The sequence below is a fragment of the Cuculus canorus genome, chromosome 7, assembly GCF_017976375.1.
Source record: "Cuculus canorus isolate bCucCan1 chromosome 7, bCucCan1.pri, whole genome shotgun sequence".
Lineage (NCBI taxonomy): Eukaryota > Metazoa > Chordata > Aves > Cuculiformes > Cuculidae > Cuculus > Cuculus canorus.
Genome location: NC_071407.1, coordinates 20,919,130 through 21,167,288, shown reverse-complemented (window position 1 = coordinate 21,167,288; position 248,159 = coordinate 20,919,130). Strand labels below are relative to the sequence as shown.

Sequence of the window (248,159 nt, the reverse complement as noted above, 5' to 3'; positions counted from 1 at the left end):
ACATATAGAGTATACAGAAGCATACCCAGAGAACTATCTATCTTGATTATTTAAAGCTGGACTTTGTCAAAGTTATTTGGAACAACACATCCTACACAAACAAAAAAAAGTTTTCTAATAATTCCTAGAAGTCTGTGGTTTGCAAATCAATAGCAAGTTAAAACTTGAAATCTTTGGCAATGTTTCTTGACTCCCAGGCTTTTCCCACCAGATTTTCTATTGAACATCATATTTTTATATAGATTTCCATGAAGTGGAACTATTTGAATAAAACACCTATAGGAATTGCTGTTTAGATTATTCAAACTCCGGAGAAGGAATGCCTCAGTCCCCTCCCTAAGTAATAATACAACTCAGGCTTTACAATTAAGCAAAATAATGCATTACGTTTGTGTTAGCGGTATTGTCCTTTGCAGGAGCAGACACTGAAATCTGCAAAATTCCAGAGTCAGTGAGGTTCACAGTATGCCATTCACCCAGTAGAAAGGGACAGAATAGATGGAACAAGACAGTTTTTAACAGGATAACGATTTTTTTCCTACTCCCAGTTCCAGGCCTTTGTCACTATGCTGTCCGGCATACACTGGAACCTATGGATTGTGGGATCTCCTGACACCTCTACTTTGCAGTGGATCTTTCTACCTAGGAAGACATAACCTCCCTTCCATATGAAATATCATCAGTCTTCAGGTACTTGTAAGGACTAGCAAATTCCACAATTCCTTTTCTATATCACAAATTGATCTTGTTAGTTGAATAGCTGTTCAACTTTTAGAGCATTTAAAATCAGTTTTCATGTACCTGGTCATTGCAATTAGAACTTGGAATTTAGCATTGAGTCAGTAGAGGAATTCTGCAGATTGGGGACAATCAGTACAGGATCTACAGATTTGTAACATTACCCCCATTCTTGGCTTTATCTGGCAAATTAGCACAAAAATTATTTTGGGGAACACTGGCTTTGCAGGCTTGCTTAACATTTTAAATTCATTTACCAAACCAGATGCCAAGCCTGAAAAATAGTCATTAGTAATTAGGTGGGAACAGTTTGTTGTAGAAGAGGAATGCTTTTAGTCTGTTAGAAAAAACCACCTCAGTCCAGCTGAACAGACTTCTAAAGGTAGTGTTGTTAGCTTGTTAACTCAAGTTCCCATGTTTGTTCAACAACAAATGCTTTTCAAGCCCTTTTAACCGTGACTTCAGCTGCTAGTTTAATTCTCTGAACCCTCACTTTATGACGGGTTAATGCTTGTGCACAGTGTGCTTTAACAGCCAGGAAAAAAAAAACCAACAAAGAAGTCTGCAGAATTGGAGTTGACTTGCATCAAGTGTTCTTTCCCAATGCAATATGATGCCCTCTTTCTTTCAAAAGGGAACTCATTACACAATAAACGAGAACAGTATTTTTCTGGACAGAAGACATTCTTGCCATTGCAATGGAACTTTTATTTCAAATACTTTCTTAAAATAAAGTTGCACATTGTTGTACAAATAGATAAACCCAGGAGACAAAAGATTGCATTTTAAAATATTGGGCTCAAATAAACTGCAGCCATTCCCATTCATTTCCTAAACTGTGGTGGGGATTTTTCAGGGCAGTGGAAACAAAGATGTAAACCAACCCACCTAGTAATTAAATTACGGTCCAAGAAAATTCGTAACACCACTGTAGAAAATCTTATCTGCTCATTCTTGAAGGCCTTTGAACTTAGCATAGCAGAAGTTTCTTTATAAACTCAGAAGTTTTTCATTGAGAGCAATCTGTGACTGTGTGAGGTTTGCCAAGTAGGTTACCATCAGTAGGTCCTGGGCGGGGGGAAACAGTGAACAGAATTATTAACAAAGATTTAGCCTATCACCGAGTTGAAATTTTAACACCTGTAAAGCAGTTTACAAGCAGCTACTAGAAATATTGTCAGTCCTTAAAGTCCTTCCCCGAGGAATACTTCTCTTACAGGAAGGTGGTTTTGGTATTCCCAGTGTATGAAACATTGCTTGTGAAATTTTAACTCGGAGTTCACCCATGTTAACCACGCAAGTCAAAGGGTATAATCAGAATTAAAAATTAATTCTGGTCTTGCAGACTGTGGGTGAACAACACATTCAGAAACTTAGCTTTCGCTTTCTAAAAACCTGTTACAGAAATAAGGTGGCACACTAAAACCTTGTTCATGTCCGAAGTGTTACGTAAGGAGACAGCACTTCAGCAAGCTGTCAAGTCACCAGCTTATCCTTGAAATCCATACTGCTTTAAACCTGGTAATTCATATTGTCCAATTACTCTCTAAGAACAGATGCAGGCTTTCAGATTACTTGCATAATTCCTAAGTACTTTAAAACTTACTCTTATTTGCATATGGTGAGCTGCTTTATCCACCTTCAGCTCTTAAAACGTCAAATTACTGATAAGAAAGAGCTGTATTTTCTATTAACATGTTTGTATGAAAAGGCATTGTTTTGATCACAGACAAATTTATGTCTGTATGACAGATTTTGAAAATTGCTGGCAATACACTGAAAAAATTAGATTATGAACTTACATTGATGTTGCTGTTCAACATTGTCTCAAAGTCCTCTGGTGAAATCTTTGGCACCTGGTTAATGAGATCCATCAGGAATCGCCCAACAGTGTTGTCAGCAGCCACTTTGCCAGACTAAGCATAAGAAACATACACTTCAATGTGAGTAAAACTCAGTAAGTTTATGGCCCAGAAAATAGAATAGAATATAGAAAATAGAATAGAAAATAGGAAAAAGATACACAGGGTTACATCAAACTGATCTGCTGACTCATAAAAAGCTGGCCTTACCAATACATCCTCTGCATACTGGAGCACCATGGTCAGGGTGTCCTGAATCCTGGCTGATGCTGCCCCCACCTGCTGCAAGTCACTGGACAAGCCAATCACTCGATTAGGGCTAAAACAAGTCTTCATTATAAGATCCACTGAAAGCAAAAGGAGGATGTGTGGGAAAACTGACTGCCACAGAAACCAGCTTAAGTCCTTCACTTTTTGAATTTTTACGACAGCTTCAGCAAGACAGTCTAGGTCCCAGTAGAATGGCAATTTTACCAGGGTTAAAAAAAAAAAAAAAGGTAATTAATGCTGTCACAACAATGGTTTTAACCAAAATAGGAAGAATGCATTCACCTCCTATCCGCTCGGTATCATAATAAACATATTTCACTGTTAGAGGGGTGAACATCACGCCCATAGTTTTACCAGGAACTCCCATTGGGGCACTAGGAAAAAAAAAAGAACAAAAAAACATTTTCAGCAGGGACATACTTAAGGGAGGAAGTAGTGTATTTCTATCTCAATGATCTCTGTTAGCACTGAAGTGCTAACATGAGTAGGTTACTCATTCTCACCAAAATCAGCAATATTAAGACCAAGGATAAATGAGGACAGGAAGTCAGCCCCAGCATACTATTAACTGCTCATTTTCATCCAAGAATATTCCTAGCTGGTCTGATGTTTGTCAGCACAAATGAATGAAGAACTAAAGTACTATCTTCTTAGCCACAGTTTGTTCCTGCTTAAAGAGCAGGTATTCTTCTATCCTGAAATACTCCATGCTCTTCAAGATATCACTTAAGGAACAAACATAGATATGACAAAAATTCAAGTACAAGTACTCTCAACACCTATATTACTCCTGTTATTCAAGGTATTTGAACTTCATTTACGCTTTAAATAAGAGGTCATGGAAAAGCTTCATTTTTGAAGATGCACAGTTGAAAAGCAGTAGACCTCCATTACAAAAAAAGGCTGGGGTTTTATCCTTAACTAGGAGAGCTCTTCAGCCAGTTCTGGGAAGAAGAATGAAGTGGAATAGTTTAATTTCTCAATGTTTAATCTCCGTTCTTAATTGATAAAAATGGAAGAGGTTAAGGGGAAGAAAGACTGATCAAGATGGTGCTGTTTCAACTATGTTTTAACTGCACTAATCCTCCAACCTGTATAAATAAACTGCCGAGTTATAAAGCCCAGTGACTACAGGCAGTCGGACAGTGTGATGGCAGGTAGTGATGTTAATGCTAGCTATCTGAATCCCGTGAAAAGTCACAGATGTTCAGAACACTGTCAAAGTTAAATTTAAGTCATAGTTCCCCACCCTAGCGAGATACTAGCTTATGCTTAAGGTTAGGTCTTTCAACTTACATGAGATAGCTGGGACACTTCAATGGGAAGTAAGCCATGACCCCTGGCTCACTGCTGTGTTTTAGCTACCATGCAATATTGTTCAAATGAAGACGCTGCAGCACAATACATTTCTCGTGTCCCTGATGTGATCCCTCTCAGTAATTCAGATAGCTCCCCTCCCAGAAATGCAGCATCTCAGAATACCTGACGTAGGCTTTAATGCTCATGCGTGAATTCTGGAGGCTTGTGTCCACAGTGAGATGGATTGGATTGTGTGCTTCCCGGCTGTAATACTCATGGATCAGGACAGAGTGTTCTGTGATGTCATGACCTGTTGCATACCTTCAAAAGAGCACAAGTTGAGGAGCCATTCTTCCAACATTTAAGTGCCTAATGTTTGATACTCACACTATTTAACAAGTTTGTATTCTAAGCCGCAGAAGCTTACTAAATACAAGTGCTTTAACTAGGGCATTTTTAGTTTCACAGCCAGCTGTCCAAATGTACGAATCACAGGCTGGGCACACACATGACTGGAACAGGGCCAGTGTTGTAGTACCAGTCATAAAGAATTGGTACAGTTTGCATCAGACACTCAAAATTCAGTTATCTGTCACTGCGCTTTGGACCAACTCTTTATTTCTCTGTAGGCCAAAGCACACCAAACAAACCTCTCAATGCAGGAGGTAGAACTTGTTAATCGGGCTCCTTCGCCTGCTCTGCAATTAGCTTCTCACATACACAGGACAACTCCTGTCATTAGACCTGCTCTTTGGTGTGCTAGTGAAAAGTTGATGGGGAAGTCTGCTCCACAAGAACAGAACTACACTATTTTGTAGGTATCACAGAAGCATGAAAAAGATTAATAAAGCTATCTATCTGCATACTTAGACCCAGACTCTTGTTATTGTACCACCCTACCAGTGATCTTACTTGGCATCCCACATGCAAGTACTTCCACCTTTCCCCAGCAGAGAACTTCTGTATGCTCAGGCTATCACTGATTCCTCCTAACGCTGTCAGTACTTGAAACTACTCTTTTGTGTTCTTCCATCTTTCTAACCAGTTATCTTCCATGGTGCAGCATTGTATTACAGGTGGCTAAGTTCTAACAGATCTGTGTGCGCATTTGCTAACTCATCACTCCTCTGTGATACCTTTCCTAGATATAAATAAAACAAAGCCCTAGAAGTCTCCAATACTGTCTCTTCCTATTAGAAACTGCAGCGCCTTTATAGCTGTCTCTAACGCGAGACCTCACCGTCACAAGCAGTAGTGCTGCAGCTTCTTGGCCTGTGACAAAGAGAATCGCTTATTTCGTGCAGCATCAGGGACCAACCCAACCGCCTGCGTGTTCTTTTGGAAGGAGAACTCACCAGCCCAAGATGATTTCGCTCGGGGACACCTTCTTGTGCAACTCGTACATGTTTTTGGCAAATTCCATATCGACCGCCACCTGGGAAACGGGACAGGGTTATCGGGAGGCTCGGCCCGAACCGGGCAGCGGGACGCGACCCCCGCGCGTCGTACCTCATCCTCGGACTCGTTGTGCGGGACGGAGAAGCAGTTGGTGACCTCCACCGAGTGCTTGTCCACGGTGCCTGCGGGAGGGCAGCGAGGTTAGCGGGGCCGGGGGCGCGGCGGGCGGCGCGGGGCGCGGCTCTTACCCAGCAGCGTCCCGATGACCCGCGCTGCGCCCTCGTTGCGCCGCTCGAAGCTGTCCACGATGGAGGCGAGTACCACCGGGTGCAGTCGCACCACGCGCCCGCCGGGGAACGGCCCCGACAGCGCGGCCGACAGCGGTGGCGCCGCGCTTCCAACCGGCGCGGCGGGTGGCGCGGCGGGGCTCTGCGCCGGGGCCGCGGGAGCGGCCGGGGCCGCAGCGGGAGCCGGAGCCGCCATTTCAGGAGCCAGAGAGAGGGAAGGGCAACTCGAGCCCTCGTCACGTGGTGCGGCGCTGCCCCGCCATTGGCTGAGCCGTGCCAATGAGGGGCCGGGTCGGGGTAGCTGCCGGTTATCCCCATCCGAGGCCTGCGGTGAGCTAACGAGGTGCCGTGGGAACGGGGCCAGAGCAGCCTATGGGGGTGATCCGAGGGCTGGAGCGCCTCCCATGCGAGGGCAGGCTGAGAGAGGTGGGCTTGTTCAGCCTGGAGAGGAGAAGGCTGCGAGGAGATCATATAGCGACCTTCCAGTACCTGAAGGAGCTGCAAGAAAGCTGGGGAGGGACTGCTTACAAAAAAAAAAACCTGGATGTCCTGTTCTTAAGCTTTCACCGTACAGCCTTCATTTCTTGTAGGTGTGCCTGAGTCAAATTACATATAGCTTTTTTTATTTATTTATTTTACATATAAAATGTTTTTGTTCCTGGAGCTTTGATGTGTCGTTCAGAAGTCTAATGTGTGAGGCGTTCTTGTTAGAGAGCAGCTGTTTGATCTCATCCTGTTTGCATCAAACCGTCCTTGGTGCTTCACTTGGCGTAGTCAGCTGCTGATTCAGGTGAAGCAAGCAAGGCTCATTAAGACCTGCCCACTATGCGTTTATGTCACCACCTTAACAAGTGGGCAGCTTCATATGGAGCTGCAGTTGTACTTCAAAACTGGTGACTGTGATAACTTTCTTTTAATATACTGATACCAAACTGCTGTACAGAATGCTGGAGAGTGTGTGTAATGAGTAAAGATGGACAGCCTGTATTTCAAAAGTCAAAGATCAGTGGTGGGCTCACACAAAGCCCACTTAATGCAAAGATTGTATAAATTGTATAAGATTGTATAAGAAAATCAGTGATGTGATAGTGCTTGGTGCAGATGTGTCCAAGGGACAAAACTGGTTTTGCTTGCTGAATGACTGTGGGAAAACAGACCTTAATAGTGAATATTGTGTCACAGTATCGGTTTAAGTTTAGAGGAGGGTAGTTACCAGTGACACTTATTAATGGTGCCTGTTGTTGAAAACTTAGCGTCCATCTAGTGAGCCGATTAAGGTGTTTAGATACTACCCCATTAAAGTAAAATCTATCTGCCTGAAGGAGGAACGGAGACACATTTGCACATGAACATTGACCAGCATGGTAACTCAGGGCCCCCTGATTTTACAGTTTTCCTATATCTGATTTTGGTGGTGAATATAATTAATGTCCTAGTTTTGCTCTTGAATGATTTCTTTTTACAGCCCTTACATGTGACTGAGTCATTGCATTTTCTGTCACGTCAGCCGCATTTTCACAGATTATACATAATTTCTTTATCAGTAGCTATCTTCTCATCTTGCTTGTATTGCTGGAAGCAACATCATCTCTTGCTCTAAGAAAAATATTTCTTACATTGCATTACAGGTAAAACAAAATATTTACAACTTATTTGATTCATCATTTCAGCATGTAGTATTGTGTGCAGTTTTGGGTGCTGCAGTATTTAAAGGGTATCAAGCTACTGGAGAGTGTCTAGAGGAGAGCCACAAAGTTGATGAAGGGTCTAGAAGGGGTGTCGCATGAGGAGCAGCTCTGTCTGTTCGGCCTGGAGGAGACTGAGAGGGGATCTCGTAGCAGTTTATTGCTTCCTCAGAACGAAAGGAGGAGCAGGTGCTGATCTTTTCTCTCTGATCACCAATGATAGGACCCGAGGGAACGGCAGGAAGGTGTGCCAAGGGACGTTTAGATTGAATATTGGAAAAAGGCTCTTCATTTAGATGGTGGTGGAGCACTTGAACAGCGTCCCCAGGGAGGCAGTCACGGTGCCAAGCCTAATGATATTCAAGAAGCATTTGGACAACGCACATAAAATAGAAATTTTGGGGTTGTCCTATGAAGGGATAGGAGTTGGACTTGGTGATCCTTGTGAGTCACTTCCAACTCGTGTCATTCTGTGAAGGACTTTCTAATGTTTTGGGACTGGGGGATGGTTGGGAAAAGGGAGGTGGGTTCATCAGTCTCTCAGGTTGCAGTCAGATTTGAGTGCCATTCAGATTTGATCTGTTTTAGTCTCTATGACTGATGGGAGGTATGATGAAGTCAAGACACAAGGTGTGGACTATCTGGGCCTTTGCATAGCAATTCTCAGGGTGAACGTCAAATGAATTAGGTACGTTAAGATATACCCTCTGTGACTCAGAGATCTCCACTCCCCTGTGCCTTTTGCTTATGGTATCCCAAATTGATTTTTGTTTTTGTCTTGTCACCATCCATCTGAATGTCGTGGGTCGTGGGTCGTGCTACGTAAAGGTATGTACTTGGTTCTTATCTCCAGTGCGGGTTTCTGTCCTTATTTTCCCTGGCATTTCTTGGGGAAAATGATGGATATTATTTTTGCTTGTAACAGTCTGCAGCTGAGGGTCTCTTCTTTATCCAGTCTCTAGGCACCTAAGCCTCTTATCCCAGTTCTGGGTTTTTCCATAACTGTCCAGTGAGGCTTGCTCTAGTATTGGTCACAGCAGTTATGTTTTCTTGTCCTCGTTTATCCACTATGGTTTTTAGCACTGGTTTCTACAGTCATCGAGTGTCCATTTTAGATCTTTGGGTAGTCAAACCACACCATTGTGAAGTTTTTTCATCGGCTCGCTGCCTCTGTAATTCCTTGGGGGTCTTTGTAGCTTATCAGACTCTGGTGTTTCTCAGCACTGTTGTGTCAGGCCTCCCATCTTCTCTGTTTCATCCCTTGGACTGTCTCGATGGTTGCACAGTAAGTGTGTCCTGTGTTTTCATGCCTTCTGCGTTTCTCATCTTTACTGGTTTTTTTGGTTAGATTTTTTTTTTTTTTGTCAGTTCTTTGTTTATTCCTGCAGGTAAAGTCATGTAGTCTTCTAACATCTGGGTCCCTGTGGCTCATCTTCCTTTTTTCCTCAGGTATTGTCACTGCTGTGTTTCCACGGTAGGAGTGATGGAGAGGAGAGGGATGTGGACTACTTGGAATTCTGGGGCATTGGGGAGGTAGTGTGTCAGTCTTAATTATCTTAATCATCAGCATCTTAATCATTAGCATCTTAATCATTGCAGGGTTGATCGTGAGGAGGAAGTGAAGTATGTGCATTGCTTCTCTGGCAACAGGGTTAAGTGTTTTACCTTTGTGGGTGCCATGCAGGCATTTCGGGTAGCGTCCCTAGGGTCTCGGATGCCTGTAGTCGTTGGCACAGTGCCACTCAGGAGCTTCTTTTCTTGCATCACATCTGTAAAGCATGGATTGGTCTCGTGTCTTAGAAGTTTATGGTTAGTCATCTTTTGTGGCATCATTGTGGTTTGTACCCACAGTTCTACTCTCTAGTCATTCATTTTCATGGACTGGGGTTTCTTCCCTGCGTTCTTTTGGTTTTAGGTCTTGAAGACAGGCTACATCAGATGATGCCTACATCATCTCAGTTTTGATAGTCTCTTGTTTATGAGCTGTTATGCTTGTGTCTTTTTCTGGCCTTGCCATATAGCTTGCTTATCTCACACTTATGCCCCGTAGGTCTTCTTGCCTGACCATGTCTGCAGTCTGGGAGTCATTCTTATCACTGAGAGTTTTCTCTTGTCTTTTGAGTTGCACTCTTTGTAGTGTTCTGTTTAACATTAGCGTGTGTGTGTGTGTTTAGCTCGGAGCTGCTCTGCCTGCTGATGTAGAATCAGAGCTAGGTGGAATAGCATTAAGAGTAGATGGTTAATATGTTGATATGCCTAGACTGTTTAGGTGAAGGATGTCAGGTCCTTTTGGATCCGGTAGCCACTGATGGGCTGTGTGGGCAGCAGTTTCAATAGTGTTTTCTGGAGATATTTGGAGCTATCTGAGAGGGGCTCTTGAGTGGTAGGAAGCAGGTCAGCTCTCAAAGATGTTAAGGCTTGTATGTGTGGAGGTTAAATTGTGGCCTTTTTTAAATGGCAAGCTGTAGTTAGACTCCATGTGGTTTTCCTAAATTAGAATGGAACATGAGGAATTGTTAAGTTACCCATCAGCATCAGGGCGGCATGTTTTTAATATTTGTTTTTTTCAGATGCAAAGGGACGAGGTAAGTGCCAAATGGGAATGGAGGAAAAGTGAGTGGATCGCCATATGAAGATGAGTTGGTGCATGATGTTGGAGGGAAGACGTGACTGGTAGCTATATGGCTAGCTTATGGTTCGGGTGTTTGAAAGTGTGAAGCAATGAGCTGAGTAAAATATTGGCATTGGATCTGACTTGAGCAAGATGAGCGATGGTGATCAGTCTGAAGTCATGGTTAATTTTCAGGTGTGGTATAGTCTGAAGTTACAAGACTTTCTTGGCCTGTGTTTTACAGGGAGTCCAGAATGTCAGAGGCCGCACAGGTGAGTGGTGAAGGTAATGGAGTGGGAGATGGGAAATCTCTGCAGACTGTGGTTTCAGGTAGAGTCTTGGTATGTGTCTTTTCTTTTTTTTTTTTTTTCTTGCAGGTGCTTCATGGCAGCCTCAGCAGGGCAAAGCTACAAACTGATGAGGGATCTGAAAAGGTGAGATGGTGGTTGGCTGGCTTGTTGTCAAAGAGCAACATATTAAATGACAACTTGGTTAAGCATTTACTTTTGCTTTTGCAGGTGGCTGTGCAGGATGCCTTTGGAATGGGATGAGTGTCAGAGGTGAGTTGGGTAGTAGGGAGAAGGAGCAGGGGATTAGTAACTTCTCACAAATGCACTGATTACTTTGGGTTTTGATACCTTAGGTGCCCCAGGCAATGATGGTTGCAGATTCTGACACGGAAATCAATGTGGAGTAGGTGAGCAGGATGCCATGGCAGTTTTACAGAACAAGGTGTCATGCAAGATACTGGCATTGATGGGTGTGTTGCTGACTACCAGCACCATTACTGTACTCATCAGTACAGTGGCAACTGGGCACTGCTGTGCTTGCATTGCGTTCTTAAAGCATGGATTGGTCTCGCGTTTTGGAAGTTTCTGGTCAGTCATCTTTTGTGGTGAGATTGCAGCCATGTCAGCATCCCTGATAGTTACTCATCCATTTTCTTGAGTCCCTGTTGTGGGACTTATTCTGTGCATCCTCTATGCTTTTAGGTCTTTAAGCAGGGCTTCTGGCATCCTCCCATCTGTGGCCATATATATGTGTGTGTGTATATATGTATCTTTGGGATGGGCTATGGTCTTCACTTTTCCAGGGCTGCCATAGATTCTTCCTTGCAGCCCCCTACCTTGTCTTGCCCAATGGCATCTCTGGTCTGGGAGTCATTCTTCTTACAGAGTTTTCTTTTGTCTCTGGATAATGTCATTGGACTTGTGTGCAGAGTTGGTCTGTGAGTGTTTGTGTCTGGCTGGAGCTGCTCTGCCTGAGGCATAGAGGTGGTAATCAACAGCAGAATAACAGTAAGGTACTATGTGTAATATGTCTACGTGCTTAGACTTTGAAGGCCAGGGACACATAGTCTATTACAGAACAAGTAGCCATAGATGTAGTGTGTGAGGACGATCATTTCCATAGGTTATGCAGCTGCAGAGGGGATGACCAAAGCTTCCTGGGTGAGGCCGCTGGAGTGATAGTAGAGCAGCTTAAATTCCAAGGGTGTCACATCTGGTATGTGTGGGGCTCATTGTTTGAGTTGGGTTGGATTTTTTTCTGTCTGGCTGTAGTGTGAAATAGAGATGGTGTTCCTAAATGGAAACAAGATGTCTGGAATTTTTAAGCTATCACTGAGTATCAGGGTGACTTGTTCAATATTGTGTTTTTCAGATGCAGAGAGACAATCTATGCCAAAGGGTGGTGCTGGAGAGGCAAGCAGAATGCCAGCATTGGATGCATGCAAGAAAGCCAGCCCTTGGTGCCTGCAAGCAGGCAAGCACTAGAAGCATTAGGTTAGGGTTATGATATCGGGTTAGAGTTAGGGTATTGGGTTAGGATTAGAGTTAGGGTGTCAAGTTATGGGTTACAGTTAGTGTTAGGGGGTTGGGGCTTAGGCATGAGGGCTAGAGGTTTAGTGCTGCAGTTAGTGTTAGGCTTAGGAGGTTATGGTTAGCCTTAGGCTTGGGGCTTATGGGTTAGGGCTAGTGTGAGAGTTCAGGTTAGGGGATAAGGGGATTAGGGGTGCAAAATGGCTGCACATGGAGAAATGACTTGGTCAATGTACTTCCCCTCTAGAAGCTGAACAGCATTTGCAGACAGCAGGGGTATCCCTACAAATCATCCCCGAAATGAGGTATGTTGTCCTCACAGGGGGTAGGAGTGACATTTGCCAGTGTCACCTTCTGAACCAAGATCCAAAAAGAGACGGCATAGGCAGCAAGCCAGCAGGAGATTCTACACAATAATGAAAGATTTTTTTCATGCTTGAACTTTATTTTATAAGCAAAGAGGGCAAAGCTACAACACTGGCAGTCTTTTCTTTGAACATATACATGCCTCCAGTGAACCCCAAATCAAAATGCTTGGGGAAGATGCACAGGAGGGGAGTTCAGCCTGGCCTTCCTGGACTTTTGCGTGGATGGAGAAGAGAGAGCAGCCCTACCTGCCTATTCTTAGCATCTGCAAGCTTAAGCAAGTATTCAGAAAACTCTTGGATACTACTGTGATGTGAGAAGGCCTGGGGCTTCCCATAGGGAAAGGTCTGAGTGAATAGTCTTCATGGGTTTTCCTCCCTCATAAATCCCCAGTGTGTCTGCCAGTGTGGTGACAGTATTTGTAATGCACTGATTTTATCCTGATTAAAAAAAGAGAAATCTTTGAAAGTATTCCTAGTTCTAAGGCTTTTGCCGAAGGTATGTCACAAGCTCTGAGGCATTGCTGGGAAGTGAGCCCTTCTTCCCAGGAATGAGTGAACATTACAGGGAAAGTGGGGCCATGAATGCTGGCAGTAGAGAGATCTTGTGTAGCAGTGCAAAGTCCATGAACTGCACTTTCACCAGCTGGAAGTTCCTAGAGCCACATGAACTTCCATGAACAGCCCTGGCAACATCTGAGCTGATGCAGAACTTTACACCAGCAGATCTTTAGTTAGCCCAAACTTGTTGACAGTGCAGTTTTTCACCAACGTATCGGGTATGGGTCTTTAAGAAGAAATGAAATGGGATTAAAAAAGAACAACTAGGAACGATAAGCAAATTATTGTGCCTAGGTGGGAGAGTGAGGATGTCTTAAGAACTCATAGGAAAGCTATGGAAACTTTTGCAAGGGGTAGAGACCTTCACTAGCACCTCTGAGTGAAAGCAAAACTCACATTAACACACTGCTGCACAGCAGACCCTGCACACTCCAACCACACATTCAGTTTACCCAGTCCCCTTGCTAATTCCCAGCAAGTCTCACATTCCCTGTCCTTGCAGCACTTTCTGCTCAGTATGATGAAATCTGTCTGCCTGCAAAAGTGTCAGAGCTTAGGAGAGACTGGCTGTGGCCAGACTGAGCGAATTGAGCACAGGCAGTGACACAGCCCTGAGGATCCTTTCTATCTGCCATTGCCACTGCTGCTGGGGTGTCACAGTACGTGACAGTGAATTTCTGGGAGCACCTCAGTAGAAGAGTGTGCTTCTAGTATGATCTTTTTGACAATGAACTTTAAGTGAAAGAATGCAAGTACATTATAAATTACTTAACCTCTTTTGGCTGCTGTATTTGTTTGAGATAAGTCATGTGTTCAACAACCGTTTAACATTGTCAGAAGTCCTAGTTTATAACACAGGGCAGTCTAACAAATGATTGAGTAATCATATTGAGTAATTAAGCCACTTGATTCAAAACCTGCTCTTCAGCTAACATTGCCCTTCAATATATAAAGCTTAGGCTCTAGCAGCCAGAGTTACTCCCTCCTGAGCTGCAGAAGTAAATGGAGCTCCTAGGAGCAGCTACTATTGTCCTCCTGGTTTGCATTGTTTGCCTCCTCTCCTTCACAGCATGGAGAGGGAGGTCTGGAAAGGGGAAGATGCCTCCAGGACCAGCTCCCTTTCCCATCCTAGGTAACGTGCTCCAGTTGAAACCAAAGAACTTGGCTAAAACTCTCCAGAAGGTAAGGACGCTGTCTTCTTTGTTGCTTTCTCCCGTGGGTGAGAAATACACAGGATCTGTGAGGGCAACCTGTGGCCATAGCTTGGAGAGTGGCAATCCCACAGAAGCAGAAAAACCATGGGGATCTCAGCTGCTCCCTGCCACTGCTGCGGCAGTTGTTGTTCAGGCCTGGTAACTGGGAACCCTATCCACACCCACAATTATCCTGAGAGGACCAAATCTTGATGTTGCTTGTCTGTGAGGCTGCACTACCTGCATTGGAATACAGCAGCAAGGCTACTTCTCAACCTCCTCTCTATATCTGTTCTATGGCCATGTTCTCTCTTGCATTTTGACCAGCTCAGTGAAGAGTATGGACCAGTGTTCACAGTGCACCTGGGCTCCGACCCAGTGGTGGTGCTGCATGGATATGATGTGGTGAAAGAAGCCTTGGTTGATCGTGCGGAGGAGTTTGCTGCCAGAGGACGCATGCCGATAGGAGATAGGGCTAACAATGGATTAGGTATGTTTGCAAACCAAGCTCCTTCTGAGGGAGGGGAAGAGCTGAGAGTGACTTAAGCAGGTCAGGGCTGCATTATACCACGCGTAAATGGAGACTCTGGGGAGTGGGCGAGTCTCTCTGGAGAAGGGAAGGTAAGGCAGGCTGTAATTGCTGGCTTGCACCACCCAAAGAGGGTAGCAGAGAAATGGAGCCAGATTCATCTCACCAATAGGCAGCAAAAAGAGCAAGCAGCACCAGTCACCAGCTGCAACAAGGGAAATTATGTGCAGATAGGAGTGATAAATTGTTCATGAGGATGTTGGGTATATGGTAGAGAAAGCCATGAACCACAGGACCTCTAGAGATTGCTTCCAAATCACAGTACTGTATGACACTACTGAAAGTGCTGTCCCAGGGACAGGATTCATTGTCACCATGAGTCTCTGTTCATCTCACAACCTGCACACTCAAGCCAGTTCTTCCTTCTTCCTCTGCAGGGATTATTTTTAGCAACAATGAGGGGTGGTTACAAGTCCGGCGGTTTGCTCTCAGCACTCTACGCAACTTTGGAATGGGGAAGAAAAGCATTGAAGAGAGGATCCAGGGGGAAACTGAGTACTTGCTGGAAGAGATCAACAAAACAAAGGGTACAGTCTATTTTTAATATAGCATATGTTTGCAAAAAAAAAGACCATATTAAGGGAGCTCATGTCTTTAGCATAGAATTGAAGTTCCTGCATCAGCTGCCCCTCATTCCAAAGCAGTAAATAGTACCATGATCATGTAGTGTTCTTTTTGGAGGACCTTCTGTGTCACTCAGAGGTTGTATTCTGATATTTCCACTAACCACCAGAGATCAAGTTATCCACAGTAGCCATAGGGTTTGGATTTTTTTAATGGCTTGTGTCATGGTTTCATACCAGCTGGCAACAAAAAAACATGCAGCCCCCGCACTCACTACCACCGCCCTCCCTCCCAACACATACACAGTGGGATGGGGAGAAGAGCACACAGCATGCTCCAAATCTGGAATCCTGAGCTGTGCACCTGAGCCACCATCCTAGGCCACAATTACCGAACCACAATCCAAGCCACAAACCAAGTGCCCCAGCCAACTGTCCCCTTTATACAGTGAGCATGATGTCATAGTATCAAATATTTCTTTGGCCAGTTTGGGTCAGCTGCCTTGGCTGTGTCTCCTCCTAAATTCTTTTGAAAATTAACTCCATCCCAGCTGAACTCACAACAGCTTGCAACTTTTCTGAAATCACAGGAACATCTTTTGACCCAACCTTCATGCTGAGCTGTGCTGTATCTAATGTCATATGCTCCATCGTCTTTGGGAAACGATATGACTATAAAGATAAGAAGTTCTTGGCCCTGATGAACAACTTGAACAACATATTTGAGATGCTGAACTCCTACTGGGGGCAGGTACATTGAGTAGCCATTTCACAGTGGCAACATTCTCTCAGAGGAGCAGGAGACCTGCCTCCCAATGAAGTCCCATTTTAGTTCAATGCTTTGCTGCATAGGAGGAAATTCATTCAAGAGCAAGTAGCACCCTTACTGGTAGAACTGGCTTTGCAAGCTAAGTGCAGCTTCCCCCTCATCCTGAATAACTGTATTCTCCACCTCTAAGGTTTCTGCAACTGCTAAGCAAGCCCCTACCACCCTATCAGATGGCCCAGCTCCATAGCCCTTCTGCTTGGCTCAGCTGAGAGGGCTGTGACCTTTCTAGGCTGTTGGCTAGCATTAAAGTATGGGACAATGGTCATGCTAGGGATCTTCCTGTTCTTTTATCTTCTAGCTCTACCAGATGTTCCCAAGCATCCTGTATTACTTGCCTGGTCCACATAACAACATATTCAAAGAATTTGATGCTCTAAAAGCTTTTGTGTCGGAGGAGGTGAAGATACACCAAGCCTCTCTAGATGTCAGCTGCCCTCAGGACTTCATTGACTGCTTCCTCAACAAAATGCATGAGGTAAGGAGACAGCATACAGCCCTAGCTCATCCCCAGTCACACCAATGCTGAGCCCCTTCCTTCTCCTAAGTAACACAGACATTGGGATAACTTCTTCCCCAGCACCTGGGCTGTGCAGTGGAAAGACACCAACAGTAACCCATCTCTTGCCTGTGCCAGAGCTTGCAGTTCTGGGTATGCACGCACACCAGCCACTACCTACTTGGACAACAAGACCTTTGTTCTCACCAAAACACAGGGACTTTTGTAGTCTGGTTTTTCAGTTCTTTCACTGGAAAGCAGTTGGCACAGCAAGGGCAACCAGGCAGGTACACACAATCGGGTGCACAGCTTGAAAGAAGGTTGCTCTGGGGTTGAGCTTACTGCACAAAGTTAGCATTGCAATGTCCCAGACGGCTAGTGCACCTTAGCAGAGAAATGCAACAGCTGTAGGTGAAAAGGAAGGCCTTGGGCGACAAAAGAAAGGGATACTTTGCTTAGCTTAGCCAGAGAAACAGCGCAGTATTTTCCATAGGAGAAGGAGCATCCCAATTCCAGTTTTCACATGAAGAACCTGATAACCAGTGCCTTCGATTTGTTCTCTGCTGGAACTGAGACAACTAGTACCACCATAAGATACGGGCTTCTGCTGCTTCTCAAATATCCAAAGATACAAGGTACCAGTCTGTGACGTCTTCCTCTCTAGCGATTCCCCTGGACTGGATGTGTGTCTAACACTACATTCTACTCTCAGCTTTTCTTCTCTCTCTCTCTCTCATATTTTATCTAAATGGGCAAAGTCTTTGCCACCATCATTCCCTAGGGTGGCCATTATAGTTCACTCAGCTTCACTGGCATCATCATCAGCTGCATTTTCCTCACAGCCAGGGACTTGACTATGTCCACATCTTTATCTCCCAGTATTCCTATTTAGCCAAGTCACTAGGAGGACATTCCTTGCATTGGTGACAGTGGAGTTGTGTTCTAGTCAACACCAAAACCAATATCAATGCTTCTGTCATCTGTGATCTGTGGACAGCTTAGGGCAACCTGTGTAGGTAGGTTTGGTTTCAGTTACTCACTTTATGGTTTGTGCCTCTCATGACAGAGAAAGTTCAAGAAGAGATTGACCGGGTAGTAGGACGATCACGAAGACCTTGTGTGGCTGACCGGACCCAAATGCCGTACACAGATGCTGTGGTCCATGAAACCCAGCGCTTCATCTCACTCATCCCTTTGAGTCTCCCTCACGCTGTGACCAAAGACACTCACTTCAGAGAGTATGTAATTCCCAAGGTTAGTGGGCAATCTTCCTCGAGTTCAACAACAAGGTGACAGCACATCTTCTTAAGGTTGTCAGTTAGAAATCAGAAAGTAGAAATGCTGTGGCCTGACCTCATTGCCAGCTAGCCCTTCATGACAGTTTTATCCTCAGGCTTCTGTACTTCACTTGCAATCTCGTGTTGCCACTCCATGGGCCAAGACTGGAACAGTGGCTCTGCCCAGCACCTTTGCTCACTCACTCTACAGCTTTACCTATCTGCAGAAACACAGCGGGTTCACAAAAAAACCAGAACAGTGACTCCTCAGACAAAGGCAGCAAATCCGTGGAACTGGTCACTCCAGGAGAGCCTGTGCACATGCTTGGAAGCAAGGCCAGTCAGTAGTTACTGGGCACAGAAAGCCCTAGAGACACAAAGTGTTGAAGGCTGTGTTTGTGTTCATGAAACAAGCAAAACCTGATGCTTCGTGAGGCAGTCACTGCTGGCCACTGCCAGGGGCATGTTGATGGGCTAGAGCAACCCAGGACCTGGCCTGGCTTGCTGCAGCAATGCTCACTGCTCTCTGGATAACCACGTACAGCAGGGAAACAGCAGCACACGGGCTGCGGCTGCTTTGATGTTTCAGCTGCCTCTGTAAAATCAAAAGGCGGGACCAGGAAACTGCTTAGCTTCCAGAAGCTTATTCCTGTGTCATCACTGCTGGATTATTTATCCTGCCTGTTGTCAGTGGCTGGTTAGGACTAGGTGAGGAAGAGGACCATGGTAGGAGAAATTTGTTTGGAGAAGGGTAAAGAGTTTTATTTCCAAAGCCTTGTGTGGTTTTGCTTTTTGGGACTCACAGAAAAGAAGGAACATAGCACATCTACAAGCTCATTATTGTGAAACACTGAGAAAGAAGAGAATTAGGTGAGGTGTCCCTAGATGACCAGAGGAAGGTGAGGATAAATGGTCTGAAAGTGACAGGTAGCACTCCAGAAAAGCAGCCAACAACTGTCCCTGACATTTAGCAGTGTCTCCCTAAGGCTGCTTCCCCAAAGGAAGGACTCCCAAAGTGAAACCAAAGGGCTGTGCTGGGAAATTCAGTCTTAATTTAGCACAGTCAGATTAAGTGACCTAACTCACCTGCCCTTCATGTTCTGCTCTTCTTGTGTTATCTCAGGGCACTACAATTTTTCCCGTTCTCAGTTCTGTTCTCCATGATAGTAAAGAGTTTCCAAACCCAAATGAGTTCAACCCTGGACATTTCTTGAGTGAGAATGGCACGTTTCGGAAGAGCCAGTTCTTCATGCCCTTTTCGGCAGGTAAAGCACAGACTTTCTTCCTCTCTCTGTCAACCTCCTCCTCTTCAGACTACCTTGTCTTTCCCTATAGCATACTCCCTCTTCACAGCATGGTCTCACTTGGTGCTTCCTTGGGGATCTCTGCTCTCTGGATTTCTCCTGGCTGCTATCTTCCCGAGCTGCACCTCCTATCTTGTTTGGCCTTGTTGTTTCTCAAACCTCCTGCTAGGAGTTGCTGATGTAATGACGTGAATGAGATCAACTGACACTTTCTAAAATACCTGTCCCCTTCCTATACAACCCCTCAAAGTTATGCTTAACCAACCTGTCTCTCTGTAGTAGCTCCACTTTTCCCCAAGATCTCTTAAATACCTCTCGCATTACGTGCCGCCACCCCCCTGCCACTAGCCCCACCCCTCTGCTTTCTCACTCATGCTTTATGTCACCTTGCTCTCATCTTGCCATCTCCAGTGCCCTCTCCACATTTAAGACTTATGCTTCTGCTCTTCCTTCACACACATACAAGCTGCCAAGGGTCCTCCTCCAACACACTCTTCTCTTGCAAATGTCCTTAGTAATTCTGACAGTCATCTTGCTGCTGTGGCTGTATCTGGTAAATAAAACAGTGCAACACATCTGCTTAGTGTAATACAAACTGGTCTACTCAGCAACACCCATTGAACTCTTTTGGCTGTTTTCACTTCCAGGGAAACGCATATGCCCTGGAGAGGGCCTGGCACGCATGGAGATATTCTTATTCATGGCCACCATCTTGCAGAACTTCACCTTGAAGCCTGTTGTTGACCCCCAGGAACTCAACATAACCCCGACACTGAGTGGGACAGGCAACGTACCTCCTGTCTACCAGCTCTGTGCTCTCCCCCGCTGAAAAGCACGAAAGCAATCTCCACAGTGTCCTGAGCCTGGCTACTCCTTTACATCTCTCTTACTAAAACCAACGGCAGCAGCACTGGCCTACCTTTCCAAGGCGTCCAGGAAGGCAGCCCAAACACAGGTATGTGTACAGAGCAGACACCTTCAAAGCCTCCCAGAGGGCCTGGGTAGCATTGCAGCCTGTTGTACCTATGATCTCTCCATGGGTCACTGAGTGCAGTTGCCGAATCAAAGAGCTGATTTGCTCACAAACACAGCTCCCATCCTGCCCATAATCTGCTTGTCCTGCAGCACATGTCCCATCAAGATGGATAGCACTGCATGTGTGTATGTTAAGGACCCAATAAAGAAAAATCAGTTTATGAGAATTTGAGATGTTATTTTCTCTGGGTCGGGGCAGCACCCACATCTGCTGCTCCACTGCAGACTACGTCTGCAGCCCCTGTAGGAAGAGCTGCCCCTCCTGCTGCAAGAGTGCTGTTTGCTTCCTCTACTTGATACACTGCTGTGGAGCCCCTGGCCAGTCCCAGTACCAGTCAGCAAGGCTCACAATCGGGAAGGGGGAGTTGCAGCCTGGGAGCTTATCAGCAGCTCTGTGAGTCTTGGGGCTTCCAATCCTGCTGCCCACAGCCTGATAAAGGATAGCTGTAGCATCCCTCATGAAGGAGAGTTCTCGCCTCTCGTCCCCCCGCCCCAGGTCAGTGACTGAAGCTCAGGCTGCTTTCACCTGCTACACGGGACCTCTGGCTGCTCCTAGGGATCTCATTTCTCAGGCTCTCTGGCTCACTCTTTCCACAAGCTGGGAGTACCTCCTGTATGGCTTCTCACTATCCTGCAACTATCTCCTCCATGCCCTACTGCCCTCCCCAAGGCATTTGCCAGCACAACCCTGCCTGTCGCTCCCACACAAATCAAGATGGGCCTGCTGAGGAGATATTTCTCTGGATGGTATCTCCTGACTGAATCACACACGTTCCCCCCGCCCCGAGATGCCAAGGTACAGAACAGAGAACAGTGGGACTGAGAGACCATTGCAAGTACGAAACGGCTGAAAACTAAGGGAAGTTGCCAACATGGAGGCTAAGTTCTGCAGTTGGAGTTGCATTCTCCTTCCTGTTTTCTTGAGCATATCATTTCATCTCTCTTATGGTCTGGACTTCTTCTGCCAAACGAGGAGTGCATCCCTGTCGTTGCAGGCTGCTGTGAGCACAGGCACTTGAAGCATGGTGACTCCAATCAACTCTCTGGCTGCTCTTTTCTACCATTAGTATCACTGCAAGCATTTAGATGTTATTTATTAAAATGAATTAATTTAGGAGGACAGCAAAAGCATCTCTCCCAGAGAGCCTGAGTACTCCAGGGGAAGCTGATCTTGCTTCCCCATCTCAGAGGCATCATTGCAAACAAATTCTTTCCCCATTCAAAGTGTTTTTGACCTGCTCTCTATAGAATTGCGTGCATGCACAAAAGAAAACTCTCTTATTCAGAAATTGCAGTCACATGACTTCTAATGTCCAGGAAAAGGATTGTATCTGTTATTTCTGACCCCAGCCACTACTTGGTGCTTTTCTTACAGTGATAGGGTGAATCTATATCATAAATGGATTACAGCGCAGGTGCCTCTCTTCTGGGATTCTTCATCCTCATGGGTTTTGGTTGTGTTTGGATGTCTGGTTTGCAGTGTTTGTCTGGCTCTTCATTTACATAGATATGTGTTGTCCCAGGCATTGTGGTCATATAAAAGTCCTAGAAGAAAAATATAATTTCTGTGATGGATGTCATGATATACTCGTAGACCCTGTGAGTACTGCAAAGAATACAGGATGAAAGAATTCCCACCTGTCTTTAGAAATATGTGGCAGTATTTTGAACAAAATGTCATATTTGCTCACATCTCAGGTTCATGCTTCCTTCTCCCTCCATTTTTGCCCATGCAGCTCTAATGCCTGTATACTCTAAACCAACAGCAAACCATTGCTGGCTTCTCTTCTGAGATTACATCAAATGGACAGTCATGCAACCAGAAACAGCAGTCATATAGGAGCCCCAGGCAAACATGGGAAGTGAGCTTACCATAAGCTCCCTGTTAGTCTAGGTCTAGCCTTAAAGCCAGTCCTCCATTTAGTAATTCACTTAGCATCATATGTGCTACATTGAGAATCCATTAACAGATGACTTGCGTCTCAGGGTCTGGGAGGGCATGATTCCTATTCGTGTTCTTCCTGCTCATGGGGATGTTGATTCATCTGAAACAATGAACAAAACAGTGACAAACAACATCTATCTATGATTCACAAATAACAACATAAGAAGCAGCACAGGGAAGTGAGAAAATATTTTGCTACTAAACAGCTTCAGGATATAATGTCTGACACAAAAAAAATGAGATTAGCCCTATAGCTTGGGAACAAGGAGCAGGAGGGGAGAGACAGAGATGGTTATAGAGCATGTTCTAACCTGTCACAGCGAGACACGGCGCAACTTAACTGCTTCTTCAGTATAAGGAGATGCCTATTCAAATACAGATGTTTTCTTACTCTTTGTCAAAAACCATCAAGTTTGTGCCAGCCAACAATGCTTTCTTTGTGAAGTAGTTTTTAGCTAATAACAATATCACCATGCTTGAGCACTGACCCCGTTCGCCAGACCTGTCTCCCTCTTCCCAAATACCAAGTTGGTGCTCAAAGGAACCCATTTTTTTTGTCAGTAGAAGATGTGAAAGCAAAACCAAGAGAGGTCCTTAGCAGCCTTTTAGAAAATTATCTGTAGAATTGCCTTGAACATTAGCATCATCATATGCAGCTGTGTGTCAACTCAGAAGGGAACCGTTTTGAAGGTGATCATAGTTGATTTTCTTAATTTGTTAACTGTAAGAGTTACATGCACTGTCTCAGGGTTTTTTTGTGTCAGACCTCACACTCGGGGGATAATATTAGGGATAATATCCATCATATTTTAAGCTGGATGCTAAAACACTCTTTCTTGGAAGAGTCATAGAGTCCACTTGATGCTTGCCCATGAGAATGACCTTGCAGAGGGAAACCTCAAAGCCTGAGCACTGCCTTTACCAGAACATCCAAAATTTGGTCCTTTTATACAGGGGAAAACACTTCCACATTTATACTGGGGGGAGATGTTAACCATCAACAGCTGCAGGGAAATCACATCCCTCAGTACTCTTACATCTTTCATTCTTAAGTACAGAAACAAAGATCCATGCAAGTACCAGAGCTAGTAAAAAAGACCTGTAAAGTGGCAGTGAAAGGAGAGGGCCCTTTTAGATTGGGACTTGCTGCTGAAGGCCATATCCTGTAGTGTAGTAAATAAGCCTCTTCTTTTGAAGTCTACTTACGGACTAATTCCCAGACCCTTAATGTTTATTGCTGCAGATCTGCATCTCAGCCCACTAAAGGATGAGTGCAGAACATGAAACATAATAATGCAGCCCTTTGACTGACCAGCTTGCTCTTCAGCCCCGCTTCCTAAATGCCCTCTTGATTGCAAAAGCCAAGACAAAGCTAAAGGCTCAAGGGAAAATCTCTTCCTGCAGAAAGTAAATCCCGCCTGGTATTAGCAGTAGACAGAAACAACTGTTGGCAGGACAAGGAATGTATTAAGACATTTTCTCCCCTTGAGGAAATGTAAATGCATGCATACAACAGAATGTGCAACTGAATCCGCAGTCTTTAATTAATGCAGAGACTTGTTCCAGGCACAGGTACATTTGCGATCGCCCCCATACCCTCCTCTCCTCCTCCTCTTAAAAAGTTATTTTAGTAGTGAAATGTAAAACCACACGAAGACCAGAATACATATACATACCTTACAGGGTCTGATGTTTTTTCTTAAGAAACTTTTGCACACCTAGAATTATTGACTGTTAAGCCCTGCCAGTACAGCAGATATATCCTACATACATCATTGGTTGAATGTACAGCACAACAGTTGTGAGCACACTGTCACAAGAGACACATGAATGCTAACGAGTAGTAGATCTGTCAAACCACATTGCAAGTACCTGCAATGAATCAGTCTGGGGAAGACGAGAAATTACCAGAACATGGAACAGAGATGTTTGAAGTACATGGGAAGCTCCTACAGTCACTTCTCTCTGGAGTGATTGCTCCCATTAGAGAGCCAGGAAACCTGAACCACTGCTCACCATCTGAAACTTTCCTTCTGTTTCACAGGGATCGGTACCATGCTTTTAGATACAGACCTGAGTCACTACAATTTTGCTTGAATGGGGGCAAGCAAGAGAAAGACAAATACAGACCCCATCTAGCAGAGTTCACTTCCCCAGACCCGTATGGTCAAACATCTTGAGATCAGAGATCTTGCCTGTAAAAAGGCCACAAAATTTGAAAAAAGAAAACAGAGCTAAGAAAAACAAAACAGAAATAACATGGTTTTATACAGCCTGCAGTAAAGCTATAGTCAGTGGTACAGTCTTGTTCACGTGACACTTATTAAGGCTTTGACTACTGATCTTCCACATGCACATTTTAGATACATACATCTTTTGTGTGTGCGTATAAATTATTTTTCTTGTTCCAAGCAAGAAAATACATGCATTTGCTCCTGCTAGTATTCAGTATACTTGGACCATATTTTGTTCAAGGACTTCTGGAGAGGGCCGGATGTATTTATTATCCATCTGGAAATGCCCTCGTCTCCAGGAATGTCATTTGTGTCTGACAGTGGTGCTGGCCCCACACTTCTCCAGTCTACACTGGAGAGGAGGTGTCATCCCACAGCTTGACAGTACACTGGTTATGTAAACATAGTAATCCTTGGATTATAAATACTTTATTAAAGCTAACATACCTCAGCTTTGCCCACGAATACCTTAATGCAATATCATTCCAAATATTTTTTTTCTTTTTTTTTTTTTTTTTCCTTTTATATCAACAACTCAATTACAGTGGTTACCCCAAAAGCACAGTTTCCCTATTTTTTCCCAAAGAAGTGTCTGGCTACCTGTTAATTCTGAAAGACCATGGCTCGGTAGCTTCCATGTACATAAATAACTGCAACACAGAGCATGTCTGAACCTTATACCTCAAAGTGCTTAAGTCACCATCTCACATACACCCCTGCCATGAAGTTAAAGAGAGTGAGCCACAGGCCAGCAAGGAACAAGGAGGAAGCAGAAGCCAGCAGAGCTTTCCCATTCTTAGTCCCACGTGTGGACCTTGCACATGTTTGACAGGTTCACCACAGCCGACATGCATCACATCCCTTTGCCTCAGGGACACTCTGACTATCTCTGGCCCAGCATTTCCTTCAGTGAGACACTCCGGCTGGCTGATGTTGCAGAGCACTCCTAGGTTGCAGCCGGGAGCCCTGGGGAGAGCAGCTCAGCTTTGGAAAGGAAGGGCTCACGTGGAAGCAGTGCTAAGGAAAGGAAACAGCATAAAGAAGGCTGAGAAAACAAACATGGATGGAGAAAACAAACATGGATGGAGTGAGGAGGAGAGATTCCTTATTTAATATAAGGCCTGGACTGCTGCCCTCTGCCTTGCCTGGTGGTATAACTGGAGCATGCTGTCAGTGCTCCAGTTGTTAAGCTTTGCCACCAGTCATGCCTTGCATCCTACCATAGCACTTCCCTGTCAGCCACCACAGCCGCTGCATCAGAGTACTTCCATTCAATACACATCATGACAATTACTGCAAATCAAGCACTGGGCTCTTCTCATTCACCATGATCCAAGTTGCTAGCAGCCCTAAAGAGACTGTTCTCGTGCCTCTGCCTACCTTTCAACCTATAATAACCAAGACAATACACAGATGGGACAGAAGGAGTGATGGAGTCTGAGCCATCTGGTTGTTCACTTATTGCACAGGGTCTTTTGAGCTGGTAGAGGAGAGTGTGTGGCTCCCAACGTCCATTGAGAAACTCCCACTGCAAGGCTGTCCAATCGTCTGCTTCAGAAAATGTGTTCAGACAGCTCATGTGTAGAGGATACTTAGGAAATGTCACCTAGAAACAGGACACGCAAGTGATGAAGGCTTTTCTCAATTCAGTCTCAGTCTTCACTCAGCTCCGTGGCAAGCTGTGCAAAATACAATGTTTATGCCCTGGCAGGTATGATAAGAAGACAATTTTTGGTTCTGGGTATGTTAACAAGAAAGGGTCATGCTAATGCAAACCTTGGAGACTGGATTTAGTTTTAGTTACAGAAAATACTGTACACTGCTTTTGGACAGGTGCACAGAAGCTTAAAAAAAAAGACAAAGATCACAGTTAAATATCTCAGTCTTCAGATGGGAATGTCTGTGAGGAGCAGTCAAACTACTTTCTCATGTGCAATGCATCCTGAAATTTGGTACTTATGTATTGGGCGTGAAATCCTTTCTTGTTGATGGTGTCATCTGTGTGGAATCGAATCATGATGGAATCCCCCGCAGAGTAGATTTCTTCCAAAGGCTGCAGAAAAGTAAAGAAGACAACAGTGTGGTCAAGTCTGCAGGCTAGATAATTGTCTGCACTATGATGATAGAATTTAAATTCACAGACTGGCCAGGAAACACAAATATTGAGCACTCAGTACCTCCTGCCCTCCTCTAACTTCCTAAGCACATTCCCTTGCTCCTTGCATGCTTGCCTTTTATATTTGAAGACAGCCCTCTCTAGAATCCCAGTTCTTGCAGCTGTTTGTTATAGGTCATACACACAGGACTCCCTGGATGTTCCTGTTGCAGTCTGAGTTTTCTCTAAATTGTCCTAATCTTTTCAGGAAAGTACACAATCCAAACTGGACCCTCTTTGGCAGCTGAGGTCCTCACAGGGTTTATTAGCAGCAAAGTAACTTAGCCACATATCTTACATGATAACTCTGCTTATCCCCCTCCCCACTGTTCTAACCTGCTACAGCTTCCCTGTCCTCACAGGACCAACACTTTCCCATTCATTCTCCACTTGTCAGCGTGCAAGAAGGTAGATCACTACCCTGCTGCCCTGAACTTCTTCAAACTGAGCTGTAATGCCTTAGTTTATTTTCCAGACCTTTTCCCCAATTTGCAAGGACTGCTCCGACACACCTGCCTCTTGGATGTCTCTAAATGCAATAAGAACTTTCTCCATTTCATTGCTGAAGTCCTAAAGAAATTAAATTTAGAACTTCTGGTTTTAAATACCACACACTACTGCTTATGCTAAGAGTCACTCCTCTTAATGGGGACATAGATAACAGTTTAGGAGACAGCACACCACCTTGGAATCAACAAGCAGCTCTGCAAGTCCCTCTACCCTTTGCTCTCATTAAATCATGGCTGGAATGTGACTTGGCTGCAGGCAGGAAGTGACTGAGAATGAAAATGGGCTTTGAAAGCTGTTTCCAACATTTACACAACACTTTTGAGGCAAGGATGGGGCAAAGCAGCATTGCAGTTCCATGTTGCTGCACACGGCTCTGGGCTAATACGGGCAAGTCAATCAGCAAGGTTTTCAGACTATCTCTGTGCATCAGATAAAAATGCAGTGATCCCGAGCAACAGCAGAAGCAGCAAAACCCAGACACAAGGCATTCTCATCACCAGTTTGTGAGAGCTGCCCCTCTCCAAAAAGGGTATGAGCACTCTTCCTTGCTACCTCCAGTTATGCCTGTGAAATTCCCACCATCATGGCTTACCCCAGAGCCACAGAAGCGTCCCAGGCGTGGTGCAGTACTGTCGTAACCATCATAAATTTCCATGTAGTCGTACCCACAGTCGGCCTCCTCCTCAATCTCAAACGTCTGGAATGTCAGTTCCACCCCATAACCATCTTCAGCTACAATCACCCATTCACAGTTCCTTTGACCCGGGTAGTTGTTATCCCCAAACTGAGCATGGGAATACAGTTCCTTAGTTTGTACTTCAGCCTTTAAGAGTCCACCACACTCTGGAGGAAAAGCACAAAACGCAGCCTCATCAAAGGCCTTACCTCACAACAAAGACTCGCCATTCAATTTTGGGCCAGCTGTAGGGAAAGATGATCTCCAGTATGAAGTGCATGTATGTCAAGGAAGGTAATTCACAGGAGAATTCACTGCACCCTAACTACCATAAACCAGTGAATTCTCCAGTCACCCATGAATCCATTGACTCACGTAGCATAGAGAAATGGGATCCTTTTGGTACAGAACATAGAAAGAGACAATTAGTTAAAACTGGCAGGATGGGGTTTGTGCTTGAAGTGACAGCACCCGATCGACAGGCCTAAAACAATACAAGTGACCTGTGTGTACTGTTTGATCTTTAACTTTTCACATTTTCACATCAGTAGAATTGTGCTGTGCTATCCTTGATACAGAGAGTGTGAGAAAGTGTTTCATGTCTGGCATTATCAGCAGGATTGGGCTGTGCCACCTTAATTGTGGCTTCAGTATACCAGAGGGAAAAAAACCTACCAACAAACCAGCTGACCAATCAGCAGGACCATGGATGCTGAGTGAAAAAGAGAGGACACATACAAGAATGTTGCATCTCTACAGCCCCATAGCTTGAAGATAAGAGATATCCAGCTCCTACTTCCTCTCCTCTCCTGGAACCTCAGCCACATTCTGGGAGGAGGGGGAGCAGTAAGCAGCTGGGGACAGACTCTGCTTTTTGGGGTGATAGAAGTTGTTTCTTCAATGGTATAAAAGCTAGACACCTTGCAGAGATCTTTTGAGACCTCACCTATGAGTAGATGCACTGCGTTGACTTGTCCAGGGACAGGCTCTCCAAATCCTTGCTGCAAAATAAAAAAACGAGCTCCCCAGCAACTGCGGATCTGGCTGATAATAAGACATTTGCTAATGTATCTTTCTATACTTATTGTCTTGTAGTAACTGTGAGATGCATTGCCTTTAAAGCTGTTACTGTTAAATTGTTGATCACTACTAATAATTTGTTACCCTTCTTGCTCTAATAAATTGAGTAAAACTTGATTTCACAGAGTATTCTGAGAATTTGGGCTTTTATGCTGATCGCACTTTGTGCTTAGCGCCTTGTGGTTAAACATTGCCAAATCATGCTCTGGAAAAATAAATTATATTATTGAGCAACTGCTTGAAAGGAAGACTTAATATGTTCTTTGCAGTTGTTCTGCAGCTGAAATTCTGACTCCCAAGTATTTTACCAGCAGTAAATTGAAGAACATTAGAAAATGGGGATTAAAATAACCCTTTTCTTCCCAAAGGCAGCCCCATGCTCTTGCAAAATGCGTGTACTTTGGTGCAGTTTCCCTGCAGCCAGCCAGGAAGTTCTTCACCACTCCCTCATGCACTGCTGCTCAGAGCACTTTCACCAGTAGCAGAGATTTAAAAAACTTGAACCCTAGTGCAACACAGCCACCTCTGGGCTGCCACGGATAGAAGATCAAGCTGGCTGTGTCTGTGCACAGCACACTTCCGCTTCCACCATAACCGGCCTGTTCCATGGGGAGGTGAATATATGGGCTAAGTTGTATCATCTCATTTTCTGAGAGTTGATGACGAACAAAATGGGTTGCTGCTTAACCAAACACCTCATATGGGACAAAGGTGTGTCTCATTTTGCCTGTTAAAGAACACAGCAAGACTTGATGACATCTGATTGCACTGGGTATTGGCAGGCAACCAGCTTACCTGTGCTGTGCTTTGCCTGAAAACCTTTTCTTTGCACAGATGCATCTGAGTAAAACCTGAGGAACATCTTGTTGGTAGAAGCCACTACAGGGTCTGGTTTCTTGCTGCCACAGAAGCGGCCAAGGACAGGTGACTTGCTGTTGGGCCCGTCATACATTTCCAAGTGGTCATACGCACATTCTTGGTGCTGTTCAATCTCAAACTCATTGAAGGTCTACAGCACGAGTAAGGAGAATTAAGACAGATGTTTATAAAACTGAGTATGCGATTTAGCAGAGGATGAAATGCCAAGTGAGGAACAGGTCAAATAGTGTGCTTGTCCCACTACACCCACAGAACAGAATAGTGTGCTTTCAGACAGAATGATCTCAGAGTGACAAAGCCCAGAAGCTCAAACGATTGTCTTACGTAGCCTTAGCTTTGCTGCCTCACGTGGGTACATGACAGTGCAGTTTTCAACTGCAAGGCATGTATACTCTTATTTTCCTGCTGTGAACCTTACCTAACATACCTAATGGGCAGTACTGTGTCCACTGACACAGGGGTCCCAGGCATTGTTTTCCCTCAGTGCATGGGCCATCTGCACAGCTTTCGGCATGTTCTGCCATACGCATCAGGCCACACTGTAAAATGGGCCTGATGCTTCTCTCTCAGAGAGGATGAGGACCAGCCCTACCATTGCCTTATAGCGAGATGGCCCCCAAAGAGTAGGCCATGAGGAGGAGTAGGGGCGGGAGGGCATGTTATACCTTCTGTTAAGGAAGAACCATAGAATGGTTTGGGTTGGACAGGACTTGCAGATCAGATCATGCAGTTCCAACCGCCCTGCTATGGGCAGAGTCACATTCCACTAGATCCAGTTCATCAATGCTCCATCCATTCTAGCCTTGGACACCTCCAGGCATGGGGCACCTATGACTTCTCTGGACTACCTGTTCCAGTTCACAGTAAAAAATTTCTTCCTAATATTTAATGTAAATCTACCCTTTTTCTGCCTAAAATCATCATCTCTCATCCTGTCACTGCACTCTGACAAAGAGCCCCTCCCCAGCCTTCCTTTAAGTACTGGAAGGCTCCTCTAAAGTCTCCCTGCAGCCTCTTCTTCTCCAGCCTGAAAAGCCCAACTCTCCCAGCCCATCCTCATAGGGAAGGTGTTCCAGCCCTCTGACCATCTTTGCAGCCTCCTCTGGGCTCTAACAGATCCATGTCCTTGTGCTGAGGGCTCCAGAACTGAATGCAGGCAAGTACTCCAGGTAAGGTCTCAGGAGAATGGAGTAGAGGAGGAGCATCACCTCTCTCGACCTGCTGGTCATGTTTCTTTTAATGCAGATGCAATGATAAGAGAGCAATGCTCCATAGTTGTCATCTGCTGGAATCTTCTCGAAGCTGCCTCATCCCTGCTTGTGTCCCTCTGAGACCTTTTGTCCTTTCACAGCTCAGGGGCAGCCTCCAGGACCCCTCATCCAAGCACCTCACACAGGACCTATGGAGGATCACTACAGTGGTGGGGGAAAGTCACTTCAGCTCCTCACAGTCCAGCCTGCTTCTCCCCTCACACACTGGTTACTCACTACTTTCACTCGGTGGCCAGGCATTGCAGAGATGTCCCAGGTGCACTCTTTCCGGCTGGGATACTTCTCAGGCCAGTTTGGACTGCTCATCATTCCCTCTGCACCACTCAGCTTGTGCTCGCAACCAGCTTGAGAGAGAGATAACAAGATAAAGGCATCGAGGCAGGTCTCACCTGAGAATCACTTAACATCCTTCACGCTCCTCTCTGCCCACTGAAAGCCTCCACAAGGCAGAGGGAAAGTTTCAGTCACTGTACAAGAAGTTTTAGTACTACTGCATAGTTCTGGGGTTTGCTTTATTCTTTTTTGAGCAAACTTAACAGCTGGTGAACCAGACCATCTAATTCCCCTGCACCTTGTTAGACTCACCCAGCTCCTCATTCCCAAACGTATTCCCCTGTTCCTAGCGACAGGGTGTCCAGTCCCTCCACCACGCTGACTCTGGTGCTACCTCAGCCTTGTTGTTGTTTTGCCAACTTGGAAAGCTGAATCATCTCATGGAGACATAAGACCAGGACCAGAGACTGTACACGGGAAGGCCATGGTAGCACACAGCAGGGGAAGGGATGAAGGAAGAAAGGTAATTTTGCCAGCAGCACGTGGTTAGATCACCTCATCCATTATCTTCTGACTCAAACCCAATAACTATTAGAAACAGCAGTGCATAGTCTAATGGTAATGTCCCACAACTGCTACTGACACTAGCCCAAATTCTTGCCCCCTCCCTGTTCATCCCCCACGGCCATATGAGAATGGATCCAGCCGAAAAGCAGCCTCTCTTCCCTTTTTCCACGCAGTTTTTCAGCTAGCTGGGGCTTTTGTACAAACTGTACAAACATCCTTCCAACATCAGGCAGGAAGCACTCTGGCTCAAACAGACTTTGAAGCACCTCGTCCTTCCCAGCTGCAAGGCGTGGGGACCTTACCTTCCTTACAGTTGTGGCCATTTTCATGCAGCATGAAGCCATTTCTGCACTGGCATACATAGCTCCCAAAGGTGTTGATACATTCGTGCTGGCAACCACCGTTGTCTTTGGAGCATTCATCCTTGTCTGGGCAGGATCAAACCAACAAACACTGAGTTGACAGAAACAGACTACTACAGCCACCAGCTGGAAGTCTCCTACCCCGATTAGCAGATAGCAGTACAAGCCTTCAGCCTCTGCTGCTGGATTAGTCCAGTCAGCTTTTTAACCCAGATACAATTCTTGTAAATGGTATTTAATTTCATAAAATCCATCACAACTGTCTTTTATTATATAATGTAGATTTTGAATGACTATGGACTCTGACCTAAAAGAAAGCTAGAGCAATGTCTCATTCTTTTAGAACAGAGTCCAGGAAAGGTATCACACTAGCCTAGGCAAAAATATATACTCAACCAGTCTTTATGTTTTCCAAGTTTTTACATGCTTTCATGAGTCTCCATCTTTAACTATCTCTGTCCGAGAGCACAAGCAGAGAATGGAGATGGAGGAGAGGATCTAAGGTACAAACTGCTCCATGAGGCTGAAATATGCCCCAGAGGATATTCACTACTGTGTGTTCAGTACTACACATTCCTGAATCTCACTGCTCTGAGCACAGGATCTGCTCATGGTTTCCAGTCCAATTTAATTTATGAGCAATTTATTTCCAGTTTTTCTTGGGTTAATGGGTTAACCTCATATGTTTCCTCACCCCTAAATATATTTCTAGATGAAACATAACCCACCTCATCCTTCCTCTTGTTAGATTTACTAAACCAAACCCATAGCCCTGATTCTACTCTACAACTGAAGAGGCCATTTTGCCTGATCATCCTCCTCAAAAAAACTAATACTCAGCAGTCCCTGCTGAAAACACAGCATGGAATTTAATTTCTACTTTGATACAATGTACAGTTAACCTCCAGGACTGCCTGCCAGCTTAGGTACATCACTGACACCAAGAGCTACAAAGGATTCAGAGCAGAGGATTAGAAACTTCCACTAGCCTGAACTGCTTTGATGGGAAGGATTGTTACATAGGAGACTTCTGGAAATTTTTTAACTCTCTCAGTTTCAAAGGTAAAAACTTTTCTTTCATGACTCCAGGGACAGAAATAACGTCTAGTATCAGGATCCCCATCGCTTCCAGCGGAAGGACCAGCAGTATTGATAAAATCCATGTATCTTGTTGACACTGCACTATGAAACCGGACCATGTAGTGCACTGAGAAACCAAAAGGAAAGGTGACACAGCACAGAGCAACCATCCTTTTTATATGTAACAAACCACCTGAGGCTCTGCCTGATTTGACAGGAGGGTGAAGAAAATTCACCAAAAACAAGAGGTTCAGTCAGAAGAGACAGCTAAGCAAGTGAAAGAACACAGCCACATACCAGAAAAGTAGTGAACTTTAAAGCCTTTCTTGGAGACCGTGTTGTCTGACTTGAACTCCAGTCTCATGTTGTTGCCATACGATGTGATCACTTCAGGCTTCTCTGAGCCACAGAATTTTCCATGCAGCTTAGAGTCAGAAGCCAATCCACTACGAATCTCAACATAGTCATATTTACAGACCTGCCAAGAAAGGAGATTTCTTAGCTCTGTGGACTTGGGACACAGCATTAAGGAGGAAGGGGACAGAGGCTTGACTGAGAGGGAACAGAAACTGCCTTATACTCAAATGCACTACAAAATTCCCCAAATTCTCCTCTGACAGTGTTCTCACCCTCTTCACTTGATGCCGTAAGTCTTACGGCATGTGTATGTTTATCAGAATAGAATATAGGTTCCATTTATTTTCACAAAAGTAATGAATCCCACCTTATCCAAGAAGCTGACAGTGTTGAACAAACATCAGCACTTGCTGAATGAAAGTGCTGAAAGAAGGAAGAGCCACTGCTCCCATTTATAGTGGAGAAACTGAACCTTGAATGCTTTGTTCAAATTCCACCCTGCCCTTAGCAGGGCAGAGAAGAGACTATTTTACTAGTTATTTTGTTTATCCTTGAAGAACTCCACTTCATTGTTAATTTCCAACTATTTTCCTGCAAAGGCAGCTCTGAGGGATGGGGATGAGACACCTATTAAGGATAGAAAAGATCTAAAATTATGCAAAATTGGTAAAGAAGCATAACAGAACAGCTTCAATCTTTCCACTCCAGATCCAGACTTCAAGGAGAACAATCATCATTATTAGCTTATTATATCAAGGGCAGGTAAACAACTAGAAGCTCCATCAGTAAGACAGAGTGTCCTCTTCCTTGTACCCCAAGGATTTATCCAGTTCTGAGTCAGCCAATAGTCACACCTCTGAGATGCAGGGACTGGTTACGTACATCATTGCCTTCCAGCTCAAACACTTCGAACTGCAGGGAGATCCGGTACTGGGCTGGAGCTACCACCTGCCAGACGCAGTTTTTGTTAGTAGGATATTCCTTGGGCCATCCAGGGCTAGTAATGGTCCCATTGAGCTTGGTGATGAAGCCCCCACAGGCAGCTGGAGAGGCAATAAATGAACACAAGTTTTACTTGGTTCTGTTCAGACACACAGATTGGGCCACACTGTTAGCAAGGAAATTAATCAGATCCTGGTTGGTGACACACGTCAAATGTCAGCCTCCAGAATAGGTTTAAAATGCTGGGACCTGCAAAGACTACAGAAACCTCACCTGCTATAAATCACCAGCAACACACACACACAGCCAGGCCAACCGTGTAAGACTGATCTCTGCTTTGCTCTCTAGCCTTGGATTTACAGTGGATCAGTTGACTTGACATGCACAACACAGTAGTAAAGGCCAGCCTAGTAAATTCACCCCACTCAGTCCAACGAACTTTACTATTTCAAGTTTACCAATAATGGAATAATTAGGAGATAAGGGAATCCTAGGGAAAATACTCCCATTAACTCTTCAGAGGCTTATGTGGACTGCATCTTCTCTAAGGAAAACTGAAGACAAAGCCAAAGACTTAGCTTTATTATCCCATTTCCTTTAAAAAATTTGACACCTCAGCTTCACCCTCTTGCAGGAGGGGCACGGCTTTTACCTCAAAGGAATCAACCTCAGTTTGCCCTTTTGCTGCAAAATTCTGTTTGCAATGAAACAAGTTTTTCTTGTTGTTTATTGGGAGAAATGAGACACGGCCAGATCTTCACAATCCGCAGGGATAAAAGTCTCCTGTGTTTTGTTCCCAGTGTAATTTTGCATTAAGAGAACCAACCCAAGGGAGTAGCTTCAACGCAAAAGATATAGCAAGTATGTGTGTCTGGAGAAACAAAAGCAATTTACTCTGATGTGCTTCACTACAATTTCAGACCGTCCTTCCAATATTGCCCACAAATGAAGTTTAAAAGTGAAGAAAGAAATGAGGTTAAGAGTGAAGTTCAAAAAACGCTTGCCAAGTTATACCAACTGGCTTGCTCAAAATGGCAAGAAATTGTTTTAAAAAATTAAAGTAAAATTTCCAAAAGCCTTTTGCACATACCTAACTCTGCCCTCACCAAGCTGATAGCAACCTCCACCAAAGAGTTTGACAAAAGTAGAAGTCAGGGCAAACTGGATAACTTTGACAGCACCACTCACAGTGGGTGGAGCTCCCTCCATGTCTCAGTTGAAGGAGCTATGAGACAAGAACAATGGGTGGATTCTCTAATAAACTACATAAATAGAAAGCTGACAGAAATAGGTTTTAATCAAACACATGGGGTTTTTCCCCCACATAACAGAAGAAGGGAATTTACTCCTCAGTATGGAGAATGCCTAGCTTGCATGCAGGCAGAACATTGCTAGCCTACAAAAGAAATCTATTTTAAAAATATATATATAAATGCTGCCATATATTGAAATCCTTTTGGGCCCCTCAGTGCTTAGGTTCTAATACCCACCCTCCCTTATGCTGCACTGTGGGAGATCTGGTCTGAACAGGGATCTCTGGCCATGAAGAACAACTGGGTTTAGAGATGTTTAGCAGTTGAGAATTAAGAGTATTTTCAAGTTTTTCAACCAAAACTTGTTTTTCAATGGGAAAATTTGATAAAAAGAAATTTTTCAGGTTGGGGAAGATAAACAGAAACAAAGAGGATGTAGAGGCAAAGAAAATAATCTCCAAGATTGTTCAATTTCACTATTAGCTATAATGCCCCTCCTATAGAAAGATGCCTCAACCTGTAGGTTACCTTCACAGCTCTTCTTATCAGCTCTCAACTCATAGCCAGGCTCGCAGGTGCACTTGTAACTCCCCAGTGTGTTCTCACAGTGCTGCTCACACCCACCGTTGTCTGGGAGAGAACATTCATCCATCTCTATCAGGAGAAAAACAGAACAAGTCACACTTTCCTGAACACCCAAAGCCCCTCGTATTCCTCACGCAGCACGAGCCCACAGAGCAGTCACTGCGGCAAACCTCACAGCGCTAAAACACACCGACCACCAAAACTGTAAACGACTACAATTACTGTCACTAGTCAACAGCGCTTTTTTTCTAGACAGGAGCAGGAAAACACAGTCTCCTGTAAAGACCTCACTGCCTTCTGGGTTTTGCCCATTTGGTATTTTTGTTGTTATTGTTGTGGTGGTTTGTTTTATTTTTTTTAAAATTCCTCATGCTCCTGAGTGACTTGAGCTACCAGGAACCAGCCCCTTATGGTGCCTACAGTAATGGAGCTGCAGAAGGCCTTACCCACTGAATGGAGTGCAACAAAGCAGCTGGCAGGACATACAAGTAGTTATTCCTTTTCACAGATATATGAAGTCTTGTTACCCTAGACTTTGAAGCCAGGTTCTTCCAAGCACATCCCAACAAATATCCTGAACTGATATTTTAATACACAGGCAGCCAGATGTACTGGCTTCTCGCTCTGACTCCTGATTCCATGTGCATCCCCTAGCAGATGGTTCTGTTTACGCGGTTGTGGTGGGTTGTCCTCAGCTAGCAGCCAGACTGTCATCCAGCTGCTTGCTCACTCCCTGGCCCCTGACTCCAGTGGAGTAGGGGAAAAAGTAGGAAGAACAGGAGCAAGAAAGCTCCTGGGCTGAGACAGGGAACCACTCGCTAATTACTGCCATGGGCAAAGAGTCTCAGCTTTGAGGAATTTAACTCAATTTATTGCCAATTAATATATATACTTGAATACTGATTTGGGTATTGGGAAACCAAAACCAAAAGAAACAAATGTTAAAGCACTTAGGGAAAACACCTTTCCACCCCCTCTTCCCCAGGATCAACTTCACTTCAGACTTCTCTCCCTCTGCCTTATATCTGCAGCTTATCCTCAGCACCTTCAGAAAAGCCATAAGCATGGAAAATCAGGAGGGATAGCATACTACAAGTCAGTGTATGACTCTGCTGCTCCTTCCTTCTCAAACCTCCAGCATGTGTGCTCCAGGGGCCACAGGGAATATCTGCTCTGCTGTGAAGCACCTTCACCTTCTCCTCCTCTGACCTTAGTGTTACCTCTGCTGTTCTGCACTTTTTGTTCTCTCCTTTCCTCTCTCTCCATCATTTTTCACCTTTCTGAAATGTATTTTCACAGAGGTGCCACCAGCTCAGCTGATGGGCTCAGCTGTGTCCTGCCATGGGTCCACTGCAGAGTCAGCTTGAACCCCCTGTCTGGCTTGGGGAGCTCCTGCAGCCTCCCACTGCCAATACCTTGACCCCTACACTCAATGTAATGTTCCAGTAAGAGTTACTGATGCATAGGTCAATAAGAACACTCTTAACTAGATGATCATTGTAGGTCCCTTACAACTGAAATATTCTGTTCTCTTCACTGATAACACTGTCTTCCTGCAAAGCCTTCCCTCAATCAGGAAATCCTGCTGCAACAGTTCCAGTCCAAACAGATTTTTTTCTTCTTGTTTCTGTTTGTAGATTCATTACGAAGAAAGCAGAGTATTTCCTTCATGCTTCATGCTTGGGTACAAATTCAAAAGCCTCTAATTGGACTGTTAAACCACTTGCTTGAGAGGAAAGAGAAGCTGCAACCCTGCAATCAGTCTTTACCGTGGGAAGGATGAGGCCTGAATATGGACAAGTACATTTTGCAAAGTATTATCTTTCCTCTAATGCTTGTCATGAAGAAGAAGGGCATAACCATGTGAGTGCAAGACAAGCACATCAGTACTAACACCTCAATCATATACAAAATAAGCTTCAGTGAGACAATTTGTTACCAAAATAAAGATAAATAATAAAGAATAGAGATTTCCTTTGAGACACAAATGCTGGGACAGACACGAGGTAATTGCTTTTCATATCCTCCTGACATTCTAGTTTGGGTGTGACCAGTAGCTTACCCTCTCTGAGCTGTTTGCAGGTCTATTTTCTTTTCAAAGTTAGAAGTTACCACTGCATGTTCTCACAAGCATAACATTCAATTCCGTTCTTAACTGTGGTTTTTCTGTTTTTTCTTTTAAGCTATTTCCTTCCAGTATTGTAAGACATGTAATTGAAGCTCTATTCCTGTCATAATTCATTAAGGCAAAGCTGACCCATTGCTTAATTAGCTACAGGTGGCAATCTGAAGAGTGCAGGCAGAGTCATCTAATTTGTTCATGTACTTTATTCATGGCATGGCTGGTAGTCACAAACCCTCTGGACTTGGCGGTACAAGCTGCAGACTTCAGATCCCAGCTTGAAACTCCACATCTAGCCTGCAGGTCTGCCTGCCCAGCACAACCGGCACCAGTTCTGCCCACAATGCAAACTGGATAAAAGTTGTGTAGCTAAGGCTACTGTAGTGCTTGCTCCAAGCAAACACACTTTGCTCCTCAGCTGGACTTACTGGCATGGACTCAGCAACACCCTAACCATCCGTCAGCTACACTGTTTCTGGTTCAAGTGTGAAATCTGAGCAGACACTGCAAGACCAAGTCTGTCAGTAAAAACTCCAAAGACCATTGTACAGGTAGTGCATATTTATGCATTGTTTACATCAAAACAAAAACAAAACCAAAACAATTATTTCTGACTATCTGTATCACAAGGAAAGCATGTCAGATTCAGGTGTATAACCTTCTTCCCTACAAACCAGCAGGAGAACCTGAGATTCTAGAAAAAGACTTGCTGTAGGGCAAGAAGTCTCCATGTACCTGAAAGGGACTACAACAAGGCAGAGGAGGGACTGCTCACAAAGGCTTGTAGTGATAGGACGAGAGGCAGCGGGTATAAACTGGGGAGGGGTAGATTTAGACTAGAAATAAAGAAGAATTTCTTCACCGTGAGAGTGGTGAGGCACTGGCACAGGTTGCCCAGGGAAGCTGTGGCTGTCCCATCCCTGAAGGTGTTCAAGGCCAGGTTGGATGGGGCCTTGGTCACCTTGGTCTAGTGGGACGTGTCCCTGCCCACGGCAGGGGGGTTGGAACTGGATGATCTTTTTAAGGTCCCTTTCAACCCAAACTATTGTAAGATTCTATGATTCTATGTAATACTAATCTCTGGAAGACATTTCTGCCACAGTCAGTCTGCACCGTCAGCTCCTGAAAGAAGCCAAGACATTTTTAGGCATAATTATTCACTGTGTCTTTATGGAACTTGAGAAATTTAAACACGGAAATCTAGGCACTGAGAAGGTTGTTCAGGGAGTGGAATTAAACATCACAGTTTTTGAGTATTTACCAATGATTCTGCAGTCACACTTTGTCATGGTCCATTAGCAACTCTCAGATTAACAGGACAATGTACTCTGTGAATTAAACTTTATTTAACTAACTATTTTTTCATGCATAAATGCATGGATTAAAAATTCCAGGTTATAAATTATGAAACCTTATGACTTGAATGTTGAAAAAGTGAATTCAAGTAATAGACCAGTCTGGGCAAAGGGGATTGAGTTCTGAAGTGTTTGTTGTATTTCTTAAGCAGCTTATGAAACAAAGTTTAAATCACAGAGTACATCGCCCTGTGAGTTTGAGAGATACAAACAGATTGTGACACTCTAAATACAAGACAAAAGTTAAAGTAGACATAAATAAAGGACTTATGCAATCCAAACATTGGCATTGCAGCTATTATTTCTGTAAAACTGCCATTGAACCTAAGAGAAATGTGACTATTGACCTTGCAGCAGCTCCGCAGGTATTCTCCCAAGAAGCTAGATATTTGGTTCTTGACTCTATCAAGTCATCAGGATGCCGATAAAGGACCACGTCTTGGGTTCAGCTCTTAAAAAAATATGAGCCTTTTTTGCATCTTCCTGAAAAGGATCTTAGCTTAGGAACTCATTTGTCACCTAAAGCACTCAGAATTTTTCCCTGGGATTCTACTTACATTCAAATTTACCCTCTCTCCAGAAGTTTCTTTTGGAACAGAACTTAAACAGAGTTGTTTTTAACTCATTGTGCAATACGAGTACCTTCTTTGAAAATGTCACTGTCCCCTGGCATGGACAAATGGAGGTCACACCCTGTTCAGCTGTGCAAGACAAGGTGTAGCGCCTGTGCTGATACTGACCGGTGAGGCTTTCTTTCTGTCTTAATCAGACAGGTGCTGTTCATGCCTCAGCATCAAACTTCTCTACACTCTCAAAGCAATTTATATGATACTTCATATTGGTGGGTTTACAGACAGGGCTAACGGCTCTTAACTACATGTAGATACAATGGTAACTGATCACTTTGGGATGGCAGTACGTTAAGGGATGAACGGTGCCCAACTTTGACCTTGAGAGGTATTAGATCACATACCTTTAAAGAAATTTGCTGCAAAGCCTGCTTTATTGATGGTTGCATCAGATGCAAACTTCATCCATACTTTATTTGAACTGGATTTGATATCTTCTGGCTTCTCATAGCCACAGAAGCGACCGATCAGTGGGCTGTATTCAGTGAGGCCATCTCGGATCTCCAGGTAGTCATAAGAACATGCATCGTGCCACTCAATCTGCAATGGGAAAATCGTGTGCCTGTGGCTCACTAGTAAGAGTGCTCTGAGTCAGGCTAACTACCCAGTTAGACTTTGGCCAGAGATCAGCTTCCAAAGGCCCATCTTAAACAACTGGTCAAAACTAGGTACTTGCCTCAGGGCTGCCACTGAACTCTCAGGCAGGTGCAATTCCATTCAAGACCTGGCACTTTTCAGTGCTACTCCCACGGCTGTCCTACAGTGAAACCCAGTCCCTGACTATCTACAAGCTGCTTTTCCATGAGAAGCGGTAAAAAAAACAGAGCAGAGCAGAACAGAAAGGTTCAAGGAATAGCCGTGAGGTCACAGCCAGGAAGTAGTGGTGTCATCCCTTTCCAGGACAAACACAGTAAATGTACACAAAAGCCACAGGAGCCTATGGGATAGATGGGATTTATGCACCAACCCAGCTCCTGCCCACTCCTGTCTGCAACTTAAATATTAGTAGCCAGAAATAGATCACAGGGCTCCTAGCTAAGAGTGTACAATATCCTATAACCAGTAGGAGAAATAACTTTCTGAGCTCTCCAAAGCTCTTTGGAGAGTCACAAACATCCTGCAGTCTGCTACACTTCGGTGACACCAATAAGTTTTTTGCCTGTGAATATTCAATTTCATTTGACCAGAGTAAAAACTTAAGGACTCATGAGTCCCTACTCAACATCATCAATAATTTTGTGCCCCTTCTAATTCTTTCTGTCTAGAGTAGCAGTTTTTGAAAAATCATTTAAAATTGACTTCAAAATCTCTGAGCAAACTTCTGGTGAGGAGAAATGATGTCCTGAATTACACAAAAGCTTTTTAATTATTATTTACATTGCTTTATTCTTAATTTTAACAGATCCATAGAGGCAAAATTAATTCATAATATTATATAAAATGACATTTCTCACCTCAAAGGCTTGGAATGTGATTCCTATGTGAAAGCCCTCAGAAACTGTGATCTTCCAGATACACTCTTTGGAAGGTCTGTAGTCATCTGGGTAATTGGGAGATTGGATGTTGCCAGCATCTTTGTGAATTTCTCCACCGCAAATAGCTTCATAAAAAACAAACAGCAAACCACAAGACTGCAAGTTTTTCCTTAGATAAAGCTGCCCCATATATAGCCATCATTCAAATCTGTATCAATACCACTTGTTACGCAAAGGCAACATACAAGTCATGGAAGTTCTAACAAATCTAACATTTTGTCTCAGTTGCAGTGTCTCCTGTCTTGCTATGCCAACCTCCTTAGAAGGTGAACTCACTGGGACAGAGAATTTTCATGGATTTGTGTGTTTCACACTCCTGGTCACCTTCATAACTGCTCAAAACCTGTACCAGCACTAAGGACCAAGAAAAGTTGGCAAAAAACCCAAACAAAACTCAAATAAAGAACAGTTACAAATCTAATATAGCCACAAGATGGCAATATTAACAAGCATGAGTCAAGCTGTTCACCAGGAGACCATCAGGCTGACTGCTGAGCATGAAAAACTAAGTTTTGTACTAAATGTAAGAATGAGTAATTTTAAAGACCAAGAACAGAAAATTTAATGAAAATCTGGTTTAATACAAAACTAGCAGAGACATCAAAGGCAATAATCAGTTTAGCATAATTTTCTGCAAGATTAGGTAACAAATGAAATATCACAGGCCAAAACCTGTTATGCCATGATGCGTGATACATGTTCGCAGAAGGCATATGAATATTTTGGCTGTGTTTAAAGTCAAGCAAACCAAAAGCACTGACAGTGAGTACAAGAGAGTTGGCACTGCAGTGACACCTGCCAGACATCAGTCATATTCACCCTTGGGGTCTCTCCACAACACATTACGTTAAAAAAATCAGATGCGTGTCTCCCTGTAGTGTCCTGGAAATTGCTTGCATTGTGTAACTTTGTTTTGGTTTTGCTTTGTAAGCTGCTAATGTTAAGTGTGACCCAGTTAAAAAGGACTGCTTCACCAGTGCAGTGCTAACTTCTTTCTTAGCCAATCAGTGCTAAGGCACCACCAAATAACTGCACCCTAAACTGAACTGCAGAGCACAATTTAGATTGTAGCCTGAGTTCATATATTCAGAGCTACAAATGGTGCCAGAGAGAACCTCTGAGGGACCCTTTAGAGAACTGTCTCCCACACCTAACAGAAAGAGGACTGTAAGAGCAGAGAACTTACAATTAACAGCCATTAAACTGTCAGCCAGCAAACAGTATTTTCTCCATCCACAGCAGCAGTTCACACTGAAATTCAGCTGAACATCAAGTATACTGGAAAAGCCTTACTGCAAAACGGAAAGAACATCTGCTGATAGAGCCCGAGAAGGCAATAACAATGACAAATTCAGGGCTACCAACAGTGCTGTAGGGTAAAGCCACCAGCATCTTCCCATCATGAATCTCATGAAAGAAAAAGACCAATGTGACTGAACTATGAGGACACTTTCACTACATTATCTGTCATTTAGTATCAAGTAATTCTTCCATGATGTGGCTACATGCTTCTGCCTCTTTCCTCCCATCTACTGAAAACTTCAGGGCCACGACCTGGATGAATCCAAATCCAAATCCAAGAATCAGTCCTCACCGACAGAGCTCCCCACAAAGCATGAGCATTTACATGCACTCTCACTAAAGCAAAGGAGAGAAAAGCAGTGCTAAAATCCACTTCGGCTTTTTAGTATGTGAGGGAGAAACGTTCAAAAGAAAAACAGGAGCTAATAGCAATACAGAGAGCTTTTATACAAAAATGATGGCAAATTAAATATTTAAGAACAATCTGTCCTTGAAACCAAAATTACCCTTACTGCCTAGACACAGAAGTCACAGAACAGCTCACCAAACTACCTGACAATGAAGGAAAGAAACAACCCATCACCAGACCTTGCATCCGATAGAAATAGGGATTAAGGAATACTTTTAGAAACTCTCCCATTTCAGCAAATAAATTATGGAGATGCAGACAATCTCACTACTTGCTGCTCTGACAAGAGGAGGCTGAGCCAAGAAAAGAACTGTTCAATGTGCCATCACTGTTTCTGTAGTACAAGCTGGCTTCCATCAGTCATACTCTGCTTGGTCTCAGGCTTAGCTGTGGATTTTATACCTTTCCAATGGGAAGTTTCTTGCAGGAAAGGGCTGCATAAGAAGCCAGAGTCTTGAAGACGCAGGAAAATATGAACAGTTGAGGGGATGCAGTTGGGGGAAGTTTGACCATTAGATGCACATTCCATTTTCATTTGCTAATGTAAAAGGTCTTTTTTTCTTTCAGTACCTTTTAGCAATATGAAGCATGATGCCATCTTAACTTATATGATGAACAACAGCGAAGTTGCTTCCCAAAAACATTCCTTACTTTGCCTTTTATTTTCCTTTTAAAGCTGGAGAAGATATCAGTGGAAAATAACCCACTATAAGAATTCAAGCTGACTAGCCCATCAAACCAAGAAGCCAAAATAAAACAGTCTATTGGAGATATACTAGTTTCATCACTTCCAATTCCAACAAACTACCACAACAGGGGTGTTACAAACCACATGGTCCAGGCAACAGCTGTTTCTCAGGAGACATATGAAAAAAAAAAAATTGAAAAAATCAGGCAAGCTACCTCTGTCTCTGGGGCAACAATTTGTGCAGAAACCAGATATTTCACCTGTGAAACAGATTATTAGACCCACACTGTTGAGAAATGCTTATATACTTTATTTGCACGTTCCCAACAGTCCTGTGTTTTGTTTCCTGTTAGTATCATTACTCATTAGTATATTGGACACATGGCCTTCCAGTGTCATGCTTGCTCTGTGGCTGCAGAAAGATGATGATGCAACGTTGGTATCAATGCAGTCCACCTCAATACTATTGATAACACTGTTACTTATAAGAAAATGCCTGTGGCCCAGAGAACAATGAAGGCTTTTAAGGTATTTTAGAATTATTATTGTAAAAAAATAAGTGTACGTGAAGAAGGGTTGTTACTGGTTTGTTAGTGACTTTAATAGTATTGCCCCTTCTCTGAAATGGTTTCAGCATCCCAGCACCATGCAAGTTTCCATAGTACCTGACCTGCAGAAAATCTGACATGTTCATTTCTAATCTTCTGCAGGTAAAATATACAAGGGAGAAAACAAAGAACCACCTCAGCATCTGGGGGAGGGGACGGTAAAAAAAGCTCTGTGAAGTGATAAATGTATGATCTGAAACAGAACTTTGCCTATTAAATTACTGGAAGGAACCCCTCCTACATGCAGTAGTGCTGCTTGCCAGGGCTGGTTAGGGCAAACAGAACCTGGCCAAAGAACGGAATCTATTGCTCTGTGCTGCCATCTGGTTGTCCTTCCAAAAACGTGATGATCCAGTTAAAAGAATACATTGTCTGCTGGAACAGCCAGCAAATTCTGCTAATTCCCAAAAGACAATAGCAGGGGCTGTATCTAACCATGCAGTGAAGCAGAACTTCTGCTGATCCCATAAAGCCCTGCGTCCTATTCTGGCTGGTAATGCAACAGATGACTTCTAGCTAAGGGTTGTACCTTCATAGACCACAAAGAAGCCTTTGCCCAGGATGTTACTGCTGCTCCGGAACTCAATCCACAGTCGGCTGTCTGTGGAGATTACTGGTTCAGGGATCTTGTCACCACAAAATCTACCTAGAAGGCAGGAAAGAGACAATCAGGATCTCCTGGCTGACAGGCAGCACAGCATAGCAGGCACCTGTGGCTCTAGGAAGCAAACAGTCCATGGTCAAAGGAGCTCTGCTTGCATAAAACACACTTTCACTCCCACCACCTGTGCTTTTGAATGAGCTTCTTTCTTCTCCGGCCCTGTTAATTTATATTCTCTTCAATTATTAAATTAATAAAGGTTTTCTTCAGCTGGGAGCAGAATCCAGTAGTCATAGATGTGGCCTCTATTGCCTTGGTAAATTCAAAAAGGCTCTTGTTTCATTACATAATTGGGCAAATGAGCTGCCAAATGCAAATGGAGAACCATCTCCGCCCTTCTAAAGATGTGACATTAGGGAACATCCTTTCCACCAAGGGCGGGAAGCGATCACACTGATGAGAAAACATCTTTTATCTCGTCTTCTACTCTCACCTCTTCCCAGCTAGGTGTCAGCAGTCATTCAATCTCTTTCAAGAGAGACACCAGGAGCCTTTTTGCTCCATGGTTCACCCATCTGAGATTTTCTGCATGCATCAGCGCTGTTAAACACCCAAATCCTGCCAGCAAAGATGAATACTGAAAGTAAAGACCCAGATAGCATCTGCATCTCAAATAACCTCAACAGCCCTAATTTGGTGCTCCTCTACCTGTTCCATCCTCATGGAAACAGAGCAAGCACCAAGTACACACTGAGAGTTTTCAGTGCTAATATGTTTTCTCACTTCAACTGGCACCAGCAGAGCTATATACTGAATTAAACATGGTCTTGGCATCCTGTCCAACTGAATCCCCAGTAAGAATTTGACAGAGGGAGAGAGTAGTTCCTTCACCAGGTTTAAATCGGTCAAGACAGTGGTGATAGCAATCCTGGTCTTGCAATACCAGTGAAAGGTTTCTTTGAACAGTCTCCACCAAGTAAAAACCTGGTTAATGCCTTACCTACAAGACAGTACATTAGCTCCCATTAGCAGGCTGCACTGGTATTTCCCTGCACTGAATAAGGAGAAAGATAATTCAAGGTTTTATAGCTGACAGATAATTCAAGTTTTTTTTAGCTGTCGCTTTTCCTTTGCATAGGAGGGCAGAGCAGTGGGCACGAATCCTGTGTATTAAAAGCCTAGGAGTCCTTTGCTTAGTAGTCAGCTGTCCACAGTCAGCTACTGCCACTTCTGGCTCTGCCTGCCCTTTCTTCATCACTTGGCAGCCTCAGGAAGGCTATGACCTTCAAGGGTGCAAGAGTCCTGTGCCTGTGACAGGGCAGACAGTACAAATCAGAAGGTGAGTTGCAAACTTTGTTTCTCTTCAACAGCAGTTTCACCATCAACTTTTTTCTTTTGCGGAGTTAACCATCCAAATATTATCTCGGATCCTAGCTTTACTTGGCTATTCAGTTCTGAGCCTCTGTTGCCCCTAAGCTGCCCAGCACTGTTGGGGCAGCGGGGTAGCCCTGCAGTGTACCAACAGCATATCCCATCTCCATTTCCAAAGGGGATGCTAACAAACAGCATCAGCACTGCAAAGTTCCTTCCTCTAGGGTCACTGAGCAACTGCCTCCTGGATTTAGACTTGGAGTTTAACAAGGGTGTCAGGGAGAGGAAACACAGATGAGGAACAAGAATGAGCAAAATCCTCAGAGTGTGATAAAGGGCCCATTCATAAAAAGTTATACACCATTTAAAGGCTGGGTTTTCACACACTTCCCTGGGAAAATATGCAGTGCACATGTATTTTTCTCTCTCTGTAAGAAGCCCATGCTTTCACAATTCACACTAATCCTCCTCCCTGCCTCCCACTGAATTGCCATCTATCTGCCTCTTCCGAGCTAATTTCATGGGCTCAGCCCCTTGCGGGAGCCATGGTCACTCAAGCAGTGTTTCCTTCCAGATGGAAACACTCACAAGTCCACCTGCATTAGGGGGACGGCGAGGTGCTTGGCTTCTGAAATACCTTTAAATTACTCAGCAGACAAAATAAATAATGACAAGCTAAGCTGCAGCTGCTGGAGCAATGTTACCTGAGGTATGTGCTGCAGAAAACAGCAATTAACACTGCCAACCTCAAAACAGGCAGGAAGCAGGAAACCCAGCTGCCAACTCTGCACGGCAAGGCAGACCCACAGAAACCCCTAGAGGGTATCACGGCTTCAGCCTCAGCGATACCCCTGGTACCAGGGCTGGGATGACCAGCAGGGCCAAGGCAAGCACCCAGATCTCCCTAAGCCCAACGACTCCACATTTACCAGCCCAGTCCTGTGCTGCAGTACGGGCCATGGTACTCTAGTGCAGCTGGTGCACTAGACTCCTAACTGCTCACTCAGTGTGGGAGATTTGCAGCAATGATAGCAGGAGGCAGAGGAACAGGGAAGATGAGGGGAAGCTGCAGTTCCTTGAGATCTTTGGGAGCAAGAGCGGAATAGAACCCTTGCACAGTCTGATATCCTAGGCATGGTTTAGGAAGTTCCCTGCTAGAAATGCAGAGCCCTAAAATACAAACTACTGTGTATTTGTAAATAGAAATATTTGACAAGCAATAGCAAGAGAGAAGGTCAGGAGCTGTATGGCTGCTTTGTACTGACTACCTGACCCAGGTCTTAGGAAAAAGTGATAATAAAACTCCAGATGCCCCATTTTTAATCCCAGTCATGCCCCTGACTCATTTCCCTTTCCATCTCAGTTCTCAAGCTGGAAGAGGAAGGAATAAAGGTTTTCAAGTACACATCATTTGTTATGAATACAGCATGCTGACATCTCTGCATAGAGACATTAATGACTGGCCAATGCACGGGCCGTACGAAGGCTCCTTCCAGGTAAAGGAAAGTTTGTATCTGGGCTTTTCCCCTGCAATAAGCTTCAAGAAAAACATACAAAATGCAATTAAAATGAAATAGCTGCTCACCCAGTAAAGGAGCTTTTCTCCAGTAGCCATCACGCACTTCCACATAGTCATACCAGCAAAGGCGACTTTTAAATAGGTCCATTGATGTGAAGTTCAACATAATCTGGAAGGAGAAAGTACACACTTCTCTTTAGGAAGGGAGCTGCTTTAAAGAGAAGACTCTTCAGCTTAGGTGCTTCACCTCTACTACAGTGGTGTATAAGTGCGTAGGCAGGAAATGGCAGGAGCCCAGCATGGGACTGGGCTTGCAGGTGACAAAACCAGCAAGATGCTTGCTGCAAAATGAGCAAGCTCTACTCTTCTTTGTTCAACTTCTTGTCTTAAGTATGTCTTCAGGGTGGTCCTCAGCAAAACTGTTCTGCCAAGGAGCTTCCAAACAGGGCTGTGTATTCTTGCAGCCTGGTATGGCATAAAAGGCCTGAAGGGCTGGGATTAGTGGATTAAGGAAGATTTCATTTCCACTGGAAGATCAATAAAACAAAAGATGCTGGGAAGAAAGTGGACAGGGTAGCTGAATGATGCACAGTGGGGCTTGTTGTTTCAAGATTGGGAGCAAGAGACCCTGACAGGGACATTTTGCCTGTATGACAGGGGCAGCCACCAATTGCACTCACAGCTCCTCAGCTCCCTCGGGACCTCAGCCTGCTGGCACATTTTATCTAACCTACCTCTGAAAGGACAGTGCTGGTGCTCAGGAGCCTTTCCAGGCTCCATCCCTGCACTCCTGCTGTGCAGAGATGTACAGCACCAGCTTTTGGCACCTACTAACACTGTCATCACAAGCAAAACCATACACAAGGAAAGTGCAGAGTACACCTTATGCTGGTGTGGCACCTACCTTTTCCCCTGGGGTCACCGAGATCCTCCAGACACAGTGGGAGTAGGAGGGGTAGCCATTTGGAAAGCCAGGGGCTGAGAAATTCCCTGTTGAGTCCTGCAAAGTCTCTCCGCAAGCTGTGAGAGAGGGGAAAAAAACAGCAACAAGGAGTGACCCTCTGAAAGACACTAGGGTCTACCAGAACATTTGCACACGGCTGCTTTGTGCAGGTTAGTGGCTGGTACTCTAAGGATGCTCATTCATGGTACTGGCCAAGGGTCATTGACCACTCGAGACCCCGCCAAAGGGGTGATGTGAAATTTGTTAGGATTCCCAGGATGGAAGATTATCAGTGCAAGGACACAGGGGAAACAGGCTTTAAAAAGACATCCTTCCTCCATCTTTCTTCCATGTGTCCACATTTTTAGGTTTCAGCCCTACTGAGGAATAGCTCATCCACTAATTAAATGCAAAATATTAAACTCACCCCACCTCACATCCCCAAGATTGTCAGTAAATCTGTTTTCCCTTCAATATAAGCTGGTCGATTTATTTTATCTTAGTTATTATTGTTAAGTATCTCTTGGGGGGGAGGGGTGTTAAAACATCCTAACAAAAGCAGGGTAGGCCCCACTACTCTCATGCTTTGGCTGTCTAGAACCTATCCTGCTGTCACACTGCGGGTGAATACTGCAGGTCGCTCTGCTTTCCTGTTCTTGTGGCCTGCTACAGCTGATGAAATGTAGATGCCAGAGTGACTTTTGGGAAGCACATAATGTGTACATGCGTATGTATGTTCCTTTAAGGAACTGCAGCTTCCAACACCTGGGAAAGTTGCGACTACTGTGCTGCCTGCTCTCTGAGCCAGGAGGACTGAGCTGGAACAAGGAAGACCATCTGCAGAGCAGCTGACTGGCTAGGTAGGGGAATCACAAATAGCAAAGCTCCCATTTCTCTCACAGTGCTCGACAGACACATGCAAATATCCATCCCTAGAAGCAGAGACCTAGACTTGCCTGCTTTCCAGTCATTTTTTTGAATTCCATAACCTGATGACGTTATAAAGCTGCCTTTGACCTGCAACTTGATTTCCTCAGTGATGGTAAGGAAGCTCCAAAAAATCCCTTATTAAGCAGCACTGCATTGAAAGATCTGATATGGCCAAACATCTGGTTTCCTTTCTCATTAAAATGCCAGGGGATGTTCCTCTGCCTGATGCTGTTACACACTCACTAACTTTTCAGTTACGATCACATTTAGACGAGTGAGTTGGAAGTTGGAAGTGAAAAGAGACTGGTCCCATTCAAAAAGTTTAATATCTTCAAAAAAGGCAGAGAGAGTTACCTAGACTAGAAATTCATAATTTCTCTGAAGCAGTTTGACCCACAGTTTGATAGGTCAGACTAGATGAACAATAGACAGAGGCACAAAAAGTGATTTTTCTCAACCAAACAGCTCCTAGGGGTGCTCTGGAAGGTGCAGTCATTACTAGGAACAAGTTGCATATATTTCAAGGCACAGGTCAGCAAGGGATCTGGCAAAGAGATCCTATCAGGAAAGCCAAAGGTATTTTAAATCACTAGAAAAAAGCATCACTAAGCAGAACAGGCAGGTAAACGCACACATTATCTACAGAAGAATGAAGAAAAATGAGAGTCCAAAGCCTTGACACTAGTTCTTCCCTCTCAAGCAGTTTTGAGGCCTGTGAACTCCCCTTACCATTATGCAATTCAAAGCAGCATTGCACAGGAAGTTTTAGTTTCCATTCTGCAGAAATAGCTAATACCCTCCCACCTCTCCCAGCATGTTCGGCAGGTGATGCTCTCTGTATTCTTCAGGTGGGCAGAAAACGGTGCTTGTGAGAGGTAATGATCTGCATGAATTGGAGAAGAAATCCGGACTTCTATTTGCAGAATAAATACACTTTTCTTCCTTTCTACCTCTTGCAAAGTTGCCTTACTTTGTTATCTGTTTCAGAATCTGTCAGGATAATTCCAGCTCCCAGGACACTCCTAGGACCCTCTACCAGGAAACACATGCTGCCTCAGCAGATAAACCTCTCAAGGAAGCTGAGTCCCAGCCACATTTATCCTGAGGACAGCAAGCACTCTTCAGCTAATCCTCTGCTTCACCACTGGTCAATGCATGGTCTGGAGTGGCCACCAACTTAGGATGGCTCTAGGAAGGCCAATATGTGACAAGGTGTCCCTATAAAGAGGGGATTCCAACCCATAACTCACCAAGATATGTAAATATTGTTCTTCTCTGCCCAAAGATCTATTTAAACAAAAATGCCCCCCACGAAATGATAAAGAAAGCTCTAAATTACTGGGATAACATACTACATTACCATAATGACATAGGACAAAGAGGATTACCACCCACTGCTGAAGCACAGTGAAGGTTTCTTACAGACCAGACTTAATTATCTTAAGTGTAATTACACAGCAAGACTGTGTAATTATGGAACAGGTACTAATGTATCTACTACCAAACACTGCTCTGCTAAAACATCATGAAAGCTAACTATACAAACCTTGCACAGGAAACTCTCCAGACAGGCTGGGAGAGGCTGGTCTTTCAGCACAGAGGAAAGTGATTGCCTGCACATGCAGGAGGAAATAGGATAATAATAAGTAATGCATATTTTTGTGTAGAGCACAATCTCTTGCAGAGCACATCAATAAGACATACAATTATACTTCACTTAGTAGTAAAGTAACTTTGTAGTAACTTCTTTACTTAGTAGTAGAGAAACCAACAGGCCCAATAAAACTAGTGCAAGGTAATTGTGGGATCAAGAAACTGAGCTGAGGTGGGGTTTGCACATGATGAAGAAGCTGTTGTGCACACAAGCTGCTAGAGAGGGACAGAACTGAAAGGCAAGGTAGAAAAGGTTAATGCTTCAGAAGTCGTTTGTAAATTAAGTACTTGAGGGACAGACACTTACTACTCATGGGCTGGTTATTAGTACACTACATCTTTTTGAAGTTGCACAGAGAATTGGATAACATAAAACAGGACCATTCTCAACTCACAGTTTAATCATCCCTGCACGGTCAGCTCAGCCACACAGACCTTTTTCCTTCAGCATAGCACAAGACCCCAGGATATGCTATTTTAACATCTTTTGTAGGGACTGTACTCATCAAACCCTCAACCACGCAGCCATATCAAACCTAGTGTGTACTACTATGCAGCAGAACGCAGCTTGCCTTCTAGAAATTCCTTCAGCAAATTTCATCTGGTTTCACCTGGCTTGGCACTAACTTTAACCCAGCAGGTATAAGCTTCGGGGAATTAAAAGCCATTTACAACAGCAGGTGTTTAGAATGGAAAAGTTAAGACAGCCCTAAGTGTAGCAGCCACAAGAGCTCCAGTCTAATGAGTTGTAGAGTTCTGTTTCTTACAATAAACACAGCAGCTGTTCTGCCTTGTACCACGTAACTCATCTTCTACCTCTTTTTGGTGGGTATTTTCTCAGGTGGATAACCTCTTTCTAAAAAGGAAACTGTCATTCAGCTTCTGCAGTATGTTGCGTTTACCTAAAAATCCTCAGCTTTATCACCGAAAAAAAGTTGTCCTCAAACTGAAGTCTCATTCAGACCCTGCTGGACCATACAAGCCCTTTCATTTTGAACTCCTGTGCTTTGCATGTTGCTGTGGAAGAGAATTTTTCAATCTATAGATTCAAATTGCAGCTGCAGATGTTAATGCTAAATATGTTAAATGCTAAAGATGTTAAATATACTGCACCCCTTGTCCTCAAATGCAACCTGTGTATAAATTTTGATGCAAAGAAAAAAGGAAATAATAATAAAACAATAGATATTAGAAGAAAATTTGTTTAGTAGGTTTAAAGCTCTAATCATTCTGCTGCCAAACATTTCCTTTAGCCTCTGCTAAAGTTTTGTGGAAAAAAAATCCTAGAAGTAGAAAAGTTCTACTTTGCAAGTGAAAAACTTGAGACTCAGAAAGTTCTTCATTTTAATGAGAGTTGCTTTGTAGCTTTTAGTTTGACTTTAACTTCAGGCCAAAGTTTCTCAAGAAATCTCAGTCTGTAGTTGATGCTTCCAGCTATGGGAATGAAAAGCCTGCTTGGATTAAGTCTGACTCCGTCAAAAAACACGTTATAAGACATCTCTTTTTTTTTTTTTTTTCTTTTCTTTAGTTTAAGTAAACCACTCTCTAAACTAATCTGTGAGAGAATTTTCCAAGAACTACATCTTGTTCAACTAAAACCTTTTTTCAATGTTATTCCTTCAAGCCTCAGCACAATACACCATAATCACAGAGATACGCTCAGGGTTTCCTTAAGGCTCTCTCCTGCGACTGCATATAAACCACTCAACAGCTGTTTGGTGGCAGGTGTACAGAGACTCCAGCCCACCAGACATCCCTCTGCCACTTTGCTGACTCCTAGTCCACACTCTGTTCATGGTCTTGTACATCAATTTCATTTTCTACAGAGCCTACACGCTAATTCTAGACAGTGTATTTATACAAAACCAATAGCAAAGCACAAGCCTCGTCCTAGTCCCTCTCTGCAGCCTACTCTAGCTCCCCTTACGATTTTCAGTAGAGAAGACTGGACAAACCCGAATCCCTAAACCAAACAGGAGTACTGGCAAACTACTAATAGGAGACATATGTTAGGCAAGCTCACTTCTCCCACAGCTCCAGCTTGAAGTATTTGATGATCTACATTTCCTGAGTTCCTTTCATAAAACAGATTGTCACAGTGCTCTCAAAGTCCAATACCTTCCAGATAAACTGTGTGGCTACAATAAAGCTGGAGCCATCGCCAAAAGCCATATTTACCTGGGCATTTGTACAACTTCCTTGCCTGAGCGATATCTCCCCGACTCAGGCGAATACGCTGACCAATAGTTGGCCGGACTCCATTATCATCACGACGGGGAAGGATGGTGTCGAGAAAAACCCCTCTAAAGGGAACAACAGAGAGACAAAGAGCAGTGAAGTAGGGAAAATTATAAGATGCACAGAAAGCCACCCTGGCAGGCCTCCCACAACATCCCCTTGGTCATACATCCCATGCTAACAAGCAAGAGTAATGCATATTATGATAAACACACATCTTGAGGTGGCCTTCTTCCTATAGCGGATAGCTTAAAAATGTACAGGTAAGTCTGCCAAGCCAGTAAATTCCTCTTTTGATATACCAAGATTGTCTCTGCCTCTGTCTGAGTCCATACAGACTCCTTGCCATAAATCAGAAAAGGCCATGAAATGCTCTTCCAGACGGTTTATGGCACATGAAGTACAGACTGGACACTTAAACCAAAGGAGCAGAGGGAACAGGAGTTTGGTAGCAGATGGGGTTGGACTGATAGTGACTGTCACTTGCTACAGACAAGAATAAAAGATCAAGTGTTCTACCTTTGTTCTGTATGAGTTTCCAAGCTAATAACTCCATTTCTCTCTGCCTCTTTTTCCTCACTATTTCTTCCCTGTGGTACTTCATGCTCAGGAACTCCCTACTGCCTGCACTTCTGATCTCAGTCCAAAAAAGGATTTAAGTTCACTTCCATCAAAATGCAAAGTCCAAGCATCCAAGCAAGAGTTTGCACACAAGACAGACCCTAAGGCAGCAGTAGGTACAGCAGGGTTGAAGTGGAAGGGAAGAATCAGAAACCTGGAACTAAATTTCAAGCCCTCAAGGCAAGGCTGTCTAGTCCACAGAAACCGTTTCACTGCACCCGTGAATGTCTAACAGCCTTGGCAGTGCCAATGCTAATAGTGAGCTTAAAACTTCGGCATCAGCTCTGGGAGGCAGACTTCTCTTTCTGAAGGACAGGATAGAGTCTGTAGAGTCCAATAGGAAATCAAGGAAGAAACAATAACATTAGCACTGCTTAGTCCTGATACAAGAGTCTTCAAGTATGGGTTAAGCTCTAAGTACAAAAGTAACCCTGTTCATTAGGCTGCTCAGCTATTTAAGAGCCTTGGGAAGGAGTTTGAGAGGGGTTTTTTTGTATTGGTTTACTTTCAAAGAAATATTGCAAGCGGAGTATTTGGATCACAGCCATCCAGAGCTGCAGCCAGTATTCTTGAAAAGAAAATATAATTATATTAATCATATTTTGTGGGGGGAAATTCTTTTGTAAATATTCAAACTGAAGGAAGAAAATAGAGGGTAAGGAATTCAACCTGTTTTAAAAACTAGAATTGACTCTTGCATGGGGGATGTTGGGGTTTTCTTCAGTGCACTAAAATCAGTGCTTACAAGCTCTGAGGTGAGCCCATCAGATTTGGATTGACAAATTCAGGCTGGCAATCTACATGTCAGCTGCACGCTTGAGGCTGAGTTTATTTAACTTATTTACTTTATTTAACTTATGTATCAAAAATAATCCTCTAATTTCAGAAATGTCATGAACAGAGAAACATATCAATATGTTCACAGTAAATTTTCAAGTTTCCTCAGGTGTTCACAGTAGAACTCCACATTTGGCAGGGACATACTTTTGTGGCGAGTGAAATGCTCTCTGCAGATCTCCAGGTTCAACCAGGGAAGAATGGCAAAGTTTAACAGAGAAAGCACCACTTAGACACACAAATCTTTGATTATTTTTCCCATTCCAGCCCTCATGACTATGTATTCACAGCCCACAGCCTCCCGTGCATAGCATACGTCTGGAGTATTACTCACAAAATGCAAACAAACCACAGCATCAAATTACGTTATGATCCCTTATTATCTGCCAAACATTACTTTTTCTTTTTTTTTTCTCCTAGAAGGCTGTACACTATTTTGGGACAGTAAGATTTTTAGTTTCACTTTTTCACCAACTGAATTTTGTAAGCACTGCTGAATGTGATTCCAAACAAGGAGGGAGTAAGCATAGTTTACTTTACAATCAAAGGAACTGAGAACAGAGGGAGAGTCTTTCTGGCCTAAACCACACAGGTCTCAGCAGTTCCATGCTGTCCACCCAAACCTCATCTGCTTAACAATGTCAAGTTGCACGTTTGGTTGGTTTCTCGAAGAGCACCGGCACTTTGGCTCATAAATTCATAAACACCAAGCAGACATCATTAAACAGAGCACCTCAGGAACTCAAACACCAGAACCATTCCTGAATGAGGTACCTAACCTCTCCTCCCAGAGGCAGGAAAAGAACCCAGGAGTCCTGGATGCCCTGTTCACCTGCTGTTTAGGCATGGCCAGAGCACATATCAGCTGCCCAATGCAGCGGTAAATCAAACACTACAATCCCCCATCCCCATCGCTACCAGCTAAGAACTATGGAGTTTGAGAAGATATATTCTCAAGAGTCATTATTATCCATATAGTGCCCTGAATGTGTAAACTGTCATACAAACATTATGAAATTATCAGCTGATCTCAAGAAATGCTTAACATCCACTGTCCTGTCTGAAGGCAACAGATACAGGTGCCTAAACACCACTCAAGAAAGCAGATATTCAGGGCAGGTTAAGCACTCAGTTGCAGATAGCTACATTTTGTTCCAACTCTGTACTTGTATCCCCATGTGCAGAAGAGAGGCAACATAAATCTAGTTCACACATCAAAAGTATGTATATATGTCTTGTGCAGGATTAGGATGACGTGTTGCAAATACATCAAGAAGATGCCCCTTGACATGCAGGCAGTGCTACCTGCATGCTGATTCAAACACAAGCTTTGCAGATGTCACAGTTTGTAACTCCAGGCTGAGCTGCCATGTCTACTAGCAAGAGGCTTAATGAATTAAGGTAACCCGCTGTTTGCCTAGGGCTCTGTAGAGGTTTAAACTCTCTTATTCCTAAGCTGCCATTTATGGATCTTGACAGCTGTAAAAGAAATTGTTTAATGAGACAGCAATATTCAATCTAATTTGCTGTCATGTCTGTAAGGAATGCACCAGGAAATAAAAGCCTGCAGCCACTCTTCAAAACAGGCAACTTTCTGACATAGACAAGAATAGAAATTCCCATGGTGGAAACTTGTTACTGCTGTCATTACAGTCTCTTGTGCCATACTCCTGTTCCTATTAGACACAGAGGCAAATGAGAAGTATGTTTCACTGTGAACTGAGAATAAGGAGTGACTCCTACAGCAATTTTTCAATTGCATAGGATTTGAGGCAGCATTTGACCATTGCAAACACCATATGATTTGGAATTATCAATATTCACAGAAGCTATAAACAACAAGGTTGCTTCAACACAATTATTCACAGACATGGCTTTGTGTACTTCACCACCTCCTCACTCACACACCCCATCTCCATTTGCAGTGTGCACACACCATCTTTTTCCAATGTGGATTTCCTGATGTCTGCTACTGCATTAACACACTCACAACAGACCTTCCCTTGCAGGCTCAAACGGGAGCTCTCTTCCATTCCTAGCCACTGATCTTAATGAAACTTGCTGGAATTTAGTATGTTCATGGGCTCTCTGCTTTTGTCGGTTTGGGTTGCAATCAGCCAGCACTTACAAAACTCAATAAGGTGGGAAGGAGACATGCATACACTCACGGATCTCTACTGATTGGTCAAACCAAGCATCGTTCCCTTAAAGGGGAAGCAGATGTCAAGACAGGTCTTGGTAAAGTAAAAGCCTGTTCCCAGCACTGCCTCTTTATGGTGAGTGCACAATCAGTCTACAGAGGCACTTAGTGCTCTGTTGAATTACTGCACAAAGATTGCTGCTGGGGTGAGGGTGGGTCATGGAGACAAAGGGCTTATAGGAAACAGACTTAAAAATCCTATTAAGCACTAATTTAAATTTAGAAGGATTCTTGCCATTTTTATCCCTTTTTGACCCAGCAGTGTTCTGAAAGACTCTGGATTCCAAGAAAAACAGACTGAAAGGTATCCACAATATAAATGGCAATAATGACTTAATCCTGCTTTTGTGTAAGACAGTTCTAACCTTCTAGAGCCTAGCAAATGCTGGAAGGGTTCAGGAGATGCCTCAGGGGAAGGGAAGTTGTTTGCTTTGGGTATCTGATCCAAAGAAACTCTTAAGGCTGCAAAGCACCCTTGCCCAGCCACCATCTCCTCCCATCTGAACAGTAGTTCTGTAGCAAGTTTGATAATTTTCCCTTGGCAGACCTAAGTTTCTGAAACAAAAGCACAAAACAAGAGGCTTGGCAATTCCATACAACTGGGGAGTAAGATGATTTAAAAAGCCCCAAAGACACATGTAATTTCTGCAACAAGAAGTTCTCAAGAGTGTGAATATTTGCACTCTGCCTCCCATCCCCTTTACTCATGGATTGTAGTGAAGGAAAGCTCTTGGGAAGGAGCAGTAGTGGGACGTATGGAAAAAAACTTCAAATCATGTAGCAATATGGAGCTGGTCATGCAGTAGCTCTTATTCCAAATACAGGACATAAGTAACTATGCCCGTTTCACCTCTCTATGCAGTAGAGCTGACTGATCACAAAATGGGCTGCATCTGGAGGGATGAGATGGGAGTCAAGGGCAAACAGCCTACAGAGAAATTGACCAGTTATTTGAGCAGGAACAAGACTGAAAACTTCTCCATGAATATCCCAGTCACATAAAATCACAGAGCTGCAGAAGCCATGATCTAAAGCACATGCATAAATGGTTAAAATAATAGTCAAACAACTAAAAATCATGATCTAGAGCTGAAATTCTCCCTTGACAAAGCTGCCAGAGATTCAGAAGGCAATATTGTGACTTGGAAGCATAAGCTGGACAACCAAGAGATTCAAAGGTGGTTTTTAGCACCCTTGAAGGTGGGCAGCTACATACACACATATATACACGCTGTCCGGAAAGGCTGCAAACCACACTAATGTGGCTTTGGAAGGTTTCTGAGATTATCAGCACTGGGTGAATATACTGGGGAAAGGAAAACAAGAGTCCACCATAATTCTCTTCATCGACCTTGCTTTTTCAAGTATTTTCCAGGCTTTGCAATGCAGCAGAGCAACTGCCACATCCATGCAACAGATCACAGGTCTCCTTCTAGGCTCCATGTATTCCATAGAGCCAATCACAGCTACTGAAAATAGCTCTAATGACATGCAACCCTGAATTTATCACCTGGAGAATGTGTTCCTAGCATAGTGCATGATGCTGTCAAAGTCATAGGTCTCTCCCAGTGAGTTCACTTCTCCAGCTTCCATCTTTAAAAAGTTGTATTCCTGACCTGTGACGCCAAACGACAAAGGGAACAATTACAGCTGGACATCCAAAATCTCTATTCATACAACTATTTTGACCCTTATTCTAGGTAAGGACTAGCAATATTTCTTCTCCTCCACCCCAGCTCACACACCACTATGGTTTTCCACAAGTCCATCAAGGAAGGTTTCCACCCGCCCAAAAGCCAGGTGGAACAACCTAAAGTGCTAGTTTACCTTGCTGTATATTCTCTCTGATGATTGTGACATGCTGGTCCCTGTCAGGCCGTGTGTGCTCATGCCAGAAACCCACCACATGACCCAGCTCATGCGCCACAATACCAAACTTGTCACAGTTCTTCCCAATAGATATAGCTTGAGGGCCCCCTCCTCGGCGACCCACATATGAGCAGCATCTGGAAAACAAAACCCATAAACCCATGCAGCAGAGCAGCGAATCAAGGAAATCTAAGAGACAAGAACAGGAGATGGCATCTGGCAGCATTCAGGACAGGCCAGCAGTTATGTACACTGTATGTACTTACGTAGATGTGTGTGCGTACGTATAAAGAAAACACATAAGCGCATACCTGTAAAAATGCATATATACACTTAAGTGTTATCCCAGGAAAAAGAATCCAGAAAGGCTTACCACCTTCTTCTGAGCGAATACTAAATTATCCTGGAAAACCTTACGGGAGTGATAGATGCATCTCTGTGATAGATTCCCCCATGAAGCCATTGGTCTGTTCCGAGCAGAGCTAGACTTACAAAGCCACTTGTCAATGAAAGGGATGCTCGCAACACAGATAGCTGCAGGGAATGTGTGTGTCACTTACCCGCACGTTCTGTACGTGAACACAATGAAACTCTCTTCATCAGTTCTCTCCACAAACGTCACACAAGTATGTTTCTCCCAGTGCCTCATCGCTTGCTTAAAGATAGCTCTTTGGGTTCCTGAAAAAGAAATCCAAGAGCAGCAAACAGTGAAGCCTTGGCTTTCAGGAAAATCTCTAATGGACTTCATCTGGATAGGGGAACAGTCAATCTTCCTAATGGTCAATGGTATACCTGTAGGAATCTGGGACCCACTTCCTACTACAGCACTAACTCACTGCATCCTTTTCTCACCCTGTGCTTGATGAATTCATTGCTCCAACTAAACAGGTAGAAAACCTGGTTAAGCACATCAAGTATTTCTGCGTACAAGAAATGTCACCGCACCAGGTAGAGGTCATTCTGGCAGAGCTGCTGAGCGTCCTGATCTACTCAGTAGCATGCCGAAGTTGCTTTCATGACATAATGTAACACGACCACATCGAGCTTTCAAGAACCAGGAATCTCATGAGTGCTACAGAAGCTTCACAAAACTAAGGCAAAGCTATCATCAATCTTTCAAATCAGAAGTAAAATCTATGTGGGAAATAGAAGCAGACTCAGGGCAGTGTAAGAAGATGTAGAGATACACTGCTGCTCACTGCTTGAATGGAGGGACATACAGCCTCTGGTACACACTGGGCTGCAGAGCAAGTCATCACTCTCAGAAGGAACTAGAGAGGAGGGAAAGGCCAGAAGTACATCAGAAAGACAAAAGGAATACAGAGAGGAGCTCCAGGGTGGGATTAAGCTGAGGCAAAACACCAATCGGAACACAGGAGAGAACCGTGCTATGGTGAGAGCTGCTTCTTACACAGTCACCCAAATGGAAGGATGGCGTTACCTACTCCAGACTGGTTAGGGCAGTAGGAAACACATAACAAAGAGAAGACTTTCTCATCACACCCTCAGGGCTGGAGATGGCTGTTCTCTGACAAATGTGGAGGGACAGCGGTGGCTAGCAGGCTACTCAATATTCTGCCAGGCTGCATAAGCCTCTCTTTCTGTAGGAGGAGAACAGACCCTTCCCACTGGGCTTCACGGACTCCTGACAGCAGCATGAGTGCCCAAATGAGACAAGGTCTGGATTAACATGTTAAAGAGATCTTGAAGATCACTGCAAATTAGCAGGAGGAGCAGGACCAGAAAGGCAAACCTACACTGTACAGCTGTGATTCACAAACTGCCCTTTGCTGCTGAGACAAAGTACATTGCAGCCCAATGTACTTTTGATCTAAGTGTGAGATGGTGGAGGCAGCATTGAGGGGACACGAGACAGGAAAGAGTTGGCTGCAGTGAAACGAGAGCATTTCTTATCCATAAGTCAAAGAAACCAATCCCGTGGGGAACCCCTGAACTACAGAGAGGCGGGATCAAAGCAAGTTGGCAGTTTGCTTCACACGAGAGACTTGCAAGAGATCTGCTGTGCTCCAAGAGACATTTTAGCTTGGACAGTGCCAAAGAGATGCTATAAATATCCTAAAAAGGATACTTTGGAGAGCTCCTCATCTACCATGGGACCTAGCTCACCATTCCTCGCCCTTACATAGCTAGAGGAGACCCTGAAGTCTGGTGCCCAGAAAACAGCAGGTGAGAAGCAGAGCGCACAGGGAAAGTGAGGATTCAAAAAGCAACCCAGTGTACTCCTGCTTCTGCTCTTCCCATAGCAGAGAAGATCCCTTTCTAGAAACACAAGGTATGAGTGCAGCTCACAGATGCTGACCCCTGAAGCAATCAATAAAGTAACTGAGTCACTCAATTATTTTTTGGACTCCAAGAAAAGAACCATCTCACCTCACACTTCAGTCTCAGGCTTCCACAGCGCACAGTTTGTTGTGCAACCATATGCCCACCCTGCCTCAGGAGAGAGGCTCCCAAGGACCTGAGTAATTTGTGGGAAAACTCTGCTCCCAAGATTCCCACTCATTTTGAGGCACTCACCCCTGAGCAAACAGGGAGCAACGTTTTCACTACTGACCAGTGAAATTTCCTCCGATCACATAGGGGATGACCCCCCCTGGCCAGATCCTCTCAGCCCTGGATGTGGTTGCCCTGCGCACTCTGGGAGAGGAGTGTGTATCCATCCCAGACTCATCTTTATATTCCTTCATCTTCGGTCTCCTTGCAAGCGTTGTGTTCTGCCTGCCGTCTGCAAGACAGAGTGGCAATACTGTTTAAATCCTCTTTAGTTCCACGTGCAGCCCTCAGGTAATACCCTGGAGCTTCAGGAAAAGAAAAACAGAAAAAGCAAGATGTTAATCCAAACCAGAAGCCACAGTCAGATTTGCCAGTGATTTGTTTGGGACTTAGACAGTTAATCTGTAGCAACCTGGCCCTTCATGTCTTGGAGCCTCCCTATGCACTATGCCAAACTTATTCTCCCAGAAACCTATAAAGGGACACCCCTACTGTCTCTAGCCACCCACCCTCTCCAACAGCAAGTCCACAGATGGGGACACAGTACTTAAACAAGGAGAATGGGAGGAGGGAGGTCAAACTAGCCCAGATGTCACAGTGTATCCTTAACCTGCCCTACTCCAGACCACCAGAGAAAGGTTTATTCTGCCAGGGCTAGCTTCACAACAGCAACAACTACTCATTCGAGTTGGCCTTGGAAGAAGACAACAGGCCCCTAAGACTGAAATCTATACTAGAGGTTGAAAAGTGTTATGTAAATGTGTTTGTTTTCACGTGTTGGGTCTCAGGTGGTTTGCAAACATACACAGACCAGACAGTCTCTGCTAGGGAAGGGATACTTAGGGCAGAAAAGCTGAGGCATTCTATACTTAGCTCAAATCTCCATCCATGCTCAATCCCTTCATTTTAATGAAAAGAAGCAAAAAACATAAAAGGAAAAACAGAACATGTACCTTATTTCTTGCTAAAAAAGAAGAGGTGCCCTGGCTGTATGCTGGTCAGTGCCAGACATAAAACCTGCCTGAGGATTCATGCAGGCTCTCAGGCAAGACCTGTATCTGTCCTGCTGCAGCTCGGATTAGACCTGGTTTCACCTTCATGAGTTGCATTTTTAACGTGGTACAGGTCTGACCAAACAGAAAATACGCTCTGCTGAAAGCTTTCTGGCTGCTCACCCTCTGTTTGCTGTGGCATGGGTTACTCCAATTCGCAAAGCAGCCTTAGTCCATCTGGGCTTTACTAGCACGTGCAAAGACCGTGTAGCCACCATTTCTTAGATAAGCTGCCTATATCTCACAGCAAACCCACCAGCCAGACCTGGGCAAAGGAGTAGTAGAATGCAGGGGTTGCTACACCTGCAGACCATGCTGGCCTAAAGGGAACTCCATCCTCCCTTGGAGACACAGCACTGCTGGCAGTGGCTCCTCCAGTGCTGGTGGGCCTCTCCAAAGCTCCAAGAAAATTCTAGTTGTGGTCTTGTGATCAATATAGAAATCGGCAAGACTGGCAGCAGCTTTGCTTACCAGGCCAGGGACATGGGCTGCCAGGTTATGCAAAAGCACAAGCCCTGCAGAGACCTTCCTCCACTGGCTAGCGGGGCTACTGGTAGCCTCATCTCCCATTCATCCCTCCAGCAGAAGCACCAGTAAGCAAAGCACTACTGTCAAGGCTGAGGGGATCAAAACAATGGCAAGGAAATTAAGGCAGTGCAGGGGAATGGGAGGGATGAACTTCAAACCCTCCCTCCTGCTGCACCAGGTCCAGCCCTTCCTGCTGTAGGCCCTGCCCTGAGCTGCAAGACAAAGCCTGGAATCTGCCTTTTATTGCTTCTCCTCCTGAGCACCTCCCCAGCAGCAGCATTTCAGAAGCTGCCCCATGCTTAAACACCACGCTCTGGGATTGGGAATTCCCACAATGGAATAAAAGCCACCCTCCCCTTCCATAGGATAGATGCATGTAAAGAGGTAATGCTACAGCATTACAGGGGCCACAACTGGAAGGAAGTCTTGAGAGGGTAGCAGTCTTGTGGATACCCGTCTCTGAATCACATAGTGCTCCCGGGGCTGCCAAAACTCTCCATGATTTTGCATACAGACAGCTCCTGCCAGCAAAACCAAGTGAGGAGTCATTTGCCCCCATGTTCTCCTGCAGCCGGTAGGAGACTTCCTACACTGCCTGCAGCCCAGACAGCCTGGCTTTATGGCAACAGCAGCATCAGCCCATCTCTAAGTGAAAACAGGCAGACAGAAACACCAACATAACTTTGCAGGCAGAAACACCTTCTTCAAGCGCTCTTGTCCACTGCATCACTACTCCAGGCCTGCCAAAAGCTCAGGAGACATAAGCAGCTCCAATGAAGGGATACAGCACTGGGCTGTGAACACAGTATTAGCCATGACTGTGAACAGTCCCCCAGGGAACACCCTCCTGCGCGTCTGCCTCAGTGCCTCTGTCTGTCCACGGGAAACAACAATCCCTCCTGCACACAGTGGGTTGCAAACATCTTGTACAGAACAGGGCAGCCTTGCATGAATGCCCGTAAGATCACAGGTCTGCAGTGATCCTGTAAGCAATGCCTTACCTATACGAGTGGGAGAAGCCAACTGCAAAACTTGGCCTGGGTAACAGTCATTCTTCAGGGGAAGAGAAGCTTAAACTGGTTTAGGTGAAACATTCCTATAGCAAGAAGGAGCAGCCTGCCAGCATTACAGTGCTTGCACAGTGTCAAGGCTTTCTTTTTCTCACATTGCTGAGCCCTCTCCACTCGCCAGGTGAGTACATCTGGGATAGGCAAAAAGCTGGGAGAGGATGCAGCTGGGACAGCTGACCCAATTTGGCCAAAAGGATATCCTCATACGTCATCATGCTCAGCAATAAAAACTGTGGGGTTTTGCCTTCCAAAGTAGCCATTACTCAGAAACTAGCTGACCGTCACCCTGCTTATGAACAAGGCTGACCAATTGGCTCTATATCAGTTGGTTCTGGGTTTTTTCTTCCTCCTTTCTTCACTTATTAAACTGTTTTTATCTCAGCCAATGAGTTTTTTCACTTCTGTTCTTTCTGCTGTCTTGCCTATCCTGCTGGAGGAGTGGGATAGTGACAGAGCAGCTCTGTAAGTGCTTGGCTGCTGGCTGGAGTCAACCCACCACACTATACAAGGCACAGCTACCCTTGCAGAGTCTACCAACAGCAACAAATGCAGATGCCTGGGCAAGGCTGGTCTTCAAGGCATAGAGGCACACACATGTACACACGACAAAAAGTGGTTTCACAGGGGATAAAAAAAAGTAAATAAAAGATACCCAAAGGTCTGGGTGGGGTACCACATTACCCTTTTTAACTGCTTTTTGATCAGTTGAAGTGGTATTCTCGCTTGACACAAGAAACTGTTCTCCCAGGCCTCCTGCAAAGGAAAAAGAGCAGAGACACATCTCCTGGTGAGTAAGTAGGATGGCAGAGCTCTGACACAGAAAAGACAGCAGCTGTCAGTGATGCTGTTTGGGGGGCCTCTGGCCACAGAAATTAGCTGCTTTCTCTGTACAGGCAGCAGGGGCTAACAGCCTAATAAAGCTGGGCTCTTTTCCTGGATTTGTTTCCTATCCTACAGTGACACTTTGCAACTCATTACCATCCTGTGCCTTAGTTTCCCCTATACTGAATAGGGAGCATCTTCTCGGGAAGGCTAATTCCACAGAGATTTACTAACCATAGGAACTATACAAAGAGGATGATCTTCACCTTCCACTAAAATGCATATTTCTAGAGTAACTCTCCCATACCCAAAAAGGGTAAAGAAGCAGAGGTATATTCACAACTCATTTTACTGTGGTATTTTTCAATTTCTTAAAATTGTCTAAATGAATACAAAAATTGAAGTCCTTAAGGACTTTGCACCCTTCCATAAATTCTACCCAGAAATCTCCTGATTGTCCCACCAAGGAGCCAGGGCAGGGAGGATGGAATCTCCACTATGACAAGCACGAAACCATATACTTCAAAGGCTCTCAAAGTTTGTTTAGATATCTCTTGCCCAAGTGCAGAAAAATACATATGAACTTCTAAAAATCAGCATCTGGGCATTCAAATAGGTGCAAATCTTCACAATTTAAGTCAGAATCCTACAAGGGAAGGGCCTGGGACATTTCACACTGATTCAGCGTACTTTCTTCAGCCTCTTGGTATACTGTTTACCTGAGCTATGCCAAACAACCTTCCAGGAAGTACTTGAAGTTGCTGCAATAGCTTTCAAATTTTTGCCATCTCTCAAAAGCAGGCTGACCAACAATCAGAGTCTTGAGATCTGAATTCTGTGTAGTACCAGCAGCTGCCAAGTGTGGGGAGGGAGGAAACACTAAGGGATCATTCAGCAGTGAGAGGACCTTCAGAGCAGGGACAGTAGAAGAAAAATGCAGTGAAAGGGACAAAAAAATGGTTAGAAAGCTGGGGAGGGAGAAGAGAAGAACAAGCCTCTTCTTTCTACAGCTGTCTGTCCTCTGGGTTTCCTGGGCTTTCTGTTTTGTGAGGTCCAACTTCAGAACACCACAGAAGCCAGAGAACTGACACGGAGTATGAAAACCTGAGCAACAACCCACTGAACAGTCAACAGATTCAACATGGAAAACCAACCAGCATCTTTTTGGAAGGAAAGCTCTCCATGGTGATCGGTAGTAGGAGGGACAATTAAAAAACTGTGCCTAGATAAGAGCACACAACACAAGACAGAAAGATATAAAACAAATAAAACTGGCATGGACTGCATTCACTGCCTTAAGACAGTGGTGCTGACATCACCACTGTTTTCCCCCTCCCTCATTCCCATTTTGTTATCATGGGTCCCCAGTGAGCAGAAGGGAGGCTGAGCAACCTCTGCAGAGGTAATAGCAAGAGCAAGTTTCTATAGTCTTGGTGGCAAGGTAAATCACAAAATGCATGGTCAACCACCATACGCAAAAAGGGAGATACTGTTAGTCATACAGTACTGCTAGACGCCATGCAGACTCTTCCACATGCCATGTAGAACACTTTCAAGACAGCTGGACATCTTCCAGACCTGAATCAGTCTTGCTCTGCCAGCTAGAAAACTCTCCTTTTGCTCTGGAGCTGGTTTCTCATATACCTTTCTCCAGCCCTTCCAAGGAGGCAAGGTCAGGGGAAAAGCGAGATCTCTGAAACCTTGGGGGAGGATGAGTGTGGTATCAAATTCTACCTCTCCAACATAACTAATTAGAATATCATGAAAAGGATGATGAAAGACAGCAATAAAATGAACCAGAGACAAGTAAAATACTCAGGCTTTCAGCTGATCATAGGTTAAAGCTTCCTAGTCCAAGAGACGCACTAAATCAGGGGATTGTCTCCCAAAGGAAGTGCCATAATTTACCAGAGCTTGACTGGACAAAAGCCACTAGATGTGTGAATAGAAACAAGCCTGATTCAACAAGATGGATTGCTCTGAACTCTATCGCTCTTTTCCAGCCTCAATGTCCCATCCTAAGATTTCCCTTTGTTTTCTTTCATGCCCAGTCCTCATCACTTCCTTAAGCCCAAGCTCAAGAAAGTTACTCTCCTCAGTTAAATTTTACATCCCCAGGACTTCTCATCCTCCCCAAGTATGCTATTCTTCACACAATACCCCATTCTATTTAAAGTAAACCCCAACCAGCCATAACCAGAATTATTAACGCATGTGGTCTTTGCTGAGGCAAAGGATAATTTCGTATTTCTATATAAATGCAGCTTGCTTCCAGTCACAAACAGATTGCTTCTTAATTGAACTTGGGAGGTGAATTATATGGTGAATTAGGAAAAAAGAACAACTCTGTATTTAATGAATTGTTCTCCTAAGAGGTTACTGTATGGGATTGAATTGCAAATGATGGCACCAAACCCTACAGCCGGGCCCCCTTTCCTGCACCCAAGCTGCTGACCTCTGCTGTGCTGCAGTGTCATTTGCGCAGACCGCTTTTCCAAGCTGTGAGCACATTCTTTCCCAGAGATCAGTGCAAGCCTTGGTTTCTTATGCAAAGGAGACGTCTGAATAAACTAGTGTGACTAATGAAATCTACAACATCTTTGCATATTTTGCCTCATTGTAGCTGATGAAAAGGGAGAGCACTACACAAAGGCCAGATATGGGTGGACAGATATACCGGATATTTTAAAACACTGCTAATCTTACTAGTACAGACAGAGAAGACCCATTCCTTTCTCTTCCACAAGGGTGTTTTTGAATCATACATAAGAATTTTGGAAGATCCTGTTCTCATTTACCTGAGCTTTTAGATATTTCCTACCCTTACAATATCTCAGTATATCCCAAAGATTAAAGTGACCTGACAGTCATTTAGACCTGTCTTCTGATTCCTCCCAAGAGGAGGCTAATGCAGAATACTAGTAAAACACAGATAAGTAATTAACATGCAATAATCAATAAATAAGGAAGCCAAGAAATGCACTTTCCATCTGGAAACAACTGCACATAGGTTTCAGGGAACGTGCAGGTCCTGTTGCCCCTTAACACATCCCTGAAGTTGTACTTCTCTGTCGGACTATTCCAGTGTTACTGCTCCACTAAGTAGACATAAAGATTTGGTCTCAGGTGGATTGAATCTCAGCAGGACTTTTTCTGATGTCTTAAGTCATAGAATCATAGTATCATCAAGGTTGGAAAAGTCCTATAAGATCATCCAGTCTAACTGTCAGCCCAATACCACCATGCCTCCTAAACCAAGTCCTGAAGTGTCATGTCTACAGGTTTTTTGAAAACCTCCAGGGAAGGAGAATCCATCACTTCCCTGTGCAGGCTGTTCCAATGCTTGGCCATTCCTTTGGTAAAGAATTTTTTTCTAATATCCAATCTAAACCTCTCCTGGTGCAACTCGGGGCCATTTCTTCTTGTCCTACCTTAATGTGGAAGAAAGGCCATTTCAAAGCTGGGACATAACCTGGGGGGAAGTGTGATAAAACACATTAAAAATCATTAACAATTTCATCTTCCCTTCTCGTGCCTTAAAACACACCGCCTTCATACTCTCATTTAATACATATGCTAGTCACATGGCACAGCTTAGAAACTGGATTTCAAACAGAGGCTACCACGAAGCATCAACAAAACCAAGAAGCGCAGGTAATGTTAAACAGTCATCACTGTTCAGAGCTTCAGTTCTAGTAAATTCTGTCATATTATGACTATTACATAAGCTTCGGGAGGAATAGGATAAGTCAAACTGGATGTTATATGCTGCTTTTTAACTTCCTCATTAACCACTGGTCAACAACATTTTAGCGTAGAAAAGAAATGCTTTATCACACTGCATTTTCTAACCACAGAGAAAGTGATGATTTTATTAAAACAAGCTCTGTTGGGAAAATGCATTCAGAATGTGGAACAGATGTTTCCCAGAGCTGGTGTAGAGTCTATAGCAAAAATCTTTCATAAATCCCAGGACCCTGGAGATCTGAGCAAATTACTTCAGATAGATCCTTCAGCATTTCCTGTCAGTGGAATGGCTGAAGTTCCCTCAATTTACTTAAAGAAAAATAAATTAAGGAAGAGAAGAATTCTGAACCCCAAATTCCCTACAGGAAACTGCTTTTCATATTCAGAGTAAGCTGACTAGCTGCAATAATTCAGGAGAGTCCCAGGGTCCAGAGGCTTGACAAGCAGATGTGTCATCTAAACATCAGCTCTGCAAATGCTCGTGCAGGGTGAAGATATCAGCCTCCCAGGGAAATTCATGAGAAGAGAAAAGCTAACACAGCTAAGCAAATGCAGGGCTGCCACAAACACGAGCAGCAAAGCACGTAATGCACCAAGCCCTTCTGCTGGCCATCCATGTTTAGAGTGGCACAGCAGGCAGAGCAGAAGTGTAGGCAGCACTGGCCCAGAATTCTTCTCAGGCTGGACGTTAGGAAAAAATTTTTCACAGAAAGGGTCACCGGGCACTGGCAGAGGCTGTCCAGGGAGGTGGTTGAGTCACCTTCCCTGGAGGTGTTTAAAGGACGGGAGGATTAGGTGCTGAGGGGCATGGTTTAGGGATTGTTAGGAATGGTTGGACTCGATGACCCAGTGGGTCCTTTCCAACTTAGTGATTCTATGATTCAATAGCCTATGTTTTCCCTGGGCACCCCCTGCTGTTCTGGAAATGGCAGCAACACTTTATGCTCTAGTGGATCTTCCTTTTAAAGAAGGCACTGCAAAAAAATGGGACAAACTGACCCAACCTCTCTACCAACCTTTCAACCAAGAGCCAATGCTTAAGAAAGCAATGCTCTCTAGAGACAAGAAGGACTGAGAAGACTGGAAGGGGCATTTTCCTGCAGGCTTTAGAAAGTCTTTTCCCTAGGATAAAAAGACAGGCAGATGACAGAGAAAAGAAATCAAAAAGTCAACTGCAACCTGTGTCATGTCACCAATTTCTTCCAGTGACAAAGAGTCCTGGAAGTCCCTGGCTTACAGTTCTTTTACTGACACAAGCAAAAATTAAACTAAAATGAGTACACAAGTACTTCGGCCATGAGCACATCTGCTGTATGGCCACCTCCGCACACACAGTGTGCCACTTTTCCACTCATAGCACATCATCAAAGCAGTAACATGCAGCACCAACTGCCTTTGCATGTTACTAGATTCCCTATCAGATAGATCAAGATCTATTATTAGCAGGTGTCTGCCTCTCCATCACACCCCTCAACTTAACCCCTCAATAGTCCTCCTCCTTTTCCATTTCTGAAAGAAAAGAAAAACCGAAGTGAATTCACAGGTGATAACAAAACTGTAAGAGCTGGCTTGGGTTTGCCCATTACTTTTCTAGCAGGCAGTACACACCCTCCTTCCCACCCCCCTGCTAATATCCCTTTCCCTCTGACCTGCACAGTCTAAGGGCTTCAGCCTCACTCTGCTCTGGGCCCCTTCAGGCACAGCAACACACAGCTCACTGCCTTGTGGCATCCCCCCTGCCCCACTCCAGCTGTGTGCTCCCAGTCAGAGCCCAGGGCTCTCCACAACCTGACCAGACCGCTCCCCCCCACTCAGCCTTCCTAATCCTTTTGTTTTCCCCCCTACCTTGTTTATACTGGATAAAAATTAACTCAAAATGAAAACACTACACTGGAAGATAAATTACATTTGAATGCAATTAAAACTCCTTCCATGGAGCGCATGTGGTGTCAGCACAGAGACTTTTCTTCCAGCTTGCTTTCTTGCACAGATATTCAGCTCCCAATCCTGAAGTTTCTTGGAGAAGCACCTTGGAGTTGAGCACACTAAATAGATATAGCAGAGACATCCCATGTGCCTGGTTACCTACAAGCTCCACCCCAGCTCATTTAAAGGACACCCCAAACTGATTGCCAACAGCAGGGAAACTGAGGCATGAGCCAGTACTGAGGCAGAAGGACAAATAGGGCTTAAAAAGCTTTGGGAGTGCAAGCCAAACATTGCCACTTTTTGGTAGTCTTAGTTCATCTCCAGCCCCAAGGTCCCAGCTCCTTAGTGAAATAGATACCCGAAAAATTCACAGTCGTTAAAGAAGCCGAGGGAGTTGGGGTGATAAGCGACAGAGGAGCTCTCTTCACTCCAGTGCGCTGCCCGCTGAGTGTTGCTGGCAGAGAAATTGTCCCATCCATCCCAGGGACAGCTGCAGTCCGTTGGGGAGGTCAGGTCTCAAATCCACTCTCTGTCACAAACTAACTCCAGGGTTCAGCGACACCTTCAGCTCCAAAAGAAGAGCAGCTAATCCACACCCCTGACACGGCTTTATGCAACTTACACTAGCTTTTTGTGGGACAGCTCTAGGAAGTGAAACAGCAAGATAAGCTGAATATTTCCTTTTGCCTCTGATCTTTGCCCCAGAGAAACTTGTTACCCATTCCCCAGGGCTGTCCAAGTCACCATCTGGCCTCAGAACTACAGCAGCAAACACAGACCAGCGTTTCAGCCTAAAACTAATTTGCTTTCTTTCCCCACTTGACAGCTGAATAAATACTTTGTCCTTGCCATTTGAAAAGGGGAGCCACAGCGAAGGGTTTTTGTGCACTGCAGCTACAAGCACCAGCCTTCTTTCAAATTAGGCCTGAACAAGCAGCTCGAAGTGAACGCATTTATTCCACAAATGTAACCCCTTTCTGTTCACAATCAACCACGAGCAGTTTACAACTTCTTCTAATTTATTTTGTGTTTGCTATTATCCATCAAGCCATTTTGGCTACTGATTGTTTCTTGGATCTGCCAGCTATTTTGCTGAATGGGGTAAGCAACTTCTATTTTGTGGGCACAGCAACATCCCTACTTGAAAGGGGAGAGCCTGAGGGTCAAGGCAGCCAAGCCAGCCTCGCAAAGCGACCATCCTGCAATGACTGCTCTCAGAGCTTTTTAGACTGTACTCTTTCACTGACTGTTTCTGCCTCTAAATCCATTTTCTAAAACACCCTTGGAAATGACAAGGCAGCCTATGTAGCTGAGGCAAATTTTTCAATTTTTTATTTGAGCAAGTATCCAAGGAAAATAGGCATTTGCCCAGCTCTGAAACAAATGCATGATTTAGGCAATTCCACAGTTATTGGCTAAGCACTGTCAAATTTTACAATTAGGGTAATGGATTTAATTTCCAATGTAATTTCCATATGGATAAGCCAATATTCTCAAGTACATTTCCCCAGCATCACAGTTAATTAATATAAAGCTATTTAATAACCTCCACTTAAACACAAAAGACTATTCAGACTCTCCTGGCAAGAGTAAAAGGAACAGCCTCCTAGTGTGTGACACCAGCTGAAGACAAGAGCAAAAGAAAATTTAATTAAGACCAATCAAGAGCAAGACAGTTGCAAACAGAAATCAGATGTTATAAATGCTCTACATAGTGATTATCCCAGATCCTTACAGGGTATAACAATAATGCCACCTACCATCAACTTCCAGGTGCTTGAGATGTGCCCAAGAGTGAACTTAGGGGATGGGGAAAGCAGTACGGCTGGAAGCCAAGACAAAGCGAAGCACGGCAACACTGCTGCAGCTATGCCCAAAGCTGATGGTGGTACCACGTTGAATAGGAAGGAACTATAGAAACAGGCTGCTTGGAAGCACCTTCAATCATGGCATCAACACATATAGTTTCTGCAGGTGTCTTTGGGTACTTAAAGTCAATTGCTCATTAACAAAATCCAAGCAGATTACTTTCTTATGTACAGCATTTGACAGGAGTGATATGGAGTTACTGCCTTCCTGGCTCATGTCTGAAAGAAGCACATGAATTGGACTCACAGGATAAACACAACCAAAGTTTCCACTAAGAAAGAATAAGTGGCAGAGTTTGAAATGGCTGGGGATTTTTGTTTCAACGGAGAAAGCTGTACTGCTTGTGTGGATTAAGTTGAGCAATATTGCAGAGCTCATAAAATCACTAGAAGAAAAACTCTGTAAGACTGAACGTTGGCTGCACAGCAGAAATAAAACCACTTATTTTGACAGACAGGAGGCCATCATCCAGAAAACTTGATTTCAGGGAACAGTGCATTTACAAAACAAATTTTGTGGTGCATATGACTAGCTGCCATCAGGAACCTAGACAAGATTAAAAATTCCACCTTACTCCACGAGGAACAGAGAGCAAGTAGTAGCGCTGCGTCACTCAGGCTGTGCTCTAGCAAGGGCCAGATGGAATCTTCACCTGTTGCTTGGGATTCTCTATGCCCTGCCCTACAGAACCTTTATCACAAGCAAAGGGGAAAGAAGAAAGACTTTATTTCTTTTGAGGTGAGTGAAGCATTTCTCTACTTGTCTCAAGCCAAGTTTGGAACACCACAGCCCACCCACTCTGCGAAGGAACACTGCAAGTCTCACTGCCCAAACTGGTTTTGAAGCAGTGTCATACCGGAAAGACCCCAGTCCAAAGAAAATCAGAGTCTGCACACTTTTTGGTGGGACAGGAGTAAAGGCTCTAGCAACTCTTGTTGCTACTCAGGCACACCACGAACAGCACCTCGCTGCCCAACTTCCCTGCTCCTGACAGCCTCACTGTCCTGACTCAGGGCTGCTTCTCCAATGTTGCAAGGAAGGTCTGTCCTCTTTGCACATATATACCTCTCACACTTTGATGCCTCGACTTGATCAACCCTTCTCCAATCAGGCACAAGACTGGCAGACTCTGTTCCTGTGAGTAGTAAAAGTGCATCCCTAAGACCAGCAATGAGAATGAAAAATACCTCTCATCATTTTCCAAAGACAACTTCAAGGTGGCACTCAGGAATCAAAAAAGAAAAGCATTTGGAGTGAAAATAACAACCCTAAAGATTAGCACTTGCTAGAAGGAGAGTCTTAACTGTGGGGGGAATTATTATTGAAGGTTCATCTACAACAACCAAGGGTCATGGTCCTTCTAAGTAATTATCTTTATGCTGGAGAAAATTAGGCACGTCAGAGAAGGTTGTAATAAGATTGAAAGACCGGGATGGAAGTTAAAAACACAGTATCTGCTTTTCTGCAAAGAGATCGCTGGCTTATTGCACAGAAATGTGGAACTGGGAAAGTGGTTGACTCAGAAAAGCAGTATGAAGCAGAGCACTCTCAGCCCTCGAGGTCTTATCCAACTCTTCCAAAGGGGAGCTGCTGCCTTGCCTTAGCAAACTACAGAACTACAAGAAATTAATTTCATGGTTGTCTGCTCTGGTAAAATCTCTGACTGAATGGACTCAAAAAGGTAAACATTGAGGCTAGCCCTAGGAAAATCACTTCACACGGCTAAACAAACCTCAGCATCAAGACAAGTATCAGGCATTTGACACCTACCTTTCTGCAGTGTGTGCTGAGGCTCCTCTTCCTGTTAAGAGCTGCATGGACTGCAAAGAGACATCCCTAGAGAGCATGTCACGTGTTGTGGAAAACTGAAATGAGGTACACAAACAGATGGACAGAGCCCTCAGACAGGTCTCTTGGAACAAAGACGTCCCTCTACCCACATAAGAGGAAGCAACCTTCACTAAAGATTTCCCAGTGGAAGAGTAGACCCCTGTAGAAAGTCCACAGCTGTGGATTATGTTACAGCACGTATATAGTTATTTGCATTGCTCCTGGCCAGTTATGACCAACACAGCTCAGATTAAGTTAGCACAATCCATAGATATGCTCTAAACCTAAACGAATTAAAGCTTGGGCCCCAGGCAGCCCTGAATCCAGCAAAGCTTAAGTCCACCCCTTCTACCCTGAACCAACTGCCACTACAGCAGAGCACCAAACATGAGTTGCAATAAAAAAGCAACTCCAAGCTTGGCATGCATGTGCCAAGTCAGCCGAATTTAACCATCGTTCCTTCAATTCCATCTATCAGATCTTCCCTTGAATCTCAGTTAGTCATGGTCCAAAATCCCTGCATTTTTGTGGAACTGCATTTTGTACTAATTTAAATTTCACTAGGAACACATCAGTATAATCAAAGAGGACCTGGAAGTAATGTGCAGCACTTCCACCGGCCATAGCCCCTAGACTGAGCATTGTGAAGCAGCAGAAACTCTGCTTGTGACTGCTTCCAGCACCTTAAGCATTCCAGTGGAAGAGAAGTCTCATTCTCCAGCCTGAGGCCAACCAGTACAGCTCTTATGGGAGTCCCACAAGGAAGCCCAGCTCACATGGGTATCAACCGCTTGCCTCAGGAATGTAATCAGAGAAGAGTGAAACATGTTTCAGGGGCCTACAGCCCAATACACATTAATAAAAAGCTGCTATGTAACTTGAAAATCACCGTGGTCAACTTCCCTGTACCATACAGACTTTCAGGCATGCGCTCATACAGGACTGCACATTCTTCTGCTCCCTTCCAGATTTCCTCAAGATTAGCCTCCATACCCCAAAGCACTTTACGCACAGAACATTTAAATCTGGGATTCCTGTGTTGTCATGCTATTAGGAAAAAAAAAAGCTATGACACAGTCCTGAAACAGGAAGAGTCCCATGAAACAAGGTGACCACAGGCATCCCAAAACAAGGAAAAGCAAAGCAGCCTGCTGCAGGTGAAAGCCTGCTGCAGATCTGGTGAAGCAGTGGAGCAGCTGCCTGCACTTTCACAGCATACTCAAGAACAGCAAAGCTGACATATGCCAACACACCAACTCCCTGCTCTTATCAAAAGAAGATTAATGCAGAACTCCTCACTGTCTCATTTGCCAGAGAAGAACAACGTGCATGAATTTGCTGCCAGAGCCTGCAGCTATTTGAGCAGCGTGTTTCCCCTCTGATTTCAGTAGAAATCCTGGGATCAAACCTGCCTGTCCCAGCTGCATTGTTATCTGAAGTATTACCCTAGGCAGCAAAGATGCTTTGTATATCCTTCCTGCCGCTGATTTGAGGCAGTGTGAATGCTGCAACAAGGCCCTCAAGCCATGAGCCTAAAAACTTCTCAGGATCAGAGGCAAAGAAAACCTGTTTTGACTGTTCTTTGAAAAGCTTCTTTGGCGGCAGTGGGATGCAGAGTCAGTGCCTTCAACAGCAACTCCAGCACAGCATGGCATCAGTGAGGGCAGCCAGATTCCTGTGTCTCCTGATCTGCTGGTGCCTAACCCAGAAGAGATAAACTTGCCTTTCTTACTCACAGAGGTGCCTTTCAGGACTAGAAACTGCCTCCACGATAAAAAAAAAATCAGGAAAAGAGGTAATAAATCAGAAAAGTCCTCTTAATCTCTAAAGCTGCCTGAAAAGATTTAAATTAAACCTGTCAGGATTAAATAGGCACATCCTTCCCATGGGCATGGCAAAAAAAAAAAAAAAAAAAAAAAAGAAAAGAGAGAGAGAGAGAGAAAAAAAAAAAAGAAGTCCTTTTCCTCTGTGGCAAACACTTCAGCAAATAAAAAGATAAAGCAAGCACAATCACCTTGCACCAGTGGACTCACTTGGGTCCAAAAGAGAAGTGACACCATGCAGCCTGCCTTTGTACTTTCTTGTTTCCTCACATTTCAAGGCCATCTGAGGGTTCTCAGCAGCACAGGAATCTTAAAAGCTTTGTCTCATGTTAATTTTAGACTAAAAATATATAGTAAAAGTAGATATTTTCACTAAAGCTGGAAAAAAAAAAGTATCGATGAGAAACCTTTCAAAACTGTAAGCTCTGAAAAAAAAATCTTTCATCAAAGTGATTAGGAGGTGGTGAAGCATGGGCTTGCAGAGGATAGTGCTCACTGGCAGATCTCCAGCTACCGGATCCATTTAATTATGTTTTGAACCATTACTATATCTCTGCGGGGTCAGATCCTAAGCATATCCATTTCAACATCACTGCATGAGAATAACTGATTTTCACAGTAAACATAATATCTAAAATTTATATCACAAATACATAGAGACAGAGGTAGCTAATTTAAAATATTTAAACGCAAAGTAAAAACTTCAATTTTTAACAACATCCTTTACTGTTTTTACCTCCCATCTAGCTGCAAAACATTTTTAAGGGGGAGGAAATTTCCTGTTTGGCAGATGTTTAACGTGGCATTACAGATGGTAATAGCAGGATGAATGGTTGACGTGGAAGGCATAATTTGGCCTGCAGAATCTCCAACAATACAAGAGGCAGCAAACAAAAGTAACACAAGCAATTCTCTGAGCTTAGGACCTAAGTTCAAAGGAGAACAGCTAATGGTGGGGGAAAAACAAACACGTTTTTTCCTGGTTTAGAAAATTATAAAAAAATTATCTCAACTTAAAGAAAGGTCAAATTGTGTAACTTCAAACAGTTTTTTTACCAGATCTCTGATGAGATTAAAAATAAGCTTCAGGTAAAGCAGAGCTGAGGTTAAGAGACCTGTGGAAAGGAGCACAGATGTCATATTGCTGGAATTATTTAAAACAGGTTTGGAGGAAAGCCCTTTGGGATAAATCTTCACGAAAATCCTGAAAGAGGCGAGATGAGAAATTAACTAGCTGGTAGTGCTGAGCCTTCTTAGTACATCTTCTGGCTTTCACTCAGAGTTAGTCTGCACTGTTTGCAAATGATTTGTACTAATCCACAGCTCAGAATTTTAACCAAGTCAACACAGATCAACATGCAGACACCTAAAATCTGCTTGTATTAAATGGGTTACACTTAGCTGTGGGCCACCATCATGCCTGTCTTTCCTTCAACAAGGTCTGAAGAAAAACCCACTGAGCATACCGAAGAATGATGTTTGCACACAAGATGTTATTGCAAAGCCTTCAGCAGTTTTCAGCTGCTCAACCTGTGTTCTCCCTGACAAATTCTTGGAAAGGAACCTCCTTTGGAGCAAAGGAGACCGCTCACATGAATGACTACCAGTTCATTATTCCACACTACAGAAGCCTTTAAGTATATAATACATGAGATCCAATTCCCTGTGAAAAGCCAATTCCCTGTATGTCACCACTCACAAAATAATCTAGGCGCATCACAAAGAGACATCCAGACAAAGCCAGAGGGACATCGTTGCTGAAGCTCTGAAGCAAGGTACCAAGGTGGGTACCAAGAAGACAGCTACTCTTATGTGTGAATTCCACATGAGCCACAGAGATCTGAGGCAGTGTCCCACAGAGGGAAGGAACCATGACCCTGACTTTACTAGGAAGACAAAACTACTTGGGAATGAAACACTGTCTCTAATCTGAGAAAATGCTTGGAAACACTGAACTTTAAGGCATTCCATTCTCTCAGAAGCCAAACCAAGAATTCTGCCAATTCAGCAAAATAAAACCCATCCCACTCCCAAGCAAGCTCATAAATCCTGAGGATCCAAACAGCAACCATGGAGTTTCTACAAGTAGGAAATTAATGCAGAAAACCAAGCCTGGTGCGTATACATGCTGTGAAATTAAGCTCAGCACAGACATCTGTGGCAGAATCCAGGCTGTCCTCAGATCAGATTCCCTGCCCCTCTCTCAGGGACCTAGAAGAGGGTATAGCTATCTTTCTAGACAGGATAATGGAAGAAGATGAAGAGGAGAGGCTGAAATGGGAAAGCTTTAAACATCAGTCTCAGCCTTTACAACCCAAGGTAGAGTTTTCACTAAAACGGATCATCACCAGTTAGATCCAGTGGAGAACCATGTCCCATCACCCTTAAGAACATGGAAACCTCATTCTTCCTCCAGAGCCTGACAGCTGCAGCTGCTCCACACAAGCTAGCAGAGTATATGCCTATAAACAGCCCAACAGTGTCAAACGGCACAATTTTCACCTCTTCTCCCAGCCAAACAGCATTTTCTGGGAACAAGGAAACAACACAGAGGAAGAAGAATTTCTGGCCTAATAGTGTGTTCAGCACTGTAGCTCCCAAATACGAAGAGCCTGTGTGTCTGTATATACGTATTAAGTACTTCCTCCACTATACAACTAATCTGATTAACAGCTTTAAGGAAACACTGAAATGTTATAAATTCAAGAGGTCCTATTCATAAAAGGTCTTAGGCTGTTTCTGTACAGAGGTTGCATTCTTTCCACTGGAAATAAAAAAGCAGAGCACAGGATTTTGTCCCAGGGAAGAAAGGGTCCCAATCCCCACCATGCCGAAGTAGACCGCCCTCATACAATTCACATGAGTGTCAAATAAGCACCATGAGAAATCAGCCCTTCCTGCCCCTGTGGAGAGACAGGTTAGCACAGAAATCCCTCTGTGTGTACTCCACAGAAAGCATAACAGTCAGAGGGGCTGCCCATTTATCGGCTTGCGCTTTCAGGGGTGGGAAGACAGGGGGACAACTGAAGCCTGCTGAAGATGAGGACTGGACCAAGTGAATGATGTAACATCACCATTCACCGAATGCAAAGCATTTTATGACGCAACAGCTTTGCCAGGGAAAGACTAGTCCCCAATCACATAACATGAGGCATGAGTGTAAGAGATCAGCATCTGCATTACATGATACAGATGTGGGTTATAAAATTCAGTTTATTTTCCAGATGGTGTGGGTCTGCCACCAGTGCTGAGCAAAACAAATGTGCTAGATATGACAACTGAAAAGGCCATCATCGCAAACTAATACAGGCAAATACTTTCTGGCTTTGATTCCCCAGCAATCTTCTCATTTAACTTCAGGAGCAGACAAAAGGATGTGGAAGAGATGAACACTGCCTGTTCCACTTACTTAGTCCTCATTTTCTGATGTACCTTCTGCTCTGAAGACAGCCTACCCCTAATTACCAGTCACCTGAGAATGTGCTACAGCCCAAAATGTGACATGAACAGGATAAATGAAACAACAGTCCTGGATAATTGCATTTCCAGGGAGCAATCCATAATCTAAAGAATTAGACACCCCTCCTCTACCCAGAATTTCAGCATCTGCATGAGTTTAATCAACTACCTCAACATCATAGAATCACAGAATCATAGAATCATTAAGGTTGGAAAAGACCTCCCAGATCATCCAGTCCAACTGTCAGCCCAACATTATTGTGCCTACTAAACCATGTCCTGAAGAGCCATGTACACATTTTTTTTTTTTAAACACCTTCAGGGATGATGACTCCACCATTTCCCTGAACAGCTTGTTCTAATGCTTGACCACTTTTTCAGTAAAGAAGTATTTCCTAATATCCAGTCTAAACCTCCCCTAATGCAACTTGAGGCCATTTCCGCTCAGTCTGTCAATCGTTACTTGGGAGAAGAGACCAACACCCACCTCACCATAACCTCCTTTCAGGTAGGTGTAGAAAGGGATAAGGTCTATCCTCAGCCTCCTTTTCTCCATGACTGAACAGTTCCAGTTCCCTCAGCCACTCCTGACAGGTCAACACGTGATGTCAGTGATTTCTGTCTCTACCAAACCTTTCATCCTACTTGCTAACCTAACAGTGTATCAGCAGAGAGAGAAAAGAAGTTTGTCCCAACCTGCTCTGTCTCCAGTTCTTCTGGTATATCTCAGAGCTCAGACTTCCAACAATTTCACCCTTGCCAGCATAAAGTGAAGCAACAATACTGCAGAGAGCCTTCAAGCCCTCCAAACCAGTTGCAGGTGCTTCAGAGACTGTTAGAGCTGGAGTCCAGTCAGAGCTACTGAGTCAAGAAACAGCTCTGGTCTGGCACAAGACTGAGCATACATAAATGCTCTGCAGGGGCAGCAATGTAAGGATGTGTTACCCCATCTATTGTCCTTACAGAAAAGCAACACAATTGTTAACCTCCTTCGATTATAGCATCGCTTCAAGGGTAGTCTGTACGCAAGACTGCAGTGGGTTTTACCTAGACAGACTGCTGAAAAAAAAACCCAAGTATTATTTCATTAAGATCATAGATTGCAGAGAAAACGGGGGAGGAGAGTAAGAGTCTTTCTTTCCAAATAAGCAGAAAGACAGTTACTCGTGGAAAGAGACCACTGCCATAAATTTGAAAATCTTCTCCCTCAGACAAGATGGGATTGGCTACATTAAATACAACTCAGTTGTTATTTAGCAAAGCTTGGAGTTGGATCCCATCATCAGTCCCATAACTAAGCTCTGCATGCGCCTCTTTGGCTGTGGGAACAGGCATCACAAGTGAGAGGGAACTCCTTTCTCCAAAGGATAAAACCAGGGGAAAGAAGGCAGTGCAGCCCCCAGGCTGCCCTTACCTGAAGTGTGTCTTGCGTTGCCACCTGAGTGCTTTGTTAAGTCAACAGTTCCGTTTATTTGAAACAGCTTCAGATCATCTTCATCTAAAGCGATATCTCCCCAAAAGGCAGCTGGAGAGAAACAAACTGCAATTAGTCAAGTTCTTATTTTGGAAGGAAAATACCGTTCGGTGCGTAGTCCCTATTGCGCCTAAAAGACTATTACTCAATGGAACAGAAAAGGAGTACAGAGTAGCAGTTTCAAAAGTACAGACAGAGTGGATATTGGTGCAGGTCAGGTGACAGCTTTTAAAATAAGCCACTGTGCAGATTCCACCAAAAGGAGATGGGATGCCTTGTGTTACTCATTGTCATAGCTCTGGCGCTAAGGTGGTGGTGTTCGCTCTTCATTAAAATCTATATGAGTGACAATCACTGGCATTTCCCAAGTTAGTGTGAAGGAGCTAGCTAAGGTGCAGCTCAGATCCCAGCTGAGATGTTGCACCTGCACCATCCCCAAGATAACAATTTTCATAAGACAGGACAGCAGTGAAGCACGCAACCTCGGCAGAGTACATCTAAAAGCTACAGTTGCCAGCCTGCAGGACCCTATAAACACGGTTAGCACTCAGACACACTGCATTGGTCTAAATCCAAGCTGACAGCCAGCCTACTGTTTCCACTTCAGTGGAGAAACACCAGTTATTTGTCCCTTTGTGTATCAGTTACACAGATTTAATTTTGCAGAGCTTTTATTTTTCTAAAAATCCTTGAGTTTCAGCCAGAAGCCATGAAAATAAAGTAAACAAACTGATACCTCAACATTCACGGCTCAGAGAATCAGACTGGAAATCATTTGAGAGGAAATAATGATACTCTGTGAGCATCCTGACCCAGGTGATGCTGCAGTGAATTGTTACCATCTGGGGAATTTGAACAAAATAAACACAGGTGATGAAGCAGTTGTCCAAGTCGAACAGATTTTTCAGAGATAACAGACTACAGAGCTGTTAAAACTCATATAAGAAGTCTGCGTAGGTTGATGAAAAATTGAAAAACAATTAAAAAAAGAGTATATTCATTCGTAGAACAGTTCAAGAGAACTCAAACAGGGAACAATATTGAGTGTCTGCAACAGCGATTAGATCTGCTGGAATAATTTTTTCATCTCTTGTTAGGTTAACAACATTTACATTACTCAGCAAGAAAAAGCATCCCATTGCGACACTAGCAACATCACTGATCGAAATGTTAGGCCTGAGAAAGCCTGAAAATGGGTTTTACTTATCATCTCATTTTTACTGCCAAAACCAAATGAAATATGGACCTTTGCCTGAATATCAGAAACCTGCAATCAGATCTCTGGTAACTGAATTATGAAATGTTAACTCAGAGAGTTTTTTCTGATACAATATGGCATGGTTCTGATGCAGCACTTGCCTCCTTTATTGTGCATCTCAGCATCTCAGTCAGTACAACAGTATTTGCCAATGTCGCTGTTCTGGGACAAAGAAAAGCCAATAAGTCTTTGCCTGCTACTGGGCACATCCCAGCTACCACAAACTTCCCCAGCCAAGAGCTGCTACGAGAAGCAAAGTCCTGGCATGAGCGGAGGGGGACTCTGATGCTTTCCTCTTTCGCTGGAACACAGATGTCTCCCCCTTGGTTACCCAACCACAGCAGAGGAATGAGAGACAGCTGCCAAGAAGGCTGGCTCTGGCTTTTTGGTTTGGGCTCCTTAAGACTGCTACCAAAAGAAATACGTCAACAGCTCCAGAAGAGAGCATAGTGGAGACAAATCCATATACAGTAAAATCAATTATAACAGAGCCTCTGTTTGCTACACAAACACAGAACTCAGGTTCTCCCCAGTTTCTTGGCAATCCAAGCCCTCACAGCAAACACAGAAGAACCTAAAAGAATGCCAGATCCCCACCAGCTACAAGTCTACTAGCATGGCCAGACATCCCAAGGTGACTGTGAGTGGCCAGTGGAAGAAAGCAGAGACGTATAGTTCTTGTGAGTGCAGTTTGGAGAAAAGACATTTTATCCATGCAGAGAAATCATTTGCTCAGGACAGTAGAGCAGTGAAGGGACAGAGATACAAACAGCATCCTATGCCACCTGATACCCTCCTCAGCCGCATTTGTTAAGTCACTATTATACTAGCCAACTAGACATCCATTCCCTACCCTCCTGCCAAAGCTATCCCTCCATTTCAGCCCCAAACTAAATGCCACCACCCTGGGCTCTCACTGGCTCTTTTCCATTAGTACTACACAGTTTGTTTCCCTGGCTAAGGCAGCCCATGCCAAAGCCAACTTTCTAGGGAAGCCTGCAGCATGGATTTACATCAACATAATTGTTACATTTTCCTTCCAATGGAAGGCAGCAGTTTTCTCCCAGCCCTAGAAAAGGAATCTCTTTCTCTTACAAAGCCATACATCATCCTGAAAGATGGCCCACTACAAAAGCTGAATTTCCCTAGTATTTATTTCCAGCTCTCTGCAGTCCCAACGTGCTCCAGGAGAATCATGATTTATCACAGTCTCAAACCAGCTGAACAACTTTCCTTGCTGGAAGTCCCGGCTGAGAACACTGCGCTGCAACTTCTCCTGTGCTGTCAAAGGCTCCTTCCTAAAGGCACACAAGTCTGAAAGACGCTTGCTTCCACCCCAAGGGAGCCGTCCCACAGGAAAGTCCAAGTAGTTTATTTTAAAGGGTCACAAGTTCAGAGACTGCTGGCAAATGAAGCATCTCAAAGCATCCCTTCTGATTTCCTTTACCAAGGTCTCCTTTTTAATTTAACGTGGGAGGATTTCCAAAAAAAAAAAAAAAAAAAACCCAAAGAAGAAGAAAAGAAAACAAAAAAAAATCTCCAAACAGCAGGCTAACAAACTTGGAAACCAGTATTTTTCTTGGCAGAGCGCTCTGCAGTGTACAGGCAGGTGCAAACTTTTAACACTTGGTAAAACAGTGTGCCAGCTTTTCTCTAAGAAGATGCATTAATCGCCGTGGACAGTAAGAACAGAACAATTCTTATTGAGGCTGATGGAACCAACATGAGAGATTTTGCTTCCACGCTGGACTATTAACCTGCACCAGCCACCTTGAATATTCAACCTCACCATATCCCAGTATATGCAACCAGACAGTTTGTTGGGGCAAAGGGGAGGGTTGACTGTGTTTAAGAAACAAAACCAACAACCAAATGCAAAAAGTAGCCTGGCAAGTTGTCTTTGATTTCAGCACATTTGTCCCTTGATGCCTGCAATGAATTCGGAGCACAGAGGTGCCACGACACCTGGAAGGTATGGCAGTGGGAAGGAGAACACCCAAGCAGAGAACCGGCTGAACAGTTTTTCCAGGTACTTAACACACAACCACCGAGTCCAAACACGCTGGTCCCTTCACAGTCCTCATTTTCCACAGCAACTTTTTGGGGATATCTGATAGGCTTCTACTCTTAAGCAATGCAATGGCCCAAAGCATCTTCTTCATAAAATCTTCACCTCTCTTCCATGCAAATCAGCTCCAACTTGTTTCCCTCCATCCCAACATCCTCAAGCAATTCCCTTCTCCCATTCCTCGCTTGTGTCTTCTCCTTCCCCTAGTTCCGAGTAGCAAAAACTAGATTTCAGGAGAGAAAAATAATTTTGCTATCTCTAATGAGATCTCAAAACAAAACTGTTCACAACAATTTAAAATATTCCTTTTCCATGAAAAGCGTGTTTCATCCAGGTTTTTTTAATAAATTTCTTGTCTTTTATATTTATTTTCCTCCTAAGACAAAGTAGGGGGAAAAAATCATGAAGAAAAGCTTCTGGTATTCAGCTAAAAAACTGAATAACACTGTTTCTAAATATATATCTCAAAAGAAATGCAATATTGTGATTTGTTAAAAACAGGCTGATCTCTAACACTTCAAGTCAAATACCTGGGGACAGGATGGGTACTCTTCACCTTCACCACAGTCACCACCAAGTTCACACAGGTACATGAGAGCCCCTTAAGCTGGCATAAGAAGAACAACTCCACCAAAACCATCCAATGTCTGTGTTTGAACCAAGCCACCTGCCACTAAGCTGGAGTGAAATTTTCATGCATTTGCCTGCCACAACCCCTGGTCAGAAAGCCCCCAGTCCCGTACCAGGTCATCATTATAGGCCACAGATTTATGCTGATGACAGGGCTCAGCAAAGCAGTCACCCTCTGGATGCTACAGGACACCACTGCAATTTTCTCTGTAGCACTCATCAGTATCAGCTGTGACAAAGATTCACAGAAAAAGAGGCCTTGGAAACAGGCGTACCCTGTCTGCAAAGAAAGCTCTTCCCATCCCGCTCCACATCGGGACTCTTTCACCAACTGAAGCTCCGATTAAGAAATGGCAGGTATTAGGTGCTGAAGGGGATCTGAACCTAGGTTGAAGACTATGCACTCTAACTTGAAGGAAACCTCTTTCTGTAGGGTCAGAGACATGCTAAGTTAGCATATGTCAGCAGCTCAGGGTCTCGTATGGACTTGCAGCCAGCTGGCATGGCTCTAACTGACAGATTTCATTTCAATTCTTCCAGCATAGTTTTAACATAGTTTTACAGGAAGGACGTTACACTTGCTCAGCAAGTTTCTCAGAGTGCAGTACAGCAAGAAGCACAGAAAACAAATAGCAACGTGAACCCAAGCAGATGCCTCAGACTTGTTTCATCAATAATCACAACTCAAATTCAGTTTTTGCTAATATTCATCACAACCTCTGTGTGTAGATGCTTCTCAAGCAAGGATGAGTCACGACTACACGTGCTAGTGCAAAATATCCAAGGAAGATGTGCTTGCACAATTAGCCATGGCACCTCCACTTCTGTAAGCACCAACATATGCCACTGTCAGGTAAACCAGGTGGTAGACTCAGCTGTATCACCCAAGTGATGAGCCACACAGGCTGTTCATGGCTCACTGAGCAAAGGTTATGCTCTGAACCCACCCATGAGATCAACCATATTTGCAAGGGGCTATGTCTAAACCCACCTATGTCTGTGTTACTGAAAGATCCTAAGGCATCAGCTCCTCTTGTTCTAGAGGTGATTGAGCCATATTTGAATAGTACACAGGTAAAATCAGTGTCCCATCTTGGCCATATGATCTACAGGCAAGGAGTGCTGGGCATTCACAAACACTGCTAGGCAATACCGAATGCCATCTCTTGGAAAACAATAATATGAATATTCATGCACTGGCAGAATCACACAAGTTATTTTTGAGCATTTGCGGATGCTTCCCAACCTGAAAAGATTGAGCGCTGTGAGATTTAATTTTCAGGGCTGGCCACACTTTCATTAGGACTGATAATAAATAAATGAATCAACAGATCAAAGTCTGTTCCCAGCACCTCCATATTTCTTTCTTTGCAGGAAGACAGGTCTGCTGCTGTTGCTGAATTGCTTGCTGGCACAGGAACCAGTACAACAGTATTCCAAAGCATGCCAAGAAAGATTTATACCTCGAAGAAAAAACTCATTCCTCTGGACAAAGTAACAACTGTGTCAGAGGGAAGAGGAAAGCCTCAAAATAAGACAGAAACCAGTAAAAGAAGAGGGAGAAAACAACACCAAACGAACATGCTGGAAATAGGGGCAGATCCTGAGCACCGAACACTCAAGCCAAAGAAGGATGAGAAACAAGCAGCAGTAACGAGTAAAAGAAAAGCATCAAGACTACCATAGTTGGTCATTACATTTTCATCTGGATCAGTTTCTTTGTTCTTAGTCACAATGATCAGAATTTTGCCACTGGTCAGCTTTAGGGACAAGCTGGCTTGAAGGCACTGGCGGTAAACCTGTCCACACAGCAAGGATGTCTGGAGCCACAGTGGCCGCCCACAGCACCCTCCGTTGGGAAGTTTTCTGCAGGAGACCAAGTTAGGCCACAAATTCCAATTCATTCTCAATAAATTTCCTTTCCTGGAAGGTGATGATACAGGAATGAAGAAGTATTTTGGGCTTGAGTTTGTCCAAAGCTGTGAACCTACACGTGACCCTACACGTTGACCAACTTTAAGGAACAATACATGCTCTTCCTTGGCTGAATGTCACATTCTTTTAACTGAGAACTGAACAGTTCAGTGACATGGATGACACTGCCCGCCATAATAAAGTTACGAGAAAGATCTTTTCCTTCTAATATTCCTAACTCTCCTGCTCATGGTTGCTTCCTCGCTTGAAGTCCTCATCCTCTCCACAAGGACAAGGCAGTCAGTCCAGTCCAATGAATCCATTCCTGGTACAATGAGCAGTGCAGGAGGGCATAAGTAACACAGACAGTGGGAATCCATTCCACAGGTAGCAAAGTAGCTCCCTCTACGGGCTCTTGAAACACCTGTCTCTTCAAAAGAGAGCACTGCAGGGGAAAGTCTGCTGCCCGGTTCTTCAGTGTGCCTTACGGGGTTAAGGATGTTACTTCCCTGAAAGCCAGTGTGCAAAACACAAGGCACTGTTTTAACCCCTCCTGTTTCCATTTAAATTGGTATGTGAGTTTCACAATACTTCTGCTTTCTGTTCCAGGTGATTGTGCATGTCCCATGATAACGCCGATATGAGACAGGGCTTTGGCTGTGCACCTCTGTATTGTTCTTCCTGAAAGCTGTATGCAGTCTGCAGAGTGTCTCTTGGCCACATTTTACAGATAGGCAGACCATAGACCTAAGGAAGAAGCTGTCACAGATACACAAATGTATGTAGCTTGATCCCTAACCCACCAACACAGACAGACATGCAGAGAGCCACCCCACAGGCAGTTAAATTCACTTGGAGAGCTCTTTCCCATGCAAGCGAAACCAAGCTCTGCAGCTCACTTTGCTGTGACAGAATCATAGAATCTCTAGGTTGGAAAAGACCTTTGAGATCATCAAGCCCCACTGTACCCGTCCACTACTAAATCATATCCCTAAACACTTAATCTACCCATCTTTTAAATACCTCCAGGGATAGCGATACAACCACCTCCCTGCAGCCTCTGCCAGTGCTTGATAACCCTTTGGTGAAGAAATTTTTCCCAATGTCCAGTCTAAACTTCCCCTGGCCTCCTCCTGCTGCCTGAGGGACATGGGTACTCTTCCTGGCTCCTATCCAACTCCACCACAACCACAGACACTCCACTTAGTTGAGGAGAGGGCTCAATTTCAGCAAGTTATTTCCTCCCAAGTCAGGAAGGGCTTTCAGATGCAGCTTGTTCCCAAGTGCAAGCAGTATGCCCCCATCCTGTGCCACCACTTTGAAGTGAGATTCTTCCTCTGCAACTTCTGCAAGCCCAGCATTCCTTTCCTCTACCCTATTGTCTAGTTCTCAGCTGGATACCACCTCATCTCATCCTTGCTTGGACATCCCTCCATTTGCTATTGCTTAGTGTTTGAGGAAGCAGTCTGCACATAAGTTAGGGTACGAAAAAACCCACATCTTTTACTGCACTGAGCTAGTGGACTATGAAGCAACAATCTCTCCTTAGGGCATCCAAAGATGATGAGAAAACAAACGTTTTTTTGTCTCTAACTGCCTGCATCCATAAGCCGAGCAGCTCACACCTTCCTACTCACTGCTTTTAGTGAGTAGGGCTAGTGTTCATAAGTCTGTTTGTTCTCCAAGTTACACAAAGTTCAGAGCCACATAGAAGAAAATCCAGCGGTGACTCAGAACAGACCTGGCATCTCCTCGTGAAGCCAAGAGCCTGGCAAGATGCCCTTGCCAAAACCAAAATGAAACAAAACCCAGGCCCTTGATTTGCTAACTTCATGTAATTTAACAAATTCAGCCATTGTTTCTTCTGTTCTAGCTAGTTTAAGAAGTGCCAAACCCAGCATCTGCACTAAGCTGCAATCACTTTCTCCTCTTTTTGGTCCAATCAATTACAAATGATTTTAGGAATATCTTGTGTTGACCTTATATCAAAAGATTGTTAGGTTTTTTTTAATAAAAACATACGTATATTTTTTAAACAAGTGTGGAGTTCTGTGCAGCATCCCACAGCCAGGTGCTATCACCCATCACAGAAATAACGCACAACAAACAGCAGTCAGGCATGGCCATGGTGCTCATATTGCCAATAAAGACTAGAATTGCTGCATTCAATTAACCCAAAGCTTCAGCCTGCTCTACATCTCCCAGCCCTGCACTAGTGAGCATATTCAGTAATTTATCATGGAAATCAACAGAGGAAACAAACTTCCAGGATTGCCAGACCTTGGACTGCTGGGCAGACAGCAGAGCTTCCTCCTTATAACACCATGGTATGTAGAAACTCCCTCTTGCACCACAAAGTGTTTAAACATCCCCTTAGAGAGGACAGCTGCAGCTCCTTTTCAGAAGGAAAAAAGCAGAAATCGTCATATTCAGCCAGATTTAAGGGAAGCTCTGGCATCAAAACCAGCGAGTACCTTCAAGGGAAAATTCGGACAGTAATGCTCTCATGGCAGGTAGGCAGAACCTGGCAGGCTGCGCTGCATATCAGCTTATAGGAACTGGCTTCTGAAACTCCATCAGAAAGAAAAAGCCCCAGTGTCTCCAAAGCCTATCCCAGAGAGGTAGAGGGAAAGTAATACACAACAGCCCCCAAAAGCGGGTGGTGCAAGCAGGAAAAACCTTTCACAAAAATAGCATTGATGCAGATTTTCATGGAAACTACAGAAGGAACACAGACAGCAGCTGTCTCACGACACAGGGAAAACAGAGCCACACACAATTCTTTCCCTGTTTGACAGTTAGCAAGTGGTCCAGACAAGCCCTGGCCTCCAACAGCTTTTGTCACAACCTACTCAAAAGTTATTCTGACTAAATAAAGGCAGCAAAGATGAGAGACCTAGCCACCAGCTATCTCCATCCTCTGCTAATACTTCCACTTTGCAGTGCATACAGCTCTCGACCTTAGCGCAAGTGGGAACCAGGAAACAAAACTACAACCAGATAAAAGTGTTTTGTGGTCTGATTCTAAATGACAGGACTCATAAATAACACAGTGGCAACATTTGACAAAGATAGCACCTTTCCCAAGTGCCTATGAAGTGTTCCTCATTGGTTTAACCTGCAAGGCAGCAATGCTGGCTTGGAAATCCATCTTCACTTCATTTGCCCTTTAAGAACAGGAGATGGCAAGGTTCTGGCTAATGAAATCCAAGAACGTCTTTATCAATTAATTATGGAGAATGCTGTACTATGCAAACCCCATCTCACACCTTCCATCATCTTTGCTGCTCAATATAACTTTAATTAATCTTTCCTTTGGCAATTTGAAGGAAGGGTGAGCACGCTGCAAACACCCACCAAGTATTAAATTGATTTCTCTTTTATAGTCCTCTTTCCCTCTCTATTGGCCCAGCTATGATTTGTGGCCCTTCACTCTCAGGCACTTTTTCCACGCTAATATAATCCAAAGCCCCAAGCAACAATCACAGTCAGAAAAGTAACACTGCACAGCTGACTGCTTCAGCCCAGCCTCTGCCAGCACAAAGCAGATCCTCACCTACCCGCTTTTCTCCTCCCACCATAAGAATTCAAATCAACTACCTTATCTCCATACCTATAGTCTTTTTGCCTAAAAAAATGCAACATTTTTGTCTTAACTAACTAAGCAATCGGGTCTCTGTAGTTTCCCCCCTGCCATTCGCAGCAGCACATCTTAATTACCAAAGCACTAAGGCAAAGCCTATTCTGCTTGCAAACGCAGCGTCCAGGTTGAGGTACCAGGTTGGTCTTGTACTTGAGATACCTGGACCTGAAGGCAGGAACGCCAAGCACAGCTGAGGTCTCCAATAACCCCACCTACCCTCAGAGACAGACACCACTCCACTTTGGGCTCGTAGGGCTGAACGCAAGGTCTTTAGTGGCAAACACACCCCCCAGGCACAAGCCAGTTCTGGGGTAGGCAGGAAAACAAGGCCAATCGCCTGCAGTCCAGCTGTGCAGCAATGAAATAAGTTCTTTTCAAAAGGACCTTCCCTTCCACCTTAGGGGGAACACAGGCTCCAGTTTTCAGCAACCAAGAATGTAAGGCTGGGGCAGTAAGGGATCACTCTCTCATCTTAATGTCACCTCAACGACAGGCCCACGTACTGGCTGCCAGCAGTTTCTGTCTCAGGCATTCGGGTCCTTGTTCAACACTACTTTCTCAGAAGCACGAGTTAGGAGACCTTGACCTAAAACACTGCTTCCCCTTCAGCAGCTGTCCCACAAGGAAGACCTTCTGAGCCTTCTGGCTACCAGCTTCAGTCTTCAGGGAGGAGACAATCCAGGTCAGACCTCCTCCTCAGGTAATTCCCATACCATGGGATTTGCCCTGGATTTATTCCTCAACTTAATTTTAAGAAATAATAACCTTAGAGACAGCAGAAGAAAACTTAAGACTAAAACTGCTGTAACCATAAACTTCATTTTGAACAGTTCAGTGGCTTAGCACTGTTCCACCAAGACATTTTACCAGCCATGCTCACAACACAGAGTGAACCATTACAGCTTATTCAATGCAATCACTTGGGCGGCTTCTTTCACAAAACCTGTCCTTTTTCCCTGCCGCACCAGGTGTCAAAACCTCACTGTTTTCACCCCAAGCAATGCAGCAGGGGAATAGGTAACCCCAGACAGGCAGGAAATTCACTGCCACTTGTCCATCCACAGGAATAATTGGCTCATTGCAAAAATGAACAGAAGCAGAGCCATTAGCTGAGCTGCATCCTCAAAAAAGGAAGATGGTAACTCAGGCCTGCCTGGAGCAAACTTTAAGGCAAACTGACAATTTAAAACCACATGGTCCTGGATGAAAGGGGGAGTTCATGATAGATCACATCTATTCAAGGGTCAGACAAGGAAAGCAAACACAGGCTCATTTTACTCATTGTTCTTTATCCACCAACACCAGGAGAGGAGTGTTGCAACACTGTTGGAAGAGAAAAAAGAAATGGACAGCAGGCAGGAAAGAAATGGGAGCTATTTATGGAGGATAGCTAATTTGAGCTGTTTACAGACTTCCCCTCTGAGAGTTCGGGGACAGGAGAGCGGCAGGGGGGTGGTTTCAGCCATTAAAAATACAACGTGAGAATCCATTAATTTTCCACAGAAACAATGTCATCATAGAAGCGAGACAAATCTGATCAGTCATGCAAATGTGCTGATGTTAAATTCTCAGGCCTGGGTGGGGAATTTGGGTTGCCAAAAGCACAACAATGAAGAGATCAGAACGAGATTAACAGCCAGAGTGGCTGCGGCATTGAATGATAGGAGGGCATGGGACGTAACCAACAGCACCCCCAGACTATAATGGGGTTCATGCTGTAGGCCAGGCATAGTTGCCCAGCAGAATAAACAAAAAAAATATCATCCATGTATGAGACCTTGGGAACTGGGCAAATGCCACAGTCCTCCTCAGCAAACCAGCAAGAAACTCCACAGACCAATGAGCTCCATCCAGGGACTGCAAGGCTCAGCGTCCCACCCTTACGAGCTGCAAAATCACAGTGTCAAGAAAAAGCAAGAGGGTTATAGCAGAGGAAACAGGTGAGCGTATCTCATAGCACAACACAGCAAAGCAGTAAGCAACACAAGTTTAGGAGAGCCAAGGAAGCAGGTTGGCTGCACAAGGCACCAGCACTGTCCCAGGCACATGCTGAGCTGTGATGCAGTTTGGAACGTGGCATCAACATTGGATTAATGAGGGGCAAAACACAAAAAATTATTTTTTTCCCCTCCTGAACCAGAGAAAACCCCAAGCAAAACACAAGAGAAGAGGATCAGTAGATTTTCTCTCCTTTGCTCCCTCTGCCTTCTCAAAATCAAACTTCACAAACACTCTCCAGAGGGAAATACTTGCGACAGAAAATTACAGCAGGAGGAGTGGAAATTGCTCACCCTGGCAGAGAGCTCAGCCCTTCCTTGCAAAGAATCCAGCCACCATCCTGGATTGGCCTCACCACTAGTATTGAGGAGTTAAAAACAACCTTGGAAAATGAAGTGCTCCACCCCCTGCAGGACACAAAACATCACTGGAGTAACGCCTGTAACAAGGATGCTTCCGGACAATTCTCACCTTGTGCAAAAAATGGTTCAAGGTAACATATGAAAAAATAAACGAGAGATCAAAACACATCCCAAGAGATGTTTCACTCTGGTTAGTCCATAAGCCAAAATATCAGTATTTGCCACCACAAACAGCTGTTTGGTTCATCTATTAAGTTTGAAAACATATTGGTTTTATATTTGAAGCCTTTGACGCTCACAGCAATGGGAGTCCCCTCCACACAGGCACTGCCTGTGCTTGTTGGTGGTTGCTGCTGCCCACAAGCCTGGGAAGTGCTCAGCCCATCAGCATCTGAGAAAGAGCATCCATACCCGCACTACACACCTCAGGGAAACTTCCTGTACCACCATTTTGCCCAGAAACAGGCATTTCCCAAGTAACTCACCTTGATCACAGAGACCTGACCTCTGGTGCCATGTAATCCAAAGACGTGGCTTTTGCAGAAGCGGACAATCCTGCAGGATACAGCCTCAGGTGGGGACTGTGCTGCTAGCTCAATGTGATGGACTAGAGCACAGGCTGCTACAAGGGTCGCTTGGTTCAGGGAGACAACTAGAGCCCCCTAATGCATCTCATACCCCCCTGGTAATTCCCTGCCTGCTCTAAACTCCTGCAAGAAAGCCTGAAAAAAAAATTATCACCTTTTCTCATCATTTGTGTAGAAGACAGCTGCTTCCCCCTCTGCAGCTCATAAGCCTTGTCAAATATCTCTCTGGATTTGCACCTTTAGAGATATGTGGCAAAGGATCCATACAGCTCACCGCAGTAGACACTCTTCAAGTCCACTATGTGATGGCAAGCATTACAAGACCATCAGCAGCACACCCATACATGAAGACTGCACTGAGCAGACATCCCTGTGCAGCACGCAAACTCACAGCACTGCTCTTGTAGAAAAGATTCACATCCTGCCATGGTCTTCTTTCAGGTGTTTCCTTCTGACATCCCAAAACCTCTTGCTGTCCAGTCAGCCCTATCAGCACTGCTCCCAGAGCTCCGCCTTCACTGTTTTCTCACCTTTTTCTGAACCTCACTGCCATTCTCCGTTCTTGTTTTTCAGTATTACTGTTCCACATCAGATAAATTCAGTCAGCCAAAGATCGATAGCAACCATCACTGCAGTCTCGGAACTCCCACCTTATTCAATCTCATCACAGTCGGCACGTATAAATTCAATGCTCTTAATATTCAAGGCCATTTTTTATTGTCCCAGCCATAGACACCACAGTGAGCATTTAGGACTGTGCAGCAATGCAACCCTTGCAGTGTACAGAGCTCTACAAGGTTTTAAATTTCCTAAGTTGTCTAAGCTGCAGTTACAGGGGCATTTTGGGTGCAAGTTCTCCCCATACAAAGTTCCTCTCAAGATTCACATCCAAACACCACAGTAGTCACAATTCTTTGCTTTCTTCAACAAGATCTCATTACTCTCTAAGGTTCCTGAAAAAAGGTGTAGAACTGCGCTCTCATCAAACCTCAGAGCATTAACCTAGTGTGTCAATATACTAGCAAACAAGTGGAAAACAGAAGCAAGACAGCCATGGACCATACAGTCTTCTGTTGACACAACCGATCCTCCACCAGCACTGAGGGGTTGTCTCATTACAGCCATTCATCTTATTTACGCAGTAGGTGCCCATGAGAAGTCAGTCTTTATCGACACACATCCTGTAAGGTTCTGGTTCTGTGTTTCACTTCAAGCACTTAACTACATCTGAGTAAGGACATACTCCCCACTTCCCAAGTGAGCCAGCTGCACCCGTCACTTCCTCGAGCATCAATGACAAAAGCCTGCTCAAGAATATGCATCTGTTTCACGTATAGCTCATAGAGCCAACTTAAACAGCTTCCATATGTTGCCAAAAAACTGTGACCAAATGCCACTTGCAAATAAATGGGGAGTTTGTCTGGCTTCCACAGTGAAAGGTTTCATCACAAAAATCAGAGCAACAGATCCTTTGTTCCCAAGCCTGCCTGGGCTTCCCTAGCCCCTTCTGCAGTCACATGCTGCGGATCAGCCCAAACACTACCTCCTTCTGGGATCATGCCACCACAGCAACACGCTTTATGCAGTGCGACGACTAGACTTTGGAGAGGACCTGTAATGAACACCTCAACACAGGAAGAAAATTTATCGGGTCAGACATTCCCCTGCTTCTGGTTCCAGGGAAGTTATTGTAGTTATTCATGGGACAGGCAAGCTTTTTTGCTCAGCCCTCATCCAGACATAATCATCAGATTGTAGCTGTTAGAACTCCCCCCAAAGCACAAATGAGGCTATGAATATCCATGTAAGTTCTAATTTCATGTTTCGACATTTTGTTCTATAGCTGAAATAAGCATCTCAGTTTTAATGTACCCATTGTGTCCTCCTGCTCAGTTCCAGCTTGACAACAGGTCATTTCCCATACTACAGCTAGACCACATCCACACCAATATCTGTAGTGGGCAGATGTGAGGACCGAGCAGAAAGGCAGATAGGACCTTCACTCAGCGGTATTGCTCTGCAAAAAGTAGATCTAGTCAGGGAAGCAGACAACAACTATCTCTGTTTGGAAATGCAGGGGAGGCTATTAAAAGGATTTAAAAATTCAGAGGGGAAAAGTGCACGGATATCGCTATTTTGTGAGTCAATAATGGCACCTTATGGTAGTACGCCAAGAAAGCACACTGCAGAATCTGTGTCCTTTAGAACAGGCCCTGCATAGGAAAACCTGCCTCACCTCTTTAGGCAAAGCTTGCTGAAGCAGGCACCAAATGAATATGCCTGGAGAAGACCCTGCACTACTACTACCACTGCCAGGAAGCAGAGGTGGCTGCCATTAGCATGCTGAATCACACAACATTTTCATTCATTCCAGCTGTTTAACAGGATTACATGAGGAGTAGCTTCTGCCTGCAGGCACTTAGTGACTATGGAAATCTGCAGCTGTCTGGATCGGTTACATGCAAATCCGATGCCTCCCCTTTATGCACAGGAATTTATGAATGACGGAAGCCATGTGAATCAATTGCATGAGTAATTTTTCTTGTGCTTCACCCTATGTCAGATCCGAGGGGGACTTTCAGTTAACTGTGTCTGTAGTCACTGACAGTTTCCCCAGAGAGGGAGGAGATGCTTCGGGTTGGCCACTAGGTGTAGGAATAGGATAGCTTTGGTTAGTGCGAATCCCCTTGCTTTGGGCAACGAAAAGCAGCCCAGTGTGTCATTGAACGTGGAGCTGAACACCATCATCTTCTGCTTGGTCCAACTGCCCTTTCTGTAGCATGGCTGCCTTGTGAAGTGGGAAGGACATGAAACTCTTCAACTTCAAGACAGGGAAGGTAACTCCAGCACAAGAGTGCAGGTCAGCAGCAGGTGGTCTGTCTAACGGATGGAGCACTGGGCTGGGGAGCTGGGACATCCAGCATGACCTCGGATTCCATGACTAAAAGATTGCTTTGCTTCTCCAGGACAGCCTGAGAAATGTCTCTTTGGGAGATTTTACCAACTCAGTAAAAAACAGTTTGTTCTCAAACAGATCAGTCCCTCTGCACTCAGTTCCAACAGCTCACGGATACTGGAAGAAGGAAGATGGGAGAGAAGACTGCCTTCTTCAGCAGCTGGCCGTGACTACAGCATCAGTGGACACAGCTGCCTTAGAGATAAGCTACTCAGCCCTCCTTAAGCAATGAGGTATTCTGCTTCAGCATACCCATCCCTCCCTTTCCAGCTTTCTCCTGAAAACAAAGCATTACTTAGAATCACAGGCCTTCACAAACCTTTGCGAGGTTACATTAAATATACAACCATATAAATATACACCATAACCACTTCTGCTGGCCATCTCTCTTTGAAACACTTCAGCTGTACCCTGTGCATTAGCTTAGTCCTCTCCATGTCAGAATTCTGTTCCCTCCTTTGCAGCAGCAAGTATCTGGCACTTCTGCAAGTGATCTTATGCTCCCTTGTGAAACACCCAGAAAAGCACAAAGGCAGCAAGGAGCCTTGGAAAGACTGTGCCTTAGCTCACTGAAGACCAAGTAGGAACACTGACACAGAGCATCAGCACATACTCTGCCATGGTGTCACTCAGCTGTCCAAAAGACAGAGGTTTTTTTCACCCTTGCTCAGTGTGCAGCTCCCTGGCTCTGCAAGAGAAAAGAAAGGATCCCTGTTATCATCAGTCCCCTTCACTCGACAGCTGGATCTGTTCCAGGAGCAGCGCCACACAACTGTATAATTAGTGACTAACACAATGCATAAGCAGGGCTAGATTGAAGGTGCAAAGGCAAACTTCAGTTATGACATTAATAAAATGTCTTTAGACAGGGAATGAAAACAACTTCTTCCCCCAAGAAGATGTTTGTGCCCTCTGGATAGCAAATGGTCTTGTGTCAGAAGTGCACCTGTCATTGAACTGGGAGGTTGTGGTTTGACAAAAGCAGGGAGCAAAGGGAAGAGAAGACAGAGCTGCTTTGAGGCAGCTGCCAGAGTTGAGCAGCGCCAGTAAGGTCTCCGCGTGTTAGCCTTGCTCTGAGGCAGAGAAACCCTTTTTCTTGGCTCAGGCTCTGAAAACAATTCCCAGCCCCAGGCAGACCAACGTCAGGAAAAACTCCAGTCCAAAGAACTGCAAACTAGAAACTAGTTCCAGTTTCCCACAGCCTTAAGCCAGGCCTTGCCATAAGCATCTTTGAGCATCAGCAGCAAGAAGGGTCACCAGCCCCGCTGCAAAAAAGGAAGGTACCAGAAATGGGAAGTTGCTCATTTATTGCAGAAAGACACTTGTCCTGGGTCAGAAAGAGGACTCAGTGCTCAGGTATTTCCTTCAGTGGCTGCTGGTCTTCAACAACTCCTGCTCCTCCAGAAGATACCACAGACAGGGCGTTAACTCAGCAGGAGAGCCTGAGGGAGCTGTAGTAACACCCTTTCTCTCTCACTACTAGCAGAAAGGATAAGCAGGGAGATCTGCTCCCAGCTTGATCTCTCAGGGCACAGGATTTCTCTGCCAGCTCCGGATCAGTAGAAAGCAAAACATAAGCATTTTCCAGAAGGGCTACCACCATCAAAAACAGTTTCCAGATATTGAGCTATCGTAACAACACAGCAGCAGCAGCAGATCTGCTGGCTTGCCTGTCAGTTATCCCTCTGCAGCCACACCAACACCACAGCTTTTAACCCATCAAATGACAGTGCTTCCCTGCAAAGTATGCACATATACTTCAATATTAAATTTGCAAAAGATTAAGACCACCATAAACCAGCACTGCTTATCACAGAGGTCTTCAAGCCATACTTTTCTGATTCCCCTCCAGATTTTGCTCAGACCTGCTAGTGAGGAGCAAGCCTTCAACCACTTTTCATGCACCTGCAAGAGAGGACAGAGCTCCCTCACAATCAGATGCTGAAGAGCTGAGAGCAGGCAAATCTACTGGAAGAAAGTATTACCAGGGTCTAGGAGTCTGAGGAAGTTTAGAAATTTAGTATTTAAGGTAGTCTAGAAAACTCAATTTCCAACATACTATTCCTCAAAGAAAGCAACTAACACATGACAATTGCTCTACCACACTGAACTATACAAGTAGCCTCAGGTCCATTTATCTGAACATTACCACCCTGCATCAGTCTTCACCAGACATATTCAAACAGTCCACGCTCAACTGTAATGCAGTATATACACACCACTCCTGAGACGTGCTGATATGATGGAGACTGTTGAACTACAGTGCTGTTGGAGGGATGATGTAAACATGTCAACCCAATTTTATTTTACTCAGACAAGAGGAAACTGAAAGCACCAAGATGCTTAATTTTTTGTGTCCTTGGCAGGAACTGCTGCAACAAAAGGATACTGTCAGCATCACAAAGAAAAAGCTTACATCCAGCACAGATTTATACTTTGTATTTAACGCTGGCTAGGCAGGATGACTATGGTTCAAGGGGTCCTTTCATATGAAAACTGCCCCTAATACAGGACGTGGCACAGCTGTGACACAAGAACTGGGTATCGTCAGATGGGGAACCAATATTCCATGGCTCGTGATGGTTTCACATGCTAAGACTGGTTTTGTCTCCTCACCAGGTCTGACTACGCATGAAAGGTCACAAGATCAATGACAGAAGGTGGCACAATGGGTCAGAAAGCAAGGCAAATGGGGAACACGTCAATAGATTTCTCTGGGCTTACTGCTAGTAGGCCCTTTTACATCCACACACTAAATGCTGAAAATCTATCGTGACTCCTGTGAAATGTCATCTACTCCACCAGTCCTAGATGGAGGGCAAACAGTCATTGGGAAGTTTAGGGAAGACAACCCAAGGAACTTCACAGATGTAGGAGCAATAAATGAAGCCCAACAAAAAAATTCCCCGAAGAGAAAAAACAATCCACTGCACTAAATACATGTTTCTGCCATCAGCAGAGAATGCTGCATATAAACTACCCAAAGGAGGTGCACTGTCCCTGCATGCTTTCCAGAAGCCATCAGAACGAGGCCAGATTGTGAATTTTTACAATCTAGAAAGTGCTTCTATTAACTGTTCATTAAAGGTGTTCTTCTCAACTCACTCCTAGCTCCTGAACAGAATGCCAAACTAGCTGAAAGACCATTATAAGCTCATGCAATCAAACCTTTGATCTGGACCAGCATGCTCTGGTTTCAGGGCAAGCCACAGAACCAAGTCATCTGCAGCACTGCCTTCATATTTCCTTCTGTTGACACTGACAGAGGATGCATATTTATTCTCACACATCTTGACTGCTCCACCCCATCCAACACGGCTGACTGAGGACCATTAGAGATGTACTACTAACTCTAGAAAGATTCCCTTTTTTGTTCTTAGCCCCGCTGCTTCACTCAATGACTGCCTGTACGATGAACACTGAACATCACCAGCAGCGATCTGTAGATACCACAACACAGAGCTACCTGTCTATGTCCACCATACAACCATATCACAGCAGCCAAATGATTAGCTGAGACTAGGTAAAGAGCAACTTGCTTGTCTTCTTTCTCAGAGGTCCAGTAGTAAGGGCACAATGTCCTCCCCAGGAATAAGGGCCATCATAAACTCAAGGTGATCTCTGAAACCATGCCATCAGCCACAAAACCTCACCAAAAACTCTAACAAAGCAGCAGGAGTTCAGACTTCCAGTACTAGAAGATGCTCAGATACCACAGCGGTGAGTACATCCCCTTCCTACACTGTCCTTCCCTCCACCACCTCCCACCACAACTTCTTAGACACTTCACTGCAGAGGACAGGTGATGGGGGAGCAAAGGCATGCACCTCCTCTGGTCATCTCCTCTCTGCTGCAAGTTAATTAATGGGCACACTCAAAATCATTCCTCAAACCCAAGTGGTCCAACACCCACCAGCAAAATGTGTTGCAGAGACGCACTAAGCAATTTCCACAAGGTATGGAGCATGGTTGCCACTGTCCTCAACGCTTCCCCTCCTTTTCCCCAGCCAGTGTGGCCACAGAGTTCTTAAAGAGAGGATTTTATTGCAATAGAAAAGGATGAGTTCTTTCTGCTATTAAAACCAGCTGTGTTCCTCTGAAATTCCCCAAGAGAGAAAACAGATTGGAAGCCTTGGTCTAGAAGAAGACAATAATGGAATCTAGCAGGTAACATGAACTAAACCTCTGCAATACTTGATGGGCTGACTCACAAGCAGCTAAGAGAAGAGTAAAAGATTGCTACAGTTAAGTTCTGGCACTTCTCATCCAAGTCAGCTATAGATGCTAAAGGTTCAAAAAGAAAGCAGATGGAAGACAAAGCTAACTAAGATCATCAAAGACAATGAACTATCTCTGGCTCGGGGACGGTGTACTCTGATACAGACAGGGAGATTTTTTGGACCTGTCATTCTTTTCTACTCTGCCTGGGTATCCTACACCTCCCTCGGCACTTGCTGCTGTCCCGATGCAAACAGGATTCTGAGTTTGTTCTGAGGCAGATTTGCTATTCTTAAGTATTAACAGCACATTTTTAAGGGATCATTTTAGCTTTAGCAAGGCTCCAAATACAAAGGAACAGATTTATGAAATATCTTTAAAAAGTATTTCCCAAATGCTCACCCACATCTTTAGGGTCCCAACTAACTTTAAAATTCTTGCCTGTACTGTCTTTAGTGGAAAATGAGAATTTTTTATAAAGCACCTTTAATAAAAATGCAGGATATAATCACCTCTCTGGGATGTTCCTAGAGAGAAGTCACAATAAAACACGCAGTATGTTGGGCACTGAATGACAAGGCAAGGTATGTAAGCAGAGAAGGAATAATGTGGTTACCAGCTGGTAAACTACTGAATGTGCAGAGCCACAGATCAGTCTTCATGGCTGGAAAGCTTCTCTGATTCCCCACCACTAGTAGTTTTATTCTGACACGGCTCAGAGAGCAACAATAACAGGCTGGATCATTCCTGCCAATCTCTAGAGCTCCACAAACAGTTTCAGAAATAGAAGGGGTGTTCAGAAGAGCTTGCTTGGCAGGGCCCAGCTTCCAGGCAGTGAGAAGGCAAGAGAGAAAATGCAAGGCTGAAATCACCCTCAGACATTCAGCTCGCTCAAAGCTTCCAGCAGGGGGATTTAGCTGGAGCTTAAAGCAGTTCTCTGTGACTCTTTGTCACAGGAGTGTAGGTACAAACAAACAGTAGCTGGGACAAAGGGAGTCAACACACATTTTATTAGTAAAAAGTTAATCGGCTTAAAGTGTGCAACTAAATAAGCAAAGCTTACATTAAAGTGACCCACCAAGAAAAGATGCCATGGAAATAAAGTTATAGGAAATACAATATAGTCTCTATGTTCTTTTGTAATCCAGCATGATAAATATTCATGATTCTGGGTTAATGGGGTACCCAGCTCTCAGCCACCACAATAGTTTTTTGTTTATTCTCAGGACCATGAACTTTGAAACCATGAACCTGAATTTCAGGGCTCTGCATTCATGCATGTTAGCAAAATTCAGGGCAAGGCAGGGGGATGGAGACAATGCCAGGACCTTGGCTTGTGATAGTGTAATGGAGGTTACTCATTATCAAAACCCGCCAGCAACAAGAGTCCCAGGATGTAGAGGACTTCTGGTGCATCCATCAGCCTCTCTGCCTCACCACCAGCAGAAGAATGAGAGAAAAGGCACCACTTGCAACACAACCCCATCCCTCACCTGCAGTCTCTCCAGGACATGGCTTATCAGTTTCACTCTCCAGAGGACAATGGTATCCCGAGGCCAGTCCTCAGGGAAACAGCAGATGCTTTCATCACACAACAGCATCATGGAGCGGAGAAGTCCATTCCTCACATGAGCAGGAAGACTTGTACACCTCCAAACAAAGCCCCTGGAGGCTTCATATTGATGGAAAGGGCATTCCGGCATCCTGAAAACAGTTCTGCAGGGAGGGATCACCAAGCTCCAGCCCAGAATTCCCACTGGATAGCAAACATCCTCTGAAAGCACATTTTAAAGACTCCCAAATCTCCCTAGCCACACCCCACATCCAGCCGGTCCTTTGGTGCCTTCTTCTGCTGCCAGAAACGTTGCTTGCTTTCCCAGTTTTGCTATGAGACCTTCCAAAGTCTCTACTCCCAGATGTATTGATACGTACAGATTACCATTCCCCCTTTCGAGGTGTGTCGGATTCTTTGAGGTTAACGAAGGACATGAAGAAACTTTAAAAACAAAACAAAAAAATCCCATAGAATTCAAAGTTTGAGGCCTTTAAGCAGTATGAGGGAAACAGCTTTAAACAGCTTTAAATGTAAATAGTTTAAAAATGCATTTTAAAACTCTTAAGCGTGTTGGTTTGTTTCCCCATATCAGCTCACAATTAAAAATGAAAACTATGATCTGCTAAGGTCCTTAGGAGTTTCGTCGTGTATTCCACTCACCAAAGCACCACCTTCTTTCCCTACAAAAACTTCCCCTTAGCTTTTCCCCGTTATCCCATGTAAAGTACTGAACCATGAAAGCAAGCCCTCAAACAACCTGGCACCAAACAGCCAGGCCCTGTTTTGCTGAGAGTTAGGAGCACAGCTCTCCATTCCACGTCACTGTGGATCAGTCTACTTGGTCTGCAAACAGAGCTCACATCCCTTCACTGACCTGCTAGAGAAAATGCAGCCTAAGACTTGTAAATTATAGGATCTGTTCTTCATGCGTCTGATCTTCCTTAAAGATAACATGGGTGACAAATCTTGCCACAGTGAGTTTCAGTTCTTCTTTTGGGCAGAGCTCCTCATTCTGATCAGCTGAATCTGAGCAGCAATAGGACAAGCAGTGCAAAGTCCAACCATTTTTTCAGAATATGGCTTCTTGTAACAACACAAAAGTCTCCCCTTCAATTTTTAAGTCTCTGATGCTTCAATTGCAATACTTCTACACAAAACTGCCACAAAACATTCATAAGTAAAGAAGAATAATTTAGCAAAAACCATGACAGTTGAGAAATTAAATACAAAAGCTCGAAATGTGCTTTTGAAAAGAAAACTGTTTCTCCAGCTAGTGAAATACTTGCCTTGAATCACAGAAAAGCTGTCTGAAAATCAAACACATTAGTAAACAGCAAAAGTCTTCTCAAAAATGAGGTATCCTCCTCAGAGAGCATGTATTTAGCAATTATCTTAGTAATATTTCATCTTTGCAATAGCTGAATGATCATAAAGATGAATGTCCAGAGGGAGGAATACACAAATTCGCACAAGAGGAGGTGAACTCATCGGGAAGAAAGCAGTTTCCCAATTCCTTGTGTGTAATTTTGCACACAATGTCCTATTACTCCTGAAACAGGGACAACCCCACGCCTTCCCACCTCGGTCTGAGGACATGCCTCTTCCCCTCACATTTGCCACAATCCAACTCTGTAACTATGAACCAGTGGGACAGTTCAAACCTGGCAGCTCCTTCCGTTTCACACCAAGCAGTGGCGTAGCTATGAAATACACAGGCACCGTAAAAGCATCAGAATCCAGCTGCCAACGCCACCCAGGAGGACAGGAGGAGCTGACATACTTAATGGCTTGAGGGTCTCCATTTCACACATGCTTGCAAACCCCATGGCAAACTCACCTCTGCCAGGAGATGAGGGATTGTATAATGAGCAAAGAGGGCAAAAGAACAGAAAATGCTCTTCTCAATGTCAAGACAAATAAAGAGTACAGCCAGGAAGTTTTCCTCCTCACATCAACATCCCATTACTAACCAGCAGTTTACCTTGACAACAAAGCTCTCCAAGAAAAGACAGAGACTTTGGCACTTGAGCAATGGCCTTAGAAGATCCCACTCTCTCCTCAGGAAACAGTAAAAAAACCCCAGCATATCACATATCACCTTCTTAGTGAAGCATGACAAAGAAGAGAATATCTGGCAGAAGAGGCCAAAGAGGGGAAAACGAGAAATCAATAGGATCTAACAGAGTGTGACAGAAAATCACTTCCCCCATGAAAAAAGGTTACTTGCCAGGTTAATGAATCTTTTCTGTTCTGTACTTAGACACCCAGGAAATGGAAGGGGTCACAGGAGCAGTGTGGGTGGGAATGCAATCCCTAGAACAAGCTTTCAAGAACAATCAAAGATTAGAGATTAAAACCAGGCAGTGGTCAACTGCACAATGCATCAGCGGCTTGATACACGGGCCAGCTGCAGCTCAGAGCAAAAACCACTTCCAACATCAACAGCACAGCAAATAACAGGCTTCTCTCCACTGCAAAAACAGCCCAAGGGGCCACCACAGCCCCCCAAAGGGTCTGCCCCAAGAACTGGAGCATCTCTGCCTCCCTAAGTCAGCAGTGCCAGCAGAGACAAAACAAACTGGTCTGTAAGTCTCTGAGTAAGTGCAACAGGACAACAAAAAACAACCTGCACCAGGAGATGCATTGTGCAAATAACTCAGAAAGCTCTTGGCCCATCAGCCAAAACTTCTCAAAACTCACTTGTAGGTAAAGACCTGTACCTTGTTCTTGTCAGGAAAGAACAGGCAGCAGACAAACCAACAGAGGAGTGTCTGGACAATGGCAGGGTACAAGATCTGGTGGCCACACAAGCCTGAACTAAACCTCTGGAACACACATTCAATGCCAGGTGCATAAAACTTTGTACTGCCGTTTCTCCTGACTGGAGCTCAACTAACAGGCTCCATAAAAACGTGCAGAACCTTGCTGACTTATCACTCCCCTGCCCACATCTAGCTTGAGCTACTGACAACAGGCCACACAAGGAATAGCCCTTAATTACTGAGTAAGGGAAATGCAGGTGCATGACTTCCAACTTTTTCAAGACCACCTAACTCATAGGTCACTATATATTAGCTTCCCACACTGCCTGCCAGGGTCATTTACCAGCTGCTTTTTCTCAGTCTGGGGTCTCTTGGCTCCAGTACAGCTCAAACACCTCTGCCATGTAGTTATCCAAGCTTCTCCCGCAGCAGTTGCCTCATTAGCTACATGCGAGTTATCTTGTGCAACAGAGACATAGACAACGCAGCCAAAAGTCCCCTTTGTTGCCCTTGTTTGATGCAGTCTCAGGGTAGACACATTGCACAGGACAGCTGTTTGAGACACGAAGAGTTCCAGTTCACATCATGCAAGTCTACCTTCATGCCCAAGGAGCTGTATCACAAGCTTCAAAGCAGACCTAAAACTGGAATTTCTGCAAGAGGGAGTTTTGACTTTGTAAGTCCAGTGCATCTAAGGGTTATTATATCAGGGGAATCGTAAAGCAAAATCAATGCCTTACTGAATCGATACCTTCATCACATAGCATCCTGCCAACACACAGAGCAGGCTGGACAGCCTCTACCTCCACAACAGACATATGTCCCTGAAGCAGGGGCAGGCTCTTCTGTCAGGTACAGCCAGTAGTAGTGGGAGGTAGGGCACAGTTTGCAAATAAATTTCTCTCCTCCAAATTCTGCTCACAGAAATGAATAAATAACACCTAGCACACCTCACCTGAAATCCAGCACGCTAAATAACAATCAAAACTGGTGAATTTGCCAAAGTTCAGATCACATGAAAACACTGCTGATTAGGCAATGATATCTAAGGTCAAAGTCACACTGAGAAGGTGTGGGGGACAGATAACACCCACAGCCATGTCCTAAGTACTGTAGAAAGGTAATTCTCAGCACCCTCCAAGACCGTACCAACCAGCTTCTAATAACCAAAGGGACTCAACCATACTCCATCACTAACTCTCAACAGGAGGAGATAAAATGCTCAGCAGACTTGAACTTGTGTCCTATAAAACTGTGGTACAGTTTTCTCTGCAAATAGCTTTGGGGTTTGTGGATGGGGAGGCTAAACAAATGCTTTTTGCTTGGGTACTGACATTTGCATGAATACAAAATTACTCCGCGAATTTCCATTCAGGTCTAAAGCCGAGCTGATTCATGGACCAGCAGCAGCCCAAGTCTCTGAAATTTCCATCAGTAAAACCAGAGGGTGATTTACCAGTGGCTGGGGTTTCACATGGGCTTCCTTCTCAACATGCAGCTAAACATTTCTCTCTGTTCCAAGCCGGGTTGACATAAACTGGCTAAGAGTGAGCAATTACCCATTGAGAGGTCTTCAATCAAGGGCTTCCTTGCACATTTACGTGGCTTCTATTGACAGGCAATCTTCCTGTTCATGAAGTGCTAGTGTGGATCTGAACATCAAAGTACAGGCACCCTTGGAGACCAGAACTTCTGAGAGTTCAGCTATAAGAAAATGGCGGGGGGGAAGCAGAAGACCTAGTAGCTGAATCAAAATAACAGCCAGTTTCTACTCACTCATCCACCCCTTCTGCGCAGTGAAAGCAGTTGTACTGCAGGTTCACACTCATGACCCAGGACAGCCAGGTCCTGCACCATCAGAGGTGCCCCCTTCCTTCCAAGGTTGCCCATCTCCAAAATGAGCACACAGACCTTCTTGTCAGGTCAATGTTATCCCCTGTTCCAGCACCATCTCCTCGGCACAGACAGCTCTGGACTCTGACTCATAGAAGCCAGACATGTCACTTGCCTCTGATAACCAAGGGCAAGGGGAGACCAGTACAGCAGCCAACCTATTAAGGCAAACGGCCCGTTGCACAGAACTGGTTCATCATGCACAACACAACAGCAGGTAAATGCTCACCACAGCACAGGGCTGATGTTTAGGTAAGCAAGGATGGAAAAACCTTCAGTAGAGCACTGTGAGAATAGCATGAGTTACTGCTGGGGTGGGAGAAGAGACACGGTACCCCACAGCCACAGCACAGGGGAGGATGCATGGCAGAACACCTGAGGCAGAAAGGATAATTTGAGCTATGCCCCAAGTAAGGACTGAAGAGAGCTCCGGGCAAAGGGAGATTGGAAACACCTGAAACAGATCTGTCCGAAACACAGAGGGAGGCAGACAGAGAGCACAAGGGTCTCTGTAGCAAAGGCAACATTAAAATAAATAAATAAATAAATAAAACCCCCCAAAATAAAAGGAAATGAATGTGTTAGAGAAAGCAGACTAGAAAATCCAGCATATCAGACACATGACACCTGCAATTCACCTGAGCCTGAACATACTGCCACGGGTGTTTGCAGTTATCCAGCTCTTCCCCATTCAGACTGGGGCAGCAGCCGCTCACCCACGGGCACAGTTTTAGCAGTGAGAAAGAGGTGGCTTACCAGTAAAACGCAGCTCGTTCTTGAGTTAGCTGTCCAGCGAGGCATAGACGCTACACAGAAGCTTAAGATGGGATGACAAGAAAAACTCCAAGAACAAGTGCAAAGGTAGAATATAATTACACACGTGCAAAGCGCCTAAAACCAAAATTCTCAGCTTTGCTTACTTTTGAAGCCTGGAAGATTAACAACAGTTTCTAAATGAGTCTGGCTGGGGCTCACAACTTACTAATCTTATGCCACAGAACACCCGAGGAAGGGGCAGTCATCACTGACCAAACCTGCCCAGGCTGTGGTCAGGGACATACAGCTGTGAACTACACACAGACCACAAAGTTCAATAAAAGCTCTACAAGGTCTTTGCAGAGATGTATCCATGACAACTCCAAGCACCTCTTCCCCACCCTACCAGTCTTTTTTAAGGAAAAAAAAAAGGCCCCTGTCCTAAATTTGCCCATCCCTTGCCCTCTTCGTTGCTAAATCCCAAGGCACAGGTATAGGCAATGGCTTCTGAGTATCTCAAGCTGCAAGAAAATGGTTAGTGGTTACTTTTGCTTTAAGACATTGCTCTTAGCTTTTTCTTGGGCAGTATTATAATAAAACCCACCTTAAACTTTCCCTTTGAGGAGGAAGCTTCTGCTACTGCTCTACCTCACTGCAAAATACAGCCTTCCCAATAGCAAATGGCCACATCACCTAATGCGTATAAAGACAGTGTCTCCAGTAGTCTTCACCCACCTATCTTCCATTCTCTAACTGCTGGCATCTCCTCAAACCAGGTAAATTCAAGACTGAATAGTCTGTTCTCTCATTCTTTCCCAGACTACCAAAAAAAGACTCAGACAACTTCTTCCTGGAGCATTTAACCTTTCTGCAACCTATAGCAGAAAAAAGTAAGGTGGATTGACTACTTGAGAGAACTTTCTTCTTCCTCTACAACTAACACAATGGATCTGTGCTTCCAACAGAGAAAACAGCATCTGCATCTCACTTAAAACCCAAACAATATTCAAGCAACTTGGACTTTACCGATCCTGTTTTCTCTTTCTCATTTTTTACCTCCCCTACAAGGCTTTCAGTTTCTGATAGCAAATTCTTCACCTACCTCACCGTGCTGGTGCCATCTCCCCACCAGAGCCCCATCTCAGTCCCCTCAGGCCATGTCTGCCTGCTCAGGGGCTCTGCCAGCAACAGCCCAGAGCAAAAGCCATCCCTCCGATCAAAGCCTCATGGGAAGAAGCTGAACTCACTTGCAAGGCTCATTTGTGCCTACATGCAATTCCCCCTCAGTCTGGCTTTCCTCAGCAATGCAAATCCTCCTGAAGGCACAGACAGGCAGCAGGAGCCTTAGACCCTTTTGGCCTCTACCTCAGGAAGCACATGGCTGGGCCAGCAGGTCTGCCTGTCTCCTAACACATCTGCACAGAGAAACACTGCATCGCCTGTTTGGCCTGGGAGCCCAGACTTGCAGGTTGGCCCGTATCTGTACTTGGTTCGCCTATAGACAGGACATATCACACAAGAATAAACTGCCTAGCCAGAGCAGACAGAACTGTGACAAGAATTAGGGGACTCCAACACAGGATACCCTCAAAGGACCCCACCCTGGAAGACGAGCTTCTGAAGGAAATGGCAAGTCTTAGAAAGCAAGACGGCATCTCCAGATCACAAAGGGCAGGAGGCACCATGCTAGAAGCTAAAGTACCCAGGAATCAAGATGCTGAGACCAAACTGCAGCTGCTTCTCCTCACCTGCTGATTTGGCAAGTAGAAAAGAGCCTCATCACAGGCTTGCTGCCAGAGGGAACGGGTCATCAACAAATTGTTCAGTGCCCAGCTCTCTTTCTCATTTATGTCCCCCACCTGCCCTTGCTGACTTCAGCGGGACTAACACCATCTGCAGACATCACTTGGAGCCTCAGAGATTCTGCTCTTCACCTCAAATTAAAGTTTATATAAGCTTGCACCAAAATAACCACCAGAACGAATTACAGCCTATTTAATTCCTTTGGTTCCAGTTTGTCTGAGGAGTCCAGAAGGATGTGCTTATTTTGTCTACCAGGCATCCACAGTTCCTCCTGCTGCCTGCCTGTCTGTCAGGACACCCCACTCAGGCCTGCACCCTGGCCTCAGTATCTTTAGCTGGACTCCCTGAGCAGCCGATCTATCCAAAGCACAAGTCAGGCTTATGACATTTTTCCGTCTATAATGGAGCAGATCTGGGCAGGAACCTTTGTGCTGTTCCTTTGACAAGCTCCAGTGACCTGCTGCAACACTCAGCAAAACCCACCTAGCAGAGTCAGCACTGTCACCTCGCCGGCAACGCAAACTGACAGTGCCACTCTGCCTCAACTGCCCCTTTATCAGCCACTCAGGCGTTCTGTCCTCTCTCTCTACCCTACCAAAAGGGCAGGAAAGTAGCCACAGATTAGGAAAAGGAAATCCTGGATAGCTGGAGTTAAAAGGCTGACCAGCAGCGGAGTAACGGCACATCCGCTAAGCTCTGGTAACTGGACACATTTATCTCAGTAGCTCAGTGGTTGCAGTGATTTAGATTACTGCCCTGTTCTGTCCATCCTGCCTTGCTACTGGAGATTGATACACCCTTAGCTAATGCAATAGAGAGGAGCATGTGCCAGACTTTTTGCTCACGGTCTAGCAGATCAACCATTGCGAGTCTGCACTCAGCCTCGGGATATGAGCAGCAAGGGTGAGGAATTGGCAAGCTTTCATTTCGTAACCTGCCAGATCTAAATCCATCATGGCCTCTGGGTCACAGCCATTAGCCTGCAGCAAAAAACAAGTAAAGCACTATAGTTTTAACAGCTTTGGAAAACACAGAAGTGGAGCAGCAGTTTGTCTTTGCAATGGGCTAAGAGCCTGTATACAATCTGCAGCCACAAGACCGTGCACAGGAGCCTGTGCCTACAGCAGCGATGGAAACACCACTGCAAGCCTCACAGTGCCGGCTCTGATTCCAGAGATGATCAAAAACTTTTCCTCACAAAATGTACCAGGCACCTGAGCTTTTCCCAGCAGGTCTGCAGCTGCTATCCTCTCACCAGACAAATACTGACACTGTCCCACTAGTGGAGAAACTCAGGCCCAAGGAAGTTAAGATGACTTCTCACTGCAACAGCATATCAGGAACAGCGCGCAACAAACTTCTATACAGGCATTAGACAACAGCCATGACACAGCCCATCCTGGGGGCACAATTCTATTAGAGGTGTCTTCACCTCATCCCATTTACAGAGATGTAACTCCTCACTCATTAGCCTCAGCTGGACTAACCCTTTGGGACGGCATTTGCAGCAGTGAACACCTGCTTACCTCTGTGGATGTTCTAGCATTGAAGAAGATGGCAGCTCTGAATGCAAGGCAGGGCAAGAAGGAGAGACAGGGTCTAACAGGGGTCCCTGTGGTACGAGTCCTGCTCACTCTGTGTTTGGGGCCAACTTTAAAAACTGGAGCCATTCAATGCATAGAGACAGGTACACAGCATGCGAGGAGCATCTTGCTCCCTAAGTTCTCTGCACTTTTCGTTCATACGGCCCATTGAGCAAGAAACTGAATCAGAGAGCCAGGAGGCACAGCCAGTCAGAACAGACTGAAACGGCCGAAGTCTCCTTCTTGTACAGAAAATACAAATGAAATTTGAGAAAGCCGGTTAAGAGCGCTCACAGTAAAAAAGGCTGCAGCACGGGAGAAGGCACCGCAGTGTCCTCCACATCCACACAGACTGGGTGAGAAAGGCAGACTTAAGCTGCAGTACTGGAGCCTCAGGTTAGACAACAGAAAAGCCAAAGCAATGCCAGGCTAGGCTGCCTCCACCACAGACAGATGTGTGCCAGCAACATCAGAAACACCAGCCTGGCCCTGGGCTCCAGAAAAGGACCATGTGATATACAGAGGTCTTGTTCACTCTTTCCTTTCTACTGGAAAGAATGCATTGGAAAAGTATTAGAGGCAAACACTGAGAAGTCGGAACATAAGGATTATTTCTGCAACTGATCCTGAATGAATTGAATTGACAAGAGTATCACACAGGTTTTTTCTGCCCACCAAGAGAAGAGGTGAGGATGTACGATGAAGGGAGGTTGTCGTTTGCAGCCCAGTCTCTTCTCTGTGTGCATGCAGAAATAAGAGGCAGAGAGCCTGGAAGACGAGCAAACTGCAAGAGAGAGTCTTACAGCAAAGGCAGGTAAATGACAGACTGGTGAAACAATTATTTCTTTTCTCTCTCTGCCACGTGTTCCCTGTCCCTGTAGGTAAGTCAAGTAGAGTAACGTTCTCTGCATGGTGCGTAAAGGAGCATTCCTCATCCTCCACGTACCTGACCTGACAGGAATACTCAACAGTCCCGAGCGCAAAGGAGACACACTGGAAACAATGCCATGCTTTCAATAAGAAAGCAAGGATAATACATTTTGTCAGGAAGGCAAAAGCACTGTACCTGCAGCTCTCCAGGTGTGAACCATAGCTGTATTGCAAACACCTGGTTTCACTGGAAAGACAGACAGACTAATTGATTACCGTTTAGGAAGCAGACACAGAGTAAAAGCACGTTTGGGTGTGCTGGGTCCCATATTGATTAAAAAGAATAAAAAAAAACCAAACAAACCCCAAACTATACATTATATTACAAATGACTTGCTGATCAAGGTAATGTTTTATGCAAAAACCAATACTTCGTGGAGAGGACTGAGCTGGATTTTAGAATAAAATTCACTCATCATAATGCAACCAGCACATCGTGCCAATTAAACAACCGGCTATACGAGACAGAGGGGCTCTGATAGACGTTGCGTTGACAGAGCTCCTCTATGTGAGCAGTCCCCTAAAAGCAGTCAGGAGAGAGCTGATAACAAGGGGAGCTACCACCAAGGGACAATGAGGAATAGCTAGCTAGGAGAGCCATCGGGAGGCAAAGCCCCAGCTCAAAAGAGAGACCAGGAACACCATACACAAAGAAATTCCTTCCTTGTTTCGATTCCTATAGTATTAAGAAAATAAGACTTTGCTGAAAGTTATCTGTAAATGGAACAAGACTGACAAGGTATCGATTGCCAATTTTCCAGCAGAGAAGCAATTCACAGCACTGCAACACTCGCTGTAACAGTCACACCGAGAATACAACGCAGAGTTCCAGAGAGAAAACCTGGCTTGTTTTTCCCTTCAAGTTAAAATATTAGGCATGACAGAAGCCCATGGAGAAATCCAATAGTTGAAAATGGTCACAACGACCTTGGAAACGAGCGAGAGCCGCCTGACCCGGGAACGAAAAGCTGCGAAAGAGGGAGGGAGGGAGGGAGGGAGCAGCCGGAGCCTCCCGGGGAGGATGCGGTAACTCGCACCCGGGCAAGTGTAAAGCACCGGCCGGGCTGGAGCCCCGCGGACCCGGGGCAGCTGCAACAGCGGCAGAAACGCACAGAAAAACCGTATTAGGGAAGGAGGGGAAAAAAGAAACCCAAGAGCAAAAGGCAAAGCAGCGCCGGGCATTTCGCTGGGTTTGCAGACTGGCGCGGGTAACAGGTGGGGAGCGGGGCTGAATTGAAGAGAACGAACGGGAGCCCCCGGCGCGGGGGTCAGAACCGTCATGATATTACTAATCGTTATTATTATCGTTATCCCCCGCAAAATAACCCTCCGTCCCGGGGCAGCCAGAGGGAAGGCGCCCACCCGCCGCCCCGAGACGGTGCCGGGACACCTGTCCGCCCGCTCGCAAACTTCTCGCGGAGTTGCGGCCGCTCTCCCCCCTACCGGCCTTGCAGGGATCGCGGTACTCCCTCGGCTCCTCGGCGGGCGCGCCGGTCCCCTTGGCGGGCAGGAGCAGCAGCGAGAGCAGCAGGCGGCGGAGCGGGGCGGCCCCCATCGCGGCCGATGGCAGCGGCTCCGGCGGCGGCGGGGGGTGCGCGCGGCCGGTCCCGCCCCGCGCCCGCAGCCCCGCCCGGCCCCGCTCCGGGAACAGCCCCGGTGGGTGGGAGGGATGCTTATCGGTATCGTTATTATTATTTCCCCCTGCAAAATAATCCTCACTCCAGGGGCAGCCAAAGAGAAAGAGCTCATCCGCTACCGGGAGAAACAATATCGCGCATCACAGCCTTAAAATCATAGAATCGCTAGGTTGGAAAAGACCTCTTGGATCATCGAGTCCAACCATTCCTATCTGCCACTAAACCATGTCCCTGAGCAGTACGGGGGGGTAAGGGCGGGAAGAGCGTGGGTGCAGAAAGATGGGTCAAAATCCTAACCTAAAGAGTGAGAGAAATTAAGAAAGGTAGGACACGACATGAGAGAGTGCGTCTATCCCCCTCACCTGCCTTTTAAACACATTACAGCAGCTTTCAGGGGCAACTGGGCTATTTTATGGGAAAGCTGGGCTTTGGAACGGTCCCTATACAGTGGGGCCCGGGTAACCAGGCAGGTGGACCACGTGGGAGACGCTCAGCTGCGTGAAGACCTCCTGAGGTAGCTGAGCCGAGGGACTGCAGCTGCCCCGGGTTGTGTGGTATCTCGGACGTCTTTAACATCAGAGTGTGGGGTAACGCATTGGAAAGCATCGTACATCAGGGCTGCTGGCTTGTGATGGAGGTGATCCGGACAGGCAGAAGATATCTGCCTTCTACCATGACCCCACAGGGAAATGGCAGATGCTCACAGCCCAGCCGCCTCACTGGATGCTGAAGAGTCTTAAGAGTCATCTTGCAAGGGACAGGTACTTCAATCTGAATTCAACACTGCACAGGCAGGTGGTTCTTGGACAAGACGTTACAGTCTGAGGCTGCAGCAAGAGTTACAGGTCGCTCACCTATCCTCACGCTGCTCAACAGACGCAGCATTACACAAAGACAGTACAGATGCTATACTGGTGAGCAGAGGAGAGCTGACGTGCCTACAAGTGGGGTGGGGGGTGGCTCTTGGTATGAACATACATACCTAAATCTCCCTGTGCTATAACTATCTGCTGCTCCAACTGCATACTTTCAAGCTTGCACAGCAGGATCTTTGAGCAGTGTTTCCCATTTACAGCACTGACTCCAAACCCTCCCTTCACTCGGGTAGATGGTGCCTTACTATCAGCTATCCATAATTTTGTCACTTCTCTTCTAGTCCATAGCTATGGATGATACCTGAGCATAAAAAGGTACAACATGATTCAGGAACCTCTTCAGCAGCAACGCAGTCTATTGCAAACCGCTCCTTCCTCTCCCTCCCACCCCCCATTTAATATTGGCTTCCCAGAAAAGATAAAGTCAGGAAATTGATATCCTCTCCAAACCTTCTCTAAAGCCAAAAAGGCTGGCATGAAACTCTGCTGACCGAATTTTCTACACCTTCTGAGAAGCCCATTGGGTAAAGACAAAAAGCTGGCTGGGGCGCGTGGAGGATACTCCCTCCTACGGTGAGGGGAGGTTGACACAAGTTGCCCACTTTCCACTCCAAGCATCATATTCTTCACCCGTTTTCTGTAACACACAGCACTGAGAAAACACAGCCTGCGTAGGTACCCAGGGGAGAGGTCAAGAGAGGTAAAAAACAGATGCCATGAAAACAACTACCAGCAAGGTACAAGATTACCGTAAGGGCACTCTAAAAATCTTCATAGCACGACACATTTTTGTACATGTGATGGATGCAATCCTAGCCTCTGCACAAGAAACACCCCAAAGAAAGCTTCTAAAACCTGTGTTTTTCTGTCTAATCTGCACTTTCTGGGGGCTATAATCAAGGTGATATCAGCCAGGTCTCCACCAACATCTCAGAATCTTTCTTGTTGTCTTTCGAACTGTGATGCAAGATGTTTCTGTGGCCCAAACAAATGTAACAGCTGGTCCATCCTAATACCCAGGACTTGCATTTGGTCTTTAACCATGAGCAGTTCTGACAACAGCCAAGTAGAAGACACTGCATTTCCTCCACTTTGTGCTTCCCAGCAGGACCCAAAGGATCAGAGGAGAGACCTGAAAGACAGGGCTCAGCCAGTGGGGACATACGGATTACCTAGGAGGGAAAGTCCCAGGCTACGCCAGAGGCCATCACTCACAGCGTAGAAAGAGAAAACATGCAGAGAAAAGGTCTCAGAATCTCACTGGAAGAGTGAGACACCCTTTTGCTTGGGTGAAATGAGGCCAAAACAGGAATAACAAGAACACAGGCCAATGGATGAGTCAAGGAAGTAACTAGGATTTACCTGCTAATGCTGGATATGCCTGGACTTTTGCTTTCCCTGAAGGTACTCATTCCAAACTCTCCACCCTTCACTCCTCACTGATGGTCACCAAACTGGGGCTGTAACACCAGATCCACCTGTTGAGATTAAGCCTGGAGAGTATGAGCACTCCGAACAAGAGCCCTAAATGAGTACCAAACTCCTTTGCAGAATCCCTTCCTGTCCAACAAGTGCAAACAAAATCCACCGTCTTGTAAAGCCTCACTGAGCAAGAATGCACACAGCTTTTTTCTTAACAGCTTCCATGAGCAAAGCTATGTGGAAGCTGCTTAGCACTGTTGGACTGCCCCTGCACACAACACATCCCAAAGACAACACACACACACACACACACACACACACACACACATTAGTTCTTCCACAAGACTCACTTCTTACCTCTTGGACCCAACACTTGGGTCCATCAAATCTTCTAATAAAGTGAAGACACTTGACACTCCCTTGGAGCCTGTCCCACTGCTGATTCCTCAGCTGTCTCCAGGTTTACAAGACCTTCCTGGTCTTAGCTCCTTAAACATGCCAAAGTGTTTCTTCCTCCATGTATTATGCATGACCATCACAAGGGCAGATGGAGCCCTGGAGAGCTGGAGCATATCTCTCTGAACTCAGAACACTCTCTTTCCTCTTATCTCTGCATTTCCAGTACCCCTCACTTCCACTTAGTTTTATTTAATTGCTTCCTTTTTGGTTGAAAACAACCCCTGCTGCAGGTGTACCCTGTGTCGTGCATCACTTCCTACAGGCGTTACTGGGCACGCTGCAGAGCTATTGCACTCCCTCTGCTTCAAGACGGTCCAGCAAAGACTCATTTATTCCATTAGTACCATTACAGGCTTCCTACCCTGATGAAGCCTATTCACTTTCCCCATACTCTCTTGATCATTTTCTTCACCTGGTTTTACCTAGCAGGCTATTGCTCTTGACTTCCCTTATCACTCCTAGAGCTGACCTCTCTTAGGCCTTCCTTTCTGTACCAGTTTGACCACTGTCATTGACAAATCCAGGTGATAAAATTAGTATTGACCCCCGCTCTCTCCTCCTTCCCATTTTAGTCTCTGCTGCCATAGACTCAGGATGGGTCATGCTTTTCTATCATGTTTATTCCATTGCCACCCAGGATATATCTCACCTAAGGCTAAATGTTTCCTTACCCAAAAGGAATCTTCAAAGGTGCTGACATATATGTATTCAAAGAGGTTCCAGGGGTACTGAAATCCACTGTACAGAGAGCTCACTGCAGTCACAGGCACATTCACCCATGCAGTGAGACTCAACATACATTTAACAACATAGCCCTGTTACGCAAGCAATGGCACTAGAAGTAACCCACAGCTGGGAAATTCCTATTTGTTCACCAAAGTAACAGGAGACAGGATTTTAAGTTACCCCATCTAAAAAAAGCACCAAACATCTTTCCCATCATTGTTGCACTCCTTAAACCGTGTGAAGAAAAGTAAGCTACTGAGGGTATTTTTGAGCTGTAGTCAGAGACAAGCTGTGGAAGGCAGGGGAGAAATCTGTCTTATTTGCAAGTATGAATTTTGGCTTGATCACTGCCTCCCGGACCGAGCCATGTCAAACTGATGTTTCATTACTTCATTCAATACCCATTTTCAGAGTTCATACAGGAGTCAGTTGTGCTTGGAAAACACTGAGCAAAACTAGTGATTTTGGTGAACTCTGACGCAAAGCTAAGCAGGAGGGCATGCAAACATCTTTGGAAAAGCATCGTTTGACTACAAAATTCTGAAAGGTGAACGCAGTGGTCTTACCAAAGGACTTCTGGACTTTTTTTTTCTGTAGGAAAAATTCTGTCTTAAATAATTTCTCTTTTTCCAAAGATTCATCCACAGCAACACCTTCATCCAAATCACACACCCGGCTTCTTTGGCAACAAATACTTTAAATTAGGCTCTTACATCTTACATGATACGCTTTAAATTGCCAAAACCAGGAATAGCAATTTCCTTTTCCTTTTTTTTTTTTATTTTGCTACACATATAATACAAAAATGAGCTACATTTAAGATTCAGACAAAGATGGGTGTTTGATCATTTTCTGGTAATGAGATAAACAGGGAAAAAAAATCTCAACAAAAAATCAACTTTCAGCTAAGCAATTCAATTCAAATTACTAAAATGATTCTGCAGAGTCCAAATGCAGAACTTACATAACCTAACAGCATTTCTTCAACATTTTATTACAGTTCTCCAATTCTTGCAGGTAAATGGGTGTCTGCCTCCGTAAAACTGTCAGATCTCTTTTTAAAACCAACAGTAGGTAATTCTCACTAATTCACCTTCCAACTTATGGCCAAGCATTAAAGGAAAATGAGGAGAAAATTTTCATCCCATTCTTGACACTTCTTTTCTGTAGCAAAGTAAGAAAAGCCTCATGATAAGCTAATAACATAATCCAGCGGGTAGAATATACCATTTTTTTGCAGCTCAAAAAAAGTGATATGGCTAAACAAAGGCTGTAGTGATTCAGAATGAAACAAAGTGCACAGAACTAACTCAAAGGGAGCATTACATCTCTAACAGACCAGAAGATCACCATACCTTGTCTCATGCTTTTGTACATCACCCATTCCAAAATTTCTGAGACAAATCTTTGGGAAACAACCATGAACAGCCATAACAGCCTCCCTGAGCCCAGTATTGCATGACGCTCTCAGCCTTGTTTGGAAGCTTCTCAGAAACACCATTACTGAAGCTCTCAAAACTTTTCAGAAACCAAGTAAAAACTTGTGACACACAACCTTCATAAAAAAAAAAATTCACAGTGTGGTGCCTAACTGCAGTGTGTTTTTCTACGCTGGTCAACTCGTTAGACAGAACTACTAGAGTCTGGAATTTTTGGCACAGACCCAGCATAGCATTTCAAGTTTATAGCACTTAGGTCTATGCTTCAGTGAACTAGAATCTATCAAGGTAACTACTATGCCATACGGGTAAGTACAACTCCCAGTATTAGAAGAGTTTATTTGTAAATTAGGACTATTTTGTAATAGAAAAACTCCCAAAGTAATAGTTTTGTAAAATGAGGTAATTTGTTTATTGCACATAAACTCCCAGTTCTAGAAGTGTATGTATTACATTTTCGGGACTGCTGTAGCCATGTGACATCAGCTGAAGGTCAACTATGAACTTGTATAGCTATGTTTTGGAATGCTCCAAGCTCAAAGTCTTGAAGGAGATTTTCCCTCTAGAAAGTAAGGAAAGTTTCCATGGGCTTGGTTTTCATGAGAAACGAAGCTCCAGTATGGAGATTCCACACATACTGCTCTCTATTGCATTACTAGGGACTGGCAAGAAAATTAACCCACCAGCAAGTCAAAATCACTTGTAACAACATCTCCCTCGCTTAGGACAAATGAACCCTTACAGCTTATTGCAAAAGCTTTGCACCACTGCAAATACACTGATGAAAATGGAAAGGCTGGGTTGGGGGAAATGATACCCTGACTGTAAGTTTGTATCCAGAGGCTTGCCTTTGGAATAGTTTAGTGCATCAGATGATCAGATGAAACAACTTTTTCTTAGCCTTTTTTCCAACTGAGTGTCTGTCTACACTTTAAAGCGATTCTCTCTGAGAACTGCTTGAATTTACTGGAACTGCAACAATACTTCCCAGATTAACGGGTTCTCCCATCTTTTGTTGTTTTTTGGGGGGGGGGTTGAGTTTTTTGTGTTTTTTTTTTTTTTAAGGGAAGGTTGTTGGGTTTGTTTGTTCCACATCATAACCCAAAACCGAAGAAAATTTCAGAACTGTATAACTAGACATAGAAGTAAATACTGTAACAGCCCCTTCCTCTCCCAGCTGAAAAAGCACCTCCTGGAAAAAGCTGCAAGATGCAAAAGAGCACTAGTGCCACAAGTACAACTTGCCTGCTGGCACCTCCTCAGAAAACTAGGAGAATTTTCTCACTGAAACTACTGAGCTAAAAGTAAATGTTCCTTTGCAAGGCTCATTCTTATACTTACACCTTTGGACGATGAATGGCATAGAAATTTATTTATTTTTCTAGAAAAGTTGCTCCTAAGGAATGTGACACAAACATTCTGCTTCATAATTTGAAGTATGACTTCATTCCAACAGAGGTCCAACAACAGTAGGGACTTTTGTGATTTCAGCGCTAACTCTGGTAAGAGACTGAGACTGCTGGCTCTCCTCACTGAGCGGCAGTGCTAACAGCCCTTGCAGGACTGCCACTAATACTGTGCGTTTAGCTAGAAAAGATGTAAGGGATAAAAAAAAAAACCGGATCAATCTAAAGCACTGACTCCTAAAATGAACCACAGGCTGCACAGGTAAGAACTAATTCAAGGTAAGAGGACTCCACAACTCTAGCTCCAACTATTCAGTTTACTTGCCTGCAGTTCACAGACTGAGGAAGAGGCTTGTATTTTTCATAAGATTATGCTTTTCAAACACATCCCAGTGGAGAAACTGCTGATCCACTCACAGCTATGCAATCTTCCTGTCTTCTGTGAAGCTGTGTATGTATACTTCATTGGGCAAATTCAGCTAGCTGCTGGTGATGCTGAAGCCAGAGTAAAATGTTAACTTGCTTATGTGTTATCTCTGCGGTAACAATAGTGATAATAATATGCTATCAAATTTACCCTGTTTTAGCACCAAAAATATAAATTCAACAGTACAAGAGTTTTGATTTATTTGTTTGTTTTTGCTTAATCTGAAACTTGTTAAAGAAATACACCTAGACTATCATACAGAAAACAATTTAATTGCATGGCCTTTACATACTTTGGAATGTAATTCTGGAGAGGAATTAATGGATACTGTTGCTTCACCACAATCAGATATCAAAAAAAAAAAGAGCATAAGGTAAAGTGTATTTGCAGTCTCCGTTATCTGCAATCCAGCATTCACCACTTTTCATACATGAAGTACCAGAGGTGCCTTCTATATGCATTCTGCCTGAATTGAAAAGACTGACAATTGTATTTACCTAAAGCATTTGACTGAGACTGGCTATTGCTACACAAATATTTACCCAATTCTCTAGCCTCTGTACCAGAACTGGGAACAGAGGCACTGAACAGCAGTTACCAAAAACTTCAATTCAAGAACCAGGAACTCCTAAGAAACAACCATGGAAAGAGAAGTGTTGGCTAGAAAACCTTTATTTCTTCCATAAAAGAGGAAGGACTACATCATCTAAGCAGAGAGCTTCCAAGTTCTATAAAGCAAGATGGTTCAAGCTATATCCACAGTTTTTGGGGGCAAAGGAGTAAGTAGCCTTGCCCCAAACAGCAACCATAAAGACAGGCTGTTGAAAACTGATCACATTTTGCATTCCTTCAGAAACCAAAAGGAAGGGGGGAACAAAGCAAGCCCCCACCTTACTCATGTGCTAGGGTCGAAGTAGAAAAATGTCCATTAATTTAACCACATTACTTCTCCAGAGGAACATGATTGCAAGAACAAAAGCAATGCCTGTGCAGTAAGTATCTTTTCAATGTCACTCTAAAAGCTATACAATCCTATCCGGATATGCAAAAGCTAATAATGGCAGAGGATAGAGAAAGCAAGTAGGCAGCCCACCATTCTGTGGCATTAAAATGTGATTAAATGAAATTCACGAATGGTTTAGTGACATTTCTGATAGACTAAACACATCGCAGTGCTCTAGAGAAACAGTCTACTCAAAATATTCCCTTTAAAAAACTTGTATCTCGGCAGAGTACTTAAATGTATTTATTGTGTGGAGATAATGTCTTTTCACTTCAGACTTAGATGAAAAGAAGGCCTCCCACAGCGGTACGCACTAGCAAGAACTAGTACAAAACTGATTCTTTAAGTCTCCATGTTTTGGAACAAAGGAAAACTAACTGTTGACCCAGTTTATAAGCTCATTTAAAAAACAGCCCTGTACTTTGAAAAAAAAAAAAAATTATCTTGTGCTAAATGGCAGAGTGTTCAGCTACAGACACCAACCACTCACTTGAAGCTAAACTTAATTTTATTTTCTGACAGATTGGTTAAAATTGGCCAGGGAAGTCAGAGCTGAAAGCTCAAATACTTTTCAAAAGCTATATACAGCAGGACGCATTGCTTCTCACTGTGACCTATCAGTCAGTTTCCCCAGGCTCCAACCCAAAGCACAGTTGCTTCTCTACTGCCTTATCAGTACTTTTTATAGAGACAATACAGTGCTAATCAATACAAATACTTTGCTCATTTTTTTAAATTCAGGAAGTTGCCTTCTTCGTGGCAGGTGCTCTATTTCAGACAGCCACACTGATGAAAATATCCCTATGTGGCAGATGCCTAAAAAAAAATAAATAAAAATCAAGGCGACTGGCTCTCAAATCTGTCACAAACACATTCCGGATACTCTAGCTAAATACAACGCATAACTAACAATCATCTTAGAAATACCTAACCTTTATTTACCCATTTATTTCAGTCCACGCTTACCCCTGCTTTTCTGAGTACACTAGCTGGATCACAAAACAGATTTCTCCACAAACAGTTCAACCAAGATGAATCTTTTTGGGTTGATCATGAACTTGGAGCTGTATTGTAAAATACAGTTGTAAGAAAATTCTTAATTCAAAGCATGAGGTTTTGACATTGGAAAACCACACTAATATTGTATAAAGAAACTGGTGTTAAGCAGTATTGCCTCTTCAAGTATTTTCAACTGCAAACTCATCTATTTTCACAATCAGAACATTTTTGTCTCAAAAGTTTATTTTAGTTTTCTGAACACTCTAAAGCAAATGTGCTTTTGATGTTACACAAGTGTCCAGATCGGATTAACAAAAATTTAAATGTTCTAAATTACAAATTTAATTCCTGTAAGAGCTTGAGAAAGGAAATGGAACAAAAAAGCATGACATACACACATTGTGAAGAAACCCCAACTTTTCATGCAATGGCAGGCAAGATGTAAAAAGCCACCCAAATTCACACATTTCTACACCAAATCATCAGAAAAGTACTCTGTAGTAAATCTGTACATCCAAATACATTTGGGATCTACACCTAAGTTACATTATTTAATGTTATATACACTTATTACCCCTTGTACAATGTCTAAAGGAAAAATCTTCATTCAAACCCAAACAAAGAAAAAAAAAAAAGAAAAAAGGCAAGACTAACTTGGAAAAACGGAAAATCGCTTTAGACATTCAGTTAAAATGTTGGTTTTGTTTTAATCTAGACCTCAAAGTGTTTATTAAAAACAATCAATCCTCTTCATTTAACATTTTGCTTTCTAACTGTACAGTAAATTGCATTGCAGAGAACACATCCTGTCTTCAAACTGTATTTTCTTTGGATGGATTTAAGATGTAGCTGGATATTACTTTAAAGATAAATAAAGGGAAGTTGGTCCAACTAGAACAATAGCTGATATATTACATGCATATGGGATTTTTATATATTTTTCAATTTTTTTTTAAACAAGTGAGTGTAGGGTATAGTTGATATTGCAAATAAACCAAAAAGCACCTGGAGTCAAAATATAAAACATACCTTCTATCCTGGCAATGGCAGTAAAAATTAGAAAAGTAATCTTTCTGGAACGGCATCTTTACATAATTTAGAAATGTTAAGTACCAGGAAGACTACTAATCAAGTAGTTTTAGCAGCCAAGTTTCCCTCTTTCTATTGAATGGAACAAATGCTTTAAATAAACCGTTTGTCCTCTTCACTGAAGAGAGCTAGTCTATTCATCTTTTCTGAGCTAGGTTTTTTATTTTTGGGGGGAAGATTAGCCACGTACTGTAGTAATGCCTACTGCATATAATCCAAGCATTTGCTGTGAACAGTTGGAGAAAGCAGTCAGTAAGAAACTAGGATCAATGAAATAGATGTTACTTTAAGCCATCCACAAAATGGAGACCCATATGGTGCCCAGTGTTAAAACCCAAATCTCTTCTTGCGCTTTTTGTTGTGCAACTTCATCCCCAGGAAAACAGGAGCTGATCCATAGTTCAATATTCTTATTTCCTTAGTCGATTTTCACATTAGTGTAGATTTTACGAACAAAGGCACTTGTTCCCATGTAACCGATAGCTCCTGCAAATTAAACCAAAACCATTGAATACGTTAGAGAGCTGATCATCAAAATAAGCCAGCAATATAAAACACACACGCTTAAATAAAGCAAGTCACATAAAGCATTCACTTCGCACGCAGAAAATTATTTACCTGCAATACTTGTTCTCAAACCCTAATTATCCATGCTTCCAACAAACATTTGGCAAGAACTTCCCTAGTCTAGCGATCTAAATCCATTAAGCCATCTTACCAAGAGGCCACGCTCACTTGGCCTTGATAAATATAGCAGCCCCCCTACTGCTGCCAATAAGTGGGTCCCTTCTTCTGAACAGAGGGTAAAACACATACAATCACCCACTCTGCAGGGAAGGTGGATGGGAGGGCGGGTTTTTATTATAAGTTACATGCCTTCTGGATGAGTGTTTTATTGGCAGATGGCTTTTTCCTTCCCACAAGGCACAAATAATAATAGATCCCCATCCCAGGAGTCTTAAACTCCAAGGAGGGCTGTACAAAGAGATTAAACTAGTAGCAGTTAGAAGTTAAAGGAAATTGCAACCTGTGGTTTTCAAATCAGTAAGAGTCATGAGCAGAGTATGCATTGCCACAGCAGTAATAAAAGAACTGGTCTTCACTGGAGTTTTTATAACGGCAACAGTTTATGCAAAACTCAAAATACTGCAGGACTAAGAACACCTAGAAAAATGAAAGAAATGCACTGGACCAAGACCTCCTCTAAGAAAGATTCAGCAACCTACCTGGTCAAACCCAGAACCCCAGATTCACCAGGCAGAGTAAATACTGTTGTCTTAGGATATTCGCAGGGAATACCCCAGTGCCTCTCCTTCACTTTTTTTTGTCCAAGCAAAATGAGAGTATATCAGTCTTGTTGAAGTCAGTTTGGCTAATTCTCAGGTTAGATATGAAGTTGAAAAAACAAGCAAGAATTAGAGAAGTGCTGTCAGACTGTCAGAATAACATGTCATAATATATTGGATGAAAGAGGATAGAGAAGTGAGGGCCTGTAACTCAGTACAGATAAGTGAAGTCCTAACATCAAACACTTGAATGCTCAGGAAAGAACGGACTCTAAAGAGGGAACCAATAATGAAAAGCCCAGAACAGCATTTTCAGTGATCTGGAATGCACCAGACTTGCAAAATATATGTTCAATACAAAAGCCTCACTAATGCTAAAAGATTCTGCCAAACTTTCAACAAAAATAGAGGGGTTTTGCCTTCAGAAATTAAGGCCATACAGACCTAAAGCTGGCATTGCTGATCACACATTTATTCAGAAGTTGGAGAGTTCTTTAAATCCTGGGGACCGTTCAGATAATTCATAAAGTCAGCCATTAAAGTCACACAGATTTTTGGGTTTTAGACACCCTAAAGCCCAACATTCATATCTAATCAGGAAAACTGCCCAAGGCAAACCTGACATATCATTCCAATGCTGTCAGAGTAGTTAAGAGCCTCTGTAAAGCATAGCATTTCAAGCTGTAGAAATATAATGACAACTGTTCCATTGGCCAGCAAATGTATGGCGAACTTGGACAAAGTAGAATTCTATTAAAACAGATACTGCACACACAAGATCAGGTTGCTACTTGCAAGCATTAAGTGTGCTGAGGATGCAGCAGGGGAGGCTGGCAGTTCAAGGAGAGACCAGTACAGCATTCGGACAGACTCAAAGGCTTTGCAGAGGAGGTGACATGAGCTTGGAGTCATACAGAAGCACAAGCAGACTCTTCTGTAGCTTGTCAAGAAACTCATCTTCTGTCTTATGGAATAAATGGACAAAATAATGGTACTGGACTCCTGTTTTAAGGCTCATCATGTTTTGCCTGTTAAAGCAGACACTGCCAAGAGATCCAATGTCATTTTAATTGCTAAACTCACGACACATTTCAGAACTTGTTCTTTGAGATGTTTCTCTAGTGATGTGATGCCAGATATCAGAGAGATTTGGAAAAACAAAGTACTATTGTACAAAGTATTTCATTTGGGATCTAGAGAATGTGTGCGTGACACAGGGGAGGAGTAGAGAGTAGCAGTCACATGAGTCCCCAAGCTCTCAAGTCCATAAAATGTTTCATAAACTATTCCGATTCACAGGAGCCTTATCCATGAAGGCCACTAATGGCCATTACCCAAAAGCTGGTGTTAAGCCTCAAGGCTATTTCACAGCCACTGAACTAAATCTGGATCAGGAAGGGTGAAACCTTTAACAATGACACTGAAGAATGTCCTCCTGAAACAAATGGAGGACAGTTGGCTCATCTGAACAAAAAAATCCATAGTAAAGGGAATGATTATTTATTTATTAGAAATATAATCTGATAAGGTGTTTAACTTGGTTATGGCCTACAGAGGTTTAGCAAAAATGACTGTGAACATATTCCAGAAGAAAAACAAGTTTCAAATAAACAGAAACATCCAACTACTGAGGAAGTGCAACTACAAACCAGAGAAAGATTAATTCACATCTATTACTTCAAACCAGTTATCACTTAGTACAGTTTTGACTTCCTAAGCAGATTTTTTTTTTTTTTTTTTAAAAAAAAAGCCCTTGAATCATACTTACAGTATTTATCTGGATGCTGAAGCGTGGTATTTGCAAGAGCCCTTCCTACACCACCCAGCTCCTAAGCTAACCACCAAGCTGCGGAATAAATATTCTTTTCTGTCATGAAGAGAGACGCACGAGGAATTCAAAAGGTTTGGAAGTTCTCACAGGCTCCCTACTGTCCAGTCCCAGAACTCAGATGTTTGCAGAGGGCAGCAGACTTTGTGGATCAAAGTACCCCAGTAAATGTGGAATTTGAGTTCACTGGGCATTACCAGGGGCACTAAACCCAGACCTGGATGATACAAACCCACAAAGTTTCCTTGTGCCTTGGACCCTAACTAGTTTGGTCACATCCAACTGTGTGATGCTGAACACGCCCAGTTGCACACCTCCAAAGCACAGCTCTATGCACTTTTCACAGGAGATATATCGTCAGCAGCATGCAAACTGCACAATTCTCTAACATAAATGTCTTTGTTAGACATCAACGGCAGCAAGTTCCCTAGGCAAATACTTATTGACAGGGGATTTTTTTTCTTCTCTCCACAGACTAAAAATGGGAGTTCTCAGTAAAAAGAAATCTCACAGCCTCCCTTCCAACACAGTTAAAAAGACAAAAAGAAATCTCAATAGAGCTGGGGAAATAAAATTTAATGTGTTAAAGCATTTTCTGATTTTGAAAAAAATTGGCTTTTACTCTAATATTCTATTAAGTAGTGCCCTTGACACCATGACATGAAAGCATTTGACAATATTCAGTTTCCACGTTTTAAAAAACATTTTAATTACAGAAACTGCTGGGCAAGCTTGGCTTCTGCATCATAAACATTTTAATCAATACCAGCCAGAGCACTTTAAATAGAAAAGATTAGAGCTGAGAAGTGTAAACCCATTAATGAAAAAAAATGACTGCAAGACTACCAGAACAGAGAGAAATCTTGTAATGTGCCAAGAACCTCATGAAGCAAGATTAGATTGTATGACAGAAAAGGCAAGCAGGTGCTCAGCAGTTAAGAGATGATTCCCCCCCCTTTCTATAAAACACTGCAAAATTACCCACCCTCTTGGGATATCAAGAAATATAACTTTACAGAAAGTAAGTCCCCCCAACTCCTTATGCGTCTCAAGTATCTAACTCAATGAAATCCTTCCAGTATAGGACTGTTCACTCAGTGCTAAGAAGGAAAATACTAAATAAGGAACACGCATAAAAAGCAAATAAATTCATAGGAAAGTGCAAAAGAAACAAGCAGCACTTTCTGAAAGCCATGAAGTAAAGAATAAAACAACATTAAGAGGTGGACAAGTATATTTGACTCATCAGATGACCTCCATGCCAAGGACTGTTCTGCTTTAAATATCTGTCAAAACTGTATCTTAAAAAGCAATGAGGTTGCACAGCGAGGCACTCTGCACTCTCCTGTGAAGATTACAATACTTATTTTTCAAGTTGCGGTCCTTTCTGTTCTGGTCATCCTCACATATACATGCCACAAGATACAGACGGTAGTGTCATCAGGACTGCGATACCACTGATGCCTCAGTGGCTGTACATAGCTCCTTGTCTTGGGGCAACAGTAGAAACTCCAGAACAAAATGCTAGCATGGACTCAGCTGGGAATTAATCTCGCAGAATTTCTTGACCAATACTGACTCTTTCAAGCTTGCACTGAAGGTGAAATTCTCTGCACAGTACACAAATTACACTCCTACCAGAAGACATAATCCACAGAAAGCTCCTATATTAGGTAGTGACCAAGTATGAGCAGAGAATTCTAAAATTCTTTTTAAAGACTATAAGCGTTTTTGAGTATTCTTGCAGACACACACACGCCATCATCAAAACCAGAGATAAAATCAGAATCATAACAGTCTGAAAAACTCTAATAGAAAACTACCAATATATTTGAAACTTACCACACATTATTCCCAAAGCTGTGCTAAATACTGCCATATAACCAAAGTAAAATGATGTTTGAAACAAGCCATACATCCTGAAAAAGAAAGATCGGAATTTAGGCTAGGTATTCTCCCCAGTTTTTATCAATACACTCATTTGATAATAAGGTGGTCTAATATTCAAAGCATGAAAACTACAACTTACTTTGTCTTGAAAAAGTAGTAGTAAAAGGAGTACATGTAAACATAAATCGCAGTTGAAGCCGCAGAAAGAAAGCTTGTCCATTGCCTGAAAGAAAATATGCACATCCATCATATATCTAACCAAAAGTCTAGCCAAGAAGATGCACAATGAACTAAAACCTTACCCTGAAAACAAAGTGTAGCGGTTCCACAGACTTATTCAATATCTCTTTTTTTCATACATACATACATGCCTTCACAAATGCACGTATACACAGAAAGTTCCTGAACAGAAAGGATCTGAGAACTGATTTTATTCCCTACAGCTAAAATGTGGACATGGGACACTGTCAAAAGACCCATCTAAACTGAAGAAATATTATTTTTCTATAAAACTCTCACAATCTGGCTGACTATGCAAATAATGCAATACTTACCACCTGTAATCCTCTGCATTTAGCAAGAAATATGTACAAACGATGGTCACACAAACTGTCACGATGCAGAGGATAACCAGAACCAACATCATAAAGCCATAAACATAGTAGATCTTGTAAGCCCAGAATGAAGTAAAAATGAAATACCTGAAAAGAGTGAACAAAAAATACAGATATTGTAATTGAACTTTAATTACCGTAGTTTTTAATTATATTAGCAAATAGCTGACATACTCACATTTCAATAAAAATTGATCCAAAAGGGAGAATTCCACCCAGGCAAACAATAACAGCTGGTTCCATGAACCTGAAAGATATTAAGAACCCTTTAGGGATAATTTAAATCTTTCATTTCTAAACATACTAGGACATACAACCAGATAATTAATATAGCACAGAGAATTATTTAAAAGACATGCTAACATGAACACTTCTGTCTCATACTAGCATATCAGAAATCAGATTCCCCCAAAGATGCCACGTGCATGGAGAGAAGGAGGAGTTATTCTTGGAGAAAGCTGAAACAAAACATACGGCTCATGCCTGTTACCTACAGCCATAAAATTAGGCATCTAACCAGCTTTAAAGGCTACACAAATAATTTCTCTTACCCAAAAAGAGGGTCTAAGCCATTAAGCCCCACACAATCCACTAGCATTGAATGAAGGCAGTGAAAACTCAATGCTATTGTTGCTTACAAATGCAGCAAGAAGTGTAAAGAAAATTTAGCAGGATAATGTTAAGAACCAACGTTTACTTTTAATGCTGTACTGAGTCATGAACATATGGCCCAATATGAACACTCAGCTACCTGCAGATGAACCTGTCACTTGCTAAAGGTGACCTATGTGTAGTACTTGCAACGATGCCAAATCTAGCTAGCAACCAGTGATTTAATTTACAGCTTCTTCTATTATTTATAGGGAGACCTGTCTAGGTTGACGGTGTGCAATTTCATCAGCTTCAAGAGAAGCATCTTATTTCTTCTTATCTGTCATGCCAATCCAGAAAAATCCATCAGACGCCCAAGACACAGATTACAATATAAATCAAATCCTACCACCTGAGCTGTACACCACCACCACTAACAAGAGACTTAGTGTGCTGCACTTCCTGGTATCACAGGCCACGTTTCAGTGCCCCCTTCACTTTTTCTGTTCCATTCCTCTGAATAGGAAAAGCAAAAACAACAATCTAATTGATTTTTCCTCTGAGAGTATTTTCATTACCATAGTTTCCTGCTTCCATCTCAGAATTAAATTAGTAGGGAAAGTGACTGCATTCATGATTTTCCAAAAATGTAAGTCTACTTTTTGAGACTAGGCAACCCTTCAGACATACATCAAAAATAATTAAAGCTTATTCACAATTCAAACCACATACTTGGAATATTTTAGGTTCTGTGCCATCAACAAAAGTACAGAATTGGGAAGAGCATTGCAAGCTCCCCACCATCACTCTGCAAATGTGTCTCAGCTTGCCCATGGAGTACATGGGCCTCCACGACACATTCAATCCTAAATCTTTAAGAGGCATTAACTAAACAGGAAAGGTTTAGTTTCAAGATACCTACACAAGACCTGGGTTACGACCACCCCTTTTACACGAAGGACTAAAGAGCATTTCAGGCCAAAAGTGAATGAGAGATCCAGGACTGTAAAATGTACTACAGCTATTAACTGTGGTGTTTTGATTCAATAGAGAAATCATGTTAAGGAAACGCCAGCAGAGGTGTTACTCTAGGCACAACTCAACTTAAATAAAAAGAAAAACTTTTAATGACCATAACTGAGAAGTCATTTTAAACATACTGAAGTGAATACGTCTAATTAACATTCATGCTTGTCTTTACCATTTTTTCTCTGGTATGGGACGAGGCACTGCATTGACACGACATGGAAAATTAGGCTGTCCCGATAGATTTCGGCCAAGAATCGTACCAACGAGGTTCAAAGGAAGAATGACAAAGAAACAAATACAGCATACTGCCACCTGTAAGTAAAAAATATTAATTAAAAACACAGGTATAAGATGACATAAGAAGACAACCAACTTGCTGCACAGGCATGAGTCCTTTGTAGTTATTTCTGTAGAATCATACTCTTGTTATGAAGCATCAGTCAGCATAAATCTTTGTTATCAAATAGAAGTATTTATTTCCTGAGAAACTTCCTAATAAACATTAATTATATTTTCTTGCATCAACCGAGAGAACAGAACCATTACGGATTTTTTTTTACTGTTTTCATCTAATTATACTTAATACATTGCACAGGAAAAAACTAAAATCTTCATGGTACTTCATGACAGACAAATTTGTTGGTTTCCCTTAAACTTAGGCAGTTGCACACAAAACTACAACTGCTGGGTGCAAAATTTTTAATCCAATCCAAAAATAGAAACCCAAACAAGACTTGGAAGACCATGGCAGAATCACAATTCTGAGTTCAATTTTCTCCACTATAAGCCAATCAGGCAATTAAGAACACAGACTGCCAAGACACAAGTGACCACTGGCAGGCACAGGTAGACACTTTAGAAGTACAGTGGCCCTACTTACATATAAAGATTAAGTTTATGCACAATGTAGCAAAGTTAAGCCAATACTGCAGTTCTTTCCAACGGAACAGCCTCCCTAAAATCTTATGGCGAGTCATCTTTTTTTCCTGTATATACATGCACCTTTATTTTTACTATTCCTTGAAGGCAATAGATTTCTGTCTTCAAAGACAGGACTATTTGAAGTGTTTAACAAGATGTTCTCTACTCACACCTCTTTAGCACAAAATGAATTAGCATTAGACAGTTTGTTAAATTTTTTATATTGATAATTACAGACAGAAGAGTTGCCTGTAAGGCAATAACCATATTTCTGACTATTGATGCTGACCTCTATGAAAACATACGATAATACCGCCTTTTAAAAACACTTTCGCCTGAGGCTCTGTATACATCCTGGTGCCTCCTGAGCAACGAAGATATATTCCATCAAGATGCAAAGTCCACAGTAGTAGATCAATCCAAAACATTGGACAGAGGACCAGGTCTAAGAGCCACACACTGACCTGTTTAAGAAGCAGTTACTTCAGGATAACCAAAGGCTGTGAACATTGTATCTGCAGAAATCAACTGCAAGCAGCTGAAAAGCAAGAACTTCTGGGCTTTACGAGATGAGGAGCTGCACTACATTATTTCAATAGAAACCTAGCATTAAGTCAATCACACTAGTTTTAGGCAACACCTGACAGAAGTCAGTGGGTTATCCCTCTAGTACTGACTTGCATATCATTACTAGCCCAGGCCAGATGTGAATGGAAAACATTGCTTGGGGCTGGATGGAGCAAGCCTTCATGCTTCACAGAAGGGGGACACCAAACAGGTGGTCAACAAGTAGCAACATTGTCCAGACTGCTCTGTACATCTTTCAGGAGAGGTTACTAAAGAATTACATTATAAGCCACTAAAATGTGAAGCTTCAATGATAAATAAGGAAAAGATATGTTGTATTTACGCTTGCCAACAATAAAGCACATTTTACACCATTAACACATCTTTAGTATATCCCATGTATCAGCTTCCATTACTCAAAAAAACCACAAGTATAGTGTCTTAGACAAGAAACTGAGGTTGCCTAAGAATAAATTACAGAAGAATACAATTAACTCACTTAACAGATGTAGGTTCTGCACTTGAAAACTGTTCAGTCTAAAAGAATGAGTTGAGAATTTTCAGAGAAAAATGTCAACAAAAGTATCAAAAACATCAAAGAAGAAAAACCTACAATGAAAGTCCTACATTTACTAAAATTGTGACCAAAACCTCCCAGCTCAATTAAAGTACAGTGGGTAGAAGGGACACTCAAGAATTAAGGTCTGGACAGATTCCAAAAAATTTCCAAGCTGACCACTCAGAAACCACTTCCATTTGCAAGAAGAGCTTCCTTTGCTTCCTGCCTGGCAAGGACCTCCAGGTGTGGAGGATGGCCCCCATCTATGGTGCTCCACAGTGCTCTGGCAGTAGGTCTCAAACCTGGCTGAGGCAGACTTCACACTGGCAGCGTGTGAAAGCGTATCTGTACCTCTCATCCAGCCACAACTGTCTTTTACAGTGCAGTTATCAAGGCGTCTGTAGCTTCGTCTCCTAATCTCAGAGATTACCCTTCACTGGGGATAAGAGGTAGAAAGTGAATCCACTGCTTTACTGCAGAAAGAAACTGTCCAAGAATAGCTTGGGGTTCCAAGTTCACCTAGAACAAAACTTCACAGTTCGTAATTGTCCATCTTGCAAAACTTATCTACCACAGGGAACCGACACTGAAAGAATATAACCTCAGAGCAGGAACAAAGCAAGGACTATCCAGGCCTAATTACTGATAAGCCAGCACACTCGTAGATAAAAAAATGCAGTCAATAGCATCTCATTTTATTGACACCAACTGCACAGCTAAATGCCTTCAAAGCAAGTGGTCAAAGAGTAGGCCCTACTTGCTCCCACAGGACACGGCTGTTCTGTTGTCCAAGAGATTGACTCAGCAGCAACTTTGAAATCTAAAATATTTATCTGCATAAAACAAGCTGAGACAGATCAAGGTTTCTTGAATAATGGCTTCTGGAAGTACTGCCAAACTGTCCCCAGTATGCTTATAATAGGCAACTCTCTGTAAACCTGGGTGCTTGTGGTTTCGCTATCTTATCAGTCAAAGCATGACTGATAATGGTCCAACATCTTCCATTCTTTCAACCATTTGGCTGAAAATTAAACCAATTTCAGACAGAACAGCTAGCCTCTTCAGTGAAATCTTGTAAGCCACATTAGGTAAAGTCCACGCTTTGCTGAACAATGGACTGCCTGTCTTAGTGACATGCTATGTTCTGAGCCCAGCTAGAACTGAAGTGCATTTTTTCCTGCAGCTATTCAGGAGTCTAAAAATTATCTGAGATGATTTTGCCGTGCAAAGGAGGCCGAATTAATCAAGCAAGGAGAGACCACAGTGCAGGCTCAGGAATGCCTCCTACTCTCACCTGCCTCTGATAAGTTGTCCAAACTGATAAAAACATGAATGTTCTGTCTTATGAGATAACCCCACCCTGGTGTCAGCCACCTGCTGGGTCTTAACAGGTCGACAAACGTAACAGCTGCTGCTTACCATCAACACAACCTGTGCTGACCTCAGTAGAATTTTCTTTCTTGCTTTCAACTCACTGACTCCAGGGTAGTCTACCTGCTTATCCTGATGCTTGCTGAAAATTACTTTCTTCGTTCTTGGCAGTCATAGTCTTACCCAGATGCAAGAGATGGCTAGAGAAAACTAGCTTTTCTAGCTTCTGCATTTCAGGCATGCTCCTCTTAATTTCAGATCTGAGGTGAAGATGCTGCTCCCTCCCCAAACTGAGCAGGTATTGCCTGTTGCCACAGAAAGCAAACACACTGAGGATGCAGGCTGGGCAAAGCCTAAACCCAGTGAGTTTAAATCCAAACTGAAGCAAACACAGGGCCCTATGGTACACAAGTGCCTTTCCTGAAAAAGAGATGAAGTTATGCGATTTCTGCCTTAAAGATCTCAGAGAATGAGATTACAAAGGTGAAAGCAGCTCAGGCTCTCTTACTGGCCTCCATTTCACCACCACAAATGGTAACAGGGAAACAAAGGCAGGATCAACACGCTCTGCCCTCCCACAGAAGCACCTCCCTACAGTGGTCACTAGTAACATACTAAAAAAACCCAAACCCCCAATAATAGATGTTGCATGACAGAAAGAGATAAGAAAGTTAAGTCTTTGGAAGCCTTTTAAGATAACTATTACTGTAACATGAGCCCAGAGAATTCAGAGAACAGTTTTAACTTCCACTTCAGAAAACACAGATTATGCAAACAGGCAGATCTACAACAACTACAATCCTAGTTTTCCATCAAGCAAACAAGCTCTCCATTATCCATATTACTGAAGACAAATTTACATGAGTATTTCTACCAAGCCAGTATATTAAAATGTACCTATTTCATTTTGACTGTTGCATTTTTGTTATACAAAATATCAATGTGCTTCAAATTTTCTGACAACTGCAGATTAAACTCCATTGAAAGTTGATAATTAAAATTTTTATGAGGACATCTAATATTAAACAGCTACTGGCAGGCTATGGTGCCTTGACTGCTTAATGCACAAGGGAGAAAGGCAATAAAAATTAACTGTCAAAGCAGCAGCTTGACCTTTCTTGTCAGCTACCAAACTGCACTCTCAGTCATGAGACTTCCCCCTATGTAAAGGCTAACAAATCCATACAGTGAAGCATTTTCTGCACATAATCTGCTCAAACATAATACAGAACAAGAAAAGAACAGAAAGCTTCTAAATGAAATGTTATTAATTTTATTACAACTATGTTCTTAATCTAGGGTTCTGCTTTTCGTAATAAATTGAAAATCTAGACAGAAGCGTTCATGTGTGTCTATTTTCAGCAAAAATTAGGTTTTTTAACCACAGGTTCCACGGTTCCTTTCAACAAATCTGAGGAAGTGCCCTCTTGAATGTATATAACTAGACCTTTTTCTATTTTTAGTCAGGTGTGTTTCCTTATCTGGTTCAAAGCCTGAAAATAGTTGGCACTATCAGGTCCTACTTTTTCAGTAGCAGTTGATACTTCTATCAACTTAAAGCAGCATGGATTGAGCTATTTGTTGGAAGAAACACTTTTTTCTAGTTTAAACAAAGTATAAAAGATGCAAACACTAGGATCTCAATCCCAAGAGATACTCAATGCGTGTAACCTTATTTATTTAAGTCATTAAAAATGCATACTGGAAACATTAGCCACACAGGAACCTACTGCTCAAACAAAACAAAAAGGGTACATCTTAAATGGTTCAATAGGACCTGCATGGATTCTGCAGTCAGAACATTACATTAGTCATAGTAGCCTTAACGGAAATCTTCAAATCCTGTATCACACAGAGAACAACGTAAGCAGTCACAACTTACGAAATGCCAGAATTAAGATTGTCTCTTCAGATTAAATCATGCTGTACTCTGGAGAAATCCTGCACTACTTAAAATTATTTCTGTATAGAACTACCACCACACTCCTTGTAAAGGCATATGGAAAGGTCACTTAATTTGCCATTATTTAAAACTATTTTTAATTGTTCCATGCTCTGGATTTTCATACAATTCAAAAACAACCAAATAGAAAGATGATTAATAAACACACCAGAGAGATTGAAAAAAAACAGCAGAAGGTAAGCCAAGGTGTAGAACACCTTCAGAAGAACTAACTCTATGCTCACCAGTAATAGGATATAATAAACAAAATACCCCAAAATTCAAATTTGGACTCCAAAAGAACATTTCTAATAAAAGTGAAGAGGTAAAGAAACATCTCCTTCATATGCTTAGGGAGTTGAAAGCTTTAAAACATTTAAGTTTTAAAAGGCTCTCATATTTGAATAATATCTGTAACATTCTTAATTTCATTTTGAAGGGAAGGGCAGCTGAAAGATATCCCAGGGAAGAGATTAAGCCTCTGTTCGAGCTCATGGTATAGTTCACCACAGAAGGTTTGTCACAGTATAGGTAAACAGCTTGCAGGTATATCCAAAAGGGCTAAAAGGCAAAGCCCCAAGACTGATTTCAGAAACAAGCTTTGTATTTTCCCTGTCCCTGCCACAATGAGAAGGAGATTCCAGACACTGGGAATGAGATAGACAAGGTGCACAAAGCTTTGAAGTTCTAAACAGACACCAATGACAATGAGATGTATGATGGTCCTGAAGAGCCCAATCAGATTGAGCATTTCAAGACAAAGTGTGGAAAAGCAGGTACCAGGTAGATCAAAGGTGCAGCAACTGTGCATTAAGTTGGATGTCTTGGCTTTGACACTATCTTGCCCGCATTTCTGCACTTGCCTACATTCCATAGAAAAATCTGTCTGGAAGGAGGAATTAAATCACAATGAGGAGACTACCCAGCGGTTCACCGGAAAAAGGCAATACGAAATGGGCAAAGCAAGGGATGTCACATTTAAGCATAAGTCTCTCAGCAAACTTTTAAGTTCAGAGACTTTTTTTGGCAACCCTGTTTCAGCTTTTTTTACAGATTTATGGTATTCAAGAAGAGGTAGTAATTCTTGCCAGCAATTTAAATCAAGGAGAGTAGTTTTGAGACATGCCAGAGTAAAGGAAGTAATTCCTGTGTTCTACTACATTTAGATGGCAGAGGTTTTATTTCCCCAAGAAAGCAGCAGCAGCAGCATGTTTGCACTATAGCATTCTGGAAGTTTCTCTACATTGAAAACAAAGGTGGAAAGACACAAAGATACCTGATCAATAAAGCCAGAGGGCTTCCCGGGGACTTCAACCTGAAGCATAATACAGTAATTTCAAACAATTCTTTCTACAAACTGGCTTCATGAGTTGAATTGAATTCATTAGAGTGTTGGTTATTCTGATGAAGTTTCCGATTCATAACCTGCTCCTACTGAAAGTCTGCTAACTCTACTAAGGTTTTATTGCCATAGTCATAACAATTCAAACACATTCATAAAACCTTGAGATCATTAAAATCACTGTGGACAAAGAGTCCTAACATCCCAATTAAGTGATCTCTGAAGATTTATATTCCCATTTGGTTTTGCATGTACCTGTTTCCATGATCTTAAAATACAAATCAGTTCAACAGATTTACAAGACAAACTCGAGCACAGGTAGAATTCCTCTCCCTCAACATTCCTGTGAGAAATGTGATATCGTAAATGCTTGTTCAGCAGTAAAACAAAGCCTTTTGGCACATGTCAAAGATCAATGTTGTAAACTTTTCTGACAGTACTGTATATGACTACTAGCTTATGGAAGGAAAACCAATACAATATTACCTTGGGGTGCTAACCAACTAACATAAACATATTCAAAGACAGAATTTTAGTCTAGTTTTCTTGAAGAAGAAAACCAGAAAAATTAAGTGAACAGCTTATAAGTATGTTTATGATATTACATTTAGAGGTTTTCTAACAACAAATTCAATGTAAAAAGTTGGAATTTAGGCATGAAGTGAAAAATACTACCAGAAAAGATGACTACAACAAGCAACATACATAGAAAGCAATGATTTCTCCATCAGCAGAAAATTATTTAACGCCTTTGCCTGAAAGTAAGAGTTGCCTCTCTTTTTATTACTATTTATGATTTGTATCACATTCTTTAGCAATGTGTTCTTAAGAAGCATTTTCAGTAACATACTAAATTTGATTATATTCCAAATAATACCATTTATAAGACAGAACTGGTGCTACTAAGCTTTATTTTGTCAGATTTAAACTAAGATGAAATTCAAGTCTACTCAAACATCTCTGAAAATACTAAACAATTTAACATATCACAAAACCTGATATGCAAAGAAGGAAGCTATAAAAAAAGATTAAATCCCAAGAGAACTTAAAATATCTTAATACAGGAAGTTTTTTTTTTTTTTAAGTTAACAATGCTATTGCATAAAATTGGAAAAAACAACCTTATGGTACATATTTCAAAAAATTCTGCTCTCAAATAATATCCCTTGCAAGCTCAACAGAAATGCCAAATCACTCGCCAAAGTGCCAAGTGATTGTTTCCTACGTTGTATTGACAGGGTTATTCAAGGTTACCTGAAAGAGCCATGACAACAAAAATCCTGACAAAAGCCAGGAGAAATGAGAAGTCATCAAGATTAAATGAAAAATTAACCCAAACAGTATTGTTTTTCAAGTGACATGGTTAAAACACAGACAATATTATAACTGCATACTAAGTACCATTTCACAAAGTGAAAACAGTGATTCATTTTTGTAAAGCCAGATCTCCTGAGGACTTCCCATCTTATATTGTAATCTTTCATTTTTATTTTTTTTCTTCTTCACTGCATTGATTTGGAAGTAGCTTTCACTTGGAATCCTTTTGTATTGCATTTTAGCTTATAACCAGTTCGCATTGGTCATCCAGAAGAAAATTCAAGTTGCTAACTTCCTGTGTTGTTGTAACACTAAGCTTGAATACAAAGTGTGTCATTTTAAGCAGAGAGAACACTTGTCGGCATCCAGCAGCTGCTGTTATTGTGCTAAAATGAGCTATACCTGAAGCACCTTAAAACTCTCCCAGAATAAATTTCTAGGAAGTAGAAGCTATGACTCACAGTTGTATTTAGACTAAAAGATAGTTTTCTTGTGTTTACAGTGGTGGTTAAATTCTCCAGTCAAATGACTTACCATGGTTCCAAAGGGTATAGCTCTTGAAGCATGATAATAAATGGCAATGAAGTTAATGAAGAAAGCAGTTCCACACACCATTGCTGGAATAAGGAAGGCTCCGATGAACATTTGCTTTATCCATCGCCTTCCTGTAATAAGAGACATTTCAAGGGGACTGATGAGATAATTTTTTAAACAAAATACAGTATATCAGCAAGCTCTCCAGAATTTAAGTGTTTGACAACTTCTCCCCCAAAAAGGCTAATATCAACTATATATAAGTAAAAATCATTATAAGTAAAATCATACCTACATTGATACAAAAGCCAAGAGTCAACTAACACTTTCATTAGACTCCTGGCAACTCACAAGATGCAGCACATTAATTACTTTATTAGGCTAGGTGAAAAGACAGGAAAAGGGATACAGTGTGAGAACATTTCAGCTGAAGAACAGATTTATGCTGACTAAGCTGGCCAGAGAAACTGGGGTGTGAAACGTAAGTATATACATTAAGCCACAGATTAGTAGAGACAGAGACAGTGGGGCTGGCCCTGTGCAGAGCCTGCTTACACCCTGAGAGCACACAAGAGCTCAGCACTGCTCCTTAGGACAACTCAGCACTACAGCTGCTTTCAGGCAGCACCTGCTCCGGATTGTCTTGACTCCACTGAGCTGACTCCATACATTCAGGATGCATTAAAGATCTGGCTGTTCCAGGTATAAAGCAAAATGCTACAGCATTTAATATAAAACAAAATTGAACTCAGACATCTTCAACAGCAGAAAAGGTAGAAGGAAAGCCATTTCTAACCCTCAGGCATAAAGGGAACAACAATACTTGTTCACAATTCTTACCAAGTTTAGACCTCCCTAAGCAGCTCAAAAACACCCTCCTGGGCAATACCTTCAGAATTTTCACTGTCTGAATTCCCTTTACTTTCAATGCTTTTAAACACTGCCTATATTTAAATTCAATACACTACAGATGCAACTGTAACATGCCATAAATAAAAAAAATTTAGAAAACACGCATATGCTTTTCAAGACCACCATATGCATTTTGACCTTGAGCCAACAAAACCAGCACTTCACAGTTTGACAAATGTTTGATCTGAAGGGGAAAAAAAAAAAAGCAAATCTGGCTCAACTATACAGCATGGTACATTTTAGAACAGTAACAGTAACACTAATTTACCTAGATCTGTTTTTCTACAAATCACTTGGTTTATACACAAGCCACATGAAAATTAACATCTAATCTTCGAACTCAGAATAAGAGCACAGCTGAGACCGAATACTAACAAGTATGTCATGCTAAAAAGATACAAGTTCTCTTTTATGAACTTACCAGAATTATTGTTGCTAAAGCACTGCCAAGATAATAGATATTGATTACTCTTTTACTGCAGCATAGGGAATAGATGAAGCTAGTGGACTGCAAGGATGTAATTGGTCATAACTCAGAGGCAGAGTGGGGAGCACTCAAAGACAGCCTGTCTAAATCCATTATGTCAATTTTATTGGACCTCGTCTCTCTACTGGTACTCACAATGAATTTGCAAAGTATAAAGCATAGCACATACTGGAAAGTAGAATAGCCTTCTTTAAAAAGTGCTATGAACAGTTTTCCCCCTCCACAATTAAAGGATGATTGTATAATCATCCTTTTCGTGTTAGTAAAAATCAACCCTATCCCCCTCTTCCCGGTACCTACAAAGGGCAGCTCTGTAGGCGCCACCTGGAGAAGATACCACAAGCTATTTAACAGCCTGTTACAGAAAAGGGTGAGACTATTATACTCTCTGGACACCATGAGTCAAACAATTACATACAAGACTATTACAAGCAATTAAATACTACCATTAACAGTTCTTTAGCTCTTAGTACTTTTAAATTACAGAATCACAGAATTACCTGAGTTGGAAGGGACCCACACGGATTGATTCCAACCACAAAATTTACACCATGTGTCTGAGTGCGTTGTCCATCTGCTTCCTGCATATCGTTAGGCTTGGCGCCATGACTGCTTCCCTGGGGACTCTGTTGCAGTGCTCCATCACCCTCTAAGCAAAGAACCTTTTCCTAATGTCCAACCTAACCCTTCCCTGGCACATCTTCCGGCTGTTCCCTCAGGCCCTATCACCGGTCACCAGAGAGACAAGATCAGTGCCTGCTCCTCCTTCCTTCCCTTGTGAGGAAGCAGTAAACTACTATGAGGTCCCCCATCAGTCTCCTCTTCTCCAGGCTAAACAGATCGAGTGTCTTCAGTCACTACTCACACGACTTCCCCTCTAGATCCTTCCCCAACTTTGTGGCCCTCCACTGGATACTCTCTAGTAGCTTTTTATACCGTGACGCCCAAATCTGCACACAATACTTGAGGTGGGGCCGCAGCAGTACAGAGCAGAGCAGGACATGCACCACCCTTCAACGGCTAGCAGTGCCGTGCTTGATGCACCCCATGACACAGTGGGCCCTCTTTAACCAAAGACTTCAACTATATTCTGGTAGGAAATGCAACCAATGCTGAATTGGAAACAATATGAAAGTTATATGTACTCAAAATATTTTCTATTTATTAAGAATTTAATGGCTTCCATCTGCACGACCTAATTCCATGAGGACACTTCATACAGGTTCAAATCAGAAAATAGTAACTACTCCATTTAGCAATCTAATGGAAATGTTGAATAACAAAAACAATTTACCTCCTTGTCTAGCATAAAGGCTTCCTCCAAAATATCCATTCACTGGCGATGTTGCAGCATAAACAAATATAGCTGTACTAAGCATTGATCCTCTCCTACAAGAAGCGATATTTTGGAAAATAAAATAGAAAACCAAATGGTATTAGAACAAAAGATTATAGTAAAATAAATACATTTAGCAGAAGCAGTTACTTAAAATTTGTATATTACCTAAAAATATTAAAGTGTTTAGATTGTAAAATCTGCATAAGAATGAGAATTGTTTGTATCCAAATCTTTTGGGGAAGTTAAATTCTATTGGGGAAAGACTTCCAATATTCTACATTCTTTTTTAATATGCATTTATCTTCTCTGGAGTACAAAATCTCACCTCTGGTCAAAATACTGATAGTTGGATGTGTGTACCTTGCGTATAAAGAACTGAACTACTTGCATGATATATATTAAGATTCAACTACTGCAGATAAAAGCTCCTCTTTTCTTAACATGAAGGCCAGTATTTACAAAAATGTACTAAGACTGTGAATGATGTTTCTGCCATCTCTCAAAAATGAACTTTTAAGATCAGAAGTGTTCACCTTAGAGAAAATTAGAAAATCTGATATAGAAACTATAAAAAGCCTCAAATGAGCATGGAGTAGACCAATCAGAGGAGTTTAGTCATTTTTAAATTATCATCTCATTAAAACTTGGAGTACTCATTTTGGTGTGATTTTTCTGAAATTTTACAGGCAAGCTTTTATATCACAAAAGCCATCTCCAAATATATTTTTTTAAATTACATCTAAGAATAACAAGATATAAATATTATTCATGAACAGAGCTGTTTCCCCATGTCCCTCGGCTACTCTTCGGTAGCAAAAAGCAACAGAAGGATTTCAGCCACCTTGCTGTACTGTACTGTCTTCAAACTAGTTGTTCTGAGAGACCCCATTTTACTGGCACTACTGGATGCCTGTCCTACTCAAAGAAGAAATCTTTAGTACAACCAGCTTCCATGACTGCATGAATTAGACTAAGCAAGTATATCTGCTAGTCACACACACTAAAGAAGCATTATGCTAACATTCGCTTCTTAAAAAATAAGCAGTAGTTCCAATTTTAGAAAGCTATTGGTTAGACAGAAACCAATTTTAACACTTCTCCTAACTTAAGACAATTTAGAAACATATACAAAGCCCCAGAAGACCACACACAGTCCGAAGCGACATGTGTAAACCCAGGCTACCCGTAAAAATGACCAGCAGATATTAATCTAAAATTATGTCAAAATTTCCTATGCTTGAACTTACACATTTGTTTCAAATATTCTAATGGAAAAGCTTCTCAAAACACAAGTCAGTATTAATAAATTAATAGCTGGCAGAATCATATTTCACCAAGAGAATTTTAGTTGCTATCACCTGCATGGTCTCTACATTTTAACAGACCTGAAGAACACTGACAGACAATCATTCTTGTAATTCTAGTTTACAGACTTTCACTCACATCACTGTTTTCCTACATGTAAGACTTGTCTGCACCAGATTTGGGCAATTTTTTTGTTACGCACTGTGAAAGTGACGTAAAGGCCTATTGCAATAAAAGATTAAGTGCACATACAATTTTTAGAATTACTGTTCTGACACATTTTACAATCGCCATTACTAGCTTCCAGTTTCCCTACAGTGCACAAACATTCTGAAACGGTTTGCTTCCCTCCCTTAAAGGACTGACATACAATTAAAAATGTGTATATAATTCTATCCAGAAATGTAACCATGGGGCACAATGGGAAATAACATCACATGGAAAATGAAAATATGCCAAGATACTGGTAGTACAGCGTGGCTTTTTAAACACACCATTAAATGGCAGCTAAATTCAAACTCAAGAGTTCTCTCTAGTGGCACATCAGAAGTATTACAACTTGTTAAAATCAATAGCTACAGGTGATATTCAATGGAAAACAGAACAGATCGGAAATTTCGTCATTGCTTAAAACAAAGCACTTGTAAAAAAAATATCCCCAGTATCCAAAATACAATCACTACAGAAACAGATGAAGTCCATCTAGGACACTCAAAATCTTTAACAGATAAAAGAATATAAGTAGGTGAACTGCAAGTAGCGTGTTTAAGATTAAAACTTGAGAACTACTTGTTTGTTTTAAAAGAATTCTCCCCAGTCAGGACCACAGTCCACCTATTGCTGGAGACTTCACATGCAACTCAGGCTGAGCAGTCTCTGTGGACAACATTCTCGCAATGCATTGTTAGCAGTAAACAGGATTATTCACAATACAGCACATTTCTACTTCAGTCTTTACAGCATATGGCAGGAAAAACAGGGTAAGTAATATAGAAATATCTTCTCACTTCAGATGAAACCAGGAGTGAAATATGCACCTTTTACAGCATTTATTTCCCATATAATCTACTGTAATGCTGCAGAACAACAAACTAGTTTCACAATAAATCACATAAAACCCAAGTATTTGGAGTAAAATTAAAGAAGACCAGCTCTCAAGAGCAGGACTTTAAGTTTCATTACAATTTAAAAGAGTCCTTCGAACTACTATGTCTGATCTAAAGACACAGACTAAACAATTTTCCAGGCCAGTTAGAGTATTTTTGGTAATTAATTTTTTTATCTAAGCATTTTTATGCTGAAGACATGGCACAATTATACTTACTCTGTGTATAAATCTTCTATCATCGCAACAACAATGACTATAAGAGACACAGCAAAAATCTGACAACCAGAACCAATAAGGGATGAAAATATTAGAGGATGACTGGATGGTCTGAAAACATCTCCATGGACCTGCTTCCACCCATACTCATCACCTAAATCTCTGTCCTAGAACGACAACATAAAAATTTTAAGTCTAGTCATGACAATTAATGGCAAACACACAAGCTAGGCATTAATTCAAGGTTTGATTTATTAAAGTAACTTAAAGTACAAGCACGTATTGTCTCCTGAATACATCAAATGTAGGAGAAAAGTTTACTTATAAAGAAAACAAAAAAATGACTATCTGAACATATGATGCAGTAAAATCTACTAGATTCCCTCTCTATCCCTAAAATCCTCTGAAACACTTAGGATCATACACAGACTTCTATTACACACTCAGAATAGACCTCATTTAACCTAAGCATGGATATGAACATTAACACAGTGACTACAGACAGAATTCTGGGTTGCCACCTAGGAGCATGTTATAAAGAAAACCAGTAACACTTTGAAGACAAGTAAGAGTTTTCTGTCCAACTGAAGAAAGCCATTAAGAGCTGCTAACACAATGAACGTACAAAGAGAAAACAATAAGCCTTAAAAAGATTTTAAAGAAGTGTGAATGCAGATCTTACCATATCATCCATTTCTTCCTCCTTGCTATATCTTGCATAATCTTTTCGCAAAGTTCTCATTAATATCATAGACACTAGGCCAACCAGAAAGATCACCATCATAAAAGAATTGAAAATTGAAAACCAGTGAATCTACAAAAAGAAAACACACACCTAAGATTTAGAACTGTAAGTGTGTTTCAAGTTAGCTCCAATAAGGATAATTTTTTGCCTGGCAGGACAGTTTGTCAGCACTAGCTAAGTAATATACTGTAAGTCAACATTAAATTTATAGAAAAGTCCTGCTAAAACTGGCCTGTGAAACACCAAAGCTTTTTGACAGCTGACCTTGCTCATGACAAAGTTAGAGCTCAAGTAAGCACCAGCTTACTTTGAAGAACTGGCTGCACACACTCTCTTGGTAAAGGAAAGGCAACACGACGTACTCCTGCCTTCCTAGAGAAGAGGTTTAAGTAGTAACAGAGACACTCGCAGCCAAAAAAACAAACTTTGGTTGCTTTTCACAGGACCAAAATGTGCAGCAGCATTATTTTGCCTCTAACAAGCACATCTCCTGGTTTTGACCAAGCCCCAAACAGAATACAAATCCTCTAACTTCAGAAAGTCATACAGCTCTGTATACTACCCTTAAGGAGATTACAACCACAGGCTTAAAATCATCACAAACAATATTGCTAACTGCTTTAGGCTAATGCTTTTTGCTTTGCATTTACTTCAATAAAAAGCATAATACAGTTATTCAGCTGAAAAGTCATACAGCTGTGGTTCCAGAAACTTCATTACTGCCCATCATCATGTGAATATATTTCCTTGAGTTGCTTTGTATTTGCTGCAGGCTTGAAGCTTGCCTGTACACTTACTGAAGCAGTCTAAAAAACTGGAGCCATCCTATTTGAGCAACAAAACTACCACTTAAAACTTATGGCCCTAGACTTGCCTGTTACATCTGGGACATTAAAAAAAAATCAAAGACATTATCCAAAAAGTCCATGACATCTTCTGAAGTAAAGCAACCATTTTGAAGGGACATTTTGTAAGGCTGTCTCAGAATAATACATACTCTGTGCTGAAAGAAGGATGGGTCAAGATACTTGTCAAATCGGTCTTCAAACTTTACATCTGATTTCTTCCATTTTACCTAAACAGAGAAAAACTTACATTTGAAAAGCCGATTATAACATGTTCAGCTACACACACATGCGTAAACCCAAACATTTTAAAAAATCATCCACTTCAAATGTTCTCTTCAATAAGATTGGGTTTGCCAAAACCTAGAATGGACTGGTACCCTTAAAGACCGCTGTCTACAGGTCAGATATAGAATGAACATCAGGCTGTCTTGCTTCACGGATCTAATCTTGTCTGTGCTCACATTTAAGGACAAGGAAGAACCAGTCCTGCGCTTCTCCGCTCTTGCTGTCTCTGTGAGACTAAACAAATGCAAACTTCTAGTTGTCAAACACAACAAACCCTTTTCACAATTATAAAAGGAAATCATAAAGATAAACACACTGAAGGTGCCAAAAAGAAATTCCACCTAATGACCTTATCTTTCAGCTTCACCAAATGAATACTTTAAAGATATTTTTTTCCACAGTACGTAATTGTAAAACAATAATTTTTTTTGAATCGATTTTGGGCAACACTTTTGAAAAATCCTTATGAATTCGCGCAGTGTTTCAGAACAAACGTTAGAGAAAGCAAGTATGTTTAAATGTGTTCAAGAATGATGTGCAAGAAAGCAGTGGAATTTTTTCAAAGACTATTTTTGCAACAGTACACTGCCCTTTCTCAACATTTCCACGTGCTACGTTGTATGAAGACAGGCTTGTGGAGAATATTACCAGCGTTCATTAAGCAATGACAACACACTCCACTTCTGCTCCTCCAGTGGCAATCAAGACCCATTTTGCTGCCATGCACTGTGAAATCATCTGTATCTAAATTCTCTGAGTACACTGCCCAAGAAAAAAGATGCAGTCTAACAGAAATGAGCGAAATGAGAATATAGAAGAGCAGATTTAAAACAGATGCCAATAGGAAAGAAAAGGGCATAAACTGACATACAAGCTGGCTGGAAAGTAACTGGATGAAATGGATGAAGATGAACCCTAAAGACAGACATTAAAATTTTAAAAGATATGAGCTAAAAGCTGAAGCCTAAAATCTGTAAGACCTCAGCATTCTGCAATTTACACACTTAAATTGCCAATAATTAACTCTGAAAGTAGCTGGAAGAACATGCATTCATGGCCATACTATCAGCAGTAATATGCTGTCACTCTGTATCAGTTACTCCACTGCACAGGTCTGCTTTGGCTATGGATTTAATTGTACTAATGAAATAGATGGTGCTAGGAGCAAAAAGTATTTTTAAGAATTGTTGCAAGATTGTTGTCATTTTTATTTTTAAAGGCAATTTCAGAAATTAAACACAAATCTGCACTAAATTTTTTCAAAAGCATGCCCAGATTAGAAAATATCAGGATTTTTAGTGATCTTGAAAAAAATGTATCCTCTCTGTGCATAGCTTTTTAAAATACAAGACAAGAAACTATCCTTCCCAACAGATGTTTTCTTTTTCAGTATAGAAGGTGGCATATAAACGTAGATCAAATAGCCCTCACCACAGTCCTGAGACAGATTAAAAACCTGAAGACTTGAGTATTACTCACTTTGAGGAATGATATTAATGTTCTTCAGTTCAAACTACAACCTTGTTCAAGATTAATAGCTCAGAACATTAATAGCTTTCAACTTTGTCTCTGGTGGATTTGTTCTTAGCAGTGCTTCTTAGTGGCAGATGCATCTGCTTAAAACATCTCTGAATTAAACATCATACATGCATCAGCCCAACAATTGCCCAGTGGTACCAAGAGAACTGCATAGGTAAGTCTTGAGCTCTGAGTATTTTAAGGGAACATCTAACATTATTTTCATTACTGGCAGCTACTCAGTGCTGTCCACCTCAAAATTCACAGAGCAAATGGACTTTATAGTGCTGGTGGAATTTGAATTGAATATTTCAAAATTTCTACTACCGCTTTTGCTGCAGAAATAGGCAGATTAGTGTAAAGATAATTCTAGAAAGTGCATATAAAAACCATAATTAGCTGCACTTCAAAATACACAACTTATTCAGCACAAGACAAATGCGATAAGAGGCAAGAACATCCTCTGAAATAAAATTTTATTCTGATGCCTACAACTTAACACACTGTATAGAAGCAATACATTAAGAACTAGTTTCAGTATACAAATGTGGTGAATATCAGAAATGAACCATTAGAAATTTAATTAACATCAAATAAATAAGGAGGTGAAGTGACAGGGTCTGATCAACAGGTTTAGAGCAACATGGGTTACCCATGGATCATTCATATTGCATTGATACGTGTACTGCTCAACCTGAAACTTTTCACATTGCTATTACCAGTAGACTCGTGCTATGCTATTCTTAATACATAAAAGTGTTAGAAAGTGTTTCATAGCTGGCATTATCAGCAGAATTGTGCTGTGCCGCCTTAACTGTAGTTTCTCTAGTATATGGGACAAGGGAAAGAAAACTATCAACACCCCATCTGACCAATCAGCATGACCATGGATACTGTGTAAAAAAGAAAGGAGCTGTGCAGGAATGTTGTGTTTCTACAGCCCCTTTAGCTTAAAGATAAGAGATACCCAGCTGCTTCCTCCTCTCCTCTCCTGGTACTCTGGCCACATTCCAGGAGGAGGGGGTGGGGGGCAGTAAGGGGCTGGAGCCAGACTCCGCTTTTTGGGGTGACATAAGTTGTTTGTTCAATGGTATAAAAGCTAAGCCCTCACAGCAATGGTTGAAGATTTCATCCACGAGTGTATGCACTCTGTGGGGACCCCAATTGCAGGGACAGCCTCTCCAAAATCCTCACTGTGGAAACAAAAGTGGATCTGGATGATGATGATGAAGAAGAAGAAGAAGCAATGAGTGATGAATCTTTCTTAATAACTATACTTATACCCTTGTAGTAACGATTAGACACATCGTCTTTAAAAGCTGTTACTGTCAGATTGTTGTTGATCACTACTAATCATTTGTTACCTTTCTTGCTGTAATAACTTGAGTAAAACTGGATTTCATAGAGTATTTGAGAGTTTGGGCTTTTGTGCTGATCACGCTTTGTGCTAAATGCCTTGTGGTAAAACAGGAGGAAAACTGAAAAATTTAATCTGTTATCTTAGATCAGCACATGTTGTTTATTCATTACCTTTTATCAGAGCAATTCAGTATCATAGCAGACGGCTCTAGAGAAAACTCTTATTAATAAGGTGATATAAATAAGATTAATTTCTACTGGAAATGCAAAGCTCCGATAGTAACTGCTTGTCAGGGCTTACAGTGGGTTCCGGTCCTAGCTTAGAAACCGGTTCAAATCTATAATGTAAATGTCAGAGCTTCAAACAGTAAGAAAATGCATACCACCTACTGGGGATCCTCTATACTTCTAGTCTCCGTACCTTTTGGGACACCTTCCTTTCCCACAATAACACTCTTCTGCAAATTACAGAAGCTTCAGTTTGTTTGAAGTGTTAAAAAAAAAAAAATCATTTTTTTACTTTAGTCTTGGAAAACCTATCAAGGTTTTTTTAAAAAAAAATATTTGAAAGAATGAAGATGAATCCTTCTCCAACATAGCCTGATGTATCATTACATAGTTGTAGGTATACAAGTACCTGTTTCTGAGATATTTCACCATGTAGAATTTCTAATTACAGATGCATCACCAAATTACTTACTGAATATGACATCTGGATTTTTGTGTTTGGTACCAATTTCACCTTTCCTTCACTGGTCAGATTGACATCTACAATTCTATTTCCATTGTAACCGATTTCAAGTTTTTTGTAAGTCCAAAGATAATAATCTTCTCCATTTTCATCTGCTTCTCCAACAATACCTGCACAACAAACAAACGTAAGCATTGATTACTGGTATGTTTTACAAATATTCTGTAATTACTTTTTTAAAAATATGCATTAAAAAAGTTTGCCAGCTAAAAGAGCAACCTAACTACAATAAAGAGAACACAGCAGACCTTACTCTCTTCTTTTCAACTCTAATAGCTGGATCACAACCTTCAAGCCACAGGAATCTGCAAGAAGCATTTTGTAATGGCATTAGAAGAAAAAACGATGCAGCTACAAACAATGCAGAAGAAACAGAATACATAACAAAAGTCCCTCTAGTTTTATTTAGAATTCTTACCACAGAAACAACTAGCTGAATACAGATTCAACATCCAAGAACAGAACTTAGTCAAAGCCTCTGTATTTTCCCATCTCCCGCCTATTCCTTCACTCATTTATCTTCCTCTTAAAAATTTTACTTCTTCTCTATGCCTCATTAGTCGACTACTTGACACATAATTTTTGCTCCCATCCACATACAAACTTCCAATGCTTGCCAAGTTTTTGACTACTCTTACTTTCACTGAAAAATTCCGAAGTTACCATTTACTTGAAGATCTTTATCACCTCCAACATTGAAAGCTGTTCAGACGCTTCTGGAGCATCAGAATGCAACTGAACTCAATAGTAGCAATTATTTAAGTTCTTACTTTTCAAAAAATTACTGCAAAACAGCTAATCTACAACACAAAAAAAATCCAGAGAATGTACTGTGCTGGAGGGAAAAAAAAAAAGAGTCATATTTAGCAGTCACCAAATTCACAAGCCACAAGTGTCATTTGTAATGCCAAGACCATCGCACCAAGGATCACATACAAGATGGAAAGCCACAACAGAAAGAGCACTCAAGATATACAAAGGAGAGTGGGAGAATAAGTAGGTGAAGGATATGGAATGGTTATTATGAAGCAGCAGTGACATGAAGGAATGACACTTGCGCATTACCTGCACTTGTACATTTTCAAGGTGGTATTTTTCTGCCATGTTTTTCACTTGTGCTCATCTGTCAGGACTGCCTTGTAGATGCCGTTAACACAAAAACACGAGCCAGTTTGTGCCTATGACATATAGCACCTGGCATACCGTCTGTTCCCTTAGTAGTATCAAAAACCACAACAATACAGACCTCTAAGCTACTTAAAGGACACTCTGATCAATCACTGCCTGAAGGAGTGAACTAACATAGTGCTCCGTATACTTTGGTAGATGCCCTGAAACAAAGACACTCAAGCTTAGCCGCACCACTATGCAACAGCAATACAGGAAAAAATAGAAAATGGAAAGATGTTATCAGAATGAACTTAAAAAAAACTGCTTGCCTTTTTCAGGTCAGAAATTAAAAAGTGTAAACCTTCCAAAGACCTCAAATAGCACTTTGAAGTAATTTTTGTTAGTTACCAGCAGCTAAGAGAAGTTATTTTATGTCTAGGCTTTACTGAAAACAGAATACTCCTTACTGGATATTTCGAGGACTTCCTAAGGAGAATTTCAGATACTAACGTCTGTGTGTATGACTGACATCAGCAGGCCTTACCAAGGTGGAAAACCATGAAGAACACAAAACACAAACTTCACTAAAGTTTTCCAGGAGACAGGAGGAAAGCTACAAATCCATGTGGATGAGCCCAAATAAATGAGTGGTCTGCTTTAACAACAGAATTAAACAGAAGTTGCCTAGAATTCTCAGTAAACATAAATGGCATCTGAATCCTTTTCTCGTATTCTTCAGAGAATACTGACTCTTTTCATAGGATAAAAAAGGACTCTAGCTGTTTACACTTAGGGAACAAAATTTTGGTTTAATGTGGCTACAAAACAAATCAAGAATAAAAAAATAGTAGATTAGGTGATACAAGTACATACAATACACGCTGGCAAGTAGGGTTCTCAAGAAGGTAATCAAATGAAGTGGATCAATATGATAGCCTTCATATAATAATAAAAAAAAATATCAATTTCACCAAAAGATATTTTTAGTGCAAGCTTAGAGCAACCAGTTCTGGACACTACCTTAATCAAAGAGAAGAAACTCCTCAGTATTCAGACTATTTCAGAGATGCCATCATTGTCACTAAAAGTAAAGTTCTGAAGTTCTTGCTTCCATGTAGTTAAAGCAGTCCTAATATTTTTTCCTTAAGTTACTGAAATTAACAGCTATGCAATGACACTCAACCAACCAAGAGATATTAGTTTTCCTTAGTATCTCTACCACCACATTCCATGGTACTAGGTAAGTCTATACAACACAGTTGAAGACACCATTAGGCTTGTATACCCATGTGTACCCTATCACTCAAGCCATCTTCATAACAGAAATATTTTTAATAAACACTGTTCACTGAGCAGCAAGACTCAGAGGTTTAAGTTTTAGGCAGCACTATGTTCCTGTTGTTGAACAGGGACCCAGCAAAATCAGAATTAAAGCAGGTAAGCTATATTCAGAGTTTTCTAAACTGAATTTTGAACACAAAGTTCGGAAAGATTTGTTCAGACTTGCAGAGAAACTCTTCTGATCAGTTCAGGTGCATCCACTCCTCTCTCATCAAGAATCAATTAAGTTTTTGGGATAAAATCCAGGCTAATATTGACTGACCAATCTGCAGCCCTGCTAGTTTTCCCTAGCCCCCAGGAAAAAGACCAAAATCTTCAGCACTGCTTGCTTTCACACCTGATGTCAGATTACACCCTTGCATAACATTACCAGTAACAGATGACTGCAGCATCATAAGTACAACCACTTGAGGTCCTGGTTCCAAACAACTATCAAAACTAGCTTTTTAATATCATATGAAGATGATATCTAGGTTTTATATGCTTCTTAGCCATAGCATTAGCTTAGTGTATACAAAGCACACTTATGAAGAACATTAAGAATGCTGGAACCACGGTAAAACAGATTTTTCAGCTGAGAGCATAAAATTAAGTCAGTGTGTAGAAAATTTAGTACGTATATTTGTTCTTTGGTATTTAAGGGGAGAAAAAACGTTCCCAAATAAGATCTGAAAAATCAGTTCTTAAAAAAAAAAAAAAAGTCTCCAAGATTCACTAGCTATGTAGGATTCCAAAGAAGTCAGCTTAGCATCCATCACCCTTTCCTATTCTAGGAAAATCATTCATTCACCTTTCGCTGAAAGGTCAAAAGCATAAAAAACACTGTCGCAACAACTACTGTCACTCATGCAAGCTTTTAAAAAGCCTGCCAGCAATGGCACAATTAGTATAATAACAGCCACACAGATTAATTACAGTCTACTCAAAGCCCTGCCACACACTAAGATGTTGTGTGAGCTGTTAAACACACTAAGCAAATCAGGTGAAAAGAAACAAGTAGAACATATGAGTACTTTTCCTGTCAGGCATTATAATGTTATCTCTTAAAAACAGATACATTTTAAAACAAAAAGCAAGAACCTTCCTGACTAACAGACAAGTAATAAATAAATAAAGCACTGGCATTCCTGGCCGGGGCTCATGTTTTTCAGACAGCTACTTTCTAAAACTAATTAAAATTATGAAAGAGAGATAAAAAACGCACCCTCTGTCCGAATGTATGAATGAATGATGGGTAGCATTTTTCTACACACTTGTATTTGGTTACATAAGTTCTACATACTTGTGAGATTCTTGTAATGAAGCTTAGTCATTAAATGACTCCACGAAACCCACCAGCACAGGACTCCTATAGTGGTAACCAAGTTGTTTATGCATGATATCACTCACCCCATATTGGCAAATCATCAATATACATCTGGTACCAATAGTGATTTTTTATAGCATACACAAAGGCATCTCTTCTTCCTTTGTCCAAGTCGATTTCACAGTAAGTAGTCTGCATTACATCATCTGCAAAAAAAATTAAAGCACAGTTAATGTTTTATGAATGAGGTGGCGCACAGCAAAAGCAAACGGACATTGCTGGAGACTTTAATCCCTCTTGGCTATCCTCAGTAGGTAACAAAAAGGACGTTTAAAAAGGAATCATAAAGCAATTACATGATTTGGTTTGTATTCTACCCTTCCACATGCAGAAGATTCCCATGGACTCTATAAGGAAACACTTCAAAGTATCTTTTGCTCAGGCTCACAGAAACTGATAAGGGATATTCTTCGTAAAAACTAAAGCTTTCTAAAGCTCTCAATTTTCAAGAAACTACCATAAAGGAAGAAACAAAGCAATCAGGGTAAATGTAGAAAAAAAAGGACAGAAGACAAAAACAGGAATAACACAGAATGCACAAGAGGCTGCACTTGGTAATAAATTATCTTTGAGCCAGAAAGCTGTTTTTCCCCACTGACACTTCGTAAGTATTGCAGTTAGCAGCCACTCTTTCACATCCCTATTTCCTTCCCTAATGTTTCCTTTTCAACTACAAAAAGGCAAAAGGGCCCATATTTACAATAATTCAAGCAGCAAGAGATTAAGAGACAACTCCCAAAACCGCTTGTCAGTAAATGTTTTCACTCTGCAAACAGTGAAACAAAGTGAACGTAAATAATTCCGGCTCCCACTCTCCTCTTCTTGCCATTGCTGGAGCCAAGAACTCATTTCTAGTAGATAAAACTAACTTGTGCCCCAAGTACAGCTCTGATTTGTATAAAAATTCAGCTTACTTCCTCATGCACACTAACTCATATGAAAGAAATAAAATGAAGCTTAAAAAGAAAATCAAATGAAACAGATAATGAAATGAAAATTAAAAAGAAAATCACAGAAAAAACATCGGCAAGTAGAATATTTCCAATACAAAACATTACTTCCTCCTATTTCTTAAAATTTGGTATTACATTGTAAAGTAATACTGAGTTATTCCATGGACTTTAAGATCCCTGGAATTTGCCTTTAAAAAAACAAAAAAAAACCAAAAAAACCCAAACAGACAAAAACCCAACACACACACAAAAAACCAACTAAATTAAACAAGGCATTCTGCATCCAATGTTCTAAAAGGTAAACAGTGGCTTTTCTGGCTATGCTGACATCTGAGCAGGCCACAAGTAATAGCATGTCACCAAAAAACTGTCTTAATCCATTTTTAGGGATTTTATTCCTGGTATTCAGAATACTAAAACACATCACAGAGACAGTACAAACAACTGCAGATCAACTACACTACAAGTTAATTCGACGCAGACAAGCAAGAACCCAGCAAAATCATTAGAAATAGCCTCATTCAATTCTTTTTTGTTTTATTCTATATGATTTCACCCTCAGTCATACTACACAGTACAGTTCCTCTCACTACCCTGTAAAACAAGGGAATGAAGGAAAGAGGAATGGAGACAAGCACTCCTTTCTCCAGTCATTGAGAATGATGAAGCCATCTTTTAGTTACAGGACAAGATTAGATGGCTAAGCTTAAATCCACTGTCTTAAATGACTAAACACAAGTAGCTTTGAACAGCGTTCAGTGGCTGGGAAAGGTGAAGTCTACTTCATTACGGCTTTAGCAGATTCAAAGTTCATCATATGTTGGATAGTTCTTGTCTAAGTTACAGTTGTGTGGGTGTCCAAGAGGACTGTGAAGTCTGAGGTATGTTTTGTGTTGCGTCTACATCACAGGTCTCAAGGAAGTAACATCCGCTACATAATATTCTATGATTGTATGATAATACAGGTTCAGTAGCATCAGTACCACATTAAGCCTGAAAGCAAGACTCATCACAAAATCAGGTGCACTTATGTCAGATTTCAAATTTCCTCTTAACAGTCAGATCAACTGGATTTTATTCAAACATATAAACCATATCAATCCTCATTATATCTGACCACCTTCTCGTACAACACTGAACAGCACCCTCAATGGCTGTCATATTTTCTAGAGTGGTTGCAGAAGGAAGACTTGGGCAACTAGTTGTCACTTAGAAGTATGGTCCTTTTATAACATTTCCAAATAAGTGCAAAATTCAAGTATGCTAAAAAATCCTTTCCTCCTTTAAAGTAATCTTCTCTTATTGGTATTGTATGGCAATGTCAAAAAATAATTTCCTAATTCAAGTCGCTGTGATACCAATATTAAACACATTATAATTCACTAGGTCTCAGGTGTAACGTAGAGGATGTCAATTCAAATGCTTGAGTGTTTGACATATTACAAAAAGAGTACTATTACCCTACATGTAGTTTGACAAGAGAATTAATGTAACAGAAAACTTAAAGTTCTATTACAATATAAGTGTATGTTAATAATTCACTACTTTCTTCACTAAGGTATTTATACGGATTTGAGATCCGTGATACAAGAACAGCAATGTTCACATATGTAACAGAAAGGAAATCCAGCCATCCTGTATGGTTGCAGGTATCCTTTCATACGACATATTTAAATACAAAAAGAAACACTACGTCATGGATTCTTGAATGCCTGGTGGTGGATTTGCTCCACCAGGCACCACCACAAGCATTTAAGTGCAAAACTCCATTCTCAGCAGAACACTTTTCTGCAGAGCTATAATTTTCTAATTCTAATTAAAAAAATACAGGCAAGGTCCACTGATTGCTTTACTAACACAGCCTACAGTACTCCCGTTATTGACAGCCGTAGCCAAAATAATTCTTCAAGCATGATGAAAAATATGCAGTTTCACACTTACCTGCTATTGCTGTCCTGTCAAACTACATAGAGAAAGTGGGACCTGGTTATATTGCAGAAGGTAATTTATTAGAACAATTTTAACTTCCCTTTACTCACTCCAGAGGATAAAAATCTAAAAATACAGAATCTGAAACTAATTTAATTTTGTAAACTCCTGCAACAGTCATTTAAAGAGGAAAAATATCTGTAATTGTTAGACTTGCCATAATCCCAAACATACAAGGAGAAACATCATTACCTGTTAACTCAGAACTTAGATCTGATTCACATATTCATGAAGAAAGTCAGTACAAGTCTTTCAGACGGTCACGTTAACATTTTGAAAAGCAAGTCCCTGTGGTTAGGTAATTAAATGCATATTCAAGGATCTAAACTATTACTGAAAGGTACTTGCGCAGCTCAATTGTTTCAGCTGTAGATGTTAGATACTCAACACTCCTCGAAGCTGTATTTTTCTCTTAAGAACGTATCAATCTATTGGTGCCAAAACATAAGCTTCTATTCTTTTAGAAACAAACAAACAAACCACAAATCACTAATAACTCTATTTCAATTTTATTGCAGCAACTTCTGGACCACTGGTGCAGTGGTGGGAGCATGGATCAATCATAACAAGACAAAAAAACATTTTTCTTGTAAAGTTTTCCATTACAAGAAAATTTAAATTTCACTGATACAATCCAGTTACAATTATCTAAGATAAGAAGAGTGAACACCACAATATTCAAGAATATCACCTACCAGTAAAATGTCACCAAGAAACTCATGTACCATCATACTTCAACAAACAATTTGGAAAAGAGCTGGTCTATGACATTTAAATTTTCATACGTGCATTGGATATAAACTGTACTGGGTTTCTGACATCTTTTAAACCTGTAAAAACGGATCACTGATAGTTTTTTGGTTTGTTTTTTTTTTTTTTTACTTTAAGAGACTATATCAAGGGATTTGGACTTCAACATATTTTAGATAATTTTATATTTAAAAAGTACTAATAACTATAGCTACAATTAATTTATACTTGTTTCTCTGAAATTTTGAAAAAAACTATACTTTAACAGCAGATTAAAGACAATAAAATAAAGCTGGGTCCCATTCAGATTTCACTTCATGGATCCACTGCTAGAAATACTAAAACACCTCCTGATATAGAAGCTGCTGGATGCCAGCTAACAGCAAAAAGATTATTGTCTTCATCTTTTACCCAGAGGACACAGATTGAAAGGGAAAAAAAACTAGAAGTGCACATGGACAGGATCATGTGCGCATACTTAGCCATCAACCAGCTACCATCTATCATCTGCTCTACAGAAAACATCTGACCTGCCGTCACATCTGTTGGGAGTTAAATTCACTGCATAGAAGTGAGGATTAGCACTCTGTGTAGATTGATAATATGTGCTCATAATAATGAACAAAATTTTTAAAAGCAACAAAGGACAGGGATGAAGAGCAATTCCCCAGCTGCTGGGAAGTGTAGCAGCACATCAATCACTTACACTTATTTTTGAAATCACTAATCTTCCAAACTCATCCAAAGCCTGTTTTGAACAACACGCCCAGTCTGTCTGAAAGAATATACCCAAACACAGCAAGCAGATACCTGGTATGCACTGGTGAAGCAGTTAGAAATGCAAGAAGGCACCTGAGAAAAACAGCATGAGTGGAAACCCTGAAGAAATTGCACTCTATTTTTCACAACACGTAATACTTGTAATAGAGAAAAAAAAAGCTTTCTGTGTCAAAACATCAGCAAAAGCAGCTGTGAATCAGAATTTGAAAATCCTAAAAGCAAAGCAAGACTTAAGGAAAACAGGTTTACCTGTTACAAAGAACTATGGAAGACAACAGATAAACTAATATTGCAGAGACGTAATCAAAACCAAAACAATTACAAGGTACATAATCCACAGAACTTTTCCACTACTCTGAATTCATAGAATAGTTAGGGTTGGAAGAGGCCTTAAAAATCACCTAGTTCCAATTCGCCTGCCATGGGCAGGGACATCCCACTAGATCAGGCTGCTCAACACCCCATCCAATCTGGCCTTGAACACCTCCAGGGATGGGGCAGCCACAACTTCCCCGGGAAACCTCTTCCAGTGTCTCACCACTCTCATGGTGAAGAAATGTCTAGTCTAAATCTGTCTCTCTCCAGTTCATACTCGTTCCCTCTCATCCTATCACCAGCCTTTATGAATAGCCCCTCTCCAGCTTTCTTGTAGCCCTTTCAGGTACTAGAAGGTCGCTATACGATTTCCTCTGAGCCTTCTCTTCTCCAGGCTGAAGAAGCCCAACTCTCTCAGCCTGTCCTCGTAGGGAAGGTGCTCCAGCCCTCCAATCATCATCTTTGTAGCCTCCTCTGGACCTGTTCCAACAGCTCCATATCCTTCTTATTTTAAGGATTCCAGAAATGGACACAGTATTCCAGATGAGGTCTCACGAGAGAGGAATAGAGGGGCAGAATCACTTCCCTCGACCTGCTGGCCACGCTTCTTTTGATGCAGCCCAGGACACGGTTGGCCTTCTGGGCTGCGAATGAACATTGCCGGCTCATGTCAAGCTTCTCATCGAACAGCACTCCCACGTCCTTCTCTGCAGGGCTGCTCTCAATCACATCATCTCCCATCATGTACTGAAAACAGGGATTGCCTCGATCCAGGTGTAGGACCTTACACCTGGCTTTGTTGAACCTCATGAGGTTCTCAGAGATGTCCTTCGAATCCAGCCTGTCCAGGTCCCTCTGTATGACATCCTGTCCTTCTGGTGTGGCAATTACACCACTCAGCTTGGTGTCATCATTCATGTTAGTCCGGGATGACTTTGGCTCCCTGTAGCTCTGACATCCAAAAGTCTTCTCTCAACCAAATCAGAACAGTATCAACTTCTATGTATTGAGGAGACGGAGTTTCAGTATTACCAGAGGTGTACTTATTTTTGCTTAGGGAAAAAAAGATACTTAACAGCTGTTTTCATAAGTGTAAGATTAAAGAATTATCAGAACAGAATCTCATTAACTTTCCGTTATTAGAGTCTTTTACAGAAGCAGTTGAGAGTCTATTTACAGAAGAATATATTTGTCCATGTGCTGCTTCTGCATATTTCCCATAGAAATGGCAGAAAATACTCTGCAAAGCTAAACGACCATTTGACTACAGACTACCCAGTGGTCACAATGGGAAACAAAAGATTAACTGAAAGTTTCATCTATTTTCCTTTATTTCAATGTGCCAGGTTTTGCACCTGGGATACAGCAACCCTGAACATACATAGACACTGGGGAGTGAGAGTCTGGAGAGCAGCCCCACAGAAAGGGATCTGGAGGTTCTGGTTGACAGCAAGTTGAATTTGAGCCAACAGTGTGCCTGGGCAGCCAAGAGAACCAATCCTATCCTGGGGTGCATCAAATTTAGTTTTACTTTACAGAACGCATGTAGTTACTTCAGAAGTATGTACCTACCGTAAGCATCTTCCCTAAAGGGCACACAGATGAAAAGTTTACTGTAAACTGAAAAACAACCTGCAAGGCATTTCAAGCAACAATACAAAATCCGCACAGTTGCTAGCAGCAGCAAACTTTCAAGTTCAAAAATCAAGTTTTAAAGGTTCATTGTTTTTTAAGCAACTAAATACACTCCTAATTGCTTACCTTTAAATTTGATGTCTAGACCACTAAATTCCAATTCAACTCCTTGAAGTGCTTCTCCTAAGGTTTCATGGTAATGGCTGATGCTTTTTTTTGATCCCACACAGAAAGGGAGAGAGAAGTATTTGTATGTTTCTTGGCGATTGTGGTAGGGTCCTACTGTATTCATCCATAGAACAACTTCCTCTTTATCTTGGTACTGAAAGATAAAAGTTACCGAGTTAGACGAGAAGCTCAGCAGAACAAGAATATTCAAGAAACCCCTCATTCACATGAACGAGCATGGCAGGATTGTTCAATCACAGGTAACAGTTACATTTAAAGACAGTTGAGTGTTTTTGTCTCTTGGGTGGCAGGGATTCTGTGACAAGATTTTCAGCCTTCTTTCCTACAGAAAAAATCTCAGTTGATCATAGTTTCCTAGAACCTCTCTCTGAAGTATCAGAAGACAGGGATTCATACAAATTTAACAGAGAAACAGAAGATGTATAGAGCAGAAGCGGAGAAAAAAGTAAGTCTCAAAAATAAACTTTTATAAATTTTGTGGAAACTTGCATCAGTTGAAAACAAAACTCTACTACTTTATCTCCACTGAGAGAAAAGAAATATCAGACTAACGCTTTCTAACACAAGATCTTAGCATGTAAGTCAGGCAATCTAACCACGGTGAAAGGTATACTCTACTTTCCTAAAATACAACTCCTTTTCATTTTTGTAATGGTATAAATTACATTCAAAATTCCCGGAAGAGTGCAACACCTCACAGGAAGCACTAAAATTAAACTGTGTCTTACTTCAGTAGCTGAGATAAAATATTCAGACAGAAGGCCTGAGTTTTGATGCATTTCCAACATTCTCTCAGTGAAAAAACAAAACAAAACAAAACAAAAAAAAAAAAAACCCCAGAACAGCAAGTAGTCTGGTGGCTGCCATGAAATTCTTTCCAGGAACATTCACCCTTCACTTTCCATAGCTAGTGTTAGCCAGGAAAGTTTATTCTATTACTAGAAGTCAGTAACATTTTTCAAGCCCACCCTTAAAGCTGCTCTTCTATCAGAATTCAGATACTACATGATTTCAAATCACTTAATTCTCCTGAATTCATTACTTGCACGACATCTAGATCTCTCTGTATAAGGTGTCAGGTTTGCTGGTTACCACAAAGTCTCCCACCCACTACAACTTCTTCACCTACTATTAATTTCAACAAATTAGGAGGGACAGTGATCTGACTTTTAAGGTAGAGGGAAAAAACCCTACTTATAACTGCATATACCTGTAATAACAATCACCACAGATCCCAACTTTTAAAAGTAAAGAATAATAAAGCAATATTTTAAGACCAATACACAAACACAGAACACATCAGAGAAGAAAAGAAAGTCAAATGTGAATTAGCTGTATTTCACAGCGCACAGTTGAAATACCTAATGTATATTTTGGAATATGTTACTAATTTCATTCTGAGCTGCAGCAGACACCAAATACTCATCAGTTTCACAAACCTGCCCATTTGAAGAGCACACACTTTGGAATATTTCTGACAGGTAAAGAATGTCAATGAAAGAACAAAGAGTAAACAACAGAGCAAGAGAAAGCAGACGTTCCTTCTCTCTGCCACCAAGCAGAAAGGTTATACCAGTGCAGCACAGTTGTCCAACTTCAAAGACAGTTGGGAAAGAAGGAAGAATGGAAGAAAAATCACAGTTCCAGTCCTCTCAGCAGCCAAAGCAGACAGTGGAACCTGCAGTATGATACCGCCTCTAGCGCCTGTCAGTGCTGCAAGGGACAAGTTGGTCCTTATCTCTTCCCAGTCTGTTATGCCTCGCACATCTTCTGTTTCATCTGTTAACAGCTGCAGAACATATTTTCAGCCTTTTCTCAAAATGGTCTTAACTTGCCAAAGGCCCACTTCAGCGTTACTCCTTAAAGTGCGGCAGCTTACACATGTGAACTGAGCTGTATCTGTTCAACTTTCATTAATAGAATATGACAACATCCTTAGGTCTATGAGTTCATCTTTGACGGTGCGTGAATAAAGAAAGCATTTACACTGCTTTACTTAGCTTCTTATTTCTGACCTGCTTCATACTGAGGTTGGGACTTCTGCATTTTTTGAAAAATACCAGATCACTTTCAAGTGACAGAAACCAATTTCTTAAGAACATATAATGTAAAATCTCGTCATGTGTTCTAATCTAACATTGTAGCTACATTATAAGTACAACATCTACAATAACAAATTTGTTCTTTTCTTGTCTCTTATCTGCATAATGCTTAGCCCTCCTCCAGGGCTACAAGTTTTTCCCCCCCAGTGACTCCAAGATGCCATCAGTCTGCTCTGGAGAGAAAAGGGACCAAACCAAACACAAGCAAAGAATTCAGTCTACAGTTATTACTTCCTCTTTTCTCACAACCATCACAGAACAGCACAAGAGAAATCTGTTCAGGACTGCTACATAAATGAACACAGCATCTCAGTCATCCTAGGCCAAATCTCACTCACAATCAGCATGTCCCCAAGTCATAGCAGTTTGCAGTCCACCATGTGCCCACAGTGAGCCTCCAAAATTAAGAGGGCTGGAGCAAGAAACCTAGGTTAAGCAACTTCAGCCTGAATTTGAGGGTGGCAGTGCCTTGTAGAAACTCAAACAGACTTTCTTCTCCCTACATCTGTTGGCATTTGCTCATTCTTAATTATGAAGATGAGCTTCCATTTTTAAATACATTTCCCTGTCATGACATATCTCATCCTTCTAAGCCTATCCTAGCGATAGGGTAATTTGGTGGCAAAAACTCAGTACTATCAAAGAGTTCAAGTTCATGGTGGTTCAGGTTTTTAGGGTCTGATTTTTTTTTTTCTTTTTTTCCTTACTGCCTTGACAATATTAAAGCACCTACAACAAATAATGGTGTCAATACACTCACAGGAAAACAATTCCTACTTAGGCAAGACAAAGAACTGAAGTATCTTGCAGGACTGTTCTGTTTCCTCTATATGTGGACTTCTAGGTGTGAAGAAGGCTAACACACAACATACCTTCCAAGAAAAATGTCACACTACGAGACAGATAAAGTAAGTTGCTAAAGAAAGCCCCGATTCCAATGGACCCACAGCACTCGGCTACGCTGCATCAATACCAAGCAGATTTTGGTCAGCACATCCCTTGTCAGTCTTACAGCAGTTTCAACCATTGTCATGCTCTTTTCTATCTTCTTTCAGCATATGTGGAGTCTCCTGCAAACTGTGGTGAACTTGGAGTCACAGAAAACAGGAATAAAATTTCAACTCCGTAGCACCACCTTTCATTCTTGGTAGAAAGAACATCGAAGAACCTATTCTCATTTGAAGAATATGACACACTAGAAATAGACACACTAGAAATAATGACAAAACAGAGGAACCCTCAATTTTTATTGTTCTAGTATTGGCTGATGAACTGTACCCTCTGAGATCTGAATACAACAGAGCAAATCAAAATCCTATTGAATTCTGTTAACCATAACAGGCAAGTCAGCAACAACTCAGTCAAAACCAACACAGAAGATGCGAAGAGTCCAATGATCTCTTCCAAAACCTGTTATACAGTTGGTTATGCAAGTTTTATACTGCTGTGTGACAGTATAATCAGCATACAAAATACTATGACTTGCTGAAATTCTGCCAGATCCCAGACGACATGAAAAAGGCATCAAGAATTCCCTATCAGTACAGGCACAGAACAAACAACAAGAGGAAGCTAGCTGCAGTGTACAAGAATATTCACCTCACGCATCCAACCAGTTAAATTCACCATGAGTATCTGTCATTGTAAGATATGTAAATAAAATTTTCTTTCTCTCATTCCACATATGATAAGGGTCCTGAGTCACTGTTTGACCTATCACTTCTATAAGACTTTTAGAATAGAAACTAACATATTCCACCTACAGATGCATCTAAACTACTGAGGCTTGCAGCAGGGAAAAGTAGTAATGAAATAACATGCCAAATGGTAAAATAATTTGAAGTAAAATTAATGATTTGCAGAGTAGAATCCAGATTATTTCAGTGACATAAATCTAATACCTAGAATTTCACCTATGCATCAATGCAATTTTATCTTCATCCCTTATGAAAACAAGTGCCAAACATCTTCCTGACAGGAAAGACTTAGCAGTACTTCAGTACAAGAGTACAATTTGAGTCGTTTTCTGTTCTTCATTCTTCTTCGTGACTTGGTTACGCAGAATCTGATGGTGGAAAGGCAGCTTTTCACATGCCAGAAGATGGACATCGGTGTCCTATTAAGAACATAGTAACCGACAAGGCAAAAAAAAGTCAAATAAGATACTGCACTCCCTACCCTGGTATATCTCTGCAGATTCTTCTGATTTTGGTTCACATGAAGGGACAATACACTGCATATAGCTCAGAGATCCCAATTAAGTTCACAGACACAAGCATTTAACAACTTGGTAATGTTTGTGAGAATTCAGAGTTCACAACTGCCAAATATGAGAAGACTACAAAACACTATTTCAAATACCTTTTACTGTAATTTATGAAGAATGTAGTACTCGTTCTGTAAGCACAGAAAGTTTGGCTATGCATCTTGTCTGCACTGAGCTTAATATAAGCTCAGTATTTTAGTAACTATATAGGTCTATTTCAACCATGCAAAAACACAGCGGCAACCTTAGAAAGTCTCAGCATCAATGCAACTCACCTGCCATACGCAGGTACAATGTGCTTAATTGAAGGGAAATCTTCAGAAACTTTTTTTTCTGTAACTGCCACCCACGTGGTAGAGAACCAATGTGCACCTGAAGTGCAACCAGACGTCAGCTCCAGCCTGCACCACAGCTGAAGACATCTGTTCCAATGCAGCACAATATGGTCACACTGCCTGTCCAAAGCACTGGGCTATGGAGATATGCATATGCAAGCTAAAATCCATAAATATTGTCAACAAGGCAACATTGCCATTCTAGTCTCCCAGAGAACACTAACCTGGCATGAAGCTTGCATAGTTTGATCTGGCCAAGCATGGACTTCTTCCATGACAATACAACTACTGAAAACACAGGTGTGTGCACTACTTTGAGACTTAATACAAAGACAATTTCCATACATCTGGGTGGTTTAAAAACTATTGAAGCATAGCAATACTGAGACACGGTATTCTTCAGCACAGTACGTACATCCTCCTTTCCTGTTTCCCACTAGGGCACTTGTGATGAGAAAAGCAACTTCATGTTCTCTTTGCACAACCACAGAAATTACTGTGGTAGCTCTTGAAATAAACTATTTATCCTAAAAAACAATTAAGGCTGGGTTAAGTCAGAATATAAGGGGCTGCAGAAAAGGAGACGAAACTGACAGGTTGTTGATACTCTTTTTTAAACCATGAAAACCACAAAAAACAATGGAGGTACAACGAAGACTACAACTACCAAATCTTACATGATGATTCAGCAAAATAAATTCAAATCAAGATAGTTTTTTTCAGAAACTACACAATTTTATTCCTTTTCTCAAGCTGAAGTTTGGAGTGAGACTTTCCACAATGCAGTTCCTTGAATACCAGCACATCTTTCAGGGTGAAAAAGATCAGCTTCAATCACCTGTTACTGGTAAAGCAAAGCTGCAGAAGCAGGACAGGGAATGACAAAAACACTGGTACTTATAGTCCTAGAACTTCACGTGGAGTCCTCTCATAATTACCTTTTATAATATCTGCATATGCAGTCCTACTCCTACAAAATAAAGAACACATATAAAACATTACAGACAATTTATATTAATACAAAACTACATATTATTGCACGTGTGTATTATTTTATAAACACTGTACATTATTATGTATTATAGCAACAGTAAAGGAATTGAAAACTTAACCTGCTAATACAAAGCATTGAACACTAAAGCCAGTACTTTTAAATGTTCAGCTTGCTCGACGCAGATAAGGCCCTGCACATCCACAGTTAAAAGTGAACTGTTGCAAGTTATGACAACACATCTTTATCCAGATAAAGCCAAGTGCCTGGGCACAAGAAGTTGTACTCTAAAGCATTAATAAAGGCAATGGCAGCCCATAATGGTGTGTGCTCCTACCAAAAGGACCCAAGTCTAAAAGCTAGTGAAAATCTACATTTTGAAGTTACCAAGCCCTGAATCACTACACTGTTATTTCCCCTCCATTTCTCTAAAACTGAGCAGAGCCTCCAAAATGAAATAAAACACTTCAGTTACAGAAAGATTATTGTTCCAAAAACAATCATATTCAAAGCTCAAATTCATTAAAATGCAGTATTTAAAGAACATTTCTTTCCAACACTTAATCTCAAAAGCAGTGTACTACTACAAAACTCTGTTCATGTCTCATTCACGCTATTAACTCTTCCACTCCAATCTCCTGTACAATATTAAAGTATAGAATATCTAAGCAAGGAGACAGCCTTCCTAAAAAAGGTAACTGTCTTCCTCCATCAACTATTCCTGACCTATCACATGATGCTCCTAAACTGGACACCACATGAATGAGAATGCTAAACCAAGAGAGTTATAGGCCTGAGGAGCTAAGTAATTCAAATGAAAAAATGAAAAGTCTTCCAAGGGAATTTGTGATCTCCATTAGAAATTGTTTAGGTAATCATTTAGAAGACATAAAACCCATCAGAAATCACTTTTGAAAGGAGAGCTCACAAACAATTCAACGACAGCTTTATGAAATTTTATTTTCCCCAGAAAAGTACCAATATTAAATAATTAGGAATCCCTTAAGTCAAACAGCCTTTAAAAGACGCAGCGCTAAGCTGAAAACCATCTCACTTCAGCAAAAACCCAACCCTAATATACACATTCAGCAACAAAACCTAGGCTAGCTGAAAGGATACCTGCTTCTTGAAAGCATTCAACACTAGCTTAACTTCATCAACATCACTAGTAAATCCCATTAGCTTTTAAAAAAACAAAGACAATCCTAAACAGTTCCCAAGTCTCGTAAATACATGGAATTAGGCAACTAACTTTTACTTACAGAAAAACTACAAATACTAACAACCTATTTTATTAAAAACAGCTAATAAGCTTACCCCACCACGCCCAGAGAAAGCTATGTTAAGAAATAGACATTTCCTAACGCTCGAGCGCACAACAGCTCCGACAGACGCTGTTCAATCACAGCCACTTCACACTCCACTCATGAGGGGGGAAAAAAAAAAAAAAAAAAAATCGTTTTCAGCAGTCTCGTTCCAAAACCACACCTCAGGTCATGACACGGACTCCCACCCCCACGCACCGAAATCCAACGGCAACAACACTGATGTAAAACCGGAGACAGATGAAGCGCTAGCACTTAACTTCCTAGTGATTCTTCTCGGGTGACACTGCAGGCACTTCAGAAAAGCGACGCTGCTCCCGAGTGCCAAAGTCAGCGCTCCCTTCCACACCCGGGTCTGTGTCCAGCCCGACCCGCGCGCCGCCCCGGCCCGCACGGCCGGTTCCCAACAAAGCCCGCAGACCTGCCCAAGCTTCTCTCTGCTCCAGGAAAAGGCGGGACGCGACACCCGGCCCCGCGGCCGCCACAAGGATGTGCGAACCGGATCAGGACACTCCGGCAGCCCCGCCCCGAGCACCCGCGCCGAGTTAGAGGGCGCCCGGCCCGATCCCGCACGGACTCGGCCCACGCGGCCCGGACACCGCGGGCGGGGTGGAGAAACGAGGAGGAAGCCCCGGGAACCGCCGGCCCCCCGTCCGCGTCCCCCGGGCAGCGGCGCCGGGCCCCGCCTCACCGTGTGCTCGTGCTCGTCGGCGCGGGCGCGCAGCGGCAGCCACAAAAGGAGGAGCAGCGCGGCGGTCGCGCGGAGCTGCAGCCCGGGCACCGCCATCTCGGGCCTGGGCGTCCCCGCGCTCGCAGAGGCCCCGCCGCGGAGCCGGCCCCGCGCCGCCAACGCCGACCTCCGACGCCACTTCCGCCCCGCCCGGCCACGTCATCCGGCCGCACACCGGAAGCGCCGCGACTACGGCGGCCGCCGAGAGTCAAGCTGGGCGGTGCGCGCGCGCGGGGAGCCAAGGGGTTTGGGGGGCTGCGGGCGGCGCCGGGTGGGAGTCTTAACAGGACGTGGGGGAATGGCTTTAGATTGAAAAGGGGAAGACGTAGGTTAGACATTAGGAAGAAATTCTTCAGGGTGAGAGTGGTGAGGCACTGGCACAGGGTGCCCTGCGAAGCTGTGGCTGCCCCATCCCTGGAAGCGTCCCAGGCCGGGTTGGATGGGCCTTGGGCAGCCTGGTCTGGTGGGAGGTGTCCCTGCCCATGGCAGGGGGTGAAACTGGATGAGCTTTGCTGTCGCTTCCAGCCCAAACCATTCCTGATGCCTGCAATTCCATTATCATTGATGAAGTCATCTCACATTGATCAATAAGACAATCCCAAATTGGGCTATGGGCAAGGACACTCTGAAATCGGTGGCTCCACTTTCCATGACACTTGTACCGGGGGAAGAAGCTGGCTGCAGTGCAGAAAGCCAGCCCTGGCTGAGGGGCACAACTGCCCCGAGTGTGATCAGTGGGAAGGTTTCTGTCAGAACCAGCTAAGATAAACCTGTATGTCAGCTTGGAACTATCCTCAGGCTATAAGTCCAAAAATCAGAAAAGCCCAAACCACACAAACGTACCCCCCAGTTAAAAAGCTCACAGTATGAAGCATTCATTGATCAGGCAGTTTTTAAAGTGAACAAATACAGACAAAAATTTTAGAGGGTACCAAGCATAACATTTAGAATAAAAATGGGGGTTACATGATCTTCTGAAATAATGTACAAACCACCAAAGTGACAGTGAAGCAGATGAGCAGAATGCAGGAGCTTCTCTGGGCTGTTACTTGCCATCTGTGCTTAGTAGGAATGACGCAAAACCAATTTCCTTGTTCACCACTGACCACCACACCCATAATAAAACCTTTTTCCCCTTATGGTCTTATGCATTTAGTCCACCTTGCCTGGACATTTTTTAGTAAACTCCGTTTATATGAACCCTTTTCCAGGTGGTATGTACACAGCAGAAGCAAGGTCACTGTAGAGAGATATGCTTGTCAGAACCCATTCATAACCCCTGTTTATATTGTTTAAAAAAGGAAAAACTAGACAGCTTTGGTAACACTGCATGTTTCTTCCTAGTTGTTGCATCTCAGTTCAAAATAGCGTAGCTTTTCCTTGGGAGACTGAGAGAGGAGACTTCAGCATCTTCAGTTTATTCAGCACTTAAGCTTCTCAGTCAACAACAGGGCCAGCCAGAGCCAGCTGCAGGGGGTTGGGAGGCATACTGCATGAAGAGCAAATGCTATCCCCAGACCACTCAGCTGCCACCTGAGCTTGGTGGATGGGTTGATGCCCCTACATGTGGCAAGGCCATTTGCTTTTTACCAGTGATTTCATCATCTGTTCAGTCCTTGAGCTGTTCAACAGAAACACCCCCCAAGCGTATTCTTGAGGAACCAATAATATGGTTGCATGCAGTTTTCTTCTCCAGTCTCTTCTGAGCTTCAGTTTCAGTGCGCTTCTTATCTCGGGCGGAGGCAACACGCACTGCCTGCTCACGAGCACAATGAGTTTACAGATCCAAGGACTCCATACAGAGCCATAAAATGCTTAAAGCAACTAAATAAAACTAATGTGGAAACCGTTTTTGGTGGCTCAGAAGGTGTATCTCTGCTGGCCTGCTAGAGTCATGAAAGTCATGCCTGCATCACACTTGTTTACCTGCATTTAACACCACTGTTTGTTTTCTCCTTGCTGACTGGTGAGATCCCAAACTAATCCAGGAGAAGTTGTGAAGAGAAAGTGAGGGGGGAATGCCTGAGACTATAGCTGGATTTTCCTCCCTCCACACAGTGCAGAAGGGGCCTGAACAAACTGCCTTCACAATATTTCTCAGACCCACCTGTCCTGGCTCATCTCCTCCTCCCCTCAAACCAGAGCCCCACTAGTATCTGGGTTTGTATGATAGGTCAGGTCAGACCAAGGAAGGATCTAAGCTACCATCAGGAGAGCAACTGAAAGGCTACTTAGAAACTGCTTTTCAGCAATTCAGTTATAAAACATCTCACTGCAGTACTAGCATAAAAATTCAGTTCGCAGCCATGTTATTAAGTTTGTGCAAAGGCAAATGCTCAGATACTGTTCAAATAAACCCCTCCCATATAAGACATTTGGCTGTAGCATGCAGAGGGTTCAAAATTAAAAATTAGCTGAGGAAGACTGATCCCTGGTCTGCTTCAGTCAAACAGCTTTGGAAGGAAATCTTCTGCATGACACACTTTCATATTTTGCTCTTTCCTTCCTGCCTTGCTACAGTTTTTCCCCACATCCTACATTTCTACCTTATGTTGTGCCTGGCACATATAGAAGCAGAAAAATTCCTCTTATCACATCAGAGCCCCAAGTTCTGGAGCACAGCTGCAGTCAGTACTAAGGAGGCTGGGAACTTTGGAGCAAAACCAAAGCTGTATGCAAACAAAAGCATGCATGACAGCTGTAGATAATTAAGCTGTTGAATTTCCTCTTTTAGTTTATTGCTCTTATCCCGTTTCCTTCATTTATCCATGCTACCATTTTTCTCATTTCAGCACCAAAACCTCCTTCCCTGCTTCCAATTTGACTGAATAGGGTTGGGAACTTTGTTCTGTTCCAAGAATGGCACCCCAAAAGCAGCTTCCACCTTGCCATTCCCTTGTTCTGTCAGTGAAAGTCAGTAGTGTCAGAGTTACTGGAGAAGGCACTGAGAAGGCACTGGCGTCCTTTAAAAAAAAAAAAAAAAAGAGGAAAGAAAAGGTGACCTCTAGCTATAAGCCTGTAGCATATGGCCTATACCCCTCTAACAGCCAAAGAAGAGTCTATATGAATGGAACTTGGAGTCATGCCCTACAAGTTTCATATGTAGATGATATTTAGCTTATGCCTCTACCCTTCAGAGCAGCAGGGACTTCTCCACCTTCGTCCGGTACTGGCTGAGTCACAGTTGCTGTTTGTCACTCCTGCAGCTCCAGACATTGGCTTTGCCACCCTGCAAGAGAAAGTACCTACAACTCTATCACCTGTTCTCTTACAGATGAAGGGGAGTTTACATGACTGGACAGAAGCTTTACGTGTCCCATCTGTACCTGAGTGATCACCTAATACAGGTGTATCTACATCTCTTTCAGGGCTGGAAAAGGGGGAATGATGCTTAATTCTCTGCTCTGAATGTTATCTTGCAGAATTCCCATCTGCATCACTCACAGACAAACAGCCCTGTACTTGTTGCCCAAGGACCAGGATATGCACAGAGGATTGCAAGGCCTGGGAGAAAAAAAAATACCAAAAAAAAAAAACCAAAACCAAAAACCAAATAAACCAAACCACCTCACTACTGTCATTCAGGTCCCTTAAGATGAGGAATCAAAATTCATTTCTGCTTCACATTCTTTTTACATTTGGAACACAGAGTCAAAACAGGAAGCTCTCTTTAAATTTGTAAGACCTCAGGAGAAAAAAGGCTCGACACAGCTGTTGCAGATTCACATCACTAGAAAGGAAAGGTAAAGCAAGCTGAGTCCAGCCCTCCAGGCTGCCTGTTCCCACTGCAGCAGGCTAACCACACAGCTGGTATTTGTGAGTTGTCTGCATTTATTGTTGGAGACTGGCTATACTCTTCCAGTGTGTGAAGTGAAATGCCTTCATATTGCTTCTACAATGAGCACATATAAGAGATACAGAATACAGCATTGCTGCCAATTTCTTCCTCTAATTTGACAAGTCAGTCATGTGATTTCAAGTAACAAAATACCACGCCCCTCCCAAAAAGGTTCGAGTACAGTTGTTTTATGATATAGCAGGTCCCTTACCAGCTGCCTTGGGAATTTTCATGTCTGTCCTCTTCAGAGAGGGAAGGGGAAAGGGAAATGCATTACTAAGGCTGTATGCAAAACATATCCTTGAATAAAGACAACTTCTCATCCTCCCACAGCTTAATGATTGCTGGAGGGAGAGTCCACACCTTCTGAAAGGTCAGCATGCCTGTACTCAAAATGTCACACTAAACAGCAGTACATTCACCCGCACCTACTGTAATAAGTGTTCTTCAAACAAAGTCTTCAAACAAATTAATTTCTTTACTTATTCAAGCACGTTTTCCAGTCTAGCCCTTATAGGTTGTACCAAGGGTTTTGGTAACAATGCTTATCAGGATTTAGTTTGCAGAAGGACGTGTTCTTTCTTGGTCAAAGGGAAACTTCATGTTGGTGCAGGGCTGCCAAGACACACATCAGCATTCTCCTTCCCAACAATGGTACTGTTTTTTGAAGTCCCAATGCACAAATTCTCCCAAGCAAAAAATTACAGAAGGCCAAGAAATCTCAGTGAAAAACATGGGAAGTCACTGGAGCTTTAGGGAGGATGATGGGGAAGAAAACATTTGGCTCCCACTTACAAATAATTTAAAACAACCCAAAAATATCTGTACAAACACACATGCAAACAGAAAAATCTCATATTCCACAGATGTTGAGAGATTCAGCGACCTCTTGGGGGCACAGGTGGAGGATAAACGCTTTCACAGCTTACAGGCCTACAAAAAGAATTCAGAAGTATTAAAAAAAATAGAGAATAGGGTTCTGGTACAACACATTGCATGCAGTAACATCATAGCTAAGAATACTGTAAAAGCAACAGTCATACAAGAAAAAGAGGCTATCGGTGATTCAGCAACAGAGCAGATGCCAAGGTGCCAGAGTCCTGTTCCTATCCAAGTTCATTCTGCTTTGCAGCTGCAGTAATTCTACTATTACTGAAAGAGATGCCATAATACCTCACTGGAGTAAAACTGATTGTATAATATCTTTCTCCTGAAATTTAGATGAAAAGCAATAGGAAAAAATCAAAAGACTCAAAAATTCTTTTTCATACTAACTACATATAAATTCCGGCTATATTCTTGCCAGAGCCAAGCCAACATACGGGACTTACTGCACCCACACATTAGTAAGTACTGTTTTAACAGATGGAGAATATTATTAGCATTTGTACTTAGATAAGCCTCTGGAGCCTGGACTTCATAGACTTGCACTGGTTGGGCCAAAGGAAAGTTTACAAGTTACTGAAGTTTGTGGTGGTCTGGCCAAATCAAGGCAAGACCCTTCAACACCTTTTATATAACCAGTGCAGTTCTTATTTTGAGGCCAATTGTACATGTAAACAAGCGTGCTTTGGAGAGATCTGAAATTTGTAAAAGGAAACAAAGTCCAAGGGAATGCCAAAAGGGAATTCCCTCTGCACTACGCTTTGCATGTTCCGAGAGGATCTTCTCACCAGGATCAGGTACTAAGGCTCTGTCGGGCAGGATGCTACTCCAGCTGTGTCAGTCTCACTATGGCAAGTGCTGTGCGCTTCAGTAGCATTGTCCCTTGCAGAGCAGGAACCACAGTAACAGCATTGTGATAGACATGATACCAACTTGGAAACCAATTCCACTAAGCATTACAAATCAGAAACAAGAATCTTACAACTCCTAATAGTGTGTGTTTATAGATAATCGTTAGATTTTGTTGAAAGACACTTGCTTCCTGCTGTGCTTTCTGGCCAGTGTTTCCATACTAATTCACTGAATGCTAGTGTCTGAGCTGCATTTTAGCTTTACCTGCTTGCACCTCGAGGAGGCACTCTGGGAGGTCTTTCTGGGAAAGGCAGCCTCTCTGCTTGGTGAGCAACTGGGCTGCGGCTTCTAGCTGTGTCTGGAACTTCATTGTCCTATAAAATGAACAAAAGAAGTTACAAACCAGCAGAATTTCCTTCTTGTTAGCTTCACAACAGAAGTGCTATTTTGCCACTTCTGCAAAAATCAATGCCATCCCCGAACTCCTTTTCTTCTGCACGATAGTAAAGGCATGTGCTTAAGAACAGTGTCTCAATATATAGCAGAGGTAAGAGCTTACCTCACTGTCCCCTTCCATCCCACTGCTGACACTCAATATGCTCCGAGTGCTTGAGCGGTTACTTGCACTACCTGGAGTGAGTAAACAAGAGAAAACAAATCCATTATTAAATCCTGGTGATTTAATACCAAATCGCTAATTCAGGACTCCTCCTAGACTCATGCTTGCCTCTTGCACACATCATTTAATGCTCATCAAGATTAATTTATTTCCATTATTATTGTTCACACATTGATCCAAACAACGGCATTTCATAAAACACAGAGCGCAGGGACAAACTGCTCAGTGTTGCTTTCTTTCTAGATTTCTGCTCTAACCTTCTGGTTAAATACGCACAACCATAATCTAACTGAAAGGATCCAGTGCCAGTGTCACCTGGCAAGTCAGGTAAGTATCTTCACACGTGCCATACACCCAACATTTCTGTGTATTTAAATTATTGGTCCCTATGTCCTTTACAACTGTGTGGATGTAGATGGCTCTGACCACTGTCACACATTCATTCCTGGAATAAGTCACTGCTTGAGAGGTTACTGCTTCCAATAAGTGTTCACTACCTCCTCTGACAAGGATCCTTACTCATCACAAGAATATTTCTATTTCAGAGCTAAAAATCACAGGTTTGTTCAAACAACGTTCAGCAGCCATTTCTGCAAACCCATTTAACCAGCACGGGCTCAGAACAAGCAATGTTTTTTGAATTACTCATGCTCTCTCTGAAGGGGGCAGCAACTCACAAACACATCTTACACCGCTATGGCTGGTTTCAGTCACAAATACATAATGTTCTATGGGGCTGTGCAATACTGAGACTCTAATTCAGAAACCTACACAATGAAATGAAGACTAGAGGTTTTCTCATAAGATGCAGTCCCTCCCTAGTCTTAGTGAGGCAGCTCTCATTATTAGCTGGTAAAAACAGCAGCTCTTAAGAGTGAAAAATACTGCATAAGTGTCCATTCTCACAACCATGTCACAGGAAAGAGAGCCAAGCTGTACACAGAGAACTCCGTGGGCTCATTTGCATTTCTCTCACAACTGCTTACACGCAAGTTACTGGCTTAGTCAGCTACCTCCGGCACCTACTCTGGATACGTGCCAGCCATATCTTGCCAAGAGCTACAAAGGTGGTAACCTCACAGGGGCTGTTTTCCTTTCAGAAGACCAAATTGATCTTAGCGATTTCTGCAAGATTTGCTCAGTCTGCAGTAGTAAGAAGAAGGTAGGGATTTAATTTGCACAAATGAAACCTAATAAAACCCAAAATACAGAGATGTGCAGACTGTCCAAGTCACTCAAGAGGTTAAAAAGTTACCAGTGAAAAATGCTATCCTTCATCTATGACAATTGAGGAAACGACACATAGAGACTGGTTCCCAGCCTGCAATGTAACTATACAGTTCAGACCAGAAGAGCAAACTGCCTGCTGGAAGTCACTGCAATGGAGCCTCCTTTTTTTTTAAGGCAGCAGCTGCCATCTACTTTTCAGAACTAAAGACAGGTGATATGCCTTCCCTGAGGAGGCTCAAGGGATTTTTCCACTGAGCTTTCAAGTTCTCCTTCTGCAGAGACACAGATGCAAGATACCCAAACCATTTGATGTATCTGGAGTTGCTCTTACAATTTTTCAGAATAACCAGCCTGAGGCATGCAGGGTTTGGGGTGGCAGTGTCAATACTGGGATTCAGGAACAGAATACCTGGGATTCAGGACAGTCCTGTCCCCCGAGCTGACTCCAGAGTCAGGCTCGGGAGGTGCTTTCCATCCAGCTTTTCTGTAAAGAGGGTAACCCTCAGGGTTTGCTTACTTGTTGTGCTGGATGTGCTTTCTGTTTTCCAGTCTCCCCTCTTTAACTCCTTCTTTGGTGGGAAAACATTTTTCCTGGGGGCGTATTCATATATTCCACATTCTGGTTTCCCTAAAGTATTATGAGAATGTCGAATGGGTACTGTAATTTCCAAATCTGGAAGAGAAAAAGAACAGAAGAGTCTATGCAGGTATAGCCTCTGCAAGACAGCTTTGCACCTAAAAACAAAGTTAAACACAGTTACTCAAGGGCAATCAAAACAGTACATGAATGAATCGAGTTCACTCAGACATGGGCATCCTTTCTTTTAGTGTGCAAAACTGAAGAGTAAAACAACTTCCCTATGTTTTAGCCAACAGGCACATGGACATGAATATTAAAATATCACTTGACTACAGTACACATGGAGATATTTCTGCCTGAAGAGCCCATTAATATCGTTAGCCGCTTCATTATCAGCCAATGCAGAATCAAAGGCTGTTACCTGCACTTCCATCTTTTTTTTGCTTCTCCATTTGCCTCCTGGTTATGCTGTCCCGTAGCCGTTTCAAATTTTCCTAAAAACATCAAAAGATATTCTTTTCAGGACTTTGGATAAAGGAGGATGAGCAGCTTTCTGGCAATACTGATTTGATACTTCAGCTAACTTTGCAACTAAGTTGTAACGAAGTCTGCAAGACCTGGCTGAAGTCCAAACCATGTCAACAGGTTTTAATCTGTTCCCTTCAGAAATCCATGTGTGCCTTTCAAAAGCCAAGTTTTTGTCAGATGTTCACAGTGTACGTTAAGGTCAAGTTCACAGACTCACAGACAGTTGCAAATAAGTAGCATATTTGGTGTAGAACTCCTTCTATTTTCTGCTTCCATGGTGACACTGGCACGGCAACAAGACCCACATTCAAGTCCCTTCTGTACTAGCAAACTGATAATTCTGATTGTGCAGACAGAGGAGGCTGCTATGCACCTCAGAGTGTGACGGACAATTCAGAAAGAATTCAGGATGTCCCCACTGGAGCAAGAGGCAACATCTGGAAATGTAACTGGGAGCAAGGTCTCTTCACCAGTGTTTGGCAGCAGACTGCACCTTACAGCAAGGACGAGTGGAGAGAGAAAAAAAAAAAAAACCCAAACACTTTTCCAGTAGGGAAATATGTACATATATAAGAGAAGGAAACCCATGAATAGGTGGAAGAGCAGATGGAGCACTTGCTGTATCATGAAGCAAGGTCTGGAGCACAGACTTTGAAAGTTGCTCATGGGATGGGGCACAGAGCATGTCACTTCATCTCTGCTACAGACACGTACTAAAGTAGCACTGCATTCTTTTTTGACAGAAGAAGGAATTCCTCTGACTGTTCCCAGGTAGAGAGGACCCTTGCAAGTGAGAATTAGGACAAGAAAAGTCTTGGCTTTGTTCAGACAGCTCCCCAAACAATGTCACATACCAGAGACCAGCACCTGAAGTGAGAGAGCAGACTGCTGCAGCATGTATGCAATGCTCCAAAATAAGCAGGCAGTGGTTTTAAAGAGGAAACCCCACACTAATTTGAGAATTTTAAACAGTGATTGCTAGTTCCACCAGTTATTAGGTTGCTGCTGCTGACATGACAAGTCCCTCATTCAGCTAAACCACACAAACACCATACTTTCACTAATGACTGCTACAGGACGCTGCCCAGCTGCAGAGAGCAGGTAGCCTTGCAGCCATCAAACACCCAGGCAGGGATCAGATCATCTACAAGACAGACTTTAAAGCCAATGCACCATCTGAGACCCTGAGTCTTCATGGATCTGAAATGGATGAGAACTGACAAGCTAGATGTTCATCACAGAAGTTACCTGCCAGCAGGTAGCTGCTAGGTAACCTCTAGAAAGGTGACTTATCCCAACTGCATGTTGCTCAATTCTTAGTGCACAGATCTCCAAAAACTAGCAATACTACCAAAAACCAAAAAGATCTGTAAAAACAGCTACTTGTTTGAAGCATGTGGGAACAGCCCCTCCCTGTCAGGAGAGAACTCTGCTTAGCTGGGGGACTGTGTTCACAGTCTTCCTGTTCCAACCAGGAAAGAAATGTGCCACACTGAACAGCTTGTGATATATACCTAGAGAGACAGCTGTATTTCTTAAACAGTGGAATGTGCCTGTACCTGCTGGAACCGGAATGATTCTGATCTCTTTTTCTGGTTCAGTTGCCACTCCTTAAAATGAAGTACCGCTTCATCAACGGTGAGTATGCCCATTTTCACTTGCTCCTGTAAGGTAATGAGTTGCCGTTGACCTGGCGTTTTCATTCCAGCAAATGGATCATATATGCTTGATTGAGATTGGTCCCTTACAGGCCTGACTATTGTCTCTGAAGAGAGAAGAACATCAAAAATATTATTGAACTTGTGGCATCTGCCCTCCTCACTGAATACAAAGAAACTCGAGCACCCTTGATACAGCAGAAATGCAAAGAAAAAAATCATTATTACAGGCTGAATGCTTCCCTAACCAGAAGAATGTTTTGTCATTATGCCATCCTGCTATTTGTCAGGGCTAAAAGCCCAGATGAGAGGTAGCCTTGTACGCAAATATGTCCCAGGGATAATCTCCGTTATTAAAAACAGAGTTTAAGTGAACAGCACAAAACGTACTCCTCAAAGTACTCTGCTTCCTCACTGCAAAAATCTCTCTCAACTCAGCAATCCACAAAACGGATCTTTCACCTTGGCAGTCAGAAAGCTATACTCTTCCTAGACAACCTGTGCAGTCTAACTCCAGAAACAGAAAGGTGAAAACACATCCTACTGATGATGGCTCATTTGCAACATAAAGAGGAGTTCACAACACATGAGGTAAAAGCTCAGGTATGGTTCCTGAAACTCTGGTAGCGCACAGGATAAGAGGTGAAAGAATAAGGGCACAGTTTTGGAAGTGCAGAGATCAATGGCAAGTAGTTCACTAAAGGTTAAATCCCAGGAGATAATCAACAGGCCATCGCTATATCCAGAGGATCAAAAGTGGGACATCAACTCCATGAAGTAATGGAGGCCGCAGCATAAAAAAGGACTTCAATGATCACTATGATCCTGACTGAGGATAAACTCCAAGACGGGATATATACAGGAGGTGACAAAAAGGGTACTCCTCTCACACTCTGCAATTATAAAAACTTTCCAATGTCACACGAGGTCAGAAAGGTTGGGTCATTCATACAGGACTATTATCCCCTGCACAATGTAAAACAGACTGTTATGTCATATTTCACAGAAATTAAGTTACCTAGCAGATTGGCTTTTGGATTACCAGAAAGATTCTCAGGGTGAACTTCTGACTTACCTTTTTTAAGCTTTCCTCTAGGGACATAGATATTCTCAGGTCTTTGAGCTTTCTGTGCAAAAACTGTAAAACAAACACTTTTTAGACTACGAAATGCATCTTATGAAGTCAGAAATAGCAAGGATGAATACGGGAAGCATACACAGTTCTGGAATGCTTCTGTAACCCTACTAAGTCCACTGATGAAAACCAGATAAAGAGTTGTACAGTAGAACTCCCCTTTCATTGACCTCAACGAATTTAGCTCAGCCACCTCTAAGAGAAATTTGGGTATGCTTTCCCCACAGGAGTCACTAAAATTACTCTCCCATGTTACAGTAGTTCTTGTTAGGATGTTTATGAAATTCATCCAAGATTTCCAAAACTGCCTAGCAAAATAAGATGCACAATATTCTTCAATTTCAATTAAACCTCACCTCAGAGGGAAGTATTGAGGTATAGAATCATGTCCTATACAAATGCTATTGAATCAATGATAACATTAGAGAGCAGCAATGTCTGGATTTATTAGCTTTATTGTGTCCTTATAATATCAGGAACTTTCCTATTTAGTTGGATTTATTTATCCCATTTGGGGGAATCTGTTGTTTTACTGCCTTCATTAAGAGCAAGCTCAGGTCAAGACAGCAGGATACACCACCTCCACATTTTCAGAAAAAGCAAAAGATGAAAAACAGACCTGAAATTGGATCCCAAAGGTAATACAGCTCTTACAGAGTAAGGCTCCAGAGCCAAACAAACCATGGGTCCTAGAAATGCGTAGATTTTCTTGGCTTTTATTTGGCAACCGGAGCCCACGTTAAGGCCATTCTATAGTTGACTGCTCTACAGTTTAGGTCCTGGTACCCAACTCACTTTTGGATATGTACAGCTCATTATCTGGCTGTGGAGAGCTGGATTCTGGTCTTGGAACAGGAACTGGAGGTCTGCTAGCCATTTCCTTTGGAAAAATATCTTGTTCCATTGAGTAGTACACATCTTCACCGTACTGCTGGTAAACTCCTTCCTCTGAATCTGGTACATCCATGTTATTGCCTACAACAGAATAGAGTTTGTAAGAAAAACAATCTGGCCAGTTCACTGAACACCGGATCTCTTCAGATGCACTATGTACCACATTCTTGCCAAGGTGGCCATTTCACAGGCAAACCATCAACTTCTGTAGTGATTTAAAGCACCAAAGCCCTTGTAGTCTCATAAATGTTTTTAAGAACTCAAGGAATAATTTGTTCAATTAATTCTAGTTAATTAAAATATCGTAACATTTAACAAATCAAATAGAGAACTGGTTTCTGAAAGCTACCTGTGATGGTCTACAAAATACTAGAGAGAATTATTCCTCTGTCCAAGATGAGCAGTCACCATCAGCTGAAAATATATTTTATCTCAGAACAACGCATCTCAGAGGGAACTGGGTACACACATCTGTACCTAACAAGGCCCAGCTACCATTATACCACCTCATCATCTCCATTCTATTCTATCCTAACATGACTGCAAAATCATCCAATGCTGTCATACCTTATTTAAAAGCTACTTCCCCCTGTTCGCATGCTGACAAAAAGAATTAAGCCACTGGACTCGCTCCCTACTCTGTTACCAAGTCACAAGTGAATACTATTACCACTGGGCTGACTTTCCTTTAATGATGCTGTAACATCCAGTTGAGTCAATGCAATGAGACTGTCAGAACATTGGTTTTGGTGGGGAACACAGACCAATATGTTAAGAGTCCCAGAGTTAATCTTGCTCTGAGTCCATCTGGGTAACCCACAAAAAGTGAGTTTGTATCCCATGGAACATGACGAGTCAGCAAAAGTTTTGGACAACCTGATCATGCTCAGCATGGAGCTATGGTCTGGCTTTGGTCAGAGGAGGCAGAGCATGTATCAGGTTGGGTAGCCAACAGTTCTTTTCCTTTTTCCAGGCTGCTGGTTTCAATGGATGGAGTTTTGAACAAAGCGTCTGAATCAAAATTCATCACTACCTTAGGCTGTTCTGCTTTATACCGCCCATGAGGTGTAAAGGAGAGCTTGCACCCATATCAGGACACCAGAATTAATTCCCATCGCTAAAACAAGGAGAAAAGACAGCCATTCCTACTCACTAGTAGGCAGGGACTGGAACTAGAAATCACTCCTCTTTCGTAAAAAAACTAACCACATTTGTGAAATCACCTCATAAGTTTCTTTTTCTGTCAGGCCTTGTTTGTACTCACTAACACAAAGATGACAATGTCAAGCAGTGTGGACTAGCTCCTCTACTTAACAGATTAAGGAGAAATCTCAAGTTCCATTTAATTGCTTTAACTGTGCTACAGCCATCCTTCTTTCCAAACACGTCCCACCTTCTAAAAACTTGCGGAGCATTGAGTCTTTTGTAGTGAGAGAAACTTCACCTCCAGCAATTGGAGTCTCTGGTTTGGACTGAAGCATCTCTACATCTGAAAAAAACCAGAAATATTAATCTAATGATTGTGCCATTAGACATGTGGAATAACATAATATGAATATAAAACATACATGGTGTATGACACAATATATTTCTGACCGGACCTTTGGTTTATGATGAAAATCAAAGAGGAACACAGGAAACAGACATTTGCCTCAAAAAAGGCTCCTAAACTGCAAAGGTTTCAATGTGTTGGCATAAATCACAACTCAGAGCTGTATAAGCAGTTATATTTTTGTACACAATCCTTTCAGTTTGCTCAAGGATGACAGGGAGGCTGTTATCCTCACAATTACTAAGGAAAAAATAAAAATCAAAGAGGACAGTGTTGAAAACTTGGTCTCAAGAGAATAAAAACAGTGGAGGAGTGAAAGGGTATGCAAGAGTGTAGAATAAGGGCAGCACAACTTATTTATATGTGAAATAGAGTTACATATAAAGTCAACACACTTTAGGTGATGGAGGTCTGCATATTACAGGACAATAGATCTGAGCCAGGACTTTGAAAAGCGTAATAAGACGGAAGTGTTCTTCTGAAGTGGTAACTATTATATTAATGAAAAGAAACTAAACAAGGCAATTCAGTCTCATTATTAAAGAACAGCAAAAAAGGTAACAGCAGGAGCTAGTAAGTTCAAACTGATTTTGTTAGGAGTACTTTATGATCTACGCTGCTCAGGGCATAAAGATCTACCTGGGAAAGAACACTCTTCGCTCCAGCAGAACAGAAGGCAGTTTTCTGTAGGTGAATAAAACCTTTTCTATTTTTTTAATTCCATCATCTATCTCAAAACTTAAAGGGACAATCAACAACTTAAGCCAGATATGTGCAGCTCTCATGCAGCATCAGTTTAAACTAAATTGGCCCTTGAACAGTTCCTGCACTTTCCCTCTGTTTCCCCAGGACCAAATGCAGAGAATAAAAACACATAAAAATGCATTCAAAAATCAGAAGTGAGATGAAGAATACAAGAACTAACAGAGCACTCCAGTACTCAAGTATTTGGTATTAGTTTTAACTTATTACAATGGCTCCTCCAGCCCTGCGCTACCTTGATCTCAAATCAGCTCATGCCAGACAAATTGACCCTGTGGTATGTTACTTTCCTTTTATCAGTTTCTGAAAAACTGTGGTGGAAGCACATTTCTATCACAATAAACGGGCATGCTGCCACAGTATGGCTACACTTAAAATAGTCCAAGCATTGTCCTCTGCTCCACAGCCGTAACTACTCACCTAAAGGCTACTATGACCTGGAGACAGTACCTCAGTAGGAGTTGCTCTGTCAGTACAAAAGCTTGAAGCCTTTCTCTGTGATAGCAGTGCTAAACCAGCCAGCACTCCCATTAATTTCAGCGAGGATTTACCTATGTGCTGGTATTCCAATTAATATTGAAACATTTTCTCTTTGAGAGAACCAATATTAAGTGTGGAGCGTTGTGCCAATTTAACTTTACCTGTTACAATACAGGTAGATTTTAAGCACTGTTACAGACAAGCCTGTAAATATTCCTCAGGCTAACAGACTGCATAAGAAAAACACAGATTTTCGGTACAAAGACTTCTGAGTAGAAGGTAACAGAGAAGTTTGTGCAGGAGCAACAAACTCTGAGAATTCCAGAAGAAGCAGGAGACACTCACATTCCTTGCTGAGGTATTACAGATAAGCCATACACAGCATCTCACTGATAAGGAAAATATTTTAAAGCAGACTTATTCAGCTCTGCTTCCCAGTAAAGAAATCCTAAGTATCTACAGCCTGGCTTTTTACCTTTCTAGTCCTACTAGCCCTGCAGAGCCTGCAACACATTTGCACACCAGATGAACTTTCTGGTGCTGATTCCAGAGACCTCTACCATCCTACTGATGTGGCTGTGCCTGCAGAAGCTTCCCCCACAGAAAGGATGCCTTCTGGGCCTTGGCTACTAAGGAGGCTTAAGGAAAACAATCTGACTTGGTCTTCAAATTCACAACCTTTCTTATCCCATGGCAACCCTTCCTAGCCAAGCAGGCTCTGTTTTGTATATTCATCCCAAACACCAGCCAAACTCCTCCCTGAGATCTGTCAGTCAGAGTGAGGAAAATCTCTGTACTTGAACTGTTTAACTTATGTGGCTTGTTTGACAGAAACAGACAAAGGGATATGCATACAAGCAACTGAGGCAGCAGACATTGATGTGGCGATCTTCAGTAAAGAAACAAGCACCTTAAAACAATTAGTTCTTCCAACAGTCTGCAGGACCACCAAAAGCTTTTCTTGAGAGGAAGCAATTCTGACCTAAATCTGAACCAATATGAGACTACTTTCAGATATGCTTTTCTGAGTCCAGTTCAAATCCGTTAAATTATAGGGAACTTGATTTGCACCCATGAAAGAAAGGAATATCTCCTGCACAGTTTCTGGAAGACCTGGACATTTCAGGGGCAAAAGAAGACAAGCTGGGCTCAGTGGTTTCACACATGTTTTTTCCCCCCTCCACAGACTTAGTCAATCAACTCCATTCAGAAGTGCACTGATGGCAGACGGAGCTTCCAAACATCTAGAAACATCCATCCCCGTTATTGCAGACAAAAGCAGTTTTGTTCCCTAGGAATCTAACCAGCCTTGCTGCTTTTCTGCACCTGAAGGCAGAATAATCTTTATTTCTGTAGAAATACTATTCCTGCAGCAGTCAACCAAAACTGCGAAGAGAAGAGTTTATGATTTCAGGCAGAGAATCGACAGTCCTCTGGACTCCATCATCAATGAAAATGTGTTTTATAACATTGTTTAATCAAGAGAGAAGAAAAACAGCCCAGGACAGATACAGTCCATAAGAAAAAATGTTTCAGTCAGAAAGATTTTCCCCTGAGGCAGCACACTTAAAACTGCAGAAACACCAGAAGCCCTTATGCAGATACTTAAACTATAATAAGCTAGATTCTGTGTTCATCATGGGAGTCATAAAATATATCGTTGGGATGAAGTTAGATCAAATAGGCAGATAAGTAAGAACAGCAAAGTTACAGTTGCTTAACGTCAGTATTTAACTCGATATTTGCAGTCAGCCTCCGTGAATATTAGTAGAATGGCGAAAAAGTTAAGCACCTGCATATTTATCAGAATTAGCTCTAAATTTTTATCAACAAGCCAAGTGCTGAGGTAGAAGCTCATCTCCTTTTTTTTCAGTTTCCCAGTTGTCAGTAAAATCACACTTTACGGTGTCCTTTCCTACCAGTGTCTGTAAGTCAAAGAGTCCCTGGATCTCAGGAGGGAGAAGTAAAACGTGGTACAAAATTTATTCTAATGCTAATTCACTTGCTTAGGATTCGGGGAATCCTCAAAGCACTGAGGAAGGACCTCTTGATCTTGCGCAATCAAAGAAAGGTTTAAAACAATTCTATCAGCCAGACAACATCAGAACTGGAGCATGGTTTCCTTGTGGTGAGAGCAGAAAAGCTATAATGAGCCCTTACTCTGAAACTCAAGTGAAGGCACTACTGGGTATAACAGACAGAGCAGCTCAGGCCTCTTGGACAGGGGCCCCGAGCACCCTGATGTAGCTGAAGGTATCTCTGCTCAATGCACAGGGGTTGGACTAGATGACTTTTAGAGGTCCCTTCCAACCCAGACCATCCTACAATTCTATGATTCTATGAAAATACATACAAAGATCTTCTGAGGCACCAGGGACAAATCCAGCCATGGATTCATAAAGTTCTTCATCAGAGCCAGGATTCAAGGAACATTTCATTAACAGATCAGTGGACAGATGAGCCATGGACTCATATACAGACTCATCCTCTTCACCTTGCATCAGCTCTTCCTTAATGTGATTCTTCAGCATATCTGCAGTTTCCTGGAAAGGAAGGAGGGCAAGGAAAAAAATGTTCAAGTCTCATTGAAATAAAAAGAATCTGGAGAATCAAAGCAAGAAAAAGATATCTCGCTCTCCCACCACTGATGGAAACAATGAACTTCAAAAAGCAGCTCAATAAGGCTTCTCAAAGGAACTAAGCCCTCACTACAGCTATCTGGGCCCAGCCTTCAAGATCTATGTTGTAATCAAGGTGAAACAAGTTGGTGCTGACACATTCTGAATAGCCATTACAGCTTCTCATCCCCTCCAGTTTCATGTTCTACCTGATGTCTGCAAACTCCTAGAACACAAGCAAAGCTCATTCTAAAAATACAAATGCTTGTCAAAGGCTATTTTGGGGTAAGTGTAGCTGACCAAAAGGGGAAGAGCTTGCCACAAGCATAGCACTTACAAGAAAGCCAAGTTTTAGCTATGGTGTAGATTCAGTTTCAGTTTCTTGGCATTAACAGCAGCACATCACACCCAGAGTGGGAGTACACAGACCCTTTTCTAAGAGATTAACAGGAAACCTCACAACAGGCAGTTGTTCAGGTAATACAGGCAACTTTCAATTCACAGGACAGCAGAACCCTTTCTCGTATATTTGCAACATGGGGTGGGAGGGAGGGGAGGGCAGTGCAGATGTTCAACAAACCATGCAAGGAAGCAAAATGTAAAGCTTCATCCCAGCCTTCTTTCCAAGTTCCAACTATGCCACAAGCACAGCCGTCTCAATCGTTTGCAGTACTACAAGATATTCTTCAATCCACAACCACTACCTCATAGGCCTCCAATTCACAGGGCATGTGTGTCAAAACTCTCTACGCCTGCTTCCCTCCACAGTCAGCGTGGGTCAGGGAGGTAGCTCATGCAGTGCCTTAGGGAGGCCCAGAGGAATTTTTGCCAGGGAGAAAATTAGATGAGTAAAGGGGTTTACTGCGATTTTCAGATATCCATAATAATAGTGCTTCTAGCTACTACCTTGCAGTGAACACACTGGTGCAGATCATTTGTGTCCTCTCCTACTAAGCTGCACGGATAGCTTGGTCAGCAAGCAGGATCTACTCTTAACACAGCTTAGTCACTGTGCTGATGGAGAGGACACAGCAGAAGCATAGTACAGCATGAAGAGTTGGATCAACTTCCTAAGCATCTCTCACTTAATGCAATGCAAAGATTTTAATCACACAGTTTACAGTTTCTGCAGCCTTCCTGATCTCAGAACAGTAAATGATCTTTCTTTAGCTCTAAAGCATAATCCTAACGCATGCTTATGTCAAGAAGTAAGCCCCAGATCCCCCATGCCTCCTAAATAAGGCTTAAACTGTACTGTAACAGGCTGGCAAAACCACACTAAGGCTGGCAGACCTATCACCCACCATTCAGACAACTGTTAGGGACAATTACCCACAACTTTTCAACTGAAAGCAAAGGCAAATAAAATCTGCCCAAGAATTTGTGTGATCTGAGTCAAGGAGCTGCTTTTTATTTTGAAGCATACAGGCAGGAAACAACTCGAACGGAGAAAAAAAAAAGTATAGACCCCATGCACACCCAAGGACCCCACAGAAACAATTGCCTGCAGCAGCTGAGGTCAGGTCCATGCCACAATCTAGAAAAGCCAGTGTGCTGTTTCCTGGGAATGGGGTTAGCTCAAAGAGAACTGAATTGTGGACTGGGCTCTCAGAGAGAACAAGTAGGATATGAGCAGCTATCCTAACACAGGAAGAAATGGATTTCAAGTGGAGTAGACAGACTACACAGATCAGCTATGAACGAGCTAATAAGCAATCCAGACTATACCACGACTAATCAGAGCATCTCAGACTGCACCTTCCTGAACATATTCTGTTCCTATATTGCTACCTACAATAAGAGGGATACAGGGGCCATGGTTTTGCCAAGATCAGAGGTTAGAAGAGTACACCAGGCACCAACCACACCCTTGCAGAAACTTCATTAGATGGATGGATGATAAGGAAACGGAGCCCAGCAGTCTCCGCTTCCTTCTTATCTGTTCTGTGCAAAAGCTCCAAGAACCTCCTCAGCTCCAGAGGCGCATCCAACCCTCCAGCGTGGAAGCTTTCAGTGTGGCTGGATGTCCATCTTCTACATCCTACCACACCATACTGTGCCCTTTATTACCTTATTCTTCCCATAATACTAAGTGCCAAGCTTAGTGCCACTGCCCACATGTGCCATGGGACAATGTAGAAGGACTTCTGCTCCCTCTTACCACATATTCATCAATGAATTGGCGGAGGTCCTTAAAGCCGTGCTTTTCTGCTATGGTGTTTGGATAGTGGCCATATTTGTTGGCTACACTATAGGCCTGCAGTGCTCCAGGGCATGTAAGCAGCAAGGCAGTGAGGTTCTTCAGCCCATATCTTGCAGAAAAGTGAAGCAGTGTTGGCAACTCCTCATCCCTCTGATCTGTAAGAACAGGAGACTGTTAAAATCAAAGCTTCTCTAAAGCAACGACAGAGCCAGTAGGTGAGAAACAAAACTGCTAGCAAACACAGAGACCAAAGCAGGTGTGAAAGCCCTGTAAAATACATACGCAGTTTCAAAATGGAGCTAACTGCACAATTTAACTGAGGTATCTAGTGCACCTACAGGCTTGAGATCTATGAGCTTTAATAGCTTAATATATGCTATGGATCACAGGTTTGCAAGCACCTCTTAGATCATCATTCCAGTAGAATCCAGCTGCTGTAAGGCAACCATGTAATTGTGTCACACGAAACCAACTGCTGAGTGCTCACTGTGTACCTTAGAGCAGATTTGAGGGAGCATCACGTTTTCACTTCAGTTGTGTTCAAAGCAGCCTACATAGCTGCTTCTGTCACAGTGCAAGTGAGACTGATGCATATAATAAAAAAGCGTCACTCGACTCGAACGGCAACCCCCCCCCCTTCTCTAGGCATCACGAGAAATGTACCTTCCTGGCTGAGATCCAAGGTTTTTTGAAACAGCCTGTGTAGATACCACACACCACGGTGTTAAGGCACTCCAAGGCGAAACAACTGACACAGATTAAGTTTTAAAGAAATCAAAAATCTTTCAACTTACTTCTTGTCATATCTTCTTCTTCTAGCTGGTTGATTCCAAACAAGTGTAAACCACTGGCAGGAATATTCTTCTTGAGTGATTCAGTTAACAGTTTGTCCAGTGCATCAATGCTGTATGGCACTATTTTAAAGGCCTAGAGATAAATGGAAAGTGATTTTGTCTGGGGGAGTCTGGAGAATCAGTTAAGGTGGGATTTATAGGTTGTTTCTTTCTTTAGCATGTATGAGAAAACAGTAGACATAAACACTCAAGGCAGCAACGTTTAGGTCAAGCAAAGAATGTGAATACCTTCCTGGTCTAGAAACAGGGTATAATTAATCTGAGCAGATGAGAACCATACACTCCACAACAAGACAGAGTACAATGAGAGTCACTCTTGCAACTGGAAGAACAGAAAACCATTACTACCTACTTCCTTGACAGCTATAATCTTAGTTCTGAAACTGTTCTGGTGAAGCGTCAGTCCTGCTCTAAGTATGAACTACTTCATTTTGAATTGCTCTGTTGTTTACTCTGGGTTTGGCTTTTGGACTGGTTCTTAGCCAAAGACTGCAAAACATGACTATTCCTCAACCAGATGTACAGCCCAGTACCAACTGCTCCACAACTTGAACTAAAAAGAAAGGGAAAGACAGCCTCGCCCTGCTCCAGGTATGCTGATAACTAACAACACTGCTCTGTAGGCTTCCACTACATCACTGATCAGCAAAGACAACACATCTGGACAACATGTTTCTGCAAGTTTTACCCCTCTAATAGGGTTCAGTTACCCCAATTGTGCAAAATACAACACTAGAACTGAGGAATGGCTTTAAAGAAATAAGTGCTAAGAATAAACAAATAATCCTATGTTGCTCTACTTCATTCTGCTAGTATGAATCTTTGTTATCTCTTCATATCTTTTCCAAGGACTCTTAGATAAAAATTTCCAAATAATTTATTCTTTATGGTACTTCCTGTTATATCAAGTTCTGTCATATCAATCTTTTCAAGTCATCAAGGTCTAAATGTGAGTGTTGATTGACTAGATTTTTGTTAGTTGGATAGCCCGAGTCACCTTAGCCAGCTATTTGCTCCAGAGACAGAAGAAGTGCCTATGCTTTCAATTAAAGGGGATGTTAAGGTTATGTGAAAATCCCTAAGTAACCTTCCATTTCTTCATTTCAGAAGAGCTACTTCATGGCAAGTACTTTTGCTTACATCCATTTGTCTAGCCACTGAAAGAGCTGGTTTCCAAAGCAGCTGTTTGCAGATTCACTACCTGGCACATGAACTGTACTGGGTTGGCTGCATTAGCCAACAGACTGCTGATTTCCTCCATATCAGTATGATACGTGACACTTGTTTCTCCCACCATCAGGTCCCCCGAATATATCTGCAGTGGCACTGTCCCAGAGGTTAAATCTTTGAAAGGAAAGAAAAAGAAAAAAATCACTGTTAAGAACAAACAATGGGAATAACTCTGCATTAAATACTCTGAGGATAGGAGTATGGAGATACTGCCAGCTGGATACCAAAACAGTTTCTGTTGTATTAAGTTCATGGTGAAAAAGCAGATTATATTGGTCTGATCAGTAGGCAGGAAATTACCTTCTTCATAGCCACGTCAATGCATATCACCTGTGACCTGCTAGGTCCTTTGCTAACAGTAGTCTGGACCACTAATCTTAACAGTACATTATCTCAAACTAGAAAGCCTCACAGCTTTCCACTGTTGTCTTTCTCTGGAGCAGTCTTTAAACCATGTCATAAAATATGAGAGGTGGGGAAGAAGGTAAGAGAAACCAGAGAAGCCTCTAGGAAGTCTGGAATCCCTATCACCCTCACTAGTCTCTGAACAAAATCACCTTAAAAGAACTCCAGCTTTGCAATTTTATCCATGCGCTGGATTTATCTCCCACCTGCATCTTGGGAGATTCTTGATATTTTGTCCAGCGTGCATTCATAGGTCTGAACTTCCTCTTTGAAACACCAATATTTTGAATCCCACTGAAATTAATATCTCCATGTATCTGTGCTTGGCTGTTACAACTCAGGAAATGATAAAATAGTTACAGTCATGCGCAAAAGGAATATATTTCTGTTAATAACTGCAGAGCTTACGTAGCTCCACAGTCCATCAATGTGAAGGTCATGTTTACAATTCAAAGTGCAAGCTAGTTTCCTGCAGGGAAAGGTGGACAGGACAGGTGACCCCATACTGAACAACAGGGTATTTCATCCCACATACATCATAATATAAATCGAGAGATGATGAGGGTCTTGCTCTCTTCTGCGATGGCCAACACCTAGTGAGGACCTTGTCTGTCTGTTTGCCCCCAATCCCCGATACATGCATTTTTTAAGTCCATGCAGTTCCTGAGTCCAGCTCCCTCCTAGCCACAGACCCATTCCCTCGTGTCTGCTCTGCAGTATTTGTGGTGACGTATAATCATCGAGGGGTGGGGGTGCAATCTCATGTATTTTGTATATATTTTATTAATTTCTATTATCATCATCATCATCAATAAAGCTGTAGTTTCAGTTTCCAATCCGCAAGACTTTTTCCTCTCATCTTCCTTTCCCCTCTTCCCTGGGGGTGGCAGGAAGGGAGGGATTTGTGAGCCCAGCTGCTCGGTTTAGCTGTGAAAATTAGCCGGAACAGGGCTAAACCGTGACAGTGGTTATAACATGCAGTTAAAGTCAAAGTTTACAAGCTGCAATCTGCTCTCAGAACTCCTAGTAAGGTGTTTCCTGATGCTGCTGAGGGGAAAACAGAGCCCCCAGGCAGCAAGCTATCTCAGTTCCTCATCACAAAAATATCACAGATGAGAACACAAGCTCAAGATATTCTGACCTCAAGCTTTTCTGTGCTGCAACCTTTACCCTTATCCCTCTGTCACTCTGCAGGACAGGCAGGGTGAGATAGAAAAGAAGCAATTGCAGGGGGTGGTGGGGAACAGAATCTCATCTCAGCTTACTTGGAGCCTCCACAGCAACTGTGTACTCATTCTCGACCTCAGCCAGCACACGCACAGACGGTGCATTCTCTGGAGAAAATTCAACTTCGGTTTTCACTTCGCCATCTAGTTTACATTTCATGATAATATAAATCGTTGTCTGAACCTAAGAGAAAAGGCATTGTAAGATGCAGGTTCACAACATAAGAACACTTACTTTAAGTCCTTTTTTCTGGGGATTTTGTTGTCATTGCAACTAACATAGAAATTACAATCTGTCATTTTCACCATCTTGAATGGTTTTCAGGAACATCCTCCATGGAGTAACAGCATAGGTGGCTTCTGTTAAAGTTTGCACCAGCACAGATACATTAATTAATTCTGGAGTTTTATCAGCTTATTAGATAGATTTATGAACCAATTAAAAGTAGATTTATAAGATTATTCCATTTCAACTACTGGTCTCTTCCCTCAAGCAGTACAGCCCCTTTCTAAACAGAAATAAACAAAGAAACTTAGATTATTTTTTTTCCTTCTGAGGCAATGCTATAGAAAGAACAGACAGGAAGCCATGATCCAAGCTCTTCAGAGTCATTTACAGGACATGCGCCAGAATTGTCATATTGGACTGCATCCAGGCTGTGGAGTTAATTGTTCATTACAACCACCTTACTCCACTTGCCACCCCTAAATCTCACCAGAATGGAAGATAGGACAGAGCATGTACCTGCCTCATGGCACACAAGATAAGCAGCTATATTAAAGAGACTATCTGTCAGTAAGTGACATTGCAGCCTAGCTAACACTAGGCACTGCATTTTACCAAGTTATTTCTGGGCTTAGGGAACAAGAGCTTATGAAGCAGAGACACTGAGGACAGGGAGATGAAAGGGAAGGTGACAGAAAAGGAAGTAAGGACTAATTCCTAGGCCTGTAATGCTGTTGCACTAACCCACAGTAAGAACGTAGCCCAAGGAGCAGACATACAGTACCCCACACCGTATACGGTCAGGCTGCACCACAAGATGGTACCCAGTGCTCTTGGATGGTCCATGTTCTTCACTCATGTCAGGTGTGTGGGAGTAAACAGGGTTCCTTTCGTCTTCTGTTTCTGTATCTGTCACAGAATCACAGCCTGAGTCTGAAATAAAGCATACAGAGTCCTGTTACATCACTCTCCTTTGCTGAAAATGCATATTACATGCATCCGCCCTGGGAAACAGCCAGGGAGGAGGTGGCAGGGAACTTGCTATTCTTCTCAATGTAATGCTCAGAAAAGGGGATCTAGTTAAAGAAAGGGAAACTACAGAGCTTCCTCTTTTTCCCCCTTACAAGGATTGGTGGGGAACGTTCACAAAGACACAGAAGTGCTGGAGTAGCACTGAACATGCCCATGAAACAAACAACAACTCCATTCTTTCCTGAGATGGATTGGTCCTTCTCACATTAGACAGGAAAATTATGTCATTGTCTAATATAAGAATGATCAGCAACTGGACTCATCTGACTCTAGTCATGTGCTGGCTACATTGTAAGATGGGCAGCAGCCTTTAGTCTTCCTCTCCTAAAGTAAATTAGGAAAACCAATTTTTCTTTCATCTCAGTAGCATCTTTAGTTTTCTAGATCCTGCTTATTTTGCTTATCCCAACTCCCGAGTTCACTGTTGTGTCAACAAAATATGACATGGGGCAGCAGTCTGAAGGGATTCTGTTCCTCAAACAAGAACTATAAGCTCCTCTATCTATACAAGAGTGAAGGTGAAATATATCAGAGCCTTTGAATTGAAGAATAACAGTACTCTACCCAAAACAGTCCAAGAGTAGAAATAAATAAATTTAATCCTACAATTTGTGTGTACAAAAACCGTTCTCATCTCTGTTTCCCAGTAACAGCATGGACACTGATGGAAGAGCAAACAAACTTAATTGGTATCACCAGGTGGAAAAAAACTGGCAAGAATGAAAATAGATTACGTGTGTCCTACCCTTGCCAAGAAATACCTTTCCCAACTAGAGAAAGGAAGTAACAGACAATTTTCTATCTATTCAGTAGAGAATGCTTTCTTCTCTAGTTTCTACCTCTTGATTCACTATTCACATCTTCTTTCTCCCGTCTCCCAAAATGTGGGATAAAAGTCACTGACTTCCCCTTGTCAGAATCTCAGAAGGAACTCTCAAATCTCTCTCATGGACAAAATTTTCCAAACCTTGGAAAAACGAGGAGCTGTGAAGGATTTATTTTTTTATTACTTATTTACTTTATTATATTTACTTACTGTAAAGCACATTGTTGGAGAGCAGTACAAATTACTTACTAGATAAAATCCCAGATTCAGACTGGCAATTTTTTTAAATTAGTTAGAAATGTTCTATTTAAAATGCTCAGTCCTGATGAGAAAAACCCAAGCAACCAACCACACTGTCTAAGCTATGGCATTCACACAGCAAAGCTGCCAACAGTCCAGATTTTATTCAGAATCCCCCAAACTCTGGGTACGTCAAGCTTCCACAAACCAAGACAGCTAACGTTAACAAAGCAGACATCTAATCAGGAGTTCACATCCTGCGAGTTTTAAACAGTGAAGCTAGCAGTCAGTCAGGAATCTAAATCTATACTTCATTATTATTACCAATACTACCAAGGGCTTAAACGTTGGATGTTTGAAATTCTCTCTCATGCACCTTTTTTTTTTAAAAAATATATTTTCTATACATTTAAATGGGGTTTTATTAATTGCATGAATGCAACTTTTCTTTCAGGAGATAGGCTTTAAGCCACAGAATTCTAGTGAATCACAGAGCTGAAATTTTGACAACAAATAGTGGTGCACATAAGCTTACTTTAAGTTTGTGAACCGCTCCACATGGCAAGGAAGCCTACTTGCATGAGTACAAGTAGATGGCTGCTTTAATGTTTGCTGTAGAAAGAGCAGAGCCAAAAATCTGCAGCTCTGTAAAGTTTAAGTAAGGTATCACCACCAACATCGACATTTCTTAAAAAACCTAGAATAGTACATGTAATTTAGCAAATAGATTTTAACACTGCACCAACACAAATCTGCAGATTTGACAGAGAAATTTCCTTGACACCCAGCAATGTACTAGAAGTGGTCTTCTGGATTTTCAGACAGTGGTACCAAGTATTACAGAAAATGAACTGAGGTTTTAATTCCTTAACTCAATATTTTAATTGATACTGTCCAAAGTCATCAGCTGGAAGAGCCAGTCCCAGTTTTGGGAACCCTTCTCTTAGGGAAAGGTGGACAACTCTCACCTGGGAGTGCCAGGCTGCCCAGCTACATAGGAAAAAACAAAGCACTGGTCCCACATCCTTCCCTTACTGTCTTCCCTAGCTACCACATTAGGCAGTTTGGCATATACAGAGTAAGACATCGTGTCTTTTAGGGAGGAATAGAAGAGAATACTTATTTCCAGCACAATTAAATCAGAAAGACCAAGCTCACCACTGATAACAGGGAGCCAATGATGACCAAATTACAACAAAGCATTAATGTTCCTGCAACACATACACAAGCTGGCATTTGCCAGTGCCTTGACACTGAGGGCATCATCCTTGCCCCAATATGGAACCATTAGTGCGATAATTTGGACCTCACTTGCCCAACATGTGGTTCATTTCAGAGGAAAATGAAACCTAAAGCTGCGGATCTCAGATACAGCATCTACAGTAAGCAACAATAAGGGGCAAGCAAGGAGAAGCCCTCTGGTCTCTCTGCTTTACTGATATTATTTGATACTACAAACAAATTAGCAGACAAAGAATAACTTGAGCTTTTAAGAAGTTCTCACATTGCCTTATCCTGTCTTGCACTTCTGCATTCTTGTAACAGAGTTGACTGCCCGGAGGTCATATGTAAGAACAGAGCTGTTAGGTAATATGGGAAGAACCAAGCAATGTTAATCAGTAATTAGATTAACAGCTGCCAAAACAAGCATACAAAGTTTCGGGTGTAAATTATTCATCTGTTTTTTCATTCAGAAAATTCTGAAATTCCAAACTTCTCACATAAGCAGTGAAGTGATGCTGTGGTCATCTTGCAAGTTTCAGTCAACTGCTACTGATCTGAGAACACACAAGCACTGGAAGAGGAAACCGTCCCTTTACATTCTGTAATATCCATGCTCTAAAAGGCTGTGTTGTTAGATCAGGTTTTCAACCCACTAAGATACTTGAATAAAGACAATATTCTGCATATACAGATTCAGCAATTTTATCACTGTAATGATGCCCAGGCTAGCAAGGCCTTCGCTGGGATCAACCGGCTCATTAGAAAGTTAAGCAAATACCTGAATTGAGCTTCTCCATGAGCAACCACTGCAGGTCAACAGCTCAGGGTTACAAACGGCTCTGCCTTGTCTGGAGGGCCTTTCTGTTCCCCTTTAAACAAAAGCTACCTCAGGCCGTGCTTGACAGTCCGTGAAATACTTGTGAAAACAGCAGCAAGAGGAGATGTGGTCCAAGAAACGCAACCACATTTCCCCTTGAAGAACATGCCCCTCTCCAGGAAGCATCAGTAGCTGAGCTACAAAGAGCAGCCCCACGCCTGCCCTTTCTTGCCTGCCTTGCCTGGCTTCCCAAACAGCTGCCCTGCAGAAACTCACCCTGGGGAAAAGCCCAGGGAAAACGCAGGCATGGCCATGCAATTCACAAGCCACTGAGCAGCTTTAGAAACTAATTTGAAGCAGCCAGTCATTTTGACCTGTTGCCGTACAGCTCGCTCTGTCATCCATTTCCTACTGGCTAAGCTGGTGGGCTATCAGCACGGAGCTGACAGCTGTGGTTTCTCAGATGTCAGCCCTTATACCACAGGACACGTGAATGCCCAGAAGGAGTCAGCAGCCTCTTGATCCAGATACTCATGCAAATGCACAACTGGGCCACATTTTGTCTTTACAGGTTCTGCACGTGCAGAGTACCCCCTCAAAAGCATCTGTGAATGCTTCCCACTCTATCCATCGACCAGCTCACCAGCCTAGAAAAGTAATTTTCACAAGGCCTCAGCCTTTTACCTCAATACACCCAGAGCAAGAGGGAAGGCCCTCAAAGGGAGTTCCTTCTATCACCTGAAGCTTGCAGCTGGCCAGCCTCCTCTTCCAACAGCTGACAAAGACACTACGTCTCCCAGAGCAACTCCAGCTGCATTTGTGAGAAGCAGGCAGAGTACTGACAATGTCAACGAAAGGAGGGGAAGTCATTTTTCGTTATGGTAACCTCATGGCCCCTGTTTTACCAAGGAGATACACACTCAGCAGTGAAACATCTTGTGATAACCCCTCAAAACCATGCTATACTGTAGCATTTCCTCTTTCAATAGAGTGGAGAGAAGCATGCAGAAAAGCAGAAAGTCAGAAGAAAAAACACAGGAAAATCTAAGATTTGGAAAACTGTCCACACAGAATACATAAAGTATTCATCTCCTCCTTCCCTCCAGCCCCCTCAGCCCAAGCAGCTTGTCTACATGCACAGCACCTAAACCAGAGATTTTCGGTTCCATAAAGACAGTGGTCACATTTCATTTGTCCTGTAAAGTTGGAAGTTGTAATAAACTAGTTCTCACCTTCATTAAGGAAACAAGCTGGTTTTGTCACTCAAAGTTTTGCTTGAGCCAGTGTGTGCACACATCCTTATGCGCCTCTTAGGGAAGTTGTATACTTACACGTCTCTTAGGGAAGTTGTATCCTTACAAAGAACACAACTGGGTTATTAAGAGACCTGTTGACAAGACCAGTGTTTCAGTAAACTGTGAGAAACTAGAGGGTAAGTTGTGTTTACCTTTGCAACCAACAAAACAATCTATATCCTTTATACTAAAAAACATACATTACTCTACAATTCCTCTATAAAGCACACCTCACACGAAGTTCAAGGAACAGGTTTCCTTTGTTATATTTTAGAACTACAGACGTGTAACTGAAAGGAGAAAACGTCTTTGCAGCACGGTACAAGAGGCTTTCATGAGGCTTACACAAAAAATGTAACCCAAGTGAATTAATCTGTTCACTTTTCTTGTTGCAGTGTTCCCAATGCTGCTTCCAACTTAGTTTTTAATTTCACCTTTGAAATAAAAAGTTTTAGAAGAAAGCTAAGTTATCAAAAGTTGTTTACAATGCCAAGGGTAACTCCATGTCACTCCTTTAAGCACTAGAAGGTAGGGATGAGAAACTGGCCAATAAATACTGTACTTGGGTTGCAGGATCAGGAAACTCAGCACGTAGTTCTGAGAACAGTAAGGTTAAGAAAGGAAAGTCCGAAAAGCCACAAGAGTGTAGAGGACACAGAAAAGAAAGTAAGAAGAAAATATATTAAAAATACCAGACACTAGAAAAGAACAGTAAAATAAAAGCCTCAAGCAGCTGGGGTCTACAGTCCTCGCTTCAACAGTAGCTCAGGGAGATACCCTCTTGGTCTGTAATGCTGCAGATTGCATGAAGACACTATCCACAAAGACCTAAGAACAGGGAAGTTTCACAGAAGCTCGTCAATCTCCCCAGGACAAGACAACATGCAGTAATCCTATCACAGATTAAAGAGGAATTTGCAATTTGTGACCTCCTGCAAAACTCTTTCAAGCTTACACCTCTTGTCCATTCACTAGCAGCCCTGAGCCAAGAGCAGGACCTTTAATGTAAAGAACTGGATGCACCTGAGATAGTGACTCTCACAGCTGCAATGTACAGGGAAAAGCATGCAGCCTGAATCCAGCACAGCTTTCCCTCCAACCCTAGTAACAGACAGATGTTCCTCAAATACAGACTCTTCAGAATACCGTTCTGAGATTGTGCCAAATTCTGCTCTTAGAAACCTCATCAGATGAACTTGCACATCTTCATGGAGAAGATATGCCATCTTTGGTTACCTCATAAAGCACAGGTACCAACACTGCCCCTACAGCACTGTTACTTGTCTAGAAAACACTTGGTTACAAATCAAATGCACACCCGACTTCAGAGTTATCCTGGCGCAGTGAGTCTGCTGAGCTGCACAATAAATAAATAAATAAATAAATCCATGCAGCTAGCTGTCTGGGGGCACATCTTCACACTAGACAGAGTTATAGCAGTTTAAAATATAACTACACCCATCACAGCCCTCTTTCCCCTTCCTGTTTCCCCTTGTTGTCTTTATTTTCACCAGAGGTTATGGCCCACGCAGAAGAACCAGTGGAAAAGAGTACGTGTTTGGCTGTGTCAATGAGATGCAGGACCAGGATCTCTGCTTCAGCAGCTGACAACGGGGGTGTAAGCTCAGCTGTCGGTCCCTGAACTTCAGGATGATGAGGAACATTTATACATTTCACATTTCACCTACTGCAAAGACAGTAGCTGCCAGCTTAGGGGTGAAATTTAGAGTCCCCCTTATAACATAGATACCAGTTTATCTGACCGCATTTAGAATACACTACAAATACAAAGTTTATTTAGCTTGTAGTTCTTTCACTAAAGTCCAAGCAAACGTACCACACTACACCTCGAGCTAAATGCATGGCTGTTCAGAAACTGCAAGACAACTCATTAAAATTCTTTAAACTCTCAGTTAGCCTGAGGGTCTCAGAGGCCTACAGGTCAATCTGTGACAGGATTAAGCGTATAAACCTAAAAAAATATTAATAGCTGGAGTGCATAGGAACAGGACAAAGATGGGAAAAAGCTTCCTTCTTATGAGGAAGATACAGGGTTCTAGCCACTCAGACAATAGACACTGTGTACATGACCAAAATCTCAAGAGAGGCTGGAATGGTTCACTTTAACCACCTGTGCCAGGAGGAGACAACACATATTGGAAAAGCATATGCATGGCTGATGATTTTTGAAGCTGCCAAGAATCACATTAGATCTATCACTGATTCAAGTCTTCCAGAGCAATACATGGAGAAACAAATATTCCACTTGATGATTAATCATCTCTCTTCTTGCAGCAGCTCTTTGCTTCAATTTAAGCACAATATGTAACACTCGCGTGACAGAAAAAACTGTCCACATAAAAGCCCACAGAGCTGGAATTCCACCTAAGAGAGCTGGGCAGATGCTTTGGAAACATGCCACCAGGAGATAACTGTTTGACTGAAGGTGTGGTTCTACATGTGACTTCAGTAGATCTAAGGTCACATTATCAAGTGGAATACCACTCTTGCAGTCCAATGCTACACCAGATCATCCAGACAGACTAAAGGTGGAGAATAAGGCAGACCGTTCTATTTTGCAGTAGTCCATGCTAAGGTCAGTCTATGCCACTGATAAAACTTCCCTCTGTGAAACACAACGGCCACAGTTATTCTCAAGTCATGCCTCTTCCAGTAGGACTACTTTTTGCATCCAGTGTTCCTCAATAGCCAAGCTTTACTAAGTTTAACAAGCAGCACAGGAAAGAGTTCCTACAGAATTCGGGTCTTGTTCTACCTCCAAATGCAACAGCAAACTCCACAAGTACTGGAAATCACATTACAGCACTCCTTGTAGGAGTATCTTCTCATAAAGAACAGAATGTTTCTCTGGGAAGAGAGGTTACAGTTCCCAATTTACAGCATCTCCTTCGCTACTGCCTCACCTGCAAGTCTCAGTGTTGGGCTGACAGAGTAGTCCTGGCTGAAGCGCTATGTGCCAGAAACAGACACAGCAGATGCTACTGTCAGAGGAATAATTACCAATGTCACTGTACAATACAGAGCACCAGCAATTGAATCAATTGTTGTAGGAGGCACCTGAGATAAGATCACCACTGTCCTAGGCTAAAGGGTGCAGCTCTGTGACTGTCCTGTGGCTTTTGTGGTTTCTAGTGAAAAGTTGCCTTTAAAAGTATCCAATGTGAGTTAACATATTTTTAAGGGAGATGCTTGAGTTGGACTAGATGATCTCAAAAGGACCACTGCAACCTGAACAATTCTGTGATATGCTTTTAAATTTCATTCATGGTTTTGCCAGTGCAACAGAAGAAAGTCAGGAAGTTAATTCAATTCCTTGACATGTACAGGAGGGAGAATGATAACAGCTTATGCTGTTTCAGTTATGCCATTTCCCTTTCCAACAAAAGCTCACTGCCTTGGTTTCTGGCATCTCTCTATGAGCCTCTCAGTAGGTAGAATAACATTGCAGCACTTCAACTATCAGGGTCCAGCACAAGTCTCATCTTCCTTCTAGTTGCCCACTATCCTTCACATTCAGCACTTCCTTACAGCCATGTCTGATCCTTCTATTTTGCAAAAACTTTGCTGCTACTGATCTTCCTTTCTTGTCCATTTTACTGCCTGAAAGCTCTGCTCAGCCAAGGCTGCACAGCTGTTACATGCAGTTATCACCTTAGCAATCTCTGGCAGATGTCAACTTTCCTGGGTTTTTCCCTGCAAGAGATTGCTTGGGTACAGAAAGTTCAAATGCACTAAATAATTAGTAAATGCTTTAGAAACATCAACTTTTAAAGCAGGAAATTTGAAATTTTTCAAGACAACTTATCAGGGGCCGAAATAAACGAGAGAAGTAAAAGTGCATAATATAAAACAGATGCCAAACGAGCTTTGAGAACACAGGAGGAAGAGAAAGGTCACTGACTCCGGCTGTGTGGCACAGACACCCAGCTGCACAGCGCACACAGCACATTATAGTGTGATACCCAAGACAGCTTAAGTACCAGACTGGTCACAGCACACTGGATGACGAATATACTCTGCCAGACCTGAGGTGGCTTGTACAGTGCCATCCTGAGCATTTCCATGTCCTTAGCACTGTTAAGGTGTAGCCCGCAAAACTTCCCCACAGATAACTTTCATGCCCTCGGTCGCTTCCCACAATTAAAAAGCTGTACAAGTAAAAATGCTCTGCAGAAGAGCAAGAGTCAGTGCCAGCACACGGTCAGTTTACAACAAGGCCAGATGAGTGCTTCCTCATTTCTGAATTCATACTAAGCTAACAAAAATTAAAATAGCTTTCAGCATGTGATGTGTGGGGGTGTCATGTTCCCATGATACACTAAACAAACCACAGCCTAACAGCTGTACCAGAGGCAACAGCACAGCCTGAGCAGAGCCAGTGTGCAGGCTCTGGAGAGGTACTTGTGCTCACCATGTTCTGTGCCATATATTCCACTAACTCAGGATTCAGCTGTTAGGAAGCTGAAGCTCAGTCATTTTTGCATCAGGCTTAGTTTTCCAATGTGTGCCAACACTGCTATTGTAATACTGGTGAACACGTGTGAAGAGAAGCACTTCCCAGAGGAAGATACCCAGACAAAGCACTTCAAATATGGTCATAAAGTTTCTCTACTAAGTGCTGTAGGAACTGAAAGCTGCCTTAGTCAGGAAAAGTTCAGTTTGCTATAGGGAATGGACTTCGCTTAGACCTTCTAGAAGTGCCTGACTTAAAAGCCTTCATCTAAAATCCTAGCAATGAAGTCCTGGGAGGAGAGCACAGTCCGTGCTTCTCTATGGGAGAGGTCTGGTGTCACAAACACACTTACTTTAAGTCACTCATGCTGGGGTTGGCTGAAACAAAACTATAAAGTAGGTGCTATTTTTTATTACCAACCAAGAAGAAAGTTTTCACGGTTTCACTCAAACAGGGAACTACATACACCTGGGTTTGTCTTCTCTTTAGAGGAAGCACCAGAATATTTGCATTTGAGGCCATTCACAAAACTCAGTCTGTAGAATCACATGATGGAAGAGGTCACCTAGTCAATTTTTTCCCCACACAGGAGTAGGATCTAATACATTAATCCAAATGCTTTTGCCACTAAACCAGGCTATTTTGAGTAGGCTTTTCCTTCACAAGAGTCAGAGTGACAGCAGATAACTTGCCTTGACAATCTCTCTGATGTGCAAGCAGATGACAGATCACATCAGGTAGAGCTCCCACAACAGTAATGGAAGTCCAGAAATTGTAAACTTTTGTGTTTATTATTTGCAAAATCCTACAGCAGACTATACAGCAAATTAGTTTGGTTTTATCTTATTTTTTCTCTCAGTCAAATATTTTCTAAACATATCAAAGTCAGTTTGAGATCAATGTATGCTTGTTCAAATGAGAAAACAGAAAATAAGTTGATTTTTTAGCCGTTGTTATGTAGAAACAACAACAAAAATCCAAAGCACAAACTCCCTTTCAAAACGCTGTTTACACAAAGCTAAAGTACAGGGTTTTTTCAGTATAGTATATGCTAACTTTCAGCAGAGATGACACCTCTAGAGAAGGACTCTACGTCCAACTGTAGGGCCTTACCACAAAGAAGCTTTTCTGTAGAGGTACAGCAGCCAAACCGCTAAACAGTCAGACACACAGACATACTTCCCTAGCTGCTCAGACAGACAACACTGTGCTATTACTAAGACTCACCTCTGCTCCCTCCCAGGATGGACAGCTAGATCAGCTTAATACAATTAATTGACTGCATCCAACATGAAAGAGAGTGGAGGTTCGTCTTTAGCTAACAAGACTCTGCATTCAGCACACCACTGTCAACAGACAGGATTTCCCAGCATAAAAAAATAGATTTGGGGTGCTTACCTTTGACAAACACACTTTCTCTCTGTAGAGAGAAGCAGTTGATACAGAGTGGTTTCTAACTGACCCATTCCCTTCCCTTCACCTCAAACTCTCTGACTTTTGATAAGCCCAAACCAAGCAAGATGGGTGAAAACTTCTCACTAGTAGGGATCCACTTGGCTATGTGAAACCTGCCACTACCGCCAGTCCATGTAATGAAGGACAGAGATCCTCATGTCTCCCCACTCTACCTCCCGCCCAGGAATCAGAAGCCTTACTCCTGCCCTGTGTTGTGCTTTGTACACTCGGAATGCAGCAAGCCAGGAGAGACTGGTGAGAGATGGCTCCAGGAAGAGATTGCAGGATCAACATCCCTTTATACCCTCACACTCTACAGCTATGCTAGCACTTACTCCTATTTTGTCCTAAAATAACTCTGATAGTCCTGAGACGTTCAGTAAAACCACTAATACCAGTAATCCAGCAATAATGCTGTTTAAACGTCCCTAACTTTGAAGAGCATATTTAAAATCAATAAAGTACTGGTGCTGTGCTCTAGACCAAAGTTTGGAGGAAAACAGTAACTACACTTTTGCCAGGAAATGTCAGAAAAGCTAATTTAATCTCTGGTCAGGTTTGGGTTTGTTTTTTTTTTTTTTTTTGTACAAAAGCTCAGCCACTGTTTTCTGTCTTCTTCAAGGCTGAAAGCAAAGGAGTCAGACCACTTTAGCCCTACATTATCTATTGGGAAACCAAGACATTTCAGGAGTGTTTGAAAGAGAGATGCAAAGTTTAGGTCACGCAGGTTTTGAAAAGCAATATGAAACTTCTTTTGTGACCTGGTTACTTGAGAACACTACCTTTAGCACAATCCCCAAGTCATCTTTTTTTCAGGAGGACTGTTCTGGCCAAGATCATGTCTTTCAGAATTTATCTTTATTGTGATAGCTTTGTCATCGTGATTAGTGCCATTGTTATTCTGGCATAAAGCACCTTTATGTGCACAACACCAGACACACTAGGAGACTGCACTGCCTCGTTTATGTCACTGAATACAGATAAATCTTAGTCCAAGATGCAACCAAGGACTCAAATCCTGCTAAGGCTGGCAAAGAATACCATAACCCTAAGTATGGTAATGTGATGAGGTGATTGCTTTTAGACTAGTTGGGTTATTTTCAAAGCCATCAGTGCAATTCTCCAATTAGGTAACAAGACAGCTGAAGATAGCATCCAAATTCAGAAGTTCTCTACAAGTTACTGGTAATCTCTGCTGAATTAGAGACCAATTGACTAGAAGCAGGAAAATCAGCTTTCAAAACTTCCTAGTTTATAAGGGTTGTGCAATTTGCTTTAGTTTTTTTCATCTCAGAAAAACATATTACCAGTGTAAAAATAATTAATATCACGTAAGTCCCTCTTTCAACCCCTGACCAGGGAGTGCAACTCCACAGCTGCTACCTTACCTTCTGAAATAGCCTTCTTGACAGCTGCAAGGTAAGCATCAGGCTCATCATCATTTGTGAGTTCCTGCCACTGAGACCAGTCCTTGAAAAAGGTCAAATAGTCATCACAGTCCGTAATACCGCAGAACAGCTTGACCACTTTGTACGGGGGCCATAAAGCTTCCTGGAGGCTTTGCAGGACGGGAGGGAGATAAAAACTCTGCACCAGCTCTGCAGACAGCAAAAGGATGATGCTCCGACTTTTGTTGAACAGGTCCAGATCCTGGTGGGAGATGGCAGACTTGCCCTCCAGCTGGTAGCTCAGAATCCGATGCTTTCGAATGTGCCGAGTAAATAGGAAGAGATTCTGGAGGTACTGACACCATTCAGTGGCGTCACTTGCATATAAAATCAGCACATCATATCCTCCAGGGGCTCCTGTACAGGTGCAAGATGATCACAGGGAGGAGGATTAAATTCAAAGTAAGAAATGACCCACAGCTTTGCAACAAAAAAACTACAGGGCTGTCCCTATAATTCATGTCAGAAGTTCCAAAGCACTTCAAAAGAACAGGAGATACATCCAAAGTGAGGTGTTCACAGCCACAGAGCGATTCTAAGAGTAGTTGAACTCTTAATTGCATTCACCCCACTAAAATTTCAGTAGTTTTTTTCACTCTCCAAAACCTACCTAGGAAGAAGGGGATTTCCTGTGTAATTTCAAGTGAAACAAACCACATGTGGAGATCTACAGATTTAAAGCACATTGATAGGAAAAAAAAAACCTCACACAAAAACCTGACCTCCAAAACAAACTAGCCTGAAAAGGGAGTTCACCTTTGCATATGAAGAGAAATAATTTTTGGCAGCTATAGGGTCTCCACCACACAACTCCAGACCATGACATGCTCAAGCAGAGAAGAGACTAAAGAGAACATCTAAAATAAGATAGGCCTTCATTTAAATGAGGTCCCACAATGCTTACAGGAAGTCACTATGGCTTCCATGGTGTCACATCTGCTCTCACTGCAGCAGAAAGCAAACTGCCTGCAGAGTACGCATGCAACAGAAGGGTACTCCAGCCCCAAAGCTCGCAGTAGAGCAAGTCTATCATTCAGGCTGCAGACACTTCGCAAACCTGTATTAGAGTCCTTCCTCAGCAGAAACTCTCCATGGCAAGGGTTGCGGTTTGGGGCTCCCCACGGAGATGTGGCCATGGAGAGTTATCCTAGATCTCCCTCTAGAACTGTCGTACAGAGATTTCCCAACCATTTTGCCATGACAAACCCTCTCTGCAGAGGGGAAGAACTAATAAAATAGTGGTGGCCATGACACAGCCCAAAAAGTTGACTTATTCCATAATTCTCTAGAGACAGCTCCTACCTACACACTCATGCTTCCTGTGCTCTGGAATTAAGGCACTTTTAAAACAGCTTCCAGCTTGCTGAGAAGATCATACACAGATTGAACCAGCATGATGGGATGCAGGACTCTCCCACCAATCTCAAAAAAACTTTTAAGCCTAAATTTAAATTTCGCATTCACCTGTGAAGAAGTTTACCCAGATTTGAGGATTACAGCTCTGGTCCCATGGTAAAATTTAAATCTTATTAGCAAATTGTCTTCTAATTCCAGTTTAACTCTTCGAAAGTGTCAACATTTCCAACCTATCTCCATCCAGAAGCAAGCAAACAAAGGCAGATTTTTCTAATTAAAGTAGAAGGCAATGCCTAAAATTTGGCATGCCAAAATGAAACACCTGCAGAGAGTGAATTCACCAGAACTAAAGATGACAGGTTTGCATTCCCCTTATTAAAATTCGATCAAAACTGAACAGCCTCCAAAGACTCCACTCTGTCACTCTCCCCAGAAGGAAAAAATATGTCTAGGCTACAGTACCCCAGCTCTAAACCACACAGTAGCCAACTTTAAATTGTACTTGAGCAGAGGTGGTACAGTTAAGAAGCGAATTGTGGAGATGTGCTCTATGCTCAACCAGTAGCATTATGGTTACCGGGCAGTGAAAGGATGATGTCTTAGCTATGGAAATCACAGACACTGCAGTTCAGCAGGATTCACTAGCATCGCTGCATGTTTCTGGGTGCATATAGCTCCTGTACCCCAGATGGAGGCTTGTAGGAGACGGCACTGTCGGTGGAGGTGATCCAGCCAACTCATAAAGTATACAAACACAGTCAAAGCCTCCGGACCTTTAAGCTAAGAGTGCAGAACTTCTGTGAAAAAAGGTGGCTTTCACATTAGTGAGAACATGTCTATTGCCAAGATATTGCTTCCGGCTGAACACCAACTAACAAAGATGACAGAATCACATAAGCAGAAATAGGAAAAGCAAGCAGAATTCAGGTCAGTTGTTTTATTCTAGAAAGGAAGGAGTATCAGAGACTTCTGCTTCCAGCACCACGTGTTGATTTACATGCAGTACAGTGGGAAAGGGCAGCACAACTATCCTCCGAGAACAGAGCCTACACGGTGCAGCACAGTCATCCGAGCCCAACCGCATCAGACAGGGAGACAACACAGCAACTCTCTGAGGTGCACCCAGGGCTCCTAAAGTCCTACTGTGGTGCTCTCTGAAAGAAGTCCCACCTCAAGACTCTGGGGAGAGTGGCAGTGGCCTCTAGGGCATTTTAACATTCTGTAAAACAGAAAACCTCACCCTACCATGCATTTTTAAAGAGAGCATAGCTTCCACAACTAAACCTGCTAGCAAACAGGCCCTCCTCCAACTCTTACAATGAAAGGAAGCAGCCACGCTTGGACAGGACGCAAGGCAGGGGAATCACTGACTTTAAACATGCCTTGCATTGTAGGGGCACAAAGTATGCTAGAAGCCTCCCTTTTCCAATACATAAGCAAAAAGTGTAACTTGACAGAATCTACGCAAGTTCCCCGTCAAAGTTCCCCGTCAGCATTTATATCCCCAGAGACAACACTGCCCAGCCCATCGCAGCCTCTGCACCCAGCAGGAGGGAACTTCACCTAGTGTTTAGGAAAGGTATTGATTCCCTAGAGAGCATTGGCTCTATCGGCGTGCCATTCCCCCTAACAGAGCCGTGCCAGCTCTCCCTAGGCTCTCTCACCTCAACTCCTATAGCCTTTTACACTTCTACGATAAACTGAGGAACAACGTTTTTAAAAGGAGAACTGAGAAACAAAATTACTGACTCCACTTTTAGAGTCAAGGAAACACTCTATGTTCCTAAGCAAAAACACTGGAAGCGGGTCTCCGATTGCTAAATAAGCTTAAGTCAGCAACAGGACTGTTTCAAAGAAAACAAAAATCTAGAAACAGTTGCAATTGCAACATCCCCTTTTAAAAGAAAGATGACCCCGGACTTGCTTTCCTGAATCACGCTATTATTTGTCTAACCAAATAGCTCACTTTGCAGCACCAACTACTGCCCAGTCCTCAAGGGAAAACGCAATAAGTGGAGAATACAGAATGTTTCAGGGAATGTTTCCCACAACTTTTCACACATCATTTAAAGAAAAACACAGCATATATTCTGCCTATTGTACAACATAAGGAAATCCTGAGGTGAACACCAAGCATTTCATTTCTTTAAGCGCTAACCTTAGATGGATGCTTGGACAATGCATTCAACAGCCTGGTGTTGGAAAAACAAACACAAGGAAGTCTTCAATTCAAGTAAGAAAGACATGAATGCTATATGCAATAGCAAGATGAAGAAAGATTTGTGCCACCCAATTACTCAGAAAAATTTCATGCTCTGAAGTGTAACCCAGTTAAAATTTAAACAATGTCTTGTTTCTGCATTCCTAAACTTATGGCATAAAAGTGACTTTCACTTCTGTTGACAAAATGTCAGCAATTTTAACTATTATTAACTATTTATTTCATTGAAAAAATATCCAGGTGCAGTTCTACAACAGTTTGCAATGATAAAATGTAACCTTTGGACTCCCTTCCAGCTGTAACTGCCTCTTCAGCGTTTAGTTGCACAGTCCGTTATGCAGCTATGAAAAAGACTGATGAGATTACAAACCAGTACTATAGAAATGCAGAAGACCTCTAATTGTGGTGGAAGGCCTGCAGGCTAAATAGTACAGAGACAGAGCATGACATAAAGCTTTCTGTAGTGTATAAATTGCATACAGAATGGAAGAGGATAAAGCAACTCAGTCAAAATCACATAAGGTCCATGGCAAAAAAAAAGTATCTTATAGTGATGGACTACATCATGGCTTCATGGTCCTCTCTGAGAAGCAAACAATTGAGGTTCATCTTCGGACCAAGTCCGTAGTGGGAGCACTGAGGTGACATTCTTTTATTTCAGAGCAAACGGGAGAGTTGTTTATGGCCATAACGCAAGGTTCTGATTACCGCTGAAATAGCTAAAGAACACTGCTGGCATATCAGGTCTGGGTAAGACCACATCTTGGCCGCTTAACACTTCCCAAATTTGAATTGGATGTCATCAACTAGTATTACCTAATATTTCATTCTACTAGCCAAAATGTTTGACTTTTTTTCAATTTACAAATCACAAGTAGTTTTCTGTTGTACTTGTGGACCTCTAAATATACATAGCTTTTCTGTGTCACCTTTCACATCCCTCTCCTAAGCAGGCTTCCCATTGCCCATAGACCAGATAAAAATTCAACTAAATCTTTACTCCAGCTCAGATGACCATATGCAATGGCAAGTAAATCTATTTTCATCTGATAAAATAAACCTCAAGATGTGACGTAATGAAAAAGTGCTACAAAGCTTGTTACAAATTTGCATTGGGATTTATGTGTGTGGAGGACACACAAATACAGCAGCCCAAAATATCAGTCTTTGACAGAGGATCCACTTACTATGAAAGACAATTGTTTATGATATAAAGGAAACCAAACCCAAGGTGTCTTAATAATCAGGTTTTGAAGAGAGAGTACTTTCAAGAGGTATTAGAAACTACTGGTGGGTCATTAACAGTAGCCTGCAGCACTTTTCGTGTTTCAGTGTCTGAAGTGTGTGTATTTAAGTGATGTGTGAGGAAATGAATGCATTCTTTGCCTAGCTGGAATGCATAAATAAAGTAATAGTGATCACATGCAATAATTATTAACATCCTGGTGAGACCTCTCACTTTGAAAACTTTCGCTTTAAACAAAGTGCTGCAAACAAGCAAGAAGAAATAGCAGAATTAAAGTAGATAAAAGTTTTGCCAATCAAATTTCAGCGATAGGAACACAAGATTTGTATTACAATAAGTGAACCTAAAGCTGTTTTACTTTGAAGAGTCTCTGTGAAATCACCTTCTGTTCAGAAGGAGAAAAGTAGTTTTGCCCACAAGTCTCCTGAGGCCCCCATTTCACTTATTTTTACATCACAAGGAGATACGCGTCAATGAAACACTAATGTTACTTCACACTCCGCGAATGGCACATTTTTTCCTTTTTTAGATAAAAAAACGTACACTTCCCTGCAGGGAGGGGAACTTGCAAATTGGGTATTAGCAAGACTTACACAACATAGACCAAACCCCTCGCTCCCTGGAGTTCCCAACTCTATTCTAACCAATTTTATCCACCCATACATTAGCTAAAACCTTTCCACCGAGCAGCCCAGCTCAGTTTGTGGTCCTGTGCCACTGTGGCAAGGGGCATCAAGTTCAGCCTTGAGAAGAGGAGGCTGAGGGGAGACCTTATTGCTTTCTACAACTACCTGAAAGGACGTTGTGGATAGGAGGGAGCTGGCCCCTTCTCCCAAGTGACAGGGAACAGGACAATGGCCTCAAGCTCCATCAGGGGAGGTTCAGACTGGATATCAGGAAAAGATCTTTCACAGAAAGGGTCACTGGGCACTGGCAGAGGCTGCCCAGGGAGGTGGTGGAGTCACCATCCCTGGGGGGTGTTTAAAAGACGAGTAGGTGCTCAGGGACATGGTTTAGTGGCAGACGGGAATGGTTGGACTCGATGATCCAAGAGGGCTTTTTCACCCTGGCGATTCTATACCCCAGGAAGGAACTACGCAAAGGCAAGGCGATAAAGCGGCATTTAGGAAACAAACTACTTCCCCTCAAAACATCACAGAAAATCATGCAGGTGGCAAGGGCTGAGCCGGGACAGATTCCTCCATGGAATCCCCTCCCTCGGAGCCGGCTGAGCCGCCACGCCGGGCTGCACGCAGGACACGGCTCTGCCAGCACCTGCCCCGAGCACAAGCCAAGCCAAGCGAAATAAAGTGGAAGCGCAGCAGCCGCCTGCGAACGAAGCAGCCGCCGGGGCTCCCCGTGGGACAAACCCCCTCTACCCCCCACCCCTCCGCCCTTTCCCAAGCAGGGCGAGCAGCCCCACGGCCGGAGAAGCCCCGCTGCCCCCGGGGCGAGCGGCCGCACCTACCGGGGCGCGCCATGGTCGGTGCCGGTCCCACCGCTCCGCATCGCTGCGGCCACTCCTCGCCCCGCCCCGGCGGGAGGCGCTGCGGGACGGGCTCCGGGCGGCCCCGGCTCCCCTCTTCCCACGGGCTGTGCCGAGCCGGCAGCGCTGCGGCGGGGAAACCCCCGCGTCCCCCTCCCTCTCCCCGGTGCCGAGAAACCTGGAGCGGTGGGTGTGGAGGAGAACGGGCACTACCTGCTGTGTGCGCACCCTTAGCCTCGGCATTGGCTTCTGTCCCCTAGGAGCTAGGAGTTTTCTTTTTCCTGGGGAAAAATAAGTTGCTCCATATAAAGAATGAAGCAACTCTGTATTCTGTGTTTTCCTCCAGAAGATGCAGTCTTTTAGCTTGGGTTTCCCTATGACCATGCTCACGTTGGACAGAGGAAGGACTCTGCTGGAGTTCAGAGTAGGACTTGATTTCATTTTGTTGCTGAAGACAAAGCAACAGATTCTGCCTAAATAACTATTTCAGGGAAAATTATAATTAATTATAATTATCCCTTTGCAAACTTGGAAAAAAAAAAACTGAACCAAATTGCATTCAGAAACATTTCTTTGGTGAGAACCAGTAAATTCTTTCATCGATGCACTTCGGTACAGCAAAAGCAGATTGCTCATAATTCGGTTTCCCAGTTAAAACACTTGCTCCCAAACAGTCAGAGGACATTCCATGTGCAGCTTAATGTCACAAACTCTAATGCTACAGAGCTAGTTACAAGCAGTAAGAAAACAACTGTTTCCTACTAATCAACTCTACCTTAGAAGTTAATCAAACTCTCCTCTTGACCTCCACATCTTTCTTTACCCAAAACCCTACTATAAGATTACAAACTGTGCCATAGCCTGTCTCCCAAAAATACAGTTTGCTCCCACAATAAGAAAGTCTTAGGATAAAAACCACTCCTGATGATACAGCCTTATGAGAAACTCCAAGTAGGTGGAGAAGAAACCAACATTTTCATGCCCGATTCCTCCTGAAAATGTACTACAAAATAAAGAACTGCTGGGCACTGAAGAAGTGTGCAAATACAGAATCTACTTGGGATTTATGTGTGAAACAAAAATGTACTATCTGGAAACTGGAGTCTCTACGCAAATTCTTTGACTGTCGTGGAATAATATTCATATTAAGAACTAGTAAAACAGATAGATAACCATGTGTATGACTTTTTAATGACTGTTGCACATTATTTCCCTTGTTGTTTATCTTCTAACTTCCAGAATAAAAAGTTAAAACCAAAATAAGCACTCTCACGCTACTTGGAACAAGTTTCTACAGTCTTGCAGCACGTACAAAGCACTAGTAGAGTCAGCTTCCTGCTTAGTAAGAACCCACAGGGCTTCTCCACATGTGCCACCATGATCCAGGATGCTATGTATTTTATTTAATCGATGCAAAGCCCACAAGAAACCTCTTAAGGGTTTAAGTTTCCTAACCCACTAAAGTGAAATTAATATGCTTTCCCAAAGAAGCTGAAGTAAAATAACTGTGCCATGGCAATATACAACAGCTGAATGAAGTCTCCTTCTCAGAGCCCTGAATACACTAACAGGCCATGCTTGTCCTGACCAGTCTCACCTGGGGCTTCCACACTTACCCTCTGCCCATAGACCAGGAGCTCCATTTAAGGTCAGGCCTTAAGCTTGTCTGTCTTATTTTGTAGGTGTGTTTGTTTCAAGTCCTATCTCTGACCTTACCTCCTTGCTGTCCTTCAAACCTATGATGCAAGTAACCTTGTCCACAATTCTCTCTCTGACTCAACCTTATAGACAGTCCTTTTAAACCCAGTGTTATTTTGACCCTAGCCCCTCCTCCGGCACCATAGAATCATGGAATAGTTTGGGTTGGAAGGGACCTCAAAGATCATTTAGTTCCATGCCCGCCTCCCCCCACTGTGGGCCATCCCACTAGATCAGCGTGCTCGTGGCCCCATCCAACCTGGCCTTGAACACTTCCAGGGATGGGGCAGCCACCACTGCTCTGGGCAACCTGTGCCAGTGTCTCAGCACTCTCACGGTGAAGAAATTCCTCCTCATATATAGTCTAAATCTGCCCCTCTCCAGTTTATAGCCATTGCCCCTCATCCTATCACTACAAGCCTTTGTAAACATCCCTCCCCAGCTTTCTTGTAGCTCCTTCAGGTACTGGAAGGTCGCTACAAGGTCTCCTCGGAACTTTCTCTTCTCTAGACTGAACAACCCCAACTTTCTCAGCCTCATCTACCTTTGTTCCTGAATAGCCTCCTCGTGTGGATCCTAAACCATTGCTCACCGATTGATGCTGTCAGCACCCTGCTCTGCCCGCCGTGCTCAGCCTATGAGGCACTGCACCCTGTTGGTGAGAACCGAGCCCGCCCACAGCCCCGGCTGCCCCGCTCCTTCTGCTCCCCGCTGCTCTCCTCCCAGCGATCCCATTCCAGACGGATCACAACTGGGAGCCGACTGACAGGAGAAGGGGCTTAAGCGGACTGAACTCCACCGTCACACGCGCGCCCCGAGCTCCCTGGCAGAGACTGTCCCGGGTTCCCATCTCCACCTCGACACCCGCCGCCTAGTCCCGGGGCTCCTCCACACCCTGCACACGCTTCCCCCTCTTCCGCTGCTCCCGGGGCTCCTTCCCTCCTCCCGTACACAGTATCCGCTGCTCCCGGGGCTCCTTCCCTCCTCCCGTACGCAGTGCTCCCGGGGTTCCACCCTCCTCCCGTACACAGTGTTCGCCGCTCCCGGGGCTCCTCCCCGCCCCGCACACGATGCCCTTCCGCTGTTCCCAGGGACTGCTCCCCGCCCTGTCCACGTGTTCCCTCACGGGGCCCCTCCCCTCCCCGTACACGGGGCCCCTCCCCTCCCCTCCCCGTACACGGGGCCCCTCCCCTCCCCGTACACGGGGCCCTTCCACCACCCCCCTCCCCGCCCCCTGTCACGTGACGGGCAGGGGCGGGCCGCGCGCGCGCGCAGGCGGCACGTGGCGGCGGGCAGCATGGCGGAGCGGCGCGCGGTGCCCAGCGACCTCTTCCCTTTCGTGCTCGCGTTCCTGCGCGAGAACCGGTTCGAGGGCGCCGCGCGCGCCTTCGCCAAGGAGGCGGCGGCGGTGAGCGGGGCGGGGGCGGCGGGAGGAACCGGCGGGCGGGCGGGCGACCGACTGACTGACTGACTGACCGGCCCTCTCTCGCGCAGAAAGAGCAGGACCCCAACGCTGCCTCGCTCCTGGACATCTTCAGCTACTGGCTCAGGTAAGTGCTCGGGGGGCGCCGCGGCGCCCGCGCCTCCCGCAGCCCCGGCTCAGCCTCTGTCCCGTAGGTCCCCGGCGGCCAAGAAGAGAAAGCTGGTTCCGAACGGCCCCGGGGCGAGAGGGAAACCGCCCTCCAGCAGCGAGGAGAGCTCCGGCGAGGAGGAGGAGGAGGAGGCGCCCCCGGCCAAGAAACCAGGTAGGGGCGGTGTTGGACATCTCTTCTCGGCTCCTTTGGCATCTTCAGCCGTCCCCGGGGCTCGGGCTGTGGGGGTTGGTCCTGGTTCTGAAAGGCCTTTTGCCGACGGCGCGTAGAGTATGTTCATCCTAGCAAAGAGTGATCTTTTTATCGGGTAGTAATTTAAGTATTTCAGGGTTTGTGTCCACTGGCAGGTTTAGCCATTCAGTTTGTCTTTTTTGGCTGAGACTGCTAAAGGTGTTGGGCTGTATTGAGTTTTGTGGGTGCTGTTGAAGTACCACCTTCATTACTGTGTCTATTGAGATTCTGCTTTCCAAACACTGATAGGATATCTCAGCAGGGTTACTTCTGTCTACTTCAGTACACTCAGGCTATGTGTTGATTTAAACATTGAGTGAAATTGGGCTTCGAGTGCATGTAGATTGGGCTGATAATCTCTTTGTGGCAGGTAGATACCTTTATGATTTTTTTCTATGCTATTTTCCAGGGACTTTCGGTTTCACTGAGGGCTTTAAACAATGATTTCTTATCCGACTATCATAGGAAAACTGATTTGGGTTTTATAAGTGCTTCCACATTTGTTAAAATACACATGATTTGTCAAAGCTCCTGCATGGTCAGGATTTATCAAGCTCCTGTTTGATGCAGGGCAGTAGTAGACAGCATCCTCAAGTTCCAAAGAAATGTCAAGAATCCTTGCTCACATTATACTACTTTGTGTGAGACTAATACTCTCCTTTCTCTCAGTTCTGTGCCCTAGTGGTACCAAAAAATACATCCCTCCACTGTGCCTTGGTATGGGGTGAGCTGTATTTTTCCAGTTTTATCTGGACTTGTTCTTACACCTTACCTTAATTGTGGTGTACGCAAGTTTGTATGTAACTAGCAGCAGATATGTGGGAGAGAAGGAGTAGAAGGGGAGCAAAAGAAATCTGGTCTTCAATTTGAGCCATCCTAAAGCTGAATTTGAACTTGGATCTGATTTTTATTTGATCAGGATAGCTGCAAGTATAACTTGGGGCAAAATGATTTCTTTTGCTCCGTGTTATTAAAAGGCAATCAGTAACCCGGAAGTAGTAGATTGGCTAAAACAGGCTAAGGGAAATGTCTGGAACCCTAGCACAGCGTTCCAGTGGATTATTTTGGAAGTCTATGCTTTTTCAATGGGTTTTTGTAAGCTGGAAAGTGTCCGAACCTGGTCAAAGTTATTTCAGTTTGTGGTGATGCTTTCCTTTTTGGGGTCTATCCTTTTGGTGATCGAAGTCTGCACTTAGATATGTATGTGACAAAGATAGAATCTAGAATTTGTTTTATCCTCTTGCTTACCCATTTTGGAGTCTTTTAGTGCACCCTCTTCCAAAACCAAAGTTAGCGTCATGAACTTCAGTCATGGTTTAATGACCAGAGTATATCCTTTTGGTCTTCTAGCTACTAGTGCAGGGTATAGCTACATGTAAGTATGAATTAACTTATTATCAGTATACTGTCCCTTATTTGCAGCTAAAACAGCAGCTGTGCCCAATGCAAAAGCTGTTCCTACAGCCAAGAAGGCAGAGAGCAGCAGTGAGGACTCTAGTGATGATTCAGACTCAGAGGAGGAGAAGAAGCCAGCAAAGGTCAGCTTTTCTTTCCAGCCTCTCTAATGCATGTTTGACAGTGATGGGTACTAGCAAATTTGATCAACAGAATTCTCTCTGAAATTCAGTTCACTTTTCCTGAACTGTGAATTTCCTACACTGCTGCAGGTGAAATGTAAGAAGGCATTTCTGTAGTGGACAACGTGCCATTTGGACTGATCCTGTGAAAAATTAATTTCATGCCCAGCGCTTGCTTTGTTTCATACCCAAGTCTGCTTCTTACTTTTATCCTAAGACTGCTAGGCTTACTTTTTTTGCAGCAGAAGACTTATTTACAATCACTAAAATAAACTTGATCTTTTTCAAAATGTAAATGTATACATAAAAAGAGAATCTTCTCTTTGCATTTTCTTGCTGCAGTCGTGGTCTTGAGAATTGGGAGGGGAAGAATGATGTCAGTGTGCACTAGAGGAGAGCAGCAAGAGTTTGTCCAGTCAGTACTTTCAGTCTTCAAACTAATATGATCCAGAGAAGGGACAAAATAGTGCCAGCCCCAGAGTTGTCCCCCTTTGAGGAGGCAGAACTGGAGACTGGGGTGCAAAAGAGTCCTGGGCTGCCAGGAGTTTTCCCAGAGCAGAATTGTTATTTGGGGATTTTCAGGCCCTAACTGTTAGGCAGAGTGGTGTTTCCAAGTCAAGATGGTAGCCTCTGTATGTGTCAGCCTTATTAGCCTCTTTTTCATGGTTACAGGGACTAACCAGTTTTCCCTCATGTTGTTTAGAAAGGCGCAAAACCCATGGTGAAGCCAGCAGGAACCAAAATCCAGCCTCAGAAAAAAGCAGAGAGTTCCAGTTCAAGCAGCTCAGATGAAGAAGCACCAAAGAAACAGCCAACAAAAACAGCAGCGCCTAAATCAGGTACCTCTTACTGTGTGAGGAGTGATAGGGGCTGCACTACACGCAAAGGCATATGTATTGGCATAGCCGTCTGAAAATCTGTTGTCGCTGCCATTTGCAGTCTAGTCCAGTCCTCTTCTAACATGGGAGAGGTGTAGAACTGATTACAAATAAAATAATTGGTCCCAAATGCTACGTTATTTGCACAAGTAACTGTAATCAGCAACCTTAGCTGCTTAAGTTTTGCTTTTGCCAGCATCCTCCCCTCTAAGAGCAGGGAAGATCTTTAGTCATGGAACTTCTGATGAGCTAGAATAGACAGTGTTCCGAAAACTTTCTCAAAGCCTGCAGTAGGATACAGTTTTGCAGTACTGCCTTTATCTGCCCTATTGGCTTCCTGTGGTTCTTTACTCTCTAAGATACTTCATGCTCAGTGTACTCCTCATCTTCCATAGCATATTTTGAAATGTCCCTTTTTACTTGTCTCAACAGGAAGTAAAGCTCCCCAGGTGGCCACCAAGGTGGTCAATGGAAAAGCAGCAAGCAGTAGCAGCAGTAGTGAAGATTCTGATGAGGAGAAGGCTGCACCGAAGAAGGTAAACTGAACTGTAAAAAACTTAATGAACACAATAGAATTCTAATAAAACTTGAGTTATCTGTCTTGTAGGGACTTTGAAATGTGTAGATGAAGGCGCAAGCTATGCAAATGCTGAACACAGCATATAACTCCTCCTTTATAAAGTGGGATTATGCCTTCTAGTACCTCTCCATGGACTTGTTTTCTTCCCTAATATACGTCCTTACCACTTCCTCTGTTCCTTCCTTTTGCAGGAAAGCATTTCATTGTGTCATAACCATATTGTAGTATCCATTATATGTTCACTTTTGCATGACTCTTGTGCTTGGCTATCTGTAACTGAGTTTTCTGCAACGCAAAATAATCATAGTTGTGTTTATTAAATTAGCAGTTGTTATCTTTTCAGCCAGATCTATGCCACGTAGTCAGAGGGGCTCCTTATTAGGGGTTCATGCAGCAAAAACAGCAGCACAGTAGCCAGGAAGATCATGGTGCTCATGCCTTTCCTAAAATTTGCATTTGAGAACCTTCATTAATCTTTGTTCTTTTGCTTTCAAAATTTGCTCTAAGCGAGGCATAGAGTTAAACAAGATCCACATCCAGCTGTTCCCACAAAATTTCTGTAACTTCTTTTTTTATATGTATTTCTTTCCTTCTTGTGATAAGACTGTTCCAAAGAAATCACCTTTACCAAAACCTGCAGTCACACAAGCTGCAGTGAAAAACAAACATGCCAAGGAAAGTTCCAGTAGTGAGGACTCATCTGACAGCTCAGACGATGAAAAGCCACCTGTAAAACAAAAGCCAAAGTCTGGTAAGTACAAAATAGCATTGCTGCTCTGTGGAAGGATGCTTTCTGCTAGTACTGCTGTCCCGGGAGAAGCATGTGCGGGACACAAGCAAGTGCAAGAATTGTTGCACACAACGTTCTAGGTAGTACTGACAGTGGTATTGTGAACCAGAAATACAGCAGCTTTTTTCATGTGTCCTGTTTAGGTTAAGCTTACAATTCAGCTCCTCCCTCATAAGATGGGGAGCAGGAGAGATTGTAACAGACTCTGGTTAGCTTGCTGCATGTCTTCTATTCATGTAGCCTTTAAGGACATTTTTGCAGGTTTCCTGTCTACCAGGAATTTGGAAGTAATTTGCCAGTGATTTGGTGTTCTGTAACTGCAGCAATTGAAGCTTTTTAGGGTGGGTTTGGGTTTTTTTTTGTGAAGTATCCAGTGTTCAGTTGTAGCCCAGCTGATGTGCTAAATGGGCGGGCCTCTTAAATGTAATATAGTGGTTTTAGGATTCCACTATAGAGCTCATCCGGATGGAGGATCAAACACTGAAACTCAATCTGATCCTCTAACCAGAGGATTTGAGGAAGCAGTACATGAAAACAGTCAACAACTGAAGTATCTTTTTTTCTGATAAAGTTTGGTGACATAAACTCCTGTTCTTCCTGAAGTGCAGAGGAGACTTCTCCAAAGATGTTTGGGTCAGCTGAAGCCCAAGAGGAGTTAAACCCACAATAGAAACAGGAGGTAGCAGTGGGGTGGTTGTAAGCTTTCAAACTATAATCTTGTGTCTTTGACTGTAGCTACAGAAGAGGAATAATTGGAACTGAGTAGCAGGAGCACTTTATTCAAACTACTACAAAAATCTTATATGTGCTTCTTGCTTTATCATGCAGGCTTCTGAATGCTTTCTCTTTTTGTAGGTCAGTACAGTGCTGTACCACCGCCTCAAGCTACACAGACAAAGAAAGGCCTTGCCAAGGCTCCTTCAAAAAGGGCTGAAAGCAGTGACTCTTCAGATAGTAGTGATGAGGCAGAGAAGGTGCCCCCGAAGGGAGGAGCAGGTATACTGTGAGGAGAAGAGGCTGTAAAGGTGTAGACAGTATTTTGGCAATCCCTTGGTTTTCCTTGAAAAAGCTGTATGTCTTTGCTCTATGTTGTTGTTTGCTTCTTTGGAAGCTTCTGAATAACTTGAAGGCATCCCAAACAGAAGACTGTATACGACCTCTAGATCCAAACTGTGTGCAGGTTTGATTACTTTGGATGTGTTGGTTTGATAAATGATCAGTATCTAGTTTAGCATGAATGAACCAGGCCTGTTACTGCAGCTGGCCTAGTTCTCACTTGGCTTGTGATATTGCTGGCTGAATGGCTGGTGCACTGGGTAGAGAGCTCTTTCACACCTGGAGAGGTTTGGGTCTTGGGGTAAAGATTTGGTGTGGATGTGGCCTGTTAATTTTAGACTTGCTTTTGCAGGCAAAACAGTAGTTGCTAAAACAACCCCAGGCCCCAAAACCAAAGTTGTGTCTACCAAGAAGGCTGAATCCAGTTCTGACAGTGACTCAGGTAATGTAAGAAATAAATTTTGATTTTTTTGTTTGTGTTTTTATTGGCCAAGTTGCTATATAGTGGTGTCCCACTTGAAAGCTTCGCAGTCCCCATAGGTAGCAAGGTGTGAATTTGAAAAACAGCACCCTGTTCTGTAGAGTGGACCCTAATCATGAGACACAAGGAGGCGTTAAGTGCAGAAAGGTCTACATGATGGTGATGGAAAGGGATACATCATTTGTGTTGGGTTACTCCAGGAAGGTCAACAGTTATGCTTTTTGAGGATCTGTCTCTTAAGTCTTTTGATTTCTGCTTCCCCATGATGGGCATTGGGAGAAGTTTCCAAAATAAAAAAAAAACTATCGCCATACATTGTTCAAAATAGACTCAAAAGATACCTTCTCCTAATGTGACCTTAGAAATGGGGAGTGGTGTTCATTCTATCCTCTGCTGATCAGGTTTAGGGTTTGCAATGCTGTTTCTCCCACCTAAGTTCCCTTTGTGCTATATTTTTCCTCACAGTTCAAAGTGCTCCTGTTGTATATCTCAACATCTCTGATATCTTGGCCGGGACTGTGGGTGGCAGCTACCTGTCTGTCTGCAGACAGCTAGCACTAGACTGTATGACCCTTCAACAAGTGGCAGGAAATCTGTCATTTGTTTCTTTTGCCTAGTTTCTCACAGATGGACAAGGTTTTGATTGTTGTTACTAAATTCTTCAGAAATGTTTGAATAGATCAGACTTAGGATTCCAGATTGCTAACACTCAATACAATGGCATGTTTGCACACAGGAGTCTTCAGTCCATCCTCAGATGGCTGCTAAACACATTTGTTACAGGAAATAGAGAGCTAAAATGAGATACTGTCCTGTTGCTGCCTCACTTTCCCTGATTTGTCAGTTTTATCTCCTGATTTCTTGTGTGTTCTTTGGCCTTTACCACATAGCTTCTTTCTTGATATTTCTTCTCCCCGAGTTTGTTCTCGGTGATACTTCTAATTTCTCTTTCTCTAGTCCTTTATTCCATACCTCTTCTGTATTATTATTTTCCAAGTATCTACTTCCTTGTGCATGCATTAGTGAAGAACTTAAACTGCTTTTTTTCAGTTCCTTCCAATAAAAAAGATGCATGCAAAGATGAATGCTGTCTCCTGACCATTCAGGAAGTGTTTGTCATAAGCTACTTATTGCCACTTACCTAGTGCCTCAGTCTTGGGCCACAGCCCGTTTAGCTTTTCACTTTCCTATGAATTGTATACATTCTATTAGTAAAGTAACTGCACCAGATGCTTAATAATTTAAAGAACATACTGTTTTTTTGTTTAGATTCTTCCTCTGAAGGTGATAAGAAGAAGGTAGGGAGTAAGCTCCCAGCTAAACAACCTGTGATAAAGAATACTTCTAAACCAGCAAAAGTAGCTGTCAAGCCTGAACAAGCGAAGAAAGACTCCAGTTCCTCCTCAGACAGCTCAGGTATTGGCATAGGAGAAAATGAGGATTTCTACATGGATGTTGTGCTTGCCCAGACCTCTGTGTTTCTAGGCAGGGTATGAGGGTGCAGTTGGACAGGTATATGCATTCAGTGTTTTTTCAAGCAGCTAAGTGCACTCTGTATCAGCATTGAATCTGCATGTTATCTTTGCATTGAAGGAATGGGGCTCTGCCTTGATTGTTCTTTTCCTTTCCATTCTAGATTCTGAGAGCTCTGACAAGAAGACTCCTGTGAAGCCCACGACTAAAGCAGCAACCCCCGCAACAAAGAAGTCACAGCCTGTCACGAAGAAAGCACAAAGTAGCTCTGATTCAGATAGCAGCTCCAGCAGTTCTGAGGATGAGAAGAAGAAAGGCACTTCAGCTAAATTAGCTGGCAAAGTGAGTAAACCTGTGTCCAAGCCTTCTACCCCAGCTCCCAAAGCCAGCACTTCTGATTCTGATAGCTCAAGCAGTGAAGAAGAAGAAAAGAAGCCAGCAATGAAACCAGCCAGCAAATCTCCTGGGACAGCAAAAGCATCAGTAGGGAAGAAGACGGCTTCTTCTAGTAGCAGCAGCTCATCTGATAGTTCCAGTGAAGAGGATAAGAAGCCCAAGAAAGCAGGGAAAGGGATACAGAACAGTTCTAAGACCAGTGCCTCCAAAGAAAAAGCAAAAGCATTCACACCAGCAGCAAACAACCTGAAGTCTAAGCCAGGTGGTGGCAGCAGTAGCAGCAGTGAAAGCAGCTCTGAAGAAGAGACTGGAAAAGCCAATGGAGGTATTCGCTAAAGTCTGGCAAGTGGGTCTATTGGACAGTGTTATTGAGCTTTTCCTGAATAATGGGAGCCTTTCCTAAATAATATTCAATCTGTGTGTGCTGTTAGGTTATACCATATGTTGCAGAACTGAGAGGAAAGGACTAGTTTTTAATCTGGTGGGATTGGTTTTGGTTTTGTACATATCTGCTGGCAATGGGATTTGTGGTAATATGAAGCACATTTCTGTACAGTTGCTGCCAGTTGCTGTCTGTGGATGCAGAAAATTGTTCATGACAGCCATGCAGAGTGCTGGAGGACCTTGTCTTTGTAGAGTGAAGTCCCATAGATGATGATCCAATGCACACTCAGATTTTTTTCCTCCAGGAGGGAAAGAGCTTTGAATGTATACTGGTGTGTGCAAGTGCGTACTGTGTGATTCCAAAAACTGGCGAGTTTTAACCAACAGAACTTTCTCAGCTGCACTGAATCTTTAATACAAAGATACACTATTCCACAAAATTACCTTTATCCATTAGGATGGGATGGCAAAATCCTTGCTGACCCAGAATAGCTGTTAGTGTCTGTTTTAGTAGTCTGTGTTCTCGGTGAGGTAATGCAGGGACTGGTTATCACACTTCTGTCAACAGTGAGTTTGTATTCTGGGGCAGAGATGCCATCATCTTTCCCAACACTGCAGCTCCTCTCTTTTGAAGTTTTACTGCTGTACATCTAACAGGCACAATTGGGAAGAAACAGAAGAGGGAAGATACTCAGGAGCCAGAGACACCGCAGAGTAAAAAGGCAAAGATCAAAGCAAAAACACCACATACGGTTCCCAAGGTGAAACGGGTGAGTGAGGGTGGGCTGTGTTGTCTGGTGGGAGAGACATCTCTGCCTCCTTATCAAGTAGGTTTGTTGGAGTTTTGGGGGAGGTTGGGCCCATGGAATTATTTGTATTTTTGCTACCTTCTTGAGGACTTCAACCTCATCTGGAGAACCTGAGGGAGTGCACCTAATGCTATTCTGGCAAAAGCAGATTGGATATACTTGCACAGGAGCATCCCTGTGCTGCCTGATCTGGAGAAGAGACAGGATTGTGAATCTCAGAAACACTTAAAAGATTGAAGTGATGTGAACAGGGCTCCATACTTGCAGGGACACAGAATGAAGAAGGTTGTCACTAAGGGAATATCGTGCATGTGTATGTGCTTACTGTATCCTGTTTTCTTTTTAACAGCCAGCCTCTCCATTCCGCCGAGTAAGGGAAGAAGAGATTGAGGTGGATGCCCGTGTTGCTGATAACTCATTTGAAGCAAAGGTAGGGCCAGGTACTGGCCAAGGTGGTTAACATGTGGCTTCTTGAAATACAAGTCGGTAGAGCAGCCTTGTGCTTGTGGGCGGTCCTTTTGGTGGGGACTTTCTCCACCAGGAGATGCTGTTATGAAATAGGTGAGCGCCGGCAGGGGGTGCATGGGAGAATAGCATCAGCTACAGGATGATTGCTGTGTAGGATGAAGTGCAAAGCATTGCCTTTACTTTCTTGAGTACTGACCTGAAATTCTTCTTCCTCTCCCCCTTCACCTCTCACAGAAAGGAGCAGTTGGTGACTGGGGTGAGAAGGCTAACAATGTCCTGAAATACACGAAAGGCAAATCTTTCCGCCATGAGAAGACGAAGAAAAAACGAGGCAGCTATCGTGGGGGCACTATATCGACCCAAGTCAATTCCGTGAAGTTTGAAAGTGACTGAGAATGATTTCTTGGGAATCAACCATTTGCTCACCAGAATGGCTTGGATGGGCATGTGGACATTATGGATGTCAAGCCTGCCTGGAATGCTGCCTCCCGTAGCCCATTGTGGAGCAGGCAGCTCCGGAATGGGGATGTGGGAGAATAATTGGATGTTTCCCATTTTTTGTTCCTAATTCTGATTTAGACCCCCTAATTTGGAGCCATCCTTGAGCTGGTGTTAATGGCACTGCTAGGGTGACCTCCAACAATTAAATTATCTACAGTCTTATTTTAAAAGGCTGGTAGTGGTTTTTCACTTTGATTTCCTGTCCATCTAGTAGAAGAAAGAAAAATCATTCTCCTGTATCTTAACCTCCCACTTCTTTGTCAACCGGTTTAACTCAATTACCTATGAAATGGCAAATTTTGTAACTTCCCTGTGTCTAGTTACTGTAGAAGCGATAACTGATTTGAACCCTCCAACTGTAATCCTCACCCGCACCTGACATTTCAAGTTCACAGTTGCAGTGTGATGGAGTTCCACTTTTCTGTTTCCTCCTTCTGTGGTTCCACTTGCAGTAAATTCCTACCTTCCTCTTCCTTACACTCCTGTTGAGGCCACTAACTGGAGTACTTGGAGAGGTTAGAGGGTCTAAATACACCTTAGCAGTTGGGTAACTGTATTGCTTGCAGTTGCTAGTTGATGGCTATTGTCGGGGGACTAAGGTCTTTCTGTGGTACTCTTAGTAACACTTCCATTGGGAATTTAGCTGAGGAGTGGAGATGTACAGGAACTCTTGACTGCTTGGTGGTTGTGACATTTGGCTCGTTGGAAATGGATAAGGAAGCAGAGGAGATAAAGCTGCTCTACCCATCTTTGCTTTTGCTGTGGGTTGGTTTTTTTTGTTTTGGGTTTTTGTTGTTTTTTTTTTTTTTTTTTTTTAAGGGCTCTGGCTCCCATGAGGCACTGCTTGTTCCCTCTGAACGTAAAACATGCCGCTTATGCTTACTCCCTGCAATGAGCCATGCAACTTGTTCTAATGCCTTAAATTTCTTGTCTAGGTTGGATCACTTGCTCTTTGAGCTGTTTTCCATCTGTTAAATCCTTCTCAAAAAAATAAATATCAGTTTCCCTGTAGCACCAAGGCAAATAAAGCCTGATGCTGTAAAGTGTGAAGTGTTACTTACAAGTATGCATTCAGCATGGGTAGCCTCAAACAAGTTCAGTAACTTGCAGCCTGAACTGGGATTTCATGAGCAACTGAGATAATACAATGGCTTACTGCTGTTGAGAGCAGGGGAGGGCTTGCTTTCTTTCCTTATTTCTCTCTTGCTTGCCTCCTTATTTCTGTTGCAACTCATGTCTCTTGGAAAATGGTTTCCTCAACCATTTTTTTACCTTGTTACATGGGTTAAGCCAACTTTAGTTTTTAGTTTGTGGAGCAGGCTGCTGAGCCCATAGCCAATATGAACTGAGCAGTGGTACAGCATGTTTGGGACATGGGGCAGTGGGCTGTGAGGTTCTCACCCCATCTTAAACTTCCAGCAAGCGAGAGAGGTTATGCAAGGTCCGATTTCCATGTTTCCGTTCCCTCCCTGAAGGATGGTGATGAGAAGAGCCCTGTTGTTACAGGAAGCTATATTTGTGTGCAAAGCAGTGTCACCTAATTGAGGGTTGGATGAGACTTGATGAGCCACCCCCATGTGCATGAGCTGCAACTTGTATCAATGAGCATTTTTCAAGGCTTCCCCTCTGGGTTGCACAATTACTCTGGTGCCTGGATTTTAGGCTACAATGCAGAGGTGCCAAGGAGATCATGGTTATTAGGAGAAATTAAAGATTAGAGGCCAAAGGAAGGTGGGAAAAGAGTATTTTCTGAATTGGGATTTGTACATCTTGCTTGTGATGTGTCATTTGCTCTCTTCTGTTTATTAGGAACTTAGATTTGGAACTCTTAAACTTCTAAAAAACTTTTATGTTTTGGGGGCATTTTAAGCGTGAGAATTTTAAACTGTTGGACAATAAAGATTGCAGCCTTTTTAATCTGAGTGGATCTAGTAGCTAAAGGTGTGGAATGGTGGGTGGGAAAATGGAGGGTATCAGCGCTGGGAGTGATGTAGCGCCGTCTCCCTACCTGTGTCTACAACCAGCTCCTTCACTGTATGCTCGTGTGCAGGTAACAGGCCTTCAGAAGTGAGCAGTGGGCTCTGCAGTTGGCTGTCAAGTGACTGCAAGAAATATGGATTAAACTTCCTGGAAGAATATTTGCTTACACCAAGCTAAACAGGCTGCTTGAGTCCCTTCCCACCAGAATATTTGGTTAGTTCTTCTCAAATGTTGCTACTACATTAGCTGTATGGCAGATGGTGATGTAACTAAATAGCAGCAGTTGATGGGAATAGGAAACAATAGGCATTACTGAAAAATTCTGTATATGCCTGGTTAAAAGAAGTAATTTCTATGCTTAGATACCTTCCTCTGTGACTATGTGTGCAGTGAGAACAAACCTGCTAATACGTAGCGCCTGGTGGAGGTCTTGGATGCTGTAATCATTATTTATACCCTTTGTGCTAAACCTTAATGGAAAAGTCGGGATGAATCCCCCGGTGGAGTGGGCTGCAGGTCACTCTAACCAGTGTGGCTGTCGGCTGCAGTCTTCCACCTCCAACGTGATGATCTCGGAGAAGGTGTAACACTCTGAATTTTCGGCAGCAGCTGCAAAGCCCCTCATCAGCCTCAGTGGAGGTCAGCGCCTGCCCGGCCAAGCGCCACAAGCGCTAAGGTCTGCTCTCCTCCATGGGCTTGACGCTCCTAGGGGAAGGCTGCTCCTTTCACAGGCTTTTGCAGGTGCTGGGCGGGTTTAACCTACATCTCCGCTGCTGCCCTGGAGTGAAGGAAACGCCTCGTGGAGCGCTTAAGCCTCAATTCTCTGCGCATCGCCGGAGCAGTTTCAGCCGTGGGTAATGCTGGAACTGGACTAGCAGGACCTTCCCCTCCGCCTTGTGCCGCGCCTGTAGAGCTGCCCGGGATGCTCTCCCCAGCGCCCTCATTCCATACGTGCCACCCTTCCCTCCCGCAGCCCCTCGCGGAGCCCGCGCGGTGCTCGCCCTGCGCAGCGCACCCCGAGCGCCGCCGATCCCCGGTAGGCGCGGGCTCCCCCCGCCCCCGAGCGGTGCCGGGCGGGGCGGCCCCGGGGCTGCGGCTCCGCCCTGCCCCGCCCGCACTCAAAGTGGGAGACGGGCGGCGGCCGCTCCGCTCCCAGCGCCGGCACTCGGGCAGCCGGGACTCGCTGCAGGTGGGGTCGGGGCGGTGCTGCCTCCCCTGGGGAGCGCCGGGGAGAGTGTGGGGATGGGGGGAACCGGGGCTGCGAGGGGAGCGTAGGAACGGGGGAAACCCGGGCTGTGGGGGAGCGGGAACTGCGGGGTGAACGTGGGAACGGAGGGAAGCGGAGCTGCGGGGTCGCAGCCCCGGTGGCCGAAGGGCCGGGCTGGACTTTCCGGGCTGGCGCAGAGGCTCCCGACTGCTGCTCTGCTGCTGGAAAGGAGGGAGGGACGGGCTGCGGCGGTGCCCGCCCCGGGGCTGCTCGGGGGCGCGAGCGCGGCGTCTGCTTGACTGTGCGGGACCGGAGCCTCGGAAGCCGAGCAATGTTCAAAGCGCTCTTGTGTAACCGGCTTCGTCTTCCTCTGGGAGATGACATCTCGGGAGTGTCTTCCCTCTCCCGTTCTGCCTCCTCTTCCTATGCGTCCCTCCCCAGCCCCCGTTTATGGTGGCTGAGCCATCTCGTTCCTCCAGTGTGCTCAGAGCTGTTCGCTTCGGTTCTGGGCTTGGGTTGTGGTTTTTGGCTGTTTTTTAGTGTGAGGGCGTCAGTAGTTTTATTGAAGATAAGATTCATCTGTAGCTTCTGTACTGCCGCAATTCTGTCAAATGTGATTCGACTTGTCTGTCGGGACTTTTATCAGTCCCTGATGCTTCCTACACAAGGTTGCACAACCTTCTGGGATGTTTAACGACTTCTTTCTTTTAATGTGGCACTTCTCTGCAGAAAGAAGCTGAGATGACAGGGTGGTAAATGAAAGCCTTTTCTTCCTGCCCCTCTTGACCGCTTCTTTAAAGTTTGGTGCGTTTGTGTCTCTCCAGTTTTCTCTGCAGTCTTGAGAACGTGTTTAACTTGACTATCGTACAGACACAACCCCTTCTTAAGATCAGAATGTGCGCTGAACTGTTGTATGCTCTCACTTCAAGGTCTATGGTTCATATGATTACTTGGAAATGGCTCCAAGCCTTTCTGTCTCTTGTATCCGAGGATTATGAATAGTGTAATCCACACTGCAGACCTGAGACTGCTTGCAGGGAGCACAGCCTTGCATCAGCTGCTTCTCTGTCTTGCAGCTGTTTTGCAAGTGATGGGGCAAGAAAGGCCATCTGGAAGAACTCAGTGTTGCAGAGCACCATGGTGCCACAAACTATCTCTGTCCCTTCCTGAAGACAACCAGGAAACCTTTGGATATGGAGCAGGGGGGATCTTGCTTACCACCTAGACAGATTTAATGTGTGATGAGAGGCCAGAGAAGCAGATGTGTGTGTTTGACACCATTCGTCAGCTCGATTTCTTGAAGATGTGTGTAGATTCAAATGCCTTGACAAGCTGAGATACAGGTCTTTATTTCTTGTCTCAGTTGTTATAGACTAGTGTTTTCTTTAGTATCGTGGTTCCCCTGCTGTGACCTATTGACTGCCAGGCTCCTGCTCATGCATGGATTCCCACCTTGCATGTAGAGCTTCCTTCATAAAACTGTGATGATCTTGGAAGGATGTTGAAGATGGCCTAAGGTCCCAAAAGTTTGGAACTGATTGAAGACTATATCGATCTTTGTCCAAAATGGATGAGAATCAACTGAGCACTTTTGATGCTGTTCTGTGGAAGCAGTAGTGCCAAGTGTGCTGCAGAGCATAAGTTATTCTGATGCTGACCTAATCAGTGCTGTGGTTGTTCCCTTTGGTCTTTTGGGGATGTGGACTTTGTTAATTCTTTGAGTTTCCTGTGGTCCGCCATGAAGATGACAAATGCTAGAAAGGTGTGCTGTTTTGAGCAGAACATCTGTGTGCAAACAATATTTGGAAAAACTCAGGGCTGTAGGCTGCTTGGGGAGGCTTATATTTGAAGGGAAGTCTTTTTTTCCTTGCTTATTGTCTTTTATACTAAAAAGTACGTACTAATATTTGTATACCATAATACTAACGTTAGTGTTTTAGCGTCAGTGTAATTTACCCAGTTGACTGGCGAAGCGGGAGTCTGTAGTAATTCAAAACCAGAGCACAGAAGCCTACTAAGCACTGGGTCAGATATGATTTATGATTAGACTTCTACGCTTCAACATATGCTTTATTAGCTTTACTTTATACAGCATTGTATCTTCTAGATTTTTGCTAGAGATTCCCCATGGCAGCTCCTGCTTGTAGTGCGATATCTTCCTGCAGTAGCAGAATTGCTCTGAGCTGCATACCTGCCTGCTTGCACGGAGCTTTGGTTTCCATAAATTAGCCACAACTGGGTTGGCTGTCATCTACTTGATGGTAGCAGATGGTCCTGTTTTCTCTGGATCATACCCAACAGATGAAGCAAACTTTCATTTCTTATTCCAGGAAGAGTTTTGTGCATCCAAGTGAAGATGCCTTTTCCTTTTGGATTCACCTGAATTGTTCTGCTTTGTTAACTCTTGAGAAGTTTACAGTGGAAAGACTTCTTACTGTGGGCAAGAGCTGGATAGAGAGTAGGAAGCAGGAGGGGAGATAATTCAGCCCCAAGCACATAGGTTTCCTGGTCCTTGGCAGTAACTAGGCAATACAAAGTACTGGAGGAGAGGGAGAGATATAAAGGGCAGTTGCAATGGTGTCTGGTTGCTGCCCTTTCTTCATAGTCTTCTCTGCCTGAGCTGCTTGCTGTCAGAGGTTTTTGTACTCGTCTTTTTAGCCCAGATGCAGGGGTATATCTATCACCCAGTGACCCCTCCCCACTCCAGAAGGGAAATTGAGGAAAAAGAAAAGATGACCCATGGGTTGAAATATGAACAGTTTTAATAAAACCTAATACTAATACACAAAAAGCTATACTCAGTCCGTATAGTGGTCATGGACTAGACGCTCCTAGCAGCGAATGCCAGACAGCGGGCACAGGGAGCAGAGCAATTCTAGCAAAATACGATAGTCACAGCAGATGGGAAACTGAGCACTGGGAGCAGAAGGACGAGCAGGACCCCCAGGGATGATGACCATCAGGAAAGAGGGCAGTGCCCAGCAGACTGTCTGCTTATATATGGACCATGATGTTCATGGTATTGGAATAGTTCTTAAAACCTCTATGGCATAAGCTGTTTTAATATTTTCCTTGAACCCTGACTTCTGCCTGTTAGTGTGAATTGTGTTAGGACAATTGCTCTGCATAAATCAGCCAGTTTGCACGGCTTTACTGAGTGCCTGTTGTATCAGGGAAGAGCGTGTTTGTCCTTTACAACCCTTCTCCTTTCCATGGCAGTGCTATTTCCTGCAATATTTATCTGATTCAACCCCTAGCCCAAGACTTCAGGCCACAAACAAGGAGGTGGTTCTGTCTGCTCTGCTCTTGGATCTAGTGTGGGATCTGTCGCTCACTTGGATATTGCACCTCTACCGAGATGCGTGCTGTAAATTCACCTCCCAGCAGGATCCCATTCCTGTGCCCAGCAGTTTGGAGGTTTTTTGAAGAGCAGCTGCCTGCAGCCCAACAGTGGGTGCTGGCAGCTGAGGTCCCATAGCCAGAGGGCAGGGCTGCAGCCGGCACCCTGTGTTGGAGAAGGTGTTTGATTGGCTACGGCACCTGCCCTTGCTGGAGGGTCCTGCTGCAAAGCTCATGGGACAGCTATAGCTGTGTGTTCAGTGTCGTTAAGAGGTAAAGTGAAGAGGTGGACAGGTGGATTTTGAGCCTTCCCTCATCTAGCCCTCGTGTGTGTGAGGTTTAGGTCTCTCCTTTTCCCTTTGCTATCAGCCTGAAAGCCTAACAGTGACTAGATACTGAACAAGGGATGGAGCCAGCGGAGTGCTACCCTTTGAGCTGGTAGTTATGCCTTCGTTATATTCACAGGAGGACTAAAATGCAGGGACGTATCCAGCACAGGATATAGCTCTGGGCACAGACAGAACAGAGGTTAGCTTTGGTGCTATCAAGCTGAGGTAGCAAGAAAGGTCCCTCTTGCAGCCTGGTATCTCCTCACAACTTAGGAAGATTTATAGCTTTCACTGTTGCCTGAGCAGGGAGAAGGGATTCCTGAGCCAGCACCTTTAGGGATTGCTTCTGATGTCAGAAGAGATGAAGCAGCCAAGAGCAATCTGCAAGTCTCCTGTGTCAGCATCTGTGCCTGGCCTGAGGGCTAAGATTGACCCCTTGCTTGTCATTTGGATTGTGGTAGCCCCCAGAGAGTGGGTCCTGGCAGAGCTTAGGGTCTCAGCAATGTCTGGCATGTAGGCCCACGGCAAGACGTGGTCCTCGCTGGAGATGAGTGATAGGATTTTCTCTTTAGGTAAATATTCCTTTCACCTGCACTGTTTCTTCACCTTTTCCTTGTTGGCCAATGAGCAAACACTCAACATCTAGAACTTCCTTTTCTGCTCTTCTCAACACAGTTATGTGTGTATATGACCCACCAGGTATCCCAGGACAAGCCTGTACCTGTTACTGTCACAGAACTTGTCCTGAGATCTGGCTGTCCTAAAGGAGGTCATCCCTCTCTCCCTGGAAGCTGCATGCACTCTGGATCTGCTGTGCCATGTCATAGCCAAATGCTCTACCTTCACCACCAGAGATAAATCCATTCGGAGCCTCTCAGGGAAGCCGAGAACTAGACCAGCTTCATGGGCTGTAGTTCCATGGTGGCAAGCACTGCCAGCATGAGCCAGCTGTGTCTGCTGGCAGAGAGGCAGGATCCTTACTTTCCTTGCAGGGCTTCTTCCATCACCGTTGTCTTGATCCTCCTGGAGTTCTTGCTCTGTGGGTCCAACCACCCCTTTGGTACCTGCTAACATTTTTCATGTTTCTCGTTGCTCTTGCAGGCACAGCCACCCAGTTGTTTCTGGGTGGGAAGGGTGTCAGTCCAAACCCTAGTAGGAGTTGCCTTTAAAATAGGGGAGGGTCTCAGCCAGCAGCTGCTCTGTTACTTTCCTATGTCCATGCCCACACAGGACAGGAAGGCAATGGGGCAGGGAGCTCTTACTCTGCCATGTCTGCACCTCCCATGCTATCTCTGGTCAGTGATATCCAGCTGCTGAGGGGAGTCTGAAGATTGTGTTTAGCAGAGTCTTACCTGTGACTTTCTTCCCTGGCTCTTAATTGATCAAGCAATAGTGAAGCAGCTGGCAGAAAATCTTGGACCTAATTCTGCTCTACGTCACTTCTGCAGCCCCCCTGAGGCTTAGCGTGTCAGGCCATCCAAAATCCCCTTATGATTGTTCCCACTCACCCCCTCCCTTCCTAGCGTGTCTGAACTGAGTCCTCGGGACACAGCTCTGCTTCTGACTGTTCCCAAATAATTATCACGTAATTCTTCTCCTCAAATAATATAAGGTATGGGTGAGGCGCATTTGCTTCCAGTGGTGTAGCAACACCCCTTACACAACAGAAATACTGGGTGTTTCACTAAAGTGGGAATGGGTTCATGGCTGTAGGAGTGTGACTAAGGGGCGTCACTGCAACGCAAGTGTTGCACCTTATCCCTGGGGCTGCTCTCTGGGTTTGCCTTCTCCCAGTGCGTCACTATCTTGGGGCCTGCCTTTCGCTTCCCAGCCCTTTCCCCTGAGCCTGCCTGTCCTCCCACAGCTAATCCATTTGGAGCAGCTTTCTGTCCAGATGCCTGCTGTGCTCTCTGGAATTGTGGTTCCTCTCAGAGGGTCCTTCTGTGACCTGAGCTTGCTCCTGCCTTATCCTGTGCTCAGCAAGGTGGCTTGCCAACATTGCAAGGGCCAAAGCCAAAGCATGCCTCTCAGAATTCCCACCAGCCTCTCCAGGCCTCCCAGTGAGCTTGCACAGACATCAGCGGCTCAGGGGAACCAGCCATTCTGGCTGGGCAGAAGGAGTAATGAAATCCAGCTGTGCTGGTTCTGTAGCGGCAACTGAGGGTTGAGCAGTGAGTGTCTCTGCTTGTGCTGTGACCCAGCAGACTCCAACAGCTTCTCTTACTCTCTGCAAGTCAGTCTGCTAGTTTTCGAGCTTTTAAGAGCACAGAGAAAAGGTTTTGAATTTCTGAAGAACCTCCCCTGATACACTGTGATACCCTACTTTGGGGGCTTTTTTTCCCGTTATTTTTTTCTTGTTGGGTATTTTTCCTGTGGTTTCTTTCTTTTTTTTTTTTTTTCAGTGATGAAATCCAGAACGCTCTCCTCTCTCAGCTGATGAGCTTGCAGCTACAATCCCAGTTGTTAGTTGCCCAAGTACATGACAGGGCATTTCATACTATATTCATGGCATGTTTCTTTCCTTGCAGCAATGAAGATGATGAAGGTGCTACCATGCCATGCTGTTCTTCTCTTCCTAGTAGCTGCATTCAGTTCGGAGCCGTCTCACTGTGCTAAGGTGCTGATCATGCCCACCATAGTCTTTGACAGCCACTTGCGAGTCTTCATGCGAGTGGCAGAGGCGCTTACTGACCGGGGCCATGACCCCGTGCTCCTTCTTCATGAAGGTCGGGATGTGGAAACCTACCTTCCTGGCTTCCGCATGCAGAGGTACTGGGGTATCTTCAGCACAGAGAGCGCAGATGCCTGGGTGCAGGAGAAGATAAGGCGTGTCTTCCAAGGGAAGATGACTTCTCTGGAGATGTTTTCTTTCTTGGAGAAGTACCTGCAAAACTGTGACCTAGTGCTGGGAAACTCTACCCTTCTGCAGAAACTCCAACATGAGCACTTTGACCTGCTGTTGGTAGACCCCAATGAGATGTGTGGCTTTATTCTGGCCCACATTCTTCGTGTCAAATATGCTGTGATCTCCACTGGTTTCTGGTTCCCAGCAGAAATCGGTGCAACTTCTCCCATTGCCTATGTCCCTGAGTTCAACTCCCTGATGACAGACAGGATGGGCTTCTTTGGTAGAACTTGGAATCTCCTAGTCTACATGATCACTCGCGTGGCCACAAAGCTGATCATCTTGCCTAAGTTTGAACGTCTCATGGAGAAGCACAGAGTGGAGCCGAAGACAACCATGTTGGACCTTGTTCATGGAACTAGCCTCTTTTTCCTCTGTAACGATGTGGTGCTGGACTTTCCCCGGCCAACACTCCCCCATGTCATTTTTACAGGGGGGATCCTTGCGGAGCCCGCAAAGCCTCTCCCAGTGGTAAGTGCTGGAAAGCTTTGAGCTGTGATTGCTTATTAACCTGGGGAGTTATTCAGTGCAAATCTGCTTTTGAAGAGCCTTGTAAATGCTGTGATGCCCCAGGAGTCTGGAAAGCTGCTCTGTATTGGTGTCAGGGTGCAGTAGGGACACCAGGAACACTGAGGACTGGTGAGTCTGCAGGGTTGATGTACAATTAAATTGTCCACCCTGAAGCAGGATTTAGCTTCACTGTCCATGTAAAATGGTGTGTAGAATTCCTAAGTTGGCAGTGTTACCTGTGGGACTTGATCATGAGTAGTTTGTTTGTTTCTATACTTGAAGCAGAAATGGGAAGAACAATTAGTCTTCATCGTTTCATCACTGATTTTTGACAGTCCAGAATTTCTTCCTTAATCCTATTTCTCACAGGGCGTTTCTACCCTCGAGCTTGTGGTCTTAAGAACCCATAGGAGAGAGTTGTGCTTTTTTCATCATCAAATTCAATGTGGAATCCTGAAATGTACAAAACGGAAGTGTATCATCTCTTTTTTTTCTCAAGGTCCAGCCCTGAGGGAAAACTCCCCAGTGATCCCAGAGGCTTTCTCTGGCCTCATACCTCACTATTCCCAGTAATAAATTTGAAGAGACAAGCTTTTAAAGACTGCAACTGAAGACAGTATTGGAACAGAGCAGGACCCGTTTGCCATTCCTCCCATTGCTTTACCAGTTTTACAAACATGGAGGGGAAATAGACTTGGATAATGACAAGCAGTCAGGTTGTCCTAAGGGACCAAAATGGAGATAAGATTCGAGTATCAAATTATTAGAGGCCTATCAAGATCTTTGCTGGCAGCTTTTATTGAGACAATTTTTTGGGTGCCAATTTTTTCCAGTTAAAAGGAAAAAGTGAGGTCAAGCGCTTTAGAGCAGAAGTTCTCTAGATATGTGTGGCTGCACATCACCCTTTCCCATGTGGCATGGCAAGCAGGTAATGCAACACGCATAGGATGCTCCAAAAGCTGCGTTAGAGACTGGCTACCTCACAGGTCTTGCAAAACACTGTCTTGGTCCAATCTGGCCATGTACATACCTGCCTTATAGAGAAGGGAGTTGTTTGCTGTGGTTATTAGTCATGTACTTCACAGCTTCCAGAACTGATCCTGAGGCGCCTAAGAGAAGGATGATGGAGATAAGTTCAGAGCCCTGCAATAGGTGGTGGCTTTGGTGCTAACAGGCAGGCATGTGTGTAGCCAGGTTAAGGAATGCCAGCAGAAGAGAAGGCCTCTGTAGATCTAGGTGTAGCTTAAGGAATCTCCTCATCCAAACTGGAGCAGAGTGATGTAATTAGGATGCTTGTTTCTTCGTATTTGAAACCCACTGATTGCGAGTTCCTTTAATTAGGACACAGTGAAATAAAAATATGTACGTGAGAGATGGTGAGAACATCTGGTGGTCAGCTGTACTTACCTAGCAAATTGAATGCTCTTTCTGATAGTCAAATGTTAAAGCCCAATTATAATGGATAAAATAATCGTCCACTTTATGAGTCACTGTACTTTTATCTAGAAAAGCAAAAATTAGTGTTTTCACTTCCTTAGTGGTTTTAGTGGTTGTATTGCTCAAGAGATGTGAAACTCAAGAGAATGGAAAAAACAAAATCTCTTACTTGAAAACTTTCTGATTCTTGATTTTTAGATTGGTTTAGGGCTTTTTAAGAGCTCTTCTGCACAGTTAAGTTTGAGTCCCTGAAGCATCTAACAGAGGACAAATGTCCACAGAAAGTAACACTAAAATGTGCTTTGTAACGCTTCTGTACCATGGTCCCCCAAACTGTAGGCTACTACTTCTAAGATATTCTGAATTAATTGTCCTATTTTCTCATTTAATAACAGGAAGAACTATTTTTTTGCCCTTCATGTTCTTCTACAGTGTTTATTCCAAGAAATGTTCACATTCAAAGAAAGGTTTTAGGAAGCTTCCCTAAAATGCTTCTGGCTGTGATACATGGAAAAGTTGAAGCAGGACAGAATTTGTCATGAGAAATAGACTCAGTCCAGCCTGGCACGAAGTAGAATGGTCTGTGTTTGCTCCACAGCAGCTGTAGTGGCTGTTTTCTCCTTCCTGCGACCTTTTCACTCCAGTCAGAAAAAGTAAGGACTTTGTTCGTGATACACACCTGTTTATGTAGCATTACAGGCAGCCTCTAAATGAAGGACAAACAGCTGTGTTTTTTCCTGAAGCTGTAGCTATCTCTCTGCCTAATGACCAAACACTAAATCTGCTACCTGCAAGTAGTTGTCAAGGGTGTGTAGAAGTCTCCTGGCAAGATGGCAGAATCTTCTGCAACCTCCGGGAGCCCTCGGCATTGGAGAGGTTGTGGGGAATCTCCAGCAAGATGTTGTTCCTCGCTCTACCTGCACAGTTTCATCTGTTGTATCAACCCACAGCTAGAGACTCTGACAGGCCTCCTGCCTGTGGTGATGGAAAGTAGCCTTCCTCTTTTCACTTGAATTTCCTTCACTGCTTTGGCTGCTCCTATTTGGGCCCTATGTTTTCAGAGCCCTGCTCGACAAAGAGTGATTGTGTTACCTCCAAAGCAGGAGGTAATGCTATGAAATTCAAACTTTGGAGGCCTCCCTACAAGCTCCCAAGCTCAGCAGGTGTTCTGCCTGGCTGGCTGCTGAAAGCACAGTAGTTTTGGAAGGTTTTCCCTTGTCAAACATATGTAGCTTTGTGCTCCAGGTGGGTTTGGCTTCATCGTCTCTGTAGATAGTATTCTACTGGAAGATGCAACAGTGGGAAGGGCCTTTCTCCAACATGACTTCAAGGCAGCTGTGTGCATTTTGCCTGCAGGGTCTGCGTCTCTGGGTGGAAGCAGCGGATGCGGGTGTTGTTGTTGTCTCCTTTGGCATTGGGATTCGAGCTCTTCCAAGCGACTTGGTGGAGAAGATGGCTGGTGCATTTGCTCGCCTCCCACAGAGGGTGGTGTGGAGGTGAGAAGGGAGTGGGACTCCTTTTAACTTGAGCTGGATGAAAATAAGTGCTGTGGGATGATTAATCTCAAAATACAGAATTTGTTCCCATCTCTTGATCTGACTGAGTTTATAGTTATTCTCTGTGTTTCTTTTCCCTTTCTTTCTTCTCCTTTACCTCCTCCCACAGATACTTTGGGCAGAAGCCAAGAAACCTGGGTGAGAACACGCTGATGATGGGGTGGCTGCCCCAGAACGACCTGCTAGGTAAGGCTGGGTTGTGTGTGTGTGCTGCTAGCAGTATCCCTGGAGTTTAGCCCAAACCGCAGCAAAGGCATACAAGGAAAACAGCACCTGTGTGGATATCAGTCTGTTGCTTATTTTGAGTCTGCTCTGTACAAAACATAGTCCTCACCTAACACCTGCTTGAAGCTGCATCTTGGTCCTTACCTCCCTCCCCCTCCAGGCATTACTTGACAAGTTTTGGGCTGCCAAAAGCCAGGTGTGTTCCCAAAGGGTAACATCCTCTCTGCTCAGCCTGCCTAGTTTTCCCTAAAGAAACATCAGTGCTCTGTGTTGAGGAAGCCACCGGTAGCCCCGTTTCAGCGTGCAAGGCACTGACCTGCTGCCATTTCTTTGCCTGCAGGTCATCCCAACGTGAAAGCCTTTGTTAGCCACTGTGGGATGAACGGTGTATTTGAGGCAATTTATCACGGTGTGCCAGTGGTGGGATTTCCTTTCTATGGAGACCAGTTCGACATCATGACCAGAGTGCAGGCGAAGGGCATGGGTATCCTCATGGACTGGAGCAGAGTAAAAGAAGAGGATCTTTACCAGGCTGTCATCACAGTTATCTCTGACCCCAGGTGAGGCATCTGGAAGCACTGAGCTCTTTCTTGTGCAGACTGTATGTGGGACCAGTGTGTCTTTCTGTTGACCCCTACGTACACTGCCTGTGGTGGCTTCTGGACCAAGCAGAGTTGCAAGCTTTGCTCAGCTGGCCAGATGTGTTAGTGCCTCGAAATCCTGAGATGTAGCATAATCTAGTTCTGTTTGGCTGACTAATTTTCTTGGAAAACTTTTTGAGATGCTGAGAATAAACCTCTTCTTTTAATGCCAGCCTGTCATCAGGTAAAGTGATATTGCAACTCCACGTTGGGATCTCCCTGGTTTCATCCAAACAGCTTTCTGTAGCAACAGCTAGTGCAGGCAGTGGTTCGTGCTCCTTCTGAAAATCGGGTACTCTTCCCTTTCCTGGATCAGCTGCAGCAGTGACACAGGGCTCCTACCTTCTAAGAGGACACTTAGAAATGCTGTTGGAGGGCTTGGTCATTTTTTTGTTAGCTATTAGTAGCTCTCAACTACTGACCTCTGTTAGTTGTTTAGGTGTTGCAACTTGGTACCTTGAAGGATTTGGCTCATCATCAAGTGTGCAATTGTTGCTTGAAGCTGAGTGAGGTCTTTGGGTGCAAGCTCCCCTTGGAAGGGAACAATCCACAGGAACCCACTGAGCAAGGACTTGGGAGCTGAATTAGCAGTCTTGTTAATAACACACAAAGTACAGTACTCTCTGGCTTGTGCTGCCAGGGCTAACAATGGCCATCAGAACCACTTTTCTGAGACAGATAGAAAACAATCATGAAAGGAATTTGCTGCTCTCTCAAGTTATCATTTGGACATCAAAGTATCATTGGACATCTCAGAATACTTCTCAGCTATGAAGCTCCTGTCAGAAGGGTAACTTCTGTCTTCTTCTCTTGCAGCTACAGAAAAGCAGCCAAGCTCATCTCAGCTTTGCACCTGGACAGACCGATGCATGCTCTCAATAGGACGGTGTATTGGCTGGAGTACATCCTTCGTCACAATGGGGCACCGTATCTTCGCCCTGCTGTCTATGACCTCTCCTTGTATGAGTACTTCTGCCTGGACATCTTGGCTCTTCTCTTCCTGTGTCTGGCTAGTATTGGATTCATCCTCTACAAATCTGTGGTGTGGTGCAGAAGAAAGGGGCCCAGCCCTGTGTATCAGAATGGCAATTGCATGAAAAGCCACTTCACAGAAGAGAAGAAATTGCAGTAGTGACTTAGTGTTCCAGGGCACATCCCGTCACTGTGAAACAAACTGCTGCTGTGCCAGGAAACATATGGCACACAGGCACAGGGAGAGGTGAAAGATCAGCAGGTCTGGATGAGAAGAGAGTGGGGAGGGAGGAGTATTGCAGAGTTCTGCGTGCACACCTCTGTATACAGCACCTGTGGGCGGGAGCATGAATTCAGGCATGGGTGGAAGCACTTGGCCAGGGCGCTGGGAATGGGGCATGGGTAGGTAGACTTCCAGAGAGGAGTGCAAGCTGTTCTCTTTCTATTGCACATTGGTTTAGATGCTGGTGTTGCTCTTCTGGCTTTTGGGATCTCCGTGGAGGCTCTGGAGGTAGGAATAGCATTTCATGTGTGGCAGACAACATTTCTCCTCTGCCTTGTTACCAAGAGCCCTGGGAGTCAGGATTCCTTTACGTGCAGGTGAGGACCTGAAGTAGAGCTGTGGACAGGGAAGGGCGCTGAAAGTATCATCTACAAGAGAGTGAAATTGTTCTGTTTTAAGTTGTGTGTATAAATATGGTTCTTCCTGCAGCTGTCAACCCTCTGCAATCCTGTTTGTGTTTGAGGTAACTTATTTTTTTTTAAATAAAGTTATGTTCTTTTCCCCCATGTGGCAGTTCTCTCAGTTCAAGCAAGATTAAAGTGCTTTGTCTTCTTGTCAGTGCTGTTGCAGTCTCTACGTACCTCTGGATCCTTACAAACCCCTGCCAGCAACTCGCTTTGGTCTTCCCAACGGGCTTCAGGCAGTGCCTTTGCCCTTCTGCCAGTATGTGACGTGCAGCCATGCCCATGGAGTCACCAAACTTGTGATAAAGGAAGAATTTGGAACAGATACAAGTGCCCAGACCACAGGAAAAGCAGCCAGTAACTTGCTTCCTGGGATGCCCAAGCCTGGCCATGGTCACTGTGGCAACCCATCGATCTTGCTCTGTAGCAGTCCTATTGTGGCTTCATGCCCTCTGAGCTGAAGATGTGGAGTCTAATTGTCTCTAATGGGGGGTGGGAGGAGATCAGAGCCAAGTGAGCTGCTAACAAATAGGTAGTAAGGAAAAAGCAGAGATCGTAGATACACAGTAGAAACTGCATACCTGGCACCTTTCTGTCTGTGAGTTGAAATTCAAAGGCTAATGGAGTTTGTGTGTTTTGGGGGAAAAAAGGTACAGGTACAAGTTTTGCAGTATGTCTTCCCATTGCCAATTGTCCTGTGGTGGCTTTTTTGTTGTTTCCTAGCAGATGAGTTTGGACAAAGGGGTCCAGGTGGTGTATTTTCCTCAGTTCTTGCTCAGTTCTAAAGTGGAAGTGGAAGATCATTACTGCTGCCTCCATGAGAGTTTGGCTATTTAGATTAGGCTGAATATAGCAAATGAGTTAGGAAGCTTGTAGTTTGGGAAGAGTGTTTGATTGCTTTAAACTTGGGGGAAAAAAAACGAGTGAGAGGACAAATGCCCTGTTTGCAATCTCTCCATCCCCTGCAGCCCCACCATGTGGCAAAATGCACTGGAGGTGAGAGGCTGCTTCAGTCTGGCCATTCCCCGCAGCAGCTGTCTCTAGCCTTGGAGGAGCTGCAGGAGAGGGTATCAGCATCAGCCTTGCCCAGCAAAATCCTCCAGGCCAGATACAGATCACCAGTGCTGGCACCGTGAAGGAAACAAGCACTGTGGCCTGACAGGGCCAGAGACCTGTACATTGTTTTGCTTGCAAGTAAAAAAGCAGAGAGAAATGTTCAAGATCCAAGGAGCCTGTGTAGACTTATAAAAATGTGAATCTATCTTCCAGCTTATTGAGGATGCTGCCTTCTTGCTGTTCACAATTACAGGAAGAAGTTCAAGCCAACACCACGTGAAGCATTGGCATGTTGTCTCTTACCAGTTATGTCCTTAACTCCTTGAGCTTTTCATGCCTCCTTTCATTTCCAAATGCAGAGCAGAGTTAGGAGGCATTTCTGTCCAGGGAGTCAAAACGTATATAGTGTATTAAAAAAATGATTCATCAATTTGGCGAACTGCTTTTAATGGAGTAAAGCACAAACCTGCCCAAGGATCTTGTGAGTTAAGAAGTGAGTGTTCAAAAGCATCCCTGAAATGAAGAATCTTCCCAGGAAATGCCGTGTATGGGCTTAGAAACTGTGAAGAGCCATTCTTTGAGTTATTGAGGGGGTTGTTCTGGAAACATTTGGACATACTTATTAAAGATGAAGGATCCTCTGGCTTTTTCAGCTTTATTCTCGTTCTCTGTAAATCTTCTCTCTTCTTATGAATTGCACAGCTTTCTCTCTTTACTTTTCTCCTTGTTTATTCTTTCAGTATTGAGTACAGAAGGAAAGTATAACAAAGCCTTAATCTAGTAATTAAGCTCAATTATGAATAATGAGTATCCTGTCACACACATTAAAAGCCTTGGTGGGGGAAGGGATGTAGGATCCTTCAGGCAGCTCTGCCTTCAGCTTGGTACCTCTTGGTTCCTGCAAGCTCTCCTCTGTCACAAGCACTGAGGCAGGCAGATAAGGCTGTGGTGTGACTTAGGAAATGAAAATCGATGAGGCAGCAAGCAGGGAACAAGCCCTTTTTCTTTTTTCGTTCCTCAGCCCGAGGAAAGGTAGGATACGAGTCAATACTTTCCACAGGGCTGAAGAAGCTTCACCCAGGAGCTGCAATACCACTTGAGCCTGGTGCAAAGCTGCCTTCTGCCCCTCTCTTGCTCTTGACAAGGCATGAAGAGGGGGAAGCCTGAGTGGGATGCTGGAAGACCCCACAGGTAGGGAAGCACTCCGGGCATGTTTGAACCAGCTTTTGAGGTTCTCCCTGCCCTGGCAGCTCTTAGCAAACCTGCTCAACACATGAGGCATGGCAGCACTGTGAGTGGGAGCCATCCCAGCATTTGAGACACCTTAGGTTTGCAAATGTTTTCCAGGTAATGGCTACACAGCTCTGTGCAAATCCCAGGCTGGGAGCAGCTCCTTTCTGGGGACCGGGAAGGGGTGAAGCCACACACTCACATCACTCCCATAGCAACCTGTCTCTGAACCCAGTGTCGGTGGCCATGCCACAGCTGGAGCATCCAGCAGGGCACAGCACTGCCCCAAGTGCTGCTTCTCTGCAGGACCTTACAAATGGCTATCAAGTTCCTGCTGCTTCAGCCCCAGTGCTTCTGTGTGCGCGAGGTCCTTGCATACTCCCTGGCAGCATCCCTACTGGAGAGTCTGTTTGTGGGCCCCAGTAGGGCCACGTCAGCTCTGTGGCTGGTTTTTCCAGCCTGGTAAGGTGATGACACCGAACTATGTCAACAAAATTTGGCTAATAAAGAGGAGCCATCTCCCTCTGCAGGTGAGTGTGAAATCATTCTGCACGTAAGAGGAAAGCCTCGAGGAGTACAGGCTTCTCAAAGATGAGTATTTTGACTCACCTCATCATTAAATGACACTGAGCAAAGAGCACTTCCCTGCCAAGAAACCTTTCTTTTGGCTGGTGCAGAAACCTGTGCATGGCTCAGCCCCAGCCTGTCTCCCCTGATGGGCAGCATGGACTTCTTTAATGCTCTTGAGATCATGGGCAATACCCTTCTCTGACGTTTCCACGTTGCAAATTCTTCCCATGGAGAAAGGGAATGATCTCAAGCTCTGTGGATGTCCTGTCCCTGGCAGTGGCCATTTGCCATCAAGACTGCTGTTTGAACGAGCAAGACCTTCTATCCCTGCAGAGACCTCCCTTGGGCTGCGTTACAGCAGGTGGAGCTGTACACAAGGGCTTCCTCTCCAGCAGCAGTGCTCCCGATTACCACCCTTGGTTACCAGGAGCCAAGAAATACCAGATTGATGCAAAATTCCCAATCCTAGTTTATTTGAGGAGGGATAAGCTTTATTTCAGTTGTGAGGATTACCCGGCTCCCTAGCTGCATCAGAAGGGCTGGAGTGTGTCAGGCTACAGGAGTTGCAGGTCACTCATTTCCAGGCAGTAGCTGGTTTCTACTGTGGTGTCAGCCCAAGGGGCAACAAGCAGTAAGACATTCCAAAATATAGTGCTTCTCTCCTCGTTGTCAGTCTGCAGGCTGATGTTCCTCATTCCTAGCAGTGAAAAGCCACCTGCTAAGCTTGGCATAAGCTTCTAGCAAGGTGCATAAAGGACAATGTCACACAAGACACCAGCAGCACTCCACAGGACTACTCCCGCTGTCCCACCGAGGCAGTGGGTCAGACAGGGACAGGAGGTGGAGGCGAGCTGCAGCAGCAGGTGTGGTGGCACAGGGTGGGGCTCCTCTTGGCTGGCTTGTAGCAAAAGCCTACCTGGTTGTACTGCCTGGGGAATGTGCAGCTGCAGCTCCTCGGGAGATCTGTGCCCTCTCCTGGCACTGGAAGTGAGAGAAATTCAACAAAAGTTGAGGCTGAAGAAACAAAGGGAACCTTGTGGTTGGTGTCTACTGCACGCTGCCCCTCATGAACAAGAGCCTCGGCAAATTTGCAGACAACACCAAGCTGAGTGGTGTGGTTGACATGCCTGAGGGACGGGATGCTATCCAGAGGGACCTGGATAAGCTTGAGCAATGGGCTTGTGTACATCTCATAAGGTACAACAAGGTCAAACGCAAGGTCAATGCCCCCTTCCTGGAAACATTCAAGGACAGGTTGGATGGTGCTGTAACCAACCTGATCAAGTTGAAGATGTCCCTGCTCACTGCAGGGGGTTTGGACTAGATGACCTTTAAAGGTCCTTTGCAACCCAAACCATTCTATGATTTTTTTTTAATTATTTAATAACAAATATGTACCACTCTTATAGCAGTGATGCTGTTGAATTATTATACGCATCCCTGAAAGGCAAGCTCTTCTGAGACCGAACCATGTGCTGACAGAAAACTCAGCAATTTCAGTACAGAGCTTTGCAGAGTTGAGTTCTCTTCTGTTATTGGTAATCCTGGAAGACCAGAATGATCCTGCTTGATTGTGAAGAGGTGGGTGAGCTCAAGGTGTTACGTAGTACTATTTAAGGGTGGTTAAAGGAAACAAGATGACTTTTTGTTTTTAATGAAGTATGAGAGAATGAGGAAGCTTGGAAGAGTTATGGAAAACAGAATCACAGTGTTCACAAGGGTAAGGGCAGCCTCATATGTCTAATATCTGTTCTTAGAAAAGAACAATAGCTAAAGTTTTCTTGAAAGCAACACAGATTAACCTATGTGTCTCATTAAAAAAGTGAAAAAAAACCAGAAATAAAACTACATGCTCTGCAAGTGGTAAACACAATGTTATAATATAATTATATAAGTTAAACAGTGGCTTCAGCTGGCATTAAACTTCAGTGGCCTTTATGCAAAGCTTCGGGCGAAGTGACCTATCAGGTCAGGCAGTGGTAATGCTGGATTTTGGACTCTGGGTAGGGAGACACTAATGGCTCTGCCCTGAACCCATCAATGAAGTGCACGGACTTCTATTAAGGCTAGTATTTTTAAATTCTAAACTAACTGGGAAGGAGGGTTGTATGGTTATTTTTTTTTAAAAACTGAACAGACAAGAAGCTGAGGACCTCAGCAAGAACAAATGACAGAGACTGACAAGAGGTGAGCTCAAAAATGAAGTGCTTTGCTCTCTCTTCTCTTCCACATACCCCTGGGTCAGCAGTGAGGGATGGTGCTAAAGACATATTTTGGCAGGAGATGAATGAACAAAGCTGAAAGTAACTACAGATAGTACAAAATTGGCTGTATTATGATCAGGCCTGGAGGTATGTCAGAGGAAGCCTCAAATAATTAATTATAAGCAGTGTGGCTGGAGTGGGATGTTACAAGTAGCACAGGATTGGCACTGATGGGGAGGAGAGCCCTCCAAGCCGTGGGTGAGCCTGTGTGGAGTGTTGCTGTCCTCCACTGTCCACAGCTGTCTAACAATGAAAACATCCCCCTTCTTGTCCCAGCTCTGGCCAAAGTGGCCTTCAGGGTGTTTTCTGTGTCTGGTGTTGGCATAACTTCTACTGACTCTGAGTACAGATGGCTTAGTTGGGCTTCGGATCAGGATAATGATGAAGTGGTGAGGGGCTGACATAGTGCCATCAGCAAGGTCTGGCTGCGCGAATGACCCCGGGGCTATTCTGTTTGGCTTCGCAAAGGAGAAGGTGCTTTGCGTGTTTGAGAATGCAGTGTGGAGAGCTCTTATGCGCCATAACCCATATAGGCCACAGCTCATAAGGGCGATTGGGTTAATGTAATAATGTTGTTATTGCTCTGTGGATTATTTTATTCTTGTTTAAAGCACCAAACCTGTTCTGTCTGAAAAATTCTGAATGTTGTTTTGTACCAGGTCTCTCTTTAATGAACAGTTCAGAAAACACAAATAGGTACATATATAAGTGCCTATGGATGTTCTTAAACTCAGCCTGAGCTTTGAGACTTCTGTGATAAAGATGTAGCTGTTGAAGTTGTTTAAAGGACACCTTTGATCTTAATCAGAAATCCTTCAATAGGATTTTTGTATGTGCATTTGTTTAGGAACTTGTTAGGTAGGCAGATAGGTCTCCTTCAGCCTCTAAATTTTCAGCTGTGAAAACGGATACTGATGAATTAAATTGACAAATTCTCTGTTAATCTCAGGTTCTCCCAGTTCTGTATCTGTATTCAATGTGGGGTTTTTTTTCAGAACAAAGCCTGAATACATAGCAAATTCAGGTGAAATCCCAGCTGCTTACTTAATGCACTTGCCTTAATCGCTGTTTCCAAACACTGGCAGACCTACTTATGGGCTTCAAAGAATAAAGGTTTTGTAAATGGTATGTGCTACCACAAAGCCAACAGGAAAACTCCTTAGAGGCTGTTTTCCATAGGTGTTTCGTATGGGATTTGTAACCTTTGGCTTAGAGCTGCGATAGCATTCACCCAAAAGGGTGATTACAGATTATGACATCTTTGGGTTAATAGCTCTTGGTGTCACCATCATTTTGTTTAACCTTTAGGACATTAGTGATCTCTTAAGTTATTTTCTCTTTGGAGACGTTTCACAGCAGTGAGGGCAACTAGGTCAGAGAGCAAGAAATAACTTGGAACACTAGTAAGGACTCTTAAGTAGTCCCTTTTGAGAGTCCTCCTCTTTCCATTTAGTGGGTCCAGCTTTGTCCTGTTTGGGAAACGCTATCTCACCTGGCAGGGGTAAGGCAGTGTCATCTAATGTGTTCCCCAGAAGGCATCTTTCAGCGCACGCATGCATCAAGGGACAGTACTTTGGGTAGCTCTATGCAAAAATGTTCTCTAACCTCCAGTTTTTTCAATAATACACATCTTTCAGAAGGACCATGCCAAAACACCGTGCAGTGAGGGGCTGATACAGACACAAGGGGGACTTCTTATGGCTGTATCTTGCCAGGGTAAAGAAGAGACATTATTTCTGAGCTGTGTCTCTTAATGACAGCAGCTCCCCAAATGACATTTGACTGGCAAGGAAGGACTATTCCCTCTGGTACTCTGCAGATGTTAAACCCTAAACTGTTTGTATTTGGGTGACTCTTGCAAGGAAAAGAGACTGGGAAGCAGGCAGACTGCTTGCAAGGAGCAGAGGATCCTCTATTCTCCCAGACTTGTGGTGGACGGTTTAAATCCAGCTGATGGTCAGTCACTAGCAGTGCTCCCCAGGGCTCACTGTTGGGTCCAATCTTGTTTAATATCTTTACCAATGATCTGGATAAGGGGATTGAGGACTCCCTCAGTAAATTCACAGATTACACCAAATCCGGCAGGAGTGTCAATCTGATTGAGGGCAGGAAGGCTCTGCAGAGGGATCTGGACAGGCTGAGTTGATGAGACAGCTGTACAAGATTCAACAAGGCCAAATGCCAGGTTCTGCACTTCAGTCACAACAACCCCATGCAGTTCTACAGGCTTGGGGAACTGTGGCTGGAAAACTGCCTGGTAGAAAAGAATCTAGAAAAGAATCTGTTGGTCAAGTATCTTTCATGG

The 248,159-nt window shown here is 43.3% G+C and overlaps 6 protein-coding genes and 1 long non-coding RNA gene across 20 annotated transcripts; 3 read left to right on the top strand and 4 right to left on the bottom strand.

The window, feature by feature from the left end:
- Positions 1 to 5,874: 5,874 nt before the first annotated feature.
- Positions 5,875 to 21,627, top strand: LOC104067911 (cytochrome P450 2C11). 8 transcript variants are annotated; one of them, XM_054070832.1, is made up of 13 exons: positions 5,875 to 6,440; positions 10,528 to 10,584; positions 10,669 to 10,710; positions 11,813 to 11,934; positions 13,966 to 14,078; positions 14,417 to 14,579; positions 15,056 to 15,205; positions 15,832 to 15,992; positions 16,369 to 16,545; positions 17,060 to 17,201; positions 17,633 to 17,820; positions 18,967 to 19,108; positions 19,795 to 21,627. In XM_054070832.1, the coding sequence occupies exons 1-13, from the start codon at positions 5,875 to 5,877 to the stop codon at positions 19,974 to 19,976; spliced, it is 2,205 nt and encodes a 734-aa protein (XP_053926807.1). In that variant the 3' UTR covers positions 19,977 to 21,627. The 8 variants fall into 8 exon arrangements, with proteins under 8 accessions (XP_053926807.1, XP_053926808.1, XP_053926814.1 ...); XM_054070833.1 differs by lacking the exon at positions 5,875 to 6,440 and adding an exon at positions 10,794 to 10,847 and having other exon boundaries at positions 10,529 to 10,584; positions 19,795 to 21,621; XM_054070839.1 differs by lacking the exons at positions 5,875 to 6,440; positions 11,813 to 11,934 and adding an exon at positions 10,794 to 10,847 and having other exon boundaries at positions 10,549 to 10,584; positions 19,795 to 21,609.
- LOC104067984 (tolloid-like protein 2) lies at positions 21,589 to 114,410 on the bottom strand. 4 transcript variants are annotated; one of them, XM_054070829.1, is made up of 23 exons: positions 114,258 to 114,410; positions 81,839 to 81,949; positions 65,627 to 65,698; positions 62,357 to 62,527; positions 60,342 to 60,459; positions 59,740 to 59,918; positions 59,423 to 59,528; positions 54,195 to 54,319; positions 49,395 to 49,510; positions 48,557 to 48,659; positions 45,529 to 45,645; positions 41,912 to 42,057; positions 40,802 to 40,997; positions 36,295 to 36,420; positions 34,454 to 34,614; positions 33,512 to 33,692; positions 32,075 to 32,200; positions 31,149 to 31,276; positions 29,578 to 29,791; positions 27,619 to 27,869; positions 25,742 to 26,414; positions 22,055 to 22,227; positions 21,589 to 21,727 (listed from the first exon to the last, which is right to left on the bottom strand). In XM_054070829.1, the coding sequence occupies exons 1-21, from the start codon at positions 114,367 to 114,369 to the stop codon at positions 26,280 to 26,282; spliced, it is 2,994 nt and encodes a 997-aa protein (XP_053926804.1). In that variant the 5' UTR covers positions 114,370 to 114,410; the 3' UTR covers positions 21,589 to 21,727; positions 22,055 to 22,227; positions 25,742 to 26,279. The 4 variants fall into 4 exon arrangements, with proteins under 4 accessions (XP_053926804.1, XP_053926803.1, XP_053926805.1 ...); XM_054070828.1 differs by having other exon boundaries at positions 22,055 to 26,414; XM_054070830.1 differs by lacking the exon at positions 45,529 to 45,645 and having other exon boundaries at positions 22,055 to 26,414.
- Positions 114,411 to 123,446: 9,036 nt separating this feature from the next.
- LOC104067910 (transmembrane 9 superfamily member 3) lies at positions 123,447 to 169,315 on the bottom strand. The gene is given in 16 exon segments (XM_054070821.1): positions 123,447 to 124,782; positions 129,253 to 129,329; positions 129,440 to 129,523; positions 129,855 to 130,001; positions 130,093 to 130,161; positions 131,707 to 131,846; positions 140,088 to 140,218; positions 142,781 to 142,875; positions 145,455 to 145,621; positions 146,137 to 146,268; positions 147,197 to 147,274; positions 150,910 to 151,070; positions 154,801 to 154,923; positions 161,326 to 161,521; positions 169,099 to 169,237; positions 169,239 to 169,315. Coding segments are annotated over 16 exon segments (1,869 nt in total). The 5' UTR covers positions 169,301 to 169,315; the 3' UTR covers positions 123,447 to 124,714.
- On the bottom strand, positions 162,275 to 168,569 carry LOC128852651 (uncharacterized). The gene is made up of 3 exons (XR_008450616.1): positions 168,400 to 168,569; positions 167,030 to 167,061; positions 162,275 to 165,606 (listed from the first exon to the last, which is right to left on the bottom strand). It is a non-coding gene; the product is annotated as an uncharacterized LOC128852651 (long non-coding RNA).
- Positions 169,316 to 173,192: 3,877 nt separating the features above from the next.
- On the bottom strand, positions 173,193 to 212,123 carry PIK3AP1 (phosphoinositide-3-kinase adaptor protein 1). 4 transcript variants are annotated; one of them, XM_054070817.1, is made up of 17 exons: positions 212,015 to 212,123; positions 205,664 to 206,080; positions 193,697 to 193,845; positions 192,726 to 192,870; positions 191,027 to 191,169; positions 189,766 to 189,898; positions 188,930 to 189,126; positions 186,504 to 186,693; positions 182,750 to 182,845; positions 181,258 to 181,437; positions 180,403 to 180,465; positions 179,229 to 179,434; positions 177,563 to 177,635; positions 177,079 to 177,234; positions 175,272 to 175,342; positions 174,977 to 175,086; positions 173,193 to 173,908 (listed from the first exon to the last, which is right to left on the bottom strand). In XM_054070817.1, the coding sequence occupies exons 1-17, from the start codon at positions 212,025 to 212,027 to the stop codon at positions 173,854 to 173,856; spliced, it is 2,397 nt and encodes a 798-aa protein (XP_053926792.1). In that variant the 5' UTR covers positions 212,028 to 212,123; the 3' UTR covers positions 173,193 to 173,853. The 4 variants fall into 4 exon arrangements, with proteins under 4 accessions (XP_053926792.1, XP_053926794.1, XP_053926795.1 ...); XM_054070819.1 differs by lacking the exon at positions 212,015 to 212,123 and having other exon boundaries at positions 193,657 to 193,845; positions 205,664 to 205,804; XM_054070820.1 differs by lacking the exons at positions 205,664 to 206,080; positions 212,015 to 212,123 and adding an exon at positions 197,013 to 197,135 and having other exon boundaries at positions 193,657 to 193,845.
- Positions 212,124 to 214,982: 2,859 nt separating this feature from the next.
- NOLC1 (nucleolar and coiled-body phosphoprotein 1) lies at positions 214,983 to 226,848 on the top strand. Its single transcript, XM_054072070.1, has 14 exons — positions 214,983 to 215,138; positions 215,225 to 215,280; positions 215,348 to 215,475; positions 216,976 to 217,091; positions 217,834 to 217,969; positions 218,441 to 218,544; positions 219,192 to 219,339; positions 220,234 to 220,374; positions 220,787 to 220,876; positions 222,185 to 222,331; positions 222,552 to 223,109; positions 223,826 to 223,938; positions 224,327 to 224,407; positions 224,680 to 226,848. Exons 1-14 carry the CDS (start codon positions 215,028 to 215,030, stop codon positions 224,836 to 224,838), a joined length of 2,088 nt encoding a protein of 695 aa, XP_053928045.1. The 5' UTR covers positions 214,983 to 215,027; the 3' UTR covers positions 224,839 to 226,848.
- Positions 226,849 to 228,012: 1,164 nt separating this feature from the next.
- On the top strand, positions 228,013 to 240,856 carry LOC104067908 (2-hydroxyacylsphingosine 1-beta-galactosyltransferase). The gene is made up of 6 exons (XM_054072198.1): positions 228,013 to 228,115; positions 234,330 to 235,177; positions 238,010 to 238,149; positions 238,319 to 238,395; positions 238,775 to 238,994; positions 239,892 to 240,856. The coding sequence occupies exons 2-6, from the start codon at positions 234,332 to 234,334 to the stop codon at positions 240,205 to 240,207; spliced, it is 1,599 nt and encodes a 532-aa protein (XP_053928173.1). The 5' UTR covers positions 228,013 to 228,115; positions 234,330 to 234,331; the 3' UTR covers positions 240,208 to 240,856.
- The last annotated feature ends 7,303 nt before the right edge of the window (positions 240,857 to 248,159 follow it).

Bases quoted from the DNA above. Each gene is read 5' to 3' on its own strand.
- LOC104067911 (XM_054070832.1), top strand. From the start codon at position 5,875: ATGGAGGCGAGTACCACCGGGTGCAGTCGCACCACGCGCCCGCCGGGG. The intron at 10,585-10,668 runs GTGAGATGGTGG...TTGCTTTTGCAG, and splicing joins CTGATGAGGGATCTGAAAAG to GTGGCTGTGCAGGATGCCTT. The intron at 14,079-14,416 runs GTAAGGACGCTG...CATTTTGACCAG, and splicing joins TGGCTAAAACTCTCCAGAAG to CTCAGTGAAGAGTATGGACC.
- NOLC1 (XM_054072070.1), top strand. From the start codon at position 215,028: ATGGCGGAGCGGCGCGCGGTGCCCAGCGACCTCTTCCCTTTCGTGCTC. The intron at 215,281-215,347 runs GTAAGTGCTCGG...TCTGTCCCGTAG, and splicing joins ATCTTCAGCTACTGGCTCAG to GTCCCCGGCGGCCAAGAAGA. The intron at 217,092-217,833 runs GTCAGCTTTTCT...CATGTTGTTTAG, and splicing joins AGGAGAAGAAGCCAGCAAAG to AAAGGCGCAAAACCCATGGT.
- LOC104067908 (XM_054072198.1), top strand. From the start codon at position 234,332: ATGAAGATGATGAAGGTGCTACCATGCCATGCTGTTCTTCTCTTCCTA. The intron at 235,178-238,009 runs GTAAGTGCTGGA...TTTTGCCTGCAG, and splicing joins CCGCAAAGCCTCTCCCAGTG to GGTCTGCGTCTCTGGGTGGA. The intron at 238,995-239,891 runs GTGAGGCATCTG...CTTCTCTTGCAG, and splicing joins ACAGTTATCTCTGACCCCAG to CTACAGAAAAGCAGCCAAGC.
- LOC104067984 (XM_054070828.1), bottom strand. From the start codon at position 114,369: ATGGGGGCCGCCCCGCTCCGCCGCCTGCTGCTCTCGCTGCTGCTCCTG. The intron at 54,320-59,422 runs GTGATAAATTCA...TGTTCCCTTTAG, and splicing joins GCTAGGAACACATTCTCCAG to AGGGGTTTTTCTCGACACCA. The intron at 33,693-34,453 runs GTACGTAACCAG...CTTTCTTGGCAG, and splicing joins TTGAGCTGGAAGGCAATGAT to GTCTGTAAATATGACTATGT.
- PIK3AP1 (XM_054070817.1), bottom strand. The intron at 180,466-181,257 runs GTGAGTTGGGTA...TTTGTTTTACAG, and splicing joins TGAGCTGTACATATCCAAAA to TTTTTGCACAGAAAGCTCAA. The intron at 179,435-180,402 runs GTAAGTCAGAAG...TTCTCTCTTCAG, and splicing joins TAGAGGAAAGCTTAAAAAAG to AGACAATAGTCAGGCCTGTA.